Raw genomic sequence first — 288,358 nt, forward strand, 5'->3', positions numbered from 1 at the left:
ATTATGTATATTTTTTCCTGTTTTAAAGTACCCCATGGTAACAGCTAATGAATGAAAGAAACAGAAATGAATTATGCCAAATATGTATTGCTTGCTGCTGTTACTCCTACTGGAAAATCCAGTATGTATTGACCTTATTCATTGTATCCAGGGCATTACGTAAGGGAAAAATATGCATAATGTTGTTGTGGGCAGAACATCCCACACTTAAACAGAATGAAAGTACTCTAAGATACTTTCTAGAATCCAACCAATGATACAGAGCAGATGGCAAACGTTCAGCACACTGTTTTTGCAGATTTCACTTGGGCGCTCTAAGAAATCTTTCTGGGTGTGAATGGACTTTTTACTCTCTATGCACTTTAAAACATCATTCAGGATATATGTCTGATTTTTTCTCTTTAACATTGAATTCAATGACAAAGGATAATGCCCAGAAACTTTTGGAATATTGTGACAAAGGCTATGGTAAGAGAGTTCTTTAGTTTTATGTTAGAGTACTCCTTGAATAAAAATGTTAGAAATTTAATTTTGAAGCTTAATTCAATGGATAAATTGCTTCTATTGCTTAATATCTTCTAAAATATTATCTCCATACTGAACACAGTATGGAAGAGGACCTGAAGTCATATATGCCATTGTTTATGGTTATGTTGTTTGACTTGGATTTATTGGAGATATAGATACAGATATATACATTTGTAGTATATATGTAGATATATGATAGTGAGCTATTTATTACACTTAGAAAAAATTAAATAATATAACTTCTATCTTATTTTTAGGAATGTATCCTTTATCACTGTCTTACTGATCTCATGGCACCAGGTTATACTTTTCTACAAAAAGGAAGAGGGCACACAACTGAATGGGAATTGTAGTCTTTAGAAAAAACATCAACAAACTGAAAAGGGTAATATGCATTTTATATTTTACACAGTCCTGCAGTGAAAGTGGCTAGAAGCTCACTGTCCTAAAATGAAAGCTTAGACTGAAAAAACTGTTTGGGAAACATCATGTAACAGAGCATTGAAACTGCTCCCTCCATGATCTCTGTGGAGAACGCTGGGAAAAGAGAAGAGAGTTTATGAATTATTTTTATGAGAAATGTGTATGGTTCATTTTACCCACCCACTCTTACAGGATGACCTAAGATCAAAAGTTTTGACAACTTGACATCTTCTTAAGAAAAGGCAATGAGAGATGGATGTAGGTCATGTATTCAGGACTGTATCAGTATACATGAACTATGAAAGAATGTCCACTTGTAAGTAGTTTTGCCTTAGAAGCATAATAGGAAATGCTCCATGTGCCTAAATTTCAATTCTGAGGAGTCAAGTCTCTAAAACAGGAACCCTGCTGCCCAGTGACATTGCAGTTGTGCTGTAGGCCTGAGACAGTTAGTGTAATGCTGCTAGAATATTCATAAACCTTTCTTTTCCGTTCCAGTGTGAATACCCTGAAATATCATGTATTGCGTCAGAAATAGCTAACTATTTCTGAACAGGCTGTCCCATCTCTCAGAAAATCAGATGGTCACGTACCTACCTAGCTGGCAGGTGTCCAGTAGAGACTCAGCTTTATGGACTTAGCTGAAAGAACAGATATGAGAAAATAGAGGGTACCTCTTTACTAGTAAATTAAACTAGTCCAAAATATGGGCCTGAGCACTGACACATGACTGACCATACAGTTAATTAGGGTAGTTAATTAGAGCAGACCCTGGGGGGATTTTGGCTTGTGGCAACTAACTTTCCTGGATGATGCACAAGAACGGTTCAGGTTAGCACAGGCCAGGAACTACTCCCGTTAGGTGGTCTGGGTGCAGCCATCCTGTTTTGGAAGGTAAAGGAGAGTCACATGGTCATATTTATTAGTATGGATGCAGCCAACAACAGCGAAGCTGGAAACCCAGTTTCAGTGTAATGAAGCTGGTAAAATAGAGGCATTTAAAGCCTGGTATGAAAGGGTGTAGTTCCAAAAGAACTGTATAATGTTTGGAGGTGTAACACATCCAGTAGAATTAAAGAGCCCTTGTGATTCACCTTGCTTTACAGTGACTAGAACAGGGGACCATGTGGCCTTATTCTGCACCAACACTGAGGTATGACCTCCACAGGTGGAGTATATTTGTTAAGTGTGAAGAGGCCCCTGTTAAGTTATAAACATATAACCATATATATATATATATATATACTTTTTTTTTTTCTAGGCACCTTATGTTTTCTTTCACTAATAGCCCAAATATTTTTGCATCAGCCATGAGAATGGGTACCATGTATTTGTCCTTAGTCTAAATAATTAATTATTTATTGTGCCTGTTATAAATGGATAATAATAAGCTTTAAAATTTTTAACCTTAGAGGATCAGTTTATTTTAAATACACAGGTCATAGTTATGATGGTTTTGGTCACAAGCTGCATAATTAGTTAGACCTGCGAAGTGACAAACTGCCTGTAATCCAAACTTACTTTGCACAAGAAAGGAAGCATAAGCCACTAGATGGCATCATGTAGTCACTTACAAAGTATAAGAAGGCACAGAATTCTAATAACACACACAGATAACATGGAAACCTATAAGCATTCCTGCACTACAAGAAATCTTTTTGTTTTCAAGAAGTAATAAAAATGGGTTATACAACTTTTAATAGTCTCACTGCAAGATCAGGACACAAAATATGAAAAATGAGTATTGTTTTTGTGACAGCATGCTAGTAATCACTAGATTAACTCAGACTAGCAGTAAATACACATTTAAAATGGTACCTGTGGAAAATGTAGTAACATTAGAAGTGGGGACAAATGACAAAGGCCTTGTAAGTGCAATGCACTCACACAATGTATGGCTTTTTCTTCAGTTCCTCCATTTGTATTCAGCCTTGACTTACAGCTATAGATGGGCCTCAGTTAAAACTCTGGAGATGAATAACTCCAAACTCTGATGAAGTTTGATGCTCATTTCCAGTTAGGAATTTTGCAAATGTTCCCCATCTTAAGAATGCGACTAACTCCTATTCATGAACTTGAGCCTGCCTGAAACCCAGTCTCAGATCCAAATTTTGCAATGTCAGTGTATTTCTACTAAGACTATTACGACCCCAGGGACTTTTTTAACAAAGACTATTCAGTTTACTAGTTGCTATGATGGCTTCATAATGAGAGAAAATATCCATGAGAAACTAGTTTTCAAATGCCTCGGTTCTGCAGACGATGCCTATAGCCCAAAGTCTTGTCCTATTAGTAATGACCTCAATTCTGACCAATTCTGAACAGGCATATAAGTCTCATTTGTTCATCTTCAGAAAGGAGGGCAAATTTAGTTTCTAAATTTCTTGAGAATTTTGATAAAAATGCTAATTTTAATTATTTATAAGTCTTGTTTCATAGATATTTTTAGTTTAAGTTTCTCACAAATTTCTCATTTCTGAAGTGTATTAAATAGACAAAACAATCCTTACCTTGAGCAAACTGTGCAGTCCTTTTCCACTTTACTAGATTAAGGAGTCCTGACACTATTTAAGGTGAGAAAAGATGACGCTCTGTCTGAATTCCCAGTGTGTCAGATCCTGTACACTACATTGCCTGATTGGGGAGGGAAAGGCCTACCCATAGAGTCCATGACATGTGCACGTCCCATCATGGGGTTGAGAGGGCTTGCAGTGCAAAGCTGCAGATTGGGAATGTGCCTGCCAGTGGGACCTCTCTGAGCCCAGGGCCACACTAAGTGACATCCCTGCTGAGTGTCCCCATTAGTCTGTAACATTGTGCAAAAGCGCAGCTGGCTTCACAGGACAAGGCAGCCTGCGGCACACAGGGTGCCCAGGCTGTGACAGGCAACTGCAGATCCTTGAGTTGCAAGTGTAGCAGTGGGAGAACGTGAAATGCCAGTCAAATGACTGTCATGCTCTGTGTATGGTATCTGACAGGTCCACCAACAGAAAAGAGATGTTGTTCCCCAGTAGCACCTACATATTTTTTTCTGAATTGAGTCTTCAGGACAACTGCAGTTTGGTGATACTTAGCTCATACAGTCTGTTGGTATTGGCACAAGTAGGAAGCGGAGAGATACATCAGGTAGGAATCTTACATTGTAGTTCTTACATCTTTCAGATCCAGGAAGCTGTCAAAGTCTGCAGGCAACCTTTTTAGTGAATGCCTCAGCAGTCAAAGTCTTCAGTGGATCAGTAGAGGAAGAAGCTTTCCATCCTCTAAACCTTTAATATTTATCATTAGGATATGTGAGCAGAAGATATAAAAAATATATATATACTTAGATTTTTATTCTTTTTAAGATTAACTTAATAAAGTCTCATTCCAATATAGGTATAACAAACAGTCTGTTCTTTCACCCCTTCACACTTATTCAGTATACACAGGACAGTATACTGGTATAACATCCACTATATCATATACTGGGACTTATACACACCAGTGTAGTGTAGCATGATAAGTCTGTCTGCTACTAGACATAAGTCTTTCTGAGGCAGCTTAGTTTTTTTCTGGCTTTTTTTTAATATATATATTGAATATGATGTAATGTTCTCTATAAAGATTTGCTGTAAATAAGGCTTGGATCTGACTCTTTAAACTTTCCTGAGATAACCAGGGTGCTTCCTAGAAGTTTTAGTGTATTGTGCTGTGCCATTACTTGTTTATACTGGCTTTAGCTGAGGTAAGCATGACCATAGGTTTAAGTTATGTGAAGCTTAAGCTCAAGCAGGAAAATTTGGTTAAAACTTGAAGAAAAATATTATTAGCTTAACTTGTTCCCAAAGTATGCCTTATGTGTGTGCTGCCTTCAAAGAATATTTACAAGTAATTATATGAATGGTAAAGAAATGATCCCTTTGCTTTTTATCTATTATTACTCTATGCGCCTAAAATTCATTTATTATTTATTATTGTGAGAGATATTGTTTCTCACTGCTACTGCTACAAAAGCTTTTCCAAATTCACCAAATAAATTAATTGTGTGAAAAACAATATAAGTAGTATGTGCATTCATTAGCTTTGTTGAAATGGATTATAGGAGATTCTAACTCATCAAGAACCTAAGTTTTTTCCAGTCAAAAGCTTTCAAAATCTAGTTATCTCTAAGCTTTATGTTCTGAACAGATCAAAGGTGTGGCATAAGAAGGACCCCTTAGTCAATAGGTCTTAAAAGTCTTCACTGTCTGTGCCATCATTTTCTGGCTAGACAGAAGAGCTGAAGAAAAAAAACAGAAAATGTAGGGCCACTAAATGTAATGAAGATGGTGAAGGCCCGTGAACAGAAAATTAGCTGTTTAAAACAGCTGCTTAAATGAAAACTTCAAGGTGTGAAGGAAATCAGTTTTGTTTTCAGGGGCAGAGATACCTGGGATCTCAAAGCAACAGATGCCAAAGATGGCAAGGGTGAGAATCATCTCATCTAATTCCAGACATCAGTAATAGAGACATCTGATTTAAGCTCAGCACCTTATGATCAGTGGAAAGGAATAAACACTTTTAGGGAGTAATTTCACTGGCTGTATTGGCAAGAGAGGAACTGCACCTTAGAAATGCCTGTTTGTTGAAAACACAGGGAGTCTGGACCTAACTCAGAAGCATACATGTACACTATAGATTTCTATATTAGTCCAGTTGAATCCTAAGCTGGCCATGATGTATATGATCCACAATATGGATACAGTATACTCATAATGTAATGGCAATGGGGGTTGTCTCTAGCTGCTCAGATCAGAGTCTGGGGAAAAGAGCCTCCTGCCTCTGCTTGTCCCTCCTTCCTCCAGAAATTCCTTTGGTTTCAAATTCAAACCTATGGTAAACCTATAGGCATTTGGTACCAAATGAATAAATTTGGGAACATTTTTAGCTGCAATTTTTTGACATCTTTCTACTTAAACTATAATACATAGTTATCTCAAGGTCACTATGGTTGTTTTCCTTCCATTTAATGTGAAGATCATTGGCTGAAGCCCAAAGTTGCAAAAACTCCCCTTAAGACTGGAATATCTAACCTAAGTGTCCTCTGTTCATTTATCAGATTTCTTGCAACTGCACTCCTTGTATAAAGAGCAATTGCTGGATTTCTTCTTTTGACCAGAAACAGAAAGGATGCGTTTCCATGTGGCTACTGTTAGTAGTATCCTGAATTAATCTCAGACGTGGGGTAGGAAGAGCAATATTTTCATAATACACTGAAAAGCAGCAATATACAGTTTGTTAAACTGATGGAGCTAGACAAGCAACACAGCTTAATTGGAGAAACTGCCATGCTGGGTTTTTAACAAGTTGTGCATTGCTATTTTACAGTGAGATATACTACAGATAGAATGGGAAGCTTTAGAAGTTGTGGGCAGTCCAGGGCAATGTGCGTTACTGCGATTTCAATTTTTGCAAAGGTCAGGTGAAAGCTGACTTACTTTTGTTGGTAGCTGAACAGAAGACAAACCTGTTTACATTCCAGAGGAATTCATTTCATGATTGTGGTGAAGTCGAAGAAGAGGAATTTGGGAGCGTTTGCTCATTAGAGATCTTCCAGAACAATATTTTAATGCTTTTCCTTTTTCTTTTATATGCTTTAAGTCATCTATTTTTGTTCTATTCAAATAGCATAGAAAAAAACAATCTATTGTCCATCTTTGTTTCTGAAGTTGTTCTTACTTTATAAATATGGTTAGCTATGGCTGTGCTTATTCTGTTCTAACAGGCAAGTAATTTCTTAGTAAAGTTCTAATTTTTGAAGATAATGATGTTGGAGAATTATTGAAAATAGGAAAAAGGTGATTGAGTCAATTTATTCTGCTGCCTTCTCTTGCATTTACTTATTCTTTGAAGAAGCCTGAGGCTAAATCTGCAATGTCCGAAATGCATAAAGAATAAGGTGATGTTCATATTCAGGTCTATAAGTGGGTTTAAAACATATTTGACCCGTATATGTTTGGACCGGATTTCGTCCTTTGTAGAATCTCTCAAAAGTACTTTTGGAGCAGCCTGTTTTTCCCTTCATTCTTGCAATGTGTCCAGGAAAAAAAAAAGGGATAGAAAAAATGGACATGCAGTTTAAATAAAAAAGCAGGGAATCAGTGGTAACAAATGAGAGCGACTAAACGATGGGAGGGTATTCACTAAATACCTCCCACTTCTGTCATGATCTGAAGACAGAAATGAAGGGACCTCCTCCCACTGTGCCTATACAAAGGTTTACGGGGTTTGGTAGAGAAGGAGCTCAAAGTAAGGAGGAACTGCTCTTCACTGGGAAGTGAATCCCTTTCTCTTCAAGGTGAAGTGTTTCCCTGGTTGTCACTAGTCCTGCCAGTCTCCTTTCTGGCACAGTGGAGGTGCTGCCTCTTTGTGCAGTTGAGTCCTACTTGTAATTCAAACCTTGACCATCTGTTGCTTTTATGTGAGTCTACTTTACTTAACTACTGGTCAGCCCTTCATATTCAAGAGGGAAAATGTGTAGCAGGCAGCAGCTCAGGATCTATATCTTTTCCTACTGTGATAATAAAACTTCTCATATGTAGCTCTCCTTCTACACCCCCCTCAGTTTCACTTCTTGCATTCTGATAATTTGAGATCAGTAGTTTGGTTGCCCAGGAGTGCCACATGGGTTATCACTGGGAAACTACTCACAAATACGTTTGTCCAGGGTCACTTTATCTGTTCTAGGTCTTCATAAGGTGTGAGAGGCCTGTGGAGTGGTGCTCTACTGCACAAGTCCTACTTTCAACTCCCCTGACTACCTCTATGCTTCTGCCTAGCGCACTATTTTATCCCCAGGCCCTACTCCAAACATGCTGTTCAGCAAATGCAAAGGCCACAGTTATTTTCTTTATTTTTCTCTGTATATTTTTTCTATACTTCCTGAAGGATTGCAAGGAATATTTCTTTTGCAGTTTGAACACAATGATTAGGGTGATCCTATGAGTGCAAAATGCTTATATGTGCAGAAACAGATGGAAAGAAGGTAAGTTACCTGCCCAACATTTTTACTATACACAAAGATATACTGACCCTTCCTCTCTACTGCTCCCTGCCAAAAAGAAAATGCTCTGAAGACACAACATTCATACAATATTTTGGCTTTTTAGAAATGACTGTTGCCCTCAGACTGGCTTCAACATTTGAGTTAAAGTCTTTCTCTCAGGCCTGACTGAAGCTAGAGTGTTTGCAGTAATCTATGTCCACAGGAAGCTACTTTCTACTTCAGTGTAGTAGTTAACTGGCATTGATTGTCAGTACAGAAAATTATTTTAAATCCCTTATTATTTCACTTTATTTTTTCTCATCATATTTCTCTTCTGATACTACAATAATCCATGAGCACGTCTTTTGCACTAATGATTCTTGAAGGTCATTTAGATGTTTGGAAGCAAACTGGTTTATTAACTTGATGTATTTATATACCTTCCTATATGTATGTAGCAGAAAAATCAAATAATCATGTTTGTAGCTAAAGGCCTGCTTTGGTGGCTGTCTCTTGCTTTACATGAAGGCCCCTGTTTTTGTTAACGTATGATAGAAATAAATCTCAGAGCAAGTAAAGGCTTGAAACTCATACTCTTGTGCTAAAGGGTGTTTATTGTTCTTGGACTTGGAGTGACTTACATTTAACAATGGCTGTCAGCTGGCAGTGTGAGCCAAGCTGATTGCACAAAACAGCCATTTATTACAAGGGAATGTCTAGTTAGGTTCTTCAACTGCTCTCATCATTGCAGCTTCTATGCTTCTACCACACAGTATGGATTGCACTAGCTGTCCGTCCCATCTCTCATCTGGTATCTGTTCTTGCATGCACTAAGACAGTTTTCCATTTTCTTCTCTCTCCTGGTTTGTTTGTTTGTTTGTCTGTTTCCCTTCCAAGCTTTTCTCTTGGATTTGTCAGCATGAGGCTTAACAGAGAAGGTACACCTACTAATATTCTAGGTGAAGGATATGGGGTCTCCTTTATCAGATTTTTCCTCCTCCTTTGACTAGCAGGCAATTCTTTGGGTTTCTCTCTTATAGAGCACTACAGTTATACAAAGCAACCACATCTTTCAGCAACAGTGGCATTAATCTTCCCATCAGTCTTCAGGTGCCCAAGTTCTGCTTCTGCACTTTATTACCCTCTGTTGAGAATTGTTTATTTTGGTTGTTTTGAAATGTTATTCTGACTTGTCTTGTTTTTAACTTAAAAGGGTCATATTGTTCTATTTTGTTTGAGTTAATTCCCAATTATGTGACTATGGTCCGGAGCATTTTAGCTTTCTTATTTATTGCTTGTTTTCTGAAGAGTAAGCTGTGCCCAAAAAAGTCTTAGTGATGGTGCCCCTGGAGATTTCTCTGGAAATTTTTTATATCTCAACCTATCACACATGCAACACTAAAAAGTAAGCAATGCAGAAGCACTTAATGTATGAACTACAGGGCATCCTTTTGACAGATATATAGAAGAATAATTTAAGATTCATGAGTGTCTTCTTGGCTTTCTAGAAGGATTTACTTAGACCTGAGGGAAAAAGAAAACCTGCTTAGTATGAAAGAGTTGTGGGAAAAACATGAGAAAACAAAGTAAGCCTAAATTTTAAAAGGTATATATGTGGGAGGGAAGCACAAAACACTTAAAAATCTTAGCCTCCTGCCTTCTGTAAAACGAGGAATGTGAGGATAATATTTGCCAAAAAGAGGTCTGCTTCTTGTTAAAGGAATCTTAGGATTAATATAGATTCTAGGGATAATACAAGAGAAGTAGCACAAAGCCCATCAGCTCTGAATATATAACTGAATCACATATTTCTTGGGTATTGCTTATATGTGTAATTCAAGAGATTCTTTAAGCTTTTCTTAGATAGTTAAACTCTGACTTTTAAAGGCAGTTGGATATTGCACTATTCAGTATTGGAAGACTTGTACCACTTAAATGGTAAGCAGAGCACTAACAAACTGTTTGAACAACCAGCAGCACAGCTTGCTGCCTGGCCGTGTTGTATTTATCAATATGCTTGCTATGAAAACTTAGGTCTTTACACACTAGAAGTCTTGAAAATATGAAAAGAACCAAAATTCCAGGAATTTCTGGGAAAAAAAAAGAATTATCTGCTTTATTTACTTGTCAAAATTAAACTATTTATTCTTAAAAATGTGTTATATATAATAGCGCATGAAAAATACTACTAGATATAGTCATGAAATAAATATAAATTATTTACTCTGGAATAGTGATAAACATAAGATACGCCGTTGTGCTGCAGACTAGATTCTTCTTACATTACTCAGCCCATCAAAAATGAATGTTTAATCATCTCTTCAAGACGAACGGATTCACTTCCATTCATTATTAGAAGCAGCAGAGGGGAAATCTGCACTGAAGTACTGTGCATTTTGTGCGTTAACATCTTTCAAAAAAAAATTACATGTAGAAAGTAGCAATATTTTTGATTTGTAAACAGAAAGCTAGCCTAATAAAATAAATAATATAATTTTATTATGAATTTCTTGGGCCCGCACTAGCTGTGGCTTCCCTGTTCAGCAATCTTTATGTTGTTATGTTTTTGGGCACTGAAAGAAGGGAAACTCAAGAATTAGCTGAACGTGGATCTTCTTAAATTAGCCAGGCACCAAATGAAAAAGAAGGAAACCTACATGGCTGATCAGTGGTGACTGTTGCTTGCATTCAATCTAGCATGTACCTCCTTCTGCTGAAGTTGCTTGTATGTCGAAAAGCCAATAGCTTTGTGGATATCGAATGTTTAAGGTACTTTGTTTTTCTCCCTTTCAGTTGCTAGGTAGAAGTACCTTGCTAGGCATTCTGCAGTGCTCCTGCTAGCACAGGTTCAGGTCCCTCTGCATATTCCCTCTCTCGATTTCTGCACTGTGCACTATCACATTTCCCTGTTGCCTTGGGACTCCCAGTCCCACCTCCTGTCTCACTATTTCGGTTTCTCTAAAGACCTGCAGTTTTATTTACCAGGACTGAGAGGAACATCTGGTAACAACTTCTAAATTACAGGATTTTTCATCTCAATAATTTGAGTTAGTAGGCAGGTATTGGGCAGCAGTCTGTAGCGAGATTATCAGAGATGCATTGTAGGTTTTGGTTCAGAAAGATTTTCTGAGCAATTGCATAGTCAATATATATGGACGAAAAGGGGTTATATTCATCAATTTGCTCTTCAGCACTATGAGCATACAGTTTCAGTCAGTCAGATGCTGATGCAAGGATAATGATCCTGGTCTCCTCTCACTACTTTGATGCTACTTTCTTCCCTGGGTGATGTTCCAGCACATTGCATTGTAGTCAAAGTGAAAGCAGCAGATTTAATATTCAGTCCAAACATGTTATCATTTGAACTTTTTCTGTTATTCCAACTTCTGACTGGCCCCTTGCAGAGATGTTTTTCAAGCATGAATTCATGTCTGAACATAAATACCTTATCCCTTCCCTTTTGTGCTCTTCCTCAATGCACACAAATCATTCTTGCAAATGCTATGACTATCTTCCAGAAAGGTGCATGCATACAGTTCACTAGTGGTACTGGAGACAGTTCTTCATAAAGAAGTTAATTGGACTGTTGTTTACATCTGGAGTACATCCATGGCTCATCTCTGGGGAATCTTGTCCTGAGATTTTCAGGAAAATAAAATTGGGAAAAGCTACTCCTGCAGCTTCATGCTTTTCTGGATACATAACTCTAGGCAGGTACCTATTTTGAAGCTATTTGGATGCTTATACATGTTTTAGCCAATCCTTTCTCCTCAGCGATTGAAGGTCCACAGATAATGTAATAATGAATTTAGGCTTCAGTCAATAAAATTTGTAAGAGTACTAATAATACAAGACTGTTATCTTACAATGTCTTAAGCAAAGTAAGGTATGACCAGTCAGCACATGAATTAAAACTTGTAAATGAAGTGAGTTGATGACAGAAAACAGTGTTTTGTGGGAAATGCACTGCAGTCTAGGGATGTGCAGTGGAAAGAGCCCCCCTCAGCCCCTGTGGAACCGAGCTCAAGGCACAACAGATGGTGCTGACCTGGGTGCAAGGGCAACAGCCCCCCTTAATCCTCTCCCACCATCTTCCATGAATTAACCCTGACATGTAGATAGGCGGCACTGGGTTCTTGGAGATGTCAAAGCCACAGCTTGACCTCCTATGGACATCCAAGAGTTCATGACACTGCAAGGATAGGGATGCTAATCTTAGTGATCTAGTCCTTAGGAGTTCCAGTTTTAATAACACATTCAGATGATCTGTTTTGTTCAGAGAAAATACTCTATTACTCCTGTCCTGCATATTTATTGTGTAATATTCTTAGTTTACAAAGACTGCCATATTTCACCTCAGACACTGCTGCATTTTCTTTGAGGATGGCTTATTCATATTATAAGGGAGAGATCTGGTAGAGAGCAGATCTACAGTAGAGGGATCTTACCAAGTTCTGTCAATATTTGTACTGTAAAGTAATTACCATAATGGAATTTCATCTGTTTGATCATTCCAATTTCCCTATAAGCTGATGGACTACTGAAGAGAAGACAGCACAGAGAATTAAAGCCATCTTAAAGATAAATGGCCAGACTCTCCACTGGAATAAAATAGCTGTTGATCTGTTGACTATAATTAAGCTACACTTTTCTGGTCCACAGCTTGTTAGATTTTCAAAAACAGTAGGGTGCTAAATACGTTGAAAAAAACTAAGCTGAACTACAAGGAGAAGAATGTTTTGTTAGGTCTTATTCCATTAAAAGTATAAGTGAAGTTCATATTTGTTTCATTAAGAGCAAAAGTTTATAATATTCTTTGCATGTGCTAATGATAATTACCTATGTGCAGTTGCTATCTCCATATTCCTTTCCAAGTTCTTTTTCACTTAAAAAGATCTTTAGAAAAGGAAGCTTCATACTTATATTAAATAGAAGGTGATATTTACATTACATTACAAAATTCTGTAGCAATTTTGTGGAGTACCCTTCAGGGTTGAAGAGTGCACAAACAATCCTCAGAAAATACAGGACTACTGATATTCAGTGAAACATATCATCATGGGATTATTCATAAAATACATTCCAGGTGCCCTTTCAAGGAAATATTTAAGTCTGGAAATAGTATTCTATATTTATCTGTATTTATCCATATTTATCTGATGGATAATCTAATGTCACAGGCTTAGAATAGTAGGGTGCTTGCTTATTTGCTTGATTATTTTTAATGACTGTAGGCAATTTGCAAGGGTCCTTTCATAATATGCAAATATGTGCTAATGAAGAGTAAGAAGTTCATTGTATTTAGTTCATAAAAGAGAAGGCTCAGAATTGACTTGATCGTGATTTATAATTACCTACATAGGGAAAAATCATTCAGAATGGTTTTAACTCTATGGTCCAAGGACATCTGTGCACTATTTTCAAGGGGGACAAAAAAAAAAAGACAGGAAAAACGAGTCTAGTTTCTATAGGCCTAGTTTCTCTCTGCAGGGATGTGTATCTCCACAGGAAAATTTTTAGAAGTCCACAAATCAAGAGAACTTGAAGGCTACTAGGTTGAAGGCCACTGACTTGCCAGTGGGCTGGGAGATAAAGTCAGTCAACCTCAAACTGGAAATAAATCATGAAGTTTGCTTTGCTTGAAATAGTACATGTAATTTACCATTGGATCACATTATACATTGATGTGGCAGCTTGTCCATATTTGATTTATATAACATGTCTAAAAGATGTTCTTAAATTCACCACAAGTTACTGCTTTGCATGAGGAAAATTCCACAAGCTTTCTTGTGTAGAAGACTATATTAGATTATCCGAATAGTTTATTCTGGCCTTAAAAGCAATTAATCCCTGTTCAGCTCATTTTTATCATAGTCTTTGAGCATGTTGCATACCACTCCTGGGGTGTGGCAGCAAAGCAAGTGAGACGATTTGCTCCAGTTGCAGAGACCTGAGCTGGCACTTTCCTCCAGATTTGCACTTCAGGCTGCCTCCACTTGCCGGAGCTGTGAGTGGCAGGTTTTCAGGCTCTGGGCTCCAAGTGTCCAAACACGATACTAATATTATCACTATTTTTTCTATCATTCGTCACAGACAGTGTCGTGCCCCTCTAAATCTGACGGGCCATTTGACTTTCTTGATGAGGCTATATATCCTGTCTCTGTTCATCTTTGAATTATTCCCCATTTCATTCAGAGAAGACTTATGAAGCCAGTATTTTTGTTGGCACAATGCAGAAATATAACAGCTAAAATAACAGAAATGGCCAAACTTTTTGACAAGTTTCTTTCATTTAAATTACACAAAAAAATCCAAAATATGCTTGTTGAAGGACCAAGACAATGTATGAAGAATGGAAATTAAAAGTACTTTCTTTTTATCTTACTGATAAAGCATGCAAAACTATTACAGGAAAGACAATAAAAATCCATTAAGTGTTCCTGGAAGTTTGTGACTGTGGCAAGGATCTTTAGCCACAGATTTTTTTGATACAACAGACATGTTTATTGCTAACAAACTTAAGATTAATGGTATATATTTTGCAGATATCATGAAAAGGGAAGAAAAAGTGTAAGAAAAATATAAATAGCAGTGTTAATTATGCAATTCACTTTTTAATTCTATTTTTTATTTCTTTTAGGAAAAGAATTTACATGTCTAGGAAAATATTTGGATTATGGAATGTCACAAAGTTTTATTAGTTTCATTAATTTGTCAAGACTATAAAATAGACAACTACATTAAATCTATGAGCTGAATGGCAGAAATATGTTTTAATTTTTGATATTAAGGAAGCAGGTGGTTAGGCTGAGTATGTAGCAGATCTAATATCTAAAAACCAATATTAGCTTCTATGAAGTGACAGTGGTATTTGGAAAAGTGAAAAAAGATACCTAACCCTCGCAAAATACAGATTTGAGGGGATGGAGACAAGATCAGATTAATCCAAACATGACTAACCTCCCTCCCGGCCATCTTATTATAAGGCAGCATAAGTTAGACCATAAAGCAAAAACAAAGCTAAAAGTAGTGCCAGAGTCTAAAATGATATAGCTTTTATGAAAGTAGGAAATAGGACTTACCAAAGCAGAGTGTCAGAAGACCATGCCGCACTACCCTTCAAACAAAAGGAAAGTTAATTTTTAAAAGCTGAAATACTGACAACTCTTACGCTTCAGTACATTTTAAGGACCAACTTAATAAAGAACTGACTGTGCTTGTTCACACAAAATTATATACTTGGTAAAGCTCCTCAGGACATTAAGTTAATAAAATCTAAGCCCATTTGGATAAATTTGTTTCTAATATATAGGTGCAATTAATTATGATGTAAAATAATTTAAAAGGGAAAAAGTATAAAGGTTCTATCCTTTGGATGCCACTATGGCTTAAAAAAATGAGATATAATCAGACACTACAGTGATGAATAGCTAAGATAAAAAATAATATAATAACACTATTATATGTGTTCCAGAAAAAGCTTATTTACATGCACACATTTTAAGGTCAGGAGGGACCAGTAAGGTCAGAAGAAAGATTTATTTTCTTCTTGCCTATAAAAAGCCCATGGATTTTCAGCCAGTAATTTCTGCCTCAAGCCCAAAATTTGTCTATAGCAGTATCATCCAAAGTTTTTAGATTGGCAGCTCAGGTCGTAAAAAGTTTTCTTCCATTTTCTACTAAAATAAGTAGGGAGAAATGTAATAGTGTGAACAACGGCAATCCTATAAAATGTGTAATATGTATGTATATGCTCCGAGAGGTTAATACTGAACCTTGAAAATTTGCTTACTGGAAATGGAGGAATGAGATTTCCTTTGTTCAAGGTTCTAACAAAATTTTCATTGTCTCATGTCCCTCTTGATCGCCTGTCATGACCTCTCAGGGGTAGCAACTCATCAGTTGAGAAGCACTGAATTACAGCATACCTTAAAGAAAGTCATCCATTCTTAATTAAAAGGACTTGTTCCTAGGAAAGGTGACCCAATTGTTAATAACTGTCATTGTCCAAAATATCTATCTTTCTTCTAATACGAGTTTTTCAAATTCCAGCTTCAAGCTTCTGGATCCACTATGCCTTTCTTTGCTCAAACACCCTTCTGTCAAAAATGCTGTTGTCATGCAGATATCTGCAGACCATAAGCAACTTCTTAGGTTTTTCTTGGGATGTAATAAACAGCTCAAATGTTTTCAGCCCTTCACTGTTATGTGCATCTTCCATCCAGGCCATGCAACTTTCTTCTGAATGCTTTTCAATTTCTCATCATTGATTTGGAGCATGGCACCAGAACAAGTCATACCCTTTTTGCCTTCAACTGAAGCTGAGACGCTGAGAGAGAAAGTAAAGACTGCTTTTGCCATGCAAAACTTACAGTCACTCTGTTTCCACTGCCAGATGTTTAAGTTGCTGAAGAGGGCCTACATTTCTTTCCCATATAGTTCATCAAAAGTCATATCATCTGTCCCAAGACATTTTAGGCAATCACACAAGAATTTGACTACTGCAAAATTAAATACAAATCTCTCATCTATATCTGTCACTAACATTAGCTCCAAAAATGGCAACATCTTCTGCTACTGCTCTTGTTCACTCTCTAGGGCCACATTCTGCCCCTTTGCTTCACACAGAGGAGTACATGGCTCTGGAAATAATCCTGTTGAAATAAGATCCTTATATAGTACTTTAATAGTCCACATTGGACAGGATAGTAGAATCTGCTCTATTATGACCTTGAACGATTCAGATAGCTAGCTCAAAAAAGATGGACTCATGAAGGATTAAATGTCATTAAGCAGAACTAGTTGGGTGTAAAGATGCAGCATGTTTTATGGCCAGTTCAGCATTGGCTCTAGCCTTTGGTGTTTTGATAGAAATAATGCTGAGAGCTTTGGCTTCCATTAAAAATTTTCTTAGAAGTCTTTACTTTGGACTCTAGCATCCTGGGTTTCTTGATTAGGAGATACCATATGTTTTAGACTTAGTTGTACAAATTAAGGATGCCAGACTAAAAAGTCTTTCAACATCTGTGGTCCTTTTTTTTCTATTGTTATTCTCCATCCTCCACACCCTCTCTTTTTATAAGTATTTTTCCATCCAACCAGTAGGGAAGATACTTAAATGTGAACCATTTTCATATTGTACAAAGTTTTACACTTCCACCAATGCAGATTAACTATACTCTTTCCTATGCTAGGAGTTCTTATATTTTCTTTGATTCACTTGTAAAATCTTCTGAATTCCCCCCAATCTTTGCTCAGATTCCTAATATGTTATAAGAGTAATATCTGTGGTTTACAGCTGGGGACTAAGGTTGCAATCGTGCAAGAGTGAGCAGACGTGCCTCAGCTGGTCACTATTGAAACTCACCCACAAGGGTTGGCAGCATAGGTTGCCAGTCACCCTCCTAAGAAGTTGCATTGTTTTCCACTCAGTGAGTGTACCACTAACTAATGGGAGAGAAATGTTGAGAATCATTTGGTTTCACTGAGATTTATGAGCCAAGTTAACCGTTTTGTTTGCCTGATTGTTGTTGTAGTTTAATGGATAAAGTACTATTAATATTGCACTGAGAGATAAATTAAGGCCACAACAGCCAAAAAGATACTCATCTGATTGGAATACCTCAGTTTGACATGGGAGAACAAAATTAGATGTTCTTTCTAAAATATGAGTGATTTGTAACTTACTTAAATTCAAAGTGTAAGCATGCAACACCAAGCTTTGTGCCAAGACATTATCTGTTTCTACAGTAATCTTCCAAATAGCTGTTTCTGTAAAATAGAAGAGTTCATATTTTTACACATTCTAGCTATTCTGTCCAAGTCAAATACAGTATTTAAATGGACGACAAGAGATTAATGAGTATTACTTGGTCACCAAAATAAAATATATTTGACACACTGGAAACATCTGGGGCATTTATAAATGCACCGTCAGTGTGATGTCGGAATATCAGTTATTTGACATTAGGTTCCTACATGTTGAAATCACCAGAAAGAGCATGACACCTTTTTGCTACCCATCCTACAATTTGCACAGTGACCCAGCATCACTCATGGGTATTGTTATGATTTGCTTGAATCTCTTGCTTTTGCTCAGAAAGGTCGGAATGCCTTCATGGACGAAGATCAATGAGCAAATTGTCTAGTATCTTTCTACTTTTTTCTTCCCCTTCCTTTTGTCCTTCCTCCCTTTCTCCCTCCCTCCCTCCTCCCTCCCTGCCTCCCTCCCTCCTCATCTACCCCCAGATGAAGATAGCAAATTGTCACTAGGGATAAGCTTTCTGAAAGATGTCCATTTTGTATATCTCTCTGAAGCATAGCTCCGATCAGAAGAGAGTTGTGGAGGTGAGGAATTTTCCTTGCCAGAGACATTTCCAGGGGCTGTTCTCACACGAGTTAGTATAACTTTTCTCTGCAAAGATCTCTGACATCTCATGTCAGATTCTCTGACATCTGCAAAGTCTTTGGAGAACCTTGATATCCTGGTGGTTTGTAGGCTGAAAAGGTGTGTGATGTTATTGCTGTTCCTGTGATTAAGAGAGTTACGGCTTAGAACTAAAATCTGTAATTAGATCCAGAAGCAAGCGTGGATACAACAAAATGTATACTGGAGTGATGTGTCCCTAAAGCTCCTTCTTGCCTGTTGCATATCAAACTAATTGGCTTTTTGAGGCTTTCCTTTTCTTCTCCAGTGAGAGTTAGAGACAGAGCAGGAATTACTGTAGGAAGCTCTTGGTCTGGGAGAACCAGGTTGTCTTTGGAATAAATACCACACTGAAAGCTTTCCAACCTAAGCCTTTCATTAATTTCTCTGTGTCATCTTAATATATTTAAACTGTGTTAATATATTTAAACTGTGTAAAAAATATGCTATGAAAAGTTCTCCCCACATGTGCTTTTTCCTCAAGTGAAGTGCATACCTTTCAAATTATAAACTTCCTACATGTCCTAGGAAAATCCTCACTGTATAAATAATTGAACTCATCTGCTGTGAACACAAGTATTCTTTCTCTTGCAGTCTAAAATATATGCCTAAATGCACAACTTGTATTTAGTGCTTTAAATAGTAATTACTCCCATGAAGTCACTGGAAGCCTTAAAAGGATTTGACAGTTTCTCCACAATCTTTCAGTGAATGTAGTAGCTGAACTGTGCAGTGCTACATCCACTGATAATTCAGCAGCTGAGGAACTCAGTAAAGCCTGCTCCAAACTTCTCAGCTGTTGACAGGCTTGACTTGCTGAGAACACTGGTTAAATATAGCACAAGCGAGCTGAGCTCAACAAAGTCATTGCTGTAACACTGTGTGAAGAGACCAGAAGAGGGGAAATACAATCTGAGAACTAAACTGCCAAAGCCTAACACCACCTAGCAACAGTTGAAAAAACTTTTAAACAAAAGTCTGGGTGAGACACAGACAGAGTATACCCCCCACTTCTCCTGCCTGGGATTTCTGTGAGAGGCGGCTACGCTCTTCTGTTCTCTACCCTGTTGCCTTCACCACTTCAGCTGCTGGTGGACCTAGAAAAGTGGGAAAAGTTTCTTTCTTTGTGTTCTCCTGGGCTGGATCAGGCTACTACTGTGGTAGTACTGTGGGACAAGCTCCTGCAATCTTGAGGTGGAAAGGATATATTCCTAGGTTCTTCTTGCTCACAGGTAAGACTTAGTTAACTATTCTTAATGCATTCTTTTTACAAGAAGTGGTTTTCTTTTCTAATGATTGCTGTTTCCTTCTATGAACAATATTCTGCATGAATTGAAAACTTCAGTAAAGAAAAGTTGGGATAAAAGGTTTGGATGTTTTGTTTTGCTCTTTCATCACAGAAAAAAATTGCTGAGATAATTTTTGTAGTTTTTAGAACAAAGAATAATCAAGTAGCTAGTAATAATATAAAAAAGTATAGATTTTGACATATATCTTGTTTTTTCTGCTCACATGCTGACAGAAGACAAGCTAAGATTTAAGTATAAAATACATATCATCCCTTACCAGTGACAGTTTAGTAGCTTATTAAAAGACAGTAACAGCCTGTGTGGTAAGAGGAAATAGCCATTCAGTAACTGCATTAACTGTACACTTTGTGACATAGCGCACTTGTATTTTTCTTTCCTGAATAACATTAAACGCACAGACACACCTGGTACATTTTGTACTACCCTTGTGACAGCAGGTCTTGGTTCTTCCTCTTGTACTTATTTATATAGAGAGAGTATTAATCTCTGTTTGATTGATTCACTTTATAACACAGTCTTCCTAAAGAGTGACCTTATGTTTATTATACCCCAGTGTGCTTGAGCTGGCTCGTTGTTTGTAAAGTGATTGTTTCTTTTAGAAAAATAAATGAGAAACCAGTTCTCAGATCTTTTACCCTGACAGCACAATAGATGCCTGTTTATCTGTATGAAATGCATATCCTATGGTCACATAATGGTCATGTAATTTAAGGGAGGAATTGCTTAGCATGATTTGTTTATATCTAAACTGACAAAAGCTGTTTGGTCGATTGAAGAATGAACATAATTTCCCCCAGTCTTAAAGCCATTTTATCCATGCAAAAGAAATTTAGTATCCATAAATTTTTAAAAGAAGCACTGATTATGAATTCATATATAATACGAATTCAGTTATGAAGGCAAAGATGTAAAGAATGCATTTAACCCATGCAAAAACCCTAGTCAGGGATTTATGTAGAGTTGTCTCAGATGAAAAATATTTGCCCTAAAGAAGGAATGGACTGACTGAGTGCTCTCTGCTCTTTGACACTTGGGCTGTGGACTAAGGGACTGCCTCAGGAAGATGAGAGTGTCTTGCTGTAGCTAAGTAATTCTAGGTTCATCCCTACATGCTATATAAATCACATGAGTACCACATCTTAGCAGTGCCATGCTTACAGATTGGATGAAATTAAAATATTTCGAAGCAGCTTTGCCTTGTTGGTGGTTGAGAATGTAACTGCCATGGAACAATAAAAGAAAGGAAGTATTAGGATGGGGAAAAATTCTTAAAAGCCAAAATAATGTAGTTTACATTTTCTTTCATAGCAAGAGGCACACTACTTACTTAAGCACCTAATAGGAATGCTTTTTGGTGGCTATGATTTAATATGATAATCATTACTGTGGAATTACTTTAGCACTATGGTATCTTAAATCTAAATCCCAAATGGAAACTTTGATATTACTCTTTAATATAGACATTTCTTGAGAATGTTATTTTTTCCAAAGAAAGCTGTAGAATAAGAACTAAAACTGAGACAGTATGATCTGTACAGTTTTTGTCATTTGGACATTAGAGTGAAAACAACATTTTATTTTCATTGAATTAATTGGCAAATAATTAATATTGTGGAGAAATATATCAATATATATGGATGACAAAAGCCATATAAAATGGGGAAATTTTATGCTAATTACTGGTTGCTTTCTGTTTTTAGCCATTGCTCAGCAAAATGTGTGGTTTTATAATTTTAGTTTTCTTGCACAATCTACATATACCAAAGTTCTTAAAAGCAAAAGGCAAGTTTTGCCTTTGGACAGGACTATAGATTAGTTGCAAAAGCAGCTTCCAATTTTAACACATGGAGTTGTGGTTTTAAATACATCTGTCTTCCTTTCCATTTCAAAATGGGGAAGGAGGCTAAAATTACTCAACAGGTGTCCACAAAGAGGCTGTGAGATTTTCCAATCAAAACTGTGGAATATGTAATGTGGCTATTCAACAGATGGTTTCATTTTTGAATAATAGCCAATTCTACTAATGATTACAGTGAAACTAAGTTCAATTTTATATCAAATCAAAAGGTAATTTAGCTTTTGGGCGATATTCTCCTTCACAGAGATTTTCTTGGAAGACAAGTACACAAAGCATACCCATTTATTTTCTCTATTATATGTTACTCTGATTTTGCTTTTATTCCCATAGCCTTGGAAAATGAATGGTACCTTTCATGGTGCTAAAGACTGTATATCCGCCCCACTCTGAATCCACTTCCAAACTCTGCCTGTGGCTCAGTTCTTTCACCTTCATTATAGCAATATTATAATTTATGGCCTCTTTTTGCCAATCTAGCCACAGCTAAAGTCACCATCTTAACTGAGTATTTTGTCATCGCCTCAGTCTTTCAGTCTCCTTATAGAACCTCCGGTTCTTTTTAACAACAGAATTCAAAAACTTGAAATTCATCTTCAAACTCACTGCAGTTCTGTCCCAGCCTACATCCGCTGCGATTTATCCATGCTCCTCCTGCTTATGTCTGGTAGGCTGTTAACCTCAGCTCAGGTATTAACTGGTCCATCTTCTATGTTAAAGGCTTTGTTAAACTTGAAAATGATCTAGTGATGTATGAGTTTTCTATAGTGCCTGTCACTGTAGAACCTGAGACTGTTGTCATGCAAATACTTGTGTTTGCTACTAACAGAGCTCTGTTGACCGAGGTAGGACTCCTGAAGATAAAGTTGTGCTTCCTGGCAGCAGGCTGTACAATAAGCACAGTTCTTTCAGAAAATTTCCACTTTTAGCAGTATATCCTGTTTTATTCCTCCGAGTCACAGTTTCATCAGCGTAGTCATTTCCATAATAAATGCTTTTACTGATATAGGTGTGTCAATAAAGTGATCTTTCTGTTGGCACAGAATCATACACATGCTTAATTTAAGGCTTTCAGTGATCTCATCTAACTTAGTTGATGTGCCCTCAGGCATAAATTAAGAATGTACCTCAGAGCTTTGCTGAGTCAAAGGCCACAATTATGCTACTGAATTCCAAGTGAGTTTTCTTGTGACTCTCCTCAAGAACATTTAACAAAATAGATAATCTATACTCCTGTCCAAATAACTCTTTTTCCTAAGAGATGTTTTACTTTTTCTCTAATTTCCTCTTTCTTCTCCTTTTTTTATGGTCTGTTGTTGCAGTTTGCCATACTAATTTAAAATATAAATTGAATTTGGGAGCAGAGATTTTGTCTTTCACAAATCCAAAATGCCATTCAGAGAAATAGAGCTATAGTGGGTGTGAAGAAGCCAGATGAAACAATAACACAAAGGAGAAGGAACTTTGCATCATCTATTCATATTTCCTATTTCACCAAAAATATTTAGTATCTAAAACATGAGAAAAGAAATGAAAAGTAAAAAGAGAAAATAGTTTATGTGATAAGGTAATTATGTTATCTGTTTTGTAGAAAAATTTAGACATTTCTTTACAAGAAGCACAAGCGCCTAGACTGTTCAGCTTCAGCATCTTATTCTGGTGCTTTCTGGTTTTTGAGCCTTCTCTCCTTTTATTTCTCTCAGTGTTTTCTACTGCAAGTTTTTTCCCACTTTTATATATAACACCAGCAAATTTCAGAGTCCACTTGTTATGCAAAGCTGACAAGACAAAGCAGAATTATTTTGGGAATATAGTTTTTTCTTGATATTGGAGGATATTGGATAACTGGGGAAACAATTATTTAGTGAAGAGTTAATATTTCTTAGCCTCTCTTTTCTCATTCAGTAGCTGGTTTTTGTACCAAGTTAGTCATACTAGAAAATAAAGTATTTATAACACAGTCTTGTAGTTACTCTTTGAGGTACTTATGTCCAGAGGGCAGGAACAATTGTACCCATTTCCTCTTCGGGAATGGCAATGGGAGTCTCTAACTGTGTTGAAGATTGCATGTCACCTAATGCGTTTGTAAAAAGTTTGCCTTTCTGGACACTTGATTAGAGTTTTACTTTTTGGGATTTTTTACCCACTCCTCCAGTTTCTGCAGATAATCTGCACTTTCTGTTTTACTTTTTAGTCTTACCATTTTAGCAAAACAAGTACTAATATCAATGCAGACACAAAGTCTTACCAAATTGGGACAGTATTTTTTGTTTAATTGAGGATGGTTTTGCTCTCATTCTCTTTTTGCTTCAGTTGGACTATAAATCTTTTCCAGAAGTAAAACATACAAATACATACAAGATATAAGGATGATATGTAAGATTACACAGATTGTGGTCACCACCAAAATGGTTTATACACTTCTCAAATACAGAGAAAGACACAGTTCTTACCATTAAGAGCATATATCCTAAAAGCATAATTACATGATATTTTAGATTTATATTTTATAGTCCCACAGCCATTGAAATACATGATTTATTCTTGTCTGCTTAGAAAGCAGTGTCCTGAGGCAAGGAAATGCTATTATTTATTTTTCCCAGTTAATATAAAATTGCTATATGTGGTATTATACACAGAGAGGAAAATTAACTATTCTGACATCCAATTTCTTAATTTTGCAGCTCTATCAAAGCTAAAAGTTAATCACAAATGTGTGCATGTGTCTGCATGTGTGCCTGCCTTTTGTAAGAAAAGAAATGCTTTTTGGCATTACAGAATGCATTGCTGAAGGAGTGGGACAAACACATAGGAAGTACAGGGAAATAGGCTGGAGCTTGTACTTTTTCCCTTAAATGGGCAACCTGTCTCATTGCTGTTAGCTGACACAAGCAAAGGGGTGTGTGAATTTAAAAGATTGCTGTAGATTGTCCAAATGAGTTTCATTTCAAAGCTGATAAAAAGTACTTAAAATCTTAATAATCTGTGATTTGACCAGACTCATTCAGATATTAACCAGAGGGGTTTCAGAACAAGAGCGAAAACCTCAATGAATTTGCAATAACTGTTTGAGTTTGATTTATATCCTTTAACAGCTCTTTAATACAGCAAGGATCACTTTCTTTGCCTTTCCTTTTTGGGGAAATGGTGTCAAAGTGTATAATGTTGTGATTTATGCTGTTCGAGGGTTTGTTCCAGTGCATGTCTAAAAGTAATATTTTGGAAGCTAAATCCATTTTCTATCTGAGGCTTGTAGGTTTGAAGGGAGGGGGGAGTCTAACCAATGTGTTATGGATGTGGCTAGCAAGTTACAGCTTCACTAACAAACTCAGAAAACCCCAACAAAAAAGTAGATTCTACTGTAGTGACAGAAACAGAACTTTTAGAAAGTTTTTAAGGCTGCTCCTTTAAAAAAAGAAGTGTAGCTGAATTTGAAAGATGTATCCTTGGTACAAGAATTTTCATTATAGTTTATCGGACTGATTGCATTTTTCAAAAAATATAAACCAAATGAATGCAGCCGAAAGCAGTAGACTGCTAACATCAGCGTAATCAAATTGCTGCCAACTTGCCTTGTTTATCTAAGAGATCTCTGTGAAAATAAGGTCTTTCCCACACAGGCATGAGTCATAGGCTGTAATGGGGCTAAACAGACATGCTTCAGCTCTCTAATGCACACATATCTAAACTAACCTGTTTTAGTGCCTGTTCCTGTAATTAAATGAGATCTAGCTTGACAACAGGAAGGGAGAAGTGGTGGTGAGTTCATGATGCTATTTCAGTGTAATAACCTGAATGCCTAAGGAAACGATGCAATTTCCATTTATTGGGAAAACTGAAGTTACTGTGACAACAAATAAACACTAAAGAAAAACACATGCAGTTTATCCTCCAGTTCAAATTTCTGAACACAGTAGATGGGGTATTCCTAAAATCCCATGCTATCTAGTTATGTGACTCAAAGGACATTCCTACTTTTTAAGTAAGATTTAGACTGTTGAAGAAATATGCCTTTAAAAGCCATAGGCAAGGACACAAAGGAAAGGGTGGCAAAGAACATATGCTTAACCATAGCTGGTTCAGGGTTGCGCTCATCAAAACAAACAGATTTTAGGCACAAGTTATCATGTTAAGGCTATTCAAATCCTGTTTCTGTGATCCATAATTATCTCCAAAATCTCTCTTGGCCAACATCTATAATCACAATAATGTTTGGATCTAACTTTTAAGTTAAAGATCACAATAGTTCTTCTGTAGTATCTTACTTCTCCTTTTATTGTTCTACAAGGACTCCTGTAATAAAAAGAAACTTGAATTATATTTCAGTAGATAGGGATTTTCAATCCCCAACTCTGGTAAAATTCTTTAAAGAAAAGTAAACATTCCTCTATTTAACTCTGGACAGGAGGCAGAGGGAAGGGAACAATGCCATGCTAGATGTCAGACACAGGGCAGAACAAGATGTCCCTTCTGCACAGAGGGGCACTCATGGCAGCAGAGCTCCTTTGTGCTGGAGGCACTAAGTGTTTTGAAGCAGCTGGCTGTGGGAACCACTGCCACTTCAAGCAGCAGAAGCCAGAAACTAGGACCTAAGTCGCAGAAGGTATCACATTGCAAATAGTAAGAGGCAGAGTCACAGTAGCGTGTCCTAAGAGACAGTCTTGTCTAGGCGCTGCTTATGGAATCACAGAAACAGAATTTAGGTGGAACTAACTAACTTCAGACTTCGATCAGGTTGCTCAGGGTCTTGATTATTTTCAGTTATCTTAGTTAATTTCAGGTCTTACATCTTATCTGGATTGCCATGTTTTGAACATAGCTGACTGAGAAATATTTTGGCAGTGATTATTATCAGTGTATTGAAATCTGTACTCTGGATGAGAGTAGAAAGATATAATTTTCTATCCTAGTTTACTCCAGCTTTTAGAATGCACTACATCTTCCTCCTCCTCCATCCCATATTATGGTGGAAAGTCAAACATTTAGAAATATGATGCCATTAAGATGCCATCTTTCTGCAAAAGAATCCTGAAAAAATGTTAAAAATATTCTATCTTTATCTTTCCAGGCAGTCCAAAAAATCGAAAGGCTAGAATAGAGATGGTAAATAATAAGTGAATAAGGAAGGACAACAGAGATGCTGCTTAAGAGGAAGGAAACCCTGAAGTCTGCCTCCACTGCTGAGTTCACTTTTCTTACCAAACATCTCTTTCCAATTGTATCCTAATCAGGAACAGAAGACAGTGCACATATGGCAAGCAGGATTCCCAGATGGAGTTCTGGGTAACCTGAGAAGAGCTTAGGCTCTTTTTTTTGGTAGAAAAGCCCTTTGTTGTGGAAGCATCTAAATTTACCTGGGAATGACTACTGTGGCATAAAACAAAGAGCATCTTGTGGCACTCAAAAGGATGTGGCAGTCAGTCTTTCTGTATAGGAAATAGAAAGGCTTTTGGTGGAATGAACCAGCAGAGGATGTTTACCAAGCTGGTTGACCAGTCCTATTAATATAGGATTTCTCTCAGCAATTAAGCATAACCTTTGAAAACAGATACTCTTTTTCTCTCTAGGTGAATCAGAGAGTAATGTTCCTAAAACTAGATACTGTAACTAACAGAGTTTTCCATTATCAGCGGGAATGAGTGGAAAAAGACTGGGGAATTCCCACAGCCAATGGTGTATGGAGGTCTTACATCCCATTGGATTTGGCTAGAACATCCTCAGCACTTGCTGCAGAGAAGATCTTGAGGAACTAATATGAGCTGCACACACAGGTCATCCGAATTACCCTCGCAGCTTTTTGAGTAACAGCTGCCCATATGCTACAGTGGGGGTTAAGTTAGTGAGATTTAAGAAGAAGGGACCATGCTCTGCAAGAGACCAGATGGACTGAGAGAGACGAGAAGTGCTGCAGCACAAGACCATAAAGTTTAGCATTTTAAAGCTAAGAGCCTCTAATACATGGGTTAACCAGACAATGGCAGTTCCTGCCAACCTGCCTGCTTGAATCCACAGAGCCAGGGGTTTTAAAAGTAGTATATGGATTGGAGAAAAAATAACTAAACTCATTTTCCCATGTACAGAAAACCCCTTTTTAATCAAGGGCACCAGAGCAGAATTATGGGTAGATGTCATGGTAAATCAGTCCCAAATTCCTTACTAATGTAAGTGCGAGAAAACTTCCTCGCACAGTCCTTTGACTTATGAAATTAGAAAACAAAGTATAAAGCTATTGGGAATATATCCAAGATCTGAAAAACTAGCAAAGACCTCAGTACTTCCAGAGTTTATACAGATACATAAAAGGGCTGGTCAGATAATAATGGTAATGGAAAACCTGTGTCACTTGGGGAAGTCTAAAACATCTTGATAATTTAGCCTAATGGCTAAAAGAATGATTATGACTATTGTCTATGTGCTGAGGGTGGTGGGAGAAGGGGAGGGACAGCTTAAGGAAATGTACTTGGCCTTTGAATAAGTGGGTATAAATTGGTCATGAATACAGTTAGGCTGTGTATTAATTTCAAATCAGAGAAGTCAGATTGTTTTAGAATGGCTTTTTATTAGAAAGATGGAGGGAGCAATATAAGCAGCTTTAAGACCCATTGATCCATTTATAAGTGGACATACAAAATTGTCATGGTACTTGTGGGCCCAGGAGGACTTGCTCAGTCCTGCGTTCCAGTGAGAGCCCTCTGTGTGACAGTGAAAAAGTCACCTGGCTCCAAGAAAACAAATTCCCGATAGTGAGTTTCTAGTCTCTGCTCAGTGTCTCTAAGAGCCACACAACCTGCATCACCACTGTTCTCTGAGAACTAATGAAGTGCTAGAAGAATATGAAATGTTAGCTGTGGACATTATACTGAGTTTCCCCTTGGCTCAAATAGCGTGAAGGGAACACAGGAAAGTGTTGGAAATAAACAAAATAATCTATGTAAATGTTCAATAACTAGCCTGAACATAACACAACAATTTTAACAGTTTGTTAAGAAATAAGTAGAGCAGGAACAACAATTCTGCAGGCTATTCCTGTCAACTCAAAAAAATCCCTTCAAAGAAGCACTGAGTATCTAAAAATAGTGTCAGTGGCAAGCATAAATGCACACAAGGTAAGTTAATTTAGATATCTCCTCCTCCTGTATAAACAAAGACTAAATCACACTCAAGTTAATAGACTGTAAGAATGACAGCACATCTGATTGATTGCTTATTAATAAGAACCACTTTTCTAAATTCAGATTCTCTCCCTATAATATTCATGCCATGTTTGAACTGTGTTGTTTATTCCCTTCAAATAATCTTACCTTAAAATGCTAGATGTTAGGTATCATACTGGGGGAGAGGAAGGCTGGTTAAATGGACAGCTGTTAAATCAGTAACTCCTTGTATGACTCTTAGCAAGTTATTTACTCCTATACTTTTAATAACACCTGGGATGTTACAAATGTAAATATAGTAATGACTCTGATGCTCTGAGATGTTGCAATATTAAACACCGTGCAAGTAATTTAGAATAAGGAGATTTAAATAGCCCTCCTTGGAAACCAGATTCCACAAGAGAAGAAGGAACAGAAGCTGAATTTATCTGAGGGGCAAGAAGATGTATCTTTACAGAAGCTCACCGAAATGAAGCATGGCTCTGCCCTGAGATGCAGGTAGCAGGAAATTAGCCATCCTGGTAGAGTGCAACAGAAAAGGAAAGAGGAGGACCAGAGTTCCCTTGTCCAGGAAGCTGCAAGAACATAAACATACCAAAATAGAAACTGTGCTGGTGTCAATACTAAGAAGTCTCAGGAAAAAAACAACATTCCCTCGGGTTCAGTTGTAATCCACGCCACCCCCATGTCTGGGCTGGGAGAAAAGAGAGCTCCTGGGAAACAGCAACACCCTTCAGTTCTGCCTGCCTCCCACAGGCCTGGTCTGGGGGTGCAATACATAGCTTGGGTCTCCAGCTCTGCCCAGTTGGCTAAAGCAATGTTAGCAGCTCAGATGGCTCTTTCGGTAGTTGGCATTTTTGATAAAGACTTGCTTTAGGAATTAGGTTGCCATTACCCATAACTCTCAGCGTTAATTAAAAAAAAAAAAAAAAAGTAGAGTCCTCTTGGCTCCAAACCTGTGAGCTCTAAATGTTCTGGCCCCAGAAAACAGCTAAAAAGACTCTCTGACTATTGCTTTTAAAATCTCCTGAACCCCATGATTTTGGAGGCTTAAGTCAAAATGTCAAACATACATGGTTGGCAGCACTGTTAGAAGAGCCAACAAGCGTGAAGGCAGGAAGGAGTGCGGTATTGACACCCGTGCCACAGCACAGACCCGCTGGGCCTGGGCGCTGCTGTCGCAGCTGCCAAAATGCAGCAGCAGGCAGATCTGAGCTGCCCTGTTTTACCCTGCCTCAGTTGGGTGGCAGCAGCGACTGTGAAGGCAGGCCTGAAGCCAGTCCAGATCAAGGCAGGAGATCTGGAAATTATTTCTTAGTTTGCTTGAGAGCCTTCCCAAGGGGTAAAGGATTAGGTGGACACATTACCTTTCTTGGTTTTCATGAAAAAGAGGTCAGTTCTTCCTTGTGAGACCTTCCCCCATGAAAACAGAAGGTGCAAAATGCAGCAGTCCAAAAGGCCACCACCATATCTGAAAGGACAAGGTGGGCAGGGAGTAAATGGCAGAGCACGTACTGCACTTCTCTGAGCAGCAGAGAGAACTACAGTCCTGCCTCCAGATGAGGTGTGGGGAAAGCTTGTGGGAAGATAAGGAAAATGCAGCTACCAAGAATGGGTAGGAGAAGAGTGAGAAATGAAAATCCCCTGGGTCTGTTATATTTAGCTGCAAGAAAGGGGAGTGGAAAGGAGAAGAAGGCAGTAGCACCCCTTTAGATGATCCACAGCTATCTTTAAGAAACCAGTTGCTTTCCCTCAGAAAACAGGGCCCATAGTAACAACATTTTAAAGGATCCAAAAATGCTAGGATGCTGTACACACCTTCGCGCTGTGCTGAAGTGTAGTGGCATTTTATTAGGGTGGCTGCAAAGAGATCAGCATTTGGCATTGTGGCCAAGGGAGAGTCTCCACACGTGTACAATAGTAGTACCCATGCTCTTATAAAAAATTATAAAGTCTTTACCATTCTTTAACAGACCATGACTTTAAAAGGTTTGTTTGAAGTATCACAGTAAATTGCAGGGTATGGAGGTTGCTTTTTTGTTTGTTCAGGTTATTTTTTGCTTACAATTGAAAGAATGGAGTTAAACCTTCCGGGTTTTGAATTTGCTGTCTCAAGGCTGAACCTAATATCTAATCTCCAAGCTCTCCTGGACAGCCTACTTCCTTCTTTTTTTTCCTGACGTAAAAGCAAGGGAATCTGAGAAGTGGACAGATATTAACTTCATTTCGGGGTGGTCATTTGGTTGCTTCTTGAATCAGGCAGCTAGAGATGCTTGAAAACAACTGAGTGTATCCCCCCCCAGAGGTTACATATACATCACATCCCTGATGTGTCTAAGCTCCCTTGGCCTCTATCCAGGAACATCCAGATTTCCTGACTCATGGCGATGTACCCTGTCTGGTTTTACTTTATTAGCAGCAGCTCAAAAATCAGAACAACATTATGCTGTTGCATAAGATTTTCCAAGCAGTAAACAATAAGACCCTGCCACAAGCTTTATTACATTTATCTTGGAATTCAAGATCCAGAAGAGACAGCAGCTTATTATTTTCTTTCATGACAACCCAAAAAGACAGTAAGTTGTTATTCTTTAATAAAAATTTTCAGGATATCTTAGTATCCTGTTAATTAAGTGTTCTGAAAAGGAAGATTAAATGTTACAGAAGCTAAAAAAAAGCTAATTTTTTTTCTTCCAACTGAGAAACATGGTTACCATTTTTTATTGTCATATTAGCATGTATATTAAAAATGGTGAGGACAAATTTAAGGCTACAGAAACTGAGAATAATTAATAGGAAAAATTACATTATAGAGGAGTAGTAACATACCTTTTTGTAAGTCCTGTTCTAAATAGTTCTTTTTATTTGTATTTCAAGTGTTTATGTTTCAAACATTTTAAAAGCAGTAGCATTATCATCTGGCTCAAAGTAGGTTTGAAAATAAACAGTCCATGACTATTAATGGGGTTCATTAGAAGAAAACTCTGTCTGACTCTAAAATCTATTTTGGAGCTACGATTGCTCCACTCCCCTGCTAGTGGCATGATGCAGCTGCTGTTTCTTTAATATTTTTGCTGACAGCTACAGCTGACAGATAACATTTCAGTTCACCCCAACATCAACCCTATCTCAAGGCTCCTTTACTTAGACTGAAAATGTTGACTTCCTCATGGTTTTACCTGCATCAAGGACAACTCCTCTTTCCCTTTGAAAACTATGCAGTTATGCATACTGGTCACTTGTAATGGAGCACATATATCTGGTGATACACTAAAAAGTAGTTACGGGGAGCCAGTCACAAAGACTAGAGAACCTGAGTGAAGTCAATGAGAAGCAGTCAGGGGAATAAAATAGATACTCTACAAAACGATGGGTTTCTAAAAGACTGCAGTGAAGAGTAGCCTTTGCATGAAATACTAAAGGAGACAGGAGCCTGCTAGCCGAGGGTGAACACCCTGGTGTTCACATGATAAAAGTGCCAAAGGCTTTCACGGCCCTGGGGCAGGCACAGCTCCAGCCTGGGGCAGGGAGGTGGGCAAGGGTACGGCTGCAGCCAGCTTGCGTTGGGGGAACACGTGGGCCACACCACATCGCTCATGACACAGCACCAGCTCTTCTTTCCCTTTCTTCATCTCCCTCCCCTCTTGTTCTCTAAGAAAACATGTGCCAGAACCTGCAAAAAAAGAATAATAAGTATGTAGCTATGCAGTAAGTCAGTTGATATCTGTTGCTATTACATTAGTTGTTACCTTTGCTGCCATAATATTAGCTATATTTGTTAGCATGGTTAATCTAAAAAAATTATGTTATCTATCTTAATGCATAATTCCCTAGCAAACATGCTCTGATTTCTTGATTCATAAAAGCTTTCAAGTCATAATCAATCACTCAGTAATATCATAGTGATTCACACACAAAAAGAGCTTTTCACAAATACAGCACTGTTTCCTCCCAGGTAGAAAACAAGAACATCTACATTTGATACAGAGCTCCCAGTTCTGCCTCTGAACCTGTGAAGGTTTGACAGAGAGGAGAAGAAGAAGGGAGAGGATAGGTTTGAGGAGCAGTCAGCAAGCAAGAGAAAGATCCAGGTAGAAGAATGGAAATAAGACATTGCTCAGCCAGTCCTTCGAAGGTTTCCCAGGAAAATTAATTATGATTAAGACTGTGCATATATCTGTACTTTTTAGAGTGATGGCTGAACCTAAAAAATAAAAACAAATACATGCTTTGCTATATTTTTTTAGGATTTGCAGTGAGGCACATTAGTTTTTGTTCGGATTAAATATTTTACTGGATTCCAAAGTACTGTTTTTATTATGGGTTTCTTATAGCTAAACAGGAAGATGAGAGTGAGTCTGGAACCATGCAAAAACAAAAATAAAAACAAAAACAGAAAGGAAAAGGTTAGGATGCTTTCTTGCTCAAGACAGGGATTTAAAACATAGTCTTCCACCTGCCAAAAAATACTCTAAATGCAATGTATTCTGGGATGACTGCTTCATTCTCTCCAGATAAAATTTTTCTACTTTGTATGAAATACTTAAATGTTCACTGGAGCAAGAGCTGACGCTTGGGGAGACTTAAAGCTAAACACAAAATCATAGAATTGTGATTCCCTGCAACCGAAAATTCAGACATTTGTATCCAAATACCTGTTTTGCACCAGGCAAGCAATTTGAACAACAGTTCTTTTCTGTATAGTAAGAACTTTAAACATTACTTAGCTTTAGAAGGGAATTAGGACATGTGGGGAAAAAAAACAGAGAAACCACCATTTTTCTGCCTCACTCTGAAGGTACCTATGACTTCTTGTGACTTTAGTGTGAAAAAAAAAGAATCAAAAATAGCAGAAGGGACTATTTCTTCAGTTTATACATTCCATTTTCATTTTTTGTTTCTCCGAAGCTATATACTGAATTGGACCTATATTTGCTTCAGGATACTCAAAACTATGCTTTTAGGTGCGATGAACTGTTTACTAGAAGAAATTGCCCAGCATAATTTCATCTACAGGCTCTAATAAGACTGTTTGATATCCAGTTCCCCTGTAAAGGGAATCCCCATGGGGCAATGCCTGGGCTGCAGAACTGATGTGTAGCGGTAACACCAGGGAGAGTTGCGAAGAGCACATCCCTGAGCCTTCAGAGCTAGTGTGCAGGTCTCCCAGCCTTTCTCTAGGCCACAGGGATTTATTTGGGTGCTGGGGAATTTTGGAATTAATCTCATATTCCCATTTCTCTCCATAGATGTAAGAAGCAAGCACAAAACCATCACTGAAAAAAATTCTGCCAGTACAAATAAATAATACGATGTCACGTTACTATTAAGAAAGCCACAAACCGCAGTTTCCTGAGCCACTGTGAATCCAGTGAGGAACTAGATTTTGTAACCTTTGAAAGTTTAAGAAGTACCTAGGATACATACTATTGTATTTTAAGTTCATCTTACTATAAATCTTCTTTTTGGTACATTTCTCTTTCCGCAAGCTTCTCAAGGAAGGCAAAAATTTTGTAATTCTGCCATGGTAGATTTCAGCAGAATCATTGTTTTCTAACTCTTCAGAGTAGCATTTCATCTATGCAACCCCCTAAAATTAAAACAGTTTCTTTATGGGAAAAAAAAAGCCATCCTTCAGCCGTTTGCATTAAAACTTCGCTGTAGGTTAATAGGTCAGAATTCCCAAGGACATAGCAGAAAATGCTGGCTGAGTGTCAAATAAGTACATCTTAAAAATGCTGTCATAGAGCATTACAGGCAGGAAAACATAAATTGCAGATGTTATGATGTTTTCATGTATTTTCAGAGTGCTGCCATAATAGATCATTTGGAGAGCAAATAAATGAAAAAACTTAAGAAGTTTGGCTACAGTTGTTATAAGAAGTATTTAGAAATGTCTTAGGGCCTATTTGAAAATGTGTTGCCTATATCAACTCACCAATCATGAATAAATTCGTTTTCCTGTACATGCTAAGAAACCATAAAATACACTAAGAATAAGAGAGTGACAGCAAGAAAAGATACTACTTCTGATGTTTCATAGGCAAACACAAATATACGAAAAAATGAATTTACTTAGAAAAACCTCTGTCTTTATTTTTAGCATCTTTAGAAATGGTTCTTTTGAACACAGAATGAAGGGAATGGATTTGCTGATAAGCATTCTTGTCAAGATAGATATGTACATTTCCAGTCTCATTTTTTAAATTCTAATAAGAGAACCAGTTGATCTTAGTCAACTGCTTCCATTGCTTCCTCTTTAATCTTCTTTGTGAGTTCTTCCTTAAAGCCATGAGATAACTGAAAAGTCAGGATGCTCCATTGAGATACTTCCCTGAGGTTTACACAGAATTTTCTGATTTAGAAAATAATGTGAAACTCTGTTAAGAGAGACATTTGAAGGATTTCTGCTAGTCTCAGATTTGTCACCCTGTTAGCAAAATATAGCTGATCAACTGTGAATTATCGATAGATGAAAACTGGAAGTATGAGTGTGAGCAGATACTAAACTCTATTAAAATTCAGGTATGACAATTGACATGCAAAGCAAGGACATAGAAGAGAAGACATAATACAGAGCAAGCTGATAACAAGACCTCTATGCAAGCTTGCGTGACACTTTTCATTAAAAAGTCTAATACTGTATGAAACCCAGTTGCTTACAGCTTTGCCAAACTTCAGTTGTTCAGGCTGGATGTCTGGCTGAGCCTGAATTGTTTTTGGAAGTTTCAGCTAGAACACTTTAAGCATTTCCAAGAATGAGATGAGAGAGAAATTGTTGTTTGCACATGTTAAAAACAATCCCATAAGCATTTTGCTGAGGAGTTTTAATGTCTCCATGTTCCAGAGCTAGCTATTGAAATTCAGCTGGGGACTGCTTGTCGCGTGAAAGGGAGGAACGGAAGGCCCTTCCTTATCTTTATAATTTATGTTTGCCTGCCAGAGTCCCCCTGTTTGAGGACTTTCCCTGAGACAGTTTCGCAAAGTAAAAAGAATAAGATTTTATTAAAGCGACAGATACAACAGGTTCGGAATTGCCGTTGATAAATGCACTTGTTGCTACAAATTTTCTTTCTATGAGCTCAAACTACCAATTAAGCGCTTTCAATAATAATATATTTTCCCGGGTAACGTCCGACGTTTGTCGGAGGCGCAAGTCTTACCAAAGAGGCGTCCCTGTTTGGGGGAGGGGAGAAGGAGGCTCGCTCATCAGCCATCTCCGGTGAACAGGTCGGCGGTTCAATTTTCTTCCCTTCCAAAAACCTTAGTGAGCTATCCTCTGTTTTATAGTTGCTGAAGGTGGGATGTGGAAGCGCGGCAGACATACTTCATTGGCCAGACTGCCATTTGCGCGGTTGTTGGGGGTATGCCCCCCTTATTTACGTATCGTTATGCAGCAAAGGGCGTGATTTTTAATATGGTAAGCAGGGATAATGAGGCTAGGGGTGCTACAGGTCAACAGTTAGTCTGTGAGCAGCAGTTATTTTTTGGGATGCAACTCTTTGTGGTCGGGGCGGACCGTGACACCTCCATATCGCTCCCTCCTCCACCGTGCAGCTGGAACAAGCTGTCTGGCCTTCACCAGCTAGTTCATTACTCACGTTGCAAAAGGGTGGTGTGCTTTGGCTGCCACGTACTGTTTTTCCCGTGTGCCCCCTTATCTTTCTCCCTGAATTCTCTCTTGTTCCCACACTGCTCTGTGGCAAGGAACTGACTTTTGCCATTCCTGTGAAAATTATGCCAAGCTAAGAGCCTCTGAAAAAAAATATTTCACCAATGTCATCTGGTAGGGATTTGTAGCTAAAGTCTCAGAATATGCCACCTATCCTGATGCTGTTCCAGTCCCTCACATCTTGCCTGGTCCAGCTGGTTCACACATGTGCCATTCACAGAGAGCACCTATGTCGCAGGGTTACAGGGCTACGCAATACTCTTCTTGCCATTACATCTTCATCTGATGCTGCAGTACAACCGCACAAAAATCGAGGGAAAGAATCTCGTTTCTTCTGTTTCAACAATACTTCTTCAGCAGAGCCTGTGCCACAGGGTGAAAAAATGTGTGGCCAGCCTGATTGCACTTGCTGCTGGGGAGGGAGAGTGGGAAGGAGTAGTACAGTAATAATCCGTCAAATAAAACCTTTGTGCCTATAGGTATTGGCCCTCTGCCTTTGCTGTGGGATGGAAATGCTGTCTTCAGGAAGGCAGAGGATAACCAGGTATCACACCAACACTTTGCAAGTGTAAACATGCTTTTATTAGTAATACATCTGGATCTTCAGCTGACTCATTTGGAATCAAAATTATCTCAGCTCATGCCTCTCTATGGTCTTAACTCTGTCGTGGCTCTGTTTGGCATTTGCCACCGCCTGCAGGTCCCGAGCTGGACTCTCTCGGGCTCCCAGCGTCCGCCTCGGCTGGCCCGCCAGCTGTGGGCACTGGCAGGGCTCTTCTTGGAGTCCACTTTAGCAGCTGCAACCACTCAGAGTCCACCATCACCCATCCACGTGGCACCGCGTTTCCCCGCAATGCTATCATCTTCTCAGTTCTTCCTGTTAGATATGACCACAGCGCAGGCTCCTGAGGTGATTTGCTCAGGCTGTTTTACTTTCGGCAGCTGCTGTTCCCCTGTTTTTGCCATGCTCACTGTTCCTCCTCTCTCCACCGCACTCCCCCTCAGGAATTCCTGCCACCTGACCGTGCCATCTGTCTGACTGCTTCTTGTTTGCTTGCCCCTTCTCGAGGATTAGGGCTTTGCAGTTCTGCTGTGGTTTTTGTAGAGCAAGAATTCACATTTCTACTACTCACACTTTTGTCCTCGTTTGAAAGTAATGTGGCAATGGCCATACAGAAACAGTTAGGAGTTTATGGGTGACACTTTGCCTATGTCTACTATTGGGAGATTAGACAATGCAAGCACCTGTTTTCTGACCCTGAGACCAATTGTCACCGTCTGCTCACATCTATATTATTAAACTTTCTTAGCCTTCTGAACAGGTTAGCTGTGTCCAAACTCCCATTGAGAATAGTCCCTAGCCAGGCCTAATTCCTGAACCATTCCAGGAAGAGTGCTTGTTGGTCTGTGCCAAAATTATGCCCAAGCCCTGGCACTGTTTAACGTACTGCTTTAGATATAATCCTCCTGTCATACTCATCTAAACACATCAGATATCTGGGATCATCTGAACAATCACATAAAATCCTCTCTGCACTATAAAGATATATTTTATTAGTATTGAATCTCTGAGATTAGAGATCGAGTGACTGCTTTCCAAGAATATTTTGAACTACCAATACTGGAAAATTCTAACATTGGAAAATTTTTTATGACACGTGTTTAAACCGATTTTTTTTAGTTCGTTTCTTTAAGCATTGTTCTAGTATCACCCTTGAATGCACCTTTGCTTTCTACTGTTCTGCTTTAAATGTCTGTTGTTTCCTTGTTTTCCTTCCATTAGATGAATTAAAAAAACTGAGATAATTTTAATAAAGCTTGGGGACATGTTTCTACCTGAGCTATTGTAATTAATGAGAATAGCAGATAATCCTTTGGTCAGATGAGTCAAAGCTAATTAATAGCACTTTGTAGGGTCTTCTTAGTTTCTCATGGACAAACAGTGCTTAGACCTTACAGGCATAGCTGTGCACGGAATTTCACAGGACATGACTCTATATCTCCTTTTCAAAAGGAAATCTGTGAGTGGGAGAAAAGTCCCAGCAAAAGAGCATATTTTAACTGTATGTGTTTTTGGAGGACTGACTTTTATTGAACAGCAGTTCAATGAGCAGCATGAAGAAACTCATACAGACAACTCTAAGCTCTGTCAGAGAGAAGAATAATAAGAATTCCTTGATGCATCAAAAGCTAAACTGGAAACAACTAACCAATCATCCAGAAAATCAAAAAAAAAAACCCAAAACAAATTGTACCCTTGGCTTTAGCAGAATGGAGCACACGACTGTTACGCAGTGGCAACAGGAAGTTCTGGGGGGCTTTCTGTACTGTTACGAGCAGAAATAGGGCTACAGGGTTTGCAATAGCTCACAAGGATTTGGTGCTGGCTGAATCCCTTGGCCCTTGTCTCCTCTGGAGGGTGATGCTAGTACCTGCTAGGCACTAGCTAGTGCCTGCTAGTTGCTTTCTCCATCAGTGGAGCAGAACCTCGGAGGCAACTCCTTCGTGAAGGGCTAGCACAAAATAGGAGAGAGAACCCCCTTTCTTTTGTAGAAGTCTCCAATGCCCCATGTACAATGCACATTTCCTTAAAATTATAAATTAATATATTACAATTCTAAAGCAAACCAAATGAGTTTTTATCTGCCAACACCCTTGTTTGAGGTCCGGTGTTCCTTCTCCAAGAGCTGATGAAATCATCTGACATAAAGCAGAGCAGAGGCTGCATTCTTTACAGAGCTTTAAGTGATGCATATTTTCCCAACTCTTCCATGAGAAAGCGAATCTTGAACAAAATGCCTAAGTGGAAGAAGATAAATTTAAAAATATGCTTATATGGAATTTTAGCTATGACATACCCTGTGAACATTGCTAATGGTTTTTGGGTATCAGACTAGTCTGCAGTTAAGAAGCAATTGAATACACTTCTAAATTGTAGCTCTGAAAAGCTTAAACTAGCCTTTCTGGTTTAGCAAAGAAGTGGATACAGAATGTTTAAAAATTGACAACAGCTCCAGCACTAATTCAGCTGGAAAGTTGCTGAGGAGCAACTGTTATATAAATAAATATAAATCTCTAAATATATGTAACACTAATGTTCTTGCTGTGCAAACTCTTCACCTTTAATTTTAGGTGTTCAAGGCATTACTGAAAGCTTAAAGGCATTACTGAAGAGAATGCTTTGACATCCCAGCCATGGTATGCAGCTCATTCGCCTGCCCAGTGACAAACAGCATTCTCTACCCTTCTATCTGTCCATGGGAAGAGTTGTCTTTGGATTTAATTTAAGGGTGCGGCAAGTGCTTTTGAGATAACATTATGCACTTCCCTGCTGCTCTGTTCTTATTTTCAGGCCCATTAAATATTGTTTTGCAGGAACAGCTTTCTCACTTGAATTGCCCAGTAATGACAATAATTTTTTGTGGTTTAAGACTAACATGAACCAGTTCCAGAGCACGTGCCAGAAGATATTATGATTTCTGTGTCCCTCAGCTGAAGATACAGTTAGCTTGTGTTGTTGTAGATCATGACCTATAGTTTTCATTCTAAAAGTAGATGTCTTTTGCATCAGTGAAAGCATCCGTGGTAAGATAATGGTATGTTCTCCATGTCAGAACTACAGTGGGATAAATTAGCCTTGTTCCAAGGGTCTCAGGCAAGCCATAGCAATTTGAAATAGCTGAGCATCAAGTCCTTTGGTTTTAGCTCCATATCCTGACATAAGCAACCAGTTGAAAAGAGAAAAGTTTACTAAGTAGCAAGCCACTGACTAATTTTTCCAAGGTGAGGTTCAAGGTTTGCACTCCGTCTGTGCTGACCCCTGTAATTCAGTCAAGTGCAGGGAACTCCACAGCATAATTTATGGCAGCTGGGGAATGCATTTGTACTCTACCCTGGAAAAACAAACAAACAAACACGCAAATCAGTGGCCAACAGCAGATATCCAGGGAGAGCAAGAACAGGGCAAGGATATATGAAACTTCCTTTGAGCACTCTGCCTGCCTCCAGCTATTTTCAGTTTAAGAGATTGCCTGACCCTGATGTTTTTTATCTGGTTAGCAACCATAAATGAATCTTTCTTCCAAGTACTTATGCCTCCCTCAAAGCCATCTAAACTTTTGAATCCACAGACAACGAGTTCTCCAGATCTGCTATTCAAATTTTGAAAAACCACCTTGTTTTGTTTGTCTTCAGAGACTGCTTCAAAGCCCGCATAAACCAGAAATAACCTGCTAAAGAAAGCAGTTTCCAGGACACACCAGGAACATCAACTAGTTTTCTACCGGAACTCTACTGATCTGAAAGATGTCAAAATTACCCACCTTCTTGGCTTCCTTTCCTGATGTGGACGAGATCAGAGTCAGCTCTGCAGGGCTCGACTCCCTGAGCTGTGGCCGAGCAAGGGTGCAGGCCACGACTCATAGAAACGATCTGATAATACTGAGATTCTTGAGAACAGGTTTGCCTCTCACAGTTGATAAGCAAAAAACCTGCACATGAAATTCTTGCCTAAGAGTCTAGATCTGGATCTAGCGTCATAAACCTTCTGATCATCTCTAGACTGCTTCCCCCTAATGATTCATAGGCTCACCAGAAAACAGGCTGGCAGGGACCTCAGGCAGTTTCACCACCCTGTCCCTAGGAAGGAGCTACTATGCTTACACTGGTCAAAACGGAGACTTAAAACCTACAGTGCTGGAGGTTCGTTAGTGAAGCCATCTCTTGTGTATGATAAACAAACCTGAATGAAATAACGTGGTTCATTAGGATTTACTTAGACACCTGTCAGGGCCCCAACATCTCTTTATTGACTCACTTTTGAAATTAGTTCATGATCTTTGCCTTGTCAGTGTTGGATGCTTCTTCATAATGCATGAGTGAAAGTACATGCAGTAGAACTGAAAGGCAGCAAAATTAAAATAAAAAATACACACACAAGTATGTACACAAACACATACGTAAATGAGTGTTTGTTCTTCATGATGTGTGATTAAAGCCAAAAGCTTAGTGTGCTTTAAAAGGATTTTTATATGAATAAGATAAGGGAAGATTTTAAAAGTCAATAATTCAGGCCCTAAGCCATCCGTTAACTGATGACAACAGAGGGATTTTTTTCCATTCTGTTGCATCCTTTCTTTCAGAGCATCTAAAGATGGATCTGAACAGCTGAAATTAGCATTTTTTCCACAAGGAACTGGTGAGAGATTTTAAAGTTCACTGGCTAAGAAAGTAAACTGGTAATAATAATGAAACCAGAAAAACTGGTATTCGATTTATGAAATCACCTTATTAGAGCTGGATGAGCCACATTAAGATACACAAAATCTGATAATAATGTTTTGGCATTTTATAAAGTAAAAAAGTAAAATTTGTCTTCATTGTGCTAATGCACTTTGTATGAAGATGATAGCATGCTGATAATTCCTGTCAAAATTTCAAATAAGAGCTACACAAAAGAAAAATATGCATAGTTTCCAGAATGGCTATAGTTCGTTTCATTTTTGTTGGGTCCTGTGTGTGTGTGTGTGTGTGTGTGTGTGTGTATGTGTGTGTGTGTGTACATTTAGAAAAATACTTTTTGTAAATGCTTAATTTTTCTGTAAAAAATTTACTACTTTTGGTGAAAGTAGATTTTTTCCAAAATCTTTTTTACCAAGAAGTTCTGTGCTTTGTAGAAGTTCACCAGTTTTTAATTCAGCAAAAGCTATCTTGTAAGCATGAAAAAACTGAAGTTCTCTAAAGTTTCTCCAAAAGCAGACAGCTCTGTTTTTTAACAGTGTCTTTCCTCTCACATGTGCAACCCATGCTATAACCAAAGTAAATGAGAAACAATCATAATTCTGTTCCTTTGGCTATATCTTTTGGATATCCTCCAACGTAAAATGCATTAGCACAAAAATGTACTTGTTCTTAATTAATTTATAGCTTAGAGCAGAATACCAGAAATAACAGTTCAACTTCAGCTACAAAGGTTTTAAAGTCATGGATAAAATATTGCATGAAATTTCTAATACACCTTAAATCAGTGCTAGAGGACAAATAGTACTAATTATCAATAATCTTAGGAATTTCACTGATGGCCAATTGAATATAAAAGATGTTTATTTGTAAAATGTTTGAGTTCTATTGAATTTATTATCATTGTGGCAGATAAAATTATTTAAGTTTTACCACTACCCTGAACAAATACACTTACTAAACCGAGCTGTTTGCTTTTTTTAAAAGAATAGCTTGAAGAATATAAAATATACTGTCATATCTTGTTCTGAAGTTTGCATAGCTGAAGGTTACAGAATCTGCATGATTTATGATCACTTTATACATGAACGCAGGACTGGAAAGGATCTCATGGGTCATCAAATCTATTCTCCTAATACTGAAGGCATCACATTATATAATCCCTTACATAAATTTATCAAGTCCCACTCTAAGTGCAGTTAGGATTTTTGCTGCAATTACTCTAACTGGAAAATTGTTCCCAAATCTCACTGCTCTAAGTGAGAAGCTTTTTCTAGTTTCTAGCATAAATGTAATTCTGGCCAGTCTGTGTCAATGGGTTCCCTTGCCAACATTGTCATTTAGTTTAAATGGCTCTTCCCTCTCCCTGATGTTTGCCTCCCTGATATATTTATAGACAGCAACTAGATCCCTTAACAGCCTTTATTTTGCTAAGCTAAACAAGCCAAGCTCTTCATTCTCTCTTCTCATATGATGGGTTCTCTACTCCCCTGATCATCCTAGAAGTCCATCTTTGTACCTGAATAAGTCTGAGGTAATGTCCTACAAATGACAAAGTACAACAGCCTTGTATAATAGCATAATAAAAGAAGCCATAGCAAACAGCGTAATAATTTCAAGCTTGCAAGGATGTGCAGTGCCAAATATTTAGGAGATTGAGTAAAGATTTTAAAATCTTTTAAGGCAATCTTTATTAGAAATAATGCTTTTCTCTAAGTAGTTGATTGAAATTGCAGTATGAAAGGGTTTAGGATCTTAACCAAAAGCTGGGAGTCAACAAAAATTGTGATTTGGTTAAGACCTTCAGCCAACACAGCGTACAGTTGATTTGTGACTGTAATCATTGAAGAAATGGGTCTGACTTTCTGAAAGTTTGTTTGACAATAACTGAGAAAGTTCCTATGAACAGTATAAGTGTGTGATAAATATTTCATTGGGAAGCTACAACTACAATCACACTTTTTCTTTAAGAAATTCCAATGGAAAAATTCCAGGGATTCCTTGGAACTCGTTCTGCAGGGTATTCCCTGTTGATAGGAGGCACTGGAAAGCAAAAGCGAATGCGGTAACAACTGATCCTACAAACTCCAAGGACCATAGGGAAAAGGATATTTGATCGAATTCAATATTTTCTGGTCTCTTGTGTCATAGCTCCTTGAAAAGCTTCAGGAATCCCCTGACCTCCAGTCTTAAGACTGCCCATGTCCGGGCAGGGCAGGGCTGGAGCCGGCACCACTGCGGCTTCACGGAGCAGCGACCAATGGCCCCGGGCTGGGCTGAGATGGAGCTGGGGCTGGGGCTGGGGAGAGGCCTGGGGAGGGCAGGGACAGGCAGGGCCAGGGGGGCCCTTGGGGCCCTGACGATAAATAAAATGGACCTCTAATTGTAGAGACGATTTTTGACAATAATAGGATAAGATGAAGCTACAGAATATGTACACATAGCCATATATGATGCAAAATAAGCGTTGCATAACGGGGCACGAAGGGGCTGCAGGAAGCACTTGCTGGATAAAAGGGCTCCCTCTCTCTACCAGATAAGCTGAAGCAGCCTCGCGTTGGCCCTGCTCCCAGCTCATTGGCTATGGGACATGTTTAACAGTGGAAGGTGTTGCGTGACGCCTGCTTCCCATGCCATGGAAAGTAGGTACATGTGCAAGCAGCCCAAAGCCTCCTCTCAGGAACACTGGCGGGGCATTAGGTGCTTGCCAGAAATCAGCTTTAGTTTCTATCTGATTTAGACTTACCATATGTAACAAGATTTTCCCAGTACCTCACCCAGACTGTCTGTCCAGAACGGTTTGCTGTTCGTGGTATCATCCCTGGCATGACAGCAGTGTTTGCATTCACTCAGGCTTAGTGCTGGAGAGTTTTAAAAGCTCTTTACTTTCTCTGGCTTTTTTGTTCACATCGGTCAGTCCAGGCACCTGAGAACTGGCTTGTAGACTGGGAAAATTCATCAAAGTTTTCTGTTGTTAGCGTCTCTTGGCCAACCTGCCAATGAAAACTTCAGCTTTTCTTCTACGAACTTCAATTCTCCAAAACAAATTTATAGAGAATTAAGGGCTTCACATGATTCCACTGAGAGTAACAAAGAAAACATAATCCATCTACACTTATTCAGTGAAACGGTGACCTTGACATACCTCATAGCTTGAAGTCATGAACTGATGCAGTTAGTGCATGTGATGATTAAAACTTTCAACAACTGGCAAGGAAAAAACAGGAAAGGGACACCAGAGTCCAAAAGGTCTCCCACTGGGCAGAGGGTTGTGACGTTATTGTAGCCCCGTTGGCTTAAAGATGCCAGTGAGGTGAGGTCTGCAAGCAATGCTGCGCCCTTTATGAGGCTCGCTGGTGGTTAGGAGTTTTTTTTTGATGCACTTGTATAAGCACTGTGAGCAAAATATCAGCTTTATTCAAGTCAGTGGCAAAATCCCATGGACTTCTCAATACAACACAATGTTGTATAACACAGCGAGTGCTTTAAAAAATGGTGATATTCATTCTGTTTCTTTTGCTCACAGTACTTACTGTGGCAGCACTTAACTTGAAATGGAGAATAAAGTTTATATAGGTGTAAATATTATCTCATGGTATTTTAAAATTTAATGAAGAAAAAGGTTTTCCCCAGTGGTTTAAAAACATCTACCTTATCCTGCTGCTTGACAAAACAGTAGCGGATCTCAAATACTCAAGTCCTAACTATATTCCAGTATGTATCCTCATGGGAAGACTTAGGTGTAGGTACTATGATTGTAAGACAGTTTTAAAATTATATATTGCGGATGCAAAGTACTCTAAAGGGGCCATTTTTAAACAATGACCATGTTTGCTGTGAACAATGTTTTTGAAAATCATGAACCAAACTACTTTTTTGCATTCAGTATATCAGATTTTAACCTCATTTAGACTGATGAAACTCCTGAGTAACTTCTTTAAACTCAGAAGAGTTACTCTGGGTATTTGTCAAGACAAATGAGATCATAATTTGGCCCGTTATGCCTTGGTCCACCCCTTTTGTAATTTTGGTAAGAGTTGGTGTGAACTGATTGATAGAGACTATTCTTCTTTTTTCTTATAATTTGTGAATTGCACTGAAAATTAAGCTCTTCATTTTCAGAGCATAGCTCACTGTCTTTTACTAGCTCTAGATAGTTGTATATTAACCTTTAAAGACATTATCTGATTCCTCCTCTGGTCAAATTACTGACAGAACTGTCACTGACTTTTATAAAGGACAAGCTTTTTGTAGAGCAAAGAAGTAATTTCTGTAAATCCCATGCGCCTGATACAAATTATCTCCACATTACTCCTGTGAACTGTCATCTCAGATGTGATTCAGAGCTTGTAGGTATAACAATGTGATAACCTGAATTGTTGCATTTGAAGGAAATGCTTTCTACTAATAAAAAGCAAACAAATCAAAGACATTGCTCAGCTGTCTCCTATAACTAGTCATTCAAGGCTGAAGTTTCCTAAACTAATTTTCAAGGAATTGATTAAAAAGTTTATTAATTTTTCTATAAAACCTTGTTTAACTCAACAGCTTGCATCATTTTAACTGTGATTACAGTTGGTTAAGATTTCTTTGCTGTGTTTATCCTTGTATCTCTCATAGCCCAGTTAATCATGTTCTTTCAATTCATAGCAGGAACAAGCATATCTTCCACAAATGCCAAGTTGGTTTTTTATCACTTTCTTATATATTTGCTGTTTTGCAAGAATTTACAAACAATTCATTAAGAAATAATGTGGAAATGTGTCATGTTCTGTTGTAACTGCTACATACTTAGACACTGTAGTAGCCCTGATGTGTTCATTAAATGTCAGTGTCCCTTAATATGACTACATTGTTTTTAGGCAAATTATTTAAAGGAATTAATGAACCATCAGTCTGTAGAGGTGAACAAAAATGTTACTGTTTTCCTTAAAAGGATCAAAACTTTCTAGAACATGATGTTCTCTTAACCAAGTCTTATACCAAAGGCAGAACTTCCATCATCTCACTGCCCTCTGCATTTTCCAGAACTCAGAAGCTCTCTAGCTCCATGAATTCTGCCACTGAGCCTGCCTAGGTATATCACTGCTCAAACCCATCAGCTCTAGTCTTTTGACACGAGCTGTCTTTGAAGTGAATTACAGAACCTATAAGACTTTGGTTATACCATAGCCATGCTGCACAGTTGAGAAGGTTGGGGCATAGTTCGAGGAACTCACAAGGTGGATTAAAATTCTGTACATTTATGCAAATGAATCAAAACCATGAATGAGCCAGTATCCATGACATCTTGCTTCTCTCCACTATTATGAGTCCATTCCTCATACACCCTTGCAATATTCCTATCTTTCTCTATTTCCCTTATCCCCATAGCAATGCTCCCAATTCCCTCCATATCCAGTATACCTCCATGGTATTTGCAATTGTCACCATGTCCCCAGCCTTCCTTTGCTTGTCTTGCAGGCTGTGCAAGAAGCTGGTCTGCATCTATTGCTGTGCTGCTGATCGTCCAGGCTGGCCAACCAGGAAATTCATGCTGTCTCACTGAGCAGCTAGAAATGTGGCAATGATGTGCAGACTGACTCCTAGATGGACTGAGCAGCACATTTTACTTCTCTGTTGTCATTTGATTTCATTTGATTTCATTGCACATATTGTGCAGAACTCATCTACTCCATGTGGAACCCAGTAGGTTACTTACCCGCTTTTGTTTCCTTCTCCCATTAGGGCTGCCTTTTTTGGATGGAGAGGTTTAATTGTTAAACTGATTGCTAAATTAAAGCAGTAAGCTGTGACTTGTGGCATTAACTCTTGTGAGGCAGCAGGAATGCCAGGTTTTACCGCTTGGATTGGTTTACTGTATCATATCATCAAATGCATCAGCTGGTATATTCTGGATTCTTCAGATTGCTGTCCTCTTTCATGGCTTTGGAGAAATATTGATAAAGTCAATGGGAATCTTTAAATTAAAAAAGATATATTTGCAAGCCATATTAAACCTGGAAGTCTGTGTTTCCTCATTGGCCTGCTGGCTGCCAGGCAGAGTGAGCAGAACATGCTGCGTCTCCGTTTTGTCATCACATGCAGCCCCTGAGTCTTATCTTTTCTTTAGGGAGCAGCAGGGACCCCAGTCAGCCTCAGGTGGGAGCAGCAAAGCAATGGCACAGGGACACCTCCATCCTCGACTCTCTCCTCTTGGGTCCAGGCCTAGATTCTAGTGAAGTCCATACTCCGGCAGCGTCCCTCAACACAGGTATTACCCCGCATCACATGCTGTCCAGCTCAGAGCAGGAGCTTTCCAATGGAGCCACTCTTCTAAAGCGACAACCTTTAATTTAGGAAGGGCTGTTGCAACAGCAAGTCAGGAAAGCAACATTTGAGGTCCCTGCAGATGCCAGCTCCATGAGGTGAACACAACCATCTCCTCATATGATCGCTCACCTTTCACATGCTGATCTGAATTGCACAAGTCGTCAAAGCCTTCAGGGACTGTTGATGATTACCAAGGACATCCCAAATGTATATGATTTTCCCTGAAACATCCCTATTTGAGCATGAGTTAATAGTAAGGAGTTGCCATAATGAGGATCTCTTCAGTAGGCATCACTGACTCTTATGACCATATTAGGAGCTTCACAATATTTGGGATTTTGCTTGTCTTTTAAAAGTCCTATTACTAATACCACATTGGTTATATGACAATCTTTATTTCCAGTTTAAAAATGCCTCATGGTGCTGTAACATACCTTGAAATTGTGAACCCTAAAAGCTCAAAAACTGGAAAGCAACCAGTAACTGATTTTATAAAAACCTCATAACTTTAAGCCCAATATAATACCATATTTTTAAATGTCTGACTCACTTGGAAAGCTCAGGATTGTCTACATTAATTATGGCCCCAGAAGATCTATCTTTGCCATCAGAAAGTAGCTCCATTTGTAGTCAAGGATTGCAAATGCAATATTCCTGGAACTAAAAGTTGTACATTGTGCAATTTTTATGGCTTGTGTAGCTTTTCTATTTTTAGTTGGTTGAAACCTGCAATACATCATATAATCCTCCTTAAATTGTCATTCATAATGCTAATTTCCACTAACTTGTCATAAATAATATTTTCTTTCTTTCTTAAGTTGGCTGTAATTGCTATTTTCTTTAATAATGTTACTCAAACAAATCTTTATTTTTCTCTGATACAGACTTGATGTGACTACAAACTGCTAATGGTGTGTTTCTAGTTGACAGAGTTTTTTAACCAAATTAAAAAAACACTATTTTATTTTTTATTTAAAAATGTGCATGTGTTATAAAGCACAATAATTGTTTCCTTACTTGAAAGATGTATTTATTTAATTCTCCACCTTTCTTGGCATTTGGAAAATTTCTCTGAGGTTTTCAAAAGCCTGATAAGATTGCACTTCCCAGCTTTTTTAAGATACAGTGGGAAGAATGATCCTTATTTTTTTTCCCCCCTTTCTAGAGATGCATCTTCAAGGTAGAAGAGATCATTAAGGGACAAATATTCATATAGAACTATCCAGCCTTGCTCTTGTTTACCTACATAGAGATAACTGTGTGTATTTGGCTACCTGTGCAGCATCACTGCACACCCTGCCTGAGCAGCACATGGGGGAGATAGGCAGGCTGCTGGCACACTGCCAGAATCCCTCGCTTCATGGTGGCTGTGGTGCAATGCTAAATTCTGCGCTCTGGAAATGTTTTTATTTTCTAGGCTTTCCTATCCCTCTAATTGTAACTCTTTGTCTTTGAAGCACACGTTGGTTTCACCAAGTTTGGTGTCCGTGAAAAGCTCAGTGTTTGGTCCTTGCCGTAGGGAATGGCTGAATAATTTCGAGTGTCTGGAAGGCCCGCGCCAGAGCCAAGCCGCAGTACCACACTGGTACGGGCTGCCAAACTTTTTTCAGTGCAACTCTGTGATTTATCTTGACACCTCTCCCCCCCAGGAGTAATAATATTAGTGTCAAAGAGTACAATCGTATTAAAGATTTTTTTGCAGGCATGACAGCCATCTTAGGTCAATCGCTCTGCACACTCCCAGCTGTACACAGGCTTTCTAAAAACGGCCATTTCATACCAGGGCAGCCCTGCAGTCCTAGAATAGACTGACACGCTACTGATGATTGATTGATTGATTGATTTTTAATTTAAACTGTTGGCTTGGTATATGCTTGATGATGTTGTACAGGATGAATAAAAAAGATATAGTAGGACACCAAAGTTTTAAATTAAGTTTGGTTAAATGAGTTACAGAACTTAATGTGGAAGCAAACAATTTTGACTGAGTTTAAGCATTTCTCTAAGACAGTAATATACCACTGCTAAAATACTGTGCTGATGCAAGAAAATCCTAGATGAATGGAAATTAACATGAATTGACTAATTTTATTTGGTTGCCTAGTTGAGACATTTTAAAAATAAAGGAGTGTCTGTATTCCTCAAATTATATTTAATTTAGCAGAGTTTTTCAGGTTTAAAGATATAAAATATTCTTAATAATTCAGGTAAGGAAAATTTTTTTAACATAAGATCTTTGTCCCGACTTTTCTGAAATTCTTTTGAAGTACTCTCAGTATATAGACAGCAGAGACCCAACTGGTTAGTCTGAGCTTGCTTTTCCTACATACTTGTATTTACCAGTCAGTTACTCTGTGCTCTGGAGAACTTTCAATTAGGAAGGTCTGAAAAAATTCTTTCACTTGTAAAAGCCCTGCAGTGTGCATGTGAACAAATACAGATAAGAAAAAGCTCTTATCTGTGGACTATGCAGTGAATTTAACCGGAATGAGATTGTACTTAAAGCTCACTTAGACATTTTCACTACGGATAGAAACCTGAGGGAGGTACAGTCTCACTGGGAGAAAAATAGGGGAGGGCAAAAAATGAGCATAGGAGAATACTTTTTTTTTACATCTTTTTCCTCAAGATAAATGATAAGATGTCCTATATACAATAAAAGATGGATTTCCATCTTCTCAGGAGGAGAGCTGGTTAGCCTTTCCCCACATCACAGGCAAGAAACTAAAATGTGATAACAATATCATTTCGAGCCATTCAGTTACAGAGAAAAGCTTAGGCTTTTGATCATAATCAGCATTTACACTCAAGAAAATTGCTTTTTAGCTTTTGTGTAACCCACATGCATTCTTGCGATGCATAATCAATGGGATACTGGATTTTCTCCAGTATCCTTATTGCTTTCAAAAATCTATTCCTGTCACCAACAGCAATTTAGGAAAAAGAGTGGGCTGTATTCAAGGAGGTACTGAGGCACTGTTTGGGAACGGTGCGTAGGAGAGGATCAGAGGGTGTCCCTGATCGTCACCCGCAGGGTTTGCAAGCCTGCGCTGGCCCCAGGCTGCCTAGGGCCCGATGCACCGTCTGCCTTTCCCAAAACCCTGCCAGCAGAAGCAATTCAGCCGTCGGGGAAAACCCTCCAAAAGCAGGGACTCCCTCCCAAAGTGTCCTGCTCGGTGGGCCGGGGCTCCCGCATTGGTCCGGGGGCAGCACAGGGTCTGCGTTGCTCCCCATGCGCCCAGGACGTTGCAAAGGGCTCGGGAGCTGCCTGCGCTGCCGAGCCCGACATGTGAGGGAATGAGCCCAAAGGAATTTCTCAGTCACCTACACTTCCTTGAAGGCAGCTGAAAAATATTTAAGTAAACAAATAAGTAATGCTTAGACATTACCTAACTGTTGGGAAAAATATTTTCTCAGACAGCTTTTCAATAGCTCAACAGAAACAGTGATTTCTCTATTTATAAGCAGCTTTCTTACCTTATTTACCGATCAGGTCTGTGTATGTCTGAGTAAGGCAAGGTACTTGGCTAGTTGCAGTGAGACAAATGAAATTCACTTCAATTTTATCCCTGCTGAAATAGGATTTTAAGAAGTCACAGACATAAAGCAAGTTGAATTTGGCAGCCTGTAATTTTAGTTATGTTAATGTGAGACCATGCCTGTGCAGGGATATTTATCCACTTCTTCCTTCTCTCTTCCTTGGCCACTCAGGGTAGCTATGCTACATTTTCAGCTTAGCCTGACTCTTTTCTCTGAACTAAAAAGGCAGGTGAAGTCTTGAGTAAATTAATATTGACAGGATGTTCAAAAATACATCAAACCCAGCTCAACCTGTAGATACAGAATAATTATTTAACTTCATTCTTTTCAAGTGAAGAAAATGTCTAGGGATTTTGAAAACAAGATCTAGAAGAGGCACCTGCTTAAGGATTCCACATATGAAAACTATTAAAGTGGATGAGGCCATCTTCAATGGCCAGGTGAGGTGTCCACAGTTTTTTATGCTGCTCCCTGTCAGCATGAGGCATTGCTGTTATCTAAATCAGGTAGGCTGACATTTACTTCTTTACTTTTTTGCCACATGTTCTGAAGTCAGTGGTGAGCCTGCAGGATTACTGGGAAATAGTGATAGTCACTGGGTTGGCACTGCCAGGAGTGAGGTAAGATTGACCTTTCATTCTACCTCTTTACAAATGGTAATGACAACTGCAGCCCAGGACTTTGCATAATGCAAGCGTCACTCACAGCTAGTGAACCTCAAACCTTGCCGCATTAGTCCTTTTTTCAGTGACACAGAGGGGAAAAGTTCAAATTTTGTGTGACCTAGCCCACCACAAGCCAGGAGATGTGGCTTAGTGTGAAGCGGGAATGGTCTGCAACCTCTCTGCCTACTTTAGCTGTGGTGTGTCTCAATGACCTGTGCTGAACTGCTGTATCTTCAGACCATCCTTTAGTAGGGACTTAAAAATACACCTCTAGAATACATAGTATACTTCTGTCTGCCTTGACCTAACCTTATTTTACTTGAAAAAATACATGTTCCTTTGTGCTTTCCTGGCACCTTGAGCTTATTTTTTCTCTGTGCACTGTATATATATGGTGAGTTGCACCTTCCCTTTGCATGGCCGATTAGTTTTCCCTTCCCCTTTGTTTGTAAAGAAGCAGGCTGCAGAGGAGCGAGTGGAAAGGCTGTGTTGATACTTGGAAGTTAAACAGTGCCAGGGCCTGAGCACAGATACCGGAAGGTCTGTGCTCTCAAATGTTCAGAGTGGTCCTGGGCGTACTTTTGGCCAAGCTGCTTAACAGCCTCCCAAACCGTCAAGGGCATGTTTTGGGAGTCAGCACGGGCTAGGAACTATTCCTAGTGGGCAGTTTGGATGCAGCCAGAGTGTTATGGATGCTAAGAGGGTTTAGTAGCCTGCAGGATTTTCCAGGACAGCTGGTCTTGCAGTCAGAGAGCAGCTCTGAATGTGGTTAATCTCTAATAGAGCTGTAGCCAGAGAATTGCTTTTCCAAAATGGAAGAATGTTATTGTAAAACCACCAAAACTGATAGTGAAACTCAAGGGCAGGTTTAGTATTTGAAACTATTTTTAACTCGTTTTGAATTTAGTTAGCCTTCACAGAGGAGGAACCTTTTGGGAAGTGCAGTGCAGCCCTCTCGCTGACGGGGTTAAATTCACCTCTCACCAATAGGCCAGGCATTCGTGTGCAAGCTGGACCTCTATGTCTATCAGCAACTGAAGCTCCCCACAAAGGAGTCACTGAGAGAGATTTGAGACTTGCTCCCAACTTTGGTTGACAGCTGAAATTTGAGATGCTGCAGATGTGTTTTTACGCTGTTGTCTCTTGGAGGCAATATTTGTGGAAGATACAGGTCTTCTGTATAATATTTTTCCTTTGCTGTAAAATCTGTGAGGGCATCTACATTCTGATTCTTTTTGGTTGTGTTTATAAACCAAAAGAAATAGAAATATACTAAGTATAAAATGCAGCTGTAGTTGTTTACTGGTTTCAGTGAAATCAGAGCTGTGCAAAAAACTGGCTATTGAAAAGAATACAGGATTCAGGTCTGGTCAGCAAAAGACAACAAAACGCCTTGATCCAAAGCTTAAAGTCTGCTTTTGGGACATTGAGCTTTTTGTTGTTTCACGCTTCTTAAAATCTGAGTAATTTTGAAATAAAGAATCATTTTGAAGTGAAAAGTTGAAATGGGTTGTTTAGAAAACTGTGACTCCCTCCTTCCCCCTTTCTTTTGGAAGAAACTGTTTCTGAACTATTTGGTAAATTGGCTGATCACTCATGGTAAAAAAAAATAAAATTGACACAGCAGTAAATTAAGGAGAAAAATAATAGTTTCCTTATTTCCTAATAGCATTCCCTATTTGCTGCATGCTTTTGTCAGTATACATTTCTAGGCTAAAGTAGAATTGCAGGGATCAAAGAATGACCTTACTTTCCATGCTGTGTTCCCTTGGTGATGTACCAGTTTTAGGTGTTTTGGTCATTAGGCGTACGTCATTGTATGGTTAGGGACAAGGGACTTGGAGACAACAGCTGTGATTATTGTCAGCCTGCTCCTGTGTTTTGCTGCTTTCAGCAGTTTCCTGCGATCCTGGAAGCAGAAAATGCATTGTTACAGGAGCAGTGGTTCTTAAAAACTACTTAAGAGGGTTATAGCATGGCTTATAAGTTCACAGGGTATTTGATTTAGGATATAAGCTCGGTCCTGTGCTGTCACCAACACAGAAATGACTAATACTCGCTCGGCACCATTTGCAGAAGTGAAAAATCTTTGGTAGGCCAGCTAATCTGCATCACCTGCCCGATCATTTTCCAGGCCTATTCTAGCTGTCAGATGATAAAATAAATGTTTAGTAGGCTTGAACTGAAACCAGTGGTGACATTGCTGGCTGTATCTACATTTGAAATTCACAGTCTGATTTTCAATCAAAATGGCAACCCAAGGAGGGCTGTAACCCCAAGGAAAACTGTAAAATATGTAAGTATGTAAAATATGTAAAATATGTAAAGAGTCATGACAGGACCCAATGTTCATCCCTCAGAGAGTGGCTGTGTCTCCAGAGAGATGGTGAGCAAGCACATGCTCCAGCAGATGGGAGAGCAAGTCCCAGGAGCCTGGAGCACTTTGTTCCACCAAAGGTCTGGCTTTCTCCTGCAAATCTGGAAGCGTCCTGGACACAGGCTGCTCCAAAGGGATGGAAAGGGCCTGGAAGAGGACCCCTTAGGTAGGTAGAAACCTACCGACAGTTAGTGCTTCTGCCACGTCTGTTGTTCCCAGCCACTCCTTTTCAGTCACAAAGCCACTCTGGAGAATATGTAAACCATTTTCAGACCTAGATGCATTTTTGTGTAGTGGTGTCAGCTACTTGAGTTGTTCTCTTCTCAATGACTCCTGTTTGTACTTCCTGGCAGCTGGGAAGCACAGTAATCAAAATACAGAGAGAATGATATATAAAAGGTTTTTTTCTTTGACTGGATGATGATCTAATAGCTTATCATTCTTCATACCTCATGCACCAAGATGTTTTTTCAGATGAAGCCTGGGAAACATGAATCTCTGTGAAACAAGTCTATGTTACTCCTTAGTTGGTCAGCGTACATTACTCAAGCAAAAATATTCCAAGCGAGACCACAAGTTTGTCTGAAAATGACAAAGTCAATGGAATTAAACCAGCATGAGCTCTGGTCTCTGTAAATCTGTGCCATAGTTTAGCCAGAGAAGAGTTTATCTTGGAATTAAGGAAAATGGTGTTAAAGCAGTATAAATCTGACTTAGTGATGACTGGGTTTCCTCTTTTAGTTTTGTGAAGTTCTCTTCAACTTTCAAGTAGATTCAGAATGGCACCTGAATATGGAATTTTCAGAAATCTCTTTTATGCTTTAGAATATATTTATCCTTATCATTCTTATTTCTCTTTTCAAGTAAAGGAACTATTGTGAATATAACCCTTGGTGAATACAATCCATGTGCTATTATGCTCCATTGTTATAATTAGAAGACTCATTTTTAAAAGCTATAAAATAAATCTTTGATAAAACAAAAAGACATTACAGAAACTCATGCTGTACCTCAGCAAGTGTATCTGCTATAATTTTGTTTTTTTCTATACTGTTTGCTAGGAACTTAAAAGAAAAGTTCACCAAAGTAGATTAGGAAACACTGAGCTATCAGTTACTTGATAGAAGAAAATAATCTGTGTCCAGGATCTAAAATGGCCACCCCATTTTTGCCATATTATTACTGAGGACAAATGAGGACGTTAATAGGGACAAATTCTCCTTTCTCATAATTAAAGCTACTCAAGTTCCTTCTGCCCCTGAGACTCCATGCATCATATTACGAAATGAGGGAGAGACTGTGACACTTGGCTGTCCCTGGGGAATATCTTTTTTCTGAGTAGGCTCCTCTGAGCAATCCCGTGGCCTCTACCTGGCCCCAGGAGCTCGGGCAGCAGGTGCAGACCAGGGACGGGGCCGACCAGCTGCATCTCACGACTGGCAGCACGGAGCGGGGGGCGCCCGCAGAGCCATGCTCTGCGCGCCGGGGCTGCAAACCTGGCCGTGGGGGCAACGCCAGCCGGAGGCCGAACGGGGACCTTGCACCTTCGGTGCGAGAAGCTCAGCAGGTGTGCGTGACTGCGGCTTTTCCTAACGCCGGCGTGGCAAATGCTATTCCACTGCAGCAAGCAGACCAGGAGAAAGGATGAAGGCAGTAGTGTAGTTACGCACCTAAAGTAGCCACAAGGACTTTCCCAGTCTGTACAAGGATTACAGCCCTGTGTCTTGGTTATTCAAGCTGTTTACTGAGTACAGAATTGTCTTGATGGATTAGAGTACCTGCACCTCTGTGCCAGGACCCCAGCAATGACAGCAAGCAGCTGGCACACACTCTCACAAAAGGACATAAAACTTTCAGAACTCCCATGTATACCGCTGTCAAAAGTCACAAAGATCTTTTATTGTTTGCTTTTCATGTGGTGATGCATATGAGGGCAACAGAGTGGGGGAGGCTCGGAGAGTACAATGGATTAGTGCTCTGGCCTTGAATGTTCAAAAATTCAGGAAACTCCAGAATTGCTAAGGGTAGATATATGTTCCGTTCTTCATTGTGTTAGTCATTTGGTTAAACACTTTGACCAGCATGCCTGAAAGGATTGCTGGATTGATCTGCAAAAGCAAGACCAAGAATGAGGCCTGCCTCCCCTCAGCACTGAGTTATCCAGTTATCACTCAGAGTCCACAGTCTGATAGACGTCTGCTCCCTGCAGTCTCTGAGTCCAAACCGAGCAGCACTGCTCAGCACACACCTCTGCACAACACAGCCATCATTTCCTACCAACCCACATGAAAAGCTCTTGATAGTGTGATTCCTGTTCATTTCTTCTGCCAGACATATCAATAATAGTGATTATTTGCAGAATTCAGAAAAACAACCCACCCACTAATAATTTTAATCAGTCTCTGAGGTGGTATGACCTGTTGCATCTCTAAATGTTTCTCCTATCACATCCACACCAGTGAGGCCACACAGCCTTGGTTCTGGCTTTTTGGATCCCTTGGGACGAAGCCACCCATCCCCAGTTGGGGTGGTCCTTGCTGAGACCTTCTAGGACAACAAGGTCAATTTGATATCCCTATCTTCCTATCTTCCATAAGCCTCAGAAGGTATCTCCTTTTTTTGCTGTTGTTGGCATACACTACTTGCAGATACAAGCTGACTTGTTTAAATATTTTCCAGCTCTTCTTCCCATTTATAGGGTGTTTCAAAACTGATTGTGATTTTTATTTGCTTTCGTCTCCACTTGGAGCATATTTTAACTTATTTTTTACTCCTGGTGCTATGTGCTGATCAGTGATCACTGAACAGAGATCTGGCTCATTCAGCGCTTGAGTCCTCAGCAATCTCCACTGCGTAAGAGGCATTTTTGCACAGCACACTGCCCCATTCCAAAGCCTCTGAAAGATATCGTTCCCCACCATACAGTTCCCAAAGCCTCAGCTGGAAAAGAGAAATAATTCCACTTTTGGCTCAATGATAAACTTTTTTTGCACCAGTCCTACAACATATTGTTAGTCTGTCAGAAACCCAGCACTTTCATGTGATATCTTAATCAGTTAGATCGCAACTGAACTCCAGACTACAACTTTATAGCCAAAAGCAACAACTATATCATGATTGTAAATCAACTTTTTTGTTGTTTTATAACATTATTTGTATCTTTATTATTTTAAGGGAAAGTGCTATGTAGTCAAAATCAGCACATACAATTAGCATGAGGGGCTATATGTTAAGTTCAAAGAACCCTTTTGTATTATCTGATTCTAAAGACAGATAACAACAGAGTCTCATCTAACCTGCCATTTCAAGCACTATAGGGAGAAGAATTTGCCATAGACGGGGGAAAGGTTTGGAACAGCATGCGATCTGTCCTCTCCTGACATCCTACTCAGCAAATTCCTCCCAGATTTCCTAGTGATGTCAGTGAAACTAACATAAAGGTTATTTCGTAAAATCTTGTATGGATTGCGAACTTGTGAAAACTGAAGGCTCCATGCCCAGAATAACAATACAGACTCAAGTAAATAATCATAGCATTTGTCTTTTATGCTTAACAGACAAATGAAATAGAGGAGAACCTGAAGAGTTCACATGCCAAGTACCAATGCTGTGAGCACATATTCAAACAAGTAGCCAATAAGTGTTGAAATCAAGGTGACTGATCACATAAAGACTTCTTGTTCGGACTGGAGGCTGTCAGGAGAGGTTTCTAGTTTAATATGCAATATGATGAGGGGTGGAAAAAAACAGTTGAGTTAAATATTAAATGCTAAAGTCATTATAAATCATACCAGCTATTTCTTCAGGAAACACAATCCCTTCAGCAGATTGGGAATGCTGTATGATATAGAGACATGTGATCAGGGCAGACAGCAGGAGGACATTTGTTACCAGTGTTAGACTGGCAGTGTCCCCAAAAATCAATTTTGGAACCTTTGTGCAACAACAGATAGGCAAATTTTTTGGCATTTGCATGTCAAAATAAGGTCATGCAACTGCTCAGGAACTTTTCTTGTATCTCATGATGTTCTCAGAAATACAGACTGATAATGCTAAGCACTTATTTCCAAAACACAGTATTTGAGGCAAGATCACAGGTATGTTCTGGCTACTTCACACTGCTCTAACTTAGAAAAGATGCTTTACTGAGCTCCGTCAGTCTGACAGCTGCTTTGCATCCCTAGTGCTCTGCAAAATAACTGGATCGTGTCGTTGATTTTGGCCCTTAAACTCTTTGGAAATTACTGTGTGAATAGCAGAACTTGGCCCTTTATGTCATCATTTAAGCTTGAGTTCACCTGCACCTCTGGCTTCAGCACACAACACCTTTGCACTTGGAAACACGCTGGGAAAGTATCAACATCGTGACTGAAGACAGAGTAGGTGTTAACGTTATGCTCATTTTGGCAAGCTTTTACACAAAGAAAGGCTGTTAGGGGCAATGTCTCTGAGAGTAACTGAATGCCACACTTAACTGATGTAAGAGTTGGTGCAAAATAAATCTACAAGTGCTAAAGAAATTAAAAAAAAAAGCCAAAGTTTGACTGGAGGCTTCTTTTAGTGACAATCCTATTCTAATTAGCTAGTTGATATGAAAATGCAGATCAACTGGTTAAACTACTCTTCTGCTGCATTAATGACTTAAAAAAAATAAATTTGGTAGCTGTCCTTTGTAGACCTAAACTGATTTACACCATGTGAGCATCTGGCCAGAAGTTTTAGTTTAATTCTGTTTTCTACTTTAAATATACATTCATCATTTCTTTGTTAGCATGATTATAAACCTATAGTCAATTACTCAGTTTTTATGCTTCATGAATTGTTATCACAACTCCCAGAGGGATAGATGGATCAAAGTGGCTGCCTTGAGTTGTGACAGGGTGGTATACAGCCTTTCGTAAAGTCTAACATATCCAGCTAAGTGTATCTGGTTGATTATGCCATGCTTGAAGAGGATTATGTGTCTCAATTAGTCATGAGTTAAATTTAAAATTAATTGTGCACCTTCTGTTCTAATAGTTGACTCATCTTTCTACAGAGAGATCACTAATGCAACAAGTTACTAAGCAGGATCCACTGTACTGTAATAATCTGTCTTCCACTGGAAAGCATATGTAATACAGACTTGCAATATTTATTCTTAAAACATGTAGGATGTTCTACAACCATGAAGCCATTCACTGTAAGCCATGAAAAGTAGATTTGGTTTAGAGATGAATGTGGCTGGAGGCTGTGGCCCACAGGCACTCCGAAGGAAATACTCAGAAAATAGAGACAGATTGAATCCCAAGTGCTCTCTCCTGAGAGAAAGCATGGCTGGAAAGTTTAAAACCCACTAAAGTTAAACAAATGAAAAGCCCTATCTGAGAGGAAACATAGTACAATGTTTATTTTTCCATTACAAACCTGAGACCCAAAAGATTTCCTGAGCTTCTCAGGTATTGTTCGTGGTTATAATGGAGATCCGTTTTTAGAAAGCATAATTCGTGTGATTAATCCAAACTGTTTGATGAAAAACACACTGCATAAGCATTTAGGAAGTTAGAGGCCATTGTATACCTGTATCACATATTGTTTGGGTAGGAGCAGGCCTACAATGCAAGGAATCTCATCACGAGACTCTCTTGAAAGTACTGGGCCTAATTCTCTTCTTATTTATGCTGCTGGATGAATTCCACTGAATTAATGAAGTTAAGACATGAATAACCCACGATAATAAAAACAGAATCTTCCTGTTGAGAATGAAACTACCAAAATGTAAGGCTGATCTGAGCACGAGATTTGTAACACTGATTTGAGTCAAGTCAGTAGCAAGCCCTAGCAGACCCAGCGTAACATTAGCCAAGCCAATTAGTCAATGTATTTTAGGGTTTGCCGCATCACTAGTGATCCGCTGCTCTGAGATCCTTATCAGCAAAATGTGTGAAGCTGGCAATATTGAAAAGCATCTGTTTGACTAACGAACAAGCTGCAAACTAAATCCAGAGATGAATTTAAGTGAGAGGAAAGACTTGGAAGCGGAGGAATATTATTCATTAGATCTATTGATATTGCTGGGAAAAAGTGGATGAGTTTCAGGCATATAGAGCCTTCCTCAGCTTTCTTCAGTCTGTTTGCTCAAATTGTAGCTGATCTAAAACAAGATATCTTTCTGTGCAAATCTTGCTTCTCTGGTATTTTTACACTGTCTTGGCTAAACTGCGTTTAAGTCAAAAATTAAGGGACCAGAAGATATGATTATATACAAAAGCAAAGGAGTAAAGCAACATAAACTCCTGATGGTTTCCCTTGGCAGTTATATAAGCAATTTCAAGTACATTGAAGAATATCTGATTTTTAGGAGACCAACTTGATTTAAATTTGCACTACCTTACTTGTTACCTTTGAATGTGGCCTTGAACCAAGCCTAAATTCACTTTTGCCTTTTTATCATGTATGACAAAAGTGTCCTGATTTCAAATAGCAATCAAGGTCTTACAGTGTCAAACAGTGAAAATAATTACAAAGACCTACTTCAGCATAACATAGGAAGCATGACGGGATAGAAATATGGGTCCATATATAAACATGTCTGAGTGTGTTTATACATCTTTTTAATAATGATAAGTAATGAAATGCACAGTGATTAATCCATCCTGTCTTCTGTGCTGCTGCTAGTCGGTGACACAGGGCAAGACCTTACAGGGTAAATAGGATTTTAAGGGGTAGCAACCCCCCTGACCAGGTCTGGGAGGGGAGAAAGCAGAGAGATGTTTATAAGAGAAGACAAAAGACAGACAGATTAAGCTAAGGTGGGTTTAATGTGAGGATACTGAATGGCACCCTGTAGAGGGAATCAGGTAAGATGGCTGTTTAGGGAGGATGATATTCAGAAAGAATGATGTTAGCAGCTGTGTTCTGTGTGAAACCAAGGCTATGTTACTTACAAACTGAAATTTTGGAGAAGTCGTGAAGGACTGTGTGGATCCTACCCGTTTACCTCTTACTGGTGTCATGCCCTCTTGAGCTCTGTTTTGAAAGTTCCTTTCAACTTTCCTTTACGGCACTTGCAGCCTATTATCTCATGCAGTATTTAGCCCAAGATGGGGTTTCCTACCTGCTTTAGTCTGCATTCCCAGGTTTTGTTACTTACCTGGAATAAAACCAACGCTTCACTCAGGGAAACTAGCATGCTCCTTGTATGTCATGCATTATCACTCCACTCATAGAGAGCTTATACTCAAGGAATATGCTTTTATAAAACTAATTACATTCCTGTCTCTCAGCAACCCTTATATTAATATAAGGTCTGCTTTAACAACCTGTTTCTTTTTGTAGTGACGAATTGTGAACAATCAAAATGATGAGTGATGGAAAGGAGAACCTGGAAAATGTTCTTTGTCATTTCCCTGCATCATTTTAAGTTCCATACATTGTAACTCATATCAGCATCTTGGCATGCTGACAAAATCTGGTTACCCTACTTTAGAACTCTGTTAAATTTAGAATTAATGCTCTGGATTCACTGTCTGCCACGTACAGAACTGCTGAAATAGTTGAGCCTTCCACCCTCTTCCCTTGAGCTTGATGCTATTTTTCAGCATTTAGAAGACTGCTGTTCTTCCAAAAGACAGTATTTCTGCTGTAGCTTTTTGTAAGTAATTTTATTTTTTTATAAAATGCATCTTTATGTTTTTCTTTCTAGATAGGGATGAGATCCCGAAACCAAGGTGGAGAAAGCTCGTCTAATGGGCACTTCTCCAGTTCCAAGCCTGTCATCAGCCATGCAGAGAAGGAAAAACTTCAGGAGGATGCCAAGAAAAAGAACAAACCTCATCAGAAGGAAGATGAGGTCATGGTATCTGCAACTGTCAAACGGCACTCAAAATCACCTGGACCTAGTGAACGAAAGAACAAGTCCATAGAGCTTTCTAAAGCGGACTTAATAAAACTCCTCAGCATAATGGAAGGAGAATTGCAGGTAAATCAAGCATCTTTTCTATGATATTTTCTCTGTATCTTTTTATTTTTAGGTCCTTCAGAAATCGCAGGTCTCAACCCTGACATGCAAATATAAGGGAAGGACGATAAGGGGAGAACAGCGCAGGGTGGTGTTTAATGGAGCAGTCACAGTGTTAAGTACTGCTTCATTTAGTATCTCTCTCCGCAGCTAACAAAGCAAGAAAAATTACAAACACCTGTTAGAACTGACAAAGAAACATGGACGGTCCTGAACATTTAAAAAGAGGCAGAATACAACTCACAGGGGAATATGTTTGGAAAAAAGACAAGCAAATACAGTGAGTGTAATTACTATCTTTAAAAGAAATATTGAAGGGAAAAATCTAGAAGTCATTAATACGGAAAAAGAGCATAAGATGGTCTAGAACCCTCTGTGTATTCAGATGTTGCTCAGGGCTCAGCCAATCTCTGCCCATCCCATCTAGCTTGCAGTGTTCCTTGCCCATGCGCTGTGGGGTGAGGTCCTGTTAGTTTTCCTTCTTGGCGTAGCGTTCACTCAAAAGATTTCTCTGTTGTCCTGGTTTGCATGTTTCTTCAGCCCAGTAGTAAGTCACCTATGGCAGACAGCCTGTTTTTGTGCTCGCATCCCCAAAGTTTCCATCCAGTTTTGAGGATTTTCTTTAAAGACGAATCACTGAACTCTCAAGAGTCTCTGCCTTCAGGGAAATCGCAATTTCAAAATAAAGAGCTGAAACATGGTATTTCAAAAAGTCGAAAGGAAGACTTCTGACTTTTCAAAAGTGTTCCCTTTTTGTCGTAGAACTGCTCACCAAATTTAGAGACTTTTGTTTGCACTTTAATGATATTTTTCAGTGAATCTGTGGACAAGCTGAAAAAAACCTGCCCAGCTCTTGTGAAAACAATTTATGTCCCAGTCCCTTCACTTCATAAAAAAACTTGTACATGTTACTTGTTAAAAGGTGCAACTAGCACGCACCTTCGGTTGTGAATAGAGTCGAACCTGAATAGAAATGTATCATACTCATGGTGTTCTAGAAGATTTACCCTGAAGTCACCTTTGTGGGCTAGAAAGGGGAGGCAAAGAAAGTCACTAATGTGTCTTAAGTGGTAATAAATTTGGTCTTTTTTCTCTGACTGATTCTCCTGTTCAATACAAGGCTCTTCACCTTAGTCTTTTATTTTATAGCCAAGCTTTACAACCATTAAAGGCTTGCTATTATTCTTCTGTAGAAGATGGAGATAGCTGACATCTGCACTGTAGTATGGGCTGAAAATGTTCACCAAGATAAAACTTCCATTGTCCTGGACAATACTTTTATGAGTTTTGATATGTACAGGTCCTCAAGAGAGGTTAGACCCTACTAAAGCTTACCTAGGTCACAGGATTGTGAGGACAAACATGATCATAGCTGTAAAGTGCATCTATTCTTCTGTTCCCTACTGCTAGAGAAGGAAATGAATCATGATTCTCTTAATCTATAGAATTTTTTATGTCATCTCAAAAAACCCCATCTGAGTTGTTTACTGGTACCTGTGTTGAACCGTTAATGAAGTAGGCAAACCAAAGCACTTTGGCTTGAGATGAGGGCCTGACTGTGACACTACAAATGAGGATGAGCCAAGAAAGACTCCAGCCAAAGTAAATACTCTGGTATTACCTCCTGGCTGTCACAATGACCTAATACACTGTGTCATTTCATGGCTTTTCATTTTCAGATATGTGCAGTCATCTCTGGTGGCTGGCTGGTGTTTTGCTGGACTGCCAAATCAGACTGCGGGTTTATTTTGAAGCTGCTTCAATACCAGCAAAGCAAACATTATATAGGCATATGTGAGAAGATTTTGTTTTGAGAATAAGAGCAGGCTGTACCTGTAGGGTCATCCAATATTCTGGGAAGAAAAAAATGCCATAAAATATCATGACTGTTTACTCAACAGCCATGAACAGACAGATCTTATGTCTGTACTACCAAATGCAATAGTGTGAAGCTACGTCACACACTCTAAACAGCTAGCTCAGGAAAGGGAAGTAATCTAGTCATGACAACCATGGGGCTCAGCAGGATAAATTGGTAATTTATACATAATCTTCATATGCTTAATTTACTAATCCCATACTCTAACAACACAGCAACCACAGGCGAGTCCTTACTTTGGGACCTGATCTCTCAGGTCCTAATTTTGAAAGATGAAAGTGCTATTAAACTATGAAGACATGCCATAGCAGTGATTTGTATGTCTTCCCTTTTTTTTTTGTTTTTTTTAAGTATAATGACCTCGGGTAGCTTGCATGTGGTTTAGTTTTTAGGGCCAGGTTAGACCCTTTGCTTTATCTGTCTTCAAATTTCCTGGCTGGACCCTGAGCACTTCTTCAGATAAGAACAGATTTTCATAAACTGCTGTGGTCACCATAGTCCAGGCCTTATTTTGTAAGTAAACAAAAGGAGCAAAAAAGTATATAGAACTTGCAGTGATGAAAATGTATCCCAATATACATGGCAGGAGAGTTCTCAAGAACAACTTGGCTGAAGAAGAGTGAGAAACAAATGAACTCATGACAGGAATTGATTTTAAAGGCCTTACAGCTCAATAGAACATATTTTCTCATGTGACATCTCACTGCTTGTATAAAAAAGAAGTGTTTACGTGGTCTTTAAAGACATATTGAATGCATAGAGGCATAAAAACCCCATAAAGGTGTTTCCTTCCTATACCTGGAATAAAACCCTAATTTTTAAGTATTACAAAACTGATTTGAACACAAAAGTTCAAACACCAGTAGAATAAATAGGAACACAAAGGTACAGTATTAATTTGCCTGATTGTCACAGTGATTTCAGTCAAACCAAAAAGTAAATATTATTAATTACAGAGCAATACAGCAGCATGGATCTTTACAATGAAGGGATAATCCTATCTGTGGCTCACAGATTTTTGTCCAGCAGTCTGTATGTTTGTTCTGGCAGGAATATATTCCCTGTACACTTTCTGCGCAGCAGCCATTAATCTACAGCAATGCCAACACTGTTTTTCAACAGTTCCTGATTAGGGGCCTGAAAGGAAATGAGGAGCAGCATCTATACATTTTTGCCATTTACTCTCCTATTGCAAGTTTGGAAAATAAAACAGTAATAAAAGCACATTTACAAACACAACATTCCACTACTAATCACTGGATCTTTCAAGAAAAATCATTTCTGAGCTAGGTCCTGTGCCTATTGCCAGACAGATGTCAATTTAAGCTTGGGACACAGTTTCCTGTATTTCACACTAAGTAAAATGGCAGCAACTTTTCCACTCAAAACCTTGTTACAGTCCGTGTGTTCGTGCATTTCTCTGAAGTATGTGTTAAAGTGTCAGCTGTAGGTTTCCTCAGCTGTGGGTGTGAGGATGTGAAAGGGCAGCATCTTAAAATGTGACATCTTGGAGAACAGGCAGTATAAAATGTGAGTTAGATAGAGATTAATCACAAGACACAGTTTCTGAGAAGTCTTCAGACTTCCAAATGGTCTAATGTAACGTTGGTTTTGGACTTACTTTTGAAGGTGAAACACTGTGTAGCAGTTATCCAGAGGTAAACCTATTTGCTTGACATCCCTTCTTCAAGAGGTGAGACCAAATGACTCCAGTGTGAAGAAGCACTTTCCTTTTGCATGTTTTTATTTAAGGCTTCATTTGATGGTTAGCCTGAATGCCTGTGTGTGGTGTCAGACTGATAGCTCCCTAGGAGGGAAGCCTATCCCTGCCTGAGGAGGCCAACATAACCCATGGCAGGGTGCACTTCACCATATCCCCTGCCTGGGCTGCAAATGAACATTTCTAGCTGTCTCCAGTTTGATCTGGTTTCTCTGATGAGGTTGCTAGTCAGCAAATCATTCTAGGCATTGGACTAAGACTGCCATGTTCTGTCAGGATGGCACTGGTTTTAATGTATGAACCTTGGGATGGTGTCTGGCTAGGTGAAGGAAGACTCCCTGAGACAGTCAGAGCATGTTAGTGAGCTTCAAGCCAAAGGCTCCTGGAGCAAAAAGACCTAGGAGGCCTTTTCTTAATGGGGTCCTAGAATAAACCTTTGTTATGCTGGGGCTTGTCCCTCTCAGCCATCGCTGGCCAGCCTTGCTGGCCTGTCATGGGCTTGACAGCAACAGAGAACCCCTGGACGCTCCTAGGAGTTAGTAGGTTAGGCCATTAACTGCCTTTGTGCCATTTATTGTCATGCTGCAGATTGCACCGGTGGCTTTGCTGGGCTGCAGGAGGGGTTGTGCTGAGGCAGGCACAGCGGGGCTGGCTGCTGCTGTTGAAATAGGGTCACTGTATGAGGAAGGAGCTCTTGTTTGACAGGACCAAGAGGAGCCGACCTCCTGGCCTGCTTGGAGATTTTCTCGGCCTTTCAGGGAAGGGTTTGCAGGGGGGAATAAGGAGGTCTGTTTTATTCTCTCTGGTCGTGTCCTTGGGAAAGACTTAGGTACCAGTGGCTGTACCTCCTGCAATCCTCTCTCATAACAAACTCAAACAGTGGGCACCTTCATATATATACAGAGTATACTACCTGCAGCATGCCAACATTTTTAAAGATATGGTACTGTTTTACCACCTGCCCTTCTGTCAGAAAATTAAAACTTGTAAATATCAAGGAGGAAAGGAAAATTCTTTACTGTTTCCCTTTCTCTGCTTTCTATTTTCTTCCTTTTTTGTGTATCTACAGATTTTATTAATACATTTTATTCTATAATCATTTTTTTCTCTTTCCTAAGATCTAGTATTCTCTCCTCCTTTAGCTTTCCTTCCCTTTTCCCTTGTTTTTCTACTCATGACCCTTTTCCTTTGTCTACCATCATTTCCTAACTCAGACTTTCTCCATCCTCAGACTGCAAATCCAATCTCATGTCTCATTTTCCTGAGAATCTTGGACATAAAACTGTGGGCAATGTGCTGTAAATCAAGTCCCACCCTCTAATACTTTAGGGAACCACTTTGTTTAATTTCTTGACATTTTCATGAATTCATCAAGCTATGTCTTAAGACTAGGTAGGTTGTTTACCTTTACTACTGCTATTGGGAAATTGTTCCAGAACAATAAAACTTTATTAAAATTTATTTTAATTTCCAGTCCTATTATGATTATATCCAGTGAAAATCACACTAGGAGCCAGCCTAGAGTGAAAATATAATGATACTGTGCTGAATCATTGTGCTATATCAAGGGTGCAGATCACCTTTTAGATAAACTAGCTCTCCTCTCTCCCTGACGTCTAACTCCTGATGCGTTTGTAAAGAGCAGTCTTACGCCCTCTGAGCCTTTGTTTTGCTGTGCTACTTTCTTTTATGTTTTAGTACTGCTTTCCTTCAGCAAAATAAGCTTTCCCATTCCTTGATTATCTCTTTAGCAGCACCTGTTATGCCCTGGCTTCATCTTTCTTAAATGTTTGTAGCTGGAACTGCACAGAGGATGGCAGGGGAGATCTCACGGGTGCCTTGTACATTGGTTTTGGAATTTCTCTCCCTGTGCTGGAAATGGCTTTACCCATCCCTCCCACTGTTTGTCAGTCTGACTGAAATAAGCAGAGAGAGTTTCACTCTGTAGCAGTAGTTGTATTGCTTTTCGCTCTGTCTCTTTTTCTTCTTTCGTGTAATGCCTTGAGCTGCTTTTGTTACCAACTTCAGTTTCATGAGAAGCTGAAGCACCACTGTGATAGCCACCTAGCTATTGCTTAGTTAGAAGTACTGTATCAACTCCTATATTTTTCCCTCAGTGCCTTTCTTGATACTCTTGAATTAATATTATTAAATATTGAATTGCCTGAAAGATCAAGCAGGGAATATAGCATAGATGGGTGGGTGGAAAACAGAGGTGTTACTTTCGAGTATTATTAAAGTTGGAAGAGAAAGCTGGGACAAGACACTGTGGCACCAGTCCAGAAGGATAACAGAGTGAATGAAGAGGAGGGAGTTTCCAGGTGGTCGTTAGCAGTATCTCATAGTTTGAGAAACCAGTTATTTGAAGAGGAGCTTGAGTGAAAAGAATAGGTAAAGCCAGAGAAAAGTTCATAAAGAGTAGCTCTGTGTAAAGTCTTTTTAACTGTGATGGCTTGTTAACTGGACTGAATGAGTCCAGTGTATCACACAGATGAGCATATCACACAGATGAAATTCAAATTCTGTTAGAGAAAGATCTTGGCACATACAGTGCAACAGAGAAGGGGAGAGGATAGGGTTAATGTGAGGAGGGAGAGGTGATTTAAGGAGAATGGAATGAGAGGAAAGAGGTTGGGCAACAGAAGAAAAAGAGTGTAAGGAAAGGGGGGATAGAACAGTGATAAATGGAGCCAGCCCAGAGACATGGGAAAGGGACTTAGAAAAGACAAGAGAATGAAGAAGAAGGTGGTCTCTACAGAACAGCAAAATGTCAGCATTAAAAAAGTCCCTGAAAATGTCTGGCATGAGAATATTGCTACAATGGGTTAAAAAAATTCTCTCTTGTCTGACTGACTCCTTGCTTGTTTGTTTGTTTCTATTTTCCTGGTGAAGCAGGCTTTTGCAGAACAAAAAGTTCTGTTAAGTTAGGGTGGACTTCAGACTGCAAATACTGCCTTCTGTTCTCATTGAATATTTTATAAGCAGAGATAAATTTTGTCCAAAATAGCATGTTTTTTCTGTAGCATACAATCATTGCTGTGCAAAGGGCAGGGGATACCATGCAAGGTACGCAGGGTGTGTATAGCAACTCACAGAAATTATGAATTTTAAAATTGAACCCTGCAGCTTTCTGAGAGAAAAAAAGATAAGACACAGTATACTGAAATTAAATTGGGTTATTCAGGCAATTTCCTGCTTCCTCTGAAATTAAGGGCAGAGGTGCTATCAACCACAGTGACGATAGCTGTCCCTTTGGTAATAAAACTGCTTTAGAATTATATGTTTTTTAAAGTAATTCTCCTAAATAAAATGTCCCTGTCACTGAGCAGCTGTAGGCAGAATACCTCTTTCACAAAGAAGTTTTAACATCCATCTCTGTTAATGTCTGAGCTGTAGGCAGCAGAGATCTATCGTATCATATAGGCAGGGAGGGACAGAAGAAGGAGGAATAATTGGCAGGAGTCTCTGATCCATTGAACATCTCATCTAGAGTGGAGGGAGGAATATGAAGAGACTAATTTTTGGAAAATTCTTAGTCTTCTGTTCAAAAAGGAATAGTAAGTACTGCCACAGATAGTTTAGATTTTGGTCTTGTTCCCACTGGGATCAGTACTTTTAACTGATCCTCCATTGCAATCTTTTTCAAATTGTTTTAATCAACTGATGTAATTTGATTTTTTTTCATTTACTTAATAGAAATTGTATCTCAGTGTAACAGTAATGAGTAAGTCTACACCCTTTCTCATCTTCTTGAAAGAAGGCTCACTCTGTGGAGAGAGTACGTGGCCAACCCTCTTGCAATAAATGTTAGATCCATGGGTACTCTAGCTTTAAAATATCTGGGATTCTTGGGAGAGCTTGCAATGAGCATATGTCTTATGTGTCATAATGCTGTCCAGTACTCTGAGTCACCGGTTGTTAATTTAACATTTCAGTTGTAGCTGACTCTGTTTTTATTAACTTTGCTGCCCTAGTTGTGTATTTATTAAGTTTGTGTCTCCCGTTCTCCAGCTGAACATCAGATAACCTCTGGAGAGCAAAACTGATTGTTTCCCATCCAGAAATGAGTTTTAATAACAGCAAATATAAACCTTCATATAATAATTGTGAGAACATGATTATTTGAGAGTGTCTTGTTTCTAGGGTTTAAGGCTCCACCTGTTGGTTGATTTAAATGAGAAAAATGTAACAGATTCACATAGAAAACTGCTGGCCCTACTGAACATCCTGTGTGTTGCCACATCTTTGCAAAATTGCTGGCTTAAGTGTAGGATTTTGCATGATGTCCAAAATAAAATGAGCTCAGTGATTTATATCTGAGGTCTTTGAACACAAAGCAGCAATGCCAAACTATCACCCAAAATGCTGCACTGTCAAGACGCTGTTAAGTGTGGTCCTTCTCTAAGACAGAAGTGGTTTGGATTTTGCAAGCGAAGTATTTCTTATCCTGGAAATGATTGTTTTTCTTAAAAAAGAAAATCATTTCTTCCATACCAGCAAAATTAGTGGAACGATTTCTGACTAACCCAAGTACAGTTACATAGTAACTTTCAGGTAGTTGTTGCCTTTGTGTTTAAACAACTTAGAAACAGAAATATTGATGCAGTCGAGTCTATAATGAAAAAACATTTTGCCAGATATTGGCTCAGGCGTTCTCAGCAGCTCAGGCAAAATGGCATTTTTGAAGGGCTACAGAGTTGTTCCTGGGAATGCAATTGTGGGGGCCCAAGCGCAGCCATGTGGCTCCACTTCCCTCGCTCCCTCTGACTATTTCTCTGTTCAAATAACTGGCTATGAGGGTAAGTGCTGGTAAGCGTTGTAATGCAGTCCTGGTATTCTTGCACATTCATCCGTCATCAGCGACTTGAATGCACAGCAGTGGAGCCCAGAGCCATGAAAACCAGCTTGTTGAAGCCAACAAAATGCTTGGACAAGAGAAAGTTATGTATACAGTTTATTACGCATGTATATACACTCATGTCTGTTGGTATCCTGCTCTGAGTTATGCTAGAGTCTCCGCAAAGGAGGCAGAAGGATTTCCTCCAAGTTCATCATTTTGACGGGTAGGGCCCCAGTGGCACCAGCTTGTCTCTTGCTCCATCCCACTAGACGCGTGCTCATTCCTGCCAGAAGAAGCTAGATCATTGCAGAAAAAAAAAGTGTGTGTGTGTATATATATATATATATATATATATATATATATATATATATAAACTAGCTGAAGTTCAGTTCAGAGCACCTAATTTCAGGTGCTTCAGTTCCTTATACAGTCAATGATACACTTTCAAAGAGCAGTTTGGGGAACTTGGGTTAAATGAAGGATAAAAATATCCTAATGGGGATATTTTCAGTTTCCCATGTATTTCAGCAAATTGGATGATAGTCTGGAAATAAGTAAAAACAGATGAAAAAGAAGAAAATAGAGGAATTGAGGAATAGAGAAAAACAAATAGAAGAAAGATGATATTGATGTCACAATGCCATAATTTTTTGTAGTATTCATGATACATCCCAGGGTCATCCGAGGGTCTAGGGATCTTGTATATATTCATGAATTAGATTTCACAGCATTCCTGGGAAGTATTATTTCCTTTATGGAATGGGAACTGGAGCATGGTCAGGTTAAGTTATATGTGTTAAGCATGGGAAAGAGTCTATAAACAGAACCTGGATCTCTTGAGTCTTGGTCCAAGCTGGTTTCCGTTATATTAAGGGGCAAATGATAACACAAGAAAGAGGGGGAAAAAATGCTTTTTCTCCTATTACCCTTTCATCATTTATCTTTTTTTCTTCTGAAATACGTGGTAACAGATCATGAAATAAGTCCTGTTCACAAAAGGAATACAACACCTTACTACCTAAGCAATAGGAAGCACCTACTTCCAGCAATATAAACATATCTTAATGTGGGTGAAATGTGCTTCAATTTTAATGATTTCCTGTATCACTATAGTAGCTTATGATCTGCCATTCACCTGGGTCGTGGCAAGCTGCAGATCATTTCCTTAGCATGAATAAAGCAGAACAGGGACTTCTTCATTGGGATTTTCCATGTCTGGTTTGGAGAACCAGGAGCTATCCTTGGCCTTCGCAAACACAGTGGTGACTAGGGCTCTGCCAGCTGGGGAGTGAAGAGACCTGAAGTTGCTCTGTTAATTATGTCATTTGTTAGGCTGCACACTGCAACATGTAGCCACATAGCGGTCCTGAACTGTGAATACCCTCATTTGTGCACTGTTGATGAATCTTGCTGCTGAAGTGTCCAAAAAGGTGTTTTAACAGATGTTACTTCCTCTCCCCGCTGGCTATTTGTATCAATCTGTGGTCTCTGCTTGCTGCTGGGCTTCACGTCATGTGCAAAATGTTACTATACAGTTAAAGTTGGCTAAAACATAATCTATATAACTGGATATGGTAAACCCTGAAACAGTGAGTTTTGCCATCGTGATGCATTCCTGAAGCCAGTACAGCATATCCCAACATGCAGATTTGTGCGCATAACTGACAGTGACCTCTGACGTTGGTCTCTCTGTGCTGACTGAGATCATGATACTGAAATTCTCTGTGCTGCAGTAACTTCCCCATGATTTGATAACAGTGAGCAAAGCTCTTTTTCAGTGTGGAAAGACAAGAAATGATATCCCAGACCCTAATAATTCTGAAAACATCAAGCAGTGCGGAGTTAATACTTCTCGGGGCCTTGCCATGGGAATTTTCTGGCCGCGGCCCAGACTACAGATAATTAATTATGTCAGTGAAAGGCTCTGGTGGCCTGTTTTCTTCAGAGAAAAGTGACATCATCCACGGAGCTCTCTGGCAATAAAGCAGAACAAAGCTGTGTGGGCAGGAAATAACAGACAGATGTCTTCTAGTGCTCATTTGATCTGTTTTGAAGCTTGCTATAAGAAGTAATATACTGCTCAATGCTGCTTCTCCCCAGCTCTGCAATCTTTAGCATGGACTTTTTTAAACATAGGAGGCCAAATTAATCTCTGATGTAATTCTTCTGGAGGCACTTCAGAGGATTTATGCAGTGGATGAGTTGGTCTGTTATGTACCTCTCCCTCAGTATTGATTTTAGAAGGACTTTCTGTGCTATCACTATGAGATAACTCATAACAAAATGAAACACACTGTATAGCTCCAAAGGCTCCTTACAAGGTCAGAAAGTTGTGCACAGTGTGAACAAGAGAGGACAATTCTGCTTCATATCCCCAGAGCCACAAGAAATAGCGTGCATTTCCTGATACATTTCAGTAAACTTCCGTAAAAAACACTGAAAGTCACTTTTTGTCACTGTAGTCATCTTTTTATTTCCAGCGAGAATCACTGACATAGGCCCGAGTCCAGAAATGTTAGAAGAAATCAGATCAAGTGAACTCCACAGTTTCAAGTGTTAGGAAATTTAGCTGAGATGAAAAGCAGTCTCTTTACCCTCAAAAAATTATGTGTATATGTCATTAGCCAACATTTTGTATGGCTAGAATCATTAGGTGAGTGAAACAAATAAGGCTACTTCAGATATCTTGTATAGGAGTGAAAAATACTTCTCAAGATTTTAGCAAGAAGGGGCTTTGGATGATACAATACACGGTAGAGTATCTAACTTCCCAGCTTTGTAGCGTGCTCTGTACACTAAGTACATCTAACCCTGGAAACAAGTTTCTACCCAGTCACTGTAGCAGTACGGATGCTGCAGTTAATGAAGCAGGTTATTAATAAAAGTATCACGCCAGCTGGCAGGGGTAATTTTTATTACTTTTTCTATTCATAGTGTCACAATACAAAATGAAGAAAGTTTGCTTTCCTTTTAATTACTTACGTTTCCTTCTAAGGTAAGAAAGAAGGGAAGTAACTGGGTCTAAACCTTGTAGATTAGCATTAGGAAAGTTTTGCAGATACAGGTTTTGGACTACCCCTGCCTGAAGGTGTTGTCTTCATTAAATTAATGTAAATGAACACTCCATAATCATCCTCTGTGGCCTCTAATGGGAATGTTAGGAAACAAGTCTATTCCTGTCCTGGCTGTGACAGAGCATGAGCATGCCTTGGATAGTGCCGAAAGCAGGATGAGAACATCCTCCCGGTTTCCTTTAGAAAGATGCCTCCATTATGATGTTTGTTAGCTCTAGGTGAGAAGTTTGCAGAGTCTATTGGAATTTAGGAAATCAGCCACTGGTAAGACACAACATTACATGGGGAACCTGTGACCTTATCTAGTTTCTGATCCAGTATGGAGCAGCTGTTACACTATTAATAACCTGAGCTGTGTGAAATAACAACACAAGTAATAAGTAAAGGCCCCTATCTGTGGTTTGATAGTTATTTTCTTGCCATTAAGCAGAAGAAAAATATGACTTTATAAACATTAAATCTCTGCTTCCACTTGTGTAGGCATAACAAAGTGTCATGAGTATTAGAAAAGAAATATTCAAAAGTAGGAAATATCAGAACTTCCAAATATTGCATAAATGTATTCCCCATAAACACTACTCATGGCCCTGAATTTTCAGAACATTTTTCTATTAACTGAGAGGAGACTCATCATGTTATTGAAGAATTTAGATTGCTTTGAAGTCATTAGATATATTCTAAATCAATCATTGAGCCATGAAGGGAAATAGTAACTGATAAATAGTTTAGAGAATAGTGTGTTGTAAATTGTCAGGAAGGAAACTTATGAACAAACAAAATTCAGGAGAAGAATTTAGGAAGTGTACTGGCAAAGGGTCTTGACTTGGGTTTTACTCTCATCTGACAGTGTTTACTTTGAATCCATTCAGCCCATCCTGAATACAACTGAAAAATTTTGCAATTTAATAGATGCCTTCCATGAAACAAGTTTGATCAGCTCAGTCCATTTCCCAGGTGACAAATGGGCTATTGCAAAAATGCCCCGTCTAGTGGGTGCTAAGTTTTGTTAGCAGTCTCAGTGGAGAGGCCAAAGACTGTGGGAATGGAGAGAGGACTCTAGTAACTTGGCAGGGCAGGGCACCGCGAGGAAGCACGTCCTGATGCTGGCGTTGTGTAACAGTCTTTCCATTGACCGGGAATCTGGTTGCTAGGTTGCCAGTCCCCTTTTTACAAGCAGCGGAGTCATGCTATTGTTTTCTCAATGTTTTCAGTTTTATGCGGAGACCTTTCTAAGTCCTTCCTGTTTCACTTAAATATTTTGCTAGGTACGTATTAAAGCACAGTTTGGAGCTCAGACCCTACCCTGCTCAAGCCAGCAAGGGGAAAAAAAAAGCCATTCTCTTTTAGTCCGCCAAAAAGTGATTATTTCACCATAGCCATGCAAAAAGCAGCCTCACTTCAGCTTTCTAGCTGGGTGGTTAAAACACACTCCTGAGAAGAGGAAAGCATGAATTTGTATTTTCCGGGTGGAAAAAGATCTTGAACTCAGATCCCACATCTTAAGTAAGTGCACTAATCACTAGCCTGTAGAGGAGGTGGAAAGGAGAGAGCCAGAAGCTGTGTGTGACAGCAGAGTTTTATGGAGCTTTAGCCCCTCTATGGACCTACTAGAGATCTAAGGTCATAAACCTTTAGATTTTGGCATCTCTAGTAAGCACTAAATGAGACTTATATACAGTTGGACATTACAAATTCTCTATCAATCAGCAGAGACAGTCGAAGCAGTTCCACCAATGGAGTCTCCTAAGCAGGCTTTGCTCCTAGAGAAAATGCCCATGGACTAACACCTTTCATCATATCAGTCCTTTTATGCTTTTCACCTTGAGAGTATTTCTGAGTGACCTGTTCATTAATCTGCCTTGATCACTGCTACTATTTAGAGAATCAGTTATTTGAGGACACTGTATTAACAGAAAAGTGTGTTTATTTTCCAGGAACCGACAAACTGAATGTTACAGATAGAAGCTTAGCTTAGAGATTTCTGTAGGACAATTTAAGTTATGAAAAAGCTAAAAAGGCACAACAATTTCTATAAAGGAAAATGCATATGCTTTCTGAAATCCATATCTTGCCTTTAAAGAGCTTCTCTGACTAATTGCAGTCTTCTGGACTTTCGTAAATACTTTTCATTTGTTAAAAGCTGTTGCAATATATGGTCATCTTATGTCTAAATAATCTCTATCATCAGAAAAAAAGTGGAGTTCAGAGATGGCTTTCCTGTGTCAAAACACGTTATTCTTCTACCAAAACAGCTAACAACTTCAGTCTGTGATTTATATCCAAGTTTACTTCCAATTTGAATTCTCTTCCTTGTGTTTGTCTTCTAGTGTATGCTTTATGCTAAACATCATTGTAGTTTGAGACAAAGGAGACACCTAAAGTAGATGTCCATCAGTGGGAACACTTTGCCAGGATGGTTCCTTCTTCCTAGCCAAGAACGCCCCACTTTGAGCCTCTCATACCTCTTTCCAAGTACGTGTGTTGATGTAGCCCGAGTGTTCCTCCACAGGATTATTCAGACTTGTTATCTGAAAATGGTCCTTATCCTGAGGTTTAACATAATGATAGTTGTTCACTATACTCCGAAAGAAAACATCTCCATGTCAGTTCTCATCTAGTTGTTTCAGTGGAAAATTAGTCATTTGAAGGAAACATGAAATCATGAATTATACAAGCCTGCTGTTTCAGCATATTCCCTATGCATGTACCTGAGGAGTTTCAGAGAAACTAATTGAAGTTTGTAAATCCTGAGGCTGATGGGAAGTTACGATGTCACCTGTGTCCCCGTGAATCCACTCTGAGACAGGGTAGATGCATTTCAGAATCTTTCTGTCCCTGGGCTTGTCTCTGACCAAAAAAAAGCAAATTTCTCTTCAGTTTATTATTAGCATGAGGCCCCTTTCTTGCTCCAGTGCTTCCTAGCAACCTGATGTGGAGTGTCTGTTTGTTAGTTTGCTTTTCACAAACTGTTATCATAAGTCCATGGAAACAGAGCACTCAGTGAATTAGCCGACACCCTTGAAAAGATAATGATATGAACAACAGGCCAAGTCCAGGAAAGGCACCTCACCACGCGAACAGCATGCAGATCACCACGCGGGCTGAGCACGAGGTGCCCAGGAAGGGGGACGCAAGTGGGAGCTGCCTGGCCATGGCGCTGGTGCCATCCCAGCTCTCCGGGGCTGAGAAGCTTTTCCTTGGCCTGCACAGAGAGTTGTCTCCGGTCGGAGCTCCCAGTCCTGCCTGTCTTCTGGAGTTGAGGGTGTCAGAGCTTTCTTTTAAAGATGAGGCAATGAATAAAGGTTTCTCTCAGAGCTCTGAACCGAGGTTGGATGTCCCCTCCTTCCCCTTTCACGGTGTCAGCTCCTCTGTTGAGCGTCACCAGCTCCCCCAGCTCAGCACCTGCTGCGGTCCCTTGGGAGCCAAACCCAGAGCTTCCAGCAACCTTCCTTAATGGTCAAATTATCTGTGATTTCAGTGACTCTCTCCTTCCCTCCTGCTACATTTCCTCCATTTGAATCTGCAATGATTAACGACTAACAAGGCTGGAAATAAAGTAAGCATGTGCATAACTGAATAGGGGTTAGGGCACTCACAGAGAAGAACAGGGTTTGGTCCCTTTGTCATTTATTATTATATTAAATAATTGTTGCAGGGATTGGAGTCCAGCTCTTCACTCTCCTGAGTTATAGCATTAAATAACCAAGCCTGCGCTCCCTCTGTTCCCTTTCTCTGGCCCTGTCAATGTTTAATTATGCCGTGCAAAGCACAACAGCCTCACCAGGGTTTATCCTCCTTCCCTCCCAAACAGCTTAGGGGCTGAGGTCTGTCCCTGAAAAATGGCATGTATGTGGCTTAAAAATGTGCTCAGGATCAAAACAAATCACTGTTTCAGCATGTTGAAGTTGTGGCCCCCCCTGCACGGGACAGAAGGGGCTGCTCCTTGTCCCACTGCTTTGGGTGCCCCTGTGCACAGGGCTCTCCCCAAGCGCCAGGGCCCCTCCTGCGTGGCACGCAGGGGACACTGACTTTATCCATCACAGCAGGACACAGATACAGTTTGGATGCTGAGGGCAAGATCCTCAAAGGTATGATTTAGTGAACTCTGCGTAGGTGCCAACAACAAGGTTTGACCATTTATTTTGGCAACCTAACTTAGTCATTGCAGCCCCTAAAAAGTTGCCTCCTGGTCATAGTGAGGTGATTCAGGGTGCAGAGGTTTCCTACGCTCTGCATGTCGCAGAGCATCTAATGGTTGGGGCAATTGGCCACCCAGGAGGAGAAAACCTCATTCTTAGACCCCTAAGTGAAGGAGGGTGGCAGGGGCCAAACTTGCCCTTTCTGCCCCCAGGAGATTTTGCTAGCCACCATGCTACAGTGAGGTGGAGACAGGGCCGGGGAGGGGCAGCAGAGGCAATGGGCACACACTGCCCCCTGGGGACATGGGGTCTTGCAGCACAACGTGGTTTAAAGTAAGTTCCTGGAGGCCCAGAAGGAGAAGCCTGACTGCACAGCTCAGTAAAACAAGCATTCTCCTCTTAAAAGAGCCTAGGATAACAGGTCATAAAACTGTGATTTTTATAAGTACCAAAAAACTCCCATGCTATTTTATTAGGCTTTTTAAGAGGTTTTCCTTCAGTATAGAAACATTGGTTTCATAGTAACTAAGACACTAAGATAACTGTTATTTGTAGAGGGATATAAAAAATGATATGTTCTTGAAACTGTCTAAAACTTTCCTAAAATAACATTTTTCCTGAATTGAGAGTGGCATATTCCCAGAACATGATGTAGTGAGGTGTGCAGGTTCTCCTGGCACTCTTTGGGACTAATCCACGTAATTCATTTGTGGTTTTGACATCTATGAGTGATGCACCTTTCCCAAGCTTATACTAAAAAAATATTAATACCATTCCAGCTTGTATTTTCTATTTTGCAGACAGAGCTATGTGTAAAGCTTCTGCTTAAGGTTACAAAATGTTGTACAGAGTAAGCCCCTACAGATAGCTGTTTATAATTCAGCCAGTTTTCAACTGGATGGCACGAGCTTTGCCTCAAACACATTTTTTATTTTGTTTTCATGTTACTTTATTTTATTAAAAAAAGATTAAAGGGTCTTTGACATTTCCTGAGATTATTTCCTTACTCATTTTGAAAGCAGGTGGTTTTGTAGAGCTGTGGTGCCTTTGTGGTATGGAGTAGATTGAAGATTTGCTATAGGGATAATGCAGAGTGCCATTATCAACCCTGTGGAAAAGTGTGAAGCCTTGGTCAGTTCATAAATCCTAAACAGATGTTGCTCGCATAAGGGCAGAATTTATAAGAGCTTTTTCCTAAAATATCTGAACCTTTCATTAGCCGTTAATTTGCTTTCCAAGTGCACAGAGGTTGAGGCAAGAGAAAAAACAGTGCCCATACCTTTCTGCCCCCCACCCCTTCGGGCCGGTGGGTGAGAGCCCTTCCAGGACCCCTAGGGTAACCAGGGAGTTGTCCTTTGCCCACTGATAACTTGTTCCTTGTACAACCCTTCTACTGAGCATGGCCTTATAAACCTGCCTTGAAGGACAAGCAAGTGTCGTTCCCCCATTTTACAGATGGCTTAACAGATGTTGCCAAATACCATTGGAAACAGAGCTTGGGATTAAGTGTTTGTCTGCAGTATGGCTCAAAAATGCCTCTTATTTATGGGCAGGTGGCATTGTGGAGCAGTCTCATCAGACCCGGATGCCTCGTCATGCCACCTGCAATTACAGGGCTCCCCATCCTGAGCTGGGAGCAGAAGTGGAGACCCATGATCCCCCCAGCCACCAGTGCACCACTGCTTCCAGATGTGCTGGGAGCTTAAAGGCTTCAGGGTCATCCTCCGCTTTCGGAAAGATTTGTTCAGCCTTGTTGTATCTGTCACCAGCTATGTTAGTTAGCTGGTTTCTACAACATTAATTAGGGTTCTCTTTAAACGAACTAAGAAAAACTAGAAAATGTTATTTAAAATGTTACTTGAAGAGAACATGCGGTCACAAAGTCAAGTAGTGGACAACTAGAAAAACTTGACTTGAGGCTGCCTGAGAAATATTAATTCAGCTCGCTTGTGCTTTTGTTTTACTCATCTTCCCACCTACCTAGGTCAGTGAACTGCATGGACAGGGAATAAGACAGAGAAATATATGAGGAATAATGATGTTCCCTGGCTCTAGTTCCAACTCAGATAAAAACTCATAGGACTTGTATGTAAGGACAGGCAGGAACAGATTAATGCCTACAAAAATCCCATTCAGTTTGCACAGATAATGTTTACTTTGATATCTCCCAGTGTTTTTGTACTTGAATTGGCAGGCTGACATTCTTCTAATTTATTTTACTTTTGCATATGCACTCTGTACATCTCAAATGCCCCTATTTTCCCTGTTGGTTACAAGTTGGCTTATGGTACTGATTTACAATTTTACAGGCAAGGGAGGATGTGATCCACATGCTGAAGACAGAGAAAACCAAACCTGAAGTTTTAGAAGCTCATTACGGATCTGCAGCTCCAGAGAATGTGCTCCGAGTGTTACACAGGGATGCCATCCTTGCCCAAGAAAAATCAGTAGGAGAAGATGTCTATGAGAAACCAATTTCAGAGGTAATAAGTTCTTGATTTACATCAGCAAGTCTATATGGGGCAATCCTGATCAGAAATGAAACTCCACCTACTTTGCATTTGTGCAAAGCATGCAAGAGAATTATACAACTCCCGCACAAATGACAAGAAACTGAAGAAAATTTGAATATTTTTGTTCACTCAACCTGCAGAAAAAAAATCTAATCAAAATCATTGGGTTTGAACTTAAACAATAAAGATCTCATATGCTGCTTAGGATTACTGCAGTCAGGCAAGAACAAAATCTTCTGGTGTCACATTTCTCTTCTGTTTTATAAATTCCACTCAATTATAGGCTTGAATCTCTAGTGTTCACAGCACTGGTAAGTGCTCTTTGACTTTCTTGGCCTACTAGAGCACTATCATATGCGTAGTTAGGAAGAGAAGATTATCGGAGATTGATTTTGACTGTATTTACACTGTCATAAATCAATACTCATTTTAAGTCACTTAAGCCTGAAACACTGCAGAACTGTGAAGTCAGTTCAGGGCCTAAAGAAGACCTGCAGGACTTGATCTCTTGGTTTAAAATCTAAGCAATAAAAGAATGTTGAATAGATCTAGGAATGCCTGAGGTCAGCATGAACTCCAAACTGAGCAAGCATTGCACATGTTCATGGTTTCGTAACAGTTCAGGGCATGGAAAAAGAGTATATAATAAACATATAATAAATACCCTGTAGTGCATGTCCAACTGTTCACAGTTTCTCCGTTTCAAACATTGCATTTTTCACCAGGAATTGTCTATCACAGGATATCTGTGTACTCCTGTTGCAATATCTTCTAGTATTTTGGGGATAATAGTAAATAAGGAAAGCAAACAGCAGCATTTGGGAGCACACATGAAATGCTGACTAATGAAATTAAAAGACCTTACCAAGGCTTTTGTCTAAAAAAGCTGATAATTAGATGGGGACCTCAGTGCAAAACTTTTAGCTCATGAAGGTTTGCAAGGGACATGTTGGAGCTAAAATACAACAGCGGGAAATTTTCCAAAGTGCAAAAGATCTGCTCCCCAAGGCTGAATCCAGCCTGTCTCCTTTACAAAATGCCATGGCTTTTTGACTCTCACATTTGACTTCTGCTTCAAAATGGATGCAGCCCTCCTGCTCTCCTATCTTCCTTAGTGTGTGGAGATGGGCGCTGTGTGAAGCAGCAGCCGCCTGGTGCAGCCAGGGCTATGGGCACTTCTCAGTGCATGGGCTGCAGGTGGCCAGAGCAGGCTCTGACAACGCCAGTGCTGGTGCCGAGGGCAGGCAAACAGAGCAGTGCCAGCAGTGAGGGCGCTTTCAGCTGCGGTGAGAAATTGAGTTTCCGCCATCTGCTCCCAAGAAACTGTGAAAGGAGCTACATGAATAGCTCTGATGGTTTTGGTGAGTCCTGGCAACTTTTTAGGCGCACCTTGCTGACTTTAGTGTTTGTTTGAAAGACAGCTGATGTAGTAAATTAGTGAAGAAATAGAAGACAAAGCAGTAAAGCATTACTAATAAAAATGAGAAATTTCTGTCAAAAACAGGCTGAGGGGAAAACCCTAAGGCTTAAAATGAGTTGTAGCTGGAAATATAAAACTGAATCCATGCTGAATATAAACAGGTTACACTTTGTATCTCAGCAGTCCTGGGGGTATGACTGTGTTGCAGATGCATAGTTCAAATTCCAGCCTTGAGCTTACACCTTAAAATTCTACATTTAGATATCTAAGTCCCCATTTAAGTGCTTGAATTCAGGCTCCAGTTGTCTAGCATGAAACATCAAAGTCTTCCCAGTAAGGTCCAGTCTCTGTTCCTCTGGGTCTCTTCGGTTGCTTCCAGCTTCCCTAGGGTCTGAGGGCAGGTATTGTGCCTGGGATTTGCAGAGCACCTTGCAGGTATAGGTTAATTGGCTTATTCCTGTCTAATGTGAGGTGCCAAGCTATGGCTTTTCCTCTGTAAAATAAGGAGAGCGGGTACAGGACCTCACCACAGGAGACATTCTGCACTGCAGCAATATTTGTTATCCTAAAACTATGCAAAAGTTCTGTCCTTTGTATATGAGAACTATGCAAATGTTTATTGCAAACACACTGCCCAAAGAAATCATTATTTTTACAGGACAGTTACTCTTTTTTCAAGGCACTGCTTTGTGTAAAGTCCAAGACAAAATTATGGGACTTGCATTTATCAAACACAACACTGTTGGTTAATAAATCAGATGAAGTAAGCAAGGAAACTTTTAAAACAGTCTATTCTTTTCTACAATCCAGCTGGACAGACTTGAAGAAAAGCAGAAAGAGACATATCGACGCATGCTGGAACAGCTCCTCTTGGCAGAAAAGTGCCATCGCCGCACAGTTTATGAGCTAGAAAATGAGAAGCATAAACATACAGATTACATGAACAAGAGCGATGACTTTACCAACCTCTTGGAACAGGAGCGTGAGAGGTGAGTACTTGAGCCAGCGCAAAGAATATCCTCAATATCCCAAAACTTTTTGGTTAAGAAATGACATGTTTTGGCATTTTCCGTGTTTAAATGACACTAAACTCATGTAAACCATTTGTAAATGTCAGGCCATTCACATTATTAGTACATTACTGTTCACATCTAGAGCTGGAAGCATAGCATAAAATACTCCTGTAGTGTGCACTTGAATTTAAAAATGAATTTGTTTTGAATTACTCATGCCCATTTTGGGTTCATCTCCTGGCAGCTTTTGAGTGATCAGATGTTATTTGCATTGGCTAAGTTGTGGACTGTCATGCTCAGCTACGTGAACCCAACAAGCTGTTTTTCGTGAAGGATGGGGCACTGCTTATCACAGCAGGACGGGATTAGGAAAACCACACATTAGAATATTGGCACGCAGGTGGCAGGAAGCTGGCCATACCCTTCACACTTAGGCTTGCAAATTCACAAATAATTTGCATTATTTTTTGTAATTTTGAAGAAGCATGCCTCAGGCAAGATCTATGTTCCCCAGGAAGAAAATATTTTCACGTTTTATAAAACGCGTCCTGTCTGCAGACCTGGGCTCTATCTGCAGTGTTTACCTAATAGGCTCATATACTCCTTTTTTTTTTTTTTTCAAGTTTTTCTCCTCATTGTGGGAGTAATTTGTTCTCTAAGTCACAGAACAGAAACAGCACCTGACTTAGGTGAAGAATGAGCACTCAATCTCAGTTTTTCAATATGAAGTATTTTATGCTCATACCAAACTGCTCAAAATCAATTGACAAAGTTTAAAAAAAAAGCTCTGAGAAAAGTACTTAAGGAAAGTTCAAAGGAGAAATGCTGTTGAGGAAACCACTGTCTAGTGACAGACATTTGCAAAAAGCCAGGAGTTAAATTGTTCATTGTGTTTCCTGAGCTCAGTTCAGTGCCAGCTTTGAGTAGGTGGCACAAGAGCTCAAGTGACTGTATTTCCTTGTTTAATATCTGCTGTTTTTCTGGCTCTTTATTCTTCTGTGTTGATTGGCAAACTTTAAAGAACAAAAGAGCTTGTGCATCTTAGCAATTTTATTGTCTTAACAGAAAATCAAAAATTAAGTTTGTTGTATTTCCAAGGAAGGAGTAATTTCACCTCCAATTCTGTTAGCTGTCATTTTTTCTCTAAACTGAATATATGTGTATGTGTGGAGATGCAGGCAACTGAACTGCTGCACAAGTAAAGTCTGAATTAAAAAAAATTTACATTTATCTACCACATTCACTATAATTGACAGTTGTTGCCTTATAATCTAATAACCTAGCTCAACTCATGAAGGCAGCCCAAGATTACAAACTGTTTTGAACTGATTTTTTTCAATGAATTGATTAAAAAGTTTTCTGTCTCATTACTAAAGCTGAAATATCAAGTCCTATCTCCATGACTATTTTCCCATACTCTTGCTGCTCTTTTGTGTCTTTTATACCTCTATTTCCCTATATTCCACATTTTTTGGACAAACAGCAATAAAAAAGAAGAAATTGAGTTTGAATTTCTATTGAAAGAAGATCCTTTAAGAGCAACCAAATCCATTAGCTTTAGTCACCAGTACCTATGTACTGGTAGCAGCAGGGGAATAATTACACTGCTGAAGTCCTCTTGATTTATGTTGAGTGACAAGAGAAACCTGATGTTTGCTACTTAATCCACTTTGTTTGTCTAAGGCACTAATGAGAAAAATCGTTTCAAGCCTAGCAGTGACCAAAGAGAGAGAACATGGCATGTGGCTAAACATGGAAAATCAAGAATACACGTCCCACCCTGTTCAGCATGTTCCTCCCAGATCACTTACAGAGCAGATTAGCAGAATCAAGATGGGGTGGAAACTATTTATTAGTTTAGTACTAAATTATCTAAACTCATCGTTTTTGTTTTCTGAGTGCACAGAAAGCTAAGGCTGCATCCACACCTTTGTAGGTGTTAAAACTGGAAGTAGTATCATCTGAAGGCTATATTCAAAGAAAGAGAGAAGGTGTGGGATGGCTCGACAGGAAAGTGGCGATCAGCAAGAGATTTTTGTCAAAAGACAGTTTTTAGTAGAAAGATTCAATTACAATAGGTTAAAATATACAGAAAATCACACTCACTTAATCTGCATATTAGGACAGAGAGCTGGCCTGCCCAAAGGCATTTCTCAGGGTTCTGCCTAAGCATTCCTGTTTTACAAGTATCACTATATATATATTTGTTTTACTGTGGTGCTTTGAAGCTTGAGGCTTAGACATGTAGTCTCCATGAAAAAGAAAAGGGATGCTGAGGTGAACTTTGCCTGTCAATCCCTCTGTTATACTCACAGTTATGATGTTAATGAGACAGGGCAAGCTGGAGGAGGACTGGTCCTGTGGGAGGTCCGTTTCACAGGAGCCTGGTACAACAAAAGCAGTACAATGCAACAACTTCTGTCCTCCCAGAATTTTACAAATCTTTTATAACCAGTGTTGGCCACAACAACTTTTAGAGGCCATATCTGCTTTTGCTGCCCTGTTTGAACAAGATAAAATGGGAAATTCTTTAAGAGCAGAGAATATCCCTTGGTTCTAACATCTTTCTAGTACTCATCTACTGTATTTGCTTTAGAATCTTTTTTGCATACACTTTCATACATTAGCTCTAATCCATCCACAACAGCATAATATGAAAGTTAACAATCTCTGTAAGGGACTGATTATTAGGCCAACCTTGCACAGAGAGGAAGAAATAACAGAAATGCATGACTTGCCGAGAATAGTTAGGCATGAAAGATATGAAAAAGAGAAAACTGAACACAGGATTATACAAAATGTAGACAGCTAGGAGGGGTAAAGAGAGCAAGCAGCAGTCACCAAAGGGCTTGACTGTTGATGTTGGCTCTCCCAGATTTGTGCAGGTCAGTTGCAGAAAAACTTTGGAAAAAATCCAGATGTTACAAAAAACCTATATAAGACAGTATAAGCCCGTTGCCAGAAGGAGTTGAAAGAAATCTGGTCATTTTAGTAGGAGGTGCTTCTACAGAAGTGGGGGCCTAAGTGTTTTGCACATTTCCCTATAGTATGCTACAATAAAACTGGGAATGTTTTGAAAGTTAGGGATAGTATCTTCTGCTTCTTACTGTTGGGCTATTCTCCTTTTCCACACTTACCCACGTCAACCACTATTTCTGTACCATCACGGTCTCTTTCAGCGCTGTCCTTCTCTATCCTCCATTGCTCATCCTCTCTTGTTAACATTAACCAGCTTTCTTTTTTTATTTTTGTTAACTTCTTCCATGACTCTAATTGGACATGCTGACTTTAGTCGAGCCTGTTTGCACACATGGCTTTGGGAAGGCAGTCTAGCAGCCTGCAACATTCCTCCGGACCGATGAGGGAAAAATGATTTGCCTGCACCTCCCTGTGGCCAGTCTGCTGTGCCATACGGGGAAGTGATATGCTCGCAACCTCTACACATGACGTGCTCTGCACGCAGAAAGGAGTTTGGGCCAGCCTCTTTCCTATATCTACAAGAGGGCATGGCCAACCCCTTTTTTGATCTATGGTCTTTTGCACTGTAGCAGAAAAGCCCAGCAGATGACAAATGCAATGTCCTGCCTTTGGTACCTTATCTGCCCCCCTCCCTGGGAATGTAAAAGCAGATGTCTCCCTGCAACCCCTTGATGAGGTTCAGGAATAAGAAGAGCTGGAGGCTCCAGGCTCCCCTCAGAGACCATTGGTGGCGAATGGTGGGATGAGGAGTTTCTGGTTTGGTGCATGGAGAATAAGGGATCTGTGTGGAGCTGCAATGACAACTTGGCTGGAAGTGGGCACCTAAAGAGCTTGTGATGATACTGCAGCTGCAATGATGAAGTTAGTCCTCTCAACACATGCACCCTCCTGGTTTCCAGTCACACTTTTGGGAGCTTGCAGCATCAGCTTTGTCACCAGTTTGGCTGTAGTTAAATCAGTTATTGGCCCTTTTATAACCCACAAAAAATCCTGTGTAAAGCAGCAGGATTAGCCTAAAGTGGTACTCAGTTATTCTCTGTTCTGCCTAGTCCCAGACCTCAGTCTTCTTTAGGAAACTGTAGGGACAAAAAAAGAAATCTTTAGAAGCAACTGTAAATTTTTTATTTGATCAGCAGGGCCCCTTTCTCCCAGTGTAATGGGGGAGAGCTCTGTGTAACCTCAGTTCTTCTTTGAGCTCTTGATGGACCTCAGAGATGAGGTTTAAAATCGTGAAATTTTTAGAGATGCTAATCTCTGAACAATTTGTCTTGCACTCTTCTTTTAATCCATTTTGTTGACAGCATATTTTGCTTCTATTTAAAAGCACTGGAAAGCTCCCATTGATTTTAATGTTTTGGAAACAGGCTTGTGGTGAGGACCACTGAGCCTAGTCCTGCAGGACAATAGCAGAAATAGCCTGAAAGCCTTCTAACATGGGAGGAGGAGGGAGTTTCCTTCATATGCCTGGGACATTGTGGACTAGACGGTGTGATGTGGCAGAAGGACTTTATTGGAGCTTGTTAAGGGTGATCTGTGCCACTGCTTGGTGAGTAATTTGATCATTTCCAGCATGATCCTTGAGACTGTTGAGACTGTTTTACTGCACTGCACAACATGTCAGTAAATACACACCCACTATCTAATGTAAGTACCATCTGTATGAATACATTTATATTATGAACAGTCATGTTTTTAAGTAAGACTTCATTCAAGTGATGCAGATTTTAAATTGGTTCTCGCTTTTCTTGCTGTAGTTTCAAATTATTTTTTGCAGCCGAGGTGACAGTGTTCCCAGGGCACTGAAGCATTTTGTTTTTTCCTCAAAGGCAGGGTTGGGGATTCATTCTGTACTTCCTAAGCAGTGCCCTGCAAAATCTGGTTTAAGTTAAGCCCTCTTTTTGAAGTATATGGCCATAATTAATCTGCTTAGACGAGACTGCAGGACTGTGACCCCAGAGCTTTCCTCCACAAAGTTTACTTTCAGACTTGATGTAAAATTGTCTCCTCGGTGCCTCCCCCAGCGCAGCACCCCCAGCAAGGAATGCACTGGCAAGGTCCTCAGTGGTCTGTGATAATACATTCCTCCCGGCTTTAGTCATCCTGGCACTGAGATGCTCTTGGCTGCTCTTCTGGTGATGTAATTTTGGGCCTGCATCACCTGCAAAGGAAACTGATCTGCAAGCAATAAAGCACATAGTCGTCTTGAAACAAAAAATGGGAGGGTCGATGTTAGCAGGTTTTAAAAAACTTTTTTTTTTTCCATTTCTGCTTTTATTAGCAAAGCTTCCCTTCTCCCTTTTGCCATGAGACAGCAGCACCAAGCCTTTCCTTGGGAAGTGCTTGCATTTATTTCCATTTATTTAATGTACTCAAGCAAATGTAGAGGCTGGAGTATGGTATAGGTTAGAGATTTTGCGTATGTTACCTTTCCAGTCTGCATTTTTTCTTGATTTTTATTGAGACTAAAATAAAGAAGCTGGCAGAAAGAGAAAAAGGCACAGTAGCCATCAGTCAATAATTTGTTTAGAGAATAATCTAGCCACTACTATGAAGTGTTCAGGGCTAATAAATCTGTGATTTACCCATTTAAAGACAAATTCTGTGGTGAGAATAGTCCCATACAGAGATATTGGGGTGAAGTGTACAGTGCAAACATATAGCACAGACTTTGTCCTGTAATTATGTAATTTGCTGTGGTTCCCTTAAAGTCTGGAAATTAAGTTACTTTACAAAAACGTTTTCCCTGTTTTTTTGCTCCAAGACTTCTCAGCCATATTTGTACCCTGACTTTAGGTGCTCTCCTTTGTTAGTCATTTCTCTGTCCTGGTTTCCAAATTGTGACCCAAAAAAAGGAAAAGCCAGCCCAGTGGGACTGTGGGAATTCACCATTGCCTGCAGTAGTTACTCATCCTACCATGCATTACTGACCATAAGAAAGCACTGAGTCATTCTCTCTCTCTCTACTTTTCAGTAATTGCATTTCTGAACTTTTAATCTTTTAATGTAGAAGACAAGGGCAACAGATTATAAAAATTAAACAGTTTTTATTCTTTTCTTTTAGGCTGACATGCTATCTATACAGCTTGGAAACACTGTTTTTTCTTTGTCAATGTAATGTATTCTTAGGATCACAGATCACAAATTCTGTGGTAGTCTATTAAAAGAAATAAAGGAAAAAAACCTGGCAATGACAAATACCATTTCTGAACAGTTAAGTAAATCCGAAGGTCATCCATTTTACAGGTCCTGTTTTACAGTTCTAGCCAATTGTGAGGCAGTGACTGTTCCCTGTAACTTGCTCGAAGTTTATGTTTTAGCTAATGAATCTGGTCCCAAGTTCCAACAAAACTGCTCTAGAGGTAATTTAAAAATGAGAGAACAAACAGCCACATCTAACTGTGGAGAAACATTATGAAAGTATTGTAAGTCTTACACAATGTGATGCTGGCTATGAACTGGGACTAATCCAAATCCATCTCTTCACACTTGGATAGTCTTCAAAACTGTCCAGCCTTTCAGTCACTTCTGGGATTATATAAAATGGCATCATGTGTTGTTTCAGCCATTCTTCCAAAATTATTTCTAAGTAGGCATCAGATACACAGCCCCTGAGAGAGAATTATTATACAGAAATATATGTAGTTCATTATTCCTAGCAAGTTTGCTTGCTAGAATCATCAATTTAAATGCTCCCAGGGTCAAACAGGGGAAAAAATTACTTCATTCAAAATCTGCTCACGAACTCAAACTCTGTCCAGGGTGCAATAGGTAACAATTTTAACATTAAAGCATTAACATGCTGTTAGCATATTTCAGAGTTATCATACTACTGAAATAAATATCAGTTCACAGTTCCATTAAAGCCATCTTTTGAGGTTGTCATTTTTTTAGGCAAAGAAAACAAGAACTGAATCAGGGTCATGTTGGGAAAATTGCTTCCTCATTCAGTAAGATTAGAACCAGGTTTCAGTAGAAGTGCCAGGTTTCACTGAGGTTCTGAAAATATTCAATAAATGCTTCTTATTTACAAGTGTAAATATATGCAAATAATAGGCCCTCAAGCTTGAACATGCTGGATATTTGTTCTATGTTTAAATGGAAGTTTACTTGTGCAGAAATGCACAGAATGATTAGTGAAGTATTATTATGACATACCATTTTGATTAATGCCCTAAAAATATTCCAGACCTGTTCTGTGTGCTCAAATGATTTTCGCTAACATGTGGAAAGAAACTCAAGATTTCATCTGATATGGGGGATTATTTTGACTCAGTGACCCTGTATAGAAGCTAACCCCCGAAAGATATAATGATTTTTCTATCATTTTGTACATCCCTTCTCATTTCTGCTAGGGACCCAGATGCCTGTTCCTTATAGATATGAGAAGCTTTCTGAGATGGTAAAACATAATTCAGGGTGATAGAGCAGAAGTGGTAGTAGGAAGAAAACTGGGGGAGAAATGGATCCAATTAAATCTCTAGGTTTTGCGTAACTGACTGAGTGACTTGCTGTGTTGTTCCAGGCTGTCAGGTTAGTGAAAAAAGAACTGAGTCAAGGTCATACCTGAGAAGTTTCTTTCTCAGAAAGACTAGAAATAAGTTTCAGTAGAAGTGGCCGGTTCCACTGAAATTCTGAGAACAACACTGCTGTCGGGTTCCTGAACAAGTCATTTTGCCTCTTTATGCCACTGATTCCTTCTCCATGTTCTTGTTTATTCCACATCAAAGTAGGGATTTTGAACAGCACCAGATAATTTATAAAGGTTAGATCCACTGCTGTGAATTAAAGCCAAATGCCTGGAAGGAAGTCCCTGCCCTTAGTTGCTGAGGCCATCAGGTTGAGCCAAAGCCGCAGGCAGGACCACTTGTTTTGTGCTGTTTCTTGTGTTGTTTCCCTAGCCATAATCAAAGACAGGATATTGGGATGAATCAGCCTTAGTCTTGTGCAGTATAGCTCCTCTTATATTCTCATACCCATGTAGACTATAAGATCTTTTTGGCAGGAATCCTTTCTACTCGTGAATTTAAGTGCCAAGTACTGTGAGTCAATAACACCATTTCGGGCTTCTGGACAATGCTTACAAAGAGTAGCTGGGAAACAATAGTAATGGCACCAGCAGTAGAGAAGACCAATAATGAGTTTTATATTTGCATCATTTCAGTTTTCATTTCTTTTTAAGGCTAATATATGGAAAAATCCTAAGGCAGAATGAAAAATCCTGGGGCTGCAAAAGCCCAAACCAAACATTCCTGTAAAATTTGCCAAATCTTGTGGAAAGGTAAGGGGAAAGAAATAGGGAATGCAACATGTATAATTCAGCTCATATTTATAAAGCACCTGTGATTATAATATTGTGCTGCCATAGTTACTGGGTTGCCACAGTTACTGTTTGGTCCAATTTTTTTGAATTCATTAAAAATGCCATTTCAGGTGATATTATAAATACAATCTAAGAAAATCTTGTGGCTCTAATCACAAGACCAGCTAGACAAAAACACATACCAAATAACCCTGTGCTTACACCATTCACCTGCAATGTGGGAGACTCAGTTCTCCCTTCAACCTAATGGGTATTCATCTCTGAAGAGGCCATCCTGTTCCCCTTGTTGGGTCTCTTGGGGAGGTCTGGCCCCACTCTTCCCCAGTAAAACTGATCCACTTCAAAAATCTCTTATATCATTTTTGAGCTCTTTTCACCAAAAGAGTAAAATTTTTTCTGTAGCTTAGTGGCTAGGACATCACAGACTCAAATTCTCCCAGACACAGGAATTCATTGACCCAGGTCTCACCATGTCCTGGAAGAATGTTCCAAAAGGTGGATTTTCAACTTGTTGCTTTGGTGAGTGGTACCAAGATCTGGTCATCCTTGCCTGCTCCTTTTCTTAAAATGACAGAGATGGAAATCAAATGGCCTCTTCAAGATGAACAAATGTTTCACTGAAGTCCACATGAAACTTTTTTTCACTTGAATGAGAGAAAAATAAAGAATTTTTTTTCTTTGATAATTCCTTATTGAATTTTTGATTCAGCTATGGAATTGAAGACTCAGTTATTCACACAGCTCTGTTCTCCACTTGCTTAGGTTAGGAAATGATTAATAGTAACATAGCTAGTGCTGCAATGAGAAAAGATAAAGAAATGAGCAGAAAATGGGGCTAAATTATAGCAGAGTGACAGCACTGATGATAGCGATCATGTCACAAGTGAAAAATATCACTTGGTGACAAGTATATGTATCACATGATGAAAGTTCCTACACAGTTCAATTTTAAATGCTCCTCTGAAAATAAATGCTGTGCAAGAGCAGTGATTTAAATATGAGGCTTTACCTGGATGATTTAACTTGTATTAAAATGGTGTATAGCTTTCAACATTTTTTCATTTTTCAAATTACAGGATGGGATACAACATCGAAATGGTAGGGCCAAAATATTGTCCACACCAGTAAAACTGGTCTGGCAGTGCCGAGAATAGAGCATTGCCACTTGCAGCTGTCTCCACAGTTTGCACTTTATGTGCATCGCTAATCCAGTGATAAAGAAGAGTGTGTCCTGATTTGACTGACTCATGTCCCTACCAGATAGACCAAGTGTCCTTGGTCCAACTTGCTTTTGCTGGCAGGCACTATTGCTTTGTGCTCCTCATTAGCACACTGAGCTCTGTGCATCCAGATTCTTCAGGTCTTAGAAAACAACTAATGCATAAATACACCAACCTGCTTCTGGATTTCCTGAGTGCAAAGCTGGTGCTAGTGCAATTCCTTTGAAGTCAATGGAGCTATTCTTGATTGGTGGGATTAATGAGAATCACAAGTATGAACTGTTTACTATAATAATCACTTATGACTACATTATTTTTAAATAATTTTGATAGCCAAATAATGTCTTTATATTTTGAAATAGTTTTGGTCAGCATTGCCTATTGATTCTGCCAATAAGGCTTTAAGCCCTTCCAAACTGATTTTCCTCTGTGTGTGAGGCATTATTTGCACTTAGGTCACTATAACATTTTGAAAAAAATAGCAATTTGTAAGCTAGAACACTCAGGGGAAGTCAACAGATAACAACTACATATGTGATTAGAAGACAGCTGGACCTGGATGTGTAGGCTCTGCAGTTATTCAGAGGGGAGCATGGACATGGAAGAAAGAAATTTTAAGGCAAGTAGAGTCAAGAACACCAGCTTCTAGTTCACACTTGCTTCATAACATCAACCTCACATCTCACATCAGCCACAGGATGTCAGCTGCTGCTGCAGTAAGAGGTAGCACGGTAGAAACTACTAAAACTGTGCTCCTCCAGCTCTCTTTGTCTTCTCTCTGCCATGATGTCACTTAGATGTTGCATCGTTTGAAGCCAGACTTTGGGAAAGTGAGCTGGTTATGGAGTCACTGGGGAAGGTCACCTTGCACCCCCCCCCTCTTAAAGCTGGTCTGTTGTGCAGTCACTAACGTAGGAGTCCAAAGGCAGGGAAGTGTGAATCCCAAGCTTGTGGCTACAGCTCTAGGGGAGACCTGTGGGCTCTGGGGATCCAGACACCCAGGTTTATCTGTATTTTTTTTTAATCAAGTAGCTCTTCAATGTAAAATGTAAAACAGTCCTGAGAGCAGGGACTGAAATCTAACCTCCTTTCTTACCAGGGCAATTCCCTAACCACCATACTGCAAAGTCAGATTTCCCCTTCCTTTCTCTCCATCTGGGCACATTAGTCTTCCTCGTCCCTTCCTTTCCCCCTCTGAACACTCAGCTGGATCAACTGGATCCACTGGACTGGACTCAGCTGGATCAACTGGACTCAACTGGATCCTTCAGGAAATGGGAGTGCAAGTTAGAAGTATTTCAGACTGAGGAGAGAAATAAATTCAAGTATTACACTTTCTGGACAAGTAATCTAACTACCAGGCTCTGGCAAAAAAGACAGCCACCCTTGCAACTCTTCCTCCGAAGGGAGGCAGCTGTGGCTCCCGTCCTTGTGAGAAATCTGTGGTCAGTGGTTCTCCTTGGTCCTCAAGGAACAAGCCCCTCATGGTTCTGAGTGTAAAGACACATATTTTATGAGTAGCAGATGACTTCAGGTGGAGAATGATGTTCAGTTCAGACAAGATGATGGGATTTCCAAGTCTGGGTAACCAAAATACAGATCTGCCAAAAATCAAGTGCCTATGAACTTTCAGATTTATATGTGGGATTTTACTTTTTTATCTTTCCCTCTTTAAATTGCTCATTAATTGCCTTCCAGAAATCTATGTGCTTTTGGGGGGGATCTTGCTTTAAGCAAGAAGAGGTTAAAATACCCAACTTAAAGCTCTGTGAGGAGTCTAGCCTCTGAGTGAGCACTGTGAGGTGTACAGTAAGGACATTTTCTTCTCTAATTGCCTCTCATTGGAGACAAATCTTCTAATGCAGGCAGCAAACCTAACAAATTCATGAGAGTAGAAAAGCTTTGTGTACGTGTAGGGGTTTTTCTTTTTCCATTTATGCTGCACCTCCAGAACACATGGGCAGAAAGCACTAGCAAAGTTGAAGTTGAGAGTCTGATGTGGTGGGCAGGTGTGTACTCCTTTGTGTCTAGGGCAAAATCCAAGCATTCTGACATGAATGTCAATGGAAAACCTTCATAGCTCTTCAGACTGGCAGTTGGGACATGGCACATCAGGATGTGGTGACAGCCAGGGTTACTCAGCACTGACGTTGTCAAAATCTATCAGTCTCATGTTAGGTCATAAAAGCAGCAGCTGACTGCTCTTGCACAGCATTTGAAATTTTATTGAGGATTCATTATTTTCTAAATCACTGAGGATGGTCCTCACAAGAGGTCATGCTTAAAAATCAGGAAGGTATCTTCATGAGAGGATTTATTTTTCTCTGTTTTCATAGATGATTATTGTTTTATCCTTATATCCAGCTGTGACTGAAGTGGTAAAATGTAATATAAAACAGTGGAAAAATAGCCTTAGTTTCTCAAAGAAAATCTGAGATCTCGCATTGAGGGTGATGGAGTCTCCATATTGACTCCACCTCGGGCAGACCCTTGCTCTCCAGCTGCACTGCTGTTGTACAACTATGTGAACAACTCCACACTTGACTAGCTCACTGTGGAAAATGATGCTAGTTCCTAAATCCAGATTTAAACCTCTTCACTCCTTTTATGTGAAAACATTTCTTTCATGTCTGAGACTTTGTCTTGGTGACCCCATCAACACAAAAAGAGATATATGTGTGAGCTGGAGCCACCATCACTTGGGTTGTTCAATACTAAAATAAATCAGCAATTCTTTAGTGCCTGTTTTTTCTCATTTTTACTCCCCACTAGCTTTATTCACTCTATCAAATACATGTTTTCACTAGTGTATCAGATGGGAAGCAGTGATTTGGACAACATTTAGTTTTAGGTGAGGGACTCAGGCAGTCCCAATCAGTCACTTGATCACGCAGCTTTGAGGAGGGGTCAGTGAGAAGCACAAAAGAAAAGGAAGTATAAAAAAGGTCAGCAGGATTTAAACCAGTGTGGCAAGAACAGAGCCTGAGACTGAAAAGTAAAGAACAGGAAATAGAGGAGAGGCAGCTTTAGAGCGGGGGACGGCAGCCACCAGACAAAGCACGTAGGAAGTGAATGTGAATTAGAGATTAATGAGAACAGAGGGAGAAATGAGGGAGCGAGGTGCTGGTGAACACAGAGCACTGTAGAGCCTGAGCAAGTGGATGACAGAAGGAGGGAAGGTGGTGAAGAGAGAAGGACAGAAGAGAGACCAATTTGCAAGCAGAAGAAGACATATAAAGAAAGATACAGCAAAAATAAAGCAGAAGGCATCGTATTGATCATATTGTCTGAGGCAGTATAGCAAGGGCAGTGGGACTTCTCAGAACTTGTTTGAATCAAAAGATACGTGAGGGAAAAAAATACTTTTGCTTTGATTTTCGGTTTCCAATAAGGGAAAATTCACCACAGTTCTTCATGAGTTGCTCCATGAGTACCTATTTTCACTCTTAAAAATGTGACCCTTATTTATAGGTGGAGTATTTCTGTTCTAAACCCCTGCCCTCAAGGAAGTCGGATGAGTGGGAGGCAGCAGAGGGGGAAACAATAGAGGGAGAGCTCTCAACAGAACAAAAGCAACACACAGGTGAAAATCAGTCAGGGTTAATTCATTGTTAGTAATGTTATTCTTTCTTCTTATGGTAACTACCATCGTTTCTTAGGTTTGGTATTGTAGGAGCACTTGGGAGCCTTTGTCATCAGAAGGGGGTGTACTGTACCAGGCATTGTGCAGGTACAGACTAGAAAGAGCCAATTCTTAAAGCAGTGATGGATTCTTAAGAGTTGTTTAAAGGACCCTGAGATTTGTCTTGTTTAGAGTAAAATAGGAATTGCTCTAAAATAAGAGGTTTGAGGGAGACCATTTATGAAGAGAAAGAGGGTGCTGTGTGGAGAAGCAGAACCAGCTTCTGCTACAGAATGCTGTAGAGATTTAATAGGGTCTACGTGTGACGAGTAATGTTCTCATCAGGAAGGTCTCTGAAACATGCCAGCCTCGTTCTGCACCCCTGGCCTTTACAACATGTCATCCTCTCAGTTCTAGTCTTAAAAGTCCTCCATCACTGAGGTTTCCTAAAGAAAAATCTTTGTCCTTGAGGACATGGTTTCCCATGAGAATGATGAAGCTGCTCCCACCCAGGATCCAACTCAAGCAAAAGAGGCGAAAACACTGCCAAAAGACTAAGTATTTCTCTTTTGGTAAGCTGAGAACAGCCACAGGTCTCCCTGCTGTCAAAGCCTCACACTCACTTCTGCCACATAATTTTTCTGCTTAATAACATAAACATCAAAAGAGAATAACTTAGAAAAACAAGGTGAAGGATGAAGACCAGAGCAGAGTGGGACCACAGCGTTAGCAGGATGCTCTGATAAAACCTGGATGTGTGAAAGCTGCTGATATTGAAAAGGGCAGGTCTATAGGGGGCAGCAAGGAATCATACTGCAGTGTGGCATTTCTCTGAAGTCCAAGACAACTCGGCTGCTTACTCCAGAGACACTTTGGTCAAACTGTTGGTTCTTAGCCACAAAAGCAAGATCAAAACATACTGTAGAATAGATGATGTCCCTGACCTGGTATAACAAGCTGTGTATATGGGTCCTGTTTCAGCTGTAATCATCATTGCTTCATGGACTCCCACCAATACAGGTTTTGCTACTCACAGAGAGAAAAAATGAGTGATATAACTTCATGTTGTGCATTTCTGCATTCATCTATGATTTGCAGTTAATTTTGTTCTATTTCTTAATTAAAATATCTGAGGCAGTTGTGTAATACTGGAGATAATGAGCTTTCCAAGATATCATAAGGATACACACAAGTGCTGTGCAAGTAGAACAGCAAAAGAAAAAAAAGTGGAAAAGAAAAACAAAGCCAGAAATGCTTTAGTTAAACTTTTGAATCATGATTCCATAAAGGCAGCAAAATCATAATGTAGTGCAATTTTCATGCTGCAAAGAGGAAAAGAATTCTAAATCTAGGCAGCATGACTTAGAAAAGATCTGGGGAATAATAAAAACAGCCTGTGTGTGTGTGTGTGTGTGTGTGTGTGTATGTTTTTTAACAGCTGCATGGAACAACCTGTTTTAAATAAGAACAAAGGTGAACAAAGCCAGTTGTCAGTGCAGCCTACCAAATGAAGCTTTTTACTGTGCATGACGTATGCCATATAAAATGTATTGCCTGAGATATAACAGCACAGAGTCCAACTTGTAGCCTTTTTCTCAGGCTTTTCCTATGAAGTCTTGTTTCAGGAATTTACTATCTTTATCTTCATTATTTATTTGTGTCCCAAAGGCCCAGGGTATCACTTTGTTCACTATATTTTCAGCAGCAAATTAAAATTATCCTCTCCCCTCCCTCAGTATTTGAAGTTTTTGTGTGCTGTCAAGAACAGATTCACTGAGCTCATCAATATCTCTTATGCTCAGAGTAGGTAACTGGATAAGTAGAAAGTGGGGGGACAGGGCTGCATTTACCAAACGAGTGCTAGTTGTCCAGAAATACAAAACAAAGACAAGAGACCCAAAAGAGCAAGAAAAAAAAAGAAATTTAATGGTGGAAGATCTTCACTGCTTTGGAGGCTTTATGGACAAAAATTTTCAGTCTGGCAAGCTACACAGTGTACTTTTTCATGTCTGGAAGTAAATACAAATTCAGGAAAAGCTTTGTTTTGCACAAACAGAAATATTTGGGCTTTTCGTAACATGTTAGAGAACCTGTAGAGAGTTGCTGGTGCTGCCTTTGCTATAAATATTACATATGTTTCTGCACTGAAGGTAAAGAGCCAACAGAGAGTAGGGCACTCTGCTGGAAAGGTTACAAAGCTCTGTTTACAGAGAATTTTATAATCAGACAATCATTTGTTACAAGTCTCAAAGATCTGCAAGAGAAATCCATTGCTGTGCACAGTTCAGTGCATTTATAAAGAGAGGAACCTATCAAAGAAATGTGTAGTCTATTTGCACATCATTAACTAGTGAAACCAATTCCATCTTTTGCTTCCCAGTTACTCTCCTTCTCTAGAGCAGAAAACTGTGCCAGATAGTACAAATTCTGACTTTCAGAAGTGACTTGGAATTTGGATTTCCTATCTGTTCTCTCCCCTCCTTTTATTTCTTGGTGTTTTTCTCATCTGGTCTCACAATGTTGCAAGTGTTGTTTTATTCAGCAATGTATTTCTTGGACTACTTTGTCCCAGTGAAAGCATAAACATAAAGATTCATGAAATTCTGGCAAGCAAGTTATACTTTAATTAGTAAGTCCACAATATTGATGAAGATAAAATGGGTGGTGGCACAGACATACATAAGCTAATGCAGCCATCTGCCGGCAAGTCCACGCTGTTTAGACTGTCCACACCGTGCAAGTCCGTGTGCTGCGCAGGCACACCACTACCACCTTGCACCTTCTCTAGCAAGTCTTACATCCAGTTGTCAGCTGGATCACATCCAAGCAACTTCTGTGTCTCTACATTGCATTCTCCATGCTTTTATTTTGAAGTTACAGAGTAAACTGGGGAGACGGCATTCTGGGGTAAGCCCCCTCTGGGGATCTGCCCATTGGTGGTCACAGGTGCAGACAGCAACTATGATGAGACAGTGAGGTTGTGCATGTCACCTTGTCTCAGCAATCCTATCTATTTTAGTATTTTTTCAACATGAGCGTGGTCGGGCACTGAAACAAGCGCTCAGAGAGGTTGTGGCATCTCCATTGGTTGGAGGTGTTTGAGACTCAACTAGAGCAGGTTCTGAGCACCCTGCTCCAACTGGGCCTGCTCTGTGCAGGGGATTGGACTAGACGATCTCCAGGGGTCCCTTCCAACCTCAACGCTTTTGCAGTTTTATGATTCTGCACCCTCCAGAGGATGCTACTGGTTTCCTTGTGACTCTGCTAGCACCAGAGTGAGAGACTGTGGCCTAGACTGGGGCAGGCTCTGTGGGATCCTCTGGGAATTTCCTCTAACAAGTTCCTTGCTAGGCAGGGACACTGGCAATGCCCTCAACCCTTCCTCCTGTCCTCTTATGGCATGTTATTGTTCTGCCTGTTGTTTTTTGCTGTCAAATTTGTGATGGGTAGAGGTAGTGCCTTGAGGTCTGTGGTGTGGGGGGAAACCTGCTGCGATTGAGAGCAGTCAGACTTCATGAGATCAGTGATTCCTTCAGGGCCTTGATTCCCAGTCCACCTGATCCGTTCTTCAGGTCACATCTGTGCAAAGCTGACTGCAATAGGTTCTCAGCTGCTATCCTAACATAAGCATTGAGTGATGATCCTTTTGACATCTCTTCCTCTTTTACCAACATGCATTAGTGGCCCCTAAAATTCTACTTTTTTTTCTTTGTGCTCTGGGTTTTATTTTGAGCTGTGTTAATATACTAGATGCAACACAACAGACAAGAGCTTGGCTGAAATTTCCCTCAAATTGCTAGGCTGAGCTGAACCATGAAAATAAAGAAGTTCAGGGATGCCCTTGCTCTGTGATCCCTCCAGGTCCAGCCAGGCCCAAGAGTGGAAGGAGGCTTAATTAAGACTCAGAAGAGAGAAGAGCCAGAGCAGATATGAGGGGACTTATAGGAGAGCTGCAGATTTGGGAGGCGTGGGGTTTAGAAATGGAGTGCATTGGTGAGGAGAAGGAGACTAGGGGTGAACAGTGGCTGCTGAGAGACTGGGACGGGCCATGCAAGGAGCTCAAAGCCAGCTGGGGATTGAGTCTGTGGACAGATATCCCCTGCAGATCCAGCAGTGCTGCTGGAGAAGAGCCTTGCTCTGAGTTGCTTATCACAGTCAAACCCATCTGTCAGCAGATAGTTTTGAAACTTGCTCGCAAAGTGGTCTACACCCTTCTAGTAATGGATTGATAGATGCTGACAACCTGCTATTTCTATCAACCATTTTGTTAACTCAAATTGCAGGCATTTATGCAGGAAATCTAAAGCATCTAAACTCTTCTGATGATCCCTCTAAGTGTCAATATAATGCCACATCATTAAATTTTGATGGTGGAAATTCATTTAAATGTTTTCCATTGTGTGTATAATTTTCTCTTTTTAAAGAATATGTAGCTGTACCAGGACACAGATATTAGGATTGCAAAGGCAAAAACTCAAGGACATGGTAAGTGAATTAAGCAGAACCTTTGTCTGCTGGATGCATATGGACTGTAATCATTTCTAATTGCATGATCAAACACAAATGTTGTACAGAAACATTTCCTCTGTCACTGAATAAAATAGAAACATTTTGGGATGCATCAGCATTGCACAGAGGAGGCAACTGCTTCTCTGTAGCAGCCCAGCTTCATCTCTTGAAAAGTATTTAGTACATGAGGCAGGAGAGTATAAAAAGTGAGAGAATGATTAAAGCTGTTATATATTTCCCTGGAAAATGTGACTCTACCCCTGTAGAGTTTGTGTGACAGATTTCCTACATGGTACTAGTTAAGTCACGAGAAGTTAGTTTATATGGGGTATGAAAGTTTTCACTTTAAGAATGATTTTCATTTTGGGGGAGCTTGTTTGGAGATCCGGGTTCTTCCACACACAAGTTTGGAGCAGCCACAGCTGTGCTGGAGGCAAGTGGCACTGTGATCTGAGTGTACACAGCATGCTGCAGCTGGAAAATCACATCCCACATACCCCAGAGCAGGGGCCCATAACTAGACCCTTGCCCCTTTGTGCTCCTATTGCCTTTCCAGAAATTAGTAATTCTGCTCTCAGAACAGAGTTTGAAGTCTGAGTGGCAAAGAAGGACCCTGAACAAAGAGGATAAAACCAATCATTAAGTACCTGTTTTTTAAATGAGCACTGTCCAGCCTATATACTGAAGGAGGCAAGGATCCCAAGGAAAAATAATGAGATCATGAAATTAAACAGTTTCTCAAAAACACAAATACATACTGGTCTGTTTTAATGGATAATAATACTTGACATGATACGGGGTTTTTTGGATACTACAGTCATCTTAGGGAAAAGGAAAGGGAAAGAGAAAGGGAAGGGAAGACAAAAGAGAGGTTTATAGTCCTCATTGTAAAGACTGAAAAGATGACCTTGAACAACCTAGCGATTCATTAGGCAAATAGAAGGAATCCCCAGATTCTTTTATTTTGATTTGGGAAAAGAGCTGATTGAGGACATTTTTATGCAGGGAGCTAGCAGAATGGTTCTTTTCAGACCTCATACAGTCTTTTGAGTTAACCCTGGTACTATACATGTGTTTTCAAAAAACAGCATGCATATATTAAATCCACAGGGGAAAAAAGATTGTCTTCTTCATTTATTCATGCCCTTATCAACTGAGACCAAGAACAACCAATGCTTATCAACAGTGGTAATGTCAGTTCAAACACTGTGACAACAGCAGAAAAGCAACAGCAGCTTTTCTCGAGTAAGAGGAATGAAGTGGCAACTCGGACTGGGAAACATCTTTTGTACATTCTAGTTCAGTTAAGAGAAAGTAATTCATGAGGGTTCCTCGAGATCAAATTATTACTTCTTAATTGTTAAGCTATAAACTCTAAGCCTAGAGGGGGCTGTAAATAATAAACTCTAGGAAAGGCTGGTCAAAGGAAATGCTGACCGAAGTGAGCCATGAAGTCAGTTAAAGTACTTTCAACGCAGGCACATGAAGCTACATTTTGTGAGTGCGGAGAGCTACTTGGTGTGTCAGCTTTGCTAAAGGCAACTCACCAAAAAAACTCGCCCGCTCCGGAAAGGCAAGCTGCAGGTCCCCATGGTGAGATCCTATCTCACACCGGTAAACCCGCTGCCGAAAACCTCAGGGCGCTGAATCCTAAACTGCGGCGACTGCTACCGAAATTCAGCCGCGCCCAGAGGCGGGGGGCAGCGGCGGGCTCCCCCTCCGCGCAGCCCCGCGCCTCTCCCGGGGCCGCGCTCCGGCCCCGCCGCAGCCCATCGCCCCCCCCCGCCGCCTCGGGGCGGCCGCGGCTCCACCCTCCGTCCGCGCCGCGCACCGCCCCCGCCGGCACCTCTCGCTGTGGCGCCGGCCGGGCAGCGGCGTGAGGGCGCCTTCCCCGGGCGGCCCGGGGGGAGCCGGGCCGGGGCGAGGTGTGCTGCAGACTTGGGCTGGGGCGCTTGTGGTTTTTTTTTTAACATCTTAAAAAAAAAAAAGGTCTAATTATAAGGTAAGGAAGCTCAGCTCTGTTTTTGTTTGAGCAGCGCTAACTGTTCTGGTGCGTGCGGGTTTCGCTTGCTAAGCGACTTTGCGGGGCGAAGCAGCGCAGCGCTGGGGCGAGTGCGCTGCAGCCGCGAGCCGCGCTGGAGGGGGCGGCGGGCGCGGTAAGTGCCCGCGGTGCGGTGCGGTGCGGTGGTTTGCGCTGCCGGGGCGCAGGCGCGGGGCGCGGCGCACCTGGCCCGGGCGGCCCGCAGCGCTGCTCCCCTCACAGGTGCAGCTTGAATGCTTTCTGCTGCCCCCCCGACCTACAAAACTGCTGTGGATATTTTAACTGGAGGGGAGGGGGTTAAGCTGGAAGAAAGCGCCTGGCCGGATGGAATAGCCTGACCAGGTTTTGTTTTTAAAGGTCTTTGGTGCTTCTCTTATGTGAACAAGGTACCGAAAAGTTGGCAGGAATCTAGAAAGTGTTCTTATTCTAAAATACTGAGCTTACTCGCTGTTCAACTTAAGACAGCTATAACACAAATAGATTACTGCAGCAAAGGGGATTTTCATTCTACAAAGTCAGCGTTAGAAATTCTCCAAAAAAAGGGGAAAAAGCATTCTATAAGGCAAGCAGTGTGTCCCCTTAAAAAAAAAGGAAATGTTTTCCACAGTGTAATTTGGAAACTGTCATGGAGTTTTGAAGTAGTGGAATTATTAATTTGTATTTGATCTAACTTGACACAGTCACTTCTCAAAAGTTAACTCAGCAGTGAAGACTATGTGGTTTTGTATGCTTTAATTTTACACAGTAGGTAACCACAAAATTTGGTTTTTAGATTCACTAGAACTGGTAACTACATTTTTACAAGTTTTTATTTGTTTTCAAAGCTGACCATGTGATAAATTGAACAGCAGCTCGTGAAGTTCTTTATCTAGATAGTTCAAATGTATTTCATTTTTGTTAGTTTGCTTTAAAATTTAATGGATTAAAAGCAGAAAGTAACACAAATGTAGTTTATTTTTTTTCTTGCCAGTGGCCCCCAGATCTGATCCCGTTCATATTTTTCTTCTCTCAGTCAAGATGAATATGAGGGAAGGACTGAAGCCAACAATTTGAAAGTGTAATCGAATTTTGAATTGCCCAACTTATGTGTTAGGCCAGATTGTTTTGTTTCCTAGAGAGCCTAACTACCTTTTGCCTCTCTTTAATTTTAATTGCAAGCGTAGATGCCCAGAATCCCTGAAAATCAGCCTGTAGGTTTCTCAGTTTGGCACAGAGGCACTCAGCAATAGTGTTGACAAGTGGAGGATTTCCTAGTGGCTGCAGAAATAATCTTCAAAATCAGATGTTGTACTTTAAACAGAAAAAAAGTGAAGAAGGAATTGCTTTAAGTTAAACCTCTTGCTGCTTTTCATTATGCAAAGATTTTATTGATCAGTCCTTCACATCATTTAGTGGGCAGCAGCTTCCTAGCTAGCACTAAGAAGTTGTCCAGTCCCTCTAATTCCGCATATACAGAAACAAACTCTTTATGGTTGAACTGGGAGGAGAGGAAAAAGGGGCGTGCAAAGACACTTGCTTTCCTGGTGCTTCCTCAAGATTGCTGTGTGAGTGGCAGAAGCCCTGTGAGCTGGCGTGGCAGGCCCCTGGGGAGGAAGCAGCCTTCATCAGCTGTCACTCAGCTCATCCTTAGAGTCACCGAGTAGTTGCTGCTGTGCTTCTCTTACCCCTACTTACTGGCCATTTGCAAAACATGACAGAAGCCATCACATCCAGTCAGAACAAACTTTCAATTCTAGGAATTGAAATAATAACAAACTAGGGTAATAAAGTAGCAGTGCTGTAATGGCTTTGTTTGGTGAGGAGCCCCGTGGACCTGCAGCAGCCAGACAAGCTGTGTACAAGCTCAGCAAAAACGGGTGCCAAAGAAACACCTTACCTGCCTCCTCTCCATCCCATACTCTTCATCCCACTTGGAGCTGAGACTGCTATTCCTCCAGCTGCCATGGTCTTGATAATGGGGGCAGTAGCCCTGATCGCTCTCCGCATGAGCTCCTCGTGTGGATGCTTCCCCACACACTGGGAGATACCTTGCTAAGCTTAGCTTAATCTGCTTCCGAAGGGGGAAGCTAAACCAGATGAGCGCAGCTGAAGTGGGGTGCCAAAACATGTGCCCGCAGGGGCAGCTCACATGCTTTCAGGCCCTGCCCTTGCTTGCCCTCCTTACCAGGGTTTCCTCATGTGGGTGAGTGCCTGTTGCTGCATGATGGGAAAGGCCATATAAGCATGAGTGCTGTTTGCTCATCATAATGGTAATACTTTGAAACATGCATATGGAAAGCACAACTCAATCTCTGGTATAATTTTCAATAAATACTTTGGTGGGCTTTCACTTCTGGATGCTCTGTTTAAAATGATCTGAAGTAAATGCTTCTTGGAAGGGGGGTTAGTTTTTGGAAACTGCTGAGCATCTTTCCCCTGATAACAGAAATGTCTTCATTTTTTTGTAAAACATTATTAGTCACTTTGAAGAATGGCTTTTCATATCAGCTATCAGTGCTAAGCATGGTTTTTGTATGTCCTGGTTTGCTGTGTTTATTGCAATTCAAATGTATTTGTGAAGTTCATGATCCTTCAGTCCTTAACTTCCTGTGCGTTTATGCTGATGATTTTCTATGGATGTTTCTGAATTTCAGATGAGGATTTCTTGTAGGCATATATATCTGTCTTGAAATACTGATTTTTTAAGGTATATAGAAACACACAGGCATTAGCAAACTTCATGAAAAGTAAGCTGCTCTGTGCTATTCTGAAGGGTAATAGGTTGGCCATTCAGAAAGGAGTTATATTGTCTGCCTGTTAAATTTAATTTATGCTAAATTTAGCTTTGATATGCCACCTGGTGATGGCCTGATAAGAAAAAAATATTGTCAGAACATCAATAGTCTTGGTGTATGTTGCAGAAGGCAAAAACAGTGTCTACTGACAACTATTTGTGGTTTCTTCTGTAAATAGAGGTAAGAACTAATGCTTGATTTTGGCTATGATCTTGCTGCTTCTACTTCTCTTAGCACATACACATAAAATAAATGCCATCTAAAATTCAGTAATGCTCATCTAAGTTCTTCTGATACAATTTGCAGTGTGCTTCAAAAACACCAGATTATTCTCCAGCTGTAAGTTATAATTCATGTAATTCATGTTGAAGTCTAGCTCTAGTCTGAAAAGAGGCTCTGTGAAAATGGTACTGTGGGGTTCCTCCTTTGTGTTGCAGTGATTGAACTTGACATATGCAGAAATAAAACAAGAAGAACAATGTATGTGGTCGAACTAAGTCTGTAACTTTATTAATCCAATGAATTGACCAGCGTTACAGAGAATGTTAAACCACCCTGATGGCTAACCAGCAGAACTAATCCAGTGCAAACTCCAGCTAGGAGCCCTTCAATCTCTATTTCTTTCACATTAAAAGGATTAGGTAGAATGGTCAGTGTCCTCTGTCACCTGTCCTCAGGTGGGATCTGGGGACCTACCTAAGGCTGGCACTCCACTTGCATCAGACTGAAGCCTTGTCTGTGTTGGTCTCCTCTTCCCAGCTAACTTCAATTCCAATTGCCAGAGACCAAGTGTGTGCCATTCTACAAATTGAGTCTGCACCATAGTTCATGACAGTCTCTTGCAAATGCATTGACATAATGACCAGACTTTCTGAGAGCTGGCATGTAGGTGGGGGGGAAAAAAAACAAAACAAAACACAACAACTGTACAGTATTGGCCAGGTTTGCTTTGTGGAAAAAAATGTCTTCCAAACTTGAAGTAATGATTAGCCCAAGCCCGAGGAACTCAGTCAGCTGGTAGGACAAAGCACAGGCATATAATCCTAATAAAAGTTAGAAATGAAACCACATCTCTGGAGGGAGAGGGATCAGCAGCTAATCAGCATCTCATGTTGCTTCTGACAATCAGTCTGAAGCTGTGGAGGAGGGAAGAGGAAGCACAAAGACCTTTTGCAATGAAAAGCTTCATCTCCAAACCCAAAGGAAGGGGCATAAAGAAGACCTAGTTACTACCCATCCAGTCACACCTTTATCCTTGATGGCTGAAGGGCTGTCTCCATTGCTCAGTTCATAAAGAAGGTTCAAACTAACTCATTAGTTGCTCTTTCTGCTCGCCAATGTTTACAGGCTCTGCAAGCTGAGATTGGTTTTTGGAAGTCTTCATGTTCTTGAGTCTCTTGCACTGCTATCCACAGACTTTCCTTGTGCTAATATAGCACTGCTCAACTGGGCTGTAAACAACTAGCTTTTCTGCATGTGGAAGGAAGCAGGAGCCGTAGCTCCCCAATGCAGAGATGACCATACTTGTTTGCATCAGCAGCTTTTGTAGGTCAGTGTCCTGCCTCAGCACCAGTCAGTATCAGATGCATCTTTCTTGATGATGCAAAATTAGGGAATGGCACTGTCCTCCTAGGACATTTGTTTTTAACTCAGGCAGTTAACACATATTGATGTATAAAGGTTTACCATTTATCCAATTTACTGTGAAGATAAGTATGATATTCTTGAAAGCTGGACAGCTGTAGGGCACGCATTCTTCGAATACTGTGGTGTGATCAGATTGCCAAAGAAATCTAGGAGAGGGAGAAAGCACCTGGAAGAGTGGAAGATGCTCGCAGCAGCAGAAGGCCATGTATTCAGAGACTGATTTGGGCTACATGTTTTGACATAATACATATGGTAATCTATGGGGAAAAGAAGATACTCCTTAGATCTTAACAGGGCTTTCCAAAGGCAAGCAGACATTCTGCTCTCCCTTTTTACAAGGAACTTGATCTGCTTCCTTTCCCGCTGTGTCCTGAAATCCTGAGCCCTTGACACTCTTACTGACTTTTATGAATGCAAATTATATTATTTTATCCAAATACTTCTCTTCATCTTTTAAATTGAAACCAAAAAAACCCAAAATAGTAAATACAAGGATTGGGCTAAGGGTGCCAAACTCTGTTGGCTTGTTGGTGTTTTGGCTATACCTAGCTCCACATTTCTTTATTAAAATTTTTCTTTTTTTCCTTTTGTTTATTTTGACCCTGAATGCAGGTGTTCTCCACCTCTTGACAATCCAGAGTGCAGTTGTTCTGGATAATACATTAAAGACATAGGTAGTCTGAGTCCCTGAGGTGCTTTTAGTGTTGCATTGGAGCACATACAGATCTGTATTACTCAGGAAACATTAGCAGCAGCAATTAGATGAGAAGCCTGACAATAAATCCTTTGTAAGGGTCAAGACGGGACAGCATCATCTTGGAATTCTGCTGAAATTCTGGTTTAACCACTGAGTTTTAAGAGTTATACAAAAGATACAAAAGCAAGCCTAAACTCACCTTTTAGTATTTAGAAATAATAACACTGAAAAAGGTGTGCATTTTATTACTTTGACATCTGCACAGATTTGGAAGCTGCTTTCCCATATATCCCTCACAGACACGGATTTTAGAAACAGTTTCCCTGGATACAGAAAACAGAAAAAGATATCTTCAGTTATCTTACTTCTTGTGAAAGGTCACTTGTTAAATTTTAGGCAGTCTAGTTTCACTGTATAAAAACTGAGGCAGGACAAAATGTTCCACAGTGCTTTCTGCCCTTTTTCAAGATGCTAACTAATTCACCCAGTCATGCTGGCATAGTAATGATACTTTATTTTGGCTTTTCCTAGAGGTGCAAAGCCCAAGACTGCACATTGCTGACTTTCCTGATAGGTACAGCAAGGCAGTGACAATGCTAATGTGCTTTCTTCTCCTCTTCTTGAGCCTCATCCCTGACATTTCTTTGTCTTAGCTTAATAAACAGGTATGTGGGCCTTGAACTGTTTTGCACTCTGCTTAGCAACTTGGCCAGTGTAGACTGTCTGTAGCAACTGCTGTGTGGAAATCACACATGCTTGTTATGAACAGCCTAGCTATTCAGAATCATAGGCATTTTTCTGAGCATCTTTAGATAGGCTTTAAAGCAGCAAGATTTTAAAAAAGAAAACAAAGCGCTGTATTTTTACTGGTTTTTGAATTTTTAGGGGCCACCTTAAAATTTTCCTATGGTACAATGGGGGTTGGAAGCATTCTCTTTCTTTAGGGGCTCATATTTTTATTATATTCCCATGACTTTGGGAGATGGGTCATTTAGAACACCACCAGGTTAGGTAAAACTGTTCTCTCTCAGCAAATAATATTTTGTGGAAAGGATGCATGCTATTTCTTTAAAAATGTAGCATGGGGGAGACTAGGGAGAGTTCTTGGCAGAAACTTTTGAATAAAGCAGTGTGATAGAATAGCTAGGGAATATATTGCATGCTAATAAAGTTCCTCCTTCAGTGTGAAAATTGAGTGCTCTGTGAGTGGCAGCGGGTGTTTTTTTACCTTTTGACATTCTAACTTGACCCATAATGAGGCATACACCAGTACGTCTTTTCAGTCCTTTCCAAAGAGTTGCCAAAACTAAAGAGATTTTTTTGAGAATAATCTATGACCCAGCAAGGTTGGCTATAAGGTTTGTTTGTTTTTCTCTCTCCTGCTGGTTCCTACTATTCTCTTACTCCCACATCCTCTCCGACTCCTGTTTTCAAACACATTCTTCAGCCTTCTCCTTCCCTACCTACTGCATCCTGTGCTCTGTTTTCTGTCTTCCTTCTCTTGTCTCATAGCTTTTCATTCCAGTTCCTGTTCTTTCTGGTCCCTGAGGAATGACGAGTGAAACATTAATAGCTGCTGGAGAAGTTAATAAGGCTGTTACTAGTTTAGAGTTCAGGTGAGGGCTCTGAGACACTCTCTGTGTAGGACGTTGTGCCCTGCAGCTGTTTGCTCCACTTCATTGCTGGGGCAGCAGAGAGGAATATATATCTGTGCTTCACCCACTATCTTTTACAGTCCAGCATTTTAGATAAAATTACTGATAAAAGTCGATCTTTGCTAAGATTTGGATGTTACAATTACTACAAGTTAGTTGACAGGTGGTAACTTGCTCTGCTATGGACACTGTTGCGTGCCTTGACTACAAAGAAGTGCAAATGTTTTAGACATACGGTGAGCAAAGCAAGTGGATTTGAATCATTACACATAGCTTGATGTGGGAGTTGCAGGTACTTTGACATTGGTTTGAAAAACATGTCATTTCACAGTACACTCAGCATGCATGCCTGTGTCGTCTTTTCTAAATCATGTTGCTGCTTTTACAATAAAACTCTTAAATTAGTGGGAGATATATCCTTGTGTTATCTGTACCTCTTTATCAGTTGAGGATCACCATCCTCATAAATCTGTGCTTACATATGTGCAGGCACTTCCTGTGCTGATGTCAATGTATCCTGAATATGAAGCACAGACACAAAATACTTAAAAGCATGCTTCACTGCTCCATTGAAAAGTTGCGTGGATAAGCCTGGAAAATATAGGTCTAAATTATTTTTCTGAGGATATGCCTAATTTGTGTATCGTGAGTTGTCTGAAAATACAGCTTTACAGGATATGAATTAGAACATTTTCCAGCTGAGGTTAGCTGTAGCCAAAGGTTTGATTAGTCTGACCCTTGTAGTCAACAAAATCTACTATTGTAAAAGGAATTGGGAAATAAATAAACCTGGGAAAATAAACCTTTTAATATAATAGTCACTGTGCTGGCAAACTTCTCTTCCTGCTAGTTTCTTCCACCAGTGATGCCCAGATGGTTATCAGTCAAGTGCTAATGTACTGTTCTTCTGTCCAGCTGATTTATTTATGGCCAAGATTGATACATTTATGTATGGCTGCATGTAGTAATAAGTTTTGTTTTTTAAATCTAATTTTACACATTTTTGGGTGTATAACACGTTGGTGAGGAATCCACCTTGTAAAACAAGTTCAATATAAATGAATTGGTAAGTAGATATTTCTGTCCTTTTGGGGTATAGTATACTTTCACCAACATCATCCTAACTGAGAAATAAATGTGAAGAAATTGAAAACTGTTGTATTTGTTATCTATATACATATAAAATTTCACTGATTTTTGGAATTCCAGGTGTTTGCTATAGTTTTCAATTAACTTTTGTAATTTAAAATATTTTGGTTAGGAAATGTAATTTAGTAGGTAGTTACCTGTTGCAAGAGTACTTAGGACATTAACGCAAAAAAAAAAAAAAAAAATCCTAAAATGAAAGTGATTTAAAACTGGAGAAATAAACAGCAACTATATGTATTTTCTAGTGTAATGCATCTGTTCTAACTTGTTTCAGGTTGAAGAAACTTCTTGAGCAGGAGAAGATCTATCAAGCCCGCAAGGAGAAAGAACATACAAAGAGACTCAATAAACTAAGAGAAGAACTAGTCAAGCTCAAATCATTTGCACTCATGCTGGTGGATGAAAGACAAATGCATATTGAGCAACTTGGACAACAAAGCCAGAAAATACAAGATCTAAATCAAAAACTAAAGGAAGAAGAAGAAAAGCTTAAAATTATTAGCGCGAAAACAAAAGAAGATGGACAAAAACTGATGAAGTTAGAAACAGAACTTGAACACAGGACATTATCGTTTTCTCAAGAACATGAGGAGATGACTGCTAAACTGGCTAATCAAGAGTCACATAATAGACAGCTAAGGCTTAAGCTAGTTGGGTTGACCCGTCGAATAGAGGAACTAGAGGAAACTAACAAAAATCTTCAAAAAGCTGAGGAGGAACTTCAGGAACTAAGAGATAAAATAGCAAAAGGGGAATGTGGGAACTCCAGCTTAATGGCAGAAGTGGAAAACCTCCGCAAGCGTGTGCTTGAAATGGAGGGAAAAGATGAAGAGATCACAAAAACTGAATCTCAGTGTAAAGAACTGAAGAATAAACTGCAAGAGGAAGAGCACCATAGCAAAGAGCTGAAACTTGAAGTGGAAAAATTGCAGAAAAGAATGTCAGAACTAGAGAAACTGGAAGAGGCTTTTAGTAAAAGTAAGTCTGAATGCACCCAGCTACACTTAAACTTGGAGAAAGAAAAGAATTTAACTAAAGATTTGATAAATGAGTTGGAAGTGGTGAAGACTCGAGTAAAAGACCTTGAGTCATCAGAAAGCAAGTTGGAAAAGGCTGAAATAAGCTTAAAAGATGACCTTACAAAGCTGAAGTCATTTACTGTAATGTTGGTTGATGAACGAAAAAATATGATGGAAAAAATAAAACAGGAGGAAAAAAAGGTTGAGGGTTTAAACAAGAATTTTAAAGTGGAACAAGGGAAAGTTATGGATGTTACTGAGAAACTGATAGAAGAAAGTAAGAAGTTTTTGAAATTGAAATCTGAAATGGAGGAAAAAGTGTCTAGTTTAACAAAGGAAAGAGATGAGTTAATTGGCAAACTGAAAAGTGAAGAAGAAAAATCCTCTGAACTAAGCTGTAGAGTTGACCTGTTAAAGAAAAGAATTGATGGTATGGAGGAAGTAGAAAGAGAAATAACAAGGGGTCGAGCCAGAAAAGGACCGGAGCATGCTTGTCATGAGGACAACAAGATTAAAGAGCTTACCACTGAAATTGAAAAACTGAAAAAACGTCTCAAACAATTGGAAGTGGTTGAAGGAGATTTGATGAAGACAGAAGATGAATATGATCAGCTAGAGCAGAAATTTAGAACTGAGCAGGACAAAGCTAACTTTCTTTCTCAACAGCTGGAGGAGATGAAACTCCAGATTGCAAAAAATAAAGCCATAGAAAAAGGTGAAGCAGTGAGCCAGGAAGCAGAGCTGAGGCACAGGTTTCGTCTAGAAGAGGCTAAAAGCAGAGATTTGAAAGCAGAAGTTCAAGCTCTTAAGGAGAAAATCCATGAGCTGATGAACAAAGAAGACCAGCTTTCCCAGCTCCAAGTTGATTATTCAGTTCTTCAGCAAAGATTTATGGAAGAAGAAAATAAAAACAAAAGCATGGGGCAGGAAGTTCTGAACTTAACAAGAGAGTTAGAACTTTCTAAGCGTTACAGTCGTGCTCTGAGGCCCAGCATAAATGGACGGAGAATGGTAGATGTTCCTGTGACATCCACTGGTGTGCAAACAGATGCTGTAAACAGTGAAGCAGCAGAAGAAGAAACTCCAGCTGTATTTATAAGGAAATCCTTCCAGGAGGAGAACCACATCATGAGCAGTCTGCGACAGGTAGGTCTGAAAAAACCCATGGAGCGTTCTTCAGTGCTTGAGAGATATCCTCCGGCAGCAAATGAACTTGCAATGAGGAAATCTTGGATACCATGGATGAGAAAGAGGGAAACTGGGGCTCAGGTAACTCCTGATAAAGGAGCCCGAAGCCATGGTAGTGCAGGGCATCCTGGGGAGGTTGTCCTATCACCAAAGCAAGGTCAACCTCTTCATATTCGAGTGACACCAGATCATGAGAATAGCACAGCTACTTTGGAGATAACCAGTCCAGCCTCAGAGGAGTTTTTTTCAAGCACCACTGTCATTCCTACTTTGGGAAATCAGAAACCACGAATAACCATCATTCCCTCTCCAAATGTTAGGTCCCCAAAAGGAAAAGGCAGTGAAAGTCCGATGGGCCCAGATCGTTCTATGTCTCCAGTCACTATAACGACATTCTCCAGGGAAAAGTCTCCAGATGGAGGGAGAGCACCCTTTGCGGACAGACCTGCATCACCAATCCAGATTATGACAGTATCGACATCTGCAGCACCAGCAGAAATCTCTGTTTCTCCACAGTCACAAGATATGACCATGGGAAGGGCTGTCTTCAAGGTAACACCGGAAAAACAAACTGTTCCAACTCCAGTCCGGAAGTACAATGCCAATGCCAACATTATAACAACAGAAGACAACAAAATTCACATCCACTTAGGTTCTCAGTTTAAGCGCTCTCCTAGTGCTGCATCTGATGGTGCAAGCCCTGTGATAACAGTCAGACCAGTGAACATAGCAGCAGAAAAAGAAGTTGTGACTGGTACTGTCCTGCGATCCCCCCGGAACAATCTGTCCCCACGACCAGGAGCAAGCAAAGTGACAAGTACTATCACTATAACTCCTGTTACAACATCTTCCACACGAGGAACACAATCAGTGGTAAGCAGCATAGTCCTATGTGGAGTGTCTATGCAGTCTTCATGGTAAAGAGCCATAATAAAGAAATGATAAAGAACCCATAATTTGAATTTGAGACACCAGCAGGGAAAGAATTGGTGGGGTGAGGGAAAACTCTTAGCTTCCCTACATATGTTTCAGATATGAGCTTAAGAATTTGCCTGATACCCCTGTGGTGAAAACAGGTAGTTGTATACCAGTGTTGGACACTGGTGTACTTTTGGCATTATCTCCCAAAGGAGTAACTTTCAAAGGAAGTCCCTGCAAAGCTACTGAAAATAATGACAATCCTGTAAACCTTCCAAGGGGGAGAAAGAGGGGCAAAGAATGGGGGAGATAATAGAGCAGGAAACTGTATTCTTATTTTTGTTAAGTGGCAATTCTGAATTATGAAAATATTCATAATGGTTTTTGGCCTAGCTGGAGAATCTTGGTATTTCTTTGGTATAATTCCATTATATCTGCTATACCCATATAACTTAATATCTGCTATAGTATACATAATGCTTTGTCTGCTGAACTCCAAAGGAATAAATTGCAGGGCTCTGGTATCATTATTTAAAGCTCCAAGTCTCTTTCAGCCAGTAAATATTAAAGCTCTTCCTGTTCCTCTGTCATTCTCAGCTTTTATAAGGGCTGTATTACAATAGTGGTTTCTCCCCCATATTTCTTGGTGTTTTCTCAGTGTGCATCTGTGGAGGTTCCCCTGCTTCTTTTCCATAGGGAATCCCACTTAAATCAGTCTCTCACCTTTGTTTTTAAACACTTTGGATAATACTGATAGTTGTCTCACCAGGTTTACTATGGTCTTGGCCTTGGGCATTATTTTGCATTGTTTTAGTTGGAATTTCCGTGGGAAAAGAGGATTTTAACCAAAATATGAAAACAGCAGTACTGTATTAGTCCAAAGGCTCATTTAGCTTGACAGTAGCCTGCTTGACAGTAGATGCTTAGGGAAAGATTATTTTAAGACAGGGTAAATATACAGTAATGTTTCCCTCAGTGTCTCTTCCCAACTTTTGGCAATAGGTGGGGATTTCTTTCTGAAGTAGAGCTTGTAGCCTCATCTTTGTGTTTATTAGACTGTGGTGGAGTTTTTTTCTATTTATTCTTCTAACTGCTTTTTAAATTCATTTATACTGTTGTTTCTGCAACATCATGGGGCAATGAATTTGGTTTTGGGCTATGGGAAAAATGCTGTCTTTTGTTTGATACCTTTTATGCAGTACCTTTATTGGTTACACCTCCATTCTCGTTTCCTGACTAATACAGAATAGTCATTCCCTTTTCATTTGTCCATGCCACTCAGCTGTTGGTAGACCTCTATAACATGCCTCTTCAGCCATCTCTTTCCAAGCTGAAGTGCCAAAGTGTATTTATGCTACATTCATATGGAAGTGTTTCCACACTTTTAGAGAGAGGCTGCCATTCCTATTTAAGTCCCCTGACTTAAAAAAAACCTTGCATTCAACATACTGATCTATTTGGGATCACACATGTGCTCTCTCTCTCTCCATATATAATGTATTGCAGGTACTTTACTGTACAGTGTTTTTCTACATACTATCGGCAACTGTTCACTTTAAAAAAAAAGTCATTCATTTATAAAATCCTTTGTCTCTCAGAAGCTTGGAAAACTTTTTTTTAAGAATTCCTCATTCTTTTTTACTAGATGTTCTTTGTACTGGATGTCTCTTCTGTGATGATGCACTGAACCGTGACAGACAAAACTTTTTTGTTTTGTTTTCATCAGGCTAAAAAGTGGCTTCTTTCTTCACTTCACCCTCCCCTATTTGGAATATAAGGAAAATAGTTCAACCTTAAGATTTACTTTAACTTATGCTTTTTTTTGTTGTTGTTTTTTTTTAAATTTTAAGGCCCCCAGTCAGATGGGCTGGGAACTTTTAACAAACCAAAAAATGCTCTTTCCTCTCTAATCCCCTGAAAAAAAAAAAGTTGTGTATTCACCATCTGTTTTGCAAACGCCTATTATAAACACATTTCAATGCCTCTAGTCAGAAAAAAAAGTTGTAATGTAATTACTTCTGTAAAGTACAGAAGAAACCAACACTGATATCATTTAAAAGGTATGACTTCATAAAATCAAAGAAGACAAAGTGGTACAAAGCTGTGTTCTTAGCTCTCATCATAAAAGTTGTGCTGTACAATGTAGCAATGCAGTGCCAAGCTACAAAGGGGAAAATAATTCTGAAGTTCCTAGCTCTCATCTCCTGCTGTAACAAATTTGCAGTCATTGTTTTTATCCTTTGAAAACATTTAACTCCTTTTCCAATTTTAATTTATAGCATTATCTTCAGTACTGCAAGTTAATTCTAAGGTGCACACACATGGCATTTTTAAAGGTTCAGCCTGATCTGTGGTGTCTCCCTGTGTGAGTCCAAAAGCAGAGATGGTGGTTTCATGGTGGACAAGGATTAATGATTGTTATTGTTTATTGTGTTGATTTACATTTACATAGACATACGGTCTAGAGTAGCTAAAGATTTTTATCTCCCTGACCCAAGTCCTTTTCTGAGTCTGTAGCAGTTTTGATGTGAAGAAAATGAGACCCTGATACAAAGAAAGGCTCAGGCATCTGAAGGAGAACTTGGGCAGTCTTTGAGCACTTAACCTGAAAGAACAATCCAAAAAGGCACCGGTCAGTGACTGTCTCTCCACTGACACCTGAAGTCACTGGCTCCTCTGTGTTGGATCCAAACGTTTCCTGGGCACTTTGTGTTCTCCCTCCTGCGCAAGCCCATGGCCAGGCAGCTGTGCAAATGGGCTTGCAGACCAGCGCTGCTCCCCCAAATGGTCCTATCCCATGGGTGTCTCCACAGCAGGAGCTTTGGTCCATCCTGCATCCCAGTGCTGATTTGACTGTTAGACTAGCTGGATTGAATTCAGCACATAACACAGAACCATAGCCACTTTTCATCAAAAACCCAAACCCTAAACTGTCAAGGCTGATGATAGCTCCTTTTATATGATAGTCTGTAGATTTGGGTAATTCCTCAGAAGTGGGAGAACTGGGTTTTGGTCCTCCTCAGCTTGATTGGAGTCAAACTCACTCCGAGGAAAATACTTTTACTAACAGAGCAGACCTAGCAGATACATCTTTTTACTATAGATGGGCCACAGCACAAACAAAAATTCAAGACTGAGACCAGATGGCATACAGACCAAAAGGAGCTTGAAACTATAGTGTGGTTGTTAGGGTTGTCTTAGCACATTAGTCCAGGTCCCTGGACAGCTTATACAGTTCACAATGAAAAATCACAGAATAAAAACAAATATTCTTCTGGAAAGAAAACTGAGGTGCCTATATCCTGTTTTTTGCTTTAGACTGTAAATTTGGCTGTGGGATTATTGGTGAACCTGGACTTTCTGTGGCTACCAAGAGGAGTGTCAGTCCTATAATCTCTTCATTCCTCCACTCCCCATCTCTTACAGGACTAGCATCTAACTCTGGCTGTTTATGCTGCCAGGATAGCTAGTGCATCTGGTCACATGCAGATCTGCAAGGAGTGAAGGAAGTCCCTGGCTACAGCAGAGCTAATGTAATGGCACTGCACCAACCATTCAGTGCTGCCTGTGCCCTGAGGAAGCAGGGCACAGCTGAAAATCTGCTGGGTGTCAGAGCTAACTAGGCACGCATTAAAGCATCTTTAGCGCTACTTTAATTTGGGCAGTATTTAGTTTGAGATCAGCATCTACATTTAGCTATTTGTAGGTTGTCCCATATATGCTCCAAGCTTCTATTATAGCCAGTAGAGTTCAAAAGCTCCATTTGTTTGCCCTGATAGAGGTGTGTGGTGCCATTTGCATGCCCCGTGGCTGTCAAGACATATGCATGAGACTGGTAGGTATAACACAGACCTGTATCTTTCTGGAGTGGAAGCTGGTGAGATACAGCATGGCACCTGATGGCACAAGATCCTGAGTGTGGGCAGCTGAATCAGTCCCCTAATCCATATGCTTGGCTCTCCAGGCTGGCTCAGCGGAGCCTGGAGGATGATTCGGCTGAGTTGCCACTGGCTCTGTGCTTCAGTGTGAGCTGAATTGTCCACCAGGCTCCATTGATTGTATTGACTCAATCTCAAATCCCACCCTTTCAGGATTCAGTTGTCTGAATGTAGCTCTTTAGTGTCGCTTTGGGAGTCGTCAAGTAGCCCACTTCCATCTGCTTTAGCAGAGATAGCAGGTCTCCTTAGATCCTGTGTCTTATCTACCAGCCCTGTGCAGGTAGCTTGAATAGCCCAGGGCATCTCAGGTTGCTCTAGATTCCTGTGTGTAGGCCAACCATTTCTGCCCAGGACAAGCTGGGCTCTGATCTGCTCAAGAACAAGTGCTGAAAAAACATCTTTGTTATTAAAAGTATTCCAAAAGTGAATGTGTGCATGAAATCACCCCTTTCTTGTATCAGTAAAATGCACTAAACAGGATCTGTTATAAACCACTGAATGTTCTGTACATTCAAACTACTTTTCTTCCTTCAATGCAACTGTCCAACCTTAATGCAACCTCATTGCCTAATACACTTGTAACCATCTGCAGTGAGCCCTGATTATCAACATGAACAGCCTAGCAGTTGTATGTATTTATCTTGCTATCAGAATGCAGTAATGTATTTACTAATCTAGCTCTGGCCATCTATAGTATTCCACTAAAATGTACTGCCAGTTCAGAGCCTTCAGCTTCCCTGCTGAGGCTGCTTTACGGGTGCTCTATGCTGGCTGCATAAGGACCGACAGCCGGATTCTGGCTGGAGCTGCAGTCCTGTATCAACCAGAAGAAAAGACAGCAGCCAACAGACAGGCAGGGCAAAGGGAGTTGCTATGAGTTTGGTTTTTGCAAGAAATCACCAAGAGACAGTTGTGTGAGTTCTTTGCCACTGTCATTAGTGAAGTATACCAGAGAGTGTCCTTTGCCTGCTTATGCGAGGGGACTGCTTGCTGAAGAGCCACCTTTGTGTAATTTTTCTTCATTTAGCAAACACAAAATGTTCTTGCAGCTGTATGTGAAGCAGGCATTAGCTTCCATATAATCAACATATTAGTATGCTGTAATGAAACCAAAAAATTTCAGGCAAGTTAGGGTTCTTTTCAAAGTGATTTTGAGAGATTTAGGCTTGAAATGAGTAACTCAAAAGTGCCCAAATCCTTAGTTAATAATTTACATGCAAATAAAGCTCAAGCAATGCTTGAGATTTCAGCTACTTCATCTGATTGCCTCATGTTTACACACTGTGGAGTGCTTTCAGGGAGCACAAGATGTTTGCCATTTGGGTTCCATGGGATGTTGACACATTTTCCAAGGCTGATGGAATGCATTTGCATGTTTTGCCATACCGAATTGTATGGACCTAACTTGTTTTGACGTCTACATGTGAGTTCCATATTAGCTTTTAGACTGCTATTGTAAATGTTGCCTTTAGTTATTGAAAATGGCTTCCTTCCTGCCAGGCAGACGGCATTCAAGTTTTCCAATTGTGATTTTTTTTTGTGTGTGTGTACACATGGGGTTTTGAGCTGTTCTTAGAAGATTAAGGAATGCTTTTCCTTTGAATACTCAGGATGTAGAGAGAAGGCTCTGATGCTACTGGCTGGAAGATCCTTCGAGAGAAATAGGGAATTCTTTGTGGAGCATTTTTTAAAAGCATTTTTAAGTAAATGTGCAAATACATGTTACAATCAACACAATCCCCTAATCCGATTTATTTCAGTAGTTTAGTTTTATCTTGTTGGTATGTGATAAGCTGCAGAATTTAGTCTTTTAGCAGATAGCTCTCACTGGGATTTCAGCATCCCATGAAAGGTGTTCTCTTTTGTGAGATTGAAGACTTCACTAATTATCTGAACAGAAAACAAGTCACATTTGAAATTCAGCTGAGACACTGAGGTTGTCACTATTAGCATTTTTGTCTATACTGAATATTGCAGAAGATGAAACACATTTTCCTCTCCCAGTTGTCACGGCTATAAGTAGTCTCTTTATGTGGTGGGCTGATAAGGGTAACTTCCAGTTTTGGCTTTGCAGAGTATATGCAACATTATTTGGCCAGTGTGGAGAGAGAAAAGACCAGCTGGCCTTTTAATTCTTTTTGTCCTATCCAAATGCTCCTTGTATGCTTCCAGAGCGGGATTCATTTGCCTAAACATATGTATTAATTGCCCTTTTCAAGGCTGTAGGGCAGCATGTCTGGCTTCCAGCTGGCACTCCAGAAGGGCCCAGTTCCTGGGTAGGTGCTGTGCTGTGTCTGCTAGTCCTGTGCAGAGGCCAAGGGTGCTCAACTGTATTCTGTCCAGGAGAATAAAATATTACAGGTTGCCCCAGACCATTTTTTTTCCTGAAATTGAGAAACTTGAGTTTGAGCATGCTAGGTAGGCAGTTGTCAAGGGCAGCAGGTTGGCAGAGTGAGTAAGTGCCCATATCCCCACTGCCTTGAGGTATCCCTGGAAAGTTAGGCTGCCTGTTTCACCTATGCCAGGGTTCATCGAGTGTGGCTTCTGCTCAAAGGGGTGAAGCCTTCACCCCGGCAGCACCGTTTTGCACATCTCTTCTTCCCACAGCAACAGGAAAAGGAAACCCAAATCTTTGCCCTGTCTCTTTGTCCCAGTCCTACTCACTCCCTTTACACCCGTGCTTCCCAGTGCAGAAATAAATGTCCTCAGCTATGGCCCAAATACTTGGGGAAGCATAGTTCAATTTTGTCTACACTGCTGAGAAATCTTGCAACAGGTCTGAAAGTATAGCAGTTAGTCTGGGTTCAGCATTAAATGCCTTGTGTGGCTGTACTGTTCCAGGGCCCATGCTAACATCTGTGTGTGATGCTAATGTTGTACAGCTGGCAGCTTAGAGTCTTGGTAGCCTCTGATGCAGTTCTGCGTTGTGTTGTACTGTGGAGTTTTGCAGGGTTTCCCATCCTTATGGCACCTTGATCTGAAACACTGGACCTCAGCTCTGAAAAGCTAGTTTGATTCTGACTTTGTACCTTGGGCCCTACTCTAGCAGGATTTGCCACTCTAGGAGGATTTGCCGCTCTAGCAGGATTTGCTACTCCCAGGTTCCAGATGTGAACACTGATGTGCTAATGAGAGTGATTTGGGACAGTGTTGCTTGAGATCCAATAAAATGTATAAGTGAACATATATGAGAAGAAAAAGTCATTAGTTCATGTCATGTCATCTCTCTCTCTCTCTCTCTCTCTCTCTTGCAGACAGGACAGGATGGGTCGTCCCCGAGACCTACACCCACTCGCATTCCTGTGTCAAAAGGTATGAAAGCAGGAAAGCCAGTAGTGGCAGCCGCAGGAGCAGGAAATGTGACAAAATTCGAGCCTCGTGCCGAGACTCAGTCTATGAAAATAGAACTGAAGAAGTCTTCAGCCAGCAGCTCTGCCTCCCTGGGCGGGGGGAAGGGCTGATGGCGGTGGCTGAGGGGGTAGGTTACACAGGTTTTACTGCTACCATGGCAGTCAGCCCCCTGTCCGTTTAGTTGCTAACGTCTGCATATACTAATGAAGTCCTGCAGCTGATAACAAACTAATAAGTGTGTGCATTGACTACTTAATTTAACAACATCTTTTTGTTTTCTTAACTGAGGGGGGAAAAGCCATCAGAAAGGCAGTGGTACCCCTGGAATACTTGCAGACTGGGAAGTGAGAATGGGCAATGGCACTAGTCCAGAATAATTCTTAGTTACAGAACTGGTCACTTTTTAAGAAATTGTGGGTAGTTTGGTCACCACAATAAAATGGAGATAGACTGGTCACTTTTAATAGATTGTCTTCCACCTTAATGGATCACCTTCCACCTTGGCTACTGCATGGAGCACTTTCCTTCCTGTTTGTGATCACTTCACACTTTTGAGACACCTGGTTGCTAGGGAAGCAATGCTAGGAAACAGTATATTTGATGTTTTATTTTAAAAAAAGTTAGTATCCAAAGTCTATGCAGCAAGTCATTCCATTGTCTTCATTAGCCTTTTGATTTTCCTCATAAGGGGAAATTGTGGTATATAAACCTTAATTGCTAAGCATCCTTCTGTGATGTAAGTCCTTAACACGGACTTAACTTAACACTGACTGCTGGTGGCAGAAATAGCTATCTACGAACACAACTCAGACACAGACAGTGAAAGAGGTAGGGCTTGGTATGTAAGTTACTCTGAATTCACAGTTGTTTGATACATTTCTCCTAAATACAGACCACAATACCATGGAGATTCATTGTTTTTCTTCTTTGTGATTTCCTTGTTTACATGTTTGCATTTTTAAGCATGCTTTAAGGAATTGTTTCAGCATGGAAATGGGTGTGGATGCAGACGGCTGTTTACTTAATAATCCTACAGTTATTTCAGGGTATTTCCATTAAGTGATCAATTTCCAGTGAAGAAAGTTCCAAACAAGAGAAAATGAGCTGAGCAGACTGATAAACAGGAGTTTTAAAACTTGTATAATACTTTACCAGTCAAGAAAGCTGTAAAGGAGCCAGTGGTTGGGAATAGGTTTCAGAAGAAAAGACAGGAAGACAATTGATGAATAACAAATACAGCTCACAGAAAAGAAAATGCACCACCGGGTGAAGTATTAAATGGCTTTCTCTTTGGGAGGAGAGATTTGATAGAAGAATCTACTATGGAAGGTCAGCAAAATTATATTCAATCCAAGCAATGTTTAGTCTTCAGTCAGCCCTTTGCACTGCTCTCCTGTTTAAGATCCAGATATGTACATTATCCCAGAATAAAGCCAGCATTTTATTATTCACATGAAGGACATTGTGTCGAGGATATAAAAGCTGCCATCACATCTGAAAAGAAGTAGGCTTTAATTTTTACATGTGTGTAGCACCTGCCATACCTGTTAATTTTAAAGTTCTGGTTTCTATGACATGTGAAAATCAGATTCATATTAGTATCATTTCTCATAACACTGCATTCCTGGTATTTTGGATCAAACTTGGAAGTTGGAATTAGCAAACAATGTGAGTCACGATGCCAGAAATACATCAGATCCTCTCAACTAATTGTTATTACTTAAAAGCCTCAATTTGTCAATAAATTGTTGCTGAGAGCTTACTGTTCCTACTGTAACATAGACTTTTTAGCAGATGTTTGAAGAAAACACATTATTATGAGCTTTTAGCTGCATATTCACTCTAAATACTGGCACTGAAGCAAACCTTCAGTTCAAAACAGTCATTTAAATAATACTGCAAACATGAGCCCCAAGCTAATGTGGCTCGATACAGTGATGAACTACAGCTGGCTTAAGCTTTCCTTTTCAAATCTTTTTTTAAAAGAAACTAGCTATTCCTTAGTTAACTGTTGCTCTACCCAGGGCAATATTCTAAGTGTGCCTGTAGTTGAGAAGTTTATTTGTTTTGGATGAGATCTGAGAAACTAATTCACCTGAAGAAACAAGTCAACCTTACAGAACCTGAAATCCAGGGCACATAAATTAGAGCAACAGAGCCAGAACTGAAGGTGCAAGCTAGGAATTACTCTTGTAGGGTCAGTAGGACTTCATGAGACACACTTGAGAAACTCCAGACAGGTTAGATGAAAGATCCTGTTATTTTTCCCAGAGGCAGCACAACGGAAAGGAACTTTTGCTTCCCAAGCCAGCCCAACAGAAGTCCGAAGAGTTGGAGTGAGGCAACTGGTTTAACTGCTAACTAAACATATGTATTTAGTTGCACTCATTATTTTTTAATGTCTGTTTTAATTGACCTGAGATACTTGTTTATTAAATGCAGAAGAAGGTTAAGGTGATGATATTGTAAAAAAAGAAAGCCTATAGTCCAGAAGTCTTAAAAGTTAAAGCATAATTGTCTTTATCATGTTGGAGTTTCCTCTGAATCTGAAGACAGTTTTATGTTTAGTGACTATAGCAAGGTTCTCCATTCAGGGTCAGCTCCACAGGGCAATTTAGACAACCAATTCTAAATACAGTCTGTAAAGTTCCAGCTCAAGCTACCAGCTTGCATGGAGGTGCCTCTGTATTGTCTAGCAATGTTTCAATTTTGACTTAACTAGCACTGCAGCCTCTAAATCTGAGATCCATAATCTAGGTATCCTTTTATTTCCTCTCAGAGCTTTAATTCAGGCCACAACTTCATTGTCACTTGAGGTCAGCATATAGCCCACCACTGGAGTCAAATGATGTAGTCCTGTCTTTTCATCGCCTCCAACCAATGAAGCACTCACTTCTGTGTGGTTGTCCCTTGAGATGGCACAATTGTTGAAACTTAAATGGGGAACTGATCTGAACTAAAAGGAATCTGGTAAAAAGCATAAAGGCTAGTTTTAACTTAGCTTAGTTCCACTGGGGTATTCAGACTCTTGTGCCAGAAGAGTCAAGAGAGAAGTGTAGGAACCTGTGGCTGTTCAGAAGTGACTGTGGAATCATGAATGCCTCCTAGGAGATCAAGTACCACACAAATGTAGGGGTAGTGCTGCTTATTTTAAAAAGTTTTGGTTGAAGCCTTCCTTCAAAGGTTGGAGACTGGTCCCCCTTCTCACCAATATCTGAGGAGATTCAAACTCACATCAGCTCCAACCAAGTCTGCCAGTAGTGTGGAGAGAGAGTTGAGGGGGAAGAAGGTGGCATTCTCATTCCCTCCTGTAAAGGCTGTGCTGTTTCACATGGAGTGCTTCACTGTTCACCAAGCAGAAACAAGAGACTAGCTGAGTGGTCAGGGTATTTAACTAGTATGAGCAAGCCCCAGACTTTGGTCCTTGTTCCAAAGGCTGCTTTTGAGCCTGGCTTTCTGTGAAAAGAAGGCTTGTAAGATGACACTGTCTGTGTTTATCCATCCTTCCATCTCTCCTCCGTTGGTGAATAACATTGAACCCCTCAACCAAATTCAGCCAAATCTGACAAAGAGATAGGGGCTTCAAGAATAAGAAGTTTCTCTGGTTTAATGAAGAGAGCGACTGAGAAGAGGAGAAAGACCTTAACAATGTCTGCACTGTGGGAAGGAATGTGGCATGAGCTCACCCTTATACGACATCAAAGAACCAACACAAGAGAGTGATGTCAGAAATGCCCCAGGACAAGCTTTGTTCAGACCTCAGATTTTATTAGGCAGCAAAGAATCAAACTGTGAGACACAAATCCATGGGAAAACATTAGTGCCTCTATTTACAGGGCTGCTTCTTGTGCATTTTCCATGACTGGATGAGAATGCAGAAACGAGGCCTTTCTCTGCCCAGGTGATCATCTAGAATTATTAATCATCATGTTTTCTCTCTCTTTTCCCTTTTTCTCTGTGTTATTTTTTATGAAGTGGAAGATGCAGTAGCAAAATGGATCCAGACCAGAGTAATCATGATGGTTACAGTAGTCTTTTGAAAGTGGGGAGATATGGATTTGAATTCCTTTAGGCAGAGGTGAAATTTGAACCTAGGATCCTCATACTATGGGTGAGTCCTCTTACTATGGCATACTTGTATAAGAAGGGAAAATTTCTACCTCTTTCTCAGTCCTTTAATATCTTCCAAATTTTTAAAAATCTTGAGAAAGAGCCTGATCAACTAACTTCATGAGAAGATTGCAGTCACAACGCAGGAAGGATCCTCTGGCAATGACACCTAAAAAAGACACCTAAACCTCAGAGAAGGGCAAGGTTCAGGATTTACAACTTTGTTCTCAATATTAGCCTCTTGGCTGTATTTAGGTGGCTTCCTGCTCAGCGTGCTATTTTTTCTGGATCCTATTCTGAGTTATCACTCTCCTCGCGGGTGATAAAGATGACGAGGTATCAAATTCACAATTCTGAATTCCGGTAGATAGCCAGCCTCACAAAAGTGAGAATATAGTGCCATGGGCATTTTAAGGTAGCAGAAAAACTGCCCTTTGCCACTCCTACCCTATCCCATAATTATAGCAGTGCCAAAGACCTAGTTTGGATATGGCCACTAGTGCCTCAGAAGTTCTGTCTTTGAAAAAAGTGTGACAGCAAGCCATTTTATGTCTCAGTGATGTCCCATTATGTCTGTGCAGTTGCGATTAAGTCAAAAGGTCTCAGCCGTCTGTCTGTGTCTGGCTCAGCTCTCTTCTTCTCTACACTGTCACAATCATAGAATTATAGAATAATTTGGGTGGGAAGGGACCTCTGGTGATAATCTGTTTCAACCCCCTGCTCAAAACAGGGCTAATGTCAAAGTCCAGTGAGATTGCTCAGGGCCTTCTCCAGTTGAGTTTTGAATATCTCCAAGGATGGAGATTCCACAGCCTTTCTGGACAAGTTGTTCCAGTGTCTGACCACCCTCACTACGAAGGACTTTTTTGACTACCTAATGTGAATTTCCCTTGCTGCAGTTTGTGTCCTCATCCCTTTATCTCAGAAAGTAGGTCCGTAGCACCTCTCAGCTAATATATATTCATGCTGACACCAGAAAGAGGGTGGCAGTGCTGCTAGCTTCTGATTTCTGCTCCTTCCCTGGTGCCAGTGTTGGTGCTAGTAGAGCCGTAACTTCAGCTTGCTCAGGACTGGCTGAGAGCTCATCTTTGCCTTTTTGGTAGGGCTCAACGTTAGCTGGAGAGACCCCTTGTTCTGGATGACTGTGTGGCCATACAAGCAGGAGCGATAGCTCAAATCCAGCAGTGGGAACATGCAGCTTGGGGCAGCAGTAAGGCAGAGATGGGGGAAGAGCATGAGTCAATACAGATCAGCATATACTGATTGAGAAGGTGCACCCTGAATTTTGCAGTTGATCCATGTGATTTTAAATCTAGTTCCTAATAAAAGTTTTCTGCTGTGCTCTCTAGATCTGATCCTGTCACCTGAATTATTGTTACATATATACATACATATAATGATTCCTAATGTAATCGTTAGCAGAGCAATTCATTTGAATAAGTATGACTGAAAATGAGGGAGCACAGAACTTTATTTATTGTCCCTGGGGGATTCCTCCGAGGTCTTAAAACATGCTGAATAAACAATAGCTTGAACAAGCATGGAGATGTTGACTTATTTTGCCCACCTTTTTTTCCTTTTGTGACATCCATTAGTGTGATTTTTCAAAGAAACAAGTAACGCTCTGTGACTCTTCTGAATATAGAGTATGCATATTACCCTATTTAAACCTCAAACCGCTTACAGCACATAGTAATTAGTATCTTGTGAGTAATCTCTAAAGTCACATTAATCTGTTGAGTCATGCCAGTTAGATGCCAAATGATATGTTACTGCCTGAAATATTACACACGTTTTCAAACATGCTCAGTATGTACATGAATATTCAGTGACGCTGATCATTTGAAGAGTGTATCTTTAAAGAGGGTAGGCTACTGTCCTGCTGTGTTTCAGGGTTTTTTGGCATAAGCTGCACCAGTAAGGACAATTCTCCGACCAACTGTATGTTCCTATCACATCAGTGGCTGATCTCATTGAGTCAGTCTGAAACCTGTAGTTTGCTGGCAGGAGTCCCTATGAGCTCATCTTTTGAACTTGATTTCATTTAGGGGAATGTTTTTCTCCCCTAAGTCTGTGTGAATTATTCTCTTTCCCTTAATTTTGACTGAGCTCTCTTGGGCAAAACTGTATCCAACATTTGTCATTGTAGATGTTAGCTACACTTTGAATCATTCTTACTACAGAGACACTAGTCTTACTTGGCTTTTTGGAAAAATGTAATCAGGCTTAACTGCTCTCAAACTGAGAACTATCAGCTCTGAGAACAAAACCACACAGGATCACATCTGGATTTATTTTTCTTGTCTTTTGACAAGATTCAAGGATAAATGATTCTTCACTTTAAAAACTCTTTTCAACAGGATTTTAAAAATAGAAATACAGATGTATAATTCTCTACTTCTGTCACTTGGACTTGCGTTGTCTGTGGTACATACATTTTTGTATCATTTGGTGTTATTTGTCTGTATGAAGTATAAGAAGAAATTAAACTTCATATGTTAAAGTGTCAGTTGATGTGCTTCATTATATGAATTGGTATTTTTGGTAGGCCAGGTGTTAATGATGTATGTCTCTGAGAAATTCTGATTTACATCAGTCAGATTGAAATCAGAATTAGCATTTTTACATTAACATACCTTTGTTCTCTTTTTCTATCATTAAAATAAATTCATTTTTGTTTAGGTGAGTTTATAGGTCCTGTAAATGTTCGGATCTATAATCCTAGAAAAATCTATATAATCACATCCTACAGAAAAAATCATATTCCTACAGAGGTTATTCTTACAAAACTCTGACAGATTCTATCCTACTAAAATTTTAGGCTAATAACTGTTTGGACATTTGTTTTAGTAACTAGAATATAATTTTATATGTATATATATATTTATATTTTACACAATACAAAGTAAATTGTTAGAAAATGCTAAGAGCATACATATGCATCTGTGTATGAGAAGTTAATGAAAAAATGAATATTAGAAGTGTAAATGACTTGATTTTTTAATATTTCTCCTACTCTTTTCTACATAATTGTTATATTTGGTCTATAGGAAGAAGACTTTGATTCAGAAACCTACTGTAGTTTTGCTGTTCAATCAGTAATCGAGCCTTTATAGGGAAGATGATGTTTTTCTGCTACCCATTTAGTTTTTAGATTTTGTTTCTAAGTTCTGTGTATTTATATCTAATGTACATACTGAATATTAAGAACAATTTGCTTCTTAGAGAGTTTGTGTGACTGCCATTGAACTTAATGGGAAATTTACTTGAGATTAGGATCTGATCTTAAATAAATGCAGCTTTTTACATCATATTCGCCAAGAGCTTGAAGTTAAAAACAGCATTGGTTGTGAAGATAAATTTTTAATGTAGTTTGTGGTTCTTTCAGGTTCATTGCTCAAATCTGGGAGAATAGGTATAGATATCTTGTTGAAAATCATTTTTTAAGATAAATTAAATGGAAAAGAAATATATATTTTTGGAAATGCTATTATTTCATTTGCCTTAACATATTTCCTTGAGTGTTGCCTTAGCTCTGCTTTTCTGATTCAACGTGTATGAATAATATAACTAGAACATGCCACCTAGTGGCAGAGTTTGGGTGTATAATGTAACTTAATCAGAACCAGACCAAGGCACAAGTTAATAAAAATGTAAAAGGGAGTAATGATATGATAAGTATAATTTTTTTTGTCTCATAAATTTTGAAAAATCTTCAGACTATTAAGAGAGGAAAGTATCAAGAAAGAAAAAAATCAATTACATAGATGAGTATTTCTGAAAGTGTATTATTATTTGTTTCTAGTTAGCACCGGTACAGATGTATTATTTCAAATCCAAAAAATATATCTTTTTAGAAAAAAATACACTGACAATGTCATTGATAGCTAAATTCTTTTTTAAAAATATTGTCTGTAAGAGGAGTGTATTTAGATAGAAAAACAGAAGAACAGGTAATTATTACTGAATATTTCAGCAGAGCCTAGAGGTTAATCAGGAGCAGGGATCCCTTCTGTTACACACATGGCAAATTTAAATCCAGCCTTTCAAAAACTAAATACACACTTAGTTTTGCATACTGTGGCTGACATTTATCCCCATTACAGTCAATAGCAAAATTCAAGCAGACTTCTTCCTACCTGTGAGTAAAACTAATTGAAGATTTTCTAATAAAACACTTTGTTGGAAAAAGTGATTCAGCTAGCCCCTAACTTTTCACTGTATACATATGGACAACCCAATATAGGTTTCTAAGTCAAATTTCAACCAAAATGGGAAATGACCCCATGCCTCTTTCTCATCCCCATTTCAGAATTGCCAGCAGGTTTTTGATGGATTTGCTCAGATAGGATAGAAGAGACCCAACTTCAAGTCTTCCTCTTCCTGATTCAGGTGTGGGACTGAGAACCTTAGTGTTCCAATGGTTTAATTTATATAACTGTACTATGCCTTTTCTGTATGGAAAACCAAGTGATAGTCTTGGCACTGAGGAGGGAGCCCAGGGCTCCTGAGCCTGAGCCTGGTACTAATACCGTTTCCCATTGTAGCATTAGCCACAACAGTTTTTTTCAAACCGTGATCTGAGAGTAGAAGTCTACAAGATATTTCTAAAAAAAATGCTTTGCACTGTCATTGTAATTGTTCTTTTTTAAAAGGACTTGTAATTTATTTACAGCTTCATAAAACCAAATGTTTTGCTATCTTTTCTTTTAGAGAGTGTCATCATTCATCAGTTACGCATGAACTCTAGATGAGACACCACCCCCAACAGATTTTCTCTGTGTGCACTACCCTCCTTACCAGTTGGATGGATCACTGTAGAAGCTCTCTACCATCAACACCAGGGTCACTTGTGCTACTGATTATTCATGGAAGTATTTTATTGCTTCCATTAGGTTTTATATATTTTTTCTTGGTAAAGCTTTAAGAATGAATGGCCCTGCTGATATTTTGAGAGTACATAGAGAGAGAGTAGCAGTCTTTCTGACAGCTGAATTTCACTTTTATTTGCGAAACCTAAAGCACGTGCTTGATCTTGTTTGATGTTTGCTATATAATTTATTTTTATAATACACTTTGTAATGTGACTGTCCCAAAGTTGCAATTCCTGTTGTCCATGGTGCATTTATTTGTAGAATACACTGTCAAATTTGCAATTTGATATTTTTGTAACAGAGAGTATGTAAAGAAAGTAAAATTTAACTTCAGCAACATTTTATCTTTAAATGAAAAAGTATTCAGCACAAATTTTTGCCACCATATGATTCTGTGAGACTAAATGCTCTGAAGACTGCTGTATAGAATTTGTACTGTTGCAGAATATTTCTTGCACTGTGTGATGGTTTGGCATAAAATTAAGTATTAAGGTCCAATGCCTTGAAATACAACCAGAATCACTCATTTTAAACAATGTAAGCCAGTTTTTAAAGCTGTGATTTTTTTCTATATAATGTATGTTTTTACTTCTGCCTGTACCAAAAGAGTTGATTTTCATTATACTGTAATTAATAAATTTTCACAACTATGCAAATGTAATCAAGTGTTTGAATTTTAACTCTAATTTCTTAAGGTTGACAGTATCCACATATATATTTGTTTGTAGGGACAGAAAGTATGGCTTTGATATTTGCTTTTTCTGACTGGTATTTCAGTGTAGTAACACTGTAATATACATAGTAAAACTGATTCAAATATTGTTTATGATATGAAGAGGAATCTATCACCAAGCACTTAATGAGATCTGTTTCTAACTTTGTGCTTTCACTGCATTGGCAAATATGTCAACTCAGTATGATCAGAACATCTAGTGCAAGACTAATAAGACTGTATAAATGAGATGCCATGCACTCTGCCGTATGCTGAACTAAGCATTTTACACTGGTGGCTGTAGCTTTTCAAATAGCATCTGGAAAGCTCTGTGGCAGCTATACTTAAAGTGATTTTTGAGTGAATTATATATAAAGCCAGATATGACCCATAAAAGATCTTTTTTTCTTATGTATTCTATAACAAATTAAAAATGCTTTAAAAAATTTTAGTTTAAATCATTGACATATTAAAAATACTGCAGACTTTTAATTGTAGAAGCTACTGGGGGAAACAGAGTGACTTGTATTTTTTGGAAGATAAAACAGTGTTGCTTTGCAGCAGGAGATATGACTTGGGATGCCAGAAAGAGTGCATTAGCTCAGTGTTCCACTGAGATGACTAGAACAGTTCATCTTTGAAGCTGTAGTAACGCGTTGGTATGTAGTCAATTTGATCTTCATGTTTTAGTTTGCTTTCCAACCATGGGAGCTGTTTTTCTTCTAGATGAGAGTTCTGCAGCAAATGCTGAAATTGTAAAGTGGCAGGATATCTTGGGCCTGTATAAGCTTTCTTGGGGTTTATCTGCACTGTAAAAACTTCACTAATATGGCTATACTGAGTAGCCTAAACACAATAAATGCTGTTTATACTTGCAAAAGAGTCATTTTGTTGGTAGAGCTTATACCATTTCCCTGAACAGGGACATTTTGCCTATACCAGGACTTAAGTTGGTACACCAAGTTTGTTAAGGAGTGTTTTTTTTTCTTAGAGCAAACACTTCATGCCAATAACATAGCTGTGTCTGTAGATCATGTTTTAGAGTGAGTCAAAAAGAATTCCAGCTTGCAGAGAGTGATATGGCTGAGGCGAATCATGTTTAATATGTTCCACTTACTTCAACTGAGTGCGTAGTAGAATGAACATAGTTAGGACCTACATCTTCTTTTTTCAAAAATTATTTGTGAATCAATACCTATCCGTATTAAGGACTACACTGAGCTCACCTAGAATGAAATTGCCAGCTATATGAAATGCACAGTGACATTCCTGAAATAAACTTCTACTTTTAAACAGGAGTAAAACATAAATAAAAACTTATTCTGAACCTGAGTCTAGATTTAAAAGGTCTCAGCGAAGGTAGAAAATGTTTTCCCTTGTCTAGATTTTAATATAAATCTGATTTAGTATGAGTGTATGTATGTCTTCCCCTTTTGTTTTATAAATACATACACATTTATGATTCTGAAAACACATTAAGATTTTATGCTTTAAAAAATAAAGGTTTTTAAAGCATAAATATAGTTGTGGTATATTTGAAACCACTTAATTTTAAAAATATTTTAGATGAACTGCAGCACTTTGGAGTAGGAGACTGATAACACGGGCCATACAAGAGCAGCAGTGGTATATACTGTTTCACTGTTGATAATGGTTTCTGTGCGTAGAATAATGAATTCTGCCTGATCTGACACCTGGCAAGTGGCTATAGATTTCATCCAAATGCCTGGAGGGTAAAACTCAGGCGTGCAAAGGGTGCTTTGAATGGTGTACCTCCAATGGTGTACTTCCAATGCATTAATGTTTCTCAGTAATTTTTTACATTACCTAATTTGGATTTGAATCTAAAACAAATAAGTAAAGAAAGTTTGTTAGCCACATAATTAGCCTATACTTTGGGACACTCTGGACAAAATGTGTTAGTATAGATTAAAAATGTGGTTCATTCTACAAGTATTCTCTTTTTTGAAAGAAATAATCACAAAGTGTTTTCAGACTAAGACAATGTGGAGGCTACTTTGGACTATAGACATCAGTAACTTTAAGCAATTGAAAATCAATGAAAAATCTGCTTTTCTCTTAAAGAACTCCGATTGTTTACAGAGGATTGAAAGACCTGGGTTAGTGTAATTATATGTGAAAACATAAAAAGTTTTAGTCTATTAAAAATCTCAAATGCTTTGATTTCTAGAGAAAAACTTTTCTATAGTCACTGAGAGTTTTGCACTTGCCTCATCTTGAAACATAATTAGACACAAAGAGGAGATAAAACTACTTGTTTTATAGAACTACCTGTAATGTAGAAAACAAGCTATAAATAGAAAATTGAGGTTGTTGTCCCGAATATTCCACTTTCCACTGTGAATTGTTGAGTTTTATCTCTTTCTCTGAACAGTAACATTAATTTCTAAGTAGATGACGTGTATTTAAAGCTTGTTTTTACTTACAAATGTAGATTTGCTCACTAACATAATCTATTTGGCAGCTGATGTGTTTTATTTGCCTTAAAGAGTTGACTGTTTTATAAATTAGTGGTTTTAACACAGCATAAAGTTTTATTTGTTTGGAATTTAATTTAATGAGTATTAGTTATTTAAATCTCTCCTAAAAATAAGTTCACAGTGTGATAGGATAAGTGCCAGAGAAGATCATTTGAGGGGCTTAGTGAAATACAATTAAAAAATAAATGTCAGTCGGTAGTCTTTTAGATTAACTACAATGTATTCGTATTTCTACCCCTGAAATCAGACTTCAGTTTCCAAATTAAAATTTTGAAATGTTAACATTTATTCTTAGGTAGTCTGATATATGTTTTCTTCTTCCTTGCCTTAACGGTTAATAAATGTAACACACTGAGGCTTCGACTACGTAGCATGTCTCTGTAGCACTCATTGCTAAGTTAATTATTAACTAATAAATGAGTCTGCCATTACACATATTTAAAAAGGAACATTATAAGTGTATGTTTTTGTAAGTATTTTTCTTTTTTTCTATATCCATTTTTCTTGTGACTGTACACAAACCAATGTGAAATGTAATCATGACATTGCACACCACCTCAGTGTAAAATATTGTGAACATGAAATTTTTTTGTTTTACTTTGTTGAATATAAATGAACTTGCCTTAGCATAAACCTGTGGAATAACATCCATCCAAGGTCTTAGCTTGCAGTAAAACCAGTATTATAAAGTATTTATGCTGATACCCTTTACTTCTCTAAAGAACAGAAGTAAGATACACCCTGTGATTGCATCCACACTGATTGTTATTGATGATATAATTATTTTGGTAAAGAGAAAAATCATGCTTCTAATTAACCTAGCTGCTCTGGTGCAAAATCTATGGATAGGCCAAACTTATAGATGAGTATATGGACTTGGATACAATTAATTGGAAAGAGATATCTATAACTGGCCAATAACAATATTGGTAGTACTCCCATTCCACGGGATCTGATCTGTATGGCATGCTAAAAGGTCTTTCCCCCTTTCTGTTTCACATCATACACAAGGATAAGCAGATTAGTTTGAACGCTCCCCTTCAGTTGTTGCTTTGTCAATATGGCAGCACTCACCTCAAAATCAGGACTTAGCCATTAGGGCATGTACCATCCCACACCTTTTTAAACTTGTCCAGCCCAGAACCTGACAGCATTATAAAGCAGCTGATTCCACTGGGATGGAAAGAGGAAGAGGAAGTTCTCCAGTTCTCTCCTGTTTACACTTTTCCCAGATTTATCCTGAGCCTTTGTGGCTATGGCAACCTTACCACGTAATTTGATAAAATAGGAGCAGATCAGTACATTGAAGTGCTGAGACTCTTCACATCTCCATTATACGTAATTTGAGTTTTCTTCAGGTTGGATTTAGTCTGGTCCCTTACGCCAAATTTCTCCCTCGCACATTGGTTTGAAACTTTATGAAGGAAAACCATCATCCAAATCCCCCCTGGGTTCCCTTGACAGAGGGCCTCTCTGCAAGACCCTCTGGGAAGCGCCCCGTTCTTCTGCCTGTTTCACACATAGATAGTACCACATCAGTGCCTCTGTTAGTGTCACCATCACTGTGGACCACAGCCCTGCACCACTATCTAATGAGGCTATTCCCTAACAGCGACCAAGTCCATGCGCACTTTAACCACGTCCTTACAGCTTGCAGAACAGAAGTGGAAGGTGCATTTGGTTGTCTCATTGCACGATGACAGGTCCTGTGTGATAAGCCTCGTGCCAACGTTCCCAACACCATCCAAATTAGGATTGCAAAACACTGTGCCCTGCATGGTCTCCGCAAGGATGCAAGTGTACCTTTGACGGGCGAGTGAAGAGTTAACAGGACTGAAGTTTGTCAATTGATATGCAGAAGAACTGCTATGCACAAGAACTGCTGTGCGCAAAGCTGTTGAACAGAGGACTGCGGGGTGGTAGGAACAAAAGCTTCTGTGGGAGGCTTTTGGTTTCTCCAGAGCCATCCAGTTATGCTGCAGATGGGGGGGCAGCCACAGAAAGAGACAGAGGAAGAAGGAAAATTCATCCTGATCCTGAGGGGGTTCCTCCAGGCCCCTCTTGCTGTGCATCCCCAATCTACAGAGCCCCAGCTCAGGCACCCAAATCAGGCTGTAGCAGCAGGCCATGGGGACTGCCTGGGCTTGTGCTGTTCTACACACAACCACATGCCATGACTTTCTGTTCCCCCTGCCAGTCTGGCAGTTACTGCTTTGTTTTGCAAAAAGTGACACCACCCCCCCCCCATCTTTCTTGCTGCTTGTGGGGCAGGGAGGCGATCTGTACTGCTGTAGTGTGCTGTGCCATAACTTCTCCATCAGCTCATGACCTGCTGTGTTCAGCAAAGGCAAGAGCCTTAGTATGGAAGCTAGGAAGGCTATTATAAAGGCATGCTGCATAAGTAGTTTACCTGACCAGATGTTTTCTGGTGTAAATAGCAGATTTCTCATAGTACGGGAAGATTTACTTTTAAAAGCATAAGAGTCCTTTGCAATCAGACTGCAGTTCTGATACTCAATGCAGCATTGATTCTCAGTGTCTGAGTACCCTTTCCCCTCCCCTCCACAGACATATTTCGAAAAGCAGTATATTTACCTAGGCTGGAAACTGGGGCATTGGCACAGGAGACTCTTGATGTTGGCTGTGGCAAGGTGTCCCTGAATGTGTCCTCTGGGAGGCCTCTGCAGGGTCCAGTAATGAGGAGAGTGCCACAGAGTGCTCTCTTCTCCAGACTTTCCCAAATGGTTGCCAAATATTAGCCTAAGTAACCTGTGACTTTAGTTACCTTAGGTTAACAAACAGTGAAGAGTGGTTGCCATCAGATGGTTGCCAGAGAAGAGTAGTTGCCACTGATTTAAGATTCCTTAAACAAGGCAAGAGGAGATAAGGAATGTAACAGTTGGGGAACAAAAAGTAACTTGTGAAAAAAACATTACCTGATTCAGACAAAGAACCAAAAAAATTACAAAATGTGATCAGCCTGTGAACACCTGGAACAAAGAAGAGCTGAGTCTACCTCTGAAGTGTACTATCTCCAGGCTCCCAATTCTAGGATGCCTGGCCCAAAAACTGGTGAGAAGTTATTAAGAGAAATGATGCATTGCTGCTTAGCTTTACATAGGCGCATATGTACCCACTAAAGTTTGTCTGCTAGCACGGCCTGTCTTTATCTCAGCTGCTGAGCGTTCAATTGCTTCTACCCAGATTTATCCCTTTGGCAACTCTTGGACCTATGACAGGGACAACAAAACAAGCACTGGGTCAGAGGTGCATTTGGCATTTGAAGACCTCTTCAAGCTCTCTGTAAAACCTGCATGTCTGCCATGCCATCCTTGAAGTACAGGGTTTGGCTCTTCAGGAAAACGTTTTCATCTTCGTGAATTTAATGTGGCCTTCCCTGCCAGTCCTCTTGTACCAGGCAGCAATCATGAGGTTACCAGCTGCTTCATACTGCCACTGGGTCATCCTGCTGCCAGAGAAATTTCTTGCCATCTCACAGCACAGGTTTACCAGCAGTGTTGTTTCCTTGGATCCCAGTTGGCACCTCACTGGATTTGCTGGGAGGCTGAAGGAGTAAAAGTTACTACAAGAACTGAAAGATGATAATAGAAAATAAAATATAGTAAAGAAAAGGGTGATAACAGGGACAAGGGGCTTAACTAGGGGGAATGATAACAGAAGGTAAGGCCCACCAGAAGATGAGGGAAAGGGTAAATTAGGAATAACATATAGTTGTAACACAGATGCCACAGGAATATGATTTACTTTTCTCCAGCTGAACTCTAAATAATTATTTAGGAAACAAATTTATTCTTAAATGTTATATGTTTTTAAAAAGTGTCCAAATTTCCTACGCAGTCTTCGAAGAAAGGGAAGACCTTTCAGGTCTCCAGAGGGAGATTGCATTTGCACAAGCCTAAGGAGCTGTTAGGTAGCCAACTACTCCCTCCAGTGGTCTTTAGAGATACTTTCAATCTCTGGACAACTAACAAGCATGTATTTTAAGAAAACTGTTCCCCTGTCTGTGTAAGAAGTCTTAGATCGGATTACATACTTATACAAATACGTAAATACTTGTTGGGCTTTGGCTATGTTGTCCTACACAGTCTTTATGAAACCAACTTTTAATATAAAAGCCCCAATAGAATGAGAGATACGGACTTTTAATGCAGCATTAGCTTGACTGATGCCTAGAGATATTCTGGGATACAAATACCTGACCCCACAATGCTTTCTGTAAGGTGACTACTTAATAAGAAGCACTGAGCAGAAGCAGGATTAGCTCCTTACGGAAATAAAAAGAAACAACACTGACAGAAATGGTGCTTTCTGCGTTCAGCGCCAGGACTGGTTCACTCACACACCACCATCTGGCAATGATGGACAGTTTTGCGCACCTTACAGTTCAATTTCTAAAGAGAAAACTTAAGGCAAAGTAATGCCCATAATGCGACTGTTGGTGTGAACAGCTTTATTTAGATAAGTTCGTATAACTTTGCTGAGAGATGATCCATCAGCCACCACCACAGTAAGAATGATGCGTTGCTGTTTATGTGAGTAGGAAATTGAAGTTAATTTCTCAGTTGCGGCACAGACTTGGTACAGGGCTATGCTGCCCTTTCCCAGGGCCATCCTTCGGACGGATGGGGACGACGTGGCGCCGGGACCGCCGCCTCGGCGCTCGGAGATGGCGGCCCCCTGCCCGCGGGCACAGCAGCCCTCAGCACTACGCATGCACTCTGTGCCCTCCCCGGCCTCCGACGCGCGAAATGAAAGGAAACGCGCACGCGCACGCCGCTCTCCCCCGCGCCGGTCTTTCCGCTCTTGCGCATGCGCAGCTAGGAGGGCCGTTCCCTCGCCCCGGGGGGGGCAGGGGCGTGGCCAGTGGTGTGCATCATCAGCTGCGCGTCCGCCACCCTCCCCCGCTGGCGGCCGAGAGCGCAGGCGCGGCGGCGGGTCACGTGCGGCGCGGGGTGTTGGCGTCGCCGGGGGGGCCGGTGGCACCGCGCGGCCCTGGGTGACGGGGCGCGCGGCGGCGCCATGGCGGTGAACTACAGCGCCAAGGAGGAGGCGGACGGGCACCCCTCGGGCGGCGTCGGGGTGCCGGGCGGCGGCGCCGTGGGCGGCGGCGGGGCGGTGAAGACCCGCAAGCCCGATAACACGGCGTTCAAGCAGCAGCGCCTGCCGGCCTGGCAGCCCATCCTGACGGCGGGCACGGTGCTGCCGGCCTTCTTCATCATCGGCCTCATCTTCATCCCCATCGGCATCGGCATTTTCGTCACCTCCAACAACATCCGCGAGTACGAGGTGCGCAGGGCGGGGGGGGGGCGACCTCGGCCTCCGGGGGCCCTGCCGCGCCCGGGGCTCCTCAGGCCGGGCAGGGGCCGAGGCGGGGGCGGCATCGGCCGGGGAAGGGCCCACGGGCCGTGGGGAAAGGGCTTGGGGTGGTGCCGCCGCCGCCGCCGGGAGCACCGGGCGGGCCGGCGGGCGGGATTAAAGGTGTTACGGAACATACACATAGCTGGTTTGTGCTTCGCTGAACGTCAGGCAGGAAAAGACAGCAGTGGATTCTGCGTAGGGAAGTGGAGATGGTTTATGTGGTTTCTGCGATGAACTAATACCTTGCCCTGTCTGTTTCAGTTTAGTTTAACACTTATACTCTTTCACAAACTACCATTAATTACCCCAGCTGAATGCATTGCAGTTCTTCTGTCAATTTTAAGTGAACTTCTGGGGAAATTAATGCCACATCTCAATGCCGATCTTGTTTTTCAATAGTCTTGATCTTGTTTTCAACAAAAAGTGCTCATCATTCATGAGATAACTTACAGTGATGGGCAATATCTGAAGTGTCAAGGTAATTATGGTTTCAAGACAGAACTTTGTGGTGAATGCATTGCTATAATTCTTATGTGTTAACAGTTTATCGTTGTAGATGCTCTCTGGGAGCCAGTGTGTTCAGAGGTAAATTTAACAGCAAAGATCCAAAAGAATGAGACCTTGAAGTGTCTTTTCTAATTATACTTATAAAAACTGAAAGTCATTTATACCTGAAACTTAGCCATACTGCTGTCATGAGAAATTGCTAACTATTTCTTAGAACTGAACCTTATATCAGAAGTCTGTTTGATAGCAGAATTACTTTGTGTTGTAAGGAAGCTTTCCTTTTGTGCTAGAAGACATGTCTTATGAACACATGTGCTCAAATTGACAGCTCTGATTGGTTCCAGTAAGCTAATGGGACCAAGATTAATTGTAAGGCGGGGGAAAATGTAGTTGTTCGTTGTGTTGGAGAATGTATATTTTATGGATCAAATCATTACCATAATTTAGGTAACCGGTCCTTTTCATATAAGTAATGTTCAGAATAGTTGCTTAATTGCTGATAATCAGTGGCAATGAAGCCCCATTAAGTAAAGAAATTGAGGTAGACAATGAATAGTGAATGAATAGTAGTATCTTTTTGTATATCTGGCACAACGCAAACAATGTTATAATAATTATAACCAGAAAAGGAAAACGACTCCTAAATTGTTTAGAACTAAAACTCCACAGTCAAAGAAAATAAAAGCTGAAGTTAAAAAATAAAGCTGAACTGTATTTTACAGTGTCCCAATGTTGTATGTAAGCTTATTTAAAAAAAAAAAATTGCTTCTTGTGTCAGAGTTTGAGGGTATGCATAATATTTTAAAGTTGACATAGGTACTTCAGAGAAGATTGCCAAGCTGTCCTGGGTATGTAGGCTTTTTTAATGACACCTTGTAGTCATATTTAAGATAAATATAATCACTTATTTTCAAAAGGACACTCAGTTTAGAAAAGTAACAAATGTGCTCGCTAACACTGACTTGCTGACAACTGCATTCAATAGCCATACTCTTGTAGTAAAACAGCATAAACTCAGATCCTAATGATTTTAAGGTAAATAAAATTGTGTGTGTGCGCATATATATATGCGCACGCACACACACGTATATTATATATATATATTTTTTCTTTTTTTACAATGTCTGGATCAGTGGAACTCTTTCCTATGGGTTTATCTATAAGGATAGAATATGCACCAGAGTTTCATTTGAGTCCAAAAATGTAAGCTACTCCTTTACTTTGTATTTCTGTTGTGTGCACGTTCAGAGATCTTATATACTATTGCTGCTTAGCAGCTCAGTCCTGTGCTCCTGCAGAGTTCTGTTATGAGCCACTGACTACATCTTCCCACCTAACGTGTGCAGTACTAAAAGCCATAGGTGAACTGGGAGCATGATTAATGCTCCCCTACACAATCAGATTGCATATACAAAGCAGAAGTGGCCATTTACATTTGGAAACAAGATGGAAGTTGGTAGCTCCCCCCCCACCCCCATTCTAATTTCAAGGCATTCACAACTGGAGAGGAATTTATTTATTTATTTATTTTTCTGAGTGGGTTCAGACTTGTGTTACCCACCTCACATGATGCTTTCCTCAGTGAGTTTAATAAGCTTTTCTGAGGACAAGAGGGACAGAGTTCTTGACTTCTGAGAGAATGACTTCAAGATATAGCAGTTGGGATGTGCAGGTGAAAATGGGGAAGCTTGTGTTCTGTTCTCTGATCTTCATGCATGTTTCATAAAGTGTTTTAATGCAGAAATTGCACGTGTGTATACACACACACCCATATATATATATGAGATTATCATTTTAAAAGAAGGTAGATAATACTTTTTTATCTCCTCCAGCTCAATTTTGGGGAAAAAAAAGTTTAAATTGAGAAAGGCTTTGCAGTTGCAGTATTAAAACCTAAATGAAGCATTTTACAGCCCAACATTTGGGCTCTAAATACCAGTGGAGAGTGCAATTCAAGGTACACCTGCTGCCTGTATCTCTAGCTTAGATGTCTCGCTCTGTGGTTAGCATGCTGGCTTTTGATAGTAACCTCCAAATGTTATTCGCAAATAGCTGTAAATTTAAATCTTGGAGACAGTGCATCTAAAAAGCTAGATGTGGTGACTAAGCTCTTTTAAAAATGTAATCGGAACAGGAAGCAGAGCTAGTTATTTACTCCTGCCTTCTAGACGATAGCCTACCTGTTAGGTGTGTGTGTGTATGTTTGTAAACTTAATGTATTGCAGTTGAGTAGGAGGTGTAATTTATGCCCCCAAAATACATATCTGTGTACAGTTGGAATCATTCCTAGCCCTTTCCTGGAATTAAATATTAGTATCTCTGAGAATTGTGCTGTTTTCATACAGGTGCAAGGATTGAGCAGCAAAATGCAGATTTTCCATTGATTTCCTTTATAAGCACTCTTCAGTTCAAATATGGAAGGTTTCCAATGGCTTTAATGTACCAGAATTATAGTGCTTTTATACTGGTTGTTCTTTAGCACTTTCTCATGATTTCAAAGGGGGTAAATATCTTGGGACTACCCTGAAAACAGTTTGTTTGTGTGGAAAATGAGAAAAGGCTACATGTTTTATTTTTGGCTTGTACCCTTAAAGGGTGAAAGAGCCTCCCCTCCACCCCCGGCATGGGGAATGATCATATTGACAGAGTATATTAAAATACAGGAAGAACTGAGCAATAACCAAAAAATTAACTTGGTAGGAAAGAGATCTTCTTGCTGTGCCTACTGCTCTGAAGTGCGTAGCAGCAGTTAGAAAGGCAAGTAGACTATGAGGCATTACTAGGAATGGAAAACTGGAAAAAAAGTAGATTGCCATTGCATATATCTTGAATGTTGTGTGCAATTCCAGTAACCCCATCTCAAAAATGATACAGAATTAGTAATAGCTACAGACAGGGGCCACAGGACGACTGTAGTTATGGGATGCCTTCTATGCAAGAAGTGGCTAAGTAAAATAGGATAAATTTGTGAGGTATGAAGTGTGTGAAGTCATAATTGGTATAGAGATTATGCATGCACAATAGTTGTCTTACTTCTCCGCTGTGAAAATATAAAGGAACTCTGGAGGACCTCAACAGCCTGAAAAGTTATTGGTGGCAGATGACTTTGATATGTCAAATGTCCTTAAATCACCAGGTGTTGAGAAGGCCCATCAAGAAAGGGCTCACTCTGTGGGTTTGTCATACTCAGCTGCTGGCCATTCCCTGGAGACTGAATGCTGGGTCAGATGGATTTCTGCTGTGGCCCAATAAGTTCTTAAAGTAATGATTTCATTATTTGTCAGGAGATGAAAACAGAGATCAGATTTATATTAAGCTATCTGAGAGCTTTAACAAAAGAGATGTAGATCTTGGATAGCTTAGATAAAGGGATAAAAGATACCTGTTGAATGTAACCTGTAAATGTGGATGCAGAGAGAAAAATATATGTTGGCAGTTACTGTAAAGCTCTGGGATAGTATCGAAGCTGACAGCATTGGTCAGAAGCATGGTTCTGTTTTGATATACATCACTTTCATGCTTCACACAATTTAGTTAATGGTATTTTTAAAAATGGAGTCTTTAGATCTTTTGCAACCTTAAAGTAATTGAGTTTTGCTCTTGATCTGAGTTCTTTAGTCAGTGCAGAAGTTCTAGGATATGGAGGTTAAATTTTTCTCTAAAGGAAATGCTCTGTTAAGACTACTACAGCAGGAGGGAGAAAAAAACCAATTAGTTATGAATAAATGAGATCTGTAGTTTGTTTAGAGCAGTGGTGGTCTGTGTTCTGTAGCTAGATAGAGCCCTTGAGGACTACTGATGTAGTGCTATTTCCAGATCAACATAAACTCAATATCTTGTTTAAAGGAAGCAAAGACTACATGATCTTGTCCGTCTCTCCCCTCTGATAGCTTCTGAAGCTGACTTATTTTTCAGCTAGGTTTGTGAGAAGGGGATGTCATCTGTCAGAAATCTGGCAGCAGAACAGAAACTGCAGAGCTGATCTGAGATAGCAGAAAAACAGGCTTCAGTCGTTCCTTGAACATTGAAACTACTAGTTCAAATGATACTTAAATAGTTTGTTGCCATACCTTGGCATGTGTTGCACTGCTTTGAGCTTAAATTCTAAATAGGAACTTCATATTAAGTTTATAAATAATGAATTATAGGCAGATGGAAGTTTTTTCATCCTACACAGCTAACCTGCTGAGCCCATGTTAATTATTTCCTGCCCTTCACATACTCAAGCCACGTACAAGAGATGGCTAATGCAATCAAGTGACTTTAGTCAGCTTGGGGCATAGAGTGAAGTCATAGCTGCTCAGAATGTCATGGCAGCTTAAGTTTGGTTTCATATACTTTTTTTTGAATGAGCCAGATTAACATTTATGGTTGTCTTGTCCATCTATGGGTATTTGCCATTCTTGGCAAACCAGTACTAATGTCTTCATCGTCCCTTCTTTTGAGAAGTCTTCTGATGCTATTTAGATGCCTAAATATGGGCAGCAAAGCAAAATCATATGTGAAAGTTTTTTTTCATATTAAATATCTAGATTGACTTTTAACCTCTTTGGAGAATATGCATAAACCCCAAATCTGCTTGTTATATATAGTATGTGTGTTTAGAAACATCATGGTGTCTGCAATATCTTTTTTCTTTTTTTTCCCCAGCAGGAGTGGTCCACCGCAGTGTTAAATTTGTTTGAGGCAGAAATTGAACCTTTAGATCTGAACAGGGTTTTGGAGTTGAGGTGGAACAAGGTTGCAAAGTGAATGCCATACCAACTATTTGGCTTATTAATCACAATTTTTTTTCCCTACCATTGTAAATTAATGACTTTTTCCTATTATAGATTGATTATACAGGAACAGAGCCTTCTAGTCCCTGCAACAAATGTTTAAATGTGTCCTGGGATAGCACATCACCTTGTACTTGCACCATCGATTTCACACTGGAACATTCATTTGAGGTATATTACCTTGTATACAAAGTAGAATTAATGGTTTGATATGGTTTATTTGATAATTGATAAGAGTGCTGCATTACTTAAGACTTAATTTTTTTTTTTCTCTGAAAGGACTATTTCTAGTTGTCTTATTAACCTGGATTTGATAGACTTTGTTTGGATGTGTTTATTTTTGTGTGCCTTTTCAGCAGGTGGTGAAATGGGTATTAATGTGTCTAGTGGGAAATGCATAATATTAACTGAAATGCTTCTGTTGTATACATGTAGATTTACTATCTATGTACTTGGTATGTGTCATATAGCTAGCCGGTAGATCAGATATTCTTGCATGATTTAGAAAAGCTCAGTTCAGCAAGAATTAGAAAAATCAGATAAATGTTTTCTGACAAATTGGAGGCAAACAGTGAGGCTTACGTGCTTAGCATTGGACGAGAGAAATGTTGGAATTTAGCACTGATGAATGTCTTGCTGATAGTTTATGGCATGTTGATGCTGTTTGACTTTAGGATGTCAGCTTACATTAGGATAGTGCTCTTCATGTACTGTCAGTGGGGAGAGAGAATTGAGGCTCCTAATTTACTAATGTTGCTGTAAAATAAACACAAAATTTAGAAGGTTAAAATTTAAGCTTTCTTTCAGTCACTGTTTTAATGTATTTCATTGATCTCTATCTTCTTTCCATGAATGAAAATCTATTTTGCTCCATCTTCCTTGTTGTAGAGCAATGTATTCATGTATTATGGACTTTCCAACTTCTATCAAAACCATCGTCGTTATGTGAAATCTCGAGATGACAGCCAACTAAATGGAGATAACAGTTCATTACTTGTAAGTATTTATGCCTGGATATTACTAAGCAACTAACTTCTGACTACTGCATAAATCACCACGTACTAGAGTACATATTTTAATAATACTTAGGTACTATTTTTTTCCTTCATAATAGAAGACAGTGTTAAAGAATTGATATTTTGGTTACAGGAAATGACTGTGTAATGTACTGTAATATTTTATGGTAATAATTTCAGTTAGTGGATGGCAATAGTGTACCTTGAACATTTCTCAGTGTTGAATAGTTTAAATCTGTCATGTTAACTTCAGCCAGTAAGATCTGCTATCTTTACCATTCTGTTTGAAGTTTTCATTTTCCTTGTAAAATAATTTTCAGTTACTTAGCTGCACTAGACCAAACTAACTGCTAAATGAACCTGCTTTTGTAGATTCAGGTTCAGTATTGAACTTCAGCATTATTAGGAAATATCTGTACAATGTATTCTGTTCAAAACACTAATGCTTAGGGCTAGACCACTTTTCTTTCCTAATTTTTAGGAGGAGTGCAAATATATTTGGGGCTTTATGTGGCTCCAGCCAGAATTACTCTCTTTTTTTTACTTGTAAGTGTTCTGAAAGGGGAGTTCCAAGAGGTTACAGCTGATGACTGACATTGGGTCTTTTTTGCTTGCACTTTTGGCATGTTACTGGAATCCTTGCAACTTTTTGCATTTTATGTTATACTTGTGTGGTGTGTGTGGTTTGTTTGTTTGTTTTTTTAATATGAGTCAGTATTAGAGAAAACAGACTAAAAAATACCCTTAATCAAAAGAATACTTGAGTATTCCTGATGGGGAAACTGCTACTATCAAAAGACTAAAACAAAAAAGTTCTAATAGATAGTTTCCCTTAAGAAAACAAACACAAACACCTTGTTTTTTAGTATGGCTTTTCCAATTTTATTTAGTTTTTATTCATACTTTTAAAAGAAAAAATCATTATGCTATCTAATATTCAATATTAAAGTATTTGTAAATAACCTGACTTAACAAAAGATTATTTTGTAATACATTTAAGATGTGCAGATTGAGGTATTGTAGTAAAAATAATGTTAATTGGATAGACCAGCACAGACTTACCTGCCTCTTTTTCTTTCTAAATATCAGAATCCAAGTAAAGAATGCGAGCCTTACCGCACAAACGAGGACAAGCCCATTGCTCCTTGTGGAGCTATTGCCAACAGTATGTTTAATGGTATGGTAACACCTTTAAATTAGCACTTAGGATGTTTTCATGATCTAGTGTATGTTTCATATTGTGTTGGAAATAAATCTGAGTAAAAACATCATGGTCTTTCTCCTTTTGAATTAGTTGTTCAGTATAAATAGTTATTTTGTGCTTTAATGCTGTTGCTTTTTTGTTTGTTTTTTGAAATAGCTGTCAGAATTGAGTTAATCTTATAGCACACAATAGATGGAAATACCTGTTGTGAGAAGCTGCTACAGCTATGGAATAGACATATAGATATTATATATGTATAATATGCTGCTATCTAATACACACAGATACTTACAGAATAGTTTGTGGTTGCAGCAGGCAGGTAATGTCCATTTTTTTGTTTGTTGTTTCTCCTGGAGATATGATCCTCACAGGCAGTGAAACTCTGTCAAATGAAAGTGTGTGGGGTTTTTTTTGTGTGTGGATTTGTTTAAGCTGATTTTTCTAATTTGAATTTCTCCTTAGATACATTGGAATTATACCGCATTGATAATGATACAAGGATTCCTATTACTTTGATTAAAAAAGGCATTGCTTGGTGGACAGATAAAAACGTAAAGTTCAGGAATCCTTCAGGAGATACAAATAACTTAACTGCACTTTTCCAAGGTAGGAAAGATTTGGAATTTTAAGAACAAAATACTAGCAGAACACTTCAAGTACACTTTGATTCAGCCTGAATTTTACCTCACTGACAACATCTTAATGAATGTAAAAAATACTGTGGTTCTCTGAAGAAAATCAAGTTAAAGACTACTCTAGAAGGGTTGCCTATAAATAATGAAAACTACAAACTTAATGTGAAAATGTGTGTTTTTTCTGTAACCATTTACACTGTGAAACCAGGACCTGTTTTTATTCTGCTTTTTGTTTTTTTGAAGTTCCAGAGAACTTCTTTCAGTCAGCAGCTTATCATCAACTTAGGCCTGTTATTCTTATTTTCTATGTTATGGGTAATATAAAGCTCTACTGTGCTTTATACTTATACAGGGGAGAGGGGAAGCCTATTTCACTGCAGTACAGCGAAGTATTAGCTGACAAAGTTTGTTTTTTAGTAGTAATCATTACCTGTCAGATGTGCATTCAGTCTTGATTAAAATAAGACGATTGAACTGAAAATACTCAAACAAGTATTCAAATAGAAAACTATTTTTAAAAGCCTTGTTTTTCTGGTTTCTTAATGCTCCTTGTGGCAATTGTTCTTTAGTTTTTACTTACTTTGTCTTTTCTGTGACACTTTGGCAGCTAATTCCTATTTTATGTTGTGGTGGTTAAAAGGTTCCTGGATTAAATGATTTTTCTAGTTGCATTTTTGGGTCATTGAAAAATCAGAGAATAATATTTTACATAAATTTTAATTTCTGATCTTTATTTCACTTGAAGACTGAAAATAATCTAATATGCGCACTGCTGTAGGGTTTGGGTTTAGCTATAAAACAAATCCTGCAATTGTTTTAACCAAGCTCTTTATATGGCACTTTCATTTAAATATGTCTACTGGTAGATTGTGCATAGTTTTCCAAAAACCTGATTTTTTTTTTTTTGTGATTAGAAGTGACTAAATTCTCTCTTGGTTGTTGAGTTAAATACAGTTTGGTAAACCAAAATTGTCTTTGGCCAGCAATGTCTAAAAGTAATCTTCCTCGGGGCTTTAAGGTGTGTATATGTATGCAAGGTATATAATAGCTTCTGGTTTAACCTGATGTGGGTTTATTGTTTAGTCATAGCCAAATTATATGTTACCAAAGTGATGCTACCCTTGGAAAGGCAGATAACTTACCCTAATACAGGTGTAGAACTATATTTCCAATAGATTTAGGAAAACAGTGTATAAGGCACTAGTGTGACATCACCTGAAATATTGTGCATAATCTTACTTGCTCATGGTCCAAGAAATGGTAGTCAAACTGTAACAACTAAACAGAGAAGTTGCAATCATAATGGAGAATTATCTCACTAAGGTAGACAAATATTTTGAGACAAGACTTCCTAATCTATATATAGGGGAGGAGAACTTGTTTAATCTAATGAACAGTGCTGGCATGAGAATAAGCAGATATGCATTATTATTTAAGCTGAAAAAAAAAGTTCTTATGCAGTCTAGCAGTCTTGCAATAGGAATGAACCAACCTGTGTGTTCATACTACTAAGAAGCTAATATGTGTTCTTTGTAATACCAGAATGAATTTTGATGACCCCTGTGTGTCATTTTGAGTCCCATATTTGAAATACGTTTTATTGTTATTTTTGTTTTTATTTAATCTTAGGCACAACAAAGCCTGTGAACTGGCCCAAGCCGGTGTATATGCTGGACTCGGAGCCTGACAACAATGGCTTTATCAATGAAGACTTTATTGTGTGGATGCGTACTGCTGCTCTGCCTACATTTCGCAAGCTCTATCGTCTCATTGAAAGGACAAATAACTTACAGCCAACCTTACAGGCTGGAAAATATTCTTTGGATATCACATACAGTATCCTTTTAAAAAACTTTAAAAGCTTCTAATGGCATTAGTTGGATTACATGGGTATATGTTTGTGGAAGTTCGGATTGAACTAGCTGCTTTTCCTAGGATCTCTGAAAAGAGATGGTAATGATGGTTGAAAAGTGTTAGTGAGAATTGCGTAGAATAATTACTGTCTTGTACTCCTATGCGAGTTTATAAAAATCAAGTTGTGTGTTCTGTTAGATGAAATTCAGTCTGTTTTTTAGGTTTCATAAATGAAATGACTGGGTTGGTTTAACTTCAGGATAGCTTTGTGAAGTCTGAGTTGTCTCAACTAGTTAGAGTATCTTCTGAAGAGTATGTATGATTCTGCAGAGTTGCCCAGAGCTTTTTTAGCCTAAAAATATATTATAGTTCCAGATCAGAAAAATTGGAAATATCCCACTTCAGAGAATGAAGGCTCTTCAGATGCATTCTAACACAGGAATGATCTGTAAATTCATAGGCTTATTGCAAATTTTTTTAAGTTAATTTACTTTCTTTGATGTAAGTGCAGTTTATCATAACACTTCTAAACTATTGTGTAGTTTGCAGGACTGTATTATGGTTTTGGGGTGGTTTTTTTGTGTGTTTTAAGCAAGGATGGAAGTATTCAATTAATCAAAAAATTTTCTGTAGAGGAGGCCTTTGTGACAAGATTATGGAGGCATATTAATCTGAGGGAAGAACTCATTGTATAATTTGCCTGACAGGCAAATTTTGGAGGACACTAGCATCTTCTGTGTCCTTAACTTGAACTCTCACAGGAGTAAAGTCACTCTGTCATTAACCTTCTTTCTCACACATTTTGTTCATGTATGTGGGTACTTTCAGTCTTCACTAGCTGTCTCGTGGAATAGAGGCTAAAGCCTTTGGATGGGGCATTTCCATCCGATATTTTTGGGCAAATACAAATGCAGTCTGCCTGTGTTCTGGCTGACAGGAAGATGTTTAGGCATAGTTCGGGTGATATTTAGCCTGAGCCAATAAGCCTTCTTGATACCTGTTACATGGCCTAAGTGCCATTTTCTGGTTCCTGCCTGAGTTTGCTTGTAAAATACTATATAGGCACACTTTACTTACTCTCAGGTTGGTAACATGGTCAATTTGCCGTGTGAATTTTTATTAATTGGCATATGCATTGCTAATCTTTTTCTGCCTTCTTGTGATTTTTCTATGGACTATTAATTACTGCCTTGACACTAAAGGGCATTGAATAGCTGTGAGAGACACCTCTCATGAATGCAGGAATGTAACCTTCGTTCAGGAGTTCAGGACCTGCTCTAGGTCCTTCTGTGGCAGTATGTATTGTTGTCAAATTCTCTGCTTGCAGACTTACTCCAGAACAACCTGCTCTGCCATGCAGTTGCTCAAATCTGTGTATAAAATTAAATGGCTACCTTCACAGTGAGAAAGAAATCAGGTAGCTTGTGTATTGTAAAGGAATTGAGAAAAGCATTAGAAAGAACAGAACAGAGGTGGCTGGTAGCCTAGAAATTTGAGAGTACATTCTCAACCTGTTAACTTTAAGCTTAGAGGATAATGACAAGACGTAATCTAGGACAGACTAGACTTTTTCGCCTCCAAAAGTCAAAGGCCAGAGCTGTGGATCAGGTGGATGATGGCCTGTCATTCTATTTTGGGCAAACTAAAGACTAGGCTGAAGTGCAGGAGGGTTGTCATAGTTACTGAATTGTTGAGGTCTGAAAGCTCTGAATCATTTGTTTGGTTGCTGCCTAATGCTCATTTAGATAGCTGCTTTAGTTGTCTTTGCTGCAAAACAGTGGGGAGTGCTTATAAAACTGAAGGAATGTCAGTTCAGTAATAAAAACTTCATAATTAAAGAATCTGGTTTTCCCTCATTTTATAGAAATTGTTTTCAGAAACTGACAAACTTATCCATTTACTCCTCACTTAAAAAGAGGTTGAAAACTCCATGGCATTTTTCTTGGAGTAGTTGACAGTGCATGGATTAGTCTTTGTCTAAATAAAGAACACTAAATCTTTAATATCTGCACTTCCAGTATTCACAGAGGGATGTTTGTGTTTGGAGCCAGATTGAAATGATCCAAGATTTTAATGTGCTAGACAAAATACAAATAGGTTTGGGAATGTGCTTTTTGTTTTCCTATATGTTCTTCAGATTATCCTGTACACAGCTTTGATGGACGAAAAAGAATGATCCTAAGCACCATCTCATGGATGGGAGGCAAAAATCCCTTTTTGGGAATTGCTTACATCACTGTGGGGTCCATATGCTTCTTTTTAGGAGTTGTATTGCTGATCATCCATCACAAATATGGAAATCGAAACACTAGTGCAGACATTCCCAACTAATCTTGCATTCTGAAAACCAATGTACTGCATGTGCATCAAGGCCAGTCCAGAATGGATCCAGTTTTTTGAAAGCTAAATCTCTGCTTATGTCACTTCTGAGGATGGGTGCATAATTTTTTTAAATCTAAACCCCCTTTTCCCTTCGCGGTGGATTAACTCTTGAAAATGACGGGTATACAATTAGCTATATTGATTGTATCTCTGCTTATGTCAGAAACGATTTTCTGATGTTTGTGTCTAACTGGGCAGGCCACATGATGCGTATAGCTTCTGTTCCCTTGATGCATCTGCTGCTTGTTTATGTGCTGTGTAATGTCAGTATGTGCTGTGTAATGTCAGTATGATTCAGTACATATAGATTGTGTGGAGAAAGACTGTTATGACATACTGTGTAAATTTTCAAGACTCTTCAGAATTCAGGTGTCAGTGCTGTTGAAAGGAAAAGTCAAGTCTTTAATGTTTTTTCAATTGGAAAAATTGTGTTGTGTGCATGGGCTCTTATGTTTCTTGCTGAGATGTTAATATATTTATATAAGTTGTTAAATATTTTTCCTATGTCCTACCCAATTCTGTTATGTTAAATACTCAGCGTGCGGTGTAAATTACAGCACTTGGAATTCTTTTTATATTTACAACAAATGTGCCTGGCCAGTAAACTCGCATCTTGTGAAGATATTGGAAAACCTATTTGTTAATTATCTGCATGAGTCCATTCTAAAGTGTGATCTAATTGGGAAACGCTTCCTGCAGGTAGAACCTGCTTTGTTCTAATTTTCTTTGCTTTAATTCATTTCTAGTACTAGTTTACCTATTGTGCTTGCTGGTTTTGCTTTTTATGAGCAGCTCCAAACATTAATCAAGAAGACATTAAAATATTTTTTTTTTCTGTTCATAAATCTGATTTGGATAGTTCTTTTACTGAAGGAGTTTCCTTATTTTCTTGAGGCATATGTATTCCTAGCAGGCTTTGTTGTAAAGGAAAGGTCATACTCTGTTTTCTTGTTTGGAGTAAACACATTAAATTCTTGCTGTGCTGAGATACTGAATTACAGAAATTCAAAAATGGAGATGACAGTAGCCTCTCTTTCAAATACAGGTTGAGCTTGCTGTGAAACCAAATTTAAATGTTGCGGTTAGAAGCAAAGTGCAGGTTAGTGTCTTAAATCATATTACTGAAGGGTTCACTTTTTGGGTTAATTCAACATTAACTGTAACCTGTAAACTATTACTTTTTGGTGACTTTTTTTTTCTTTTTTTTTTTTTTAGATGATGCACATAAATTGTAATGTATATGGTGATCACTTTATATGCAACTAGCTTGATAAAGTAATGAATATATATTAAAAAGAACTAATAAATTCTGCAAACCACTTACTAAGATTTTATTTTGTTCTTTAAGATGCATTTAGTTCACCTGGGTAAAAAGATTAAGTGTGAATGCGATTCAGGCAAGTTATATTTCTAGGGTTGCATATTTGTTACAAGCTTGGTATCTATTGCTCAATATCTAGCCACCTTCTAAACAGTACTGTATAAATTTATCATGTATACATGTGACCATTTTTTACTGAATTACTTCTTTTGTGTAATCTTTTTAAGCTAGCAGTTTTAGTATATAAGTTTGTATGAACTGTGGAATGAGGTTAGTTTTCCATAACTGCATATAATAATTTATTTGCATAATTCAGTGATGCAGCATAGGGCCATTTAACACCTAAAAGACTGTTTAAGATTCTACAGTGTTGTATCTATATGCTGCTGGAGTTATAGAATAAGGGTATGTAACTTTGATATTTGTATATTGCAAAGCAGAAAATTCACACAAAATGCTAAATAAACTGGCTTTTGTCTGTAGAGTAGTTGCTAGTCCAGAACTTACTGAGCAAGCAAGGGGACTTCTCTCAATTACTGATTATTAACATATTTTGATTTTTAAACTGAGTGTCACTTTAAATGTAAGTACATTTTGTTTCATTCATAATTCCTATCTCTTTTTCAAGTAGAGAATGCTGCCTTTTGGGCTGCATTCAAAATTAGAAAAATATTTTTCTATCTCTACCTTGAAAAGTATTTTCAATACCTTACCTTTTTTGTAGTGAACACAGCTGTCAGTGCTTCTCTGATCTTCTTAATGAAGTGCACCAGGATAAGTATTGCTGTTTCCTTTTTGTTACAATTAAACTTTTTTGTCCGCCAGTCCCTAGCAGTAAATACTTGTCCAGCAATGTGCCAGACAAGTTTAAAATGCCTGTAAAACCATAAAATGCCAGATTTGGTGAACTCTTCCTGTTCTCATTTGTCATGGTGTCACATTGATAATTAACTTTCATGATACTTGGACTTTTTTATTTTTGATAAATTGCCCATATGTAGTGTGTTCAAGGATCAAACCACAGTGACCCTAATAACTGACACTTCTCAGGGGCAGTGTTCAGTGTTGTGTTTGGATTTTACGGCCTGTGACGTGATTCTTCAGTGGCATCTTTCAGAGGAATTTGCTACCAGGGTTCACTCATAATAGAAAGAGCAATGCTTTTCCTCTCTCTGAATGCTAGTTGTGTGCTTTCCAAATCCATCCAACTGAGGCAGGGCCCAAAGTGTGAGAGATGGTAAGCTTCCTGGAGGCTGCTGTTGACATGGGAGCCTGCTTATAAATGAATCTTTCCTGGAAAGAGTAATTTGGGAAGCTGAGATACAGCCCTGTCTTTTGCAGGAGGTCTGCAAAGACATTCTCTTGTGTGAGACCTACTTCTTAAGCACTGAACCAGTCTCTTTTTTAAATCTTCATACTGGTCACAAAGCAGATTGTCGCTTCAGGTACTTTTGTACTATATCAGGCTAGTTGGGAGTTGACAGTTGCGCTTGTTTGAGACGGAGCAAAGAGTTTATTAGTTTGTAACTGAAATGAGGAGGATGCTTCACAGCCTTTACCTCTCAAGGTGACATTGGTGCAACAACTAGATTCTCAGCAGCCTGATTTTGCTTTCATTATGAATGTAAGGCCTTGAAGAATGCAAGCCTTGTCCTTTTTATTTTTTCTTTTTTTTTCTTTAAATGGAAATCTCTTTGGGAGGAAATGACATGATAATCTAGTATCAAATAACATCTGCAAGCATATGTATCTGCTTGACTCAGTCAAATAGAACAGTGAACGTGATTAGTGATTGGATTCAGCAGCAGGCATTGCTGACTCTGCCTTTCTCTCTGCGCTGCTTGCAGTGGGAAGATGAGGGTTACAGTGTGTGGACACACAAGTGTCCAAGATTCAGCTGAAATGAGTGTCTAGTGGAAAGATGTGATTAAGTCTAAAGCAGAATGTACATAGTTACTTTAAAAAAACACAACTGATTTTAACGGAACCACTGCAGACAAAGAACAAGTTGTAACCATGCAGTAATCTGCAGGTACTGCAAAGGGCTCTAATCTTTAAAGTTCCTATAACAAGAATATGATTTCTGATCATCTTGCTTGAAAAAAATCAATGCCATATGGGTTTTGCATTGTGCATTGATCTATTCAGTGAAGGTTTAAAAAAAAATTGTTCCATGTAAGTTGAAGACAGGTGGGAAATGAAGTGAAATAAATAGACTGACTTTCTCAAGTAAGAGCACAGAAATAGTTATCTAGTATTGTCTGTGTTGAACAGCCTTCCAGAAATTCTCATGTTCCAATTTGGAGAAAAAATGTAAAAATTTCTATGTCAATTTTGTTTCTGGCTCTCTTCAGCAGCAGCATGGTCAGTTTATGAAAGAGGCTTACATCCTACTGCTTCTAACGGCATGAAAACAGATTCCAAGGTAGAAAGCCTGTTTCAGTGCCATGATCCTGACTTGGTGGCAAAATGTGTGTGTATTTTTTTTTTCTTTTTTCAATATTAACTTTTCCTCTGATCAGCATAATTTCATCTATGACAAAATGTGAAGTCTAACCTTACTTAACAGTTTTTATTTGGACAGAAGTCCATTAAGGTATGGCCTGCTAAGAACTAGTATCCTTATATAATCTGAGTCACAAATAAGAAACCACCTTCTTCTGAGTCTCTCACTTCATATACACTCAAACTGTGTTTTGAAATAAAATAATACTGTAGGTTAGTCTTGCCCATCATTTGAGTTTATGCCAACTGCTACTACAAAGTCTGAGGTTGCTGTCAAAAATGATCTATTTCATTTCCTTTTGGGAATGAGTTGATATAAAAGCATGAGTCAATAACTATTGAAGCTCAGGAAGGTTAAAAAAATATTTTAATTGATTTGAAACAAAGTGGGTGGAGTTCTTTATTGCTGGGCCATGGTTTCAGATAAGATGACCTGAAAGAAGCAATCAAAACAAACCAAATACCAGTTATGTACAAACTTAATTGAATTTCACCTGAGCATTGGATTGTGCTCAGATTTTACAAAAGAAAATGGTGACATGTTTTAAAGAGTGTTAGAGAGCCAGGAATGTAATTAATGACCTCATTAATTGTTACAGAAATGGGAAAGATTGAACTATGGCAATCTTGGAAGAAATGAAAGTGTGATTGCTTGCAGGCTTGCCCAGTGAGGTCCAGGGTTAGGCAGTTGAAGTTAGTATATGCTTCATAATAGATATTTGTAAACTTTGGGACAAACTCTTGTTATATCTTTCAGCTTCTTAGGGAATGCTCTGAGAGGAAACTAATTATCTTGCAAGTAGTATTGCTTTTACCATTCTTGTCAGTCTTGTCAAACTCGTGTAGCAGAAGTTCTGCTAATAGCTAAACAGAATATTTGTTTATAATGTGAACTGTGATATGAAGCTTCTGTCTTGGGGAAAACATACTTTACTGGGGGGGGGAGGGAAGGAATTCCAGATAAATGTTACCTCACAGATATGGGTTACTGGTCTTAGAGGAAGTAGAGCTATCAGAAACATGATTTTATTCTGTTAGTGCACACGACAGTGATGTAGATAACTGGCAAGTATGCAAGAACGCTGCCTCTGTGAAATCAGGATGCTCTCAGTTTGCTGCTTCTGAGGTAAATTTTCCACTGTAGGTTTTCAAAAGGGACAGAAAGCACTTAAAGGACTTGAATTCTAGCCTCAGACCTAAGAAAATGGTTCCCAGTCTCTCCCTTTTAAAGTTGGTGCTTGGTTCCAAGTACACTTGTTAATGGAGAGAAGTAATAAATAGTCAGCATGCCTTGAAAAATAAGGCTTGTCAATGTTTAGATTATGATGAGTTTCAGAAACCTGAAAGTTGAAAGTGACAGTCATAAATTTTTGAAAAGTCTTCAAAACTGTATTGTTGGAATTAAAGCCCTTAAATCGATGTGGTTCAGTACGATAACATCATTGCTGATAACATTTACTACTCTGTCAGTTTGCAGCCTTTGTAAATAAGAGAAGACAGCTAAGTTCTACAGAAGGTCCTGCTAAACTTACTGAATGCATCTCACTTAAAGTAAGCAGTTCTGAGACTTCCCTGTACCTAACTGGAAAATTACACACTGGATTATTCTACGGTATCTGGATTTTTAGGTAATGAACCGAGCTGACAGATTCTACTTTTTTTCACTATTGAGCTATAGATTAAAAGGAAGATGGAGAGCAAGGAATTTCTTAATAATCTCTCTTACATTCTAAACAGTCTTACTTGAATGAGGAATTAGAATTCCACGCAATCCAAACCTAGAACTGATACACTGAGATTCATTCCTGTGTAAATATATTCATGTTACTTTTGGAAAAGCAAGCAGCAAAGCCATCCAAGGAACAGAAATAAACAACCTTCCAGTTACAGAAGTTTTCTCCCCAAGTTCCTCTCTGAAGTTACACTGATATTTAGCTGAGAAGGGGCACCTGGGGATCAAAAAGGACCTTACAGTAAAAACTAAATAAATGAATCTCTGGAGTGCATCTGTGTAAGGAAAATTAAGCGTGCAGTTCCCATTTAGAAGCTGATGAAACACTGCAAAAAACAACTTGGGCCTCTACTGCCTTACTTCTAACAAAACTGTATTTTGTTTTAGAAAGGCCATATGATCAGCAGGTGTCACAATTACATATATAATCTGGGTGCAGTCTAATAAGTCTTCCCAATGTGACTATAATAATTCTTTGTAAGATCATCAGAGGTACAGTAAAAATCTAGATTTTGTTCCTGATGCTTTCAGTGGAAGAGTTGGGAAGAAAAATAGTGTTGGTAGATTATGCAGAAGGAAAACCTGCATTGTTACTGCTTTGCTAACAGCTTCAAAGAAATTAAGTTTTCTGTGTCTCCCATACCTAGGTAGGCTCTCTAATTGCAGAACTATTGGTCAAGAAGTTATCCCCACCATCTCCCTGCCTCAAATTTTTTGTTCAACTTCCAGATTGTGGTTTGCAGGCAAGATAGAGGAATAATTAGTTCATGGATGCTAGTGGAGAACTGAGTGACTGATTGCTCAGCGTTGTTTAGACTTGTGCTGTTCTGGGCTTGGGAAAACACAGACCTTAAAATTCTTAGTCAGCTGGTAAAATCAAGGTCCTTTTAATGTTGGGAAGTGGCTGTGTAGTCTGTGCAACTTGTTACTGCAATAATACAGATATTCTAGTTAGCTGCAGGTTACCGATTCAGAGCCACGTCTAGTCAAGAGCAGACAGTTGCTTGCTGTCTTTTCAGCATGCTAGCTCTGAAACATGCTGGACACTGAAAGCAGACTGCCTGGGGCAAAATCCCAGAAGGCTGCTGCTTTTCTGTGTCCAGGCAGTGTTTAAAGCAGTCTTTCCAAGGAAGCTGTGCACTTGGTGTAACAACATGGGAAATACTGGACATAAGTCCCAAAATCCCAAACCTTGAAGTAGAGCTTACACTGCGATAAAAAGGTAGTATTGGCAAGTTCTTTTATTGCAGTGTTAGTGTGTTAAACAACTCAAAATAACGTGGAAATAGATTATACTAAGATAAAACATGGTGTGTTTTCTCCATGCACAATACAGCCTTTAACTAGGGTAGTTAGTTACTTTGTTTGCAAGAAAAAATATCAGTGGGCAGGCAAGGCTCAGGAGGAAGTTTGGAGGAGAAAAAAAAGGGGGGGGGAGTCATTCTCACCCTTCCTGCTGTACTAGAGGTTTCCAGCTGCACACTTGGGTTGAATGTTGACTTGATTGTGGAGTTTTTTTTTTAGCAGAGGATTTGTATACTTTCCTATGATCATTTAAGAAGTAAAACCAATTTTTTGTGACAGATTAACAGTCACATTTTCATTCTTGCATAGATGAAACTGCTTAACAACTAGGTTTTGATGAACAATTTCATTATTTTTTCAATAAAATACATGCAAAAGTTACTCTAGCCTGTTAGGAACAGTAGCTGGTTTTTGCATCTTAGTTGAAATATTCTCACCCTGAGGTTGCAAGTTGTCATTTCCTTTCCCTCAAGTTTTCATTTCTTCATAAAATACTCAACAGTTAAGGCACCAGCTGTGCTTGCTCTGAGCAGCCCTTTTGTAGCTTTGATAACCCACATACTAAGCATTAAGTAAGGCCTTTCTGTTGTATAGTGTATTTTGATAGGCAATAGCACTGAAGCACAGATTCAGACATAGCAGAGTATTGTCCACACAGCAAAAACTAAATGATGATTTCTCTGGAGATTATGATCCTTTTAGTAGTGTTTAAATGCAACTGAGTATATGAAGATCAAAATATGAATATTGTGTACACTCATAAGATGAAAGCTTGTAAAATAGTTTTCCATTCATTACTTTTCCAGTAGTAGTAATGTATTCTGTGTTGTTCTATAATAGCACTGCTTATTTGGAAACTATTTGTTAAATATTGCATCCATGCTCTGCCTTTGTTACAGCGCGTAGTTTTTTTTCTTTGGTTATGCTTTCTAAATGGTATTTTTAGTATTCCACTCAGCTAAGACTATACCTATGATACCTTTTTATTTTTGCATTTTTAATTGTTTTTTTTTTTTGAGCACCTCAGCAGATTGAAAAGTGCTGTGCTTTGAGATATGATTCTCGTTATTTCCATACTAGGTTGAGCACTAATTTGCTGTGTTTGACACACACTTTTCATCATGAGGTTTGGCACCAGTGCAAAAGCAGTGCAATGCCAAAAACTTGAGTGCATTGCAACTGCAGCAAAGTCAGGAAATGCTGTTCCTGACAGTGTCATATTTCAGTGTAAAGTTGAAGCATGAGAAGATGTAACCATGGGGCTGGATCTGCAATGCAGAAGAAAAACAGGTCTCTCAAAAACACTTTGGTAAAGGGCCAAATAGATTCTTCAGATTGAAATAGGCCTGCATTTTATACAAATCTAGCATTGCCTGTCTGTAATCATAAATTGTCAATCATAAAACTGAAGTTAGGCTTTTTTTTCCCCTCTCATGAAGTACTAAGTATCCTCGCTAGTACTGAATTCTGAGGCGGTATGCAGGTACGTGTTAGTTTTGTTTTTCTGTGTGTACTGGCTCAGCAGGGGATACCACATCTATCCCAAAGGATGTAAGAACCACTATACTGGGTCAGCTCAAGGATTGATCTAGCTTAGTGTCCTGCCTCCAATGATGGCCAAAAGCGCTGTCCATACACACAGAACAAGCACATGGTGGTACTTTCCCAGGGTCCTCTTCCAGCCCTCTACAGGTCAGAAACTTCGACCGAAGCTGATTTTTAAATCTTTAATAGTGCTGAGGGATGTCTCTTTCATGAATCTGTCAAACTGCCCTTTGGCCCCATTGGAAGTAGCTGATACCTGCATAAACTGTGGAACCTGTTGCCACAGGATATTGCTATATTGTGTGAAAAAAGACCTGTTTTGACCTGCCCCTAGCTGACTACAGTTACCGCCCTGTACTCATTGTAGCCTTGTGATATGTGCTAACTTGTTACATCAAATTGAGAAACAGCCTTGAAACATCCTGGACTGTGATGTGTGCTAATTGGTTACATCAAAGTAAGAAACAGCCTTGGAAACATCTGTGGGAACATCCTACATCCTGTGGTGGGGGCATGTACCCTGCCTGAGATAAGGGAGTTGAGATAGCAAAGCGGCAATGTTAGTTTAGATAGCCTAATATGGTGATGGCGATGTCACACAACTGTGAAATATAGCACGACTTCGAAAGTTGTAAAATATATGCGTGACCTGAGGGTCACCACTCACAATGCAGAGGGCTGAAGAAGACCCCCTAGCAACAGCCGGCGCAACCGCAGAAGTTACAGGAAGTGCCACATATACCTGGAGCTGGAATTGCATATAAGGAGACTGTGAGGGGGGGATTGCGCGCGCCGTTGGTGGAGCAGGAGATTCCCCTGGCCGCCCAGCGCTGTTTTGCTTACTTGTAACTTGCTCAATTATTCCATTAAAGTAGATTTTATGCAAACCAATTGGTCGTGTTTGCCTGTAACAATTTGGTGCTGTGACTCGGATACAGGCTTCCCTGGTTTCGGGACTCTGACTCAGGGGAGGCGCCCCATCCCATCTTCGGATGGCCCCTGAGTGGGTAGTTCCCCTACCAGAACCTGTATTTCCGAACCCTAAATCAGGACAAGTAAGCAAAAGAACTGCAGTACCCCGTAAACTTTGTGCACGAAGATCCGAACGAAGACTCAGGACTGAGTGAGTATATGTATGCGGTTCCGTTCGGTTGGGATGGGATACCCGGAGCACGTGAGAAGTCCCCAGGGGAGTGCGGACCCTCCAGGAGAGGGGGTCCTTGTGTAACAGGGGACGGAGTGAGTGCGGACCCTCCATGAGGGTGATTGTGTAATAGGGGACCGAAACGGGGCACCCGTCGGCCGACTGGGCCGCCCGCTGCGAAGGGACAACCATCCTAGCAGTTAAAGACTCGGGTGGTGTGAGTGCGGTCCCCTGCGGAAAGAAAGAGAGTGACTGGGGTGGGTGCTCCGGAAGATGGGACAGAAAAAGAGCAAGTCTTCTGATCCCATAGAGGGCTCTACGGTACAGTTACCAGATATACCGCCCGATAGCCCTTTAGGATTAATGATTAAGTATTGGAACGATTGGCCCTCCAGAAAAGGCAAAAGTCGAGAAAAAAAATGGTACATTACTGTATGCAAGTATGGGGTGGGAAGCAGATTAGAGGAGACCACCTTTATTGGCCAGTATACGGGTCTTTTGAAAATTGGATATGTCAGGCTCTAACTATATATGTGAATTCAAAGGAGCCCTTTAGTTTAGAAGAAAGTGAGTATGCTAGTTTATGGATAAGACCAGATACTCGGACCATGATATTTACCTTGAAAGAGAAGGGTTCGAGGAAGAAAAGCAAAACACTGGAGGAACTTCCCGTTTCTCCTCCCCCCTATATTCCCTCAGCTCCGGCTCAAAACCCAACACCAGCCCCTCCTCATAGCCCCTCTCCGACGACCCCAGACTGGGATCTAAACCCTCCTAGTTCCCCAGAAGAAACCCGAAGGGTCACGAGGAGTCAAACGAGGGGAGGTGGGCGACCTGATCAGCTGTACCCCTTGCGAGAACTCCCCATGGGAGGACCGCAGCCGGGGATGGGATTTGTGTCTATGCCCCTGAGTTCAGGGGACGTACGGGATTTTAAGAAAGAAATGGGGAATTTATTAGAAGACCCTTTAGGGGTGGCTGAGAAATTAGATCAGTTTTTAGGTCCAAGCCTTTATACATGGGAGGAATTACAATCCATCTTAAGCATATTATTTACAGCGGAAGAAAGGGAAATGATCCGTAGGGCTGGGATGCGGATTTGGGATCAACAACACCAACAAGGTCCCGCTGCAGATATTAAATGGCCCACCCAACGGCCGGATTGGGACAATCAGAATGCTGAGCATCGGACACATATGTCCGATCTGAGAGCCATAATAGTTCAGGGAATCAGGGAATCTGTTCCCAGGGGGCAAAATATTAATAAGGCCTTCATGGAACAACAAAAGAAGGATGAGACACCAACAGAGTGGCTCGAGAGACTTAGAAAAAATCTGCAACTTTATTCCGAGGTAGACCCCAGTACCCCTGTGGGACAGGCTCTATTGAAAACACAGTTTGTAGCAAAGGCCTTTCCAGATATTAGAAGAAAGCTAGAGAAGTTAGATGATTGGCAAGATAGGGGGCTGGACGAATTGCTGAGGGAAGCTCAGAAAGTGCATGTGCGGAGGGAAGAGGAAACCCATCGGCAGCAGGCAAAGATTCTGATGGCAGCAGTCCGAGAAGGGCAGAGAGGAATCCAGGCACAACCCCCTAGGTCGTATAACAGACCTAAAAGAAAGCCACCTCACCAAGAAGGACAACCCAGAGAAGTTGTGACGAGGGACTTGAGGCAGGTGGAGTGTTTTTATTGCCAGAAAAAAGGGCATCTGAAGAGGAATTGTAGGAAGCGAATGCAGGATGAGCAAATGTTCCAAGAAGATTAGGGGGGTCAGGGGCTCTCTTTGCTGGGGACTCATAAAGGAACCGAGCCCTTGATAAAATTGAAATTAGGTCCCCAGCGACAAGAAGTAGAATTCCTTGTGGATTCTGGGGCAGAAAGATCTACTGTCCAAACGGTACCCTGGGGGTGTAAACCATCCCCAGAGAACTTATAAGTGATAGGAGCTAAGGGAGAGCCCTTTAAGGTCCCAGTAATTAAAAATGTGGAAATAGAATCAGACTCTCGATTAAGTGTTGGATCCTTTTTATTAGTTCCCGAAGCTGAATATAATTTACTGGGCCGAGATATGATGGTTGAATTAGGAGTCAATTTAGAAGTAGAGAATCAAGAATTAGTTATAAAATTATGCACCCTTACTATTGAAGATGAGGCCAAAATCAACCCTGAAGTTTGGTATACCCCAGAATCAGTAGGAAAACTAGATATTGCTCCTTTTGAAGTGAGCATACGGAATCCAGAAATCCCTGTTAGAGTCAAGCAATATCCAATGTCACAGGAAGGGAGGCAAGGACTCCGACCAGTAATCCAGAGGCTAATAAATCAAAGGTTACTGGAGCCTTGTATGTCTCCCTATAATACCCCCATACTGCCCGTAAAGAAACCACACGGTACTTATAGATTGGTACAAGGTTTAAGAGAAATAAACAAAAGAACAATTACCAGGTTCCCAATTGTAGCTAACCCCGATACCATACTTAGTCAGCTGTCACCTGAGGCTAAATGGTATACGGTTATAGACCTGAAAGATGCATTTTGGGCATGCCCCCTTAAAGAAGAATGTAGAGACTTTTTTGCCTTCGAGTGGGAAGACCCAGATACCCATAGGAAACAACAACTCCGATGGACTGTTTTACCACAAGGGTTTACAGAATCCCCTAATTTGTTTGGGCAAGCCCTGGAGCAGGTTCTAAGTACTTACGAAACTAATCCTCAAATTACTTTAACACAATATGTGGATGATTTGCTTTTAGCAGGAAAAACCCAGGAGGAAGTTAGATGTGAGAGTATTAAGTTGTTAAATTTCCTAAGTTTAAAGGGATTGAAAGTATCGAAATCAAAGTTGCAATTTACGGAAGAAGAGGTGAAGTATTTGGGACATTGGCTTAGCAAGGGCACAAAAAAATTGGACCCTGAAAGGGTAAATGGTATACTGTCAATAAGACCCCCGAAGAGCAAAAGACAGGTCCGACAATTGCTGGGGTTATTAAGGTATTGCAGACAATGGATTGAAAATTATAGCAATAAAGTAAAATTTTTATATAAAAAAACTAATAGTAGATGGGCTAATAAAATGGACTCAAACCGATAATCAAAGCCTCGAAGAATTGAAGGCTGACTTGGTGAATACACCTGTTTTGAGTTTACCAGATATTAAGAGACCATTCTACATGTTTATTAATACACAGGAAGGAACAGCCTTTGGAGTCCTAACACAGGAATGGGCAGGGAAAAAGAAACCTATAGGGTATTTTTCAAAATTGCTAGACCCCGTCAGTCGGGGATGGCCCACTTGCCTACAAGCCATTGTAGCTACAGCCTTATTAGTAGAAGAGGCTAAAAAGATAACCTTTGGAGGAGAATTAAAAATATATACCCCTCATAATATACGAGGAGTATTACAACAAAAAGCCGAAAAATGGATAACCGATGCCAGACTATTAAAATACAAGGGCATTTTAATCCATTCTCCAAAGTTGGAAATTGAGACTACAAGCTTGCAGAATCCAGCCCAGTTCCTGTATGGGGAACCCAGTGGTCAATTAAGACATGATTGCATGCGTCTAATAGAATACCAAACTAAAATAAGAGAAGATTTAGAAGAAGAAGAGTTACCAGAGGGGACTAAATTCTTTGTGGACGGATCCTCTCGCGTAGTTGAAGGGAAACGCAGATCAGGGTATGCTATTGTAGATGGAAAGTCTCTAGAGTTAATAGAATCAGGGCCCCTACACAAAACTTGGTCGGCCCAGGCTTGTGAATTGTATGCAGTTTTTAGAGCCTTAGAAATTTTAAAGGGCAAAATAGGGACTATATACACCGACTCTAAATATGCTTATGGAGTAGTACACACATTTGGGAAAATGTGGGAAGAAAGGGGACTGATTAATTCACAAGGGAAGAATTTAGTGCACGAAAAATTAATCAGAAAAACTTTAGAAGCTCTGAGGGGACCTCGGAGAATCGCAGTAGTACATGTTAGGGGCCATCAAAAAGGCACATTTTACCACATAAGGGGAAATAATCTAGCAGATGAAGAAGCAAAAAAAGCAGCTTTACACCTATTGTCTGAAGGAAAAGAGGGCCAAGATAAACTAGATACCAGGATGAGTTTTACTAAACAGGAAATAGATAAATTACAACAGATAGGAGCCCTAGAAAAAGAAGGTAAATGGGTGCTGCCCGATGATAGAGAAATTGTATCCAAAGGCGTAGCTTGGAGAATCATGAAAGAATTCCACCGACAGACTCACTGGGGAGTGCAAGCATTAGTAGACCAGTTTGGAACTAAATATATGTGCATTGGAATATATGACATAGCAAAAAGACTAGCGGGAGAATGTTTGACCTGTCAGAAGGTTAACAAGCAGCACCTCAGAAAAAAGGTCCCAGGGGGACGATCCATAGCCAGGAGACCATTTGAGAAAATACAGGTTGACTTTACAGAACTCCCAGAAGTGGGCAGGTATAAATACCTATTAGTTATAGTAGATCATTTAACTTACTTTGTAGAAGCTTTTCCCGTAGCCCGAGCAACTGCGAAATCGGTAACCAAGATATTGTTAGAAAATATCATACCCCGGTATGGGAATGTATTGGTCATAGACTCAGACAGGGGGCCACATTTTACATCCAAGGTCATTAAAGAAACATTAGATCCTTTAGGAATCAAGTGGGAGTATCACACTCCCTGGCATTCTCAAAGTTCAGGAAAGGTAGAAAGGATGAATGGGGAAATAAAAAAACAGTTAACAAAGCTAATGATGGAAACCCAGATGAATTGGATCAAGTGTTTACCCTTAGCTTTGTTGAATATACGAACTCAGCCCAGAACTGACACAGGAGTCTCCCCTTTTGAAATGTTATATGGGATGCCATATGATTTAGAAATACCAAAAGAACATCCTAAAGTAGAAGAGAGATTATTACAGAAATATATTACAGAGCTTATGAAGAGAAGACAAGAATTGATAAAGAAAGGACTAATAGCACAGAGACCTCCACTAGATGTAGCCATTCACCGAGTTAACCCTGGAGACAAGGTTTTAATTAAAACCTGGAAAGACTCATCCTTGACTCCCCGCTGGGAGGGACCTTTTCTTGTCTCACTTACCACAGACACTGCTATTCGTACCGCAGAGCGAGGATGGACACATGCTAGCAGAATTAAAGGACCGATTTCAGAATCATCGTGGGAAGCCTTTGGAAACCCGGACCATTTAAAAGTAACCTTTAAGAAGAAACCTGGAAACCTCGATAAGTGAGACCACCTTTTGTAAAACCTAACATAGTATTTGTTATAACCCCACATAGTATTTGTTATCCCTTTGTGTGTTATGCATGTAGGGTTTGTAAAGGGAAGTAGTGGACTCATTGTTAGTACGGGTATCTCCCTAACGGCATTTGCCGCCCTTGTTACGACAAAATTGACTTATTGGACATTAAAAGATCTTAAGAAAAGATCGGTAGAACGGTGGGAAGCCTTTGTTAAAAGGAGTACAACCAGAGAAAGGTTGTACCCACGCCAACCACCCCAAATCACATAAGGCTAAAATTGAAAACACCAATTATAGGCGGACCGCGCCGTATGTTGAGTGTCACTCTTGGGAACTGGGAAGCCTTTAAAAAAATCTAAAAGGCTCATACAGGAGGTTCCCCTGAAGAATACGGCTGCTGCCGAGAAGACGGTACACCCTGCTGCTCTGAAGCAAAAGAGTAGGCAGGGGAGGCAGAGACGTATAGAACTTGTGGGGATCGAGGCCGATAAGCCACCTCCTAAGCAGGAATACCCAAAATTGTAAGACCCAGACTCTTCAAAGTCCCAGAGACACTTGGCATCATGGACCGCCCCTCCAAGGCATTAAGGGTTCGTAAAATATCCGTTGACCAAGCCATGGGTCCACTACTCCTCTGGAAGATGATTGTGCTGGGCTTATTAGGAAGACGAATCCAAGGGGAACATAATGTACACCAACCCTTTAAATGGTCATTAATGAGATGGGAAGATCAAACAGTGATCCAAGTACGAAGCGTACCCGGGAACCCTACATTCACACCTACCTTGTGTGAATTGGTACCCATTGAGCCATGTTTAAATCTAAAGGGGTTTTACTTTTGCCCTAGTTCTAATCCTGGGCGAGGATACTGTAACTACCCAAACTCTTATTATTGTGCTTATTGGGGATGTGAAACTATAGCCTCTGATTGGACACCCGGCGCAGGATCAGATAAGTTTATTCAGACCCAGTGGGAACCCTATGGTTGTACCCCCCAAACGAGACTCTTCTGGAGGTACGCGTCCGTCCTCCCATTCGGACTGTAAACATTTAATGATAAATATCACCCGTCCTGAAGATCCAGGGTGGTTTTTGGGAAAGACCTCGGGAGTCCGGTACTGGGAGCCCGGGACCGATAGGGGTGGATTGATTTTCATAAAGAAAGAAAGTGTGCAACCTGCTCCTCAAGCAATAGGGCCGAATCTAGCCGTTAAAGGAGCAAAATTAAGAATCAAACCAACGGCTGCGATAATGAATTTGACAAGTATTCCTATGAGCCACCCCACCCCGAAAGATACTGTTGTAATCTCAGAAAGTAAAGCCACAGAGGGGGTAGACAATCCTCTGTGGAAGACTGTACAGGCAACCTACAAAGTATTAAATGCTACAACCCCTAGTATAACCACCCATTGCTGGTTATGCTACGACATAAGACCCCTTTTTATGAAGCAATAGGAGTAAATATGACATATACTGTGAGCAATGATCCCGGCTCACAGTGTCAATGGGAAGATAAGAAGAAGGGGTTGACCATGGAGCAAGTTACGGGAATGGGAATGTGTATTGGTAAAATACCAAAATCAAAGAAAAAGCTGTGTGGGTCTGTGACACTGCAAACCTACACCTCCGAAATTGGATGGATTATTCCCACCCAAGGAGCTAGGTGGATATGTTCAAAAACGGGCCTAACTCCCTGTGTCTCCCTAAGGGTACTTGGTGAGTCCCAAGAATATTGTATACAAATAGAGGTAGTTCCCAGGATCTTGTACCACCCAGAAAATGTGATGTACGACCATTGGGACACCCCTCATCTGGTCCGAGTAAAGAGAGAACCAATCACCGCAATTACCATAGCCACCTTACTGGGCCTAGGGGCAGTAGGAGCGGGAACTGGAATCTCCTCCTTAGTGGTGCAGCAGCAGAGCCTTAGCACCCTACGAGCAGCAGTGGATGAGGACTTAGAACGAATAGAAAAATCCATTACAGCCTTAGAAGAATCGTTGACATCGCTATCAGAAGTAGTTTTACAGAACAGAAGAGGGATGGACCTCTTATTTTTGCAACAGGGAGGATTGTGTGCAGCCCTAGGAGAAGAATGTTGTTTTTACGCGGATCATACAGGAGTTGTCAGGGATACTATGGCGAAATTGAGAGAAGGCCTTGAAAAACGTAAAAAGGAAAGAGAAGCCCAGCAAGGGTGGTATGAATCATGGTTCAGTCATTCTCCCTGGCTAACAACCTTATTGTCTACCATCGCGGGCCCATTGGCTTTACTAGTACTAGTGTTGACCTTTGGACCGTGTATAGTAAATAAAATAATTAACTTAGCAAAAAGCAGACTCGAAGCTGCCCACCTACTGTTGATAAGAAGTCAATATGAACAACTAAATGAAGATGAGAGTAAGCATAACCCTATGCTCTCCCTGGCACAGGAGGTTGTTGCTTGATTTGATGAACAAATTAGAAGGGACCAAAACAAAAAGGGGGGATTGTGATATGTGCTAATTTGTTACATCAAATTGAGAAACAGCCTTGAAACATCCTGGACTGTGATGTGTGCTAATTGGTTACATCAAAGTAAGAAACAGCCTTGGAAACATCTGTGGGAACATCCTACATCCTGTGGTGGGGGCATGTACCCTGCCTGAGATAAGGGAGTTGAGATAGCAAAGCGGCAATGTTAGTTTAGATAGCCTAATATGGTGATGGCGATGTCACACAACTGTGAAATATAGCACGACTTCGAAAGTTGTAAAATATATGCGTGACCTGAGGGTCACCACTCACAATGCAGAGGGCTGAAGAAGACCCCCTAGCAACAGCCGGCGCAACCGCAGAAGTTACAGGAAGTGCCACATATACCTGGAGCTGGAATTGCATATAAGGAGACTGTGAGGGGGGGATTGCGCGCGCCGTTGGTGGAGCAGGAGATTCCCCCGGCCGCCCAGCGCTGTTTTGCTTACTTGTAACTTGCTCAATTATTCCATTAAAGTAGATTTTATGCAAACCAATTGGTCGTGTTTGCCTGTAACAGCCTGAAGCTGTTACTGCTTCTGCCCCTCTTCTGCAACCCATGCCTAACTTTACAGGCTGCAAGCACAGCTGCCCCTTCCTGTGCTGGGGCTAGCAGGCAAACTGCACCGTAACTGCAGCTATTGGGGAATATACTTCTGTATAAGGATGCTTGTCTTCAGTATCTTTCCCGTGCCTGAACTCAGCCTGGTCTCAGAGCAGACAGTGCTGAGGCCCGAGGGGCTGGAGCGGCGGTTTTCTCTCGGGCAGGTGCTGCTCTGGAGCCACCTTCTCCCGGCCCTGTGGCCGTCGGGGCGGGGGCCTCTGCCGCCCTGGGGCGCTGGCTGTAATCGCTATTTTACTGGGGGAAGGTGGTCGGGGAAAAAAAAAAGCCTTTATCAGACCAGGCGGAAAAAAGCAGCGCCACTTCCGCGCACCCGCCCCTTCCTCTCTGCCGCCGCCAGCTTCCCCGCAGCGGGGGCCCGTCCTCGGGAGGACCGGCGCCACCCGCGCGGCGGCGCTCTAGGCGCGCGGCGGCGTCGCTGGTGGCAGCAGAAGGGGCGGGGGGAGCCGCTTCCGCTTCCTGTGCCCTTGCTGCCGGCGGGAGGTGACGGGACCAAGAGCCGAGATGTGGCGAAACCTGCTGGTGCGGGGGGAGAGCGGCGTGTGTGTGTGTGTGTGTGTGTGTGTGTCGGGGGGCCGCTCCCCGGGGAGGGCCGGGAAGCGGGGCCTTGGGGAGGGGAAGGGGCAGCCCCCGGTCCCCGCCCCGTCGGCGGGGCGCGGGCCTCGGCTGCCCGGTCGCCTTCCCGCTGGCTGCGCCTGGTGCTGGATGCTGTTGAATGAACTGCCGGGGGGGGGGGGGGGAACGGGACGTTTCAGTTCTTGGCCCAGTTGCTGCACTTAGTGATGGGTTTTAAGTGCGTGGAGTGACGGGGGGTTTCTCCCTGTGTCAAGGCTATTGCTATAACATGTATTTGCTTTATGTTCCTGAGTTTAAAGAGAGAGTTTTTATAGTGCGTTTATTTGTGGGGGGCAGAAGTAGGGGAAGATAATGTCTTGTTCCATTACTTGCAACCTTCTCAGGTGTACATTTTGTTTGCAATAATTTTGGAGGAAAAAAATTCCTTGAATGAGAATCTTGGGAGCTTAGAGATAGAGTTGATTCTTAATTTTGAGACTGGACGTGTTAATAAAGGCAGACTTTTTAGCTATTGGAAGAATTATACAGTAGGAACTACGTGTTTTTGGTGGCCTGTCCTGTGATAAAGAGTACCTATGTGATCTGACTACAGAAACAGTCTAGCTTAGAACACAGCAGAATGTCTAAAAATTTTTTTTTTTTTTTTAGCTCTGTTAGGGTTATGCTGCAGATTCATAAATCTGTTGTTTCATATTGAAAGGAAATTTTTTTTTTCTTATTAGGTAACCAGCTAATCAGCCTCTTATGTATGTTGGAAGATTGATTTGTGACTTTTTTTAAAAGAATCTCCCTTCTTTCTTTGCTGTCTTTTTCCATCTTGATTTTAAAAGAAAATATTTCTTTTTCAGTGTGGCTATATCTGAAAAAATTTACTGTTTTTGAAACACTGTTTATCTTTTGTTTTAGGCTCTTCACCAGGTTTCCCGGAGGACCATAAGCACTGCTTCACGCAGGCAAATTGAAAATAGAGTTCCTGAGAAGCAGAAGCTTTTTCAGGTATTGAGTGAACACTGATAATGGAATATTAGTAGAATAGCAAGGTTTGGTAGAACATAATTGCATGTTTTGTTTGTTTAAAAAAGAAAACTACTAAAAGCGCGCTTCATGTCTTTGTTGAATTCTTGAATCAGTTGTATGACTACAGTGTTTGAAATCAGCAAAGCGAATTATTTTGTACAGAAATTAATAGTATTTGAAACTGTATAACTTGACTTGCTCACTCTTTAGGGATTTTTACTCTGCGAGATGATTTAGTACCTGATTTTCTTATGAGCGGTTGGTACTGTACAAAGATATAGATAAAGTACTCGGAAAATAATCCCCCATCCCGTTTCAAAGAACAAATGGAGAAAAACAGCAAGTGAGAGGATAGAAGTACAGTGAAAAATCAAACCTGCTATCTTACAGATATATCCATAGCTGATAGATGAGCCTCATAATTCTTAATGAGGATGTAGTAGTATTGTGCAGGCATGCCTTGTTTTATTGTGCTTTGCTGTATTGCTCTTCGCAGGTATTGCTTTTTTACAAATTGAAGGTTTGTGGCAACCCTGCGTTGAGCAGGTCTATCAATGTCATTTTTCCAACAGCATGTGCTCACTTCATGCCTCTGTGTCACATTTTGTACGTCGTTTTTTAGACATAATGCTATTGCATACTTAATAGACTACAGTATAGCGTAAACATAACTTTTATATGCACTTGGAAACCAAAAAATTTGTGTGACTCGCTTTATTGCAATATTCGCTTTATGGTGGTGGTCTGGAACTGAACCCGCAATATCTCTGAGGTATGCCTGTACTTCTCAATTATAAAAATAGTAAAGATCTTAAAGGATTGGATTCATTCCTAGAAAAATAATGAGTCTTTAAAAATAATTTCTGAATCATCTCTTCCTACTTGGTGGGCTCTCTAGTGAGAACTGCTGGTTCTTCGTGTGCTAGAGCAGTGGATGTTCAAGAGCATACTCGCAACTGTGAGCCTGAGCCTGGAGCTGTACCTTCGTACTGAGGATGGAGTAGGCTGGGCTTGAGCAATGGGAAGAGGAAGAGTATGCGTTACAAGCCTTAGTTTTATAGGTTTTTGTGTCTTGTTGCTTCCCCTGAAAGAGAAGGCCAGTCGTCTTTGGATGCTACCTAAAGAGCGCAGTGTTCATTGTGAGCTAACGGGGAGAAGGATACTGGCTGTGGGTGAGATCAGAGGTCCTGTTTCTGCTGACGGAGTTCTTTAGGCATATCTCAGTCACCTGGCTGGCCACGAACTGTCTCTTCCTCCTGTTCCTTTCTTGTGTGATGGCAAGTTAAGCTGGGTCAGGATGCAGATCACCAGCACTAGGTGCAGTCTTGAATTTTTGGGCAACCTAAACTTGCTGGCAAGGGCAAAGATCATGTGGATCTGGTGTTTAAAGTGTTTAACTTCAGGTGGAGTGAAACAATTTTCTGTATGATACCAATAAACTGGTAACAGCAGAGGCCTTTCCCCTTGCTGCCACCGTTCTGTGTAGTAGGGACTGACTATGCTGGAGACTGATGGGAAGTTTCTAGGGACAGTAATTACACAGTGTGCACCTGCAGGAGCTGGCAACTGGTGTCAGAAATGTTTAAGCGTCTACCATGCACTAATTTATAGTGCTGTTACTATACTTCCATAGCAAGCGATCACCTGATGCTGGAGCAAAAACTTGAAAGACAAGGCTGAATCTCAAATGAGGTTTTCAAGATTTTCAAAATCTTTTGGGAGGAGGGAATATAATTCTGGAAAGTAATTCTTGTTCTGGGTAGCTTTAGTTATATACATTCAGTATTGCAAGAACTGCATTTAAATAGCATGTTTTTTTTCTCACTTGTTTCCATTAGGAGGATAATGGCATTCCAGTGCATCTTAAAGGTGGGGTAATGGATGCTTTGTTGTATAAAGTCACCATGGGTATTTCAGTTCTTGGTAAGGCTAATACTAAAATATTTACTATTTGGTGCAATTTCCAACATGCTAATATTAAAGTATTTACTCTTTGGTACATTTCCTCTCTAAATCAGTTATGCAGCTCCTTCAGTCTGTTCTTTAGAACATGAAAAATGCTTTTTGTAGACAGAAATAAAGGACTTTGGACATTCTGTACCTTTTTTTTTTTTTAATTTAGCTTTTCATCTGAAGCCTTTCTTTCCCTGGCTAATTGTACTATGCACTGTGGACTCCTTCAGAATTCATGTAATATGTTAAACAAAGCTAGAACTACTTAAATAGTTTATTCTGAAAAAGGGGTAAAATGTGATGATGGCACCTATGCATCACCAGCCTGAATCTTCTTAGTGCTAAGTGAAACTTGCATTGCTGAGGCTTCATATGCTGTGAAACTAGCAGAATATATCCAAATTTTGTGATGTTGTCTATGTTTAACCTTCATGTTGCTTGTTACGTGGGTTTGTAATCACCTCTAACGTAACTATGTTGCTGTAATGGATTTTGTTCAGTTATCTTAGGAATGAATAATCAATACTTTATGATTATCTATGTAGCTTCTGTAAACATGAATTCACCCTTTTCCCCTTTTTTCTGTTCTTTTTTTTTTTTTAAGGCCTTTCTTTATATTCATGCAGTCTATAGAGAGCTATTTAAGAATTTTGTTCCCTAAAAGCCAGTAAATCACTAAAAATAGTTGAGACATGGCATAGTTGAGACATGGCTGTGGAAATATGTTGTGTCTGAATTACAGCTGCTTATTATCAATATTTCTTCAATGACAGACTGGGAAATGAATGTTGACTAGAAACAAACTGTGCTTACCATTCTGAAAATTATCTTTTCTGTCTCCTACTTCAGGAACAGCCTATGTTCTTTATGAACTGACTGTAGCATCAATGCCCAAGAAACAGAAATGATTCCAGTTCAAGATGCCTTGGTGACTAGCATCTCTTCGTCCAATTCCATGCGACTGTGGTCATGGCTTATACTTCTTATAAGCAGCTGACTTAATGTTTGGAATCACTATTTAATTGTAACCTGTTAACTGCAATTAATAAAGCAGTTTTTACATTGCTTTGTGGTGGTCTGGATTGTATCAAATGTGTTCTACATTAGAGTGCATTTTACTTTCATTAAACATTTATTGAACTGATCGACGTACAGATCTCTTAATTGTATTTACTAGCAAGAGCTTCTTTTCTTTGTATGTGGTTTATGTTAATACTTCAAAAGTGAGTGAAATGCCCTGAATCCTCGTCAGAAAGCGATACCTCGACTTTATTATAGTAATTTTATCTTCTGGCTTTAGTGGAGCAAACTGATCTTAAAATGATGATGGGAATTAGGCTAAACCTGCACTGAAATGAAGAATACTCAAATTGAGGACATAATGATTATGCTGCATTGTTGCTGACAACTTCAGTTGCTGGAAGTTGACCGTAATATGAAATAGAGGAATTTGCTTCCAGACCACCATGCAAAGGTGGTACCACTGTCCTTTGCAACTTCAGGGGCTTAGAAGTATTCTCAGTTGAACTTGGCACCTTCACCTATTGGATTTTTTCAGTGGTTTTTGTCTGGTACAGCTTAATGGAATCTCGTATTTCCTACAGGGAATGAGGACTTGCGAGTAGGCAAATATGATTAGGTAAGTGTTCATGTATTTATTTTGCTGCCCATGAAATGGACATATATATGTTTATCATCTTTAAGTGCTAGTAATCTTCCAGCATTGGTTCATGTTTCAGAAGGCCAAAGCTGGATTGTTTGTAGTCATTAGGGTAAGGAAAGCAATCAGCTCTTTAGCATGAGACATGAAAGAAGATCATAACTGGGAGAATTAGTGGGTCTTTTAGAGCAAGTATTGAAATAGAGGAGAGGCACAGTATGTGTTAATCGTAGTTGTACAAGTGCAGTGCTAGAATTCCTTTGCCAATTGAAAAGGTTTATGGTGACTCCATCAACTAGATAAATATTCTGGCAGTTGACTGCTAATTTGAGCTAGTCTGAACTAGACATTATTAAGCCAGAAAAAATGAAGATATTGAAGGCAATGCTTACTGAAATTCCAAATTCCTACTAACCATTTTCTTCAGCTAATTTTTAATGCTCTTTTGGAAGAATTTCTCCAGAATTCTCTACTTGTAATGTGGCAGATGAGCTAAATGCTTAGAGAGAGTGCCTTCTGCCTCTACAAATTGTGGTGCTCTTCTGTGCTTTGGAAATGAGATTGTTCCATATCTGTAGGAAAGGAGCAGATCTAGCTGATAACTACACACGAGGCTAAGTGAAGTAGGTTTCAAATAATCAGAATAATTTAGGTTGGGAGGGCCCTCTGAAGGTCAACTGGTCCAACCTTCTGCTCAAAGCAGGGTCACTTCAGAAACATGTTGGGTTGCCCAGGGCCTTGACCAGGCAAGTTTGGAATATCTCCAAGGATGGAGATTTTACAGCTTTTGTACAACCCATTCCAGTGTTTGACCATTCTTTCTGTGAAGAATATTTTTCCTTTTCTGAGTTACAGGAATACTTACAGTTGTTAGCACTTCTGTTATGACTCTAAAGAAAGCTACTATTAAATTTGAGAGGAGAGGCACACTGAGACAGCCAAGAATTTTACAAACTGAAAAGGAAAAGCAGGTATCTTTCAATCCGTCTGGTGTTTTAAGACCTCTCAGAAAACGAGACAAAAGCTGCAGGCATGGCTGAGGTTATTTAGACTATTGCTACTCCTTCATTTCCCTCTGTCAAAGACTGCTGCTCCCAAAGCTCAGTCAACGCTATGGTTTGTGTAAGTTCTCCAGTGTGCTCCAATGTAAATTGTGCTGGGTCACTTCAAACACTTTGGCAGCAATGTGAACTGTGGTTTATGCTAGGTGACTTGCCTTCGCAATGAAATGGTTAAGGAGCACTCGCATTGTCTGTTTCACCAGCACAGCTGTAGCACAGCCCTCTGCATCTAGGCAGGCACAGCAAACAGCTGATAAAGCTAATGGTTTGACTGACCATGTCTGCAGTTCTTTTCTTTCAATGGCTAAGATGTGTTTAAAGGCTTGCTAAGACACTGAGAACCACAAATGCAACTGGAGATCAGTCAATGTGTTAATAAATAAGAATTGGTTGTGGCCCAGAATTGGCCAGGGGTACCTAGTAACAACTATAAGCTGCTATCATGTATTTAGGAACAGCCATTATTTCTGAAGTAGATAATGATGTCAGTGAAAATGCCCACTGTATAAATCTGCTTCTAGGGAACATCATCTTTAAGTTGGTGGGTAGCATGGTGGGTATCATTTGCAAACTCACTTATCATTAGCTACCCAGATGCCTCAGCTTCTTATCTTACTATTGACTATTGCAATTACTGAGGAAGAACATCTCTGACAGAGCACCAATGCTAGCTGTGCATCCCTGATCAGGTTTTATGTTTCTAAACAAAATTTGTGCCTTTGTAGCCTTCCTCCCAAGTTGCCACTTGGTGGTTCATTGTGTTCAGTTCAACTTGTTTTACTTCAGCCAGTCAAGAAAGTATTGGCTGGAGAGGCATTCAAAAGTGGTTTCAGCCTATCCCACACCATTAGATGCAAAGAAATGTTGGATCATATCCCATAAGGTACATCTTGGAAACACTATCCCCATAGCCATACACAGGATTTTCCCTGAGGTCACTAGCAATTCTACAGGTGGAATTTTTTTTTTCTAGTTTAGGGAGGTTAGAGACGTGTCAGGGTGGAATCTTGGATTTCAAATCAGTGTTTCCCTTTCTTTACTGTAATCTACAACAACAAAACAGTTGTCCCCTTTATCTCCTTGTTAGTCTGGTGCTGACTGTGCAGTCATGACAAATTAAAAATAGAGCTTCTAAAAAAAAAAAAAAAGTGCTTTTGTTTGTCCTCTCAAAGGAACAATGAGTTTTCCAAAATATGAAAATGAGCAAAAAATGCTAGCTTCTCACTGCAGTACTATTTTAAGCCTCTTCTGGATTAAGGTTTTTGGTTTTGTTTTTTAATTTTTCGTTACCATCCTGGTGAACCAAAGTATGCCTGTTCAGCTAGTGAAACAAACTGGAAGGAAAGTGCAAGTGTACTGAAGAACTGTAGTAGAATTAAAAATCTTAAAAAAAAAAAAAAAAAAAAAAGGAGAGTGGGGGAATACACTTCAACGGTATGTTCTGTGCATTGGTGGGACTAGCCAACTGCATGCCTAAAAGAGTAAGAACTGCCTAGGTAGATGTCTTCAGAAAAAGGTGTGGGAATCTTATGATTTTTCCTCATAAGAGTAGCACTGGTACCTACAAGAAGGAGAAGCCTCACAGATTGCATGTGAAGGAATCATTTTGCTCTCTGCGGCACTGGTAAGGCTTTTGCTGCTGCAGTGTGCCAGGGTTAGTATCAAGATGCGGACCAAGTGGTGGGGATCTGGAAGGCAGCATCAGGAATGATCAGAGTCTTTTAAAAAGCATGCATCCTTTTCCACCCCCAGGATTTGTGCAGAATATTGAAAGAACGGCAGTTGTTTTTAACAGTTTAGAATACACAAATCCTGTGATAAGAAAGGCAGTAAGATGTGAGCTAAGCAGAATATGCAGCTATCCTAGTTCTCATAAGTTGTCAAATCTCAGAGTCTAATATCTCATATGTGGCAACAACTGCCAGTTGTGCTACAGGCAGCAACCTTGGCAGGATGCTATATCGGGTAAATGCAAAATAAGCTAGGCAAGAACAGGAAGATCTCAATAATACAAAGTTACTAGAATTTACAGATAGAGCCTTCTAATGTTCTTTAGGTAAGGCTAGACTTCATCAGAAGTCTTCTGATGACAAAAAGTTGCTTTGGAAAAAGTCTAGTAACCCCCAAATGTTTCTCCTTGAACCTTCTGCAGAGTTTGAGGCCGGATCTGAGGCGGGCGGGAGAGCTGCTTGCGTTGCCACGCTGTAGTTCAGCTACGCGATCGCGGGGCGGCGAATGCAAACCGTGCTTGTGCTACTGCTTCTGCCTTTTCCACTGCAGGAGCAGTAGAAGAGTGAAGTCAAACTTCATGGTTTACATGATCAGCTGCTCAGCACCGTTTTCTGGGATTGCTTTACAAAGCTAATAGGCAGCTACGCATCCCCTGTTTAGTCTCTGCATGTAAGTTTTTGCAGGTATGCCCACATCACAAGCTGCCAACTAGGTAAACTAGGTACCTATATTGTCATCTTTCTCTAGGAAAGCAAGCAAAAAGAGCACTATGCATCTTCAGGGCTAGTAAATAGAAAGTGTTTGAAAATATCTGAAGAACTTTCTATGTCCATACGGGTGTTTCGTGACTAGAAGACATTAAAATAAGCAACTTCTATTACTCCCTGCTAACTTGAAAAATGATAAATTTTAAAGAAGAAAATGGTCAATAATATGAAGTCACAGGTTGCTAACAATTAAATGCGCTATTATCAAAAATATCAAATTATCTATTCTACTTGTTTTTTCTATTACTATAGTGCTTAATTACTACCTTTGAGTCAATATTTTCTGAGGTTGGTTTTGTACTGATGTACACTATTGTTACCTTACTTCAGGTAAGGTTTCTGACCTGTGTTTAGGCAATAGAAGTGGTATTTTTTTCCCAAAAAGAGAATGTCTGGTTTATGTAAACTTTATTTTTTCGGTTTCTATCATTATTAATGGTAGCTATGATTTTTGTGATGTTAGGCTTTAAACATTGGGAAACCCTCTTGGTATTGAATCATGGAAATGCTATTCTGGGGTCTACTGAGCCTGATTTTCTAAATGACACCCCTAAAATGAGGGGGAAATTTTCTGTGTGGTGGGCAACTAGTACTCCATCTGTCCCACTTCCCTTGCCATCCTATATTTCACTGTTTAGCTTTTTAAACTTATATGGTTTTCAGGTTAACAAAGAAAGCTTACTGGTGTGCCAGCTTTGGCAGAATGAAAAACACTGGTCATATCACTGTAACAGAAGACATTATCCAAATAATAAACAGACCTTAAATAGATGAAAATTAAATCCTAAGTATTGTAGTTATAGGTTAAACAATCCTTTCTGAGACCTCAAACATACAGACCATGTTTTGCTTTCTCCATTAGGCAAGTAGTGCAGAACCATCTACCCTTTGAACAGTGCCCTGGGCTACATCTTCTTGGCTGCTGAATATAACTGCAGATCCAATTAGCCTGACACACACAAGAATTTCCCCAGTAAAAGTCTGAAGACAATAATAATACACAATATAGCAGCATCAGCTTCCTAAAAGAAAGCATGGAAAAAGCTCACAATTCTCATAAGCGACATGAAAACACCAGAGAGAACTGTAAGCATACACTTATCTGTACTTGGTTTCTTTTCCCAAATCCCAGAGTGAAAATGCCACTTTTCTAATGTTGCTCATCTTGGCTATTGCTGCTCTGTACAATGAGAAGGCATGTTGAATTTATTTTGCCGTCTTTCTCATTAAGCTATCCTTCCTTACCTCCCCCATTCTTTTCTAATTTTGTTACATATCAGAGAGCTGGAGGTTGACCTTCATAGCTGCTAATGTGAATCAGATTTCCAAAGACAGACAAAATCAGTCTATCAACCTGACTTGACCCTAAATAAGCTGTTTAGGTGATGAGTAAGTCTGAACCAACATATCTTTTCATGTGCGTGCTTGTGCAACTTTTTTTTTTTAAAGAAGTTTCCTTTAGTAATAACACCTTTTCTAGTCTAACTTGCCTGGGCCTTTTAATTTATTTTTTCAGTCTTCAGTCAGTTCTACTGTAAAAATGAGGGCCTGTCCAGAAAAGTAATCTGAAAGGAATCTCTGTTGGCTGTCCTGTACTATTCTTCTGAATGTGAGTATCAAGTCTTCAAACTCAATGGGCAAAGCAGACAATCTGTGAGGTGTTTGGGGTCTTGACTCAATATTTCTCAAAATTTGCTCTTACTATTTGCAGGTTTTCTATTAGACTAACTTATCATAGGTTTCCTTGAGAAACATGCTAAGTTAAGCACACTCATGTCTCTTTTCTCAATAAAATATGTCCTTGCAAAAATAATTGATCAAGATTTATGTTTATAAATTTTGCGACAAGCTAAATTCACCCATAGGGGCTGCTGATAAACCAGATAGAAGAAGAAGTGTTACATCACAGAGTAGCCAGTCAGGCACTCTTGGTATCACTTCCATGGGGAATATCAGGATCCACATGCACAGTTCACTCAGTTCACGGAATATTCACTCCCATAGCTTATTGTCTGCCAGATCCCCTAGAGAAAATTGCCACAGAGGGATGGATTTATCCTTTGCTAATACGCTTCTTTCTTTGAGTTCCCAGTTCACCAATTTGATTTTTAGAAAGGTGTCGCGAAAGGAGTGATGCACTTCACTCATAAGAGGGAAGCAGCACTACATTTATTGCAGTAAGACAGCGACTTAACAAAGTTCAGTCGTAAATAAGAACAATTTAATGAGGTTCGATTGGCAAGGTTCACTCAGTTATTTACCGCATGAAGGACAGGGTCAGATGTGTATGCAACGGAGACCCTCCCGTTGAGTCACGAGGTTCAGACTGGGACCCCCTTGCTTTCTAAACTCCTTCGGAGAGGAGCCTAGGTGTGGCTGGATCCAGTCCTAGTCCCAGACTTGGTCAACGGTTTATGTCTAAGGGATTATGTGCGCAATTAGTCAGAGATATAACTCAGCAAAGTTTCACGAAGTTCGCAAAAGTTCAGCATGCTATTAATCACTTACCAAGGATCTGTCGCGGGTAAGGAATCTCTCAACCTCGAGGAGTAACCTTGAGAGGCGTCCCTGCTCAAGGGGAGGTTCTGCAGTGCAGCCTGCTGCCGTGCAGGAGAGCTCAAGGGGCTCTGGGCTGCCCCCTATTTATGGGGGGGAGATGATTGACTCATAGTCATATTTGCATACTAGACGGGCCTTAGTTGGCACACGCTCAACCAGCCCCTACATATGTGCTGTTTACAGGGAGGTCAGGTTGAGAGGGAGAGAGCACATCAGTGGGGGAGGAGGAGCACACCGTCACAAAAGGTAAGGTTTTTTTCTGCCCCCTTCTGTCTGGTTTTTGCAGTGCATGTAATTCTCCTGTCTCTCATTTCCCTAATATTTTATTATTATAACCAGCTTTGGTGTTTTCACTGGTGAAACTGTGTTGCCAGCCTGTCTGTCCCTTGCCTTTTCAGGTCTTCACTGGTTGCAGAAGAGACAAGATGCTGTCTGATGGGCATGGAAATAAAATGAAAAGGGATGATCAGATAAGATCAAATAATGTTTATGCTTTACATATAGCAAAACGTGGAAAGACTTACAATAGAAAAGACAATATTGAAAAGGCTTGGAGGTTTAGAGTTATTTAAATTAAGCCTTTCTAAACAGAACTGTTACAAAATAAGTATGAAATAACCAATGTCACAGTACTGTTTTAAAAGTATATTGCAGAATAGGTGCTTGTTTCTCTCCACGGTCAACTCTCATTTAAATTTCTAAAGGAGAGGTAGAATAGAGATGAGTAGGGTGTCTTGGGATATCTGTGTAATAAAATGGTATCCTTAGAACTCTGTTAAGGAATAACTCTTCTTGAGGCTGGCTGTGAAGTTCACAGTTCCCTACGGTTTCACCAGGAGTAGCACAGAAGAAAGTTTTCATTGAAAAGACCACTTAGGTATTCAGTTCAGATATTTTAAATGTGCTTATCCAAAACTTTTATCTGCCACAAAGATCCAGAAGCAGCTTGAACTCAATTTCTTTAGATTAAAAATTTTGTAGAGCACTCTTCAGGGCCAGGAAGGATGCATGTTTGTTTGTCTGCTTTTGACAAAATATGAAACAGCAGCAAAAAATTAAACGATGGTAGGTGTCTGTCTTTCATTTTTAACAGAGTTTTTCCCTTTTAGCAAAGAAAACTGGTAAGTTCTGGGCAGTGCGAGAATGAAATTTTTGATCTGGCCGTAATGTTCTCACACTCGAACTAAGATTCCTCTAAGAGTTTCTACGCAAATGTCCTGGTATCATTCTCACCAATGTGATGGTAACCGTATGCATAGATACTCAGAGATGCTGTTTGGAGAAAAAAAGGAGGGGGGGGGGAATTCAGTCCTGCTAGAGCTTGTCTCACCTGTTGAGACAGGTTGCTCCCAGCAACAACAACTTTTCCTGCCAGAAGTTGAAGGAATTGGTTCTGATGGCATTGAGACCTTTAAACTACCATTCTTTAACCAATTGGATTACATATGCTTGTTTACTACCAAAATGCTTCCATGTTGTTTCATCTCAATGTGTGCAATTACCTGGGATGACTAATGCCTTGGGACCTGAAGTTTATAGTGGAAAGGCTGACACACACGTGCAATCTTATCTATCATAGCACTATGCAAAAGGGCATTATATAATTAAAACATTTTAATGATCCCACTGCACAGTGGGAAAGCTACAAGTTCCAAAGGAGCCAGGCCAACTTTGTTATCAAGGTTTATTCAGTGATCTCTTAGGAGCAGTGGGGCACATTTTGCTAAATATAGTGTGGTGTGCTAAGATGGGTTATGTGTGGAGCATTGCATCGGGACCACTGTGTCACAGAGCTACAGTGCAGTGACCTGGGAGGTTGGTACACCTCCTTTTGGCTGAGATTTTCAGAAATGACTGCCTAAACTTAGATGCCTAAATCCAAATTTAGGCACTTACTTACATAAATAGCCTGACTTTTCAGAAGAACAATACCAAGAAACTCTCTTTTATTAAAATTGCAAAAATAATAGAAAAGGAAAGACAAAAAGGAAAGATACTAGGATTTTACTACTTCTGGAAATAGCACCCAAAATATGGCTAGATTTTTGGGAAAAGAAGAGGGGCATGGTAACTTCTGGTTGCCCTACCTTAATTATGGGATGTAAATGCAATTTGTAAAAGGAAGTCACAAAACTCAAGAATCATGCAGAAGAGAGATTATCTATCTACTGCATGACTGGACAATAAAGCTACATGTGATGTATTTTATCAAGCTAGACAGGGACCTCTGCCACAGTCTTTATCTCTCTATTGGGGTCTGAGATCCAAAGGTAGATTGGCAGTGAGTGGAGGTCACTGTCATCGAAATGGCTTTTGATCAACGTCAGATACATTTTCTGGTCTCACTCTGGTTCCCAGGAAATAGGTATTTATGTGAACAAACTACAAAGCTTGGCACTAGCAGAGGACGTGGCTGACAAAAATACCAAGGATAAATCAGCGTGAGAAAAAAGTACAAGCACTTAAGTCGGTTATCAAAGATTGGGCATCTAGCACCATCGCAGGCTATGTGATGCATTTGTATGGGGCTGGTAAATGCAACGCAGGACCTACCGGACCTACTCGCATTCATGGAACAGCAGTGGGGGCCAGGCAGGGTGCCTGCAGCACCTCAAATGGCCCTAGGTGAGCATGGCCCACTGAGCGTATTCGCTAGATCTTCATCGACCGCTGCAGGAGTTTAGGCACTGGGCTCACGTGGACGTACCTCAGCATGATTATCTTAATCTGGATTGCCGCCCGAGGTGACCGTGCGTGACAGAGCAATGGGCGCAGCCGGCACGCTCAAGCAGCAAAGCTGCGGTGGCGGGGCATGTGCCGGGGTGCACACCCTCCATCTGCCTCTAATCTCTGGAGATTAGAGAAGGAGCTTCTGCCGTTTTCATTAGAAAATAAGGTCCCAACTGCTATTCCTAGCGTAAAGAAAGGGACCTCATCCTGCAACCTCTGCTGCTCCTGCCCGGGGAAGGAGATCGTGATGCATCAAAGCCCTGTGTTGTGATGTCCTCAAGAAGTGCATTACCTGGCTCCCTTTCACAGAGCACTGGGCCAAGTATTGACAGGTGAGGTTTCCTGATTGAGCATTTACACCCTAGGACAAACAATAGCGAAGGATGGAAAGAAGCACACAGTGGTGTTTCCAAATGTAATTTGTGCCTAAAAAAGCTATCCATTTGCTCAAAAATACTATGCAGATGTTTTTCTTTGCTGTTTGTAAAGCAGATAAGAGACACTGGAGCTAGTAGCAAGCTCATTTCTGCAGACAAAAACACATTACAACAGAAATCAAGACAATGCCAGAAACAAGGCATGTTCAATAAACTAGAGTGGCTAAAAACTAACAGAGCAGAGAGGCCAGATGGAAAGCATCCAAGAGAGCGGAGGAAAGGGCATATGAGAGGACATATTTTAGCAGATTCCTGTGAAATATCTCTGCAAACAGTCGAGGTGTTGATGCATGAGAGACACTAAACTCCAGCAGGTGAAAAAGGCTGCCAGCAAAGAGTGGGCAGGAGCTTTCAAGTAACCTTGAAAAGCAAAACCAAAAAACAATTGTTTTCTGTTTACACAACAGAGTGCTTCTGATACCAAAGCACAGGGCAACATCTATTTATAATCCAAATAAAACTTATGTTCCGGTATTTGGAATTGTCAGCTTTCAACATATTGGGAAGTAGCAACCACAAGGCTGCATTAAAAAACATTGAGTTAAATCTGTATTGTTTCATTCTATGTATTTTTCACTTTAGTCACTAGCCAGTTACAGTTTGTGCAAAAGAAACAAGCTTCTTTTTTAAGGTTAGCTCATGAGGAGTTCGCAAGTGTTCAGACAGCTGATGCCTAGGTAGCGCTTTTAACACCTGCTGGTGAAGCTCAGGCCTGACTCTTTTTTTCACAAACACTCAGAATTTCCATGCACATCAACAGGAGTTCCCTGTGATATGTGGCATATGCAAATAGAGCCCCATAGGTCTTAGGGAAGCATATCTAGCCCAGGTTACCAGGTTTCTTGGGCCTGGTGTATCTCCTGGCCATGTCCTGACCAAGTTTTGCCTCTTGTGCACACTCTTTTATGCTTTTGGTGAGTGCCTAAAGCTGCCAAGCTGGATAACAAGGCACTGGAGCTGAAGGGGGGGCACCAGGGAGTGCACCCGCCCTGGAGTTTAGAAATGGCCAAAAAATGTCATGACCGCAAGTGAGGACATACTGTAGCAGCAAAGGGGTTTTTAGCAAGACTGGTGGGGTCTGGACTGGTAGCAGTTACATGCAGGAAGGATTCTCCCAGTCCTGAATCTTTGTTCTCAGGCTTAGAGTTTGCAATGGTGCCAGTTAAGTGATCAGCTTATTTTGCCTATTAAACCTAGACTATTTTTTATGGAATCATCAAAAGATAGAGGCTTCTCCAGTGCTGTTTTTGCTAAATATTTTTTTCTTTCGCTTCAGAGTACAATTTTTCTCTATTAATACAACTTATTTCCAGTTGCTGTACTTACAGTCCAAATATGGACAAGACAAGAATCACCTGAGATGTTATTGGCAGCCACTAGGAAGTGGCTTCTGAAAACATTCTCTTAGTACTAGGTACAGCATAAAGGATTTACAGTGCACACCTCTTTGATGTCTTGATGTACTTTAAATAATTGGGAATGGACTAAATTGCCTCTCAAGATCTTTTCCATTCTCATTTAATGTGGTCTTATGCATTCCTATCAGACTCACTTGTGAGATTGTTTAAGCCACTGACTGTTTGTCTTGCTGAACTGGCAGGAAATTTTGGGTTGGCCTTTACACCCTCTAAACCTTCCGGGAAAGGTGCATATCAGGACCTCAGCAGAAGCTGAGTCTTCCTCCTCGGTGGCTTCTCTCCGACCTGCTCCTCAGCCAGGGGAATCACAGCACCCCTCCGCACACAGAGCTCTTGGTGCCTGTTGGGGAGAGCATAGCACCAGCATTCAACCGAATGATGACGTGTTCAGTCTTAAAATCCCCCCTGCACCATTAATTATTCCACTGTCCGCAAAAATGCAATTGGATCATTCATTAGTTAACACAACTTGAACTGTTAACACCCTGTCAGGACTGGGTCTCCACTCAGGCGCAAGCTTATCTTTTCTGTAAGCCTACCTACCATACGCTAACCCTGCTGTCATAATATATATTGATATTTTTTGGTATTAGAAATATTGACTTGTGAAAGAAAATTTGCAGAATGTTCATATTCAGAACGTGGCATTGCACTGTTTCAGACTTTGCTGCAAATTAATAGTGTGCTTCTTTGCAGGGAGTGACTACACTAGAAGAGTGAAGGATTACCAAACATAAGGGAACCCATGGCTATTAACATTTCATCATGTGCTGAATGAAATTAGGTACTCAGAGGCTACTGTACTATAATGTTCTGCAAATAGCAGCTGGTGCCCAGTGATTTTTTAAAGATTTTTTTAAACGACCAGTTTCCTCAGTGGTTCATCATTCTTTCAGCAAGGAATCTTTACCTGCGAGGAGAGGAGGAACACTTAGACCTGCATCCACAAGTCTCTGTAGCTAGTCCATTGCTGTGACTGGAACTGTCATGTTAAGACATAATGTGGTACCTGATAAATATATAGGGTCTCTGTCTGAGCTTAATTTCTTTTCTTGCACTCTCTAATCAAGTAAAATTTGTGCTGGCTTCACTGGGGAGTGTTTCCCAAATAGAAAGATCAGGATTCTGTTGTGAAAAGATAAACCAGCTTCTTTGAAACAAAGCAATGTAATTTATGAATGTTTTAATATAGAGCATGTTTGTGTGTGCATGGGAACATATAATTGCTGCCTCTAACTCTGATTTTTCCAATTTTAATATTAAAGATTTGATCTTTTTTAAAAAATGACTGTATAAAAATTAACTGTTTTTTTTAAGATTCCCAAATCACATTAGAAGGCCAGTTCTTTTCTATTTATATCTCTGTTCTCCAATGATTTATTTACTTTTCCAGTTTTGCTTATTTGGAGCCATTATCATTTTTTTTACTTTCAGAGATTACATGATGGAAAAATCAGTTATAGACTTTAAAGTATAGAAATAAACAGTTACTAAGGAAAATGCACCTGGTGAGATGGATAATCATTTCACTGCTGTGACACTCCCCAGGGACACTGCTTCCATATCAGTTCCAGTAAAGGAGTGGATTTCAGATAGAACCAGTGCTGGCTGCGCATTGTTAATATGGGAAGCCATTCCTCATAATGAGAGGTCACACTAGTACTGCCCTCTGAATACCAGCTCTGAAATGAAATGATCCAAATAAATAAACACCAGACTGAGTTCTTCTCATGCCATTGACTGGAAATCTGCCACAGAAGGCAGAGCCTGAGAGAAGAGGTTTGATGTATTTTTTTCTTCTGCATTTTGTTAGCTTTTTGACTGATTTTACAAGGAAGAAAAAAATACACTATAAAGATGATCCTTCATGTTGTAAGGACAGAATGGGCCTTCTAAATGACTCTACTAAGACAATGTCTGATTTAGATACACTGTAGTGATAGATACACTGCAGTGACAGATCAGCAAAGTACTTCCTGCGAGATGTAGGTAATGTACTAGTAGAAGCACAGTCTTGCCTGTATAACAATGCTTAAAGCTAATCCCTTCATTGTTTAACGTTTGAAGAGCTGACACATTTTTGGCTTCTTCTTCTGTGTAAGGCATAGCACATGTATGTATATGAATAAGGGATACACATATGAAAAGCAGATACAATTGTCAGGAAGCCACAGAGGCCAAATCTCATGCGATATCCAAGCTTTTACAATGCAGAATGCCCTGTTTTACTTTGTCTTAGTAATACAGCCTGGGGAAACAGAAAAAGGTGCCAGAGGTTGAAAGGTAAGCCACTGAGTAGCTTAATTTGCTTTCCCCAAAGCATTCATATTTTCTAAGAAATTCCTGCAAAATTACTCTCACATACCTATAAAAGAAATGAGAAATATTATTAAAAGTATAAGTATGAATTCAAATCTTGATTTTTATATTTAAAATTTTCATTAAAGTTTCAACTGATTCAGTTTAAATAGCAAAGAAAATTGCAGAGCTGGAGTGCATGGTCTTAATGGGTTTAACACTTGTCTAAGAAACAAGCAGACAGGAGAGTGTTAGTAAATGTTTATGCATTACAGAAATGCCTTCTGCATTGCATATTATGCACTCAAACTCCAAATGTACATAGCAACAGAGCTGATTAAAAACAACCCATTTTGCCTTTTAATTATTGTGACGTATGGAAGTACACATTCTAAATGCATTTCTTCAGTGTATTTCATGTGTAAAAGATCTTAGGGGGGAAATGAAATGGTTAGAACAAATAGTTAAAAACAAGAACAAAATCCTGCTCTCCTTGGAGTCAATGAATTATTTGCTCCTGCCATCTCTGAGCCTGATTTCACTCCAAGAAATTAAGCAAAGCCAGTCAGCTATGAGGAACAGGACATAGTCCTATATTAGCATTAGTCCTGTATAAGTTTATGAGGGCAAATTTTTGTACCTTTGAGAGACCCTCTGTTTACAGAAAGCCTCCACTCATGTAAATCCAGTTGCAGAATTAGTACCAAATTATTTAAATATTTTAAAATAAATTTTCCAAATAATTTAACTTTTATTTTAGGATAGAACAGTATGTATTTCCTTCTATTCTTATCATATACATTAACTGACTTTATCAAGATAAAATCTTGGTCATACTACAATAGAGAAATCCAGAGCACATTTAAAAAAAATACAGTCTTGGTGCAGAAGTGATGAAAATCTCTCATTTGTATTAATTCACTTGCCATGGAAGGATATTTTAATGTAATGCCTGATGTCTATGCTTCTAAAACTGTTGTTCCAGTGATGTAGTAAATTTATACCGGTGCTCTTGGTGTGTTCACTCAGTAAATTAAATTAAAATACAAAATCATCAAAAAGTATGTCTTAGAAATAGTGCCTTTGCATATCAGATCTGGACAGAAAGAAATTGTCTTCTTTGTGCCAAAATGCTGAAAGGGAAATCCAGCTCAAAAGCTGCGCAGGGGGTTAATAGGTCAAGAGAATTTGAAAGTTTATCAGTGGGGGAGATGTTGTTTTTGGAAAGTGCATTTTATCAATACCAGACAGCCGAAACTGCGGCATGTCCCTAAGAGTAGCTGACTCACTTCCAAAGTGTCTGGAAATGTCAGCGCATGTCTTCCGGCTATCACTTGCTTTTCAGCGTTTGGGTTCTCACGAAGATAGCTGAACTATGACAGAAATGAAGACAGCAGGATTCAGCTCAGGAGTCATAGACCCTGCGTCAGCGCGCCCTTGATCCGCAGCAACGCGCCCAGGAGCTGTCCTCCGGGCGTTATCCATCTCCGCCAGCAGGCGCTTCCACCCGCTGGACATCGGCCCGATTGCTCGGGAATTCAGGGCTGTGCATGGGGTCAATATACCACTAAAATTGCACAGACCTCTTCCAAGCGCACCGCAGTGGAGGTGCTGGCCTGCCCCTTTCCTCCGTCCTTTTTACTTACTTATTTTTTTATTCATTAATTTCTTTACCCCTTTGCCCCTCCAAGCGGTCAGTGTTCGGCTAGCAGCGCGTCCTGCGGCGTGCCTGCGCCCCGCGGAAGGCTCCGCGCAGGGGAGGCGGCCCCCGCGCAGAGCCGCGCGCCTGCCTGCGGCCGCGGGGCCGCGCGGCACCGCCAGGGGGCGCCGCCGCACCGCGGATGGCGCCTCCGCGCTGCCCCGACGGCGCGGCCCGGCGGCGCGGCCGCCCCCGAGCAGCGCAGCCCCGGCGGCCCGAGCGCGTGTTGGCGCTGCGGCGCTGGAGGAGGGGGGCAAGCGCAGGAGGCGGGCGGCGACTGGGGCGTCACATACCTACGGCTTTTTTTTCCCCGTTTTTTTCCTCCCCTTTGCTGCTCTGTGTTCGTCTTGCACGTCTCTCCTTTGCGGTGCTGCTCTGGGGAGGGGGGAGCAGCGTGCACAGCTGGGACAGTGAAATCCCGTGTTTTAACCCGGAGAGGTCCTGGAGGAGCCTCTTCCAAGAGCGTGTAATGAATCCGCGTTTGCCATTCCCGACGGGCGCGGCAGCAGCCCCTCGTCCCCGACGTACCGCTAACCCGGGGCTAGCCCCGGCGGGCGCGGAGCCCTGCAGCCCCTGCGCGGGGGACCTGCCTGCTCCGGCCGCCAGGGCGGAAAGGCCCTGCCATGTCCCCGCCGTCTCACCCCGCTGCGGCAGCCGGGACTCCCCGGGGCGAGCGGCTCCCCGCCGGCGCGCACGGCAGCAAGCCCTGCCCGCGGCTCCCGCGGAGCGGGGTGCGCGTTTCGGGAGGCACCGGTGGCACACCGGCTCTCCCGCGCCCTCGGCCGCGGAGCCCGGCGCGCAGCGGGGAGCCGCGCACCTTCCCCTGTCGCGTCCAGCGCGCCGGCTGCGGGCATCGTTGCCTGCACCCATCCAGCCCTGGTGGCGCCTTGTGCTTGGGGCAAAGCACCTATGCGGCGAGGGGGTGATTTCACGCGTGTAGGCTAGAGGGGGTGAAGGGGAAACGAAATTGAATTGCATTAAAACTACTGTACGTATTTATTTAGCGGGTGCTTTTTGGGGGGCACTACTGCGGCCGCGCTGCCCCCGGACTGCCCCCGGCGGCACCGGGGCTCCAAGCGGGAGCTCTCCTGGCGCTTCCCTTCGCTCGGGCCCTGCGAGCGCCTCCGCCGGTGCCGGCGCGCTCCCGCGGCCGAGGCGTGTCCCCGGTGCTCCCCCGCCGCCCCCCGCCGTGCCCCCCCCCGGGCCCCCGGGCCCCGGCGCGGCGGGGCGGCGGGGGCGCGGGGTGGTCGCTGGCGCGGCGGGCCGGGCCCCTGCTCTCCGTGGCGCGCTGCCGCGGCGCCCTCCCGCCTCATGCCGCAGGAATGCGCCGAGGTATGCGCCAGTTTCCAGAAGTGGATCCCCTTCCCTGCTGGAGCAGAGGAGCGCATATATCATCCGGTGGCAGCAGTCCACCTTCCCTGCAGTTTCGTAACCGCTTACGAGGGTAAATTGAGAGTTGGGAACAGCCCTCTATTAAGTAGCAGATCGAGGAGAGACTCTTCCCACTTGGAGAAGGCAAGTCTTCCCAGACGGACCTTCGCGTTGGGAGCTACCGTAACCGAGGCGTCTCCTCCGCTCTCAGCTGTTGCCGCTGCTTCTGCGCCTCCGCCGCCGCCGCTGCTACTCGCCGCCGCCTCCACAAGGTGCCCCCGGAGCTTCATCCTTTCTCCTCCTCCCTCCGTCCAGGTCCGCTGGAGCCGCCGCCGCAGGAGCTGCCCCGCCGCCGCCCCCGGCACCCTGCCGCCGCCCCCAAGGTCTGTGCGAGCCCAGCAGCGGGGCCCTGCCCCGCTCCGCGCTGCGCCCTCCCGCCGTGCCCGCTGCACCGCGTACGCGGAGAGATGCGCGCGAGGTCGCGATTAGTAGCGCTGGACTGAAGGCTGACACAGGAGGGGGGGGCAAAGGCGCATGTGCGTGTGTGTGTGCGAGTGTGTATGCAGCCGTCGGGCACGGCGGTGGCAGGTGTCCGCGCAGACCCGCGCGGGAGCCGCGTCTTGCCCGCGCAAGCCTCGGCCGCTGCGGAGGGAGCCCAGCGGCGGCAGCCAGCGAGGGTGCTAGCGCTGGTCCTCCGGCAGGAGCGCTCTCTCCCCCTCCCCTGGGTCTGTGCAGCTCCTTGTCAGTTCTTTCTTCTGTTTCCCATTTTTATGGCTTTGACAGCTAGTGGGTTTTTCTTGTTTTTTTTTTTTTTTAGGTTTTTTTTTTCCTTCTTGAAAGTGGTAAATGTCCCTCGCTGCACGGTTTGGAATTGCGTTGAGTAATTTTTGTGGTTGGAATTAGTGTGAGATGGACTGGTACTGGTGAAAGCACGCTTTTTTTTTTTTTTTTTTAAAGTGGTCGCTTAAGATTAAAGGTAAAACCTTTAGTCCTGCTACAAAGTCTGCTTTGTCCCAGTACAGCCAGGAGCAGACATTTCGTCCGCCACCTCTAGGCATTCTTTCAAACACACAAGTTTGAGAAAAGAAAACGAAGGGTGGGCTAGGCGGTCAAACGCATGTTTTGGCTGAGAAATTTTATTTCAGAAAAGAAAAAATATATATCAGGAATGGCAGTCTTGCAGCAGGAACAAAGAATGAAGTTCTAGATGCTTTTGCGCGATGGTTCATTTCTGGTGCTCTTCAAAAGGATCAAAAGATGGCACTCCAAGCCCACACAACGTTTCCGGGACAAAAGTCCTTTTAAACACAGTTTAAAAGATCGGTGAGCTCGCTGCAGAATGTTTTAAAGTGAATGTGCTCGGGGCTTGCCGTTTCCCACGCGGAGCAGTGAAAGGATTTTGGAGCTCTCAAGGACCATTTAATATTAATTTCGGTCCTTCTTATGTTAGAGACAGGGGCTCATTACGGTCAATATCGCACTTCTTTTTACCTGCGGGAGGTATCATTGAACGGAAACCATAGCTCAGTTTTTCCGTGGGCTCTTGGTAATTTTACTCATTGTAAGGCAGTTGACTAGGGCGACCGTATGCAGCAGTGCGGCGGAAGCCTGTGAACTTCGGTGCCAGTAGCTGGGAAGGGTATTCTTGGATTTCGATAACGTCTACCCACTAAATGGGCTTTGCTGTTTAGTTCCACAGATGGCAGGAAAATATATTCCTCTTCAGCTGTTTCTGTGGACCAGTGATTTATGCATTTTTCTCCTTTTGTTTTGCTTTTGGCACCTTCCCGATAAAATCTGTTGCCTAATTGCTTGTGGAATTCCCTTTCCTCCAGCCTAATTATGATATATGATGTATTTATTACTTTATTCAAACAAATCACCCCTTTCCTACTTACTGAGATTCAAAAAAAAAAAAAAAACCCCAACACTTTTATGTGTATGTAATGAGAGCCGTACATATTAGCTCTCAGACAAAAATTCGTATGGAAGTTTTACTGGAGTATTTTGTTGTGACTTTAAGCATACAGAGTTATAAAGGTACTGGTGCTTGCAATTAGGAATCACTAAATCGGCCTAATTTCCACCTGTTCTGCTAGGCAACTTGCAGTGATCGCGAGACTCATTCTGCCTACTTTTTATGGTGTATTTTAAAAGTATTTTCTCTCAGAATGTGTAAATGAATTATCAGATGTTGAAACATCGTGGCTAGGCAGACGTTTCAGGTTTCGGTTGTGTGTTACACACACTTCTGCAAAATCTATTTCAGACCTTCAAGAAATGAAGAATTGCACATTCGTAAACAGAACCCCTCAAAAAAAAAAGTTTTACTGCAGTTTCCAAACTGCCTTGAGACCACTAAAACACAACTAAGTGCTTCAACAGTTTTGAAAAAGGAGCCGAATGAAATGCCCAGCTGAAAGAGCGATCTGGTGGCTTCGGGGCCGCAGCGACCCCCGGAGGAGCCGCCGCGGCGCCCGGCGCTGCAGGCGCGGAGCGGGGCGGGCAGCCGCGGGCCATCGGCGCCGCGCCAGGGACAAAAGGCGCGTTATTGCGAGGCTAGACTCCGCGGTTAGTCACGGCGCTCTGCCGTGGTTTTGGACGGCTTTCAAGTCGAGAGGTTTCAACCTGGTCCCGTGGGTGGGTGCGGGGGACGACGACAAGGGAATAAAGTGGCGGCCGCAGCTCTCCGTTTTTATGTTTCATGAATACACCCACGCCACCTCTAACCCGTGCGTCTTGTCTCCTTCTTTCTTCCTTTCTCTTTCCTTCCCCCCCCCTCCCCAGGGCTGCAGATTCATTCATGTCGCTGTGATCCGGCAGCGCAGAGATGAAGACGGAGCTGTGCGCGGCGCTGGCTGCCCTGTGCGCGGCCGCCCTCCTCTCCCGCGTAGAGGCTGAAGGTAACCTCTGCCCCCCTGCCCCCTCGCGTTGGTGGCGAGCAAGCCTCCCGGCCGGCCTCCAGTCGCCCCCTCCCTCCCTCCCTCTCTCTCCTTTTTTTGCGTGTAGCTCCTGCACTTTCTCTCCTTTCCTTCAGAGAAACACTTCTCCTTCCTTGCCCAGCTCCTTCTGCGCTCTGCTCCTTCCAGCTAGGCAGCCAAACCGCAGCTCCCTCTCCTCTCTCTGTCTCTCTGGTGTGCTGTCCACACCGCCCCCGCAGCCAGGAGGCGGGCTGCGCGCCCCGGCGCGGCCCCGCGCAGCGCCCGCACCCGCGGAGCAGCCCGCCGCCGCCACCTTCCGCACCGCGGCCCCGCCGGCTCTGAAGGGCGCTGTAGAGCCGCATTTGGTTTTAGTCGATTCAGAGGGGAAAAACCCGCGCACGCACACACTAAACAACCCAAAGCTCTGAAATAAAATGCTCCCACAGAGTCCGGCTCTCTGCGCCTGTGTGGTTTGTTCGGGCCGGCCCGGAGGGGAGGTGTCGCCCCCCGGGGCCTGGGTGGGGGCGGCCCTGGGGGCCACCGCCATGCTGGGGCACCCCGCAGGCCTGGCCCCTGGGGACCCGCTCCCCAGCACGCTGCCCTGAGCCCCCAGAGCCGCCGTCACTGGGCTCCGGCACGCGTGTGGCGCCTTTTCTTCTTCTTCTTCTTCTTCTTCTTCTTCCCGCGGGGCCCTGGCCCAGCCTTGCCGGAGGTGCAGGTCCCCGGCAGCATCCTGCCTCCTGCTGCGGGGACAAAGCGCGGGAGAGAGCCGTGGGGCCGGATGGTGGAGCCCGCCATGCGGCACGGCGCCCGCCGTGGTGCGGCTCGACATGACCTGGCCCCTGAGCATTTGCCTCCCTGATGGATTGGCAGCAAGTATGAGGGTGACCTTGTTTATCTTCTTATGTGTGAGCTGAATGGCTGTAGTAGTAATAGTATTTTTGTTAACAGTGTGTGCCAGGAAAAAAAAAAAAAGGCCATGAGGCCCATCTTCATGGCCTGCTCTGCAATGACTATATATGACCTTTGGGGCCCGACTCCATATTAGGGTTAATCAAACCTTTGTGTTTGAACTCCCCCAGATATTTTGGTAAAAGCAGAAGCCAGTTTCTGATAATTTGGCTTTTCCCTTCCTTCTCTTTCTGTGTTGGATTGAAGCAAGTTGTCTGATGATGGCCTGCTGGGTTCCTCTCTGTGTCTGGATGTGGTAGCCTTGGCTCATGGCTGCTAAAAGCACAGTGTCTAAGAAGCTCCTCTGGGGTATTTCCTCCCACAGCAGCAGGACTTGCTTGGGGCACACAGACTTAAAGGAGATTGGCTTTCTGGAAACTATGACTTTCTCCTAGTAGTATTAACATCTGGTCGCCCTAGGAGAGAATCAGCCTGCTGCCTCCCCTCTCACGCTACGTTGTTGTTGGCTTAAGAACCAGAAAGGTCATTTAAAGTCATTTCAGAGTTGCATTTGAAATGCAGGACCACTGCTCTGGAGAAAGCTGAAAAAATACATGGTTTTGAGGGAAGAGGAGGGTGAGTGTATTTGTGCATTCTTCCCCATTTTAGGAAAGATCTCATTCAGAGCTAGTCATGTTGCTGTTGTCCTGCTCCATTGTTTACATTTATGAAGTGGGTTGTTTCAAAATATAAGGGAGAATGTTTAAATTAGCTGTAGTGTGGACTAAAATAGTAATAGTTTGAGTTATTGAAAGCTAGAAAAATATGTTTGGAGAAGCAGACAGTTATATTGTAATAGGGAAACCAGCTGCATTACCAGTCAAGCTGTGCAAGTTTGTTTAATTCTGATTTTGAGGTGTGGGCCATTGTTAAGCAAAAGAATAGGTAAAGCCTGATCTTGTGAGTTGTAGAGCAGTTGTCAATTCAGAAATTTGTATTAAATGAAATGCATAATCTACAGCAGTCAGCTTTCTAAAATAAACTTTTCATAACTCAAGAGTTTTGAAGAGCAGAAAAGCATCTCAAGAAGGACGTGCAGTGAGAAATAGTGGTGCTGAAAATGGGATATCAAAACTAGGAGTACCTTAGGATTTACTCTTGCAAAAACTACTTTTATAGAGCTTTTTGCAGGGTACTTTTTGTTTGCACTAAACTGGCCGTCCTTCTGTACTGTTTTAAGTTTGTGCTTCAATTTTGAATCGTTTTGTACATTGCATATTGTATCTTACTTTAGTTCTGGTCTCATTACGACTTTATACCTGTCTGCTGAACTGAGGTTCTCCTGTGGACATTTGTCCCTTTAGTCTATTCCTCCAACTTTCACCTCATGTTGTGGCACAATCCTTTCCCCACCGTTCCTGTCTCAGGCTGCCAGTGCCAAAACAGTTGTATGACTGGTGTTTCTTTAGTGCATTTATTTTCTCCTTCCTTTATTTTTGTGGCTCTCCCCATGGTTTTCAACAGAGATGCAGTTTGAATTTTGTTTCCCTGAGATACAGGTAGGCACTTGGTGATGAAAAAGATGAAAAAGGGAGAGGAGGAAGAGGCAGGCAACCATTTGATGTGACCATTTGTTGTAGGTGTGGGCTGGGGAGGTGGAGTGAAGGCAAAGGGAGGGAAGAACATAGTTTTTCTGTTTTTCTGCTCTCCTCCAGCCTTTATTTTTCAGTCTCCCCTGGGAGTAGGTCTGATACTGGTGCGCACAGATTTCTAAATACTCCAGAATGAAACTGTTTTTTCATCAGTATCACAGGTGCTCTGTGGTCCTTTGTGAGAGCAGTGCTCTGTTGCTGTTGGCAGGGTAGTGAGCTGCAGTAATGGCGATAGAGCTTTCCTACAGAAATAATCCAATGGAAGGGTTTATATTTGGATGTTTACTGTTGCAGTAGAGGGGGTAAAATCAACTAAAGTCTAAATACTTTCCTGGTATTTCCCTGGGGAAGTTGTTTGTTCACCCTGGACAAGGAAGCCCATTCAGTTTTCAGGCTCTGCATTTTGCTCTTTTCTTTTACGGTGAAATTCTACTTTTTCTATTTTGCTATCCTTCTGACTTCTCTGCTCGCAGCTTTAACTTCTTGTGTATGATGCTATAGTTTATCATCTGTTTGTTTCTTGTCTCTTTAGTCCAGCACTGTAATACTCCAGTGCATTCTGTGTATATCTTTGTGTCAAGCATATTCTTTTTTGTCACAATTTATTTTCCATCTGTGATCGCAAAGAGCAAGGGGAAATCTATGTCCTTCAGACAGATAAGAATGCTTTCATTTTTTAGTCATAGTTAAGCCAAGTAGATTGGTATGTGAATAACCTGTTAGTTATGACCTCAAGGTAATGCTGTTATGGTATCGTGGCTTATGTAGTGTATTGTATTTGGTAATACAGAGGGGTTTTCAGAAGCCCAAAAAAGGAATGAGATCGTTGGTCCTGAGTGACTTTTAGGCTTTCCTTTGTGCCTCTAAAATTTCTTTCCATGGTATTTTAATTAGTAACACATTATATTTCTGATCCCACTGAACATTTGAAAGTTCTGAGTCTTCAGCTTTTTAGGAACTGATTCAGACCTAGAAAAGTCTCTTTTCTAGACTGGAGATAGAGGAGAGCATCACTGAGCAAGGTACTTGACCTGTGTGTACTTTAAGGCCTCATGTAGAAAAAAGGTTTGTCAAATAAAAAATCTGTCTCCAAGACATACAGAACAGTATGTGACAAATAATTGCAGCACTGCAGTTACAGAGGATTAAAAAGTTTTTCATGTGTTGAATGCATTAATTTTCATAGACTAAATGGTTCAGAGATGATCCAGGATGGCTGAAACTTTTCAAGTTATTCACCTATGGCTTTGGATCTGGTTGGTGGGACCTTTATTCCATTAGCAGTTGATATCTGATCTCTGTCTTTTGAGAAATCGGTTGCTGATTTCCAGGTTCATAAAGAGAGATTAACTGCCTTACAGAATCTAGTAGATTTAAGTGTAAAAGTACAGTATGTATATTCATGAAGGTGACTTGTAACTCCCTATTTTTCCTACTGCTAATTAGAAGCAAAGTGTATGTGTGTGTGTGTGCGTGTATAGAGACACATATGCACATACATGCATATATATGCAAAAACATGCCTAACATTCTGTAAATATTCATGCATGCAGTATGTGCATATATATACAATTGTGTTGTTACATATTTTTTGATAAACATATTAAAAATGAAATGTTTTCAAAGTATACTCATGTGAGTTATCTTGTGTTTTAAAGAAATTTTATATACATATATAAAATTAAAAAAATGCAAACATACAGATGACATTGTTTTTGTGTTGTGATTGGCAATGAATATCTAACACAGCTGAGAAGCTGCTCTTTATTATGTTGCTGGGTTGCAACTCATTCTTCCTCCCATTCAGATTGGCAACACTGACTTCAAAGGAGCTTGACTGGGATGATCATATAGTTAGTTACTTGTTTCCACACAAATTCATGCCATATATCAAGAAAAGAATAAATGTGGAATATTGGTATCTCTCAGCCTCAGCTGGGCATATCTCAGTGAGGCCAAGAGTAGGCTTATCCTTCAACTTCTGTGGCCTGCTAACATGTTAATTTACTTACTAATTATAGTTATTTTTTTTCCAGTGATGGAATTACAGATTTTGTTTCACATAGGGATTGTGGATGGCAGCTACTTCCAAATTATATAATTTTAAATCTGATTTTAGATTTAAATTGCTTGATCTCCTGATTATGTTTTTCATCTATCTTATTAGATATTCATTGAGATCCTGAAGCAGTCACATTGTGTTATCTGTAAAAAGCTGTAGACTTTTATACATTAGGTTTGTATTACCAGTTAAGTAATACAAGCTAGAATAAGACGTACATAAGAAAAATACCTTGCTCTATATTTTTTGTTTCAGAAAATATACTGCTATTATATATGTATATAATGCAAAGAGTGGCAATGAATTAAGTATATTATGTCTGTTTTTCTTTCTTTTGTGATATATGAGGTAGGATATACAATGAAGGAAGTTATCTTATGGTAGTTCTAAAAGTGGTGGAAGTTGGCGTTATGGAAATGTTAGATACTGATAATGTCATACAGCATCATACAGCATTTTTTTGCTTCACTGGAAGCATGTAGGGGAGCCATACATTTCTGTGCATCATAAGTGAATTCAGTGACTTCTGTGCCTGACTTAGCTTGGTCTATGTCCAGGTATGGAGTTCCATGACTTAAGGAAGTAAACGTGGTTTGAAATCCATTCTCTATCATCACTCCTAAGCAAAATGTGCATTTCTTTTCTTCCCTTCTCCCCAGCATTTTAACTCGCTAGCCCCTATTTTAATGCTTATGGGAATACTATAATACCACCACGTGTTATAGTCATGATCCTACACCTTGACAAGTCAATGAAAGGTTGGTCATTGATTTTGATGGACACAGGATCAAGATGATCAACACTGTCTCTACACTGTAAGCGTATGTGCAACCTCACTTGCGTGAGTAGCCTTCCATCAAGATTGCTTGCTTGAGTAAAGCTGTGATCATACTTAAGCCTTTGTAGAAAGAGAGTTTTAAGGCTTGTGCCTTTAAATGGGACAAACTCCCATCATTACCAGGGCATTTTGTTCATAGAAGTCTGGTCTGCATCCATATCGCAGCTATATTACTTTTCCAGTGGTACATTCCCTTGCAGAAGAAGAATTTTAATAAGGCCAAGTAACAGTTGCCCTGTTTGATTCTCACAATAAGATTTTTATCATCTAAATATTTTGCTATACTTTGGATTGACTTAACACGCTCAGTCATGTGACCATAGTTTGGTCTTGATCCTGCAGCCAGTTTCACATGGGTGAAACCTGGTCCATGTGAAGGTCCATGGCTGTTTGTGAGGTTCTGTATGAGTATCAAAAGCTCACGGGCCAGAGAAATCTTTTATCACCTGAGTAGCATTCATCCAGAAGACATTTTCATGACATTGGATCCAAACCTGCTTTTTTCACTCGGGCAAAGTTCCTTTTGGGAATTCAATGGGAGAAACATTTAGTGCTTCAGTTTGATAAGCTGCAAGATGAGAATGAATGGATTTAAACTGCAGCGATGAAGATTCAGGTTACGTATCAGGAATGAGTATCTTTATGATGATAGAGGAAGTGAGTCATTGGAGTAGATCCTAGGGGAAGCCGGCCGACTTTCCCACAGTGGAGGTCTTTAAGAATGATTTGAGCAAACATGTCAGGAGTGACATGGGATGGCTGATCTTGTCTTGGTCATGGGATGGACTAGGGGACTTTTAAGGTCCTCCACAACACTGTTGTTCTATAAGGCTATGAATACGTGGATGAAAGGATACATTAATTATATATCGATGTACTATTCTTTCTAACTGCCAAGATCCACATTTGAATTTTCATAAAATGGATTAAAATCCTTTAAAATGTTAAAGACTTTTCCTCACAGTCAGTTTTTCAGTTTATCTGGAATCCGGTCATTTGGATATCAACAAGTTGGGCTGCTGCTGTCCTTCAGCAGTTAAAGCCTAAAGTCTCTGCTGCAACAGGTCAATTTACTTGCAAGGTTGGTGGCGCTATTTTTTCCATGTACTGAATTTTTTTTAAAGCATGCTCAGGTCAGTTGTCTCTGCCTTTGCATTAAATTTGTCCTGAGCCATTGCTACTGAAACAATATTTTATAATGATATTCTTAGTACCTAGATGTATTTTACTATTAACACCTGTTGCATGACTTTGATACTAAGTAACTACCTTGCTTTCTCTAGCAATGTGATTATAGTAAACAGAATGATGAATGAACTGTGCATGCAGGTTAATGGTCTAATCTCACTGCCTGTGTATGGACAATAGGAAAAATAACATTTGCTCCAATACTAGCCTATCTGTTGTATCAGTATTACAAAGCCATATTATCCTAGGTTTGGAAATGACAGTAAATTAAAAGCGAAAAGAATGCCTACACAAAATATTTCATTTTCAATTTTTTGAGCTCAGTATTACTTATTGTATTTGTACAGTGTCTTATCGTAAGTACACATTCTAGCATTTGTTTCTTTATCTGCTCTTTAAATTATGTTAAAAAACAAAGCAACCAATCGTATCTGAGATTTGATGGAGATCTTCCATGAAGCAGAGAAGATCTGACTATTAAAAATGCCTGCAAAACAGTCTAAAGTAGTTAAGGAAAGTATGGCTGAATCTAATCTTACTTTGTAGACCTATTTAAACAGTAATATATAATACACCTACCATGCACTGACAGTGAGTCAGTAAAAAACTGCATGAATAAGCATGACAATTTTACAAAGAGAATATCATTATAAAATATTTATGAAACGTCTTTGTGCAATGAACCTTGTACATGGAGGCTTTTGTCCATCGTGGGAAGCTAAAAAAATAATAATCAACATTTTCTGTACATATGCATGATGCTGCAAAATAGCGTATGTAAACTATTTCTTTCTGTACTGTTCAGTTACTTCTGTCATCAGCTCCTACAAGTTTTATTTGCAGTCATTTGTTCAGATCACTGGTGCCATCTTTGCTGTTTTCTATAAATTCTGTGAATAAATGTCCATAAATATACTTTGATGTTGTCTTTTCATAATTAACCATTGTGTTGTATGGAACCATACTGGCATTTTATGTTAAAATGCCACTACTAGTATGGGTACACCTGCTGCAAAGGGAACATGAAAACAAGTTTACACCTTGGAAATTGTACGGCAATTTGGTGTAAACAGGTCGAATCTTGCTTTTATGAATTTTTGCATCAGCTCAAATATTTCCACAAATTGCAACCATTACTTTGTATTAACCCCTTAATTCCTGAGCTCTTTGCAGCCATAAGCAAAGTATGTCACTTTAGTGGCTTCTAGGAACAAAGGGGTGGAGCTCTCAGCATTTTGAAATAAAATGATACATCAATATATCATTATTACTGATATACATTTTACATGTATATTCGTATCTAGACCCCAATAGAAATTGTTTCACTTAACATTAAGTGCTCAATCATTCTCTGTATTCTTAAAAATATTTTTTCTCTGCCAAGTTTCTAGATTCAGTGAAATATAATTGATAAGAAATATGACTATGCAGAGACTTAAAAAGCTGATCAATCCTTTGCTGTCTAATTAAGAAGAGTACTGTGTTCTCAGTGTTCTTAATGATCTCATGGTGTTGTAAGCAGGTTGTGATTGGCATGCTTGTATGAATTGCACCCAGCATGTACCAAAACTCCTTTAATTGTTATGTGAAACGTTTGCATATGTGGTGATTATCTGTGAACTCATTGTACATGTATCCAAATGTGTTTTCTATTGTGCTTGATTTTGCTGGCCATTCTTGAATGTCTTGGCAACTCAAGAAACATATGTTCTGTGCTGTCCTCTGTAATGCGTATACTCTTTGATGTTTTGTCATATTTCATCAGCTTTTATTTTACTCTTTTCCAACAACATATCTGTATATTTGTTGGAAACAAATTTATGCAAAGACAATTGTAGTAAGCTTTGCTCAACATTATTTTATTTATTCATTTGCCAAAGCTCGTTCAAATTTTTAAACATCCACCTGGTATAAATCTTTTGCAGTTAATCCACCGTCAGACTTGAATTTTACAATTATAGATGAACATAATGTTCAAATGTCATGGAAAAGGCCACCTGATGCAATAGTGGGTTACAGGATAACAGTGGTCCCTACAAATGGTGAGCTTTATAAAATTCTGTTATATTATTAAATCTTTTAAAAACATAGATTTATTTTTACTTGTATCTAAGTTAGGTGTTAGAACAGATATTCACGTCTTTCTCAGGTTTATTATCGAGTTTGGGTAGCATCAAAGAGCGTACAGGAGGGAGCTGTGGTTGTTCCAAGTAAAGAGTTTTTCTTACCATAGCTTTTACTCTTTGGGGCTGCAAGTAGTTTTGGATGCTTTTCCATTGGAAGGAACAAGATGGAAGTAGAATCATTTTGTTCCTCCTCTGTGCTCTTTCCTTAAAATTAAGGAATTGTATTGTATTTCACCTTAGTACTTTTCCCAAGGGAAATTTTGCACATCAGGGAAGGAAGCAGTGATGTCACATGTCCTCTGATAATGGCTATGTAAGACATCCATTATTCCATTACACTTAGAGAAATAATCAGTGTAATAGTGATACTGGATCAGAATTGGACCATGATTTGTTTAAGGGTAGCACGTTTTGTATGTGCATTTTGAGTTCCAATTTCCTGGAATTAACTGAACACCTGATTCAGTAATTTTGTTCATTATTGACAACAGTTTAGTTTGAAGTTTAATATTTCAAAATTCCTGTTTTAAGGAAGAGGAAAGTGTATCATTCTAAAGTTGTCATTGGGTATTTAGATAGATCATTCTCTGTTGCTTTTTTCTTTGATTATGAGAAACTTGTCATTGGTATTACTGGATTGAAACACTGCATTAACTCTTTTATATGTTTATTGCAGATGGTCCTACTAAAGAATTTACTCTTTCACCTAGTGCTACCCAGACTGTCTTATCACATCTTATACCTGATATAGAGTATGTTGTATCAATAGCTTCATATGATGAAAGAGAAGAGAGTCTACCTGTTTTTGGTCAACTGACAAGTAAGTACATGCAATAAGTTAGAAAATCAAATAACACAACTAAGTGGTCATTCATCGAACTTGGCTTCGTTCTAGTTTCCTGACAAAATATTGATATGTACCCAAGCTCTGATCAAATATAGCTGCAAAACCAGCTTTTTTTCCTATTAAGTATAATTCCTGGTAGGAGCAAAGATAATTTACAGGAGATAAGGGGAGGCTAACAACCCATATAGAATTCTTTGCAGGAGGCTACCGGTTTTCTTGAACTAGACCTACTTCATATAAACTGCCTCTGCTGAAGTCAAAAGGAAGACTGTCATTGACCTCAGTAAGAAGTTAATCAGTCCAGATTTCTGTGCAGAAAAAAGTTAATTACTTTATCAGATGATATAATATGACACAATATATATGTGTAATAAAATATGGAGTTGAAATTTGTATGGTTTATATTTAATAATTGTAATTTAATCACAGTAGACTATCTTCTGTGGTACATTTTGTTTCTGACTTTGTCTCAGACTTCTCAAACAACCACAGGAAAGTTACTTATGATGAGTTTCCATATGTGTTAGAGAGGGGTAATATTGATATTGCATCCTGGGACATTGTAATTCATTTTCAGGAAAATACTTAGAGATACATAAGCGCAGAGAATTTTTAATTATTACTTTTTTCTTTATTCTGTATTTCCTTGAATATTATGTTGTTAAATCTGCAAGTATAGGTGATGTAGTCATAACTTGCATTTATGTATTCACATTCTGAGACCTGTCAGATTTGTTTGCCTAATTCCTTATACACTTTTCTTCTTGGATGGTAACAAATTTAACCTGTAGTCTCATTTCCTCCATTAATCCTGTCTCTGTTGTGCTTTGTACAGTTCAGACAGGTGGTCCAGGAATACCAGAGGAAAAGAAGGTTGAGACTCAATTACAAAGTAAGATGTTTTGTCTTTCAACTCCTCCAATGTTTTAGATTTAATTGAGGGCTAGCTCCAAAACCCACAAAGCTAAGTGCTGTCCCTGTGTTACTTAGCACAGTTCTGTTAACTTTTAAACTTATCTAAGGCTAAGAAAGCTTGGGAAGGGACTGGAATGGACGGAATTTGTAGCTGCATTGTAGGAATGACATGCAAAGCTGGTACTGAAGCTAGGAATTTCATGTAACTAATCAGCCCCGTGTAACCCCATGCAACCCCATGAGTGTGTCTATCCTATTAACAAGAGGTATTGTGCTGCGGATACAAAGCATTACAGAAGAACCCGTGCAGCTGTTATGGGGAGATAAAGATGGATAGCAGAAATGATAACAAAATGAAATGTTCCTGTAACATCAAACTGTTTCACAAAATTATGTATATGAGTTGTCATCTGCTGTGGGATAACAGATCTTGTGGAATATAGTAAAAGGTGTGTCAAAACTGAGTTTCTAGGTGACAGTTCCCTTTTGGTATTGGCAGCTAAAATGCCTTTATGGGTGTTTGCCTAGGTGAATAGTGCTTTGCCAAGTAAGATATTTCAGATAACAATATCAGTCTATTCAGTGTCTGCTTGTTTTGGCTTTTATGTACTAAGTTTCTGTCAGACATTTCTCACTGACTTGTAAGCATGCAATTGCTCATCTGTTAACATATATATTTTTTTGTGTTCCAGGATGCTCCATAAGTGCAGTGACAGATTTAGTTTTCCTGGTAGATGGTTCTTGGAGTGTAGGGAGAAATAACTTCAGGTATATTGTGGACTTCATGGTTGCCCTTGTATCAGCTTTTGACATTGGGGAGGAAAAGACAAGGGTTGGAGTTGTTCAGTACAGTTCGGATACAAGAACAGAGTTCAACTTAAATCAGTATTTCAGAAGAAGTGATCTTATTGATGCAATTAAAAGGATACCTTACAAAGGTGGCAATACAATGACAGGTACAAATTTCTCATGTTTGTGTTTATGCAACATTTCATCTTATACTTGAAATTTAATTTAAATCCTGTTTCTTTCATACCTAATAAAACACACCTTGCATTGTTGTTTTTAGGTGAAGCTATTGATTACCTGGTTAAAAACACCTTTACTGAATCTGCTGGAGCAAGAAAAGGCTTTCCCAAAGTAGCAGTTGTCATTACGGATGGAAAAGCTCAAGATGAAGTTGAAATTCCTGCAAGAGAGCTTCGCAACATAGGAGTTGAAGTTTTTTCTTTAGGTACATTGAGATTTCTTAATGCTTGAGTTATTAACATTCCTATAGCAGTAAGTTACACATTTTGCAGACTGTGGTTTTTCAGGTTTGCCTATACCACTCTTTCCATGTTGTATGCCTTGAAGTGGGCCCTTTGCGCTCTTTGGAGTGGAGTGTTCCAGTTGTGTTAAATTGATAGTAATTTTGTAGCTCTTACATGGGGGGTAGAAAGAGACTGGCAGAGACAGTTTGACCCTTGGCATTATTGAGCATACCATGTTAGTCCATAAGTTGAAGATGTAGTATATAAACTCATTTCATTAACTTTTTTTTTTTAGTTTGGTTATTGATAATGACAGAACTGAATTCAGCCCAACTGTACCCCAGGATATTCTGATACTTTAAAAATACAATCACAAATGTCTGTATTTTATGGCCAATTGAAATGTTCCTGTCTACTGCAACTTTTAGGAATCAAAGCAGCAGATGCAAAAGAACTCAAGGTAATTGCATCTCAGCCTTCCCTGAAACATGTTTTCAATGTGGCTAATTTTGATGGAATTACGGATATACAGAATGAAATTATCTTGCAAGTGTGCTCTGGTGTTGATGAACAACTCGGTGAATTGGTTAGTGGAGAAGAAGGTGAGATACTTTATACAGATGTATTTATCGACTTCAGCTTATTCAGATGCATATTTAAGGGAGCTGTCACTACTTTCTTTGCTTTATTTCCGAAGTTCGATCAATCGCCTAATTTAGCCAGTGTAGAAAACAGGTTTCAGCATTGTACAAGTAAATGCAGGAGGACAGAACATGTGACATTGAGTAGATTTCGAATAGCTCCATTATTCCGTAGTTCCTAGGGCAACAAAATGATTTTCAATTATCAGGGTCTCATCCTGTCAGTTTGGACACAGACTTCACTTCTATGGAAAAAATATACCAAAGGGAAAAATCTACTTGGTGAAGGGACAGAAGATGTAATTGGTTAAGAATCAAGAGTGAAAACTGGAGAATGCTGAGAAAACACAGATGTCAAGCTGTATCATTGCAACCTTCTGTCCCTGAAAGATCCTCAGTAACTAGTTCGTCCTTGCCCAAAATGGCAGCAGGGGTGACGTCACTGTCATAGTGCTCTGCCCACATCTGTACGTGTTCACACTGTCTACCATGTTCCTGGAGGTGTAGATTTCACTTCTGCTTGAAACAGTACTAGCACAGGACAGCTTTTCCCCTGGAACTTCTGTGACACTTAGCGGGGGGAACACATGCACTATTTATAGTTCTGATCTCTCCCTGCTGCCCCTTTTGGACTCTCCTGTAATTCAGTTGTGTTTAGTTATACTAAAAATATCTGTGATTTTTAATAAAGAGAAAAAAAATAAGTAAATTTATTTCTGAAAATTTTTTAGAAGTAAAAGTGTGGAAGAAAATCTATTTATAATTGTATTTAATATTTTGATTTCTTTCAGTGGTGGAGCCTCCTTCAAATCTAGTGGCTGCTCAGGTCTCCTCAAAATCTATTAGGATCACTTGGAATCCATCCACAAGCCAAGTAACTGGCTATAGGGTGCAGTTCATTCCAATGATAGCTGGTGGAAAACAACATGCGCTGAATGTGGGGCCTCAGAATACTGCTCTGAATGTAAAAGATCTCTCTCCAGACACAGAGTATCAAATTAATGTTTATGCAATGAAAGGACTGACCCCCAGTGAGCCAGTAACTATAATGGAAAAAACACAACAAGTAAAAGTTCAAGTGGGTGAGTTAGCAACTGCTATATTATTTTCATATTATAATTATAATATTTTCATATTATTTTCATACAGCAGCTTTTTTGCTGTTTAAACCTCTGACGCTTGCTCTAATATCGTACCTAATTCTAAGAAACAAGTTAAAATGGTTTATTTACTTTATAAGTAAGTAGCTGTTATACAGGAACTGCAGATGCAGTTGAAATGTGTTTGCTATTGAATACCTGTTTATGGTGGTGATTCTTTTTCTTTACAGAATGCTCACGTGGTGTGGATGTAAAAGCTGATATTGTGTTTTTAGTGGATGGCTCCTACAGCATTGGTATCGCCAATTTTGTTAAAGTAAGAGCCTTTTTGGAAGTGTTAGCTAAAAGCTTTGAGATATCACCTCGAAAAGTACAGATAAGTCTTGTCCAGTACAGCAGAGATCCCCATATGGAGTTTTCTTTGAACAGATTCAACAGAGTGGAAGATATAATTCAGGCTATTAACACCTTCCCCTACAGAGGTGGATCTACCAACACAGGCAAAGCGATGACATATGTGAGGGAGAAAGTATTTGTTACCAGCAAAGGATCAAGACCAAATGTGCCAAGAGTCATGATTCTTATTACTGATGGAAAATCATCAGATGCTTTTAAAGAACCTGCAGTAAAGCTGAGAGATGCAGATGTAGAAATATTTGCAGTTGGTGTGAAGGATGCAGTGCGTACAGAGTTAGAAGCAATTGCTTCACCTCCTGCTGAAACCCATGTTTACACAGTGGAAGATTTTGATGCTTTCCAAAGAATATCGTTTGAACTTACACAGTCTGTCTGCCTACGGATTGAACAAGAACTGGCTGCTATAAGGAAAAAATGTAAGTAACTACTATTAGTTAGAGAAATACAAAAAATACAAAGAAAATAATCGGGACCAAGTTTTTACTGTTATAGTTACATAAACCAATTGATGTTGATGAAATCGACCATGTATAAATGATAATTTTCATAGCTGGTGATTTGGTTCTCATTTTCAATCCCATTAAAAGCAATGGGGGAAGATTAGTGGAGAAATGGAGATGAAAATATTACTGGAGAAATATTTTTTTCCTCCCCTCTTAGATGTCTAGGAAATTATTAGTGTGTGTCGATCTGGAATGACCTCAGTGGATGTGCTCTGCTTTTACACTGCTGTAAAGGAGATTCAGTTATATCTTGATGAGTAAAATGGTTGCTTACTAGGGTCATTCTCCTTTAGCTGTCCAAAATGAGGTAGCCGAAGCTTGTCTTTTAGAATTTTAAAGGCAATGGAGTAAAGCTGCCACCTCAAGAGGGTAATTTGATTAATTTTTAGGGTGAAGTGAATGGCCCTCTGAAACTGGCCATCTGTCTTCACTGACTGCAGAGACAAGACAATTTTAGACAGCTAATGTGAGGTGAGATTATTCTCATCCTAACTGTAAAGTCTGAAATGAATTAGCACATGAAAGTCTTCAAATGCTTCCAAATATAGTGGAGCTCAATTAATGTTTCATATTTAAAGGATGTCGAGATGACTAGTTTTTGGTCAGCTGAAGTTACTTATGATTAGTTGCACCCTCAGTGTCCCTACTTGCATTTGGTAGAACACTAACACTGAATAGCCTCAGCATTGAAAACCCCACTGTTTAAAAATAAGCCTTTTGTTTCAGGATAGCTTTGAGGAACAAACCAGCAAAGCAGCCTTTGTTTTAGAGGGCTCAAGCAGTCTTAACATCCCCACTGTTAGGCTGACTAGGCCAGCCAAAACAAGCCCAGGATGTCAGGTTTGTGCTGGTGCCTCATGTCAAGTTCCTTGTTTCCTCTTCTAACTCCATTCCTGAAAAAATACTGGGATTCACTTTGTCCTATTCCTAATTTAGCTCTGCAAAAAAACAAGGATTCTTGGTTCCCACTGAGGGCATAATGTTAATGCTGTTCATGGGACATACAAAAGAGAGAAACCAACTTGATTATCAGATTCTAAATTAAATTTTCAGATCTGAAAAGAGCAAATTTTTTAGATGATCTGCTCTCATTTGATCTAGAAATTACTGAGTTGGTGCTTCTACTCATTGCCGTATGATTTGAGACAGCCTAGATATGATCTTCATGAAATTTGATATCTATAAGCAAGTATGGAAAACAACTACTGTTGCATGTACAACAAAATACCTGTTCAGTCAGAGTAAATCAAATAACTGAGGGACATTTTTGGCTTATTTTAGAGATTTTGTGTTAAAGAATATTCTAGCAAGTATGCCTCATCTGTGCGTTTTTATTTCCATACAGCTTACATACCTGCAAAGAATATGGTCTTTTCTGATGTAACATCTGACAGTTTCAAAGTGAGCTGGTCTCCAGCTGGATCTGAGGTTTTGTCTTATCTCATTAAATATAAAGTAGCTGTTGGTGGAGATGAATTCATTGTTTCAGTACCAGCTTCAAGTACTAGCTCAGTTCTCACCAGCTTACTACCTGAGACTACTTATGCAGTCAGTGTGATTGCTGAATATGAAGATGGTGATGGCCCTCCCTTGAATGGAGAGGAAACCACTTTAGAAGGTACGCTTCCCATTATTTGCAGACAAAAAAGTCATGTGTTTAAGTAAGAATTCGCTTACTTGAGAGAATGTGTGCATGTGGAACAACCAGCTAGTGCCGAGAAGCTGTACTGGTATGCAGGGTGAGACTAAACATCACTGTTTTTGAATGTGTTTAGTAAAGATACAAAATTTCAATAATAGGCCAACATTAGATTGTTAAGATTGGATTTTATTTTCCCTAAAAGTTGGCTGGGTGCTGTGTTTCTCTGCAGTAGCCTCTTTTCTAATTAAGTGTGGCACTGTAAATAATAAATTCACTGGCATGTATTAATATACATTTAATAATTGAGTCTCACACAGGAATGCATGTTGACTTTAATACATTTAAAGTCAAGCATGTACCTTTGTGGTTTGCTGTATCTACATCTGTAACTTATATTAATAGAAATTCTGTTTCTATATACCATAGCCTTAAAGGGGGCTTAGTTTTTAGTCAGCTGTTTCTCGTCAGAACTTCATGGGTCCAATCCTATAACTCTTACTGATTCAAAACTTATGCTGATGCCAGCTGGAGTTTATGTGAGCAATGCCTGTAAGTTTAAGCGTGGTAGCAGGACTCTTTCTTGATAGAGTTGCCAAGATGCACTTCTGCTGATTTAAAAGAGAAGGGTCACAGTAAATTTGATTTTCTATTTTGGATAGTAGTTGGATACTCAGACCAGTCCAATTCATGCTTTTTTTATTATCAGTCCATTCTTTTTCATTATTCCGTGCTGTCATTTTTGACCTTTAGTGATGTAAATGATTCCAGGGAAGCAAAAGAAACAGCATGGAAATTTGTTAATTGCACTTCCCTCTTAGGATTGATAAAAATACACTTTTATAAAATAGCTTAGTTTGGATGGTAACTCTGGAAGATAAAGGTTTTGCTGGTGGTACGCATATTTCCATGACTGCATCAGTCAGAATGTTTTTGCCCCACATAACTTTCCCTTAGGAAAACAGATAAAATCTTGGCTGATAGAATATGTAGCTTGTAAGTGTAAGGCACAGGAGAAGGAACAGCTTTAATAAAATTAATCAGTGTTCCTATATTTTAACTGCTACCACATTAAATAATTGTCAGCATCTTGATCAATCAAGATTTCATCAATCCAAATGTGTCTGAGACGACCAACTTCTTCTAAAATCATGTAAATGTCAGCATGTTTCCATGCAGATCTGGCTAACAATTTGGGTGAGACAGCCTTCTTGACAGCTAACTTTAGCTTTAGGCTTTTGAAGAGTTCAAAAACCAGTATTATGATTGTGATCAGTGGACAACAAAGTTCTTTTCTTTAAAACGGGGATTATTAATTTTTCCACTCTTAACAGGTCTGTAACTGAACACCAAAGAACAATATTTCTGGCATATGATTTTCCAACTTAATTATACTTTATGTAAATAGGAACTATGAAAACCAAAACTTTTTTTGCCTAAATGATAATGCTACTTACTTCAAGACAATTTGTAATACTTTTGATTTTGATGTATATGGGAGAAGTTAAATCCTGCTTCAGTGTGCCCGTTGAGTTCATGTGAAATGACCTGACCTGTAGCTATATTTTTTGTCAAGGAGCAGGTTAGGTTAAATGGTACACTATAAATTTTTTGTATGCTCTGGGATAACAAGCTATTTCTTGTCTTTAAGGTGGAGACTTTATTCAGAATTCTTTTTTAAACTCACACTGCAATGAATGTATTTTGGTTGGGAAAATTTAACTTAAAGAAATTACTTTGGAAAGTTTTTTTTCCTTTTGTGTTTACCTTAGCTGTTTCTTTAAAATTGGAGGGTTGCCTGTGTGCAGTCAGATGCATCTGATGACTGTTTATAAATGGAGATGGTGCAGGAGCAAATGGCCACAACAGTGAAACCTATAAGATTTTCTGTGTTAAGATATTTCCTCACAGGGTGCCCAGAAGTCCCTTATACAGTTCAGTTCTACTGTTACTGTTAAACAATATCAGACTATCTGAGTTGCAGAAGTGATTGTATAAACTGCGATTAATGTACTTTTGGGGACGACTTTGTTACATTGCTGCTTGTAACTCTGGCTTTAAATGTTCAGAAATGACTAATGGTTTGACTTTACTTTAAAAACAGTGGGAGGGCAGAATGATTTCCACCCCATGCCTGGCAACCAAACCCACAGAAGGTATTTATTGTTGGCCATCCAGAATCTGACACTGCAGAAGTACAAGTCACTTTTTACAGTGTCAGCTGTGGTTTTGGTAATAGGATGAGCTCATGGAATGGTTAGAGTGGCTTCACTTCACATACTGCTTGATCAAAGGCAAATATTTACGAATTATATATGTGTATTTTTTGTAGTTAAAGGTGCTCCTCGAAACCTAAAGATAACAGATGAAACTACTGACAGCTTTATAGTTAGCTGGACTCCAGCTCCAGGGAATGTTCTGCGGTACAGGCTTGTGTATAGACCGCTTACTGGAGGAGAAAGGAGACAAGTGACTGTCTCAGCAAATGAAAGATCAACTGCTCTGCAGAACTTGATCCCAGATACAAGATACGAAGTGTCTGTTATTCCTGAGTATCAGTCTGGGCCTGGGAATTCGCTGAATGGATATGCAAAAACTGATGAAGGTACATGATTGATGCTGTGAATGTAGTATGCTTGAGAAGAACTCCCTGCATGTTGACATAGTCATACTGAAAAGAGAATGACCCATATAGAGTCTTTTTTTGGCCTTATGCATTACCACAGCTGAACAGGGAATTACAAAATTAGTCAAGCCTAACTGAGAGGTAGTTTAATACAATGTAATTTATTAGAACTGTTATGCTTCCCTTTTCAGTATAGTATATTGAACCTCCAACAACTAATATGGCAAGCTAACTTGGATAATGAATCTACCATTATGTTTAATTAATTGTCCTCATGGTTCTTCATATTGTCCATGTTATATATTATGTATCTTTTAGCAAGTTCAGGCCCAGTTTGCACTTTATTCTGAGTGGGAAGCAAGGAATGAATGACATGTTTAATTTACTAAAGTTATCACTGTAGTTTTAGCTTTTGCTTAGACAGAAAACATATGATCTTCTAATAGGGTATTATACCATCAAAGGAAACTAATAGCCAAAGTGATTCCTTTAAAAAGTATAATACCATAGTACAAGTCACTGTAGGATCCCCAGGGCATGGACCATAGTTTATTCACTGCTTGCATTTCATCATGGGCAATTGTGACCTGTTTTTGACTGGAAGCCACTGTAATACAAATAATAAAAACAACCTATGCACAAAATCAGCCTCAAGGTTCAAAGCTTCAAGGTTTCCCTGTGATACAAAAGATAGTATGTCTGAGTGGTACTTTAAAGTTTTCCCAGCGCTGCTGAGGCTTCTCATCAAGACCTGAATGTGAACTATTACTGAAGAATTTAATTTCTTTCTTTTACTCTGCTGTATATTTGTTGTCATGATATATAGATGCCCTCTTAAAATTCCAAAGCCTTCCAATAGAAGATGTGCATGGACATTTGTAGAACTGCATAGCCTTTCTTCATCTGTCTTTTTAAGTCTGTTTAAAAAAAAAAAAAGTATAACTCATTACATTGTATATGTGTACATATACCTCTGTCTGTTCACCCAGATAACAGATATAATAACTTTTAAAGCCTAATGGCTTTTAACCTATTTAGCCATTTTCTGCTACATTTGACAGAGGGGCAGTGGTCTTCAAGAGGCGAATTTTAAACATTTGTTAAATTAGCCAATTAAGTTGAAAAATCTCATCCTTCATAGATGAGAAGTGCATAATGTGTGCTAATGCCTTATTAAAAGAGAAAGGAAATCCATAGAGTGCAGAGACATTATGAATGTCCTGACCACTGGTGAAACTTCATTCAGATTTTAAATGTTATTAGCAATCAGAGAAACTATCATCAAAAAGAACTCCATGGGAAACCATACTTTGTTAGTTTTACTATATTTTAGTCATTGATGGTCTTTGATTTGATTCTGCAGCCAGTGACTTCAGCATGGGTCTTGGCGTGTTAAAGTTGGGCATGAATTCAGGTGTTAGTATCATCTAAGTGTTCCAGGAGTGAGCCTGTAGTTTTAATAGGAAAAAAAGAGAGAGAAAAAAAAGAACAGAATGACTTTATTGGACATGTTGGCATGAGGAGGAAGGGGGAAGGAATTGTACAATCCTGAATACAGTAAAATTATACTATACTAGTGCTAGTCTGGGCTATTCAGGAATTTTTTTTTCTGCATTAAGTCCTATGATGTAGTAATTTAAAAAATAAACCACTTTATAAAATACCTAGAAGCACTAATTTGCCCTGATCCAGAGAGGACTTTTTAAGAAGCTGATCTCAGGTGATGTGAGTAAAAACTTAATGCTATTAAGTTCTTTTGTTTTGATCTGAGTGCTTAACATGATGAGTGTTTCTTCTTTACCCAGAAGTGGTCATGCCAGTGAAATCAGTAAAGCTTGGCATATTTTTTTAATAAGGAGCACTTGTAGGAGTGGAAAATATGCAATAAAAATTGCTAGCTATTTTAAGCCTGAATACTGCTCCTAGGAATAGCAACAATAAATGAAGATCCTTTTTTTTTTTTCTCCTACTGGCTGCGTAGTCAAATTAAAAGCAGGATGTATGTCCCTTAATTAATTGCCTTGGCTCAATCCTTGAAGTCCTTATTGAGGCAAAACCAGTGTTGACACAAGTGGCAATAAAAACTGCTGGATGTTGCACTAGACTTTTATGTGTTTTTGTCAGCAGCAGATAAGAGTTTAATGTATTTATTTTTATAACAAAATTAAATTGCTTTTGAATATTGTAAATTCAGAATACATTGCAAAGAAGTTATTTAGTTTTTTCAGTATTTCAGTTCCTCAGCGAAACCTTTTCAAAAATTCCACAGAAAAGGTCTGACAAGATGCTATTTCTGTTACAATGCTAATAATTAAAAAACAAGAAATGAAGCTTACTTCAACTTTTTTTCAACATCTTTTGACATGTACAGTCCGAGGAAATCCGAGGAATCTAAGAGTTTCTGATGCTACAACATCAACAATGAAGTTGTCTTGGAGTGCTGCTCCTGGCAAAGTGCAGCAGTACTTTATAACGTATACACCAGTTGCAGGAGGGGAAACTAAGGAAGTGACGGTGAAAGGCGACACTAACTCTAAAGTGTTGAGAGGCTTAGACCAAGGGACTAGGTATGCACTGACTGTGTCTGCCTTGTATGCCTCTGGAGCAGGAGACGCCCTTTCTGGAGAAGGAGAAACACTTGAAGGTAATTATTCGTTGTTTCTGTACAGTCATTCATTCATTCGGTTACTGTTTAGGTGCCTTAAAGTGTACTGTCTTCCTGGGATTTCTATAAAAATAAATAAGTGAATGAAAAGTAGGCATAAAGACATTCTCCTGCTCTACAAGGGTTTTCCAAAGTTAATGCCCACCGCAGAAGAGAGTGGGGTCCTCCACTGGCTGTGGAGGGGAATCTAGGCCTCTTGAGAAAGGGTGTTACTACACGCACCCACCCAAAGTGACTGTACTTCCACAGCAGCCTCTGTGAAACATTCTTTCTTATAACTTTCAATTTCTGGATAGTTTTAGTGGCAGATTGTTCTTAGTGTAACGGAGTTAGTTAATGGGGGTTAAAGTATCTTGTCTATTTTAAAACCTGCAGGGTTTCTACTGTACTGAAACTGAAAGGTGTTCAGGGACTGTTTTTGTATTAGAGAAGCAACATGTAGACTAGGCATAGGAGTAATGAAACATATCCTGCTTCTGAATAACAAGAGTAAGAATGTGGAGCTGAGCATTAACAGAACACTGGCAGGAGCATAATAGGCACCAGAGATTTTCTTATAAGGATGGGAGGCTGCTGTCATTCTGCCTTCGAGTGGAGAATTTCCCAGACTTCCATGTTGTTGTTGTCTATGAACATTCTCATTGTCATCTGTTAATTGTCAGAGGGTGGGGAAAGCTGCCTGCTAGGCCATGAAAGGAAGAGCCACTGCGCTGACCAGGTATGTACTGCTAAAGTCTCGTGTTCCAGCTTTGTAGGCATGGTGCTTGAAAACGTCTTACAAGTGAACTATGTGGAAATAAAAATCCTCCATTGGCACTAATGGAGTTATGGTAGGGATATACTTGGTTCTTAGTTCGTCCATCAGTTTAACTTTTTGTTTATGACGTAGGTTAAAAAAAAAACAGAAAACCCCTTTTAAATAGAAAATTTTAGAAAGTCAGTATAGTCTTTATGGACTGAATTCATCCCACTAAAATTTGGGTATCTATCTGAATGCTTAAATTTATACCATGGACTCCCTAGGGTTCTTCTGTGATTGATGAAGAGAGGCAGATACCTCCAGGGGGCAGTTAGTCCATCTGAGATCTTATTTTTCCTTTGAAGGAGCATATCTCTGTCCATTGACTATAGAAGGAGCAATTGAGAGTTAGGCACCAAAAACCCCTCACCTAAGTCTCAGACCACAATCCAGTTGACTCACTATCTGTGACAGCTGCACCCTATATGAATGTGTCAGGCACCTCTCAATTCATGCTGAAAGCTCCCTAACTCCCTAGCTTTCAGTATCCATGTAAGATCCAAAATGCTTCTTTCTTAGGAGAAAATAACCTATTTCCTGCCCAGGACACCACTGAAATCTGAATTTCTGAAGGTGCCTGAATTCTGCCCACGTCCCCCAGAAAAACAGAGGTAGTCAGAATTTACTTAACTTCCCTGTTGGTGGTGGCACTGCCATTTCCTTTTGTATGATACTCTAATAGGTGTATCACTTTTTGGGGAAGGGGGAGCCTATAGATGTAGGCCTTATTCTGTTGGGGACAGCTTGAATCTTTATCTCCACACCCCAGGTGATCCAGTGGATGCTGTCCAAGAGCCTTCTTCACTCTGTGTTGAACCTGAGCCACTGTACATCCAGGAATGCAAAAGTTTTGCTCTCAGAACAAGAACAGGCAAGATGGAGACTTGGGCCTTGCATGGGACTAGATAGGTTTGAGACCAGACCTTGCTTTGTGAAATCTATGTGTTTTACATTAGGCTGCCATTGGGAAAAAGAGGCCTAATAGTAGGTAAGCCTTCTTCCCTGCCCTCAAACCAAATGCCCTAGCTACTAATCTAGAGGCTGTCTCTCTCTTGCCTGCTTGTCTCCTGGCTGCAAGGCTAAGAACACTAAATCCCAAGAGGACAGAGGAGTCTGACATCCCCTTTTTGTGCTGGTCTCCTGAAAACATTATTCTCTGTATTAAAACTCTCTATTAATTTTTTCTTGGTTAGATTAAATATTAGCAAGGGTAGATACAGAGGTTGGTCATTACTCGATGCTCAAAGGTAAAGAACAGGATACAAATGTCAATTTGCATAATAGCAGAGGCCTAAATCATACCGTATCATGGTGTTTCCTCATGGACACTCACCTTGTATTTCAGTAATGAGCATATCTGCAGTTTCATGTGGTAATAAAAATACTTGAATTTGGTGAAGACACTTTGGCCATGTCCATAGATGTTTAAAAAATTGTCTAACTAATGGTCTGAAAGGACCTCGGAATATCTATTAAAATACACGTAGGCAATATTTCACTGTATGGTACTATCTCACTGGAGGATAAGAAGACAAAACCTGTGAAGAAGAGCAGACAATTAAGAATAAAAGGGTTGTAATTTTGGAACTGAAAGATAACATTCAGAATTCAAAGAATAGAAGTTGAGTTGAAAAAAGAAGTCATGTTGCCTGTGAGGCTAAGGTGAATATGGTGGTGGGACTCAGCTGAAAAGTTATACAAGTCAGTGAAGTGAAAACTTGATTAACCATGGGTTGAAATAACTTGTCTGACTGGTGCTGAGAATGGGACAGATCTTAACTCCTGGAGAAATAAACTTATTGACAGTAATGACAAAAAAGCTGTGAAAGGAAGCATAAAAAAGTGTTTAGCAATTCAGATAGTTTTTCCATGAACCATAGCTTCTGGGAAACAAAACAGTATTGTGAATTTTTTCATTGCCAAAAGCACTGAAGCACTGAGTACTTAAGTATTTTCCTGTATCAGGAATCCCAGTGGGGCTTATTTGATGTCTTCACCATATGGATTCTCACCAAACCTATTCAGTCAGTGATGCCATAGTTGCTGGCTACTTCAGTTCATCATCATATCAAGAGCTGGGCTTGAGTTTGCCTTTCAATCTGTGACAGTTGTTAGTTTATGGTATTGATATGTAGTCTAAGAGAAATCAGTTTTGGCAGAGTGAACATTCCAGCACTGTCGCGTGAAAGGGAGGGACGGAAGGCCCTTCCTTATCTTTATAATTTACCTTTGCCTGCCAGAGCCCCCCTGTTTGAGGACTTTCCCTGAGACAGTTTCGCAAAGTAAAAAGAATAAGATTTTATTAAAGCGACAGATACAACAGGGTCAGAATTGCCGTTGATAAATGCACTTGCTGCTACAAATTTTCTTTCTATGAGCTCAAACTACCAATTAAGCGCTTTCAATAATAATATATTTTCCCGGGTAACGTCCGACGTTTGTCGGAGGCGCAAGTCTTACCAAAGAGGCGTCCCTGTTTGGGGGAGGGAGAAGGAGGCTCGCTCATCAGCCATCTCCGGTGAACAGGTCGGCGGTTCAATTTTCTTCCCTTCCAAAAACCTTAGTGAGCTATCCTCTGTTTTATAGTTGCTGAAGGTGGGATGTGGAAGCGCGGCAGACATACTTCATTGGCCAGATTGCCATTTGCGCGGTTGTTGGGGGTATGCCCCCCTTATTTACGTATCGTTATGCAGCAAAGGGCGTGATTTTTAATATGGTAAGCAGGGATAATGAGGCTAGGGGTGCTACAGGTCAACAGTTAGTCTGTGAGCAGCAATTATTTTTTGGGATGCAACCCTTTGTGGTCGGGGCGGACCGTGACACCTCCATATCGCTCCCTCCTCCACCGTGCAGCTGGAACAAGCTGTCTGGCCTTCACCAGCTAGTTCGTTACTCACGTTGCAAAAGGGTGGTGTGCTTTGGCTGCCACGTACTGTTTTTCCCGTGTGCCCCCTTATCTTTCTCCCTGAATTCTCTCTTGTTCCTACAAGCACTAACAGAAAAGTGAGAAAAGAGAAGCTGAGGTTATGGTAGCCTCTCCAGTTACTGTACAGTCAAGTGGTAGGAAATGAGAAATCCCAACTCTCAGATGTTTGTGGAATTTTACTGAATCACCAAATGGTCCCCTGTGACTAAGGGTGTAGGCAAACATTCTTACTCTCTTCAGTAGTGATTTATTTTGCACTGGATGTAGTAAGAGAACTCACACAGTCAATTACTGTATCTATCCATGTTGCAAGGGTGGTAGCCTTCAGCAGAGAAAGAACAACTAACCCCTAGAGCCAGTAATTTATTAAACTACTCTTACGTGATCTGCCAAAAACCATCTGCCCAGGCATTCAGTGCAGGTCCTTCAGTTATGTATGTTCTTTCCAAAATATTTTGGAGCAGTTACTAATTGCTCTTTGGAGTCCCTCCTCTTCCTTCATTTGCAGCACACGGTAGTTCTGTAGTGTTTTCAGATGGCTTGCCCGTTTCAGGATACTCAGGAGAATCAATCCACACAAAAACCACTCTGTATAGTTGCTATCATTTACCAGCTAGGTACTCTCTGCTCCCTTTTTATTTTTCTTTTATGATAAGTCTATGCTTGCTGTAATGTTTATCCTCATAAAACAAAGGGGGCAATTTTTTTCCCGAGGAACTGTGGATAATCTCTTCTATAAAATTTTTGCATAACTATCTGGTCCAGCTCAAAGATAACACATGCCAGAGGATCAGAATTTTATGAGCTGTTTACAGACAACACAATATAGAAAATTTAGCAAATGAGTAATTAGAAATTGGGAGTGTTGTTCCATACTGTACAGGTAATTGTTATGCAGAGAAAATGAGTTTATTTCTTCTTTGTCTTTGGGGAGTGAGAAAAGGAAATTATGTTTTTGCCTCTCTGTTGAAGGAAGAAACCAGTGTGCTTTACTTCTCCAATAATCTGGATTTTATGAAATTTATAGTGCTCTGATCTTTTATACAGCCTCTTTCAGCCACAGACTGACTTCGTCTGCAGTTTTGAAGTACCATCCAGAGGTGAAAGTTCTGGAGCTTTATATTTCATACCACATTAAACATAACTGCATATTCAGAATATGAGCTGTAGAAAACTCCCTGCTTTTATCTTCTTGCTTTCAAAAGTGTATGGTGATCCATCACTAGGCAGTTTTGGCTGGAGCCCCTCTCTAAAGGTGCCATTGAAAACTTTTCCTCAGACAGAGTTTGTTGGCTGTGATTCCTCCCAGCTCACACAAAGACATAGAAACTGCTGAAGTAAATGAAATCAATGCAGGCTGCCATTCACCATTTGACAAAACAAGGCTTGTGGCAACTGGTGGAGCTAAACAAATTGGCACTGATCATTATTTCTGATGACATTTGATAAGGATTGAGGGACAAGAAAGAAACACTCACAGAAATGCCTTGAGGAAAAGTCTCCCTCTTACCCCAAACACCCCAAACAACCCATCCGGCTTTCATTTTTTTTGTCATATGATCTTACCTGAACCATCATACACCAGAAATAAAATACAGGGATAAACATGGTAAGGGCAAGAGTGGAAATGCAACAGAGAGCTAGCAGTTTGCGAGAGCTACTGTTTTTCTAATCTGTTTTCTCCTCAGAGAGGCAGTGGTAAGAGCAAGTCTGGCAAGAATTTCATTTTCTGCCCAAAGGCATGTTCTTAGATGAAAAGAACATACTGTACGTTAGCTGTTAAATAGATTAACTTTTATAATTTGCAATTATTTTAAAGAAAAACAAATTCATTGTGAGATCAGGCAATCTACACAGAAATGTTTGATTGTAATGAATGTCTGAAAACTTGGAAAGCTGTAGGTCTATTTTATGAGTGTCCTTTTTCTGGCAGATATATATTTTCAGAACAGTCTTAAGAATATTTCAATTACTGGCTCTAAGGTCACGTGCATTATAATGCTAAAGCAGGGGAGTACATTACCATTTTAAACATAAATTTCAGAGAAATTCAATGAAAAAAAAGCGTTTCTTTATAACAAGATATAATGGTCAGATTCCCATCTTGCTTGTGCTGAGAAATTTTGAATTGTTTCCACTGGTATCAGTGAAGTTTCTGGGCTAGAATTACTGCTGATGTAAGTGGACATAGCTCTTTGGAAATAAATGAGCCTGCTGATCTACATTAGCAGAGATGTCATCCCATTTCATTTCTTACCTGTGTACATTTTAGTATAAACACCAAGTGGTGTAGTTTACTATATTCATGAGATAAATTTCATAGAGAATTATGTTGTAGTCCCTTTTCCTTTAGAAAGAGAATCTTTATGTTTGGGTGATACAGGGCCCTGACCTGCCATCCTATTTGACAAGTGACTATTTGTGCTGTGAGAATTGGGCTGTACTAAAACAATGTATTAAAGGAAAACGTTGTCATGACTGAGTCACTTTTTAGTTCCAAGTTATTTTTTGTTGTATGCATTTTTTAGAGCTTAGGTTTGAGGATTTTTTTTTTTTGTGTGTGTGGGGGGTAGCAGTCATTTTTTTTTTTGGCCAAAAAATGAATACTAGTTCCTTGGTAAATAAATGATTTCTTTTTGCTGTTTCTATAGCAACATAAGAATGCTTTAGAAATGAATGACCTCCTACAGGCAGAATAGTACAAGGTCAAGTGACATTTTCTTACAATGAGGTTTTTAGCATCTCATAGGAGCTTTACGTAATGTTCAAACTGTGTAGTGCTTCTTCCGTCCTGACTGAAACAAGGCCTCAGTGTCTTCAGGAGATTTCGTACTGTTTCATGCATTTTTAAAACGATACATTCCCAAATTTTTGAGTCTGACATTTGAAAGTAACTTTTGAGAATCTTTGGAATATTATCTTAGTTTTATGTAGGAAATGAAATATTTACCAGAAAAAAAAATCAACTCGGAGGAAGATTGAATGAATAACAAAGATCTGTGTGTAGACAATAAAGAGTAGTGGTTACCTGATTAACTGTGGAACAGATAGATAAGATATTAATGGGGCTGAGTATGACCCCCTGTTGGATTTATCCTAGAGCAGGGACTCTCTGACCAAAGAGTCTCTCTGTCTTGGAGTCAGAGCTCTCCCAAAAGCATAAGGGCAAGAAACCTGTTCCAACAGGCTCAAGTGAGCATTCCCTTTGGGTAACAAGTCCTTCAGAAGATTGGACTCTTCTCCACACCACTTCCACATCCTCTCTAGCACAGGGAGTGTGACTGAGAGGCTGGTGCTCCAGGAGTACTCAGCTACTTTGTGGCCCTGCAGAGAGTGTATTAGCTGACCTAAGCGGTGTCCTCCTCTGGTGCTAAGGAGAGTTCGACCACTGCAGTCAATGTTGAAGTGATTCTGCCACCAGTCTTTTCTGATGAGTGCACTTGGATCCTCTGCTGTGGTGATCTAGCCTGCTGACTTAATGGAGATATTCCTGATCCAGTTGCAAACAAGGCAAGACTCAGGCCATAAAATTTTGGTATCTTCAAGATACAAACCCTCTCTTCAAGAGAGGACTCATTTATTTAGTTGATTCTGACCTTTTAGGATACTGGCTTAGATCAATCCTTTGTTTAACTTGAATGAAATATGGCTCTGCGTGAAGTTTAAAGCTGCAGATTAATCTTGATAGCTGGGTTAAGAGCATATACAGAAAACTGTTTAAACTTTGGGCCCAAACTGAATATACACTGAAATCAGCTGGAGTTGTGTAAATGTTCCTGAGGGAAAAGGCCATTTGAATAAGGCCATTTGATTTTTATGAATGTCAACATTTTAATTTTAGCTGATTCACAGCCTTGTGTTCAGTGGCAACAATGACTGCTGGAGAGCTATGGGAAGCGAGCCAAGCGAGCATAGGAAAACTACTTTAATATGATATTGTGTCTCTGGCATGCTATAATGGAAAAACTTAATATGGAAACAGGACACTTGCAAAGGTCCAGAACTGAATATAAGAGCACCTATCTGAAAGTTACTAAATTACTGTTTTGAGAGTGTGTCTGCACTAAGTGATTGCAGAGATATACAAGTTATTGTAAACAGATTGCAATTCTGAGCTAAAGATTACTGAAGAGAATCTGATAGCCTGAAAGAAGTGACTGTCTTGCTTGCCTAGGCAGTGGTTTGACTTGTCTGTGGAAGAGCTTTGTGTCATTGCATACATACTCACCAAGGCTTATGGCTGTGCTTATACCAGTTGGTTTGGTACTCCAGAGCATCATAGAACCGATGCCTGTTACTGGATAATTTTCAAAAAAAAAATCTGCTTCCTCACATGCTGATGACATGGGGGCTATTTGAAGTGATGGGCTTCCATTCCAAGCCAGAAAAAAACAGGATTCTTTTGAAGCTTAACCACTTGCCAAGCAGCCAGCCAGTGCTTTTCTTTCTTACAATGGGCATTGTCTTTCCACTTTCCATATCCATCCTGTTTAAATAAGCAGGGAAGAAGCAGATGTGCAACAAGCATATCTGAACATGTGCACAAAAAAACAAAGTGACTGCATATGTGTTGCAGTAGTAGATATTCTGTGATACATAAACAGTTTAAATCCAAAGGCAAAATATCTCTTAGGTTTAACTGTATGCTTGCTAGTCACTGCATTATGTCAGTATTATTTTGGAGCTTAAATACATTTCTTGACTCTGAGTGTAGCAGCTTAGATGATATTTGGTGGAATTCTAATAGTTAAGGAATTACAGTTTGTCTGCATCTTAAACACAGATGCTCCCCTGATATAAAAACACTTGCGGGAAGTTCTAGTGAAACAGAAAAAAGCTGTCAGTGAACTTCCACCTCACACATGAGGTGCAAATCAAGTTAGTGTGTTATGTTAAAGAAATGTTCTCTGTTGCAGTGTAACATATAAAAAGTCTAATTTCCCTTAGTAGGTAAGTTCTCTTGTCAGCAGTTTCCAACTACTTGAAGTCAAAATTTTCCATTTAGTTCTAGTGGTTTGGTAGGAATCCCAGTCCCTTTTCCCTCTCTTACCTTGCCTTATAAAAGACATATTTAGTTCCAAAGGATATTTTTTTCAGAACTATTGTATTACAGTAACTGGTGTACATTACAGTCCATTCTAAACAAATTACTTTCCTCTGTTTTTTAATGGGCTCAATAATGACTTAATCAATAATGGTTTTAAATATGCAGTTATTTTTGCAGTGTTTCCAACATATATCATTAGCTGTAGTGTCCAAGTATAGACTCGCAAAAAATTGTGCTGTGGTAGCAGATAGTTTAATACTGAAATCATGTTGTGGCAGAGCCATGTTTTAAAGTAGCCAAAATAAAGTGACTTGTGTATTTATATTACATTAAAATATGGAAAGAAAGTTTTTTATTGTGAGACATCTGTGCATTCTATCAAGTTAGGTTTTCCATATTTTTTCCATTTGGATTGCCTTAATTTTTTTTTTTTATTATATGAAAATGCCAAGATTTGGGAGCAGAAGCTTAAGAGTAGACAGAAAAATTGGTGTAATTTACTTTTGAAGACAAATCCTTTTTCAGGCTTCCAGGAAAATTGGTCTTTGGAGTTAAGATTCTGCCATGGCTTTCATTTAACACAGTCACTGAATTCGGTGAGACTGCATGAACATGAGCAGAATCGGGCCTTTTCACTATAGATTTTTCACTATATGTAACCGCTGTTTTTGTAAATTTACAAATAATTCAACTTTACCAAAAACCCTATATCTGACAATCTTTTTTTGAAAAGAAGATGCCATAAATTGTGCTAATTTATATTGTCAGGGTAAAAAATCAGTATGAAGAGTAAAATTGTAAGAACTGATGTAAAAGTTCCAGAAAAACTTCATGCGATATCACAGGACTATGGATTGGATTGGATTAAAAAAATGAACACAACACAAAGCAATTTTATTACATGTTCTATTAGCTATATTTGATAGGGTCAGCTAGATGATTAGAGTGGTACCCTCTGATTGTGTAATCTGTGAATGTGATGAATCTTTGTTTTATTGCCATTGCTGTTGCAATGGGTTGATGCTGATTTCTATTCATCATTAAGTTAAGTGGTATTCACCGTCTCAGATTTAATGAGGTCGTGCTGGCAATGGGATCCTTTCAAAATGAAGCCTTTATATAGGTAGTCCTGATCGTTCCAGTGGATTACTTATGAAAATGTTGTAGATTTGTGGTGGAGGTGAAAGACAAATGAACACGAAAACTGGAAACACAGCATATGACTTTGGGCAACTTGTGGCTTAGTTTTGGACTGAAACTGCTCCAGGCTTCTGAAACAGTGGGGTCTGTGCCCGGAATGAGCCTGAGCAGTGGAAATTGGATAGGTACTGAATTTCTCTCTGTTCAAAGAATTTTGAATCGGGTCCTGTAGTTACTGTAGTATAATATAGGGATAAATTTTTATCAGTGTGAGTGAAAATTAACTGTGATGCCATGAGACCACCTCAAGTGTTTAGGTCCTCATGCTATGCACCCTCTCAGAAATGTCCTGTACAGTAAGAAAGGCCACAGAGAATGAACACCAAAAAACCTGAGTGTTTCTGTGTGGATATGGATCTGGTTTTGCACGTGCCTTTGGCAAATTTTGCTACAGTGAGGCCATTGCATTACGACCAACAGTCAGTGCTCCTTTCCTGCCAGCAAAAGCCAGCCACTGTAATAAGAAAATGGAATACATGTTATAAGTGTATGTTAAACATTAAACAGAGGCACTGCTATTTTTGCACCACTTTAGACCAATAAGTGCCATTTTTAAGCAGTGGAATTACTCTGGTGTGTCAGGTGAGACTCACTCATCTCGCTGACAGCTTCTGTGATGAGCTGTGTCCTTCATTCCAGGTTAGTTAGACCTAACTATAGGGAGGAAAGAGATGCAAGTCTTACTACAGCAAAGGCGGGGACTGTGTTCCACTGTAACTGCTGCGTGTTGTAAACACACTGCACATCAGCAGTAAACAGATAGAATGAAATAGCTGATGGATCTGGTAAGCGGTGTTCAGGGAGATGAGTGAGATTGCTAGGGCAGCAGCCAAACACACAATTCTCATATGCTGGAAAGATAACAGCTGAAAACAGTGGCACATCTCACCTGAGTGATATATAATATGGGAAAACAATGCACTGTTCTTAATTTGGGATTAGAGAATAAGATGACATGAGAATGGCAGGGATGCACTAAAACCAGCTAGAATGACTTAATTATTACACCTGAAGCATCCAGTTAGCTTTGCCCTCAAGTATGCTCTCAGAGGTAGAAATTCTATTGGTTACAATTAGATCTTTCTTTTTTCTTCTTTACAAACAAGCCAAAAATATAAATATTTGAATATATTTCTCATTTACCAATAGACTGTGGCTTATTCCTGGTAACTACAAAAATTTCTCTTTCAGCAGTGGAAAAAGAAACTTTAAAAATCTCTAAAGGATCTCATATGGTATACAGATTTCCGTGTATAAATATGAACACAGCTATTTGTGGAGGGTGTAAATATAAAGACGTGGTATAAGAATCGCAATATTAAATAAAATGATGAGATCCTCAGAGAACTTGAAAGTACTGTGTTCACTCAGATAAAAGTCTTCTTTACTTGCCCCCAGAAAAATTACATACGTCTGATGATAAAGATGGACAAATGCAGGAAAATTATGTAATTGGAGTTAAAACCTACCTAAATGAGCTGCAGCACATTTAAGCACTGGCTTCCTTCTAAGTCTTCAATTAATACTGTTTTTATTTTGCAAATTATAAAGCTAAAAAGCTGAGTATCTTGCATTGTAAGGGATAGGATTATTTATAGTTTAAAGTTATCTTTAAGTATTTTGCTGGATGAAGCCTTCAGTTTTCTCCTGGAACTGCAAATGTGTTTCACTGGAACTCGTGTTGATGTGAAAAGTTTATTCCACTCTTATGATCATTTACTTTTCCATTTGTACTTTACTCTAACTTTTACTATTTGTATTTTAGTGACAGCTTATTGTTTCCTTTCTTGCAGAACATGGTTCACCTCGTAACTTGGTTACCACAAAGATAACTGACACTACAGTTGGGTTATCATGGACACCAGCTCCAGGAACAGTTAATGATTATAGGATAGTATGGAAGTCACTTTATGATGATACAATGGGAGAGAAGAGAGTACCTGGAAATACAGTGGATGCTATGTTGGAAGGCTTGGAGCCAGAGACTAAGTACAGGATTTCAGTATATGCAACCTACAGCAGTGGAGAAGGAGACCCTGTAGAAGGAGAGGCTTTTACTGATGGTGAGTGTTGTACAGTATTGCCATCACCTATAACGTTCTGTTCTTGATAAAAATGACACATTTTAATGAAAATGGTCTTTATTTTTCTTCATTTTCTGTAAAGTTCCCTCCAAACAAAATCCCATCTCAAACCAGTGAATTCTGGCTTTTTGTTTGACCATAAAAAAAAAAAAAGAAGATGTTTTCTATGTCTTGTAGACTTGGATTCAGCAAGAATTACTCATATCAGTTAGTGATTTGTGCTGTGATTTTGTCTGAAAGTTAATACAAAGCCAGCCTCTCATAGGTATGGCTGCTGGAAAGGAGGTGAAAGAAACCCTATGGGTAGAGTAAAGAGGAAAGGTGGGGAAAATTCCCACAAAACCAATTTTCTTTACATGTTATTTTGCTTTCCACTCTTCATAGTCCTCAAACAGAGGCTCAGGGAGTGATTTTGATATTTGTCATTTACCTTTCCTGCGGCTCTTCTTTTTTCTTATGTGTTAGCACGTTAGGCAGTATTAGTCAAAGCTGGCTCAAGCCTCTCCTGCAGTGTAGGCAGACTGAGAAACACTGAGAGACCAGGGGTAGCTTGTTGCTGCATAGGAAGAATCAGTAAGTAGAGGAGCTGGAATGAATGATTGAAGGGAAGGTCCCAGGAGGATGAGCCTTGATGTTTCTGCTGTTCCCTGAAAAGGGTATGTGAAGATGAAGTCTGAGGGAGTGCTCTGGGGCAGCATCGTGTATGCTTTCTCTGTTCTTACTCTTTCTTAGGCATCTGTTTTTGGCTACTGTTGGAGGCAGGCTACTGGGCTAGGTGAACCTTTTCTTTGACCGAGTATAGGTGCCCTTAGGTCTCACAGGAGCAGTGATTGCTGCTGTTGGTGACAGCTGTCTCCCTCTCACCAAGAGCAGACTGCTGTCCCACATACTCTCCTCCTGTTTGCAAGGACAGCAGCGTTAGTTGTCCTGCCTTTTCCAAGTTAAGTAGGCAGCTTGGCCATATAATCTGTTGCTTCTCTCAGTCTGCTGCCAGAGGGAACTCTGTCAGGCCTGTCAGTAGACCCAGACCTGATGCTAACTAACATTGCCTCTTTCTGGTGCAAACACAACTAAAAATTCTCTGTTCCTAAGGCTGGGAGAGGATAGTGTAGCCTGCAAAGCCTACCTTACCGTGTGCTGAAATACTGACTGATTCTGGCATGCCAAGAAGGTTCTGTCTTGCCAAAACCTAGATGGCTTATTCCAGCTGACAGCCAGCATTACATACCTTTCATTTCACTTCAGGTCTTTTGTAACATTTGTACAGTCTGGAACATGTTTTAGAAGCTGAGTGCTGCAATCTGTAGAGAAAATACTTTGTATGTCCGTTGGCTCATTTCAGCACTGGTACTATCCTACGATTACTGGTGAGCGACTTTCCAAAGGCTTGGAAAGTCTGTTGTATGGAGCCCAGCACCCGGGAGTTTAGATATTTACCTGTATCTTATCAAATCCATAAACTCCAAACGTAGAAAATCTTAACTCTTTAGGGCATTTTGTCTGTAAAACAGCAATGGCTATATAATTATCACTTTTGCTTGAGAGTGTTGAATCCACTACTTAATAGATTACAGAAAAGGGTTTCTACATAGAACTCCTAATTATGCTGTGTCATTCATTGCATAACTTACCCTTCACTCTTTTTTTCTTTGTAGTAGAAAACAGATTTATGTTTGTTTAGTGCATTAAAATTATAAAAGAAATAAACAATGGCCTGTGAAGTTCCCCTGTGTCCTCCCCCTCAATGAAATACTGTAATTTTAAAGTCAGCCGTGGATTTTTTTAATGCAACTGAATGAATTTTGTGGGCATGCATTTGAATATATCTTTGTGTGACAAAGTAAACATTTATCCATATTTTTACACTGAAAAGTGTCACCAAATGCCAGGACTGTGACAGTAGACAACGAGACAGAGCATACAATGAGAGTTACATGGCAGCCGTCACCTGGGAAAGTCTTGTCTTACCGTGTTTACTACCGACCGCAGAGTGGAGGAAGGCAGATGTTTGGAAGAGTAAATGCTCCTGCCACAAGCATAGTATTAAAGCGACTTAAGCCTCAAACTACATATGACCTCAGTGTTGTTCCAATTTATGATTTTGGACAAGGAAAATCAAGAAAAGCAGAAGGAACAACAGGTATGTATTATATGCTAGTATATGATTTGATAATGAAAATTTTATGCTTAGAAACAGTAAGCACAATAAGTAGAAAAGCTGTGGTGGAGTCTGCCAAGTTCAGGAATTAGCAGAAAAATTAAAGAAATTGTTAAAGGCTGAGAACAGAGTTTTATTTGTTGGAAATTTCACTTATGGCATGGCCTGAGCACACCTTTTTGCTATTTGATACTGGTGGTGTATCTCTGGTTTAGAATACTGGACTCATTTTTAAACATTGTCCTCAGAATTTAATGAGATGGTGTGTATTTCTGGTGGCTTGTGAGGAAGACAGTGTTTCTCAGAAGACTGTTTCACATGTTGTCAGTCATTTCATAATTTGCCTTTTGGTCCTGTATATTGACTAAATAGCTACCCTGTATCCTGTTACTTAGATTTTTATTCTTTGTTGACCTGCGGTAGTTAAAAGGCAAGGAGGTGATTTTAAAGAGTCATCAGTGGAAGTCTGACCTTGGAGACCATGGTCTTTTGGATAAGCAGTCGCCTCAGAACCTGAAACACTAAAACATTGATTAAGTCCTGGTGAGGTTTTTTTCAGTGTAAAAGCAAAATGCTTCCTAATCTACCTTTAGTCAGTATCTGATACAGGTTTTTCTTTTTGTAAGGAAATTGTCTCTTGCTTTCCAAATCAAATTGAGTAGATTTAGAGCCATTTTTTTGCTTCCATAGTTACAGGACCATTACCAAAATAGAAATTTTTTCAAGATGTTTCTGCCTGTTTTGGGCTAGTACAGTTCACTGAGGCACATTATAAATATTTCATGCCATCCTCTGTTCTCAGGACATAAGTCATATTGAATGGTGATAAGAAGTAAGAAACAAGTCTCCTAACAGTGGAGATGTCAGCACCTTAATTACTGAAGGAAGATTCTTTTTAAAACTAAAATGTAATTTTTGTAGAACAGTCATGAAAACTTAATCAGCTCTTGTCCAAAATCTCCTTTTTCAACCTTGCGAATTATATTGAGATAAATCTCAGATTATCCAGCTGCTTTTGATTTTTGACCTGTTTATTTTGATATAGATGAGGATGTGCCACTGTGCTTCCTGTGAAAATAACTATAGTGCTAAACACTCTTTGGAAGCGAGTCAGCCCAAGTGATCTAGTTAGTTGAAGCTGTCATAGTAATTTGGGGAGGAGTATTCTAGGAGATGAGACAGAGAGGCTGTATTTTTCCTTATGAGTGGGAGTATATCTACTGTTTCTCATGGGAATTCATAATCTGGGGGCATTATGATCTTTCAGCTCTAGTTAGACAATTGCATAGGCACAGGGATAAATCAAGCTCTTATTCGTTTTCATCTTTTTCTTCCAAAGCTGAAAGAAGAAGTGGTTACTTTCTTGTTACTCTACTCCCCATTTTTGCAATTTTGATATTACACTGCTGTGGTATTTTCTATATGGGATTGCACTTCAGATTTACACAAAGACAAAAGTGATGCAGAAACTAGCAGCACGGTTGTTAAACATTGCGTTTAATTGTCTGTGAGTACTGACCTATACTGGGTAGACATTAGTTCTCAGGTAAAATTGCTCTTGACCTATAAACCTCAAGCCGTTTGGCTGTTACTCCTCTTAAGAATTATTTGTTGATTTATTGCCACACCTGTGGTTGGTGAAGCTGCTTGAGCTGCCAGGCCCTGAGCACGCAGAAGGAGAGGACTGTTGTCAGGACCTTTTCTATGAAAGGGGCCTTGCTTTCAGTGCCTCCATGTGGACCTCTTGGACCAAGAGTGCTCTGAGGAGAAAGCAGCTTGAGAGGTGACGTTGGTGATGGAGAACTGGTTGGCTATGACTTTTGCCTGCAGTAAATTTTCTGGCTTTGGTTTGAGAGGAAGCTCTATTGGTTTCTCTCTTGGTTTGTCTAGCCCACCTACTTGGAGCCATTTAAAAGAGAAAAAGCTAGTCTAAGCTGGTCAAGTAGTCTTTCTCCGTAATTAACAGAGAAAGTAGGTGTCAACCTACCTGACAGCCCACCTATTGTCAACATTTATTGTACAATCAGATGGATGTTTAAGACAGGTGAGATGAATTACTGTCTATCTTCTGTTCCTTGACTGTAGAGGGAGCATTGGTAACAAACTCAGCCTACATACCTATCTTTTAGATAGCTAAAGCAAGGTGAAGTGAATCTCACCTTTCCTATCTTGATACTTCTGTTTATGTCAAAGGAAAGGCACACAGTGTTTAGGATTTTTTTAAAAATGTGTACCATAAGTTTAACAAAATTCATAGTTAATTAAATCACTAATACTGAATTTGCTTATGGACTTTTACATTCAAGAATACTTGTTGATTTTTCATAAGCAGACCTGATTTAAATCTTCTTTTATCCTTGCAGCCTCTCCCTATAAGCCACCTAGAAATCTGAGAACTTCTGATTCTACTATGTCAAGCTTCCGAGTAACCTGGGAGCCAGCCCCAGGGCAAGTGAAGGGTTACAAAGTAACTTTCCATCCTACTGAAGATGATAGAAGCCTTGGAGAATTAATAGTGGGGCCGTATGACAGCACAGTGGTATTAGAGGAGCTTAGGTATGGATAATAATAACATATCTTTAAAAAAAAAAACCTTTAGCTTAAGGTTTTGTTTAATCATGATCCAGGATTGGAATGCCTTGCAAAATCTGCTATAAGTGAGGAAGTACTTATGGCAATAAGCTGTAAGAATGTTGTTATGCAGTCTTTGAAAGGCACCTGACAGGGCTCTTCCGAGATTATTCCTGTCGCTTGTGGTGTTCTCACGGGAACTAAAGGAGGCAAAGATGTAGGCAGAGGCAGCGTTCACATGTGGGAGAGCTAATGGGACACTGGAGGAGAAAGCTGGGATTTCTGAAGTTTCTCCCAAAGGTTCTTTACTTACTATTAAAAATTCCTAGTTTAGTTCTGGATCCATTTTTTCAGAGGGCTAGATTTATAAAGTGGTCTTCAGAGCATGTCAAAATCTTTTATGAATTGTATGCATATAAACTGAATATATTAAAAATAGAACCATTAAAAGTCTTAAATGACTTGAATGAAAAAACTCTGTAAGTACAGATCTAGAACAAACTCTTAAATTGTCAAAATGTCACGGCTTCAGTGGAGGAACTGGTCTTTGAGTTTTGCATTTTTGCACTTTATTTTCTGTGGAGTAAAACTGTGAAGATTTTATAAGTGAAGTGTCAGCATTTAGCTAGCCACATGACTTTAGTTACAGTATGTTTGCTTAACTATTGCAGGGCAGGAACTACCTATAAGGTAAATGTTTTTGGAATGTTTGATGGAGGAGAGAGCAGCCCACTGGTTGGACAAGAGATGACTACCCTTTCAGATACTACTTCGGAGCCTTTTCTATCTAGAGGTAAACATGATCGAATTGAAGAAAATGTAGTCTTGGATTATGGATAAAAAAGACCAAAAGAGTTTCTCAGCATTTCCTTATCATTTTTCTAATGCACATAAATATTTATTTGCAGGATTCAGTGTACTCCCTACCCTGATGATATAAACCTCTGGTCTGAAATGACCACTAAGTATGGCCTCTTTCATGATTCTATTCCTCTGCGCCCTTTAGATGATCTTACAAAGATGATAACTCATGCAAGCCATGTTTGCTGATTATTTAAAGCCAGCTGCATAGCATTTGCAAGCCATCCTCATCTGTGTTAAATCACATAAGGTCAAATTCTTGAACAGAGATCATGGCTCATCTACAAGGGTGTTCACAGGAGTAGAACAAAGAATTTAAAGCAGATCTTTAGCCCTTTGCTTGTCCTTACATGGTGACTTTTCCTTTTTAGACTAAGATATAATAAATATACAATGAGCAAAGGTTTGATAGCTGGGGAATCTCAGAGTTATGGTGTATTCTTTAGATTTATATGCAACAAAACCATTATTTTAGGAAGAGAGTTAGTACAGACATGCAATTGCTGAGTATTCTCCACTATCTGTTTGGGGGTTTCTCCCTGTGTAGCTGAACCTTCCAACCAAAGTATCTATGATTCTTATGATAACGGCTCCCTCTGTGTGGGTAATAGGCCTCTGCAAATGGATTGAACAGCTATGCCCACCATATTTTTGGAAAACACTGGTCAAACAGAGTTTCAGGACTTAGTCCTCCTTCATGGAAGGTGTAAAGAACTTATCTGCAGCAGGTCTTTGCTTCTTAATAGCCAAGCATAGGGGTAGAAGTGCAGATCTTTCTCTGCCGTTACAAGCTTTGCATAACCATCAGAGAGAACAGAGAATTTGTTAAGGAGGAAGAACCTAACTGCAAAGGTCTTTCAGAGTTAATTAAAGAAAAAAAGTTTCTGACTGTTAAGTACAGCATTCAGTTGACCCAGTATTCTTTTGTCTTATGGATACCCTCTTTCCACACCAGGCTGTGTAAAAATACTACCCTTGTGAAAATTTTATTGACAACATTTTTAGAAACTTCTAAAGTTATTGCAGTCCTATTGCAGTCTAATACAATAGAGTAAAACTGAGAAAAATTACATAACAGGCCATCCGTGACATTTGAGTAAAACTGTGATAATTCTGGCAGAAAAATAATTACCTCAGGAGTGGTTTGTTATTTTTGATTACTGCAGCTGTCATTTCTTTCCTCAGTGTTATAATCTTTAAGCTAATTTGTTTTACTACTGCATGGATTTGAGTCATGGTTAATGTGAAAAATGAATTTTTTATCTGGGACTGTAAATGTAATAGTACATTATATATTAATAGGGGGAAAAATCACCCTAGGTCTGGTGCCTTTGCTTGAATTTTCCATTTGGGGAATTATGGTAGTTGGAAGAAAAATAAAAGTCAAAATAGTTTAACTGTTATATTGTACATGAAGCTAACCTTAACTTCCATGTTAAAGTTATGCATGCAATTTTTTGAACTAACATGGTTTTATTTAAACCCTACTCCCAATCTATTTTATTGTCCTGATTAAAGACTAGATCTATATTTTCTATGCAGAAGAGGATCATGCTTTTAAGCCCCAGGTACATGGAATAGTTATATTCATGAGTCTGCAGTGTTGGATCAATTATGTGGAACATATATGAAATCACAATATCTTTCAACTGTGATGAGTGTGGCTGATTTTTCTCAATGGGATTTCTTCCATATAAAGACCAGAAGCTCTGATGGCAGGAAGCCAGAAAATTTGCAGCTGGTAACACAATCTCCAGGAAAAGAGAGAGAGCAAGGATTTTTTTTTTTTTGCAAATGGCTGCTGATAAAATCATTGTGTCTTTCTGCTTTGTATAAATATTTTGTGATCTTTCTTGTGATGAAAACAAAATGATACATATTTTATTCTGTAATTTGTAAACTGAAGATATCTGAAATAACTTCCTACCTTTTCAGAACATTGCAGCTTTATATAAATGTTTGTTCTTGTCACCTCTGTATCTCTTGACCTGTGTTTATGTTTGCATATCTTCTTCTAAATTGTGTTCTTTCTTTCCTGTATGTGCAAACTTTTGTACCATCTGTATTACTATGTCTTTTCCCCTGCAAATTCAGAAATGCTATTTATTTGAAAGTGTTTGTAATATATGCTATTAGTTCCATTACTGTATAGTTGAAAATTGAGCAGTAATTTAGCCATCCATAGCCATAGAGTAAAATACTGTGAATTTGGATAATCTGATAATGCTCACTGCTATGTCAGTGGTTAGCTTAGTAGTCTTTTACGAACCCTAGGAATCTGAAAACAAGTTATGAACCATCTCTAAGGACCAAAATAGATAATGACATGACAATAAGGAAGAACACTTTAGTGATCCTATACATTTTAGAAGTCTTACTCCTGAAAGGATACATACATGAAAAAATTTATACAGCTTTTGCCATGGAACAGGTGACTAGTGTGAATAATGTTCACAAATAGATCATACTTGACAGAGCGCCAGTGGAAAAAACCTAGAGATATTTTAGAAGCTAATTCATGACATATGTCATATAAAAGAGGTTGGGGAAAGAAAGCTATCATGGTTTGATGTAGCTAAGGTTATATTTTTGTGGTTGATATGGCAGGTTTAGAATGTAGAACCAGAGCAGAAGCTGATATCGTGCTGCTGGTGGATGGCTCATGGAGTATCGGGCGACCAAATTTTAAAACTATCAGGAACTTCATTGCCCATATTGTTGAAGTTTTTGATATTGGTCCTGACAAAGTACAGATTGGTAAGTCCTTGTGTGCCTGAGGGCAACTGAGGCATAACTGCTGCATGGCCACTTAATAACCGAGTAATAATGGCTTTTTTCAGGTCTTGCACAGTATAGTGGAGATCCCAGGACAGAATGGAATCTCAATGCTTACAGAACCAAGCAGGCTTTGTTAGAGGCTGTAGCCAACTTACCATACAAAGGAGGAAATACTCTAACAGGTACGTAGCACTTCCAGAATTTTCCTTAATCTCCATTAAAAACATTTTAGTAGTTGACTCCGGTATTGTTCAGTGAGCTCAAATTTGTACATGATCAGAGGGGCTTGCAGTTCACTTTGGGTATGTTTGGATGAGAACAGGCATAGCATGTGGCCATATATTCTCAGTGGAAACCTGGAGAAATATGATGGAGGAGAGCTTGGGTGATGAAGAGCTGCAGGGTTGCATTTTGGCATATGAGAAGAAAAAAAGGCAGCTCCATGTCAGGGTTGGGATGAAGACAAGGTGAGGACCCAGAAGGGAGACTACAGAGAACCAGATAGGAGGGTAATGCATAAAAGGTAAGAGATCAGAGACCTTGAAAGGACTGAAATGGTGCCAATTCCTGGTAAGTGTAGATGATGGACTTCAGTGGGATTCTGAGTGCTCCCTGAAGGAAGTAAATTGTGGAATGATGTTGTCAGAGTGAAATGACCAGGATGAAATACTCTCCTTTACCATGACTGTATGTTTAAAATAGTGTATAGTGATGGTTACCTCCTTTGTATCATGCTAGGAATGGCCTTGGATTTCATCTTAAAGAACAACTTCAAACAAGATGTAGGCTTGAGGCCCAGAGCTCACAAAATTGGTGTTCTTATCACTGATGGCAAATCACAAGATGATGTAGTCACCCCTTCAAGGAGACTCAGAGATGAGGGAGTGGAACTTTATGCAATTGGTAAGTATTGTATGAAGAGGTAGGCTGAGTTACCCCCCGTATGCTAACTGTACACAGAAGTGGAAAGAAACATAAGTATCTAAAAGAGGATTCAAAGAATGTATTTAGAAGCTTATGTTCATGGCAGTATGTGTCACGGCCACTGTTCCTAACAAGCTTCGTTCTCATATCTTCTCTGTAAGGTATTAAAAATGCAGATGAAAATGAATTGAAGCAGATTGCAACGGATCCAGATGACATCCATGCTTACAACGTTGCAGATTTCTCCTTCCTGGCTAGCATTGTTGATGATGTAACCACAAATCTGTGTAACAGTGTGAAAGGCCCAGGTACATCACATATTCTAACTAATTCATCCTCTTTCTGTTTATGTGCTTGATTTGCTAATTCCTTTTCATTACTTTCTGGGAACACTGTGTAGCCCTGAGCTGTTTTTTCAGCTGCTGGTCTAAGGATGTTGTGCAGACCACCTGGAATACCCGCAGGGGTTCTTCCTTTCCTTTCAACAATGGCTGTGTTATACCTAACACAGCATGACATGGCTGGACATGCTTGCCTTTTTCCCAGAGTCAGGAAATATGTTGCTCACTTTGTCACCTTTTTGCTCAGTCTGGCAGGTTCTTTGATGATACTCATCCAATAAATAAAATTTTAGCAGCTCTGCTCTTTTAAAGTATAAGTGTCTGACAGCTCAGAACCAAAGCCTGGCATGGAAGAACGCTCATGTTACCTGATGGTCTTCCAGTGAAACACTGGTGTTGGAGGTGGGGTAGGAAGGATAGGGAGTTTGTATGGACTTGAGGGTGTGATGATGAGCTGTTTGTTCACACAGTTGTTTTAAGAGTTTCCTGAGGAAACAGAAACATAAGCAAATACCTCAACTGTTTGTTTTTTTCTTAAAAAAAAACATTTTTATGTTGTTGTAAGTCACATTTTTATTCTTGATGACATAAGAATAAATTCATGAATTTTAATTTGTTTCCACTTGTAGGTGATTTGCCACCTCCCTCTAACCTAGTTATTTCAGAAGTGACACCTCGTTCTTTCAGACTGAGATGGACTCCACCTTCTGAGAGTGTCGATAGATACAGGGTTGAATACTACCCTACCTCTGGCGGCAGACCCCAACAGGTTAGTGCTGTATGTTCTTCTCTGACATTGTCCATGATAACCTTGGACTTTTGCATCACAGTAATGCCATTCTGAAGTTTGTGCTTATTAGGCTGTGTGTGGTATAACAGTAAATGAAAAAAAGCTTCCAAGGTCAATAATACCTTATTTTGTAAACCATAAACAAAATTACAAAAATGAGGAGCAGACTTTGTTTTAAAATCATTAATCTGGGAATAAAATATATATTTTTAAAAATAGCTGAATGATATTTTCTAGTAATTCCTTTCTGTTCATATTCTATTGTCTTATGTTGGTTTAAATGAGTCTGCAGTGGAAATTTTCTGAGCATACTCACAGGTAGGCTCACTGTCCTTTTAGTGCATTTTCTAGTTAATAGAGAAAAGGTCAGTGGGTGATGTGGGTTGTGAGGTAGCATTTAGATGAGCATTGTATGATAGTACTTTGGAGAATGTGCTTAGGCACAGATTCAAACTGTTAATGCATATGGTCAAGCTCATCTTGTGGTTATTACTTCTCTCCACAGAGAGCCAGTAGCAGGCAACCCTAGATACTAGGCACTCTGAATTGCTCATCACTCTCTTCAGCCAGGCAGGATAATAGGAGAATGAAGTTAGGCACCTCCATGTGCCTAACTCGGAATGTCCTACCTCTGAATGTGGATTTTAAATCCTAACTCAGATTTGACTCATTGGGAGTTTTGTCTTAGTTTTATTGTGACCTCAGGATTTGGCCTATGATTAGATTTGAAGCAGCTATTCCAATGCACACTGGCTTTACAGCTTGACTGTCTGCTGCCATTTCTGTTCTGCAAGATGTCGCTAATGGCACGTGCTGTAACCACCTAGAGTACCTTGGATGTTTGACTTCTTTTTCCAAAGTATATTTCCAAAGTTCTATAAGACAGAAGACACAGCAGATTAAGACCATGCTTATTTTTAGTTCTAGACCATTGATTTCTGAGGATTTTCACAAGGAATTAATTTTTTGTTAGAGATAAGATTACAGATGCATTTGCTGTACACTTAGTTAACATTGTTCCTATTTTATGTAGTTTTATGTAAGTCGGATGGAAGCTACGACAGTTCTGAAAGATCTGAAACCCGAAACAGAATATGTTGTTAACGTGTTTTCTGTGGTAGAAGATGAAAGCAGTGAACCTCTGATCGGGAGGGAAACAACTCGTAAGTTAGAATTGCAATGTGAATAACATATTAACAACCAATCTGATATATGGAAAACCATCCAATAGAACTTTTAGCACTATGGGCTTTCTTTTTAGAGGAAAAAAATTATTGACTGGAATGACCAAACTGTGTTGTGTTACACTGGTCATTCAGATTTTGGCTGGAAAACTGTAGCAAAGAGAAACTGCTGTGTGGTAAAAAATGTTTGTCCCAACTTTGGCCTCCTTCCAGACTTGTAAAGACACTGCTGTACCAGCCTTCTTAGCCTAGAGCAGTAGAGATGAATTACAAGATGGAGTTTATAAATTCCAGAAATGTTATCATATACAGACCTATATTCATTCATTAATTCCTGCTGCTAGCAGCCAAAATGTTACATGAAATTCATTCTAATTTTGTAAGATTAACAAAAACACGTTTCAATACAATTGCATCATTTCTATGTTGAGAGACATAACTTAGCTATTATGTTTCTACTGTCAGCTGTCTGTGTTATTGATGTTAGGTATGTTGATATTGAATGCGGCATAGAGTGACTTTTCTGCCTCCTCCAGAAAGTTGAATGTTAGGGGCTCATTTCCCTTCCCTTTCTAATGCCCATGTGCTCTATTCTCAATAGTACTACCTCTGTTGTGAAATATGAAGGATATAGAAGGTAGAAATAATGAAATGATAATGGAAATAAATTAATATATATTTTTTTATTTGACAGTGCCAATCTCTTCAGTTAGAAACCTGAATGTTTATGACATTGGATCAACTTCTATGAAAGTGAGATGGGAACCTCTCAATGGAGCTACTGGTTATTTGCTAACATATGAACCTGTGAATGCCACAGTCCCAACTACAGAGAAAGAGGTAAGAGAATTTGTCTTCACTTCCTGTACTCTGCCAAAACAAAATTAAGAAAAACTGATAGATTTGCTTCCTGTATCATAACAGTCAAAAAAACCTGGCATGTACTACTTGAAGTGCTGTGTGAACTTAGTTGGGATATTGTATACAATGACATCAGTCAGGAAGCTGTAAATATACTACAAATCTCACAAACAAAATTCCCTTTAAGTTAAATCATTGTTTGCTTTTCTGCCTCTGTTTTCTTTAGTTTTTTAAACATGGTGTAATTTTTTAATGTGCAGATGCGTGTTGGATCATCAGTGAATGAGGTTCAGCTGGTAGACCTCATCCCTAATACTGAGTACACTTTAACTGCTTACGTATTGTTTGGCGATATGACCAGTGACCCACTCACCTCCCAGGAAGTGACATGTATGGACATCTTGATTTTTGCTTTGTTATTGGTTCAGCAACATTTAACTTTCGTTTTATTTCATGCAACTTTTTTATTTCTGTTTTGTTTTGTTTAGAAGACCATCTTTTTCCTGTTTTATGCATTTTACACTACTCTTATGTTTCCAAAGTATCCTGAAGGAAATTTCAAAGAAAATGAACCAATTATTAAAAGAGGAACAAAATTTTTTTTCCTTGAATAATGAAGCAAGTTGATTTGACAGTCTCTAGGTTATGGTGTTTTAAAAGGGATTCAATTTTGGTTGCATTAATAACTTCTAGTAACCTTGTTCCTGAATTCAGAGGGGCTCACTTAAGTATGGAGAATCTATGGCCCCCAAATATTAATAAAATTGGAAAAATTGGGTACGAAGAAGGAAGCATACCATACCAAGGGAAAGACTGATATAAACATGGCTTCCTTTTTTATATCTTTCCTTAAACGACTACAATTTCCTACTGCTGCAGGCATGTTTCTGGGCTAGATGTACTCAGTGTGGTTATTCTTATGTTCTTAAACAATGTTAAGCCCTTAAGTGTACATGAAAAGTGGCTGGTTTAATTTGATTGTCACCAAAAGTTATGTTCTTAAGAAAAGAGCACTGGTACTTCTAGAAGTATTGTGCTCATAATTCACAAACGTGAATCTATTATAGTTTTTAGCTATCTTGCTGGTTGCTGGGACAGTAAGTTGTTAACCTGTCTCATCTAATGGCCAGAGCAATGAACTGCCTGGAAAGTTATTGCTGCCATTTGAATTAAATGCATGAAAATAATTAATTCATTCAGTGAGAGACTTACACCTCTCTTGTGAATAGCATTTTCACTTACTACTGTCATTATTTGTATAGTACCTTTGCCTGGACCAAGAGGCTTAACAATCAGGGATGTTACTCACAGCAGCATGAACATCCTTTGGGATCCTGCCCCAGGCAAGGTTCGAAGATACATCCTAAGATACAAAGAAGCTGAAGAAGCTGACATAAAGGAGGTAAGGAAAAGGAACATTTTTGCAAGTACTTGAAGAGAGTTTTATTTTGAGAAGCTGGATTATTAAAATAATATTAAAAGTAATACTAGAAGCCATTGAGAATAGGGAACATCAGTCAAGAAAGAGTACTGATGTCTTGGGAGCTGAATAAACTTGGGCTGGAATTCTTCGCATACTCCCCTCCTTCTCATAAAGAGGGGGATAAGGCCTCAAGCTTACTAGAGTTCTCCTGTGTTTTGATAAATAGCCATTTTTGCTCCATGACTGTACTATGCCAAGCTTTAAGAACAGCTTACAATTAGGAGGAACATGATTGTGGATTAAAGGAGGCGTGTTAGCTCTTTTCCTAACTGACACCACGTGAGTGAGCATTGTTACAGATGCCTTTCTTTGAGTTATGTGCAAGCTTTCCGTAGTTGCGCTGCTAGACATGAATCAACTCTTCAAGGATTAAATGTGTTTTTATAAGGGAATGAGAACTTTCTGGAGAGGCAGTTTGCATCCTCATTTCCAAAATGAATGAAGCAGTGAAACAGCCAGAAGTAGCTTGCTGGTATCTGGGACAATATACTTTGCAATGGCAGTTACTAGATAGACCTTCAACATTCAGGTGTAAATGTAGGGGAAAATGGTAAAATTTAATGCAAAATACTTTTCTCTTTTTCAGTACAGGAATTCCTACAATTTAATTAAATGCCGGATCATAAATAGAATAATTTTTAAATCTTAAGTCATTATTTTTACTCCTAGGTGGAAATTGACAGATCCAAAACCAGCACAACTCTTTCTGACCTTTCCTCCCAAACACTGTATAATGTAAAAGTTGTTGCTGTATATGATGAAGGGGAATCTCTACCAATATCTGCAGAAGCTGTTACTCGTAAGTTTTCCTAATAACTCTGCTTATAGATATTTTTATCTTAGATTCTATTTAAGGAGTGTGTGTTGCAATATATTATTGAGTTTAGGTGGAAACATAATTTTAATCTGTTCAGTCTGAGAAATGTTTTACTTGTATTTGTAGCATTATTTGCAATATAATCCTGAGAATCTTTGAGAATCTCAGATGAGGTCAGCATCTTTTTGCAGTGAACACTGAGCCTGCTGTCTGCAGAGAGGGAACAGACCAACAACTGAAGAAAAATTTGTTGTGTTTAGAAGCTGAAGGAGGAAAGTAGGGGTAGAATTAATGAGAGAATATGAGAATAGAGGAAAGGTTTAGCAAGTCTGTGAAGTTACTTGAAATCTAGGAAAGTGAGTAGGAAGCTAGGGAATGTGCTAGACAGTTACAGAGGTTTGATCTTGCTTCTGACACAAGATTATTTTTATATCGTGGAACGGTAAGCCAGCCTGTACTTTTAGAGATATATTATTCAGGTAATCATAAAGGCAGCATTTCATTAATGACAACAGATAAAGACAAGGAAAGGGTATTGCATGGATGGTAAGAGCAAATCTCCAGACAAGAGAGTTGATGCAGACTGAAAAGAGAAAGCTGATATCAGAGAAGCCCTCATCCTGATCTGGGCTTATGGTTTAAGAAGAGAGCTAGAATAGGAATGGACAATGTTACTTTATCATTGACCCGCACTCTGAAGTAAAAAAAAGAAAACATGCTCTCTTTTTGTATTTCTGCTTAATTTTTTGTTTTGTAGCCTGGTGTATTTGAAAATGTTTGTGAGATATTTTTTGCTTCCTTTTGTGTGAGCCTGTTCTATACCTGTATTTTTGTGTGAGTGTATGTGTGAGGAAAAAGAGGAAAGCTCTGTCAAAGAAATTATTTTTAGTTTAGGTCTGTAGTTTTACCTATTGTTTGTGGGAGTGAGTCTCACAGGCTGTATTCAGTTCTGTGATTGTTCTGGCTCCTGCATAATGGATGGGGACTAGCTCTTGCAGTTGAACCTATTTGTCAGAGAGAGAGTGGCCCATGCTCCAATCTCGTATAAGAATTTGAATGTTTGGACTGAAGGAGAGCAACAGAGAGAGTGAGAAAGTTAGTGGGAAGAAATAGGCTTCTCCAGGAGATGGAGAACCTGATTGTAGTTTCTATCTCTCATTTGCCTTTTAGAGGCACCCATTTCTTTCCAGTGACTATAACCCTTTGCCTCCTTAACCTAATGTTAACCTCTGTGAATTCTGCTATCTTTCTAAAAAAAAAAAAAGGTGTAATTCAGCCATGGATTGTTTGGCTTATATAAGAAATTTTAAGATCTAGGTGAAACTCATGCAAGAGCTCAGAGCTAGGGGTTGGTGATGGGGTCATAATTACTCCTTCTAACTCCACAATGTAGGGGCTGGGATTTCAGTTGTTTTGAATAGGCATAAATTGACTGAGGTCAGTGGAGCTATGTCTGTTTTATCAGGTGATGACCTGGTAATGTGAAATTATGAAGGACGACTTGCTTAGTGTAGCTGCTGAGTTATAGTACGGGATTTTGTTGTAGTTATTAGAAGCATAGTAACTGACAACTGAAACTTCTACAGAAGACTATCTTCTGAATTCTTTATCTGAGCAATTATTTGGTTTAACTATACTCATTCTGTAGTTACATTTTGTGGAGTATTTTTCCTTTTCCCATAATAGAGCCTGTACCAGCACCAGTCAATCTCAGAATCACAGATGTAACCAAGCATAGTTTCAGAGGAACTTGGGATCATGGAGCTCCAGATGTCTCTCTGTACAGAATAACCTGGGGACCCTATGGAAGATCAGAAAAACAGGAGGTAAGAATGGATGGTCACCCTAGGATTTTGGGAGCAGTGTCTCAGAGTGTATATTTTTAAAATCAAAAATCTAATTAATAAATGACTTATGTCTGGCAAGCATTCTTGTTGTGCTCCTTGGAAATTCTATGAGAAGACCTAGAATACAGAGTTTGAGTTATAGCCACTTGTAGTGATGTTACTGTGTGAAAAGTTACTCATTTCTCTCTTTCTCTTTCCCTCTCTCTCTCTCTCTCTCTCCTTTTTTTTTTTTTTAATTCTCCACAAGACCATCTTAAATGGGGATGAGAATAGTTTGGTCTTTGAAAATCTGAATCCAGATACATTATATGATGTCTCAGTTACTGCCATCTATCCTGATGAATCAGAAAGTGATGACCTGACTGGCAGTGAACGGACACGTAAGTAGTTTAAGGGTTTCTACATTTTGTATTTCATAGTTATTAAATTAGAAGGCATCCACATGCAAGAGTTCTGAAAACTCTTTCTGCCTTTTTTCTAGTACCATTGGTGCCTATAACCACACAAGGTAAGAACCTGAATTTCCAGGTATAGTATTAAAGAAAGCCTGTACCTCCCTTTTTCTAAAATGAGCAGAATGTTGACATTAAAAAGCTGAGATTGTTTATTAAACATTATTGTATGTTTGGAGGAATGCTAAACACTAGTTTACCACATGTTTGTTATTTTACAAACATTACAGTTTATATTGTCTTGTTTTTGTTTTTAATACATTCTGCTTTTGGTGGGACATTCATGCAGCCCTAAAAGTGTGAGTGCAGTGTTTGTTTGTGTTTTTTTGCTTGAATTATATGTTTATTCTTTGCTTTACTACCTTTCTCAGCCCCAAAGAGTGGCCCACGAAACCTTCAGGTGTACAATGCAACTTCACACAGTTTGACTGTGAAGTGGGATCCTGCCAGTGGTCGAGTACAGAGATACAGGATCATTTACCAGCCTATCAGTGGGGATGGCCCTGAACAGTCGGTAACTAATTCTGAAATGCTGTAGTTATTAAACCTTGTAAGGTAGTTCTGCAAATTAAACCATGAGATAATTTATTTCCAAAGCACAACAGTGCATATATTAATTGTCTTTTAGGGGAAGATTTCTATTTATAGCAAATATGTACACGTTACCACCTTTTTTTTTTCTTCCCTTTCACTTTCAAGATGGTATGTTCTGTGTAAAGCAAGATACAGCTCGGATACAGCCCATTTTCTTGAAAGTCGTATAATTATGATCAGAATAAAATGAAAATTTTTGAGGAACAAATCAATCAGCACATTAGAGTACAAGTCACAGAGATACATTTATCACAACAGTCAGTAATAGGAAATAGCATCACTTCTTCCATAGTCAAGAGCTTGCCATTTTTCTCACAGTGCAGTTCATGTGCCATCAGAGGGGCTTTGCCATGGATCATACTGTGGACAGCTGAGAATTGTATGTTATCCTCTCTTATCACACTAGGGACAGAATATCCAACAAGAAGTGGCAGTTGCAAAAGCTAATCCATGGGAAACATATTTTAGGGAAGTGTTTAAGGTATTTTAGTGTCTTTTAATATGATTGAACAGCTGTAATGATGGGAGAGAGCCAATATTGTGTGACCAGTCAGCTTTCCCCGGATCATCAGCATGAGTTGTGTAGACTGCTGGTGGTCTAAGCAACATAGCCTGGGAACGGTAATTCAGTCAGCCTGTTTATCAAATGTGTGTGCTACTTAAAATGCCATATTCTGCAGTAGGAGGCTGTTGTGGTTACTGCCACGTGACTCACAGGAACAATCTCAGAAGAAAACCACACATATTTAGCTTGTTACTGTAATCTGAGATCCTACATGTTCAGAAGCATATCTAGGCGTGTTTACTTTAGAATTGGTTGGATACTTACACACCCAGTTCTACTCTCTTCTGGACAGCATGCATTTGAGTTGAAGTAAAATCTTTTTTAAAATTCAAACCAATACTATTAAGAAACAGTGTATCTGAGAAAGGCCTAGAGATAGCCACAAAGAACTAACAGGCAATTTTTTTGACAATCAATGCAATTCTAGTGAGAAATCACTAGCAGTAGCAGCAGTAAGGTTAATTAAATAGTCATGTTATCAGCCGGATGTGATCTGTAATTGCTGAAGTGAAAAAAGAATGGCCATTCTGTGGAAATTTGTGTAGTGACACAGAACATGGAATAGACATAATTGTTCTCAGTAGATAGAAAGCCCAGCAGTAGCAGTCGGTGAAGACACCTCTATTCTAAGGAGAGCACACAGAACATTCACGCTCTGCTTATGAAGTGTTAATCTTTAACTGCAAATGATTCTTGGTCATATGATAGCAATTTCTTGTACCCTTCTTTGTGATTGTGATATTTGATTAAATTGTTGTTGCTGGAGAAACTATAGCAGTGTTCCCACTGAAATATGTAAAATGGAATTTCTAAAAGGTTTTATTGCTTTGTGAGACTGGTCTGACATCTGATGGCCTTGGGACCAGGAGAGAGCAAAGGTGATTTGAAGACAGGTCTGCAAAAACTGCATACCAAACTTCTGAGACCATCGTGGTCGTTTGGGGTCAGATTTTGAAAGGCATGTAGATACTAAAATATGGAGGCTGCCATGATGGGATGCTAAAAGCATTTATGCTTTGAACTGAGTGTTGGACACCTGAATACAAATAAAGTTTCCTGATAAATTAAAAACATCTAATCCTAATGAAATGTGAAGGGGTATAAATACTTGCTCCTTATCAGAGTTCTTCATTGTTGAAACATTTTAAGTGTTATGACATAACTACATGAATTGAATAGGCTTTGAAAATGTTCAGATAGTCCTAAAAAAGAAAAAGGATGCCCTTGAGCAACTGCAAAATTCCCAAGTGCTGATGTTCTGAGTGTTATTCTCAATGCACTGTAAATCTTCTCCTTGGTGGGGATTGTGATATATGGTTATCAGAATGGTTATCACATAGTTATATGTTGAAGTAAAATTGAAATGAAAGATGCATAATACTTTTAGACCCTTAACAAAAACATTTTAGAACAGTTACTGAAGCAACATACAATAAAATGCATGAAATCAAGGAGAGACAATGTTGCTGTTGTACAAAATGTACCTTAGAGATCTGCAGATTGTTCCATCCTTGCATTATACCTGAGAGTGGAGCATAATAAGCCCAATTCAAAGTCTATCAAAGCAAATAAAGAACTTACCAAACTCAATATGATGTAGTCAGAGGCAATGTGGAAAAAACAGCTCTGTGCTGGCGCAGAACAAACTGACAGTTGATACGTAATTGTAGCTGTACGCAAATTTAGAAGTCTTAAAAAATACTGGCTTTGTGTCACTAGACTCTGTCTAAATTAGCTAAAATGGATATTTACTGAATATTGCTACTGTTCTATGTCTACTGTCAGCTTCAGTCACAAAAGTTTTGCACCATATGACAAATCCTAGTGTTTTCTGCTCTGTATCAAATAGTTACATTCTTGACTCTAATGGTAAGACTTAGGATAAAGGGGATTTTAATCTTTTTGTTTTGTCCTATTGCAGACTGTAGTTGGGGGGCGACAGAATAGTGTAGTGATACAGAAGCTGCAGCCTGACACACCATACGCTATCACTGTGTCATCAGTGTATGCGGATGGCGAAGGCGGACGAATGACAGGCCGAGGCAGAACCAGTAAGTAAATCTATCTCCTTGTTAGGTGTAAAACAGCGTTGATGTGTTGCTTTTCAGATTAGCTGAGACAGATTTCCTATGGCGAAAATCATCCCATTGACATTAGTCATTTGTCTTTGGATAGGTTTTGAATATCTAAAGTCGGTAAGAGTTCCTACCAATCTGCTGACTGTAGAGAAACCGTGGACCACTGGCTAATGCTACTATGGAACTTTTTCCTCACTTTAATCTGTTTGTCTCCTTATGCCACAGTTTAGAAAACATTTTAAAGCATCTGAAGGCGTGTTGACTCTCATAGGTGTGCTGTTAAGTATAAGTTTAAGTATATATATATTAAAAGTATAAAGTAAGTATAAGTGTATATATATATACACACACACACACACACAAGTATATAAGTATATAAAGTGTGTGTGTGTGTGTACATATATATATATATATATATATAAAAGTATAAACTACTTTTCTGTCATCACCTTCACTTCACAGACTGACCTTTACAGTGCATGTTGAGACTGTACTGTTTTATGATGATAGTATTATTTTGGTATTCCTAGAGAAAGCACTAAGTGATTTGCTACCATGCACACTTTGGGCATAGAAGGTAAACATACTATTAATTCATTTATTTTTGGCTTACTTTTGAGCCTGCTATGGAAAGTCAGATATAGGAATGTGCTTGGTGAGAAATTAAGAAAATAATTCTAACTTTTTTTACTGTAGTTAACATTCCTGATGCTGTTGGATGGGGCTGATGAGTTCTGATTAATGAAGACAAATAACATTTAACATGAACTGTTAAACCTGTTATTTTTTAAATTTCATAATAATACATTGCATAGTCATGATCTGACATGCACCTGTGAGAGAATGTGACCCACATTTCTGACGGCTCATTGACCTATTTCAGAACCTCTCACCACCGTGAAGAACTTGCGAGTTTATGACCCAACCACTAGTACTCTGAATGTTCGATGGGATCATGCTGAAGGAAGTCCTCGCCAATACAAAGTGTTTTATGTACCTACAGCTGGAGGTTCAGAAGAAATGGTAAATCTTTCTTGTGGATCTCACTGGCTGTCTCAGATAAGCAGCAACCTATGATTCCACTGACAGAAATGCTGTGGACTGAGGTGGGGTTTGTTTGCCTGCACTCTGGCTATTTTCTGTTCTTAGCCACCCTGGAGCAAATGCAGAGCATCTACATGAAAGTCAGCAACCTCCATATGTAATACCAATGTTTGATTTAATATATTAGATTTTCAGTGATTAGTTCTTAGTACAGGGAGTTAATACCACAGTTTTGTGTCTGTTTATTCTTAGGGCAAAGTGTGTTGGTGTAAAGCTGATTTCAGGGTGTGCAAAGGGCTATAAAGTTATGAGACCTCATTTCTACCCATTTTTACTGCTAAGTAGTCATGGGGCTGTAGGCAGTCACCTGGGCTGATATTTGCTAAAGCAGAAAAATCCATGTGGGTGTCTTATTACAATCTTCTAAAATGACTTAATTACTTAAGAGCTAAAACAATTCTGTAAACGGGTTTGGATTGCCCTCGTTGCAGATTGGGAAAATATTATTCTTTCGCGCTTGGACTTAATTTTCCACATCTGTACAATTTGATGTGCCTGTGAAATGAGGAGTACATCACTTAGAACTATTTCAAAAAGCATCTAGAGAGCTACTAATAACAAGTATTCTTAAATGCTAAGGAGTTTTACTTGTTAACATGAGGTATTTATTACTTCTTGTCATTGGCATGTTGTAGTATTATGTAATGTTTATTTGATTTAGAATGTTTATTTGATTTAGAAAGTGACTCCTTAATGTCTCTGAGCTGCTAAATAGTTGTCATTAGAGAAATCACTGTAGATTCTGTTACTGATAGTAGTAGAACAAGATCTGGACCCAAAAGTGAAGAACATCTGTAAGTGATTGTGTAGGAAAGCATAAGATTTAACAAACACTGCCCAAGACAGAACTTTCCTGAAGGCCAATTCCAGAAGATACCATATACTCTGTTACTTCAAATTTCAACTACATTCTTCTTTGGTAAAGATTTTGTCATATCCAGTCTAGAAGCGAGATGTGGTGGAGGGCATGATTTTTAAAGGAGAGGGGATTGCAATCTACCATGCTGGATTGTGAGGTTACAGCTATATTCAGGGATGTAAGTAATAATAAAAAAAAGTATTTGAACTTGTATTAAATCGGATCTAATTTGATGTTAATTTCAGTTTATGTTCCCTTGTGGAGTTTGTAATTAAGTGTAGAATAATCTAAAATTGGTATCAACAGGGAGATAGGAAAAATCTAAGCTTTTTGTGTTCTTTATGTAAATGCCATCCCCCTACCTTTCTTTTTAAATCTGTAGACCACAGTACCAGGGAACACAAACTATGTCGTCCTGAGGTCTCTCGAGTCCAACACACCTTACACTGTTACTGTGGTTCCAGTTTTCTCAGAAGGGGAAGGCGGACGTACGTCTGACACTGGAAGAACTTGTAAGTAAAACAGTTCTTTTAATAAGAAGTTAGCACTTTTGTGCGAGTGACTCAAATCAGTAGAAGTTGAGGAATTCTAATTTATTTTACATCAACTGTGGAAGTTTTTTCCCCAAGCTAAGGCGTCAGTGTAAGAAACTCTGTTTACCTGCTTGGTTATGGTTGTAGTTCTGTAACTTAAACAGTTTTCTTTGCTTATTCAGATAGAGGCTTTCTGTCCGTTTAACTCAGAAAATCTCAGCTCTATGCCGTGCAGCTAACTTACGGTTTACCTCCACACAACAGCAAAGTTTCAGTCCTAGTGCCTGTAGCAATACTAGTGAACAAATGGCAAGTACTGGTGTTAATCCATGTTGATGTCCATGCCATGTACTTAAAATTTTCTGGGAGTTTGAACTCTGAATGCCAGCATGAACTAAAATGTGTGTTTTGTGACTACTTTTCTTATGTGACTAATTAGGCAACACCAGTGTGGTAACAAAGCATTATACCTTCAGTTTGCAGCGTGAACATATGCACTTCGCTGCATGGCAGGGATGTTTGTAATGATTAATAACTGATTTTCTTAGATTCATAGATTTAAGGGTAACATAAGTAATGTATGTATCTTGGGCTGATGAACTTTTCAGTTGCTTTTTCACACAGTTGTAAATCCAAGTAGAAACAGATCATTCCTAAGTAAACAGCTTTGTAAAACTTAAATTATCCTTGATCTAGTGGAGAGAGGAACACCGAGAAATATTCAAGTTTATAACCCCACACCAAACAGCATGAATGTCCGATGGGAACCTGCTCCAGGTCCAGTACAACAATACAGAATTAATTATTCTCCACTGTCTGGCCCAAGGCCATCAGAATCTGTAAGTAATTTAGTTTTTATACTATCCCTTAAAAGTGGGTGGAGCTTATTGCTTCCTTCAATGAGTATAGAATGCTAATAATGACCTGAAGCCAATTATCTTCCTAGTAGTGTCCCTGCTGAAAACACTATGCCTAAAGAAATTTACTCCATTGTAAATAAATGCTTAATTTAGTGAAAGAAAAGAAATAAGAAATAAGCCTTTGCCATTTAGTACGGAGGATTGAGGACTGAGTATCCTTAACCATATTTCAGGTAAAAATGAGTTACAATAAAGCCTTTTTTTGAATGTAAGAGAAGGAAACAACTATTTATTAGGAAATGATTAATTATGCAACCAGATGCCAAGTTTTTGTGATTTTACTACTAAACCATCTGTTTATCCCAAATCATTAGCATTTAAGTAGGACTTGGTGAGCAGTGAAATCTGGATATGAGAATGAGTACAAATTTGCCCTCCACATGTAAAGTAAGAGGTCTTGGATTTGTGTAGAAAGGGGTGCAGTCTTAGACCTAGGCCTGTGAATGTACTCACACAAAATGTACACCCATATTGTACATGTAGAGATGGATATGTTTGTATGAAAATGTTAGAATTTTTAATGAGTCATTTGCATCTGTAAAGTGTAACTGTATAATTCTTCACACACGAGTGGGAACCTGTCAGTACCTATTAGGAAATGTCCTTTTTATGTCAGTGAACCATGATAGAATCTACTTTTTTGCTTTGGGTTCTTGAATGTTTCTTCTTTTTTTCTGTTTTCATGTAAAATGTAAAAAATAACAACTCTGTTTGAAGAATAAGAACTCCTTATGTATTTTCCAGTCTTTTGTAGCACCTGCTGTTGAAATTTATCGGTATTAATTGGTTGTTTTAAACTTGTAGTATTTTACTCAGAAAATACACAGTATGGTCGGGTTCCCAAATTTTCTTTTTTCGATCAAATTGCTAATGGAAGTTTTTTTAATGTAGGTGCTTTTTGTTTCCATTTTAGATTGTGATACCAGCCAACACTCATGATGTGATGCTGGAGCGCTTGACTCCTGACACACTTTACTCAATAAATGTTATAGCTCTGTATGCAGATGGAGAAGGAAATCCAAGTGAAGCACAGGGAAGAACATGTAAGAGGCAGTACTTGATTTGTGAAATCTATGTCAAGATTTGGTGTATTAGGAATTTAGAAAGTTGGTTGCAATCACAAATAGTGTAAGCCATTCAGTGCAACCCTGAGATCAGTGCAACTGAATTATGGCTGAAACTGTTATAGGCCTTTCTGGAAGGGAGATGTTGTTATGTTGTCTGGCAGTTGTGGCACATGCATAATCACTGAACTCACTTTCACCTGTGAAATAAACCTAATTTCAACCTATGTGTTTGAGAATGTAAAAAATCTTCTTTAAAATTTAATTGCAGCTAAATATCTAATTGTCTTTCTGAAAACAAATAGCACATTAAGATAGGTAGAATTTGCTGTCAACAGAAAAAAATATTGTACCTCATGTTTTGTGTCTTACATAATAACTGTATATGTGGATCTCCCCAAATGTTTGTTTCTCTGGAGTTGCCTAAACACCAAGACTTCTTTGTTGCAACTTAGCTCGCAGGATCTGACTATGCAGGGTGTATTTCAAATTAATCTGAGAAATAATGTGTTAAGAACCTGTCTATGGCATTCATATACCACCCCTCTTTTGCTGCCTCTATGCCTTCTTTATTATATCCCCAGATATATATATAAAACTTGCAGATGTGACAGGCTATTTATATAGGTGCTCACCTTCCATGTCCCTTCAATATTCTCTCCCTTTCACACTGCTCCAGTTCTTCCAGTTAAGGTCCTATTTCTATTTAAGACCATCAGGCACTGCTGTATTATCTACCAAATCTGCCTGTATATGCTTATTCTGGGTTTCAGGGAGAGCCCTTAGCTTCTGCTCCAGGGCAATGCTTGAATTAGTGAGAGTTACACTGGACTGGAAGAATAGTGCTTTATACTTATATACACTTCTGTATTTTCTTTCTTTAGTGCCTCGCAGCGGGCCAAGGAATGTGAGGGTGTTTGATGAGACCACAAACAGCCTTTCTGTACAATGGGACCATGCTGATGGACCAGTCCAGCAATACAGAATCATTTATTCACCCACTGTGGGAGATCCCATAGACGAATATGTAAGCTCTGTAATTCCTTAATAAACACTGAGATGTTTTCAGTTGATTGTTTAGGCTACAGAAAAAGATACCTGTTGTACATGTAGCACACTTTGGTAGCTTTATGGGTGGTTTGGTCATTGTTGTTTAAGAGTCACTGATGCTGATAAGCCATGGTTTGTCTAAAACAGTTTGTTTCACAATGTTGCAGTGCATAAACAGTTTAATGAACCAAACCATGTGTAAAATAATGTTAAATGTGTGAGTCACATCATTAATCAGAAGGTTTTGAGCAGAACCTGCTTCCTACATTTATTTCAAACATTTTGCTGTGGTGAATAGCCATTACTTCATATTCTATTCAATATGAAGTCATTGTGCTAAGATGCAGAATTTGAAGTGAGTTGGCCAAGTTGGTTTAACTAAGAAAGCAGTGGTAACTTTGATTCAGCATCTAACTTGGTTTTGAAATGTTCAGTATGAATTTTAAGTGTTTGTGTTTAATTTCCTGCAGCTTAATCATAGCACAAGTTAATCTGATATTTATAAAATTCTCTGAGTGCTTATAGCAAAGTCAAATTCAGATCCCATAGAGGTCAATGGCAGAATTCCTGCTGACTGCCACCAGCCAAAATTCAACATGTAGAGCACCATCTAAATGCTGTTATTGCTTATATATCATTGTGTAGGACGTATTGAATGTTCACTGTTGAAAATTCCCTACTGAAACCATTTTTCAGTGGAGAGATGTGTTTTGAACACATACAGCTTTTCTGCAGAAAACGATGGACGTTTCATAAAAACAGCGAGTCTCAAACAACTGAAAATTTTTGTCAGCTAATAATGGAAAGTGTTGATTGGGGCATGCTTTTGAGATACCTTGAGATACTTTCTGCAGTTTAAATGCTATATGGCCTTTTTGTGGAGCAGCTTCACTTTTTGGATTATACCTAACTTTCAATTAGAAGGGAGCTATAGTGTATAGTTGCCACAGAAAGTTGGGAAGACTGTTGGTTGCATAAATAGGCAAGTTTTTACACATCAAAATATTTAGGGCATCCTTCTCAGAGTTACTGTTGTTTGTGTTAGGAAAATGATATCCTGATTTGAGGATAATGAAGAAGCAACAATGAAACTGAGGAGTAGTGTGAATGGCTTTGTCTTCCCACCTCATTTCAGGAGCTTTTTCTTCTCTTTTTCTGTCTCTGAACACATCATCAGAACTTTCCCCTTTTTCAGAGGGAACGGTATTGAAATCTGGGTGAGGAATGGCAGTGTCTTAGTCTGGTGTGAGGACAGGGACCAAAGAGTCAATTTGCATTATCTTTTTATGCCAGCCATGGTGTTCTATATTTTAAAGTAGCACACGCTTGTAATTGTTCATAGGCTATAACCATTAAGATATATTGAATGACTTCATCTACAGTGGACATAATAAAAAGAGTGCTAGGTGTTGAGCACTTTTTTAGTTCTAATTAACTGTCATTATTGGTCAGTTGCAATACTGTGGGCATATTTACCTCTGTTTCTCTTATGTGTTCTAGACAACAGTTCCTGGGATAAGAAATAATGTGATACTACAACCGCTGCAGTCAGACACACCATATAAAATTACTGTTGTGGCTGTGTATGAAGATGGAGATGGTGGACAACTGACTGGAAATGGAAGAACTGGTAATTTGTTTTAATACTCTATATTCTTTTTTAAATTTAAGATAAAGATTGTTTGAGCGTTCCAACATTGTTAAGGTCTCATTATGCTAGTGATGTATCTGACATGATTCTTTCCCTACCGAGTTATGTTGTAAGTTTATAGAGGTTGAAAAACAGTTAGTAGTCTAATTAATTAGGGTGTTGGTTTTTTTTTTTCAGTTGGCCTACTTCCTCCTCAGAACATATATATATCTGATGAATGGTATACACGATTCAGAGTTTCCTGGGATCCTTCACCATCCCCTGTTCTGGGCTATAAAATTGTATACAAACCAGTGGGTAAGAAAGCCTGTTCATTGTGAAGAGAGCACTTTCAGAACAGTGAATGGCTAATGGGAAATCAGAATAGAAATCACATGTATAGTGAAAACATTATTTATTTCCATTATTTACTGGATTTGATGCAAGTTTAAGTCTTCTTATTACCAGTATTTCATAAGAAGTGCAATCTACCAAATACAGTCTTTCATGCATTTAATTACAGAGAATAAATTGTATAGTTGAGATTTAATATGGTGACTAGATAAAGTTCTGGACCAGACTTGATTTTCCTCTCAATAATACCTCTTGTCCTGAGGATATGGGGCTGGTGTATGTGAGATGAGTGTCGGACAGGTATTTTGGTGTTAAGGTCCTTCAAAACTTTTGTTTTATGAGAGAATGAAATGACAAACTTACCTTTCTAGAAATTGAATTAAATACAAATATTGCACAATAGCTTGTGAAGCTATATGTGTTCTGTTCGCAATAGTCTTACATACTAAAATGAGACGATTTAAGAAATGATTTTGTTTTGTTTTAGTAAACAAGATTAACAATTAAAGACTTGTTAAAGAAGGCTGATAATTTTCTAGGTCATCTAATCATGAGTCTTTTCCCCTCTCTGTCTTTTCCTAATGTTTCCCTTCATTCAAGGTTCAAATGAGCCAATGGAGGTTTTTGTTGGAGAAGTGACTTCCTACACACTGCATAACTTGTCTCCCAGTACTACTTATGATGTGAATGTTTATGCCCAGTATGATTCTGGAATGAGCATACCTTTGACAGATCAAGGCACTACCTGTAAGTCAAAATAATTTTGTTGTAGTCATGCTAGATACACATGCTGACCTGAGATAATGTTGATTGAAGAGAGGATTTTTAAGGATGATTGTTAGAAGGTCTGAATATCCCCTCATGGAGAATTCTTATCACCTTTCCATGATGTAGGTATTAAAAAATTGAGCTTGGGTAGTGTGAATATAGTTTTTAGTAATGTTTTGATGATATAAATTTTTCTAGTCTGCTTCCTAAAATTTTGCTTAGCTATGGTTCAGGCCAATCTTGAATTGTGTCCAGGGTACTGCAGAATCTAACTGTGCTGTGCAGGTTTAGGCTTTTTGCTGCCTCTGATCATACCTCACAAGAACATCCAGTGATTGTAACTTAACCTTTTCAGTAGGAAATGATTTTGTTGATGACCTCAGTGAATAAGCTTATAAAAATTCTTGCATTTAAGTTGAATTAAACATCCAGACTTTTGCTGACTCACTGCATTTTTTTCCGTATTGCTGTAAATATAGTGAGACAGATTCTGGTTTTCAGATGTCTCTTATTTTATAAAGAACTCCACTTACTTAGTGCAGAAACTCATAAAATGAGTTGTTGAATTCATAAAGTGGATTATTACCTAATATGAGAAGGGTATCAGCCGCTGGGTCTTTGTAAATAGCTAGGCATCTACAGGGCATAACAGAAAATAAAGAGATTTGACTAGAACTGCTTTTTTCATATATGAATATTAAAAAAAATCAAGTTCTGGACCAGCACTGCTGATATAATTTTCATTTTGACCTTATTCATTTAACATCCATTACATACTATTCCCCACGGAGTAATTTATCTCTTTCTCCATTTACAGTATATTTGAATGTCACTGATCTAACAAGTTACAAAGTGGGTTGGGATACTTTCTGTATCCGATGGTCAGCTCACCGGTCAGCAACTTCCTATAGACTAAAGCTAAATCCAGCTGATGGTAAGTGTATTTTGATTTTTCTGGGAACATATCTATTTTATTTCAGTGGTGGCACCCTGTATTTAGTATGGTGGCAAGACTCCATCAGAGGTCATACTGCATGTGGTTGAACTTTAAAGCTCTGAACACAGTCTGTTTTTCTAGAGTGGTGAAAAAGCTGCAAGAGGGAGTTAATGCTGCTTATTGTGAAGTTACCTTTCATTAATGGGAGTCTGCTAGTTGCCAGGGTTCTAAATGGAAAATAGTTGCTCTCCAGTATGCTCCAGGGTGCGGAGTTCTCACGACAAAATCTTGGTTTGGAAAGACTTTTAAAGACTCCTTTTTAAAGACTCTCTTTTTAAAGGCTGCTTTTTAAAGACTGCTGTCCAGTCTATTCCAGTCTTCTCCCCAGAGATCTCTAATTTCTACACTTATTTGCACACATATTAAAAGGGAAATACTGGCTTTTAACATTCTTTCAATTGGGCTTTATTTTAACAGGATCCAGAGGACAAGAAATCACAGTACGTGGATCAGAAACGAGCCATTGTTTTACTGGTCTTTCACCAGACACAGAATATAATGCTGTCGTCTTTGTTCAGACCCCTAACCTCGAGGGACCTCCAGTCTCTCTGAGGGAACGCACAGGTAGATTACTGATACTGTGAACCTTAAGATTTGGCTACAGAACTTGTCTTATTTTGACTGTAGAACTTGTCTTGTTTTGAGATGCCTTTCAGTACCCTTAAGTAATCTTTCCTCTTCCTCTGATTGTAATGTCAACTGGAGTTTGTGAGGGAAAGAGATAAATTCTTATGCTCTTCTTCAACCCAAGTATTTCCTCGCATTTAGATGAAAAACCGAGAAGCAGTTTCATGGTAGGATGTTACTCAGCTTATGTAAAGTTGTTCCTCTGTTACAATGAAATCATATACCTTTGTGATAACAGCAGTTATAATCTCATTACTTTTGTAACACAGGAAATTTTTCTTTGCTAATTGTACATTGTATGGGTTAGTGAGAAAGGGTTTGGTTCTTTCTTCAGTAATATAAAACATAATCTAGAGTTTTTCCTTGAATTAAAGGATTTAAATTGAGTCAAAAAATTATTATTTTCCTTCAGTCCTCAAACCTACAGAGGCACCAACTCTGCCGCCTACACCTCCTCCACCTCCTACAATCCCTCCGGCTTGGGATGGTATGTTTATTTGTAGATTTATTCAGTATTTTTACATAGTTGCTGCACTACTTCAGGGTTTAATTCTGTTTTTCATAAGTTGAAATAGGTTTAAAAATAGAACAACCTTGTAGGTAATGAAGTTTGAGACCAATTTCCTAATGCCGTCCATTCACTGTGAAGTTTTCATGGGTTAGGATAGCAAGGGGCATACATTTGGGGGAAAAATCATGATATTTATAACTTTGAAACAGATTTGTGAGCCTTGCCTTCAGAAGACATATTTGATGTCGGTTGCTCAGAAAAAATAGCATTTAAAACATTTGTATTTGCTTCTTTAGCAAATTTTCTTTGAAAATTTTTAATAAATGTGTTTGTGTTGGGTATAGGCCACCTGCCAGGTTTACTGCATGATAATAGAAGTTTGCCAAATATTTGTCACTTCTGAATTTTCAGTTTTGGAAACAATCCTCTTTATTCCACAGTGCTATGAATGATATGTTCCTTTTCTTTATCTTTAAGTATGTAGAGGTGCCAAAGCAGACATAGTATTCTTGACTGATGCTTCCTGGAGTATTGGTGATGATAACTTCAACAAAGTAGTGAAATTTGTTTTTAATACAGTAGGAGCCTTTGACTTGATTAATCCTGCTGGAATCCAGGTGGGTTTGTTATTCCTCTTGAGAGCATTTTGGAAGGAAACTAAAGATGAAGCTCAATTAATGAAGTCACATTTGATTTTTCCTTTCTTTAGGACTTCTCCTATTTTTTGTGTTGGATTGTTGTACAATGCATGTGTATGTGTGTGTGCATGTATAAGTATATGTGAAATATAAGGGGTGCTCTGTAAATGCAAAGAGAGTCCAGTCTGTCCTGAGAAGTTACTATTCTGAAAGACAGAAGTTGAAGGAGCCTATGGAAATCCTACAGGCAGAGAAACTGGGGCGATGTATGGTTAGCTTCAGGTTTTTGTTTCTTTGTATAGGGCATTAACAGCTAGCACTCTGCCTAGATGTTATAAATTAGTTTTCATCTGTGTCATAACAGAAATCGGTTTTGAAGACAGTGTAAGTTTTCAGTTGGGATTATGTTTTAATTTCTCAATTCAAGAAGAGAGTCATGTGTGTGGAAGGAATTCAGCTGGCTTGTCATTAGCCTTGTCTGATCTAGCTGACTAGAATCCCACTGCAGTAGGTAGATAGAACCTCTTTGAGATAGGCACTTCCAGAGGTCAGTTCATCCCATACTAAAGATAGATAAAATGAGTCCACTCCACAGTGGGCTTTGTGAAAATATGGGGAAAAGTTAGTCCTCTGACTAAATTAATGTATTGTTAAAAAATAAACAGTAATAGCTAATGAGGAATAGAATTTCAGGATTTCTGGGCTGGTCATGCTCTGACAGAACCCTTTTCTGGGAGGCTTCTTACTGTAAGCCTTTCAGCACTGCCATTTTTCTTCTGCTTATGGGAAGTTGGATGAGAGCACTGCCTGGGTCCCATAAATATCTCTCACTAGATGAAGTCAGTAACGTGAGACATAAGACAGTTACTTAAAAAGTATTTCTGGAGCATTGCAATGACCTACAGGTGCAATACAGTTTCCTTGGTTAGAAGGCAGAAGGGGATTTTTGTGGAAGAGTGTTTTTTCTAGTAACTGTAGAAGCTATTTACATTGCTCATGAACTGCCTACCATCTTCCAGGCATATCTTTAGACCTTTGCTTCCCCATCTTTAACTCTTTAGACATATTTTTAAGGAAAAGGGACCCCTCATACTCTGTTTTGTCTCAGACATTCTTTGTCCTTTCTAGCTCTAATATACAGTGGGTGGGTTTCCTTTCCATTTGTTTGTTTGTTTTTTATTGTTTTTTTCCCTGTAATATAGATGGCAGAGAAAAGTAACTGCTAACATTTAGAAAAATATTTAGGTCACATGCCTCTTGAATTAGCTGTGACATTCTGGGTTCTTCATCTTAGATATTAATAATTAAAAAAGGGAAATTTACTTCAGTAAATGGGAATAAATACATACAGAGAGATATCTATTCAGAATCAAATGAGCATGGTGCTGTAATATTGTAATCAAAACAGAATATGTGAAAGGAACAACATGAAATATATATATTATATTTGAATTTAAAGATGGTTTCAGAATAAACATTCAGTGGTTGTATTCCAGTACTTAAGGCAAGAAAGTATACAATTTTTGTATGTATCCAGCTTCATTGATATTGTGTCATACAAATTTTTAAGTTCTTCTTCATTTCTTAAAAAAACTATCTATGTATATAAATATGTATGTGTGTGCATATACATATATATATGAAAAAGTTTAATTATTTAATGCTTACTAAAATTCTGTAATACATATTTCATTAGAGAGAGTTTCTCTGAACACAGAGGTGTGAGACTGAACACTGTGATACTTTCTGTTTCAGGTTTCATTTGTACAGTACAGTGATGAGGCAAAATCTGAATTTAAACTGAATACATTTGATGATAAGGCGCAGGCCCTTGGAGCTCTTCAAAATATTCAGTACAGAGGTGGAAATACACGGACAGGTAACTCTGACCTATAATTATATTTCTTTAGTATAAATTGTTTTTGGAAACTGCCTCGTTATCCTAGTATTGCATGGCAGAAGGTTTAGGTTTGTATATCCTTCTGTTTTAGTTTTGTGGCTGTCACCCTTTCAAGGTAAAGTAATGGATTTATATTCTTGTGGATAACATGGCTGATTCCTTACTCATTGTGCACTTTGCAGGCAAAGCCCTCACATTTATCAAAGAAAAGGTCTTGACTCGGGAGAGCGGCATGAGGCGAGGCGTTCCCAAGGTACTTGTTGTTGTCACAGATGGTCGATCGCAGGATGAGGTGAGGAAAGCAGCAACGGTCATACAGCATTCTGGTAAGCGATTCACAGTACCTAGCTGTTTCATTTCCTTAAGTGTTAAGCAGTATAGTTTAAAAATGGTGTTTCAGTTATCTGGGAATTCTTTATTCATCATTTGTGGACTCAGAAATGTGTGCTTGGAATGGCTCAAAACTATTTTAAGAATTTAGATCTCCTGGGCCAGACTTGCTTCTTCTTTCTCTGTCCTCTCTGGGGGTAGATCTGGCTTCCAAAGGCTTTCAAGGAATTCCTCATGCATATCGTTTAGTAGAGCTGATTTTCAATCACTTCTTCCTCCTCCTTGCTGTGTGCACCACTCCTTTCTGGTGCCCTTGAGGTCCTGGGCTTGGCTTTTTTGAGCTTTAAGCTGTAGCTGGCATAAGCTAGAGGAGCTTCATTTAAAGGAACTGCTATTGCTTGAGCTGGGTCTGAATTGACTCCTTCATTGCCTTCCAAGCCGAGAAACATTGCACTCCCTCTTTAGATTTCCTGAATGTGGCTTATGTGTAACTGAGGACCCATTCCTTCCCCTGCCATCACTAGCCTCTACTGAGACCACCCAGCAGTTCTGCATTTTAGTGTATGAACCACCTGGAGTTCAGTTCCCTGAGTAAGAAGATGATGTACTTCCTTAAAAAAATCACAGACTTGCAGGGCTTAGAACAGACTATGAGTGGTCATCTCTCTGATCTGAAGGAATCAACTCTGTCTAGATTACTTCTAAAAATTTTTGGCTAACCTATTCATAAAAACATCTACAGTCTCCCTGGATAATCTGCTGCAGTGCTTAACTACACTTATAGTTGAAAAGTTGTTCTTCACATCCCACTTAAGTGTTTCTTGAAGCTAATGAAACTGCTTTCTTCCTTTCATGTCCCTAGTTAATCAGGAAAGCAATTGATCACTATCCACTTTGTAACAGAATCACAGAATCACAGAATCACTGAGGTTGGAAGGGACCTCTGGAGATCATCTAGTCCAACCCCCCTGCTCAAGCAGGGTCACCTAGAGCACATTGCACAGGATTGCATCCAGGCGCATTTTGAATATCTCCAGAGAAGGAGACTCCACCACCTCTCGGGGCAACCTGTTCCAGTGCTCTGTCACCCTCACAGTGAAAAAGTTTTTCCTCATGTTAAGATGGAAGTGTCTGTGTTTCAGTTTGTGCCCATTGCCTCGCGTCCTGTCGCTCGTCACCACTGAAAAGAGTCTGGCCCCATCCTCTCGACACCCTCCCTTCAGATACTTGTACACATTGATAAGATCTCCTCTCAGCCTTCTCTTCTCCAAGCTAAACAGGCCCAGCTCTCGCAGCCTTTCCTCATAAGAGAGATGCTCCAGTCCCCTAATCATCTTTGTGGCCCTTCGCTGGACTTGCTCCAGTAGGGCCACATCCCTCTTGTACTGGGGAGCCCAGAACTGGACGCAGTACTCTAGATGTGGCCTCACCAGGGCTGAGTAGAGGGGGAGAATCACCTTCCTCGACCTGCTGGCAACACTCTTTCTGATGCAGCCCAGGATACCATTGGCCTTCTTGGCCACAAGGGCACATTGCTGCCTCATACTTAACTTGGTGTCCACCAGCACTCCCAGGTCCTTCTCTGCAGACCTGCTTTCCAGCAGGTCAACCCCCAACCTGTACTGCTGCATGGGGTTATTCCTCCCCAGGTGCAGGACCCTGCACTTCCCTTTGTTGAACTTCATGAGGTTCCTCTCTGCCCACCTCTCCAGCCTGTCCAAGTCTCTTTGAATGGCAGCACAGCCCTCTGGCGTATCGGCCACTCCTCCCAGTTTTGTATCGTCAGCAAACTTGCTGAGGGTGCACTCTGTGCCTTCATCCAGGTCATTGATGAAGAAGTTGAACAAGACTGGACCCAGGACTGACCCCTGGGGGACACCGCTAGCTACAGGCCTCCAACTAGACTCTGTGCCACTGAGCACAACTCTCTGAGCTCTGCCATTCAGCCAGTTCTCAATCCACCTCACTGTCCACTCATCTAACCCACACTTCCTGAGCTTGTCTATGAGGATGCTATGGGAGACAGTGTCAAAAGCCTTGCTGAAGTCTAGGTAGACAACATCCACTGCTCTCCCCTCATCTACCCAGCCAGTCATTCCATCATAGAAGGCTATCAGATTGGTTAGGCATGATTTCCCCTTGGTGAAGCCATGCTGACTACTCCTGATCACCTTCTTTTCCTCCACATGCGTGGAGATGGCTTCCAGGATGAGCTGCTCCATCACCTTTCCAGGGATGGAGGTGAGGCTGACTGGCCTGTAGTTCCCTGGGTCCTCCTTCTTGCCCTTTTTAAAGACTGGGGTGACATTGGCTTTCTTCCAGTCCTCGGGCACCTCTCCTGTTCTCCATGACCTTTCAAAGATGATGGAGAGTGGCTTAGCAATAATGTCCGCCAGCTCCCTCAGCACTCGTGGGTGCATCCCATCAGGGCCCATGGATTTGTGGGTGTCAAGTTTGCTTAAATGATCTCTAACCCACTCCTCCTCCACCAAGGGAAAGTCTTCCTCTCTCCAGACTTTCTCTCTTGCCTCCAGGGTCTGGGGTTCCTGAGGGCTGGCCTGACCAGTAAAGACTGAAGCAAAGAAGGCATTCAGTAATTCTGCCTTCTCCGCATCCTTCGTCACCAGGGCACCCACCCCATTCAGCAAAGGGCCCACATTTTCCCTAGTCTTCCTCTTGCTGCTGATGTATTTGAAGAAGCCCTTCTTGTTGTCCTTGACATCTCTAGCCAGATTTAATTCCAAACGGGCCTTAGCCTTCCTCGTCGCATCCCTGCATACTCTGACAACATTCCTATATTCATCCCAAGTGGCCTGTCCCCCTTTCCACTTTCTGTAGACTTCCTTCTTCTGGTTGAGTTTTGCCAGGAGCTCCTTGCTCATCCATGCAGGTCTCCTACCTCCTTTGCTTGACTTCCTACTCATAGGGATGCACCGCTCTTGAGCCTGGAGGAAGTGATGTTTGAATATTAACCAACTCTCTTGAACACTCCTTCCTTCCAGGGCCCTCACCCATGGGATTCCTCCAAGTAGGTCCCTGAAGAGCACAAAGTTTGCTCTCCTGAAGTCCAGGGTTGCGATCTTACTTGGTGCCCTGCTGCCTCCTCGCAGGATCCTGAACTCCACCATCTCATGGTCACTGCAGCCAAGGCAGCCCCCAACCTTCACATCTTCCACCAGTCCTTCTTTGTTTGTTAGTACGAGGTCCAGCAGCACACCTCTCCTTGTTGGCTCCTCCACCACCTGGGTCAAGAAGTTGTCACCAATGCTCTGCAGGAATCTCCAGGACTGTTTGTACCTAGCTGTGTTGTCTTTCCAGCAGATATCGGGGTGGTTGAAGTCCCCCATGAGAACCAGGGCCTGGGATCGTGAGGCTACTTCCAGCTGTCTGTAGAAGGCCTCATCAACTTCCTCATCCTGATCAGGTGGCCTGTAGTAAACACCCACAACAGTGTCACCTCTATTAGCCTGCCCTTTGATCCTTACCCATAAGCTCTCAACTCGCTCTTCATCCACCCCTAGGCACAGCTCAATACATTCCAGTTGCTCTCTCACATAAAGAGCAACTCCACCACCTCGCTTTCCTGGCCTGTCTTTCCTAAAAAGCACATAGCCATCCATGACAGCACTCCAGTCATGCGAGCTATCCCACCATGTCTCCGTAATGGCAATGAGATCATGGCCCTGCGACCGCACAGATATCTCTAGTTCTTCCTGTTTGTTCCCCAAGCTGCGTGCATTGGTGTACAGGCATTTCAGGGAGGTGATTGAGCATGCAGGTTTCCCAGGAGGGCTAAAAGAGGGTCCTCCATAGCCACATCCCATGCGCACTTCCCTGGCTGCATTCACCTGTTGGAGGCATCCTGACTTGAGCAGTCTTTTGCCAACTACCCTGTCACTATAACTCTCCCCTTCCCCCATCTTTCCTAGTTTAAAGCCCTCCTTACCAGGTTGGCCAACCTGTTGGCAAAGACCTGTGTGCCCCGCCTCGTGAGGTGGATCCCATCTCTCCCCATCAGTTGTCGATCTTCAAACAGGGTCCCATGGTCGTAGAAACCAAAACCCTGTTGCCAACACCAGCGGCGCAGCCAGTCGTTAACCTGGAAAGTCCGTCTCCTCCTCCTCTCATCCATCCCCCTCACTGGCAGGATTGAGGAGAAGATGACCTGGGCTCCCAGACCCTTGACCACCTTCATATTTGAAGCCTGCTGTCATTTCCTGTCTCTGTCTTCTCTTTTTCTAGACTAAACAAACCCGTTTCCTTCAACCTTCTCTGTTGATCATGTTTTCCAAGCCTCTTATCATTTTTGCTACCCTCTCTACTGGCTTTGGTTTCTTTGCATCTTAAATATAGTGCCCAAGACTGAACACAGTATTTCAGCCAAGGCCTCACCAATATTGGCCAGAGAGTAATAATTATCTCCCATCTCTTATATATGTCTGTTAATATACCCCAGAATGACATTTGCCTTTTTTGGAGCAGCATCCATTGTTCATTCATAGTCAGTTTGTCATCAAGAACAGCTTTTAAATTTTTTTCTGATGTATTGCTAACTAGTTTTTCCATGTTTTATATGCATATATTTGATTTTTCTTCAGGCTAACAGTTGTATTTAGACAATCTTACCTTTGTTATCTTTCCATCTGTGAATCTCTATTGTGTAATTACTGCTGTGACAGCAGCTTATGAAGATATGCTTGTTTTAGCTTTGACTTAGCTTGTCTGTGCAGTTTCTTGTCACTGAAATTTTGTGGGAGATTTTGCTATTTAGTGTTGAATTCTGCAGCGACATTTTTTTCCTTCCCTGTTTTGTGGTATGGCAAAGAGAGGACAAATTATCAAGTGGAGGATTAGGTAGAAGAGGGGAAAGAAAGAAATGAGTCAGAGAGACAATTTTGTAAAGGCTAGAAGATAACAGGAAGCTAAAATTTGACATAGAAGGCAAGTAGAAGCTATTATAAAGATTTGAAAAGGAAAACAACCCTGACAAGGAGCAGATTATACCGGTACTCCTGCTGTTATATGATTAAATTCTAGGGGCTGGATTCTTCTCATTTAACTTAGACATCTAACTACTAAATGTCTGGTCTGAGCTGGTCATCTAGGTTCCTTTTGTGGTCATTGAATAGAGCAACAAATAGGTGTCTACAGAACACAGCTTCTCCTATCTTAAAGTAAGCATCTTAGGGAAGTGAGATGAACTGCATTCTGAATCCGTCTCTGTCTGTTGATTATAGAGGAAGCCTAGACAGCTAGCTTAGACTCGTTGTTAGCTTGGAAAGTAAAAATTGGTGACATGAATCCCACCCAAAGAACAGGAGAAGGAAACAGAGAAACATGAAAAGCAGGAGGTGGCAAGAGTTAAAAGATCAGATAAAAGTAGATAGTGTGCACAGAGATTTTGGACATAAAACAGATTTGAGATACTGTAGAATGGAGAAGATTGTGCATTTTGTGTGAAAGAGTGAAGGGACTGTGGAGCCAGGCCTGTGAGCTTGGATAATGCCCGACAGCAGTCAATGAAAGGAGGATAAAGTTTTGAAAGAAAGATGCAAAAATCAGTTTAATCCCTCTTGAACTTTGGTAAGGTGAAAGGATGTCCAGAATATATGCTCATAAAGAAGGTCAGATACAAGACTTGGTAGAGCTTGAGAAGTCAATGACAGAGATGGTTTGTGAAATTTTGACCTGGAGAATGGTAATGTGTATTAACTACATTTTGCATTAAAAGTGTTACTTTTACAGGTTTCAGTGTCTTTGTGGTCGGCGTGGCTGATGTGGATTACAATGAGCTGGCCAAGATTGCCAGCAAGCCCAGTGAGCGTCATGTATTTATTGTTGATGACTTTGATGCCTTTGAAAAGATTCAAGATAACCTCCTCACCTTTGTGTGTGAGACAGCTACCTCAAGTGAGTAACAGACAGTGTTTTCCATTGTCCCCAAATTAGTACATTTGCTTACATATTGCTACAGTTGTCATCCCCTTTACAGTACTTTAAAATAAGTGTTCATATAGAAAAGTTATGTTTCATTATAATTACACAGGGTTTGAGAGAGGAAGTTAATATTTTTAATTTGAACTAGTTATTGTATTTTATGTAATCTTGTCTCACATTTCAAGATACTGGTGTATCAAAAAGGGAATAACAGTCTCTAAGAACTGCTCTTCAAGAGGAAGCAGAATAATGTCTAATGTATACTATGGGACATGACAGGTCTCTTCCTTGCCACTGGTTTGGGTGCAGCTGAAGTGTGTGATATTGTTTTAAAATTATTTAAATTAAAGTCCAGTTGTTTACTCATGTGAAATCCTTTTATGGCAAAAATGAAAAATTCTCAGGCCTGTCGTGCAGCTATGTACTCCCTTACTGCCTCATTTGCAGGCTGCTGAGGAGCCCTATAAATCTGCAGCTTTTTCTTGTGAATCTGACAGCTAATATGCAGTCTGACTCATGTATTAAATATCCATGGAAAGATTGTGTCATTGTGCGCATTTCTTCTTATGAATTGGACTCTTAAAATATTCTTGGGGTTCATTTATTATTCCATGCAACTTGTCGTGGTAGAAATACACTACTGCAAGTAGTGAGTAAAGATTTTAACAGTTCATCTACTGCAGAACAGAACACAGGATGACAAACGTAACAAAAGCTGGCTGATAATTAGTAACAGTGCAGCTTTTCTGGTAATAAAACTTTTTGAAGTATGTACATGTTCATATCATGTTATGTTTTATTAGTTTGAATTTACATGTTGTTTCATTTCTTTTAGCTTGTCCTCTTATTTACTTGGAGGGATACACTTCACCTGGTAAGGAGCTGTCTATAATATTTTGGCATAGGTTCATTTGTGTCATTTCCCACAATTGCGCTACAGTGTTTCTTTTTCTTTCCCCTCCTGATTTAAAGGCTTCAAGATGCTGGAATCATATAACTTAACAGAGAAGCATTTTGCTTCTGTACAAGGTGTATCACTGGAATCAGGCTCTTTCCCAAGCTATGTAGCATACAGACTCCACAAAAATGCTTTTGTTAGCCAGCCAGTACGGTAAGTTGTCTGTTTAAACTGTTTTCCTTGAAGACTCATACTTAGGGCAAGCAGGTGGAGAAGGATTAATAGAGTTTAGAGCTAACAGCATTAGTACCTTATAGAAGATGCAGTTATTTGGTGTTCTTTTTACTGAACTCCAAGAAATATACTCCAAAGAACATGTCGTTGTTCTCATGAAATGCTAGTCTTTTTCTTCCTTCATGATCTGCTTATTGCTCTTTTTTTAAGACTATTCTTCTTAACCATTCAAAGCCATTCAAGTTATATATAATGAGTATAATCCACAGTTCGGCCTGAGGCAATTGAACAACAGCCTCTTTAATACAAAGAACTCCACATTGCCAGAGGGAAATGGTTTCAGTTTGGAGGGATAAGTACCACTTTTTGCAGAGGCATCATACTGCAGTAGGCAGCACCCTGATGTCATCGACGTGGGGTAGTTTCTCCTTTAGTTGAGTTGCCATATTTGGCAAATGGAGTGCAGTTTTCAAGGGCCTGTAATCCTCGAGCTTGGTTATGGACGGTAATATGCAGTCTTTCTTTTCAACTATCACACACAAAAAAAAGAAGCAGAGTTAGTTTGAGTAAGAGGAAGCTAGTGGTAGAGGGAGAACAGTATCTCCCTTATTGTTTTTTTACATCTGTTCCTCTCCCATCTTCTTCAGTATGTTTTAGAAAAGTCATACTGAGTCAAAAGAGATGCCTAAAGCTAGCCCATTACTCTTATTAGATTAAGGAAGTTTAGTCATTTGTTCAAACAAACTTTTGAAAACTTCTGCCATCCTGTGAGATTGGTTAAAGATCAGATCACATATACAGGAGCTGAGATGTATGAAGAATTAATATCCTTTTGCTAGCCTTCTCAGCTCACAACTGTAAAATTTTAGGACATGAGGACTTTTTCTTCTTTGATGGGCCAGTATAGTTTTGTGTGTGAAAGATCCCTGACAGTCTGGATTTTTACAACCTAGGGAAGTGCAGATAATTCCAGTTAGTGGGACCTTGTTTTGCAATTCTGTTATATTAACATAAATCTTGCATTTAGCAAGATAAGTAAGATGATAAAAAGATAATAAAAAGACAGAGTTTCTGTTTATTTTAATTTTTGAAATGTTGTGATACATATTCTGTTGTCTTCTGTAAGAGGTGGAGTAGACTTGTCAGAGTACTCTTGGCACTTATTTTTCATGAGGAGCCAACAAATAATACTCATTTCAGACTGAGGCAGCAAGGCATAAAAGTTTCCTGTTCCTGGTGGCATAGTTGTTTTCATATCTGAGATAACTTGGTATCAGTAGTGTTGCTGTATCTACTTTATTATTTTCCTTTTTGCATTGTGCTGTGTGTTGTTGTTGACTTAATGATATGACTATTATTGCAAAATGTCTCCAACTGTATGGGTACACGAGCTATGCCCAAAATACAGAGCAACTTCTCTATTAATTTTAAGGTTTCTCTGTCTACGTTCATGAGGCCAAATTGCACTCTAAGTCTGCAGAAGTGCCAGTATATTGGCTAAGGAGAGACCAAATTTACCTCCTTTTTTACAATTCCCTTCCCGTATTTTCCCTCCTTCAGAATATACTAGAGGCCATATGATGCATATTTTTACTTCTGGCTTTCTGTCTTTTTAGTGTCTAACAGTCTGAACATCACAAATCTAAACCTCAGCAGTCAATGATGAATGAGGTGGAGCCTAAATACATTATGAATTTCAGGGGATACATTAAATATCTCCTTGCTTGTACCTGTGCCTGGCTGCCAGCATAGTCAAGGGCAGTGTTTTCTGTTGCATGGCTGTCTAAAATGGGCCAGGTGAAAGACTAATAAAGTCATGATCTTTCTTTTTTCTATACTTATCATGGAGGAATTTAAAATATGTGTAGTTTATGCTGAATCTTGCCACCAGAACACATCTCCAAGACCTCTTGGTCACATTGGCTGTCCCCATAACCGTGGATATAACCATGGACTCAAAGATAGGCTGTGAGTTCATTTTAACAAATCACAAAATGATTTTTATCACATAGTTCTTTTCTATTTGATGGGGCAATTAAAATGGTCAGTTCTGTTAAACACTGTGATTCTCCGTTACTCTTTTGCCTTTTCTTTGAAAAAGAGCAAATTATGATGATCTTATTTATTTTTCGCATGTGTTTTTGATGTGAAAAAATGTCCTCAAATTCTCTTAACAGGGAGATTCATCCAGAGGGATTGCCACAGGCTTACACTATCATTATGTTATTCCGCCTTCTGCCGGAATCACCCAACGAGCCTTTTGCAATTTGGCAGATTACAGACAGAGATTACAAACCACAAGTTGGAGTGGTGCTCGATCGTAAGGATGATTATGCTTATTGAACAGAGAATTTATACTTTATAAAGTTACTTTTCATGCATTCTTTCCAAATCTTTCCAAAGCCAAAGCATTTTTACATGGCAAAGGGATTATATGTTTTTTGTTTTACAAGAATTTTTTTACTTTGTACTTTAATTATTCAACTAAGAGTAATTCAACTAAGCTACGTTTTGACTTTGTTATTACCTCTAAAACCAGAGGAATGTACATCTATGCAGTTACGGTCCTGTAAAGTTATCTATAATCCATGTTTACGCAACTGAGTGGTGCATCATATTTTATCCATGAGTGTATCTTAGGATAGTGATTTCAGTAGTACATCTAAAATGAAATGTATTATCTTCATTTGTTGCAGCTGCCAGCAAAGTGTTGTCATTCTTTAACAAGGATACAAGGGGAGAGGTTCAAACTGTAACTTTTGATAATGATGAAGTAAAGAAAATCTTTTATGGAAGCTTCCACAAGGTAAAGAATTGAAATTATGAATGTTATTTTGTGAAGTGCCATTCTTTGAAGCAAAAGACAAGCAAGCAGAAGCCAGAGTCAGTTGTATCTACTCTCTGTAAGTTGATGCAGGGCCTTACAGATTATGTAAAAACAAGATCTCTGAAGTTGTAGCTCTTGTTTGTTTATTGAATTAAAGGCCTAGTCTGAACCCAACATAAGAGATGATTTTCCAAGCTTGTGTAAATGGAGGGGTATATCTGAACAAGATTTTATAGCCTGGTTCCTGGCATATGAAAGAGGAAGAATAAAAGATAAACCTAAAAAGGGGAAAAGGAAGCTATGATGAGAAAAAATTGGAGGGGAGTGCAATGATTTGGAATCATTCAGAGAAGAGGAAGATAAGGCCACAGAGAGTAAGCAGTTATGAGAGTGTAGATGAAGGCAAGGAGACAAGTTTGTAACATAAATAGCATATTGAATCAGATTTATATGTTTAACAAACATAATGCATTATATATATATTGTACATGTGCATGCATATTGATATATTGTTGGCTTTAGAATCACTGGATCTAAAATACTCCAAAACATTTAGCAGAGATTATTCAGTTAACTGAGGAAGCAACAGTAATGAGAAAGAGCACATAATGGATCGTATAATCTATTTGCATATATATTTCTGGATAGATGAGGGAAGAGCAGTAGATATTGTCTACCTTGACTTCAGTAAGGCTTTTGACACTGTCTCCCATAACATCCTCATAGATGAGCTCAGGAAGTGTGGGCTAGATGGGCAGACAGTGAGGTGGATTGAGAACTGGCTGAATGGCAGAGCTCAGAGGGCTGTGATCAGCAGTGCAGAGTCTAGTTGGAGGCCTGTAGCTAGCGGTGTCCCCCAGGGGTCAGTACTGGGTCCAGCCCTGTTCAACTTCATCAATAACCTGGATGAAGACACAGAGTGCACCCTCAGCAAGCTTGCTGATGATACCGAACTGGGAGGAGTGGCTGATACCCCAGAGGGCTGTGCTGCCATTCAGAGAGACCTGGACAGGCTGGAGAGGTGGGCGGAGAGGAACCTCCTGAAGTTCAACAAAGGCAAGTGCAGGGTCCTGCACCTGGGGAGGAATAACCCCAGGCACCAGTACAGGCTGGGGGCTGACCTGCTGGAAAGCAGTGCTGCAGAGAAGGACCTGGTGGTCCTGGTGGACCAGCTGACTATGAGGCAGCAATGTGCCCTTGTGGCCAAGAAGGCCAATGGTATCCTGTGTTGGATTAGGCAGAGCATTGCCAGCAGGTCGAGGGAGGTAATCCTCCCCCTCTGTTCAGCCCTGATTTATGAAAACTTGATCCTGCCAGACTTGCTTCCCTCTAGCCATTGAGAGGTGCTTGGTTCAGACTAAACATAAGTCTAAAAACACAAATTTAAAAATATTTTCCTGCTGCATTAAGCATGTATGTTTAGGGCAAGAACAACAGTGAGTTGCAATTGCAACATTTTCAGTCAGCTGAAATGCATATGCTCATGTTTTCCCTTATCTGCCTTCTGTTTAGTTTAGTTTTCTTCTGATGACTAAATATGGCAGCAGTATACCATTTATTTTCTTTATGATACCCTCTCCTGCATGACTAGTCACTGCCAGCATTCCTTTAAGGATACTGATAAGAGGTTGATTCTGTCAACTTGCTGATGCTGGAGAGTACATTGTGCACCTAGCTCTGCTATGGCTGAAGGCAGTGAAAGCTGGTGCCAGCCTTCTAATGTGTTGAGACTTGATCTCTTTAAAACACTGATGACTACAAAAATCACTCAATATTATAGAAGCTGGTGTTTTCTTCAGAATTTGACAAACAGAGGATAATTCCCAAAACTGCTCCTAGACCATGTCCAATTATTTTTGTGTTTAAAATTTATTTGATGACTAATTATTTTCCTATATATGAAGAAACACTTATATCTCATTAACTTTGTGACTGATATTTATGAGTGGGCTTGGATCACACCTGCATTAGCCTCTCTTTTGTCCTTGGCATTTGGCTCTTTGCCTTTCTTCGTTTGATACCTCAGTAGGACAACTGAATTTTCAGGAGCTGTGTTAATCTACTCGAGTGAGAAAAACTGCCAGTAAAGGCGAGAATAAGTACTGTTTTGGTGTAAAAGTGGAGCCATTCTTATTGCCAGGAAGTAATGTTAAAACACAGACCAGCATTTAGCATGCCTCATTCTAGCTGTCAGTTTGAGAGCTGAGACTTCCTTTCTTGAGTCCTTCAGGTGAGTGTTGTGAAGCTCTCTACATGCTATACTGCCAGCAGTATGTTTTAAGTGCCCACTGGTGATTTCATTGACGCTCATAGTCATATTTTACCTTGTAGCTTTCTCTAAATGTGATAGAGCTGAGCAGAATTTTCTGATAACACTTACAATAAAGATATGCTTATTTATCAGAGCAAACAGGGAACAACTCTCAACCCCAGCAACACTAGTAATTATGTTTGTGTTACACTTGTTGGTGAAAAGCAATTAAAGGGAAAATAAACATCCAGAATTTTTTATTATTTAATTTTAAATGCACTCATACATATAACCAGAAAACAATGCCAAGATGCAGAACAGTGTTGAGGAGTAGCAGCCATTTGCAAAATATGTTAAAACTCTGGAATTGTGAATTCTTGGTTATGAGACTATTTCTTAAGCAAAACTGAATCACATATCTGTTGTTCAGTGCAGTGGGCAAACTCCCTTCTTCTTTTCCCAGAGAAGAATCAAAAGTTCACATTTTGATATTATTAAAAGTAACTGGGGTAGCCTTGATTTAAATAGCTGTATTTAGGATCTTACACCATGTAGCTGAGAGCAGACTCCTCTGGACTCTCTCCAGAATGATTACTGAGATTGCTATATGAGTCATGTTGCTAATGATAACATCATGGGACTCCCCAGCTCATGTGCTGGGAAAGCCTTATGTATCAACCATGTTGATTAGCTCCTAATAAAGGTTAATAGTAGTTTCAGCTGGATGAGAGAAGGAAAATAAGATTACCACATTTCAAAATGTACTTTTGCAATTTCTCCTACCATCCAGTTTCAAAGAAATGACAAATCTTTAAAATACAAGAAGATGTTTTCCAAAATGTCAAACATTTTTGTGGTTTTTATTCGATGACTTACTGGCTCATTCAGTGAAGCACAGTTAACTACACCTAACTGTGCAGGAAAATTTCCTTTGGCATACTTGAATTCTTTGCGTAGCATAGCTATGGTGAAAGCTGTTGAATCTGGCAAGTCCCATAGGAAAAATCCTGACTTCCTGAGACAGCCATTAAATTTATAACTGAATGTTTTGGAGAGACAGACAACTTCTACTTTCTTTCTGCTTACCATGCTAGACTTCCTTTTAGATTGCATTAGATTTTGTGGTAGTCAGCCACAGGAAATTTGATAATGAACATATGTCTTTCTGTTGGTGTACATATGGGATAATAGTTTGCTTAGCTTATTGATGTGGTTCATTTAGCAGTAGATCAGAAGACTGTCAAGCTTTGTCTTAGAGGGGTCCAGGGAGAGACTCAAATATATTTTCTTTCTTAAAAGCTAAGTGCCACCTGGCACCAGAAATAGTCAGAGATGATGCTTTACACTAGTGCATTAGAAATTGGAGACAATGTTAGTTAAAGTTGTTTTTTGAAAACAAAATGTACAGATGTTTTATTTACTATTAAAACTAGATACACATTCGAATTAGAGTTATGTCTGGGCCATGAAATTTGGGCTGGAATTCAGAGCTGGTATTAAATGAGCAGTGAACTTAAGAGAGGTTGTCAATGACTTGGGGGAGCACTGCTTATTTTTGACTGTATTGAGTCATTTCTTACTTTGGATGTAGATGATGCTCAGTCATTGCTGGTTGAACTTTTTCAAATTAGTGGTCCCACTCAGTATCCTGAAATAGGTTCCCCTCTCCTAAGTTTTGTGTGAAAATGAAAATGGAGTAATATGCATATATGCAGAAGTGTCCTTTGCTTTATTTAATTTGTTGCAAACAGTTAGAAAGACCTGCATGTTAAGTACCTTTTAGAATTAGTAAATTACATCTGTGATGAGTTTAAAGTGTTCAGTGCAGTCATTAACCAGGAAAATGTAGTCATATAATCAGATGACTGAATATATGATGTATAAATGATAATGAATTTAAAAGTTTTGGTATGATGCTTATTGTTTCATTTTGGGGGAAGTTTGATTTGCAATCCCAAAATATACTGTGGACACACTCAGTTATCTTTCCAATTGTTTCTTACCTGGTTAATGAACAATGTTCTGAATGTTAATTAGAAAAAAGCACCCTTATAGAGAGCACTGAGAATTAAACTGTGATGCCAACTGAATTTAAGATAACAAAAAAATAACGGCAGTTTCAGAAGTCTTAATTCAAATTATATAAAGCATATACATGTAATGCTTAGAGGGTTTGAGATAAGCTGTGCTGATGCCTTGGAGACAACTCCACATGGGAAAATATTTATTATGGAAAAAAAGAACAAATTCTCAGGAGATAGTTCAGCACTTGTTGACTCAGGACATTTAAGGGAATTTCTGTTCTTTCAACTTCATACCAATTTTTAAAAGTAGTTATCAAATAGCAATATGTTTCTGGAAGGTTATGTGCTGTGATAACAGACGACTTTGAACATAAACACCTACTTCAAGGATCGTTTACTGATGGTCTTACCACTTAGATATTTCAAAAATTATATATTATAGATCTTATATGTTATATAGAAGATACTTACAATACATAAGGTATATACAATCACTGAAACCTTTCTCTTGCCTTAAGATGTTCTTCCATCAGCTGTCTATTAGATTCACTAAAATGTCAGACAAATGTCAGACTTTTTTTTCTTGTGGAGTCCTGAAGGTCTTCTGTTTTCATGGATATGTAGGAAATTCACTTGCATAACTTTCATTAGCATAATGGCAGTGACCTCATCAAGTCCTTTGCTCACATTGAATGAGCGATAGATTCTCCTTTTGTTTTATTCATACATGCTCTGTTATTTAATCCTGTGCAGTCACAGCAGGACAAATCATCATATTTCCTCTGAGATTTTAGAAGGGTAACCTTTGTTTCAATTTCTTTTGTTTTTCTGTTTAAAGTTTACTGTTTTCCCCAAACATTTCATTCTCTTTTCCTTGTCAACTTGCTCTCCCTTTGCTACAGACTTTGTTTTCTCCCTCTTTAGTTTCCCTTATTTCTAATAATTAATCTCTTCCTCTTCTTCCCTGTTTCCTCTTATTTTGGCATATGATTTTGTAGCCAAATTTCTTTCTTGGAAATTTCTGTCTTGCATCTCTTGTTATTTTGTCTTTTTCTGGGCAGGCTTCTCTGCTCCCTTCCTTCATCTCTATATAACTAATGCCTCTGGTTGAGTCATCTATGGAAATTGAACCCTGTATCCTTGGATCTGAAACAATCTATGCTCTGAACTACAGACAGAGTCTATTAGCAAGTGGGCAGTCACAGACTCATAAACCTCTTGTGTGGTCCCAGCCATCAGAAGAGGACAAGAAAGGCTTATATTCACTTCCTCTCCCAAATTCTTCTCATTTTTGACTTTTATTCCATCATAAAGCAATTTTCAGGCAAGCTTTTTTAAAATAGTTCATTGTAGTATTACAATTTTATATTAAGTATTACTTATTAGCCATGCCTATTTATTCATTTTAATAGACCTTCAAGGAATTTTAAAGAAGTAACTAATGTAGTAGGTGTCCCTTAAGTTAGAATTTTTCTCCTGCTTGAAAGTAAAGCAGGATTTTTAGAAACCAAACTTAAAAACATATTACAGAAACTAGAAAATACTGTTAAAAGTGATATATGCCTATGTGCTCTTGGTCAACTTTCTAAATATTACATTAAACCCCTTTTTCAGGTCCATATTGTTGTTACTTCATCAAATGTTAAGATTTACATTGACTGCAGTGAAATATTGGAGAAACCAATTAAAGAGGCTGGAAACATCACAACTGATGGCTATGAAATGCTTGGGAAACTTATGAAAGGTGACCGGAGATCAGCAACAGTAAGCAATAATCATTAATCCATTTATTAATGCAAACTCTTGACATTTTCTGAAAAAAGAGATGAGAGATTAGGGATTGCTGAGAAACCGGTATGGCGTTTGAACCTTCCAAGTGTCTGTATTGCAAAACCTGACATACTCAACTGAGAAGTTTGGTCATTCTCTTGACAGTGTCTCATTCTAGCAGAATTATAAGAACAAAAACTAAATGGCTGAAAATTGCAGACAGATAAATTCAGACGAGAGGGGAAATGTTCTTCTTTTAATAGGGAGAGCAGTTGGTCATTGGAACCATTTACTGTGTATTCTCCATCACTGGAAATCTTTAAATGAAGATTGCTTTGTTTTCCTAAAAGATGTTATTTAATGAACACATTTTAATTCTGGCAAGTCGTATGGTCTTTCCTATACTGGATGATCACAGTGGTCCCTTCTGGCTTTATGATCTGTAAAGCTATGATGAAAAAATGGCTGCTGCTATGAAAGGCACATAATTATCCTGATGGATTCACTATATTTAATGAGTAATCAGTGTTATTACTCAGGCTTCATATTAGAAGACCTAAGTCTGAACTCTGACCCATGTGTGCAAATCATAACACCTGAAAAAGTTTCTTGGAACACGTATGTTTACTTGTATGTATCAAACTTTGTGGCTCTGAGGGTGGAAAAAAAAAGAGAGAAAACTGTTTTTACTATACAGTCTACCTAATGTCCCCACTTCAGCCTTTCTGTAAAACTATTCCCGGCTGATGTCAGTGGAAAGTTTCATACATGAATCTAGGTTAATATATGACCCAAGGATTGCAGACCTTAGAGCTGGTCCAGATGTTCTCTAGCCAGATTTCATGCTGAAGTGCGCAGGCATTCTGCAGATGTAGAAGTTCATCTGTGTTGTTCATTAAGTATTGTGAAATAGTTATTGGGTCACTTTATATGGTTACCTTTTGCCCCAGAAGAGGAGGAAGCATCAGTGCTTGAGGTTGCTTCTAGCCTTAAGTAGGCTTATTTTTTATTTTTTTAATTTATTTTTTTAATTAAATTTAAATATGTTTTCTGTTATTATTGTCAAAAAATAAGTGAAAATGTGAATGATGTTAACCATATTAGAAAGAAATCGTCTTAGGAGTCATTTTTAATGGTAATGCCACCAGGTTTTATAAATAATGTCTCTTGTACCTTTAACTGATCAAGATATGAAGCCATTTGCCTTTCTTTTACAGTTTGAAATCCAGAATTTTGACATTGTATGCAGTCCAGTTTGGACTAGCAGAGACAGATGCTGTGACCTTCCTTCTATGGTAAGTATAAATGAACTGGGGGCTGTTCAGAAAATCATATTAATAACAGATTGAACAATTTCAATATTAATCTGGTATTATACATAATGATGACAACACATTTGAATCACATTTGTCAGAGCAGCCAGTAAACAACACTATATTTCTAAGTTTTGTGCCTGAGAGAAAAAGATTCATGTGTGCTAGAATGAGCCCCTTAGGAATGGTGGAAAAAAAGTCAGTTATATTTTGTATTTCAGTGATATTTAACGTCCTCAGAATTATGAATGGAATAGCTATATTATTTTTTATTTCATCTGTTGTTAGATTGGCCTTCAAAAAGTAACTAGTTTTTCTTTGGCAGTGCAAGATGATTGTCTAATGCATGTGAATATTAAAACAACAGAAACTGCATATGATTATTGTTTTTGCCTGTGGCCTTGCTGTTAGTGTCTTATATTTTTCTTATATTTTCTCCCAGAGAAAATAATTTGCTAAAAATATGAAAAGTCCTGCATAAAAAATTTGAAAAGCACTCTTTAGCTGTGAGTTCTACTGTACTTGAAAATAGTTGGGATAATAGAGATTCTTGCTGTTATTGTTGTAAAAAAGAAAAATAGGCTTCGACCAAATACTTTTCTTTAAAAGTATAGTAATAATTGTGGTTGAATTTTCAGAGGGATGAAGCAAAATGTCCAGCTCTTCCAAATGCTTGTACCTGTACTCAGGACAGTGTTGGACCCCCAGGACCTCCTGGACCAGCTGTAAGGAACTATTTAATGATTTTCTGGATTTTAAATTTATCATGGTACTTTTGTGTTGATCAAAGTGAAAAGAGAGAGTTTTGGTTTATGCAGGCAGAATTAAAACCAGCTAATTTTCTTCGCCGTATATCTTGTGGAAAGTTTGACACTCCTGTTCTTGTGTTCCCCTAGTAAGTGGAAACTGCCACTCAGTTAATTTATGGTTTTGCAAAACAAAGGTCAGTCAGAGAGACAGCTGCAATCAACAGGTTCATAACATCATATTAATCTGTTCTCCTTCCTTCTTAGTTTAGACCACAATTGGGCAGCTCCTGCCATCTATACTTGTCTATATAATCTTTTTCTCATATTTTCACTTTGCTTACTGTGACTAGCTCCTCACTGTTTGAGAGATTGGAAAATCTGGCCCAATCTCAGCTTGCACTTCATGTACAAGGTATTTTTTGTGTGGAATGTACAAATACTTTCCCTAAATACAGAGTCAGAATTTCACTCCAAGGAAAGACTCTTTACTCTGTCAGGGAAAGAAATTAGTTACTTTTTTTTTTTAATGTGGAGAGATAGTACTCTATGGAATGGACGTGCTCCTACCAGTTGCTTTAAATGTAAGGGAGTTATATTCAGCCCACTAGTCCTACTTCGAAGCTATCAGCAAATGCTGCATCAGGCATATGAAGCCTGTTTAAGTTGCCTATCAGTCTACTGGAGAGGTATCCAGTGACTTTGAGGGTTACTCTATCTCAGAAAACTGGATATAGATTACATAAGTTTGTATCTGCAAAGACAAAAATGATAAAAATAGTTAATGGGCGGAATTGGCAAGGCTGAAGCTGATGTGGTTTACTGAAGTCCTGATGCATCTTTTGCTCTTATTTTAGTACTGTTAGCATTGTGATCTATACACCTCAAAACTTTGTGCTTTGACACAGAAATTTGACATAGGCATAAAGGGGATTCATAGCTCACAGTAGTATGATGTACCCTTGCTTGTATAAAATACATTTCTTTCCAAATGTTCACTTTAGGGTGGTCCAGGTGCTAAAGGTCCCAGAGGTGAAAGGGGTTTGACTGGATCATCTGTAAGTATCTTTCTGGAGTACATCTATCACATTGTGACACACTTACCTGTATGAAAATTTGTATGCTGAATTCTATCTTGTGCTAAGAATGGGGATTATAAAAATTTAATTGGAAATACATCTATATGTTATTTATGTATAGTCTATCTATTTAAGACTATATATGCAGCCTAAAAGGCATTGACCCCACATAAGGAAACTAGATCTCAGGTATGAGGGTGGAAATACACACTCTGCAGCATGTTCTCTTTTCTTCAGTACAGAGGAGACAGGCTTCCAGTTAGCACTGCCAGAAAGCTTATATTGGTCTGTGACTTCCAACTTGACTCAGAGACTAGCTTGTGGAAATATATGGCATTTGAGTAACTGCTTCCAGGATATAGCCTATTTTGAAGTGTTAGTGTGTCTCCAGGCTGCTGACTTATCCTAAAGTGCCTAACCCAAAAGAAATTGCAGCTACAGATCTAAGAAGAGGTTGTAGTTTTAAATCTTGTTTTATTTTCTGCTTTAAGGGGCCACCTGGTTCTCGTGGTGAGACAGGTCCTCCCGGGCCTCAAGGTCCACCAGGTCCACAGGGCCCCAACGGGCTGTCGATCCCAGGAGAACCGGTGAGTGGCCATTGGAGTGTGGGTGACATTGTGTGCGGAGACAGAGCTGTCCGCGGGGGCAGCGGTCTCAGGAAGAGACTGGCAACCTTGCCCTAATGCTCCTTTTCCCCTGTAACGTGGGAACATCATGAAACAAGTCTCTTTCAGTACAATAACATCATCTGTCCTATGCCTATGAAGGGACAGGGAGTGAGTGTTAAGTGATGTACATTGTGTTACACCATTTTTTCTGTTACAGTTTTTCTGTATAGTTCTTAGGAGTGTAGCTCTCCTAGGACTTAAAGCTCTAGGACTCAAAACTATCAAACTCTGGTGCAGGAAAATGAAGTGCGCAATGCTAGGCTGAAGCCTTTCCCACAGATTTATGTGTCTGATGTCTATTTTGTGTGCTTAAATCAGCAGCTGGAAGTTCAGAGAGACGAGTGCCTAAGTCTAGGCATACAAACATAGCCCTGAGTTTCTTGGGTGCTTTCTTGGCAACAGCATGTATATTTTAGTAAAGGCTACTTCTCATTTAATGTACATGTCTTCAAAGCCAAAGTAACTTTATTAATACTGGTGAAGTTTTGCTAGATCCAGGTGTATTTTAATAAATAATCATCCCAAAAAACAGTAGTATAATCTTGCTGTTTCCTGTATATTAGGAATAGTTGCATAATGAACAGCTTTTTGTATGAATTCTTTGTATAAAATATAAAGCTTATGAAGAAAATTCAATAGAGTTGATGTTGCATTGCACATTGTTTCATTTTATATTTGAAACTGGGTCACCTTCTTACTCTGTAATCTGTGTAATTTGATTGGAAAATGGAAGACAAAATGTGCTTTAAGGTAGAAATTAGGTATGCCGCTTTTGTAAGGACAAGGTAGAAAGATTTTATTAACCATTATAGATGCTTTTCATTTTTTGTTGTATACCAGGAGGAAAAAACTTCATCAAAATGGCCTAGAGACACCAAACAGCATGAAATGCTAAATGCATTCTTGATACATGTAGAATATAATAAATATTTTTGTCACATGCTGTTTGAAAACCTTTGAAGAATGAAAGCACCAATAAAACCAACGTATTGCTTGGAACTTATTATTAGTAAAAATAAGTTATAATGTCACTTTAGAGTCATATAATTTTGTTTTTCCTATCAATTTACAGTTTACATTTGGAGGCTGTGTTTATAAATTGCTAGATTATTCATGTGTCATTACCAGTTATTAATGCTGGATTATCTAGCAAGCCACTTCTGAAAATAAGTATTGTTTTGTTAAACCTAGCTCATGTGTATTTAAACTATAGCCCTGTAGGATATGTGGAATGCAGGCAGGTTGCGAAAGGCAGTACATTGTTTCTTTGTGTGCTTTCACACTTCGTGTCCTAGAAATGCGTAATGCCTTTTAGACCGTGGGCTAGAGAAAAACCATGATATCTTAAGAAGACCAAGCTTTTACCTTCTTCCTTCATGTAGCAGCTCCATTCACCAGTTGAGAAGGATGAGGATCGATAGGAGAAAATATGTAACCTTCCCTGCTTTCTCACCCATGAAGATATTAAAATTATATTATAGTCTCTCTTACTGAAAGCTGTGTCACTTTCTTATCAAAATATCTGCCCTTCCCCCCAAATATCTGCTTGTTTTGTTTTTAATATAGTGTCAGCTAGTCTTCCTGCATTTGCAAATGCTTGTGGAATGATCATTATTACTTCATTGATGAGATATATATATTTTGGTTTATCCCATAATACACAGTTGGTTTACAGAATCCTTAGTTTAGGTATTTTGCAGTAATTATCTTGTGTCCATTTACATGGGTTAGTTATTTTGCTATTCTCTTCTGTAATTCAGAATCCCTAATGATCATTTATGCACACTGTAGGGGCGTCAAGGAATGAAAGGTGATGCCGGCCAGCCTGGGCTACCAGGGCGATCGGTAAGTTGATTCTTAGATAAGAATCTTATGTCATGTAGCACTATTCCTAATACAGGTTAGCTGATAGACAGCTGTCTCTGACATCAGCAAGAGACATGGACTATTTTCATAGCTTCCTGAGCAATAGTTTTGGAAACATGTTTAGCTTACACTTAGGAATTTGAAATGTAGGAAATACTAAACAATTCAAAATAGAGAAAGATTGAAAGAACAGCTGTACTGCGTCAGACCTAATGTCCTTCTAGCAAGTCATGAACACAAGGAAAAAAAACATTGGATTAGGAAAAGTACACTGATACTTCCCCTGGATGGGCTCAACTTCTGACCACCTGTGGTTTAGTGTCTTCCTAAAATAGAGGTTACAAAACCTTTGCTGAACTCTTTTTTAACAGTGTTACCTAATTACTTTTTGAAACCATTCTTTTGGAGCTGAAATTGTCTTGGGATAGTGAGTTCCACAATTAGTTATGTGCTTTGTGAAAGAAGAAAACAATATAAATTTCATTTACTTGAAGGATTCTATATTGTAAAGTAGGATTAGGTTTTGAGGAGAAAAACTAAGAATTTTTGGATAATCAGCCAACAAGTTGTTTTTCAGGTTTGAGAGTTTTTTTTTTTGAAATGTGTATGAAAAGGGTGGGTGGTGTCATCAGTAGACTATAGGTTTACTATCTAAGGTCATTGATTTGCCCATGTGCTGACATAACTCATCTTCCTCGATTACCTATATTGTCCTTCATTTTATTGGGGATGTAAGGATTATATGGCAGTTGCTTAAGTGGTGTTGTGGATGTAGCTTCGTATATCAAATGAGGTTAGTTATGGCCCAGGGGCCTCATATTCTTTACCTGTTTTATTAACCCTTGTAACTGTGAGCAATATACGTTTAGGCAGTAGAAATGTCCTGTAGAAAGCAATGCTGCATTTGAGTGATGGTGGGGTGAAATAGAAAAGGGGAAGAAATGGATGACATGATATAATAAAACTGTTCAATATCTGATTCCTATAATAGTGGTCTTGATCCTGCAGGGTGCTGAGTGAAATCATTCCTGGATGTCCTCTAATGTAGCCTGTTTAATTTTAGCTTTTAATCTTAACCCAGAAGCTACAAGGAACAGAAGCAGAGGATTTAGAATCTGCAAGATATGGCAGCAGATTGTTAAAAAATAGAAGAAGAATAGTGTAAAAGGGGGAAAAGAATAATAAAGCAAGACTCTAATTTTTGTTTCTTCAGAAATTCTTTTCTGATGGATGACTGCAGCTAGACTTTAGTTCCAGATGTTAAAGGATTAGCTGACAGTTAAGCTATACTTGAAAAAGCAATGAAAAGGATATATCTGTTTTCTGGTAATAGGATTGAAAAAGTTGAATTGTGGGTTGGTAAGAGAGGAGAGGAAAACTGCAGTAAAAAATAAAGTGAGGGTGAAATAAAAAGTAAAGTTGTATCATGTATATGAAATAACTGGTTTCTCCCAAGGTCTGTTTTATTTTTGTTTTGCCAAAAAGCAACATTGAAGGCAGTTGGATATTTAAATGTGTGCATCTGTACTGGGAGAGTGAGCATAACAGAGATATTTTCTCTCTCTCAGATACAGTTTATCATTTCTCTTCCCTCTAGGGAACCCCAGGTTTACCTGGTCCACCTGGCCCAATGGGACCTCCAGGTGAAAGGGTAAGGTTTCCTCAGTTTATCTTGTTAAAGAACTAAGTAATGGCTTTTTTTCTTTATCATAGCTTTCTGTTTTCAAATGCTTTGTAGAAAGCATCTAAGCTAGAGCAGTAAAAGTGGAAGGACTGGGAAATATTGGGGTGGAAGCCTCCCCTGATAGCCATAGGGTAGTCACAGCTAGTTTCCACACAGTCTGTTGACTACGTTGTCAGATGCCTGCACACATAGAGTGGTAAGCCCGCTGAGCAGGGCTCTGCTGAGCCACTTAGCCCTGCTGTCTTCCACATGCGGTTGCTGCTGGCAGGGACCCCTTGGAGCTCTACTGGTCTCTATGTTTGGGAGATGTCACATCCCTAAAGAATCCATCTGTGCTCTTACTGAGAAGGCCAAGTGTGCTCCTTAGCCTTTGTTTGGAGCTAACAATTCTTTGGATCAGGGATTCTGAAATGTCCTCATAATGAAGGGAGTGCTCACAGATACTTTATTGTGGAGCTGTTGAAATCACCCTCTTCTGATTTGGAGTCATCTAGGCATATCCCTTTTACATTCACAGTGGCATATCATCCTTGAGATGACTGAACCAGTGACTTACCTTGACAGCCAAAATTATTAGATGATATATGCATTTATAGTTTTCCTGTAGTGGGATTTGATATCCAGAAATGAAGACAGAACACCATGTGATATCCACTTGCCAAAGAACATACTGGAGCATGGTCATCAGTGACCACAAATGTTTGTTTGAGAAGGTTGTGTTAGATTATTGAAATGGAGTTTCTCAGCATGTCTTCTTGTAGCGGGTGTATCTGAGAGGGAGGTGTTCTGTTGTTCTTCATCTGTTGACGTAAAAACCTCAGATATTCCAGCTAATCTGTGAGCAGAGAGAACAGCAATAAGGACAATCTTCCTCTTCTGAGGTAGAACAACAATTCCTTTGCCGAGATAGTGTTGAGAGGGACTCACTCCATCTTCAATTAATCAACAGCAGCTGAACATCTTCTAAATTTGCTGAAGTCCACTGTTACATAGATAGCCTTCCCATTAGAAAGCATTAGCTATGGTAGCTACTTTGGGATAGTTTTAAAAATTGATGTTAGTAGTAATTAGGAGTACGGCAATTATGTAATCTTAAGGACCATTTTAATCACAGGATAATCTTTACTCATGTTTTCATTTTTGAATAGGGTTTCACAGGAAAAGATGGTCCCACAGGTCCAAGAGGTCCACCAGGACCAGCGGTAAATATTATTTTGTCTTTGGTATACAATGAAATAGGAGACGTGAGCCAAAAGAGAACCAAATTGACCTTTTCACTTTCTGTCAAGTATGAAATGGATCCTTTGTATAATATCTCAAATGGATCTGAAAAACTTTCAGTAAAAGGTGAACAGAGAGCTGTGGATTCAGCTGGATTCACAAACATCAGGAGAGTTTAATTCTGCTTTCAGTTGGTTTTATCCACTTGACTTCCAGTGGTTTCTAAGCTGATTTCTGCAAGTGTAAATAAGAGAAGAACCAGTTTGCCTGGTCATTAGCTTTAAATGCATAGCTAGATCTACGGAAACCAAGCACCTTATTACTTGTAGTCTGCACAAAACAGCCTCTGTTAATAATACAAATAAGTGTTTCCTGACAAGAATTTCTGAGGATTAGTTTTTTGCTTAAAAATCTAGTTCATTGTATTATGTGTGGCCATGTTAGAGGAGGTGCTGGTCTTTTATTTGCTCACATTTATCTAAAATCACTAAAATTAATTTTATGGGCTCACTGTTGTGAACTTTTACGTGGATCACAGACTTGCTACACAAAGTGAGAAGGCCTGACTGTCTGATACTTGTTTAGGAAGCCCTCATTAAGAGACATACCGAAAACATACAGGCACTCTTTGCATTTTTTGATTCTGAAATGCTTTTAGAATTGTGATGTTATGTAAAAGAACATGTTTCCACAGAGAAACAAATTCCTTTTTCTGGAGGAAAGTTTTCAAACATGGTAAGTATCTAACAAGAAAAAACTGATAGGAAGCATTTTCGATATTGCTCTGCACTCATTAATACCACCGCAAGTTTCTTACCAGCCAATTGCACTTAGGCTGTTGTGGGTCTCCACAATTCCCTTTACACATCTTTCTGCTGTAGGGTGCCCCGGGAGTTCCAGGAGTTGCTGGCCCAAGTGGAAAACCAGGGAAGCCAGGAGATCGTGGAACACCAGTAAGATAATGATACATATATAGTATCAATTTTAAAATTACATTCTCTCTGTTGATGAATATAAGACTTACCCTCACTTTAAATACTTGCCTCACAGTTATGACAGTGGTTAATACAGTGGAGCTGACCTAAGACCACAAGGCTTCTTTCAAACCATTTTATTTTTACAGCATGTCTTTTTGCTCAGTTTAATAGTTGGGGCTGGAAATTGTGGTCGCTGGTTTCTACTAAAAAGATTGTACACTGTTACGTGCCAAGATATATATTTCTACACTGTATAAACATGAAGAGCTGGGTCAGCAAAATGACTGGAAAGTCTTTATATTTGTGTGTGAGTACGTGTAGTAAAAAAGTGGTATGCTGCTGAAGGTGGAAAATCTTTGATAATGTTACATGATCACTTTTGGTTTGCAAATGTTTGGAGTTTTTACAATATGATTTTGAAATTATTTGAGGACTGTGGGTTCTGTTCAGACCTTTAAAGTAAAAGTGCATGCTGGATGGGGAGAAAGAGCAGGAGGTGCTGCCTCCCACCAGCTGTTTCAGGAGAAATTTAAATTGGTTCATTTTACAGCATCTCTGAGAAATTATGTTTGAGTCAGGGTTGCAGGCAGCAATTGAAAGGGGAAGTTATTCATTCTTTGTACCATATCATCTGGAAATCAGCCAGAATTTTCCATCCCACTTCAAAGTCACTGTGCATACAACAGCTGGATAGTTTGGAGGAATATACAGTAGGCTGGCAGCTTGATGATTATGAGCTGTAAGATCCCAGGAGCACCTGGAAGCTGGATCATTTTCTCATATGTGCACTGAATTCCGCCTGCACTTGTGAGCCTATAAATCCCATTGGTCCTTGCAATAGAGGGCATTGGGTCTCTTAGGAAGGAACTGAAGCTTTCCTGCCTTTAGACATTGCTCATGTGATATTCCTGCCAGGTCAGATGACTGATGGATGTAGCTGTGCCAGGCACAGGGTGCTGTGGTTTGTTCCCTAGGCACAGGGCACTGTGGTTTGTTCCCAAGCGTGCTTCGAAGTACCAGGTACATCTGAGTTTTCCCTTACCTGGGGTACTGGATAAGGTGCCCCATTGCAGTGGTAAAGATCTTTTGCAGGTAACTAATGTGAAAAAGAAGGAAATTTGGCTTCAAGCCTGGTTCCAAAGCTTTTGCAAAGCAAGGCAGTCAACCACTGTCTGAGCACCGCATGTAAGTTCTCCTACACTCTAATCCTAAGAGTTCCTTTGAGTTAGAAACACAATTCTCTTCAGTTATTCCACTTTCTTGTAATGTGACACTGTGCATTGTATTTACCATTTCTTATGTTTCTAGAACATATCCCAGCAGGAATTCTGGCTTGTACCTTGCACAGATGTTTTTATCAGACTCCTGGTGGACAAAATTTCAACACTTTCCTTTGTGTCCGGTGGTAGTATTGCCAAAGGTGCAGCCTAGTAGCCAAATGCAACTTGCAGTGTCCTGAATCATAGTCCAGGCCTGCCAGTATTTGTAACTTCCTGCCGTGGAGAAAGATAGTGAGGCTTTGCATTGCCTCCGGTAAATAGAAGTAAATAATTTCTGACTAGATCCTGTCATTTTTCTTCTACTTGAGCAATCTGTAGTGTTAGTACTATACAGCACAAGTCAGGTGATAGACCCCTGCAAAGCAAGGAACATTACATCCCAGGCCAAAGATACACAAAGTTATCGGCAAATTATGAGAAGCCTTGGTGTTGCTAAGACATTCCCAGTGAATGCAGTCAATTGAAGTTCTTTCCTGATGTGTTAAATACCATTAATGTGCTAAGCTAAGGCAGACCACACCACTAACATGGCTGTAAACATTTCTCCACTGTGATGTGAGACTCATATTAGAAAGAGTAGTTACCTGAAGTGTTAACTGAATTTTCATGGGAAATAGGAAATTTAACTTTATAATCTGCTCATAGGTACTTCCAAAAGAAACCTATGAGAGTTTTCAGTACAGTAATAATATAACTGGAAAAGAAACATCGAGAACACAAATGAATCAGTAATCTATTGAGAACGAAGGATTGTCTAGGTTAGAAGAGACTACAACATTTGTTTAGTTTGGTCAAACAGAGGTTGAGAAAGAATTTGATAGTTGTCCATAAATATAGTATAGATAGCAACCAACAAAGGTTAGAAAGAGTCATTAAGCTAAAAGAAGATGTTGGCTCAAGAAGAAACAGATGTACATTTTCTGTGAACAAGTTTACCCTGGGAAATAGAAGATTTTGGACTATTAGAGAAGAAAAGTTCTGGTACTGTTGTTTTATATGTGTGAGAGTGTAAACGGTAATGGGTTAGTTAGGCAGACTAAGTCCTTTTAAGATGGAGCTGTCTTGTTATAAAACGGACTCTGTGACATGGTGTCTGTGACAACAGGGTCTGGCTTTCTTGATCTAGAAGGGCCCCAGGAAATGTGCAAGACATTTATGTTTTATGTATACAGTGCCATTAGACTGATGCTTCCAGGACTGTGAAAACCTTTAGAGCATAATCCTGCACACATAAGGGAGAAGTCTGTTCTGATGTAAGTGCAGTTCTTGAGCATTATCCCTTCTCTGTCAGCAGGTATTCACTGATCTTGCATCCGTCTATGCAGAGATCCTC

The 288,358-nt window shown here is 39.6% G+C and overlaps 4 protein-coding genes across 11 annotated transcripts in view; all 4 read left to right on the plus strand.

Annotated features, from left to right (window-relative positions):
* Nucleotides 1–19,102: 19,102 nt before the first annotated feature.
* On the plus strand, nt 19,103–130,772 carry FILIP1 (filamin A interacting protein 1). 6 transcript variants are annotated; one of them, XR_001294005.2, is made up of 8 exons: nt 19,103–19,612; nt 62,188–62,463; nt 80,464–80,637; nt 82,898–83,076; nt 110,988–113,793; nt 121,031–121,088; nt 129,550–129,629; nt 129,951–130,772. XR_001294005.2 is itself a non-coding variant. In XM_067294096.1 (7 exons), exons 2-6 carry the CDS (start codon nt 62,194–62,196, stop codon nt 121,235–121,237), a joined length of 3,636 nt encoding a protein of 1,211 aa, XP_067150197.1. In that variant the 5' UTR covers nt 19,103–19,612; nt 62,188–62,193; the 3' UTR covers nt 121,238–121,254; nt 129,951–130,772. The 6 variants fall into 6 exon arrangements, 5 of the variants coding, with proteins under 5 accessions (XP_067150197.1, XP_013807811.2, XP_067150198.1 ...); XM_067294096.1 differs by lacking the exon at nt 129,550–129,629 and having other exon boundaries at nt 121,031–121,254; XM_013952357.2 differs by lacking the exon at nt 129,550–129,629.
* Nucleotides 130,773–138,286: 7,514 nt separating this feature from the next.
* On the plus strand, nt 138,287–152,402 carry TMEM30A (transmembrane protein 30A). Its single transcript, XM_067294100.1, has 7 exons — nt 138,287–138,631; nt 144,043–144,159; nt 144,877–144,984; nt 146,094–146,181; nt 146,671–146,814; nt 148,473–148,679; nt 150,835–152,402. Exons 1-7 carry the CDS (start codon nt 138,365–138,367, stop codon nt 151,026–151,028), a joined length of 1,125 nt encoding a protein of 374 aa, XP_067150201.1. The 5' UTR covers nt 138,287–138,364; the 3' UTR covers nt 151,029–152,402.
* A 17,060-nt stretch (nt 152,403–169,462) lies between these two features.
* On the plus strand, nt 169,463–173,655 carry COX7A2 (cytochrome c oxidase subunit 7A2). The gene is made up of 4 exons (XM_067294101.1): nt 169,463–169,566; nt 170,527–170,616; nt 172,476–172,560; nt 173,440–173,655. The coding sequence occupies exons 1-4, from the start codon at nt 169,549–169,551 to the stop codon at nt 173,496–173,498; spliced, it is 252 nt and encodes an 83-aa protein (XP_067150202.1). The 5' UTR covers nt 169,463–169,548; the 3' UTR covers nt 173,499–173,655.
* Nucleotides 173,656–190,271: 16,616 nt separating this feature from the next.
* COL12A1 (collagen type XII alpha 1 chain) overlaps nt 190,272–288,358 on the plus strand; it is a 111,154-nt gene continuing 13,067 nt past the window's right edge. For 2 of the 3 annotated variants that reach the window (XM_067294103.1, XM_067294104.1), the window contains exons 1-60: nt 190,272–190,704; nt 193,109–193,224; nt 201,799–201,915; nt 202,676–202,819; nt 203,682–203,738; nt 204,454–204,717; nt 204,831–204,995; nt 205,443–205,616; nt 206,447–206,737; nt 206,986–207,588; nt 209,021–209,293; nt 211,647–211,919; nt 214,312–214,584; nt 226,371–226,640; nt 228,535–228,801; nt 231,183–231,375; nt 232,062–232,183; nt 234,859–235,008; nt 235,092–235,211; nt 235,768–235,932; nt 236,115–236,261; nt 236,924–237,063; nt 238,118–238,247; nt 238,963–239,108; nt 239,390–239,519; nt 240,392–240,531; nt 241,282–241,411; nt 243,116–243,255; nt 243,524–243,656; nt 243,758–243,784; nt 244,100–244,242; nt 246,809–246,938; nt 247,849–247,988; nt 249,311–249,440; nt 250,158–250,300; nt 251,295–251,424; nt 252,330–252,472; nt 253,996–254,125; nt 254,324–254,443; nt 255,080–255,226; nt 256,065–256,181; nt 256,662–256,808; nt 257,284–257,358; nt 257,860–257,999; nt 259,776–259,899; nt 260,103–260,246; nt 265,996–266,160; nt 267,023–267,061; nt 267,160–267,298; nt 269,497–269,639; nt 270,016–270,125; nt 276,036–276,185; nt 277,409–277,486; nt 278,143–278,229; nt 279,255–279,308; nt 279,821–279,916; nt 281,789–281,842; nt 283,461–283,514; nt 284,696–284,749; nt 285,650–285,721. In XM_067294103.1, the coding sequence (XP_067150204.1) occupies nt 193,152–193,224; nt 201,799–201,915; nt 202,676–202,819; nt 203,682–203,738; nt 204,454–204,717; nt 204,831–204,995; nt 205,443–205,616; nt 206,447–206,737; nt 206,986–207,588; nt 209,021–209,293; nt 211,647–211,919; nt 214,312–214,584; nt 226,371–226,640; nt 228,535–228,801; nt 231,183–231,375; nt 232,062–232,183; nt 234,859–235,008; nt 235,092–235,211; nt 235,768–235,932; nt 236,115–236,261; nt 236,924–237,063; nt 238,118–238,247; nt 238,963–239,108; nt 239,390–239,519; nt 240,392–240,531; nt 241,282–241,411; nt 243,116–243,255; nt 243,524–243,656; nt 243,758–243,784; nt 244,100–244,242; nt 246,809–246,938; nt 247,849–247,988; nt 249,311–249,440; nt 250,158–250,300; nt 251,295–251,424; nt 252,330–252,472; nt 253,996–254,125; nt 254,324–254,443; nt 255,080–255,226; nt 256,065–256,181; nt 256,662–256,808; nt 257,284–257,358; nt 257,860–257,999; nt 259,776–259,899; nt 260,103–260,246; nt 265,996–266,160; nt 267,023–267,061; nt 267,160–267,298; nt 269,497–269,639; nt 270,016–270,125; nt 276,036–276,185; nt 277,409–277,486; nt 278,143–278,229; nt 279,255–279,308; nt 279,821–279,916; nt 281,789–281,842; nt 283,461–283,514; nt 284,696–284,749; nt 285,650–285,721 (8,655 nt within the window). In that variant the 5' untranslated portion in view covers nt 190,272–190,704; nt 193,109–193,151. The remainder of the gene's footprint in view (nt 190,705–193,108; nt 193,225–201,798; nt 201,916–202,675; nt 202,820–203,681; nt 203,739–204,453; nt 204,718–204,830; nt 204,996–205,442; nt 205,617–206,446; nt 206,738–206,985; nt 207,589–209,020; nt 209,294–211,646; nt 211,920–214,311; nt 214,585–226,370; nt 226,641–228,534; nt 228,802–231,182; nt 231,376–232,061; nt 232,184–234,858; nt 235,009–235,091; nt 235,212–235,767; nt 235,933–236,114; nt 236,262–236,923; nt 237,064–238,117; nt 238,248–238,962; nt 239,109–239,389; nt 239,520–240,391; nt 240,532–241,281; nt 241,412–243,115; nt 243,256–243,523; nt 243,657–243,757; nt 243,785–244,099; nt 244,243–246,808; nt 246,939–247,848; nt 247,989–249,310; nt 249,441–250,157; nt 250,301–251,294; nt 251,425–252,329; nt 252,473–253,995; nt 254,126–254,323; nt 254,444–255,079; nt 255,227–256,064; nt 256,182–256,661; nt 256,809–257,283; nt 257,359–257,859; nt 258,000–259,775; nt 259,900–260,102; nt 260,247–265,995; nt 266,161–267,022; nt 267,062–267,159; nt 267,299–269,496; nt 269,640–270,015; nt 270,126–276,035; nt 276,186–277,408; nt 277,487–278,142; nt 278,230–279,254; nt 279,309–279,820; nt 279,917–281,788; nt 281,843–283,460; nt 283,515–284,695; nt 284,750–285,649; nt 285,722–288,358) is intronic. The other variant, XM_067294102.1, reaches the window with a different exon arrangement.

This window comes from Apteryx mantelli, chromosome 3 (genome assembly GCF_036417845.1).
Source record: "Apteryx mantelli isolate bAptMan1 chromosome 3, bAptMan1.hap1, whole genome shotgun sequence".
NCBI classification, from domain to species: domain Eukaryota; kingdom Metazoa; phylum Chordata; class Aves; order Apterygiformes; family Apterygidae; genus Apteryx; species Apteryx mantelli.

Excerpts from the sequence above, each read along its gene's own strand:
- COX7A2 (XM_067294101.1), top strand. Across the intron at positions 170,617-172,475 it reads AGAAGCAGAAGCTTTTTCAG|GAGGATAATGGCATTCCAGT; the intron begins GTATTGAGTGAA and ends TGTTTCCATTAG. Across the intron at positions 172,561-173,439 it reads CATGGGTATTTCAGTTCTTG|GAACAGCCTATGTTCTTTAT; the intron begins GTAAGGCTAATA and ends CTCCTACTTCAG.
- FILIP1 (XM_067294096.1), top strand. The coding sequence starts at position 62,194 with ATGAGATCCCGAAACCAAGGTGGAGAAAGCTCGTCTAATGGGCACTTC. Across the intron at positions 80,638-82,897 it reads ATGAGAAACCAATTTCAGAG|CTGGACAGACTTGAAGAAAA; the intron begins GTAATAAGTTCT and ends TCTACAATCCAG. Across the intron at positions 83,077-110,987 it reads TTGGAACAGGAGCGTGAGAG|GTTGAAGAAACTTCTTGAGC; the intron begins GTGAGTACTTGA and ends AACTTGTTTCAG.
- TMEM30A (XM_067294100.1), top strand. The coding sequence starts at position 138,365 with ATGGCGGTGAACTACAGCGCCAAGGAGGAGGCGGACGGGCACCCCTCG. Across the intron at positions 138,632-144,042 it reads ACAACATCCGCGAGTACGAG|ATTGATTATACAGGAACAGA; the intron begins GTGCGCAGGGCG and ends TTCCTATTATAG. Across the intron at positions 144,985-146,093 it reads GAGATAACAGTTCATTACTT|AATCCAAGTAAAGAATGCGA; the intron begins GTAAGTATTTAT and ends TCTAAATATCAG.